This window comes from Coenobita brevimanus, chromosome 50 (genome assembly GCF_032717465.1).
Source record: "Coenobita brevimanus isolate Jiangsu-jjx chromosome 50, ASM3271746v2, whole genome shotgun sequence".
In the NCBI taxonomy this organism is placed as follows: Eukaryota; Metazoa; Arthropoda; class Malacostraca; order Decapoda; family Coenobitidae; genus Coenobita; species Coenobita brevimanus.
In genome coordinates, this window is record NC_137003.1 from 47,090,570 (window position 1) to 47,357,599 (window position 267,030).

General features: G+C 41.6%; 10 protein-coding genes, 1 non-coding gene and 2 pseudogenes across 12 annotated transcripts in view; 8 read left to right on the forward strand and 5 right to left on the reverse strand.

The window, feature by feature from the left end:
* The window catches only part of LOC145399642 (uncharacterized), an 11,226-nt gene extending 3,706 nt beyond the window's left edge, over window positions 1–7,520 (forward strand). The window contains exons 2-5 of the mRNA XM_080272183.1: window positions 4,494–4,682; window positions 4,926–5,018; window positions 5,483–5,614; window positions 7,001–7,520. Coding sequence (XP_080128309.1) covers window positions 4,494–4,682; window positions 4,926–5,018; window positions 5,483–5,614; window positions 7,001–7,396 — 810 coding nt within the window. The 3' untranslated portion in view covers window positions 7,397–7,520. The remainder of the gene's footprint in view (window positions 1–4,493; window positions 4,683–4,925; window positions 5,019–5,482; window positions 5,615–7,000) is intronic.
* A 37,099-nt stretch (window positions 7,521–44,619) lies between these two features.
* Window positions 44,620–50,195, reverse strand: LOC145399643 (presequence protease, mitochondrial). Its single transcript, XM_080272184.1, has 2 exons — window positions 50,041–50,195; window positions 44,620–47,857 (listed from the first exon to the last, which is right to left on the reverse strand). Exons 1-2 carry the CDS (start codon window positions 50,168–50,170, stop codon window positions 44,925–44,927), a joined length of 3,063 nt encoding a protein of 1,020 aa, XP_080128310.1. The 5' UTR covers window positions 50,171–50,195; the 3' UTR covers window positions 44,620–44,924.
* A 291-nt stretch (window positions 50,196–50,486) lies between these two features.
* Window positions 50,487–98,957, forward strand: CysRS (cysteine--tRNA ligase, cytoplasmic). Its single transcript, XM_080272386.1, has 14 exons — window positions 50,487–50,524; window positions 54,868–55,059; window positions 67,212–67,355; window positions 67,697–67,820; window positions 68,748–68,951; window positions 69,404–69,565; window positions 69,884–70,115; window positions 71,153–71,229; window positions 72,049–72,215; window positions 73,418–73,564; window positions 74,246–74,354; window positions 91,930–92,031; window positions 95,100–95,283; window positions 95,875–98,957. Exons 2-14 carry the CDS (start codon window positions 54,884–54,886, stop codon window positions 96,207–96,209), a joined length of 2,163 nt encoding a protein of 720 aa, XP_080128512.1. The 5' UTR covers window positions 50,487–50,524; window positions 54,868–54,883; the 3' UTR covers window positions 96,210–98,957.
* A 3,678-nt stretch (window positions 98,958–102,635) lies between these two features.
* vih (ubiquitin conjugating enzyme vih) lies at window positions 102,636–113,038 on the forward strand. The gene is made up of 4 exons (XM_080272185.1): window positions 102,636–102,769; window positions 106,446–106,560; window positions 108,786–108,990; window positions 111,563–113,038. Exons 1-4 carry the CDS (start codon window positions 102,666–102,668, stop codon window positions 111,676–111,678), a joined length of 540 nt encoding a protein of 179 aa, XP_080128311.1. The 5' UTR covers window positions 102,636–102,665; the 3' UTR covers window positions 111,679–113,038.
* Window positions 113,039–115,754: 2,716 nt separating this feature from the next.
* On the reverse strand, window positions 115,755–143,219 carry RabGGTa (Rab geranylgeranyltransferase subunit alpha). Its single transcript, XM_080272387.1, has 10 exons — window positions 142,955–143,219; window positions 139,086–139,196; window positions 130,575–130,693; window positions 129,365–129,558; window positions 128,808–129,007; window positions 125,490–125,590; window positions 120,875–121,049; window positions 119,995–120,217; window positions 117,714–117,842; window positions 115,755–117,430 (listed from the first exon to the last, which is right to left on the reverse strand). The coding sequence occupies exons 1-10, from the start codon at window positions 142,955–142,957 to the stop codon at window positions 116,976–116,978; spliced, it is 1,710 nt and encodes a 569-aa protein (XP_080128513.1). The 5' UTR covers window positions 142,958–143,219; the 3' UTR covers window positions 115,755–116,975.
* Window positions 129,816–129,933, reverse strand: LOC145399886 (5S ribosomal RNA; annotated as a pseudogene).
* On the reverse strand, window positions 135,327–135,445 carry LOC145399950 (5S ribosomal RNA). The gene has a single exon (XR_013897395.1). It is a non-coding gene; the product is annotated as a 5S ribosomal RNA (ribosomal RNA).
* A 178-nt stretch (window positions 143,220–143,397) lies between the features above and the next one.
* Window positions 143,398–160,012, forward strand: Mdh2 (malate dehydrogenase 2). Its single transcript, XM_080272388.1, has 7 exons — window positions 143,398–143,573; window positions 151,722–151,916; window positions 152,386–152,553; window positions 154,404–154,526; window positions 158,208–158,345; window positions 158,803–158,945; window positions 159,724–160,012. The coding sequence occupies exons 1-7, from the start codon at window positions 143,496–143,498 to the stop codon at window positions 159,899–159,901; spliced, it is 1,023 nt and encodes a 340-aa protein (XP_080128514.1). The 5' UTR covers window positions 143,398–143,495; the 3' UTR covers window positions 159,902–160,012.
* A 5,678-nt stretch (window positions 160,013–165,690) lies between these two features.
* LOC145399646 (cystatin-A2-like) lies at window positions 165,691–174,648 on the forward strand. The gene is made up of 3 exons (XM_080272186.1): window positions 165,691–165,951; window positions 172,704–172,793; window positions 174,235–174,648. Exons 1-3 carry the CDS (start codon window positions 165,874–165,876, stop codon window positions 174,358–174,360), a joined length of 294 nt encoding a protein of 97 aa, XP_080128312.1. The 5' UTR covers window positions 165,691–165,873; the 3' UTR covers window positions 174,361–174,648.
* A 1,591-nt stretch (window positions 174,649–176,239) lies between these two features.
* LOC145399826 (ganglioside GM2 activator-like) lies at window positions 176,240–194,656 on the forward strand. 2 transcript variants are annotated; one of them, XM_080272389.1, is made up of 7 exons: window positions 176,240–176,467; window positions 178,273–178,421; window positions 184,518–184,683; window positions 185,583–185,639; window positions 186,520–186,621; window positions 190,971–191,147; window positions 194,438–194,656. In XM_080272389.1, exons 2-7 carry the CDS (start codon window positions 178,315–178,317, stop codon window positions 194,591–194,593), a joined length of 765 nt encoding a protein of 254 aa, XP_080128515.1. In that variant the 5' UTR covers window positions 176,240–176,467; window positions 178,273–178,314; the 3' UTR covers window positions 194,594–194,656. The 2 variants fall into 2 exon arrangements, with proteins under 2 accessions (XP_080128515.1, XP_080128516.1); XM_080272390.1 differs by having other exon boundaries at window positions 184,518–184,584.
* A 25,565-nt stretch (window positions 194,657–220,221) lies between these two features.
* LOC145399647 (DNA damage-binding protein 2-like) lies at window positions 220,222–230,524 on the forward strand. The gene is made up of 10 exons (XM_080272187.1): window positions 220,222–220,305; window positions 221,471–221,678; window positions 222,178–222,327; window positions 222,863–223,060; window positions 223,717–223,865; window positions 226,614–226,769; window positions 227,221–227,352; window positions 227,864–227,996; window positions 228,496–228,748; window positions 230,046–230,524. The coding sequence occupies exons 1-10, from the start codon at window positions 220,301–220,303 to the stop codon at window positions 230,249–230,251; spliced, it is 1,590 nt and encodes a 529-aa protein (XP_080128313.1). The 5' UTR covers window positions 220,222–220,300; the 3' UTR covers window positions 230,252–230,524.
* An 11,626-nt stretch (window positions 230,525–242,150) lies between these two features.
* LOC145399829 (uncharacterized) lies at window positions 242,151–265,685 on the forward strand. The gene is made up of 12 exons (XM_080272392.1): window positions 242,151–242,216; window positions 245,830–245,991; window positions 246,906–247,065; window positions 251,719–251,946; window positions 252,503–252,645; window positions 253,399–253,597; window positions 254,600–254,719; window positions 255,452–257,176; window positions 257,402–257,565; window positions 259,168–259,290; window positions 260,160–260,256; window positions 265,349–265,685. The coding sequence occupies exons 1-12, from the start codon at window positions 242,188–242,190 to the stop codon at window positions 265,679–265,681; spliced, it is 3,483 nt and encodes a 1,160-aa protein (XP_080128518.1). The 5' UTR covers window positions 242,151–242,187; the 3' UTR covers window positions 265,682–265,685.
* LOC145399877 (5S ribosomal RNA) lies at window positions 263,271–263,389 on the reverse strand (annotated as a pseudogene).
* Window positions 265,686–267,030: the final 1,345 nt, after the last annotated feature.

Here is a 267,030-nt window from a genome sequence, read left to right on the forward strand (position 1 = left end):
AGTGAGCTGGTAAGTAGTTTGTTCCAAGTTAACTATACCGTCAGGTTTCCTAATTGAACTGTAAAGCATTCGTATTTGTTTACTCATTCTGGCGGGACATTTCCCTCCTTGATATGTGTTGTTGTTGTTGTTGCTGTTGTTGCTGTTGTTGTTGTTGTGGCTCACATTCATCAGGATGTGAATTCCATGGGCTGCAGGCTGAAGGTACTCTTCTCCTGCAGTGTGGATGTGGACCAAAGAATAAATCTGATAACTAAATTGCTAAGATAAAGGAAAAATAAACCAGTAATGAGGTGATAAATATATAACACTTCTCTTCCACTCCGATGGGCGATTTCTTGTGTTCTACGGGGACGGCACATTCAGCGTCATCAATGTACCCGTATACCTTGCATCATTTATTCATTTCCTATAATCCCACTCCCATTCCCTTGCCCACACCAGCAGACTTCATTGAACCGTCCCAGCAACGCATACGATACAGGATGAGAATATGTGTGTGTGTGTGTGTGTGTGTGTGTGTGTGTAGACAGGTGACACAACACTGTAACCTGAGAAACCGGTTTGGTAGCCACACACACACACACACACACACACACACACACACACACACACACACACACACACACACGCACACACATACACACACACTTTTGTTTACTTCTGAAATTCCTCTAGTCGATTTATTTTCGTCAGAGGGAACTGGGACACTGTCTTAACTTTAATATTGAATCATTCGATGAGCTTTATGAGGTAAGAATGAGTCTCCTTGGTTACTAGTCAAATTTGCCCTTCAATCTCGTTACACTTGGCCATTATTAGCTGACCTAAAATGGGTTAGAGATATCTGTAAGATTATAGTAGCTTAATAATAGTAGTAGTAGCAGTAGTACTAGAAGTAGTGGTAGTGTAGTAGTAGTAGTAGTAGTAATAGTAGTCGTTGTTGTGGTTATTGTTGCTGTTGTTTGGAGAGACCCATCGTAGTGAAGATGATAGTGAAGACCGCATCTAACACTCTCATGGACCAATAAAATCGCCTGGGATAAAATATAATCGTCTGGAAAGTGTTCGGTGACCGAGTACCTGCGCTCTTTCTTTACCCCTGCGCAATTGTTGACTCTATACAGGGGTTTTATCCGCCCCTGTGTGGAGTACAACTCTCATGTGTGGGGTGGCTCCCCACATACAGCTCTTCTCAATAGGGTGGAGTCAAAGGCTTTTCGTCTCATTAACTCTCCTCCTCTTACTGACTCCCTTCAACCTCTGTCTCTTCGCCGCACTGTTGCATCTTTATCTCTTTTCTATCGCTACTTTAATGGTCACTGCTCCTCTGAACTGTCTGCTTGCATTCCTCCACCTCTACGACGGGCGCGTAGCACCCGTCTGGCAGCAAACTCTCATCCTTTTTCTGTCCAACTCTCTAATGCAAGAGTTAACCGTTACTCCCAGTCTTTCATTTATGCAACAGGTCAGCTCTGGAACTGTCTCCCTCTGTCTGTATTTCCTGCTGCCTATGATCTCCAGTCTTTCAAACGCAGTGTGTCCAGGCATCTCAAAATGATCGGATCTTGAATTTGGCTCTATATTGTATTTTGTTTTTCTCTTGGAGGGAACTGTTACTGCGGGCTCATGGCCTTTGGTTCCTTCTTCCTCGCATAAAAAAAAAAAAAAAAAAAAAAACAGCTATACAGTAGCTAGCACTTTCACCTTAACTTGCCCCAGATTTTCTTCCTTATCAAGCTTATTTTCACGTAGCTCAGTGACAGAAAAAGACAAAGCTATGGCTCTACAGTATTTCCATAGTACTACTTCGTAACTAGCATCATATTCTAGTGTTAATATACTTTAACAACTCAACATTTCAGTGCAAATGTGGCAATAGCAGGCCAAGTTAGAGTAAAGGAAGGGTATAATCTAACTTGGAGATAAAACTGGGTGGATTGACTAGGCAAATCAATGTTGAAAATTAATCTTAAAGTTTATTCTGCACCTGGGTCGAACAGCTGTCTTTGTCTGCTTTTGGGAAGGTACTGGGTGACGAGATGTGTTTCAATGGTATACCTAAAGTATTAATACTGTGGTTTGGTTTGGTCTAATTAGTGTTAGTGTTTAAAAAAAAAAAAAAATCATCTTAGAATGTAAAACTGCTTGTGTTGATTTTTCTTAAATTCTTTATCTATGAAGGCAAAGTTGCTTAGTTTCCATTTCAGAATATATTGGGTGACGAAATGTGCTTAGAGGAGTACCCAGGTTGTTAGTATTCAAGATGGCTGCCGGGAGTCGGGCCAAGAATGACGATGAGACGAGAGAACATCTGGTTTCAGTATTATTTCTGAAGTATTTTTAAGCATATCGTGTAGTAGTACAGTAACTGCAATCACTGATTTATCTAAAACGTGAACACGGTCGACTGCAGGCTTAAACTGCCCCTCTGTGATCCATCCTCCTCCTCTCGGGCGATAGGGATGTAGTTGAGAGGCGTTCATATCACCAGGTAGCTGATCCACCTGGTTATATTGGTGCCAACAGATGAAGGCGTCCTTGTCCAGCAGGTTTAAGTTGCCCTCCTCCTGCACTCCACCATCCTCCAACCAGGGGACAGGGCGGTTGCCAAAGAACGTATGTAGAACCAGGCAGCGGATCCGCCTGGCTATTTCGGTGCAACCACGTGAAGGCATTCCTCACAAGCAGTTATTATCCATCCTTCACTTTCTCCTGCGCAAGAATGCAAGGATCGTTTTTATAAAGACTCCTAACCATCTGTCCATGACAAACGAATGTCTAAAACAATTAACTCTTATCACAGAGTTTTGTTTTTCGTATTTTTTTTCACTTTAATATTCGATCTGAATTATTTGTGAAGAGTTTGGAGGTTGTATGAGTGAAGAGAGACAGACAAGCCATTTTACATATAACATTAGAACCTCAGGAGAGTGATGGCGTCGTGAGCTGTGGTTGGCTGAGTGAGTGATGACGTAATGAGCTGTGATTGGTTGTGATGCACTCAGAGATGATTGGCTGAGATGGCGCACTTAACTGTGATTGGTTAAAAAATATGATGACGTTCTGAGAGATGGATTAGTTGAGTGATTACGTATTTGCATGTGGCTAGTGGAGTGTTATAACGTATATTTTCTTAATACTGACATATTTGTTTTTGACTGTTGGATGAGAGAGAGAAAGAGAGAGAGAGAGAGGCATCACAGCACTCCGGAGAAACCTGTTATTATTTTTTTCCCTGCCTTCTTTCCCTCCCTCCCTCCCCTTCTCCCTCCCTCCCTCCCTCCTTTCTTCCCTCTCTCCCTCTCTCCTTCTCTACCTCCTTTCGCCTTTCCATTTCTTCTTTCCTCCCTCATTCTCCTCTTTCCTTCCTTCCTCTTTCTCCTTCTTCCAATTCTCTTTTTCTTCGTCCCTCCGACCACCACACTACCTTATGAAAAACAGTAGGTATGACAGCTATAGATAGATGGATATAGATAGACAGATTGATAGAGAGAGAGAGAGAGAGGGAGAGAGAGAGAGAAAGAGAGAGGTTTGCCAATAAGTGCTCTCCTGATTATATCTCAAAGCGTAAAATTTTTCAAATTATCATCATTATCATCACTATTTTTCCATTACCAGCGGCCATTATATCTGCAAAAGTATGATAGTATCGTCATTATCACCATCATATAATCGTCGTCACCATCATTATCATCGTCATCATAACTATCGTCATCATTATCACCATCATCATCATCGTTGTTTTCACCGTCATTATCATCATCGTCACCGTTTTCGTCTTCACCATCACAATTATCATCATTATCATCATCATTATCATCATCATTATCATCATCATCATCATCGTCGTCGTCGTCGTCGTCTTCACTATCATGATCATCACTATTTTTCCACAATTCAGCGAGATCCAGCTGCTCTCCCCCCAAACCTCCCCCTCCCCTCGTCGACAGATATGACCCAACTCAACTTGTCCTGAGCTTGTCTTATCTTGCTGCTTGGGAGAAACCGAACCCCCCCCCCTCACCCTCTCTCTCTCTCTCTCTCTCTCTCTCTCTCTCTCTCTCTCTCTCTCTCTCTCTCTCTCTCTCTCTCTCTCTCTCTCTTTTCTTTCTACTTTTTTTCTTACATGTCTGACTCTGGGGACAGAATTGCTACTCCGTTCCCTGAGGCCACTACACCCCTCCTGTCCCCACTTCTGTGCTAAAACCCACCTTCCATACCACACACACACACACACACACACACACACACACACACACACACACACACACACACACACACACGGATATCAGTAAGGGCGGTGGTGATGGCGATAGCAATAAATGGTGTGGCGTGCAGCGGTGGTGGAAAAATAGTGAAGATGATGATGATGGTTTTGCAGATGTGGTGGATGCTGATGAGGGTAGAATGGTGATGATGTTGATGATGGCGAAGACGATGATGATGATGGTGATGATGATGATGATAATAATTCTACCGTATTCTGGCAGATGTGGTGTATGGGTCGGGTAGCAGTGCGGGCGGTGGTGGTGTTGGTAGCAATGCAGGGTGCGGTGGGCAGTGGTGGTGGTAGCAACAACGACGTGTACCTGCCGTCCGACCCACAGGACCCCGACATACCAATACCACCCCTACCCACGCAGCGACCACATCACCGACACTCACCCAGGCACCACCAGGTATGTGTATGTGTATGTGTATGTGCCGTCAAACCCACAACACCTTGACATACCAATTCCCTCACTACCCACGCCACCGACACTCACTCACACATCAACAGGTAGGCAACGTCACTGATTTGATAATATTATAATCTATCACCTGCACTGATTTACTGACTGCTACTCCTACTACTGCTACTACCACTACTGCTGCTACTACTACTACTATTGCTACTACTACTATTACTATTTTTTTTCCAGGTTCACAATTTGGTGCTGAACCCCGAGCAGAACTCCCTGTGTGAACTGAAGCCCATCCGACAGATCCTTACCCACGCCCACTGCACCTCCAGGGTAAGAGAGAGAGAGAGAGAGAGAGAGAGAGAGAGAGAGAGAGAGAGAGACACGGGGGGATGTAATATGTTTGAGTGGTGTCACTGTGTGCGTGTGCGTGTGTGTGTGTGTGTGTGTGTGTGTGTGTGTGTGTGTGTGTGTGTGTGTGTGTGTGTGTGTGTGTGTGTCAAAAATTGAGTGTGTGGGCGTTTATAGAAGCCTTGTTAGCGATTCCGTGTGGGTGTATGTGTCGGTGTGCTTGGCAATTTTGAGCAGCTCGAAATTTACTAGAAATTCAGCCGCTATCATCATTACCATCATTACCACTCGTACTGCTAATTTGAATGTTAAGTACTATTATATCTGGAGGCTAGGGGATCAGTAACCATCAATGTCCTACTACTGGTCCAACTATACTGCTACTACTACTACTACTACTACTACTACTACTATTTCTACTACTATTCATTACGTGCTGTCAACAGGAGATCGGCAATCACGTGTGTGTGGGTACGTGCTTCAGCTATACGGTGCCACAGACGGAGCCGGAGACCCCTGGGGATGAACTGTTGGACTACTGTGACTCCTGCCAGGCCTCTAACTCACACTGGACGCCGGTAAGGGCCACGGTAGAATAGGCAGGTAGGGTAGTGGAGGTAGGCAGGGGGGGCAATGTCAGGGCTGGGTAGGCAGGCAGGAGGGGCAATGTCAGGGCTGGGTAGGCAGGAAGGGGAGAGGAAGAAAGGGAAAGAGTGACAGGAAAGTACAGCTGAGGCACGAAGGAATACATAGCAGTACAGAGAGAGAGAGAGAGAGAGAGAGAGAGAGAGAGAGAGAGAGAGATGGGGGGGGGGAAGCAGGGAGAGAAAGAGTAGGTTAGGTGGGAGAACAAGGTGAAAGGACAGAAAATGATGATCACAAAATAACCTGAGTTTTTCATGGTAACCCTTATATATCACTTCAAATCCCCCTTTTCCCACCCAAACGCCACCATAACTACCCTCACACTATACTGAACCCCAACCGTAGCCACTTCTAATCTCTCCAACTCTCACCAAAACCCTTCTAAACCCCTACAGCTATCTCAAACGCCTTTTAACCCACCATACTTAACCCTATAATCACCTTAAAACTAATCTTTGTCCCTACCTCCACCTATCAATTATAAGTGCAAGGAAGAGGACAACGTACTGTACCATCCCTAACTTCAACTCAGATCCCTTATAATCCATCAAAACGTTTCTAAACCCTTCCTAAGTCCCAAAAAAACTTGCATAAAACCTCCGCTGTATCCCATCCACGGCCAGTTCTACCTCCTTCATTCTCCTTTAACCACAGTAGATTGACCTAGAATGTGAGGAGGACGGCAACACATACCAAGTAACCAAACATGTACCATCAACTGCTCCTGTTCCTGCTCCGCTTGCCTGCCCCTGCTCCTGCCTCCCCTGCCCCCCACTCCTCTTACATCATCTTAAAACCTTTTTAATCCATCATCGCTGCTACTATGATCACTCAAAAACTAATCTCAGTCGCTTGTAATCACTTTAAAACTAATGGTAATCGCTTGCAATCCCTCTAAAACTAATCTCAGTAGCTTATAATCTCCCTAAAACTAATCTCAATCACTTATAGGCACTCTCAATAGCCCTAGAATGCGAGTGAGACCGAAACAGAGCATCCCTGCCATTAGCTCAAACCCCTTCTAATCCACCAAAGCTTTTCCAACCCTCTTCTAAACCCTCAGAGTTGTCCCAGATCCCATTAAAATTTTATTCTCAACCATTCTGATCCCTCTAACCTCCGCAGATCGGTCTTGTGTGTGAAGAAGACGGCAACAGGCTCCTAGTAATGAGACGGATACAAACGATCACAAACTGCTTTATGTTTTCCACCACAACCCTCCTTTATCCACCCTAACTCCACAATAGCCTCTTCCATTTCACCTTAAACCTATCTTAAACCGCAACTAGAACCCATTCTACCCTCTCTAACTTTCACAGATCGAGCTCGAGTGTGAGGAAGACGGCAACACATTCCAAGTCACGAAGCGAGTGCAGATGATCACCAACTGCTCCTGCTCGCCCTGCCATCCCTCCTCGCGCAGCCCACCAGCAGCAGACCAGAGCAACGACGTCACCTACCCCGCCAACGACCACCACATCTCTGAACTGCTCCTGTATAAGATGCTGCCGGAGGGACACAAGTTCAAAGAGGCCGCGGGACTCGATCGGGGAACAAACTTCAACCGCCAACTGTCACTGGACGAGCTGAAGAAGAAGATATCACTCGCCCCAGACCAGGAACAGGAACTCCACGGCAAGATTGTGTTCGATATCTCCTCAACTTTCCAGGATATCGGTGAGGATGAGGAGCAGCCCAGGATAATTAATTTGTAAGGACGAAGAAACCATGATATTTAGCCTGTAAGGATGACTGGTTTTGATTTCACTGTTTAAACTGTAGCCGACCTTCCAACACCACCTACCTAGCCAACGAGCTCCTCATTTTCGAACGGCTCCTCTACAAATGCTGCCGAAAAGCCAAAAGTTCGCCTGAATAACGAATTTTAACCGCCTGAATATTCACTGGACAGGCCTAAGAGGAAATTTGTATCTCCCTGAACCAGGAACAGGAACAGGAACTCCAAGGCAAGATTGTGTTCGACACATCCTCAACTTTTCAGGATATCAATGAGGATGAGGAGGATTATAAATCTGTAAGCATAAGGAACCCATAATTGTGAATTAAAAGAATAAGAAACTCACGACAATCAGTCTGTAGGAATGGGGATCCAGGATTATTAAATTTGAAAGAATGACGGATTTTTTTTTTTTTTGGTATTAATGCTTCACTCTTTCGCAAAACTGACTGTAGTTAATCCTTTCCATACGGCGGCGTCATTTTATATATTACTCTTTTTATTTTTGCAACCGCCGGATGTTTTTATTCAACTTAGGCGAAGATCACGATTGTAGCGATTGAAGAAGAGATGTTTCTAATCCCTCCATTTGTTCCTAAATCCCTCCGGTTCAAAGTGTCTTCCCTCCTATGCTGAATGAAATCGTCTGGAGGCTGCAAGAATAAATTAAAACCATAAATCATCGAACTACATGGATTAACTGACATGAGATAAATCACAAGAATTTGGAGAAAAATATTAAAATGAAATGGCAGGAGCATCGCACTGGAGGAAGATGTTCACCATCTAATTAACTATAGGGTCTCTACCAATTAAAAGAGAGAGAGAGAGAGAGAGAGAGAGCAATGGTAGTGGGTATGTTTTTAAGTAGGCCTAATATGTCATCAGGTCAGAATCAACACGTCCATTATCTGTTATCCAATACAGCCCTTGCCAAGCCAATCTGGATGCTATTTGTCATTATAATCCATCTAATCATTAGTTAACCTGATATCCAGTATATTCAAACGATCCCTGGCTCCCACATAGCAAAATAATAAAGGAGGTTAGAAACAAGGACATTTGTAAAGAAAGAAAGAAGGAAGAAAGGAAACAAGGTCATACAAAATAAAATCAATGTATTAAAATAATTATCAAAAGTAAATATCTGCCATTTTTTTTAAATCACGAAAAATAACTTATACAAATTACATTTTTGAAAAACTATAATGTGTGCTGCTGCTGTTCATTTGAAAAGTTAACCCGGTGGATTGCAGGCTTAAATTTTTCTCCTGCCGTCCACCCTTCTCCTTTCAGTGGACAGGGAGGGGACTGAGGAAAGCTTGTATAACCGGGCAGCTTTACCGCTCGATCGTATCGGTGCCACCACGTGAAGGCGTCCCACTCCAGCACCACACTGTGATTAAAAAAAAAAAAAAAAAAAGGTCCCCAATATTAACACACACACACAACCACCCACCCACACACACACACACCCACACCACCACCACCACCACACCACCACCACCATCCCATATACTTTTTCAACAGTTTTTCACATAAACATTATATTACTATACGAATGTAAACATTACCAAGTCCTTTCCTCTAACAATATCTATTCGTAATTTCCCCTTATATAAAATATAGACTACAGGAGTCATATATCAATGTATTAATCAAGGGCTTATAATTTTACTCGTATATGTGTTAAATATACGAGCAGATATAAGATTCAAAAGGCTTCAATATGTCCATCGATAAATATAATTGATATTTTTTCCCATACCGATTTTTATTACCTTATCCTGGTGGTAAAGATGATGTTTTGTTGCAGGTGTTAGTAAGTTATCATCATCACCAGCATCATCATCAGAATCATTATTAGTATTATCATCAATACTATCATCATCATTGCTATTATCATCATTACTATCATCATCATTACTATCATCATTACTATTATCATTACTATCACCACCATAATCATCATTACTATCATTATCATAATCATCATCATCAGAATCATCATTACTATTATCATCATTACTATCATCATCATTGCTGTTATCATTACTATTATCATTACTATCACCACCATAATCATCATTACTTCATGATCATCAGAATCAGAATCAGAATCAAAATCGTCATTACTATTATCATCATTAATATCATCATTACTATCACCACCATAATCATCATTACTATCATCATCAGAATCAGAATCATTACTATTATCATCATTACTATTATCATCACTGCTATTATCATCATTACTATTATCATCATTACTATCATCATCATCATCAACAGAATCAGAATCATCATTACTATTATCATCACTACTATCATCATCATCGCTATTATCATCATTACTATTATCATCATTACTATTATCATTACTATCACCACAATAATCATCATTACTATCATCATCATCAGAATCAGAATCATCATTACTATTATCATCATTACTATCATCATTACTATTATCATTACTATCACCAACATAATCATCATTACTGTCATCATCATCATCATCATCATCATCATCATTACTATTATCATGATTTCTATCTTCATCATTGCTATTATCATCATTACTACCATCATCATTACTATTATCATTAGTATCACCGCCATAATCATCATTACTATCATCATCAGAATCAGAATCATCAATACTATTATCATCATTATTATCATCATCATTGCTATTATCATCGTTACTATCATCATCATTACTATCATCATTACTCTTATCATTACTGTCACCACCATAATCATCATCATCATCATCATCATCATCATCATCACTATCATCATCATCACCAGGAAATTAATAAATGAGGCAGGGTAGATTTTGATGACGATGACTAGGCCGTCCCCACAACGCACGAGTGGAGCGTTATATATGGATTAAGGAGAGTCTGTGAAAACTAAATCTGGACATAGAGTTATTTGTCCTTACCTTCACATGTCATCACTTCGACACTAATAACAATCTGCCGTCTTCAGTACATGAGGGTGGGAATTGTGGAAGGTCAGTCAAGTCTCTTAACGAATCACCACCAATCTGTTCTCTGCAAGGACCGAACATACGTCCTTTCAAACATCAGATCACTTTTCTAACCACCTGACCATCATATCTCCCTTAACAAAAAAAAAAAAAAAAAAAAAAAAAGGACCACCACCTCCCCCTAAAAAAAAAAAAAAAATCCATAATGCAACCTTGAGTTATATATCTCAGTTTGGCGAGGGTATGAGTGACAGTGTGGGCGCGGGAAGCTGGTTTGGGGCTGCTGGTTACGAAGTACAGGCTGCATTCCAGGACGCATTTTAAGATCCGTAGCATCGTTCTCTTCGCAGTTTATTATCTCTGTTCTACCCTGCTATTCCACTTTGTTTTCATCATCATCATCATCATCATCACCACCACTCCGCTTGTTTTTCCCATCTGCTTCCGCACCTCTCTTACTCACACACTCACCACACCCATCCATCTTTTCTTTGGCTTACCACGCCTCCTCCAAAGTCAACAAAATGGTCTGGAGGGGTGAACCATTGGAACACATCATTATTACCATTTTTCCCAGTTGCAGACGATTTTCCACTCCTGAGGAGAGAGATTGGACACTGGAGGGGTTGGCTATAGCGTTCATAGGCATCTTCACTATCCGGGTGCACTCCTCAGCTGAATGAAATCGTCTGGCAGTAAACAAGTAAGTAAAAAGTTTAAAAATATGACATGATTGTGATGATCTCTATCCTGTTCTCAGCTGAATAAAATTGTCTGGCGTTAGATGGAATATGATGCAGTGTTCTCAGTTCTTAGCCAAAGCGTCAGTCTCATTCCCGCTCCCATCTTCACCCTCAACCCACCTCACACCCTCACCCTTACACCACCTCACACCCTCATCCTTATTCTCACCCCACCTCCCACCCTCACCCTCACCTCTCCTCCCACCCATAACCTCACACTCATCCTCATCCGCACCCAACCACCACCTTCATCCATCTACATTTAATTCGTATATATTCTGTTTATGCAAACTATGTATGACTAGTAACCAAGAAGACTCATCCCTGCATCATAACTAAGGTCCACTGAATTTTACTGAATCAAACTGTGAGTGACCCGATGCTGTCAGGTGACAATATCTTAGGTGCCATGTGGAGATTCGTAACCCCTCTTCCTTGGTGATTCAATATATTTATTACCATCTATCGACCTATCAATCAGTTAGTCATGCACTCTGTCTATTTATAGCCAGACACCTTTTATCCCGTAATGGTGTGGCCACAAACAGCCTCCATGTCACCCTGTCCACTATCATTTGGCTGCCCTCCCTCCAACTCACCCCCCACACATACATACAGTACGGTACATCTCTCCATTCCATCTCACTACCTCATCCTTGGTCTCCCTCTGTCCCTCTCATCCCCTTCACCTTATCTGCATACACTCTTCCAGTCAGTCTCTCATTCTCCATCCTCTGCATCTGTCTAAACCATCTCAGAACATATTCTCGTAACGCTTTCAATCACGTCCACCTCACCACCACAACGCTACTTCACTTCTCAACTTGTCTGTCTGTCTCTCCACGTAACTTCATATGTTTCTCGCAGATAACTCATTTCCATCCACTGCTCTCACTCTTGACTTTGGTACTTCCAACTTGTTCTTTACATCATGTTCGTATCGACACAGTTTCCATCAAAAACACGTAAAAAGATACTGAGGCGCAAAGTGAAGAGTAAATCGATAAGGGAGAAGTACTACGAAATCTTCGTAGTCACTTCAACAGCCTTCACGTGGTGGCACAGATATAACTGGGCTGCCTGGATATCTAAGCATCCCGCAACTCCCTCCCTACTGTATCTCCCCTAAAGAGAATAATGGACTCCAGAAGGGCACCTCCAGCCTGCAGTCCATGGGTTTCACGTCCGATGAGTGTGGACAACAACAACGCACACCAAGGAGACAAATTTCCCACCAAAATGTATGTAAACAATTACGAATGCTTTGGCGTTCACAACTGGGAAACCTGGCCGTATAGTTAACTTGGAACAAACTACTTACCAACTCACTAAAACTACATCAGATCGAAATTAGTCTGATTCTTGCAGTAAAGTTCGAGTACGCCAGAGTTTGTATCAGGTATTATTGTTTACCCCGTTAACAGTGGTGACAACTCAAGAATTGTAATCCACGTAACTTTGCTCTGCTGAGTGCAGATTGCTAACAAAACTGTATCCGTCAAGAATGTTTATTAGATTTTCATTCATTGAGGTAACGGTGGAGCCCGGTGCGGCTCTGCCCACACAGCTGGTCTACGGGCTGGCCACGCCTCGCTTCCCCTCCATGCCTGCCCTCGGGCTGCGGAAACGCCGGCAGGAGGGGCGGCAGCGCCTGAGTCTGGAATCTATGTATTGGCGTGACAGGCTATACGGGGCATAGTACCTGGAGTGGCGGGATGAATGGCAGCTGACGGTGCCGCGGGAGGAGTGCAGACGCACCAGGCTGCAGCTGCTGTTGCTGCGGCCGGACGGTAAACAGGTGGCCAAGGCCGCCATCACCGTGGAGGACTTGCGGCGGGAGGCTGCGGCAGGACACACTGGTGGCTTTATCGAGTTTACTAGTAACAGCAAGTGTCATAGGGCCACCATAATGTATGAAAGGAGGGTCCAAAACCCACCGATCCCAAAACCAGAGCAGCAAAGACAAGAGGAGCCGCTGGTGGTGAGTCAGCCAATGGTGGCGAGTCAGTATGTGCGGGTGCCATGGCAGCCGCCGCCCGTACAGCCTCTGACTCTGCCGCTGCGGCTCCGTACCCGACACTTTGAACGACTTCCCACGCAAGTCCGCATATCCCTAATCAGGCGGCGCCTGGCCAGCCTGCAGGCGGCGGCGGCAGCGGGTTGGGCGGCGCCCGAGGACCTGGATGAGGCAGGAGCCCTTGACCTCCTGCTCAACACCCTCCTGTGTGCACAGTGAGGTGCACGCTCTGCACATTTTGTAATTATTACTGTTATGCTGTGAAAACTTACTTTATTACTGCTACGCTTTGTTACTGCTCCACTGAGAATGTACTCTCTCTCTTATTATTACACTAAAAACTCTACACCCTAATGCATTTCCACTGAAAGCTGTGAGGTCTATTGCTGTTGCAACGGAAGATAGTATAGGTATTGTTGCAAATACAATTATGTATACCTGTCTCCCACTCAGGGCTCTAAAAACAAAAGTTCATAATCTGTCCCATGCCACCCTGTAGACGGTGTGGTGGTGTAGGTGTGGGTTTGGGTGCTGGGGCATTATGGTAGTGTGGGTGTGTGTGGGTGTGGATGTGGAAATGTGTGGGAATGGGAGGTGAAGGGGGGTGGGCATAGGGTTTGTGGTAGTTTGGTTGTGGTTGTGATAGAGTAGGTGTGGGTGTAGGTGCAGGTAAGTGTAGTTGTGTGTGTGTGTGTGTGTGTGTGTGTGTGTGTGTGTGTGTGTGTGTTATGGTAAGGACAAGGCAGCTCATTCTCCTCAGTGTCACGTCCACCTTGTAATCCTTTGTTTTGACCATCTAAACTGCCTTTCCACGCCCACTCTCACTCACTTCCTCTCTCCTATAAACTGTGACACGTATTCTGGCTCGCATCATATATATAACAGAATCTTCCATGGTAAAGTAAAGTCGCTCAAGGGTCACAAAAAAGAAATATAATATACGAAGAGGGAGAGAAATGATAAATGCATCATGATATAGTACTGTACACAGTGAAGAAAGAGAGGATAGAGAGAGAGAGAGAGAGAGAGAGAGAGAGACTTACCATAACCTTTTACTCTAACTTGGCCAAATAAAAAAAAAAAATCTTCACCTTCATTACTGAGTTGCTACCGTGCGCTAAAATATGATGCTGGTCATGAAGAGGTGTTTTGAAAAGGATGTAGAACACTTTTGTTTTTCTGTCTCTGACCTTTGTCATATAGGCTTCAAAAAGGTGATATCCGGGCAGGTAAAGGTAAGACAATTATGAAAAATTTCTCAACACAAACACTTATTTTTTAGCGATTTAGTTTTGCATATGGTTGGTCTAACACCTTTTTGTACGATTTTTATGCAGAGCATGGCGATGTTAGAAGGATTTATAAGTAACGCAAAATAGGACAGTAAGGTGTAAAAACACAAAATAAATCGCATAGGAAATGACGGAAGAGAATAGTGTAGAATATTCTCATGAGCCTTGTTTTACCTGCTGAAAAAAATAATCTCATTTACGATAAAGAACTGATCGTACGTTTATTATTATTATTATTATTATTATTATTATTATTACTGCATTATTATTTTTTAATAATAATCATAATAATAATAATAATTATTATTATTATTATTATTATTATCATTATCATTATTGTTGTTATTATTGTTGTTATTGTTATTATTATTATTATTATTATTATTATTATTATCATTATTATTATTATTATTATCATTATTATTATTATTATTATTACAGGGAGGACAACGAAAAAAATTGAAGAGCCTATTCATATATTTCCTTTCTCTTACTAAAGAAAAAAAAATACAAGCACAAATTACCCTGCATTTAAATATTCTCACACGACGCCTGGTGGTCTAGTGAGATAAGGCTCTTCAACAGGGTGTATCTCAAAGGGTTTACATCAGACAGAGTGGGTTTATCGCTCATATGATGCCACTCAGGAAAAAGTTACTGGCTACCCACACCTTCAAGTCAAGAATGAATGTCCTAGCCCCATGCTCTAAGTCCCTGATGGAGTACAGGAATATTTATAGGTAGACAGACAGATAGACAGACAGATAGACAGATAGGCAGATAGATATTTTTAATTTGCTATAGATGAGGCGCCGGGGAGACTTCTAACGGCAAGAGAAAATGATTCGGAATAACTGTTTTCCACGTATATAATTATGTGTGTGTGTGTGTGTGTGTGTGTGTGTGTGTGTGTGTGTGTGTGTGTGTGTGTGTGTGTGTGTGTGTGTGTGTGTGTGTGTTGACGGTTTGATAGCAATTCTGTCGCCACTCTCAGAATACAACCGCTCAGAATAGGGCTTTTTAAAAATGGAAACCCCAATGCAAGGTGGAGAAACCCGCCAGGTGGTCGAGGGGAAAGGCTATCGTCTCCTCCTCTCCCATTGGCTCTCGCTACCGTGACGTCATCGGCTATCTATCGCTGGATTGGTCGAGCTGGTTCATATTTAATTTGAGGCTGAAAGTTCGGTATATGACGGTTAATTTGTCAACGAGTCTCCCGTTCTTCATTCTATTTTAACTCGGAATTTGTTTATGGTCATGGAAATTATTATCTTAAAATATTTATATTATTTAAATCTGAAGCACAGAAGGCCGAGTAAGGGTCAGAGGGGACAGCCAATCAGACGCAGGGGAGAGATGCGCGCGACACTTTATCGAGTTTGGGAAGAGATACTGATAAAAAATAAAAAAATGGAACGTAAGCATAAAACCCGACCTCAGTTACCTGCCCGCCACACTCAGGAGCAGGACGGAGCACCAAGAGCATCCACAGACCTCAGACACGGAACGACTTGAAGAGAAAAGGGCGGGAAGAAGCTGAGGGTCGACTGGGAGGTTGGTTCTTTTCGCTCAAGAAGACGTGAAGCTACTAGACATGCGTTCCCTCGCACTTGTATTAGGTAAGTCTTGTTTTCTTTTATTATTATCTTGTTATTCTTTTATGGCACGTTTACTGTAACCTGGGTGCTGGAGAAGGACGCCTTCATGTGGTGACGCTCAACTACCCGGTTGTACAAGCGTCCCTCATCTACTTCTCTATCCCACGAAAGGAGGATGGTGAATTGCAGATCAACTTAAACCTGCAGTCTACCAAATTCACAACAACTACTACTCCTAACCCGTTTTAGCTAAGTTCATGGCCAAGTGTAGTTAGACTAGGTGGTTGATGTGACCAGTAACCAAGGAGATTCATTCCTCTAACTTAACATGGACCCCTAATTCGTTTTAGCTGGGTTCATGGCCAAATGGGGTTAGAGTGGTTGATCTGACTTGTAATTAAGGAGATTCATTCCTCTAACCCGACAAGGATCCTAACCCTCTTTAGCTCCGTTCATGGCCAAGTGTAGTTTAGATTGGGGGGTTGATTACCTCCACCAACGAGGTTGGAGGAGGTTATGTATTCACCTATGTTCGTCTGTTTGTTTGTCCACATGATAACTCCAAAAGATCTTAATGAACTTCAATAATATTTTGTGGAAGGGTGGGCCATGGGCCAAGAAAAAAATTGATTAAATTTTCAGTCGGATCCGGGTCCGGATGTGGATCCTATGTATCCCACACAATATAAGTTCTATGTGAATTTTAATGAAATTTTGTGGAAGGGTGGGCCATGGACGAAGAAGAAACTGACTAAAGTTTGGGACGGATCCGGATCCGGATCCGGCATTGGCGGAGGTAAGCACCCTTTGAGTGTTTTCTAGTTTGACTAGTAACCAAGGAGACTCATTCATCTAACCTAACAAAAATCCCAAACTCATTTGAGCTCCGTTTATGGCCAAATGTAGCGTAGACTGGAGGGCTGATTTGACTAGCAACCAAGGATACTCATTCCTCTATCATGACAAGGATCCTTAACCAGTTGTAGCTTCATTCATGGCCAAGTGTAGCTTAGACTGGGGGGGTTGATTTGACTAGTAACCAAGGAGACTCACTCCATAACGAAAGCTCATCGAATTTCATACCACAACGACTTAGTTTCTGAGGGAGTGGCTCATTCAGTAGGATAGAAAAAAAAAAAACGCCAATAACAACTATCAATACATTGTCTCTTTTTTTTTTTTTCCGCTTTCTCCTTTGCTTAGTCAAGAAAATAACAGCGTCGAAAATTAGACGTCAAAACTAAAGCTGAATGCTAAAGTTTCATTCATTCATCCATCTATCCATTTATCCATCCATCCATCTATCCACTTATCCATCCATCGATTACATATTACCTTTGTCTTCATCTGAGGGAACTGGGCAACTCTCACATCTCCCCAACATGATAACATCATTTCCCAAGTGATTTATTTTGCTATTTACACCTCACTGTCCTCTTCTGTATTGCATAAATCCTTCCAACATCGCCATACTCTGAATACAATACGTACACAAGGATATTAACCAGCCGTATCCAAAAACAAATAGCTAAGGAAGAGGTGTTAGGGAGCATCATTACTGGACGAGAATATAGGCTACAGTCATGGTTGTATGAAATTCAATTAATCTTGGTTATGAGGCAGGAATGAGTCTCCTTTGTTACTAGTCCAATTCACCCTCCAGTCTAACTACGCTAGGCTATTAACTAAGCTGATGACTATTTTTATTATTATTATTATTATATATATATATATATATATATATATATATATATATATATATATATATATATATATATACTCATCTTCCTTTCCATACCACTTCTTCATTACTAGCATCATACAGTATACTAATGTTAATCTACTGTTACAACTCAGCTACGACTCAAGAGAGAGAGAGAGAGAGAGAGAGAGAGAGAGAGAGAGAGAGATCATAGGTGGACGGACGAGGTGTGTGTGTGTGTGTGTGTGTGTGTGTGTGTGTGTGTGTGTGTGTGTGTGTTCCTTAGCGATTTATTTTATTTATTACGTCTTCGTATTCTTTCGTATGTTACCTATATCGTATTTAGTCGTGATCAGTGGCATATAAGAGGATACTGAGGTGTGATAGGCAGAATAAATCGCTAAGGAACTGGTGTTACAAAATCTCCAGTCACTTAAAATTCAACCGTAGTTTTGACCGCCGTACCGCAGTAAAAAAAAAAAGAAAAAGAAAATCAGAAAAAAAAATTACCCCCCCCCTTATTTTTATCGTATATTTCTTATGACCACATTATCTCGTCATATGTTAGATTTTACTTGATTAGAAGCATTTTTCTGTTTAAACTTACCACTTAAAAAAAGCACGTTCTTGGTAGAAAAACGCAGAAAAAAAATGTTATTCTATAATGCCTGGTTTTTAGATACATATTCTTGCAGGAAAAAACAGAAAAAATGTAAAGTAATTCTATAATTCCCATTTTCATTTTAGGAGGGGAGGGAAGGGGATTAAATTGGAACGCTACGACTTATTTAAACAAATTTCAAGTTAATCTATTCAGTTCTTCACATTAAAGGCCCGTTTTTTTTAGAAGCGCTGAATGAAAATAAACCCTTCACATCACCTACGATTTAAATTCTTGTTGCTGGTCAACACGAACGCTCATTTTCCCGCCATTTTTTGCGTGGGTGATGAGCTAATGTAATCAAATGGCAGACTAAGTTTCAGGAGCTGTTAGGATCGCCGACGAATTATTTTGGAAAGTGGCGACCTGTTGTGACTCGCATTGCCCTCATTATTTTTTCAATTTAGACGTAATGAAAGTCAGTGGATTGCTTAATTGCCCTGCTTTTCTTTTTTTTTTTCCCCTGGTAAGAGGGTGATGTGACACTGTGATGTCGTGGTGCTGGGATATTGTTGTTGTAGTTTTTTTTCACGTGTAGAATTCGTCCACTCCCGCGATTTTTATACATGGTTGCATGGATATTGTTGAGCCCTAGCTATAAGGAAGGAATGGGTCTCCTTGGTTATTAGTCAAACCAGGCCTCTGGGCCATTCCAGCAATATTTATATATGGTAGCATGGAAATTGATAAGCCTTAGCTCTGAGGAAGGAATGAGTCTCCTTGGTTACTAATCAAATCAGCCTTCCAATCTGACTTCACTTGGCCATCAACCGAGTTGAATGGGGTTAAGGATCTCTGTCAGGTTAAAACAAATACACTATTATTCTTTGAGAGAGAGAGAGAGAGAGTGTGTGTGCGTATGTGTACGTGTTATGTCTCTGTAAATACGGTAATTATCTACGTACGTGTCTGTCATGTACGTAACAGTGTGTGCGGCTGTGGGCGTGTCGTGGGCGTGGAGCAGCAGTGAGGTGTCGTGTGCGTCCTGCGGCAGTGAGTGTCAGGCGGCGTGTGGCACTCGTAACTTCCGGGCCTGCTGCTTCAACTTCCAGAGGAGACGCAGGGCAACGCTGGGGTAAGATTCGGCTCTTTACGTCAGTTTCTACGTCAGTCTTTACGTCATGTTCTTTCTTACTTTCTACGTCACTTTTTAAGTTCTCACTGCTAACATACTTTTTTTTTTTTAAATCTTACTGCATACTCAATTTTTGTGTCGCTTTTTACGTCAATTTTTGTCTTTCTGTTGTCACTTCCCCCCGCCTCTCTCTTGTCGCATTTTCACGTTGCTCATTTTTTCTTTACATGAAGCATCTCTCTTTACGTCAGTTCTTTAAGTCACTCATCGCTCTATACGACTCATTTCTCTTGACGTTACTTATACGTTTTACGTCACTCACGCGTAACTTCAGGTCATGACCAACATCAACGAGAGAGAGAGAGAGAGAGAGAGAGAGAGAGAGAGAGAGAGAGAGAGAGAGAAAGAGAGAGAGAGAGTTTAAGTAAGATTCCCAGATGAAGAGTAAGAACATTTCAAAACATCTACTACTAGGACTAACAATATGTATAATATTTTTTTTAACTACTACGACTACTACAACTGCAGTTATAATTCTACTACTACTACTACTACTACTAATAGTAAAACTACTACCATTACAATCATCATTATCATCATCAACAACCCTTTCCATACAGACCAGTAAGCCTGATGAGCGGACGTGAAAGAGCGAGCGGTCGTGGTGGGGTCAACCCTGCTGCCCTCACCCACCTCCTACGCGCCCTTACTCCCGCATTGGATCTCCCCCTCCCCCACCGCTACACCCCCCCTTCCCCCGTCCTCACCCCGCCCCTCCTTCAAGGTTCCGGGGAGGGGGAGGAAGGGGAAGAAGAGGAGGAGGAAGAGGAAGAGTTCACCGACGCGTCCCTCTCCCGTCTGGTCGCCATGGCACTTCGCAGCCCCCAAAATTCCCTCCAAAATCGTCCCAGTTCCCTCCACAGCCCTCCGTCTTCCCTCCACGGCCCTCTACATCCCCTCCAAAACCCTACCTCAGCCCTCCGTCAGCGCTACCAACCCCAGGCCACGAGAACTTTACGGAAATAGAGAAAAAGTATGAACTCACGGAAAACGAGCACGTTACCCACTAGTATGCATGGAAAGAAAATGGGATGAAAATAATAGGAGGATACAGTTCAAATTAACCCCCTTCATTATGAGAGGCTTCCTTTAACTTAAATCACATAATCCGGTGATATTCATAAAATACAAAATGTCACTGTACCAAAATTAATGACATTTTCCCCCGAACCCTTTGATAAAACATATATATAATATACTAAGTAAAATCGATCTATAATATGCTAAATACAACCGATTTATAATATGCTAAATACAATCGATTTACAATATGTTTAATCAAATCGATGTATAGTATGCTAAATACAATCCATCTATAATATGCGAAATAAATCTTAAATAGACATCAAAGTGACTGTAATGAAGATGTTGATGGATAAATTTCTAATCTACTCACCAAGATATTTTTTTTTTCTTCAAGCAAAATAAAAAAGCTTACGGGTATAAAGAAGACATAAACCATGAGTCAGCGTACTGAAGGGGTTAATGCAATGAAAACATATATATTATTCTCTACTCACTTCCGTTTCGTTGTTCCGAGGCCCTAACACTGATGACTGTCTTGCAGTATGATGGAATGTAACTTTTTCTTCAGTGTCATATTAATAAAAAACAGAACTTCTCACTCTGCGTGTTAATTTCCATTTTATATTTTCTCTCCCCTTTCCTTTTTCTCACTTTTGATGGTGTAAAAATAGTAGAGCCAAGAATAATTACTAAGACATTTTTTCAGTTATGGCAGCGAAATGGTTTGTGCCCACCCCTTACGGAATTAAGGTGTCTGGCTACTGATACACAAACAGACTGACAGACAGATAGATAGATAGATAACCAGATAGAACTTAGTGCCTGTAGCTGAATGCCCAAAACAGAACTACGGCTCTGCATCCTGCCCATAGCACTGCCTCGTGACTAGCACCATATAAGAGGTATTGATCTCGAATTAAATATCAAGACGGGAGATGGCATAACACTGATAACACCTGTCCCATAACACCTGCATTCCAACTCTCACCCCCCTAAAGAAAACGATTTATGTCACTCTGATTTCCCAGCAATGTTCACTGTTTTTCGTTGTCTTGGTCGCGGTCAGAAATATAAACACTTAAAAATGTGCATACCTTTTAATATGAAACAGTAATGCACAGCTGTATATGGAAAAGTAAAAAAGTGACGAACAGTGAATAACAGTATCTGATCCCTTACAGAACTTTGATTATATATTTTTTAATTCATTGTGGATGGCTAAGAAAAAAAAAAATGCAGATCATAGAACCCAGATTTTCTTATCTCCGTAATTAACTTTTAAGTTGAAGAAGAAAATGGTGCCCCAGGTGATAGGCTTCGCGACCGTCGCTGGATGGAGACGGTCTGGATCAGCACTTGACGTTGTAGTAATGATCGCAGACTCGGTAGTTGGCGTCGAAGAGGGTGGCGTTGGGGCAGAGAAAGCTGTGCATCCGGTACCCGTAGCAGAAATGGAACGCCTGAGGGAGGGGAGAAAGGGAAATGGTTGGAAATATAGCATGAAGGGGATTCTAGGTTGCAAAAGTTAATCGTTACTCCCAGTCCTTCAAGTATGCCGTAGGTCAGCTCTGGAACAGTCTTCCTCTGTCTGTATTTCCTACTGCCTATGACCTCCAGAGTTTTAAATACATTGTGTCCAGGCATCTCGAAATAAACGAATCTTGAATTCGGCTCTCTGTTGTCTTCTTTTATTTTTTCTCGGATAGAACAATCTTCAGGGCTTCGAGACTTTGGTTCCTTCTTCCTTGCATTAATAAATAAGTAAATATATATATATATATATATATATATATATATATATATATATATATATATATATATATATATATATGGTTGAAAGTACAGGCTGGTCCATGCAGCGGGAGGTCCATATATAGTGCTCCCCTTCCCCTTCGTTTCGTATCGTTTCGTTTCTTTTCGTTTATAAACGCTCCAACATGCTTGAATGCGTCGGTCTTGGTCATCTAAAGGCTCCTCTCCACGCTGCTTCATCTCTAGCAGCCTCTCTATTCAGTCCCTTATCTCCGAGGTCACAATATATGACCTCATCCCATGTCTTCTTCTTACTACTACTACTACTACTGCTACTGCTACTGCTACTACTACTGTTATTATCATATACGTCCATTGATTGCAAGGTTGAATAGTCAAGTCATGAGTCAGCCAAAATTGTCATTGTTCGTTCATAGAAGCAGTCACCCGTCCCCGCAAAACGCAAGAATGGAAAGGACAATAAATCATCTCTTTATATCTTTATCACGTTATCAAAATTATTTATCGTCACCGTTACGGCCATCATCATCATCATCATCATTGCCATCGTTTTTGTCACTGTAACTGTCATCATCATTATTATCACCGTAACTGCCATCCTACTCCTCCTCCTCCTCCTCATCATCATCATCACTATAATTGCCATCCTATTCCTCCTCCTCCTCCTCATCATCATCATCATTATCATCATCATCACTGTAACTGCCATCCTATTCCTCCTTCTCCTCCTCCTCCTCATCATCATCATCACTAACCTGACATCCAGCCTCGGGGTCCGGGAACAGCCCCCACTTGCCCTCACAGCTGAAGGAGGTGTCGGGGACGCTGTAGAAGGTAGGATAGGGCAGGGCCTCGGGGGGGTCATCCTCTATCCCAGCTACCAAGGAGGGGAGGAGCAGCAGGGTTCATTAAATACCCTCCACATATTAATTACCCCTAATTAAATACCTTCATTAATTACCTTTCACATTAATTCCCTGTCATTAATTACTTTTGTTATTTTTCTTTCACATATTAACTTCCCTTTATTAATTACTCGACATTAATTGCCATTCACATTAAATAGCCTTCATATATTAATCATTCTTCATATATTAATTACCCTTCACATATTAATTACCCTTCACATATTAATCATCCTTCACATGTCAACTATCCTTCATTAATTACCCTTCATATATTAATTATCCTTCATTAATTATCCTTCACATTAATCACGGCAATGTGCATTATAGGGGAGATCTTGAATTTGGCTCTCTGCTATATTGTTTGTATTTTTCTTAGAGGGAACAATCTTGCTGGCTTCTGGCCTTTGGTTCCTTTTTCTTAGCATTAAAAAAAAAAAAAAGCCCCGTCGTAACCATAACACGCTGGGATTGACAAGCTGTCTCTTAAAAAAAAAAAAAGGATATTTACCAACGGGGCTCTGTGTGTGTGTGTGTGTGTGTGTGTGTGTGTGTGTGTGTGTGTGTGTGTGTGTCTGTCTCACCTGTAATTAAGTCATGTGGCCTCACCTGACATGATGATGGCATTGACCAGGATCCCCACTATCAGCATACACCACCCTGCATACGGAGAGTGAGGAGTATTAGACAGCAGGATTGGTGGGGAGGAGGACTGGAGAAGAATACTGAAGGAGAGGAAGATTAAAGGGGAGGAAGATTGGAGGGGAGAATATTGGAGGGGAGGAAGATTAGAAAGGAGGAAGATTGGAGAGAGGGAAGATTGGAGGGAAGGAAGATTGGAAAGGAGAAAGACTGGAGAAGGGGGGAAGAAGAATGAAAGGGAAGGATGATTTTAAGGGAGAAGTATTGGAAGAGAGGAGGGTAGGAAGGAAGATTGGGAGGAGGAAAAGTGATAGTAAAGGAACAGTTATATATAAAATGTTAACAATATTCACAAAAACTTGAGGCATATTGGTACGAGAGAGAGAGAGAAGAAAGGAAAGGAGTCTACAGAGGTTTACCTTGGCTAGCGGGCGAGCTTCATCCCCCCTCAGTGACGTCATCTTCAGTTTTATCAAAAGGTACGATTCACACACACACACACACACACACACACACACACACACACACACACACACACAAGCAATTAATTTACTGTTGTTGCTCATATTCAGAATCAATAATTCAATCAATCAATCAAAAAATCAACCAAACAAAAAATCAATCACTCAATTAAGCAAGCGGGCAAGCAAGAAATCCGTCAATCGCGGCAAAAGTACAGTAAAAACATTCTTAACACATTACAACTTCAGATTTATCTTCTACGCATCCATCAAAGTCAGGTAGTACACCCACAAGTTAAGAGATGCTGTGTTGGTGGAGATGAACGCCTTCATATGGTGGCACTGATATAGCCGAGAGACTTCCCTGCCCGGTTATACAAATGCCCCTATCCCCCTAAAAGAGGATGGTGGACTGCAGTAAAATGGCAGTTTGTAGCATTTAGTTCACAACTGGAGGTACTACTACTGCTGCTACTACTAGTACTACTGCTACTACTACTGCTACTTTTAATACTACTACTACTACTAATAATAATAATACTAATAATAATCTTTTCAGTACAACGGAAGTCCTTTAAGCCGAAGAAAATCGTCTGATGGCCTAACTGAACTGAAAAATGCTTAATACAGGGTGTCCAGCGAGAGTTTTCAGAAACTCGGATAATGTAATTGAGGGACAGACCTCGTGATGAGCTTGGCCACGGTGCTTGCCAGTGGCTGGTGCACTGCAACTGCACCGCCATAACGTATTTTTTTCACTGTAATCAGATCATATGACGACTGATGCAGTTTAGCAGGGCCTTTTTATACCGAAGGGATTAGACACAGCATTGATAACCCTTCCACCACTAAAGATCCTCCCAAATTAGGGGCGTAGCTACCGTAAGATTAAAAGAATGAAGCGGACACACTTAATTATAGTGTGGCCCAAAAAGAACCCTTAAAGGGGGTCAAAGGAATTCAACCAATGAGCTGGATGGCCACTGGGGTAGCCGGGCCATATTATAGGGGTGATCAGTGGCCCTCAACCCATCCTCAGGGCTAGGCCACCGCCTAAAGTTGAATAAAAACGTCTGGGGATAACAAGCCCAGCCATGATAGGCCTTTATGACTGTGGGGTGCTGTCTCGTGGTGGCAAGGGGCGGCGACCACAACCTAGTCCACCATTTAAAAAAAAAAAAAAAAAAAAAAAAAAAAAAAAAAAAAACTTTGAAAGGGTTAAAACACTTCGATATTTCAGCCAAGTAATCACTGCGTAATCAGACGTACCCACAACAAGTAACATGATGGGAAGAAAAATGAGCAAAACTGAACTGCGTGCATGCTGTCCCTTAGGCGTCACACATCGATAATTCAAACACGTCGTAACTGTACAAAAGACTTACCCAGAGCTTGCAGCATGGTGTGAGGAGAGGAAGAAGACTCCGTACTAATCCTTTCGCCCGCCAAGTTGCTACTGACGTGACTGGCCATGCTGTCTTGATGTCTCCAATCAAATGATCTCGCTACACTCACAAGACTCTCGCTAGGTAAGAAGACCAACCCACCACTGAGGGGAAAAAAAATAACCCGAACTTGCAAGACTGCCTCACAAAATTCGATTTTGTTGCTTAGTCAAGAGAATGTTGCTGGATAAGAATGTCTAGGAAGTCACCAGGGGAAAAAAATGACCAACATTTTTTTTTTTTTCACCAGTGAAGCTTCAGATTTTTATTGTATCAGCGAAACTTCAAAAATGTCTAGATTATGGTTTAACTTACACCTGTCTCTAGAACTCCATAAAATCTAACACATCGCTCAAGCTGCCGAAACTCCCATAATGTTACTAAAACTTTGGAAAATTTGCTATAACTGCCAAAAAATCCCTGGAATCCTACTTTTAAAAATTACCCAAACATATCTCCATCTAGAATACGATTTGTAAGATAATACTAAAACTACGAAACTAAGATAATGCTAGTTTCGTAAAATTATCTAGCATAAATCATTACTACTCGGTACTTTAATTAGTTTTCTAAAACGTAACTAACAACTTGTATGCAACTCTAGACTATTCACAGTCTACAGTCACTAAAAATACAACTAAATTTATTATGGTTAAACGTTACTTAATTTCGTTAAGCTGGAGCGATTTCTTCCAGATCTAGCGAAGAAAAGTCTAAATTGGCAACGCTTGATAGCCCCTCCCCCTGTTTAATATATCATTTTTACTTCTTTTAGCATAAATTCTATTTATCAATAGCCAGACGTCTTACATCCGTCGGGCTATACAAAGTTACGATTTTATCCCACCAACAAGCGTCACATTTGAGGGGAATTTGGTCTCTAGATGATTAAAAGTTGCAGAAATTTGGAAAGTGTTTAAACGATGGCGACGTCTGGCTTAGGTCGACTGGCTAACCTTCACCCTTTGACCCACTCATCCCTTTGAACTCGAGAACGTGTTTTTCGTACTCTCACAGTAGCCAGGTTTTATTTTGATTAGAAATATTTCTGAACAGGATGGGTATATATTGCCATCAATAATCCTTTCACCGTTATTTTTGCATATTTTTTAGGTGGGAAGGATTGTGATGATGATGATGATGATGATGATGATGATGAAGCATTCCTCGCACCCTCGCTCCCCTGTCTTTTCGTCTCTCTCTCTCTCTCTCTCTCTCTCTCTCTCTCTCTCTCTCTCTCTCTCTCTCTCTCTCTCTCTCCCCCGATGATGTTAATGAAGAAATATTCACCTTTACCCTGCCTTTCCTTTTTTCGTCTCTCTCTCTCTCTCTCTCTCTCTCTCTCTCTCTCTCTCTCTCTCTCTCTCTCTCTCTCTCTCTCTCTCTCTCTCAATAGGTTAGTGAGAAGGATGGATGGCTAGTTAGTGAACTGGTACGTGGGTAGGTAAGTAGGTAGAACAGGTGGTCGGTTGGATGGTGGGCTGGTAAGTAGGATGGGTGGTTGGTTGGTGATTGGTATGCTGGTAGGTAAGTAAGTAGGACAGGTAGTTGTCTGTTTGGTGATTGGTATGTTGGTAGGTAAGTAGGAAGGACAGGTGGTTGGTTGGTGAGTAGGCATATGAGTGGGTAGAATGGATGGTTTGCTGGTAAGTGGGCAGGAAAGTGAGTAGGATGGCTGACTGGCTTTGATTAGCATGGAAAACAAGAGTTATGCGCAATTTCCACACATCCTTCCCTCAGTCTCACAAAACAACTCAAAATAATTTCCCTCTCGTAAGATTTGTTAGTGGAAAAAGAATAAAAGACATGTAGGAGATTTTACGCCCTCACTGTCCTTCCACGAAAAATAAAACCACAGTTACGACAGGCGTTTAACACAAATATATCTAAATTCCTCCACTTTTTTTTTTTTTTTTTGACCTAAAAATGACCTCTCTCCATGCTGATTGCCGCGTCGTAGCAATAGGTTAACGCTAGAATATAATAATAATAAAAATAATAATAATAATAACTTTTATTTCGCTCAACGGCATATACAAAGATTAAAAAAGGAACATGTATAGCAATATAAAAAGTATTATACCTGCTACGTAAACAGTAGCTTCATCTATTCACGTGGTATAGATCCACACACATAGGCAGAGCTGTGTCTGATTGAAGTGATGATGTAGTTGTCAGATTGCTCCACCCTACTCCTCATACTGTACGCGGAGTGTCGACGGAGCACATCAAGACTGTTCATGCCATGCACGGTGAATGCCTGGGATGAACTAGTCAATCTTGGCAGCCCCAGAAGCCTCTTAAGGATGTCGTTGTGACAAATCCTGAGTCTCTTCAGGGAGGCCACCTTGTACCGCGACCACAGCGAATTGCAGTAGAGTGAGTAGCAGTGGCTCCTGAATAATTCCAACTTCACCTCCACACTGCAGAAGGAGAATCTCCTCAGCAGTGTATTGCCAATGACTGTTAGTTTAGCCTTTTGCTTCATCATATCATCATCATCAGTCATTTCCTTATTGATGACATGGCCTAAGTATGTGAATCTATCCACAAATTCAAGAGCACACCCATTGAGCCTGGCTGATGTCTGGTAATTCACCTTAGAGCGTGCCGGTGGTACTACCATGCACTCTGTCTTAGTGGTGTTATAGATAATATCATGGTTGGCAGCATACACCTCACACACACCAATGAGACCCTGCAGTGCATCCAGTGTAGGTGCCAACAGTACCATATCATCAGCATAGCTCAGTGAATTAATGCACTTATCATGTATGTAACATCCAGTCCCTGTATCACGAAGGGCAGCACTGAGATCGTCTGTGTACACATCGTATAGGTAGGGAGACAGTATCCCTCCCTGTCGAATACCATTGGTTGACTTGAAGGGCAATGAAGTGGCACCCCCCCATTTTACAGCAAATTCCTGTGTAGTATACCAGTACAGTAACAATTTGACCAAGTGCCCTGGTGCTCCCCTTATGATAAGTTTATTGAAAAGCTTCCAGTAATTCACCCTATCAAAAGCCTTACTTGCATCAAGGAAACATAAATAGACAGGTGAACCCCTGGAAGTGTAGTACTGAATGATATTCTTCAATGACCACACACACTGATGTTAGTCACAAAGAAGTGTTATGGGAAGGGTGTTGAGCAGTTTTTTTTTTTTTTTTTTTTTTTTTGTCAGCCACGCGAAATAAACGACAATTGGACGAAAATCTGGGGCAAGTTAAAGTAGAAAACCTACCACTGTCCTTGTTGATTGCCGAGTTGAGTAATAGGTAAACAGTAGAATGTGATGCTAGTTACGAAGAAGTATTATGGGAAGGGTGTCGAGCCGTAGTCATTCCCTCTCTCTCTCTTTACTTTTGGCCACTAGCTACGTGAAATACGCAGCAAAAGGACGAAAATCTGAACCAAGTTAAAGTGAAAGAACTATAGATGCTTGAAGAGTGACACCTTCACGTGGTGGTACACATTACACTTCATTATCCTCGTTCATATTCTTTATATAGTTTTAAAGTCGACAAAGTTTCAAACAGTAACATGTAAGAGGATACTAAGGTATAATGTACTGAATAAATCGCTAAGGAAAGGGTGTTACGAAAATAAAGCCACTCAATACCACCCCGCGATCCGTATTCTCATCGGTATGGGAGGCTTCCTTTCACCTCTTCCTTGGCGATTTATTTTGCATCTTACACATCATTATTCTATTGTACGATAATTAAATCTTTCTTCTATCGACGATTACGCAAATAGCATACACAGATAGGTTAACGTAACAGAAACGGGGAAAAAAAAATCGCTAAGGACGAGGTGCTAAGGAGCTATGTACTGTATTTCTTCTATCAACACAGACTACATAAAGCGCATACACGGATATATAGTAAAGTATACCAAACATAAATAAACTGTTAAGTGAGAGGTGTTGAGGAGCTTCCTTAACCGATGAGAATACGGTCCACCACGCCGAGAAATATTACGCGTAAAATGGTTATTTTTTTTTTTTTTAATGCAAGGAAGAAGGAACCAAAGGCCAGAACCTCGCAAGAAAAAATAAAAATATAAGAGACACCAAAGTCAAGATCGCAACTTCAAACTCAAGTGGATTACAACCCAGTGGACTGCAGGCACAGGTTTCTCTTCTACGGTCACGGTCCACCATTCTGCTTTCGGGGGATAGGGAAGGACTGAGGGAAGTTTATATAACTAGAGAGGCGGCCTGCAGTCCTGATGGACCCAGGTTCGAATCCCGGCTGGGGCAGGGAACAGTTTAAGGATTTGAATTTCATAAAAGCAGACTTTCCTGATCTACCAGATGACCCGCCGACATGTCATAAAAGTACCCCCGCTAATACCAATACACCAGTCCTGTATGAGACAGCCCTAGCATGTATTCAATATGGACGGTGGGTGTTAGCGCCGAAGTGGTGACATGTAGAGAGGTGTATGGTATGTAGGAGGACTACTGGGCCTTGAAAGCAGGCTGTGAAGCCTATGCCCAGAGCCGGTACACATAAAAAAAAAAAAAAAAAAAAATGGGCAACACCACCGTCCCAACATATAGGTGCCACCACATGAAGGCGTCCCTCTCCAGCCCCAGGACTGAGGGACAAGGAAAGAGAAGTGCAATTTACGTACCACCCCGTGTATATAAGAATTGCATCCCCGTTCCTGTCTGCCATACTGAGAAATATTGAGCATTATGAAGGAGCGTTGTGGTGTGGATGTGACAGAAGGCGTTAAGAGAAATACAATGAGGTGGCTTGGGCATGTGGAGAGGATGGAGTGTGAGAGACATACAAGGAGAGTGTATGTAAGTGAGGTGGAAAGAGGGAAAAGAAGGGGGAGACCAACGATGAAATGGAGGGCTGGAGTAGAAAGGGAATATGAGAGAGGGGTGTGTAAGTTGGTGGGAGGACAGTGAACTGGCAGGGGACAGGGAGAAGATTTGTTTGTGGCCACCCCTTATGCGATTAAGACGTATGGATAAACAGATAGACAGGTAGAAAACAATCCACTCGCGATCTCACAGGTCCATATATTCTTGTCGGGTAAGAAGCTCCCTAGCATCTTTTTCTTACCAGTTTATTTCTACGTGTCATTATAATCATTACCAGCGCGTTTATCTTATTTTATGCAATAATTGTTGATAATACAAAAGAATAAATTAAATACAAGAGACTAGTATGCTGTAACATGCAAAACAAATCGCTAGGAAAAATGTGTTAGCATGCAAGGCCCCACAGAACCAAAACAATAAGCTTCTTCATCCAGCGAGAATACGCGTCTGTCTCTGTTGTGACGCCACCCCAGCGCTTGTCCTGCTTCTGTTGTTCACACTTCACCTTGTGACCTTGTGCACGCCGTCCGATTTCGGCCACTGAGTGTCTTGGTGCCCTTTGTGTGCTGTCTTACTGCCGCCTCCTTGATGTTTGCCACTTTCTTGCTGAGCCGTGTTTTCGTTGCCTCGATCTGGAGAATTCGCAACGGCTCTTCCTTTGCGATTTTTTTTTTTTTTCCCCAGATTATATCTTAATAGCTCCTTGTATCGTTACCCATGCAAACTCTCTCTCTCTCTCTCTCTCTCTCTCTCTCTCTCTCTCTCTCTCTCTCTCTCTCTCCGAGCCGCGTTGTTTGTTTGTTTGTCCTACAATCAAGCCCAAACCAAGGGCCAGAGACCTCCAGACCCATATATATTTTGAATCAGGGTGACCCAAGGATGGTTTTGAGGGAGTTCAAATTCAGATCTGGGTCATTTGAGGCCACCTGTAGAGTGCTCGCCTTTTTTGGCCCGGGCAACGCCGGGTACCCCTTGTAATGCTGGGTAGAATTAGGCTCGACTTCTCGTACCTAGTTTACCCAACGTGGAGCGGGGTCCTCTTTCGAGACCGGAGCTAGTGCAATAAAGAGAGGTAGGACATAAAAACCTTCGGCAACACCATACACGTATATTACCACAGTCAGACACAGGACACTTCAGCAGACATTACAACGCAATATAGAGCAATACAAAAACCTTATCTAAAATATTGTGTATCTCGCAGGATACTAGCTTTCTAGACACTAATGACAATACAACAAATCTTAGTACTATGGTGGTACCAATCTTAAGTGGCGGTTTGGGTGGGGCACGAACCTCTGTACAGTGGTGCCACGTGTTCCATACCCGCTATGTGAACGGCTCTGATATATGTAATAGGCATCACAATAAGATAAACACATAAGAATATAATGGTAACGTGTGTATTATAATATATGAAAGAACAGTAAACTGATTATGCGTACAATATTTTTACGTCAATACAGAAACGTGGCATAATTATTTTACAGTGGTGCTTAAAAAAAAGTAGTCACTTTTATTGGCTGTTACCGTATTTCTGGGGTTGGTAATAATGTCACAATTATGATTATACGATAATATGCAGGAATATAAGCAAAAATATGCCAGTTTCTTAGTAAAAAAAAATATACATTAAACCCTCGTGAGCGGCAACATTCACACACACCCAGTCCGACCTGGTCATCTGTGAGGGATAGAGGAATAGGCCTGTTTGGGGACACCTCTTAAAAAAAACGCGCCAAGACTTTAACCTCCTGGGTGGTGTGGAAATAGTCAGATTTACAATATGTACATTATAACATAAACGAAAATAACCAAAATGTATCCTAAAATACCACAGACGAGAGAGAGGGGGGGGGGGAAGGCAGACCAGGGGCAGTGTTGAGTGCAGCTTAGTGAGAGATGAAGGAAGGAATTAGGGAGGGAAGGAAGGAGGGAAAGAGTGATTGAATGAAAACAAATCATGGCGCCACAACAACGAGGTCATCTGGCGCCATATGTAAAACAATAATATTTTTAAACATAATTAGATATAATAAAAACAAAATAAAGAAATGAAAGCACAAGTTTATAAGTCACTCATAAAAGAAACAAAATTCCCAAGGGTGATGCACATCTCCCCAAGGAGAGAGAGAGAGAGAGAGAGAGAGAGAGAGAGAGAGAGAGAGAGAGAGAGAGAGAGAAGGCAGGCAAGGGGCAGTGTTGAGTGCATTGTCAAGCTGAGGGAAAGATGAAGGGAGGGAAGGAAGGAGGGCGAGAATGATTGAATGAAAAGGCGCCGCAACACCGAGGTCATCTGGCGCCATATGTAAAACAATAATATAATAAAAAACAAAATAAAGAAATGAAAGCACAAGTTTATAAGACATAAAAGAAACAAAATTCCCTAGGGTGATTCACATCCCCCCAGGAGAGAGAGAGAGAGAGAGAGAGAGAGAGAGAGAGAGAGAGAGAGAGAGAGGCATCGCGAGTACGGAAAACGTGGCAACACTGTACAGAGGTTCGTGCCCCACCCAAACCGCCACTTTAGAATGGTACGACCATAGGAGTGCAGTAAATACAAGTGCGCGCGGAGCGCGTGAGGAGGGGGGGGGGGAGTTTGTGATCCGCCAGGAGGAGGTAGGGGAGACACGGAGAGTAACTTAAAACGGCGAGGAGACAGTTATGGTAATATTGAAGCATGCCCGATATTAGCAAGGGAGTTTAGGTGTTTTCTGTTGGCGAAGATTCTTTGACAAATAACTCTGATTCTTACTTTGGCTTTAAGAGCGGGAGCGAGGAAGGGAGAGAGTTTTTAGGAATAGCGTGCGGAGGAGGGGAATATCGTTAATACTCGCCTTCCTTGATATTTTGGTGGAAATAGGTTTCTGTAGGCACAAACTTATTCATTACACATTTTCTAGGTATGATATGTAGGCTCTCGCTTCACAACGCGTAACAAAGTCGGAATACTCGTAAATACTATTCCACCATATTACTTAGAGACTAACCAATAGAACTCCAATAATATTTTAGTCTTTCTTCGGGTTCTAGAGATATGTCTTTAGAAAGATTCGGGGTGACACTCGCACGTATTTTCATTTTAGGTCTCAACCCACATTCTCGTCCTTCAACTGGATATTGTGTTCTGATTTACCCCAGTGGAGATTACATAAAGTCACTGCACAATACTTATTCTAAGAGAAAGGGAGTCACACTTAATCTACTTCACGACTGTTACAGGGTCACTCGTATTTCCTCATGGAGAGAAACAAGGACACGTCATCGGCGATCCGGTCGGACTGAGGGCGTCGTCAGGGCGAGGCGAGCCGGGAGGGCACGGGGCGGCTCGCGAGGGCGTCCTCTCGCGTCCGGGAGTTTCCGGACTGGGCTCCGGCGTAAGGCCCGTAGGACTGGGGCCGAAGAGGTCTAGGAACCTCTGGGTCAGGTCCCGGCGTCGCGGGGGCGTGGTGAGGTCTCGCCCGGGTGTCTTACGGCGGGCCGGAAGAGGCGACAGACTGCGGTCTCCCACGACCAGGGGCGCCGTCAGGGGAGGGCTGCGGCAGCGGCTGTCACGGGGGCCCGACAGGTGTGTCTGCTCGAAGGCCACGCGTAGGGAACAGAGGCCGGGGGAAACAGGGAGGTCTCTCCGGGATATTCTGGAGCGAGACCCCTGAAGTTCAGCCTCCGGTTGTGGAGACGTCCCTCTCCTCACTACACCCTGGGAGCGACCATCGATCGTCTCTACCTGGACACTGGGGGAGCGACCATTGATCGTCTCTACCCGAATATTGTGGGAGCGACCATTGATCGTCTCTACCTGGGTTTTGGGGGAGCGACCATTGATCGTCTCTACCTGAGCTTTGGGGGAGCGACCATTGATCGTCTTGACCGGAGGGCTAAGGGAGCGACCATTGATCGTCTCTACCTGAGCTTTGGGGGAGCGACCATTGATCGTCTCTACCTGGATTTTGGGGGAGCGACCATTGATCGTCTCTACCCGAGCACTGTGGGAGCGACCGTTGATCGTCTCAACTGGAGGGCCAAGGGAGCGACCATTGATCGTCTCTACCTGGATGTTGTGGGAGCGACCATTGATCGTCTCTACCGGGGTTTTTAAGGGAGCGACCATTGATCGTCTCTACCTCGTCATTCTCTGTCTGGCAGCCGCGGCGACAACGCGTCTTCCCCCAGCTCTCCCAGCAACAGCTCTTTGCCTGTATCTGGGTGTTAGTGAAACCAGGTTTCACTCTCCCTAGAGTTTCTCGCCACTGCCGGACTACTTTATTTCCGACTGCACAACTTTTCGTTTAGTTTTTGGAGAGCCTCTCTCCTTTGTCTTTGTTTTTGTTTTGTTTTTGTAATTGTTTTTTTTTTTTTTTTTGTTTCTCGGCCTGCCGTGTAGTGTCCCTCACCGTAGTACGACGCCGAACCCTGAAGGGGTGCCGCAGGGCACTTCCATGAAGGGGGGCCTTTAGGGCCTGGTTAAAGGAGGCGGTGAGGGCGGCATTTCTGATAGGGCTAGGAGTAGGCATGTCCCTCACGGGGCAGTGACGGGGCTTCCCTCGGCGCCCTTTAGAGGGCGGGGAAACCCATCCCCGTCACTGTAGGTAGGTTTGTGTTGGCCGAGCTTTCCCTTTTTTTTTTCTTTTTTTTTTTTCGATATTTAGTTTAGTTTAACTTGTTAGGTCTGCTGTAGGAATTAATTTGCATAGCAAACTAGTTCTGTGGCAGCCCTAACCTAGTTTTTCTAAACTAAATTCCACTTCAGATTGCGTGCCTAAATCTTCATACTTACCTTTTAGGCTCCTTCAGCCTCGCACGTGATCACTCCCTTCAAGAGGGAACGAGATGAAGTAAGAAGTTATAGGTTGGATGGACCACCTCTAAGTCCTCCACCCCTCTTCCCACCGTTTTTTTTTTTTTTTTTTTTTTTTCGCACATTTAGTTTCTTTTAACTTGTCGGGCCAGTCTGAGAAATCAATTTGCATGGCAAATTGGTTCTGTGGCAACCCCGACATAGTTTTTCTAAACTAAATACCACCACCGACATTTTCCCTCAAGCCTTTTTCGACCAACCACCGTCACTCGGCTTATTTTCCCTTAGGTCTTTTTCGGCCCTGCAAGTGGCAGCTCCCTTCACAGAGAGGAGACCTGAAGCCAAGTAATTGGTATGATTGACTACCTTTAAGTCCTCCCTTGATCATTCTCACCATGGGAAGAGTAAAAATTTTGCACCAGTCCCCTCAGGACAACTCAACCAAACTTAAACTCCTCGAGTTAGTTGCTCCCTTCAACATAAAGATCAATGCTCTTCACTCTTCCAAGGAAGCCATTATTGTGTCTACATCCTCTGATTTTGATTCTGATGAACTGCTTTCAGATAAACCGAAGACGCCTCTAGAGCAGCACGGTTTTTCAACAGTTCTTCCCCCTGAAGTCAAGGCCAACAGAAGCATCATCTGCTCCAAAATCGATGACATCATCTACTGCCATTCTGAAGACGAAATAGCCATGGAAATCATGAGAAACAACACCTGGGCAAAGGTCATAAATGTTTCCAAATTTGGCAAGTCCAACCTCCTGAAAATACAATTTCTAGACATAAAAATGGCTCAGAAGGCTCTGGAGGGCATCAAATTATTTCACCTATGTATAAGCAATCAACAAATTGAGGCAGAAAAGTTCGTTAACATCTCCACCTATTTTAAATGTTATGCTTTGGAATCCCACAGCACCAAGAACTGCCCCAAACCTAAAGACTTCAAAATATGCTCAGAGTGCTCATCCACAGACCATACTTGGAAAAACTGCTCTTCTCTAACCAAAAAATGCATAAATTGTGGAGATCATCACCGCACTTTGGCCATGAAATGTCAGAAGAGGAAGGAAATAGTTAAAAACAAATTGATCACCCCCCAGAACTCTACAACCCGCCTGGGCGTCACCTATGCTCAAGCTACGCAACTACCTAATCCTAACAGCGGCCCCAAAACCAAAATTGCAGTTTCTCTACTATTCTACATCAGAACACCAAAATTTCTGAATACATGGTGCTCATTATCAATGCTCATCTGAATGAACTTGCCAATCCAGGCAGCTTTAATTCAACCTTTGAAGAAAGCTGCAAACTCAACAACCTCCCCATCATACATTTGCCCTCTAACCCTCCCTCAGATAAAATCTTGCAAGCACTCCTACCAACAATAACTAATAACCACCTTACTCTCCCTTCTGCAAACCCTCCTGGCAGTAACCCACCTTCACCTCCCCCTCAACAACAAGCACCACTCATAGAATCAGAAACCATCTCTACAGCAAACAAAGAACACACTAAAGTCACCACATCCACTCTACACCCAGCAGAACCTCCATCACTCCACACAACAGAATTCCTTACCTCAAACACCAACATCTTCGAAGGTGCTACCGCTGTAGACATCCAGGAAAACGACTCATCGGATGAAGATCTTGACTTCCTAGAAAAAGAAAAAAGAAACAGACAAACAGAGGTGATACTACTGCCATCTATATGGAAACCCAACAAAATATACAACATCAGAGAAATAACTAGAGCTTGCAAAGAGAACAAAGCCATGGTTAAAAAGCAACATAAAACACTTCAACAAGATGCAGCACTAGATGAGATCAGAGCCATCTCTGAAAAATACAACAACATCCAAGACTCCATCAGAATGGCCGATAACGAGGAAGAGAAATTCCTACTGCACAGCCTAGAAAACCGTAACAAATCCACTCTACTCCATAACAATAGATCACAAAGATCCAGAAATGAAAATCCTGCAACATAATGTATTAAACTGGTCAGGCAGAAACCTAGGTCTTATAAACATCTATAGAACCATTGATCCTGACATTATACTATTAAACAGCCATGGTATATCATCACATTCTACACTAAAAATCCCAGGATATACCTCCCACAAAAGAAACTCATATAACCGACCAATGGATGGCTCAGCTATAGCCATAAAGAACAACTTAACTTATAAATTACTAGACCATTTCATTTCAGACATGATTGGCGTAGAAATTTCAACACACACCGGTAAAGTCATAATAGCCACTGTTTATCTTCCACCCAGCCGCCCTTACCTCCCAACCCCCGATTTTATTAACTTATTCAGAAGAAACATCCCTGTCTACCTCATTGGTGATCTTAATGCTAAACACCGCCTCCTGGGCAACAGAAATTCAAATGTCGTAGGAAGACAACTCGCTAGTCTCATCCAAGACACTACAGTAAGACATATTGGCCCCAACTTTCCTACATTCCTCTCACACAACTCCATCTCCACCCCAGACATAGCCCTTGGCAACCTAATAGCTTACCACAACACCCTTTTTTCTCCAGGCCCTCTCACCACTAGTGATCACACCCCCATAATTGCCACTATCTCCACAGCCCCAATAACCGTCCCCATTCCTCCCCGACCTAACTTTGCCATGGCCAATTGGAATAACTTTAAACAAGATTTAATCACAACATTTACTAGCTTTCGTGTCCCCGATGATGGTACACTAGAGGAAATCGATCGATCTCTTGAAAGATGGTACTCCAACATAAATATTGCAGTCAACAATAACATCCCTACAACCACACATAGAACAATCACTACTCCTAAACACAGCAGAGACACACAGATACTCATCAATCAGTACAACGCATTAAGAACTCACTCCCAAAGACATGGTTGGACACGAGATCACTATAGACGGTACAAACTACTCCAAACTCAACTACACACATCCCTCCTGACAGAACACAACACTCATTGGACAAACACTATTACAAACACTGCCAATCTTTACAACGATCCCTCCACATTTTGGCGTAAAATAAAAACCCTCTCAGGAACTTCAACCCCTGAGCCTCATTACATATTAGATCATCTGGGAAACAGACAACACTCAGCCTCTGAAAAAGAAAGAACACATAGGCGACACTGGGAGTCCATCTTTCAAGAGATCGAAGAAGAACAGAACAACAACAGACACGACAATTTAGTAAAAGAATTCCTTACCATCAACGCAGATAGATTAACACCGTACCATTCAGCTAACCCCGATAGATTAGACTCAGACACAATATTCACCACTCCTATCGCGACAGATGAAATTACCGCTATTATTAAGAACTTAAAAAAGACTTGCCCGGGAGAAAGTGGATATAATAAAACTATACTATCCAATCTCCCCAATATAGCCATTGAAAATTTAAAAAACATATTTAATGCAACCATCTCTGCAGGATATTTCCCCGACAAATTTAAAGAAGCCATTATAAAACTAATCCCAAAAAAGAACAAGAACCCACATCTCGTAGAGAATTACAGACCCATCTCTCTTTTAGAAGTCCCTGGAAAGGTACTAGAGAGAATAATTAATAAAAGGATCAGACTACACCTTGAATCTGAGAATCTATACAATAAAAATCAATACGGTTTTCGACTACTAAGGGGCACCACTCAAGCAATTGCAATAGCATCAGAACATATAGCAATAAGTAAATCTAACAAAGGACAATGCCACACCATCCTTAGAGATGTAACAAAAGCCTTTGACAAGGTGTGGCATTTAGGACTGAAATATAAATTACTTAATCTCAACCTCCCAACTATAACTGAAAAAATTCTCTGTGATTTTCTTGACAACAGAAAGGCTAAAATCAAAATAAATAATTACACAGGGGCTAGCTTTGCTCTGGAAAGCGAGGTTCCTCAAGGGAGCGTACTCTCACCAACTCTTTACTCTATTTTCACCAGTGACTCCCCACAAGCAACCCATGGCATCAATATAAGTTACGCTGACGATATTTCCCAAATTATTAACTATCCTGGACCATCTAGAAGGATCATGAATTCAAGAACTCAAAGCGAAGTCGAGAAAATTAACGAATATGAATCAAAATGGAAAATACAAACTAACATAAATAAATTCTCCGTCATCCAACTTGCCAACACCAAAAAAGAACCTTTAATAATTAACGAAGAAATAAAAGACTTCAAAGAAGAGGGTAAAATACTTGGGTTTAAACTTAACTCTAGAGGCTATCTTCCCAGTGTACAGGACAGAAAACAAAAAGCTACTGGAGCATTATCCCGCTTACTCAGATTCAAGGACATGCCTATAAAAGTCAAATCCCACCTTGTCAAAGCACTGATCCTCCCCATACTAGATTACCCACCCATTCCCACACACACCTTCAGCTATACCCAACTTAAAAAACTACAAGTCTTACAAAACAAAGCCCTCAGATTTGCAACTAATCAGCAGTACCCTTACACACTTAACACGGAACAAATTCACGCCATAACTAAAACCAAACCGTTAAACATAAGATTACATAACCAAGCGAAAAAAATCTGGAGTAAAATCGAGGAAATAAACCCTGAAACATACAACGCATTAACTTACAATATCAACGATGAGAATCGCTCCTTCCACAAATGGTTCCCTAGTAGTCTAAAAACCATATTAAACAACCAAGACCCTATACCAATTTACTAAACTCAACCCAAACGATAAGTATCGCACCAACGAATACAAAAACCCCACCTATTTTCGACATAACCCAATTACGACATAAACCCAAACAACCCAACCAAACCCTCAAAAGCTAGCTCGCTAGCGCAATTCACACATACAAAACATATGAACACGCACCCACGCACACGCCCACATCCACGCGCACATGCGTACGTGCACGCACGCGCACACAAACATACACAGCCATAACCACTACATATACTTACCAAACTAACACAATATACAAAACAAAGCACTTACCTAACTCAACAAACAAAATTAAAGCAGTTATCTAACAAATACTATAAACAAAACAAAGCATGGTGGCCAGCCCACCGACTGTCTACTCCCTCTTCCTTCCTCTTTCTTACTATCCCTTCCCCTATTCTCTCTTCTTTCCCCACCTTCCTTAAAAAAAAAAAAAAAAAAAAAAAAAAACGTCTCTACCTGGATGTTGTGGGAGCGACCATAGATCGTCTCTACCAATTCACTGTGGGACCGACCATAGATCGTCTCTACCAGTTCACTGTGGGAGCGACCATAGATCGTCTCTACCAGAGGGGCGCTGCCTGGAGTGTTGTTTCTGACTCCACCCCTAGCTAACTCGGTGCTTCCGCCACGCGAAGGTAGTGTCTTTCGCCTACGGTGGCGGTGGCGTGGTGGTTGAATGTCACAGGGGCGCACGACCCGGGCTGACATACGTCGTTGTTGCCCGGAGTGGTGGTGGCTGGTGGCGGCTACCCCGTGGGGTCCGAGTGGGGGTGTCGGCATTCTTGAGGGCGAACTCCGTTGTTTCTGGTTCGCCTCGTTGTCGGGGATGCTATGGTATTCTCCGGAATATTCCGGAGTACCGTATGTGTGTCCGTCAAAGCCACGCATTTCACCCGTGCAGCCCAATTTTTGGCATGGAGACTCGCATGGCTTCCAGTTCGGACACAGGCTATGTGAGGTTAACCTCCGAGGTCATTTGAGGCCACTGGTAATGAACGCTCGAACGACTGGACTCAGCAGCCCAATTTTTGGCAGGGAGACTCATATGATCTCCAGTTCGGACATAGGCTATGTAAGGTTGACCTCCAAGGTCACTTGAAGTCACTGGTCGGAGGTCATTTGAGGTCACCGGTAATATACACTTGAACGACTGGACCCAGCAGCCCAATTTTTGACATGGAGACTCACATGACCCCCAGTTCGGACATAGGCTATGTGAGGTTGGCCTCCGAGGTCATTTGAGGTCACCGGTAATAGTAAACAATGTGAGGTTGACTAAGGTCATTTGAGGTCACCGGTAATAAACTAACAGTGAACCAGTGCGTACAAAGACTGTGCGTTAGTCTGCGAAGCTGAAATAGAAAGTTCCTGGACAGAATAAATCACTATGGAAGAGGTGCTACAAAGTCTCCACCAACCAGAATATGGACCTTAAAGCCCCTAACCATTTCACTACGATAGCATATATTTTCTTTCGCTATTCGGTCAACCAAATGATTTTATTCAGCTAAGGCAGTGTTTCTCAAACTTTTTCACTTCATTCCCCACTTGTGGGGATCTCAACATCCTCGTGGCCCTCACAAATAATGATAAAAAAAACTATTTTGGTGCTCTTCATTTAATTCAGTGCTAACAACTATCAATCAGAATCCATATTTTTTCACATATCAGTGGGATGGATGACACTGTCTCCTTTCAGTCACTCGACTGATTCAAGGTTGGGTCACTGATAACGCACAACTCATATCTGGGTTCACATGCAACCAGTTTTGGCTTTTACTTTTTATGTGTAGAAGGGTGGAGAAACCATCTATCTATCTATCTATCTATCTATGCTGTGGAAAAAGGCAAGATGACTACAAGTGAGATTGCACTGACACATTCTGATGTATTACGTACACTAGTCGGCCATCCTCCCCCCCCCCAAAAAAAAAAAAAAAAAAAATCCTCCCGTGGCTCCTTTGGGAACCATGGCTCCCATTTTGAGAACCAGTGAGCTAAGATTTTAAAAACTTAGATGCAGTCGCCACTAATCTCTCTGTAGCCCTTAATGAGACGTAGGACCATCACTTAAAAAAAAAAAAATGATTTGATTAATTGACTGTAGATGTTTACAGAAGTACTGTACGTTTTCGGGATTCGTCAGTAAACACGCAAAACACGATTATAAAAAGGATAGGATAGGTTAGGATGATCGAGTTCTCATCTAGTTAACTTCGCCAATCTTTAAAGCTCCATGTCTGGTACTTGCAAGAACTAAATGTATGATGACCTCAGCGCATCCAAGAGGTTAACATTCTCTGTCCAGTGGATGCTCAGATGAAGGTCTTAGATACGGCTCTCATCAACCCCAGTCACTAAAAGACGTGGTTCGTAAGGAGACTATATTTCCCTTGTAGTAGTGAGAATAATATGCCTCCAGTCCGCATCCTTGTAGTTTATTCTTGCTATCTCCAGACGATTTGACTCAATTTAGGCGAAATTTGGGGTGCGAGTTGGAAAGCGGCATGGTGATTTTGTTTGTGGCCATTCTTTACTGGATTAAGGCGTATGGATAGATACACAGACAGACGGACAGATAAAGATAGATAATAGAGTGACAACAGATAAATAGATATAGATAGATGGGTGAGACTTCGAACTAGGATGGTTAGTTGTTATTTTACCATACCCGTGCACTACAAAAGATCTAAGATAAATATTGCTGTCCGGAGATGAATTCAAGGAGTCAGAAGGTTGGTGACATTTCTCTGCTGGCTGTGGCAATGGCAGGTTATTTTTATTTTTTTCATTTTTTATTTTTTACCGCTATGAAGCTCACAACCAAAGAGTGTGAGACGGAAGACTACTACCTCTCGTTTAGGAAGGAATGACATATACGGAGGCCAGAGCACAATACTGGCAAAGGATTGTTGATGTACTTTTGCGCATGACTATGTGAAGGTGGCTTCCCTCCCTCCAGTTCACACCATTCTCATTCATATACCTCTCAACCCTATTCCTCACCCTCCATGTACTCTCTCTTTCACTTCATTTACAAGGCTCTCAACCCTGTCCCCATCATCCTTCCCATACTCTTACTCTTCATGCATAAACTTCTCAAGCCTATCCCTCACCCTCCACATAAACTTCTATGCTTCATTTATATACATATCAACCCTATTCCTCACCCTCCACATACTCACCTACATTTCACCCATACAATTCTCAACCCTATCCCTCACCCTCCACATACACTCACCTACACTTCATTCATTAGGCGGAGATTTTTGTCCTTTTGCAACTTATTTCCCGTAGCTTACTGACAGAATATGACAATACTAACGACCCAACACCCTTCCCACAGTACTTCTTCGTGACTGTCACCATACTAGAGTAATAATCTCGTCAAGCACAGTGTTCAGGATGGAGAAGAAGGTTTCCAGTTTAAGTGAACAGTACAGTATAGTCTGGCTATTAATCATCATCATCTAATCCTGTTACCCCGTAAGGAGCGTAGGATCCCAGGGCTAGGCAAATTGGTCCTGACATTTAAGATGAGGGTGACCAGTCTCACTCATCCCTCAGTGGCATTACATGAACAACAAACCCCTACCACCCCTGGGATATAAACCTGCACCGGTTCAAGCCGACTGGAGCACCTTAATTACCCACTAAACCACCAGGTGCCATGGTTATCACCCAGTGAAGTACATGGTTTCCTGGTGTACAGGAAACCATCTGGCTTATCACTCAGCGTAGAGTCACCCGTAGACAGAAGGAAGAGGAAAGAATGATGGAAAGAAAGACACAACAAAGGAAGGAATGAAGGACGGGGGGAAAGGGCAGTCACTACATCGAGTGAGTGGATACTAACTTACTGAGTGCCCCCACTTACCACCATAGTCTAGATATTTACCGGATATATCGAGTGACGGATTTTTCTTATTTATTTGTATCCATTTATTTATTTTATCATTTGCTGCTACTACACACTTGTTTACAAAAAGGCTCTCAGACTAAAGGTCGTTACTCATAAGGCTATTATAAAAATAAATTAGAAGAGTTCATCCTCGGCTGAATAAAGTCAGATAGCAAAATAATAATAATAATAATAATAATGCCCTACATCCATCCACCATCATCCAATCTTACGTAGCCCCATGAGGAGCGTAGTAGCCCGGGGCTAGGCAAGTTGGTCCTGACATTAAGATGAGAGTAAAACAACAGTACAGAAATCCTACTGGAAGGGCGAAAAATATACTGGGATTTGCAAATGCTGAACTGTATTGTACGATATTACAGCATGAAAATCCTGTAACGAACAGCATGATACAAAACAATAAAAGGAAGATAGCTTAAAATTCAAAAATTATATAGTAAACTTTAATTAACAGCACAGTACTGAAATATAAGTTTATAAAAGTGATATTAAAATGTGCAGTTTTGTCTATATCCAAGAAGTATGTACATTATTTACATGGCCTTGAGTTCAAAACTATTCAGCTATTTACAAGGAGGAACAAGTATTGCAATGAAAAAATAAAAAATAAAATAAAAATGAGTGTGTGTGTGTGTGTGTGTGTGTGCAGCTACAATTACTAGTGTGTATTAGTGTAAAAATGATGGAATCAGTATGTTACACATAAAAAACGAACAACAGCGTACAAAACTGAAGATATACTGTACCATGTCACAAGGCTAAATACTTTAATGAATGTACTTTGATGGCAACATTACAGTATATGTGAAAAACTATTCTATCCCTGAACAATGTGCCAGAAACCATCCTGTTCTGTGTCTTTGTTTTGAGGTCCTATTAAACAAGTGCCCTGGATGTGAGCCAGACTGAGATGTTTACGTGCTACTGTAACAAGGTCCTGGGGCGCAGCATCCAACACCATGCACCGATGGTCGGAGAAGTGATCATCGGTTATGCTGGACAAGAAGCGGCGAGATCCCTGAGCCCCAGGAGATATGGGAGCATCAATGGACTGGAAAGTTCCGAGTTTTGCCTCTTTCACATCACGCTCGGTGAATTCACCACTGAGGACCCACTCTATGGCAGCATCAAAGGTGGACAGTGTCTGGGTGGAGTGAGGGTCACGATAGCTAAAGAAGCAGAAAGGTCCCCCAGGTGAAAGAGAAGCCCCGCCACCATATGCCCCTCCCTTCTCTCTGATCTCACGGTGCAGGAAATGAAACATGAGACGAGGCAGCACCCTCAATGCACCAGCATCAGGATGAAGGTATGGCACTCCAGGGAAAGATTTGGCTGCAAAGTTGACAGGGAATGGAAAAACATGGTGTGTTTTGCTGGTGTGAGGAGTGAAGTTTGCATGAACTGACGCAGAATTGGAGGCTGGGTTAGCAGGAGCAGTGTTCAAACCAGAGAGGAAGTCCTCCAATGTATGCACAGCTGTATCATGATTGTCTGATGTGGTGTTGATGGCTATCCTCATGCCTTGACAGGTAAGCAGCAGCTCAGACAGTTCTCGCAGCTGAGATAAGGTCTGAGACAAATCTTTGGTCTCACTGATTGATCTCATTTGCCGCAGCCAAGTAAGGCCACCCCACTCCTCTGCCAAAGCTGCCATGTCGCTGGTGGAGGCTGCAGCACTAACCATGGCATAGCGGTGCCCAGAGTAAACCAGACTGTTAGACAGGTCTGTTGCAATCATACTGACCAGGGTTTTAAATCTGCCCAGATCGTTCAGTCGTACTTCAGTGAAGATCCGTGACCAAAGATCCAGCAAGCGACTAAAGTTCTGGTTAAGGCAGTGAGATGTTAGGAGAACCCCCTGACTGTAATGCCCAGCCTGGTATGGGTGAGGGGCAGTGTGAGGAGTGGCACTCAGGCCACCAGACACCAGCTCCGCCTCTTGATCAAGCTGCCGAAAATCCATGTCACCAGCCCCCATACGTGTAAGAACCCCACACAGCAGCGGTACCAAAGGTCGCAGGTGGCCTGGAACATGCTGTGTATCTAACAGTGCTTTAAAATAAGTAAGACCATTAGTGGGTGGATGACACAGCTGTAATTCAACTCCTCCAGCCACCTGGATGTCCATTATATGTGTGGGCTTCACTGTGCGGCTAATATCACTCACACTCAGGGTAGGAAGACAGGACAAATCTTCTTCTTCCTCTTGCTTTTCAGCCAAGGTGTGACCTAAGTTCCATATCCTGGCCTGGTCATCCTCACTCAACGCTGAAACTCGCTGAGCCAAGAGGTCCCTCTCAGCTGCTTGCAGTTGTTCCTCATAGCCAGGATTAGGTGCCATGGTTAGGGTGTAACAGTGATTATTCTCAAGAAAATACTGCTTTACTTTCTCTTGCAGATATCTAGGGTTTTCAGATAGGCATTCCCTAAACTTCCTGATCTTCTTGTTAATTTTTAGAGCCTCCACTGGGTCTCCATCCAAGTTCCAAATTGGTGTGATGGCTATGGCAACTGCCAAGCCAAAGCTGGATGTTTGGTGTTTAATGCCAAGCTCTAGAGTATGGAGAACAGCTTCCACACGGTCCTCTGGGAAACCCTCACTGGCCACTTTCCACAATGTGTTCTGTATGGTGTCAGTGACCTTGGACACATCTTCTGCCTGCACGCCCTGCAGTCCCACAGTGAAGGTTGTGTTGCGGGTATGACCATCATAGCCAGCTGAGGGAGAGAACCCCGAACCTAACTGTGGCTCCAGCAGAGATTTATAGAAGGGGGAATTAGGGCCATTCATCAATAACTCACTAAGTATCTGTAACACAAAATTCTCAAAAGAGTCTATAATGTTGGTTAGTTTGTATGCCACTGCCACGGTGCTCTGACCCTCCCCACCAGCCAATGGGTCTACACCACACTGAACATGATCTGTTCTCTGTTCAGACCAAGTGGGTTCCTCAGGTACTTCTGTCTGAGCATCAATTCTCTTATATTCACTCAAGTAGTTATCATTTATAAACTCAAGGTGCCCTGAAAGAGGCTGGTCACCATAGGTGAAAATATGTGCATTACTTGGGTGGTAATGGTAGGCATGAAAGTGTCTGAGTTGTTCCCATGTAAGGTTTAGAATTGCTGACGGGTCTCCACCTGATACTACTCCATATGTATGTGATGGTAATAGTCCATTCTGCAGCTTCTGCATAAATAATCTCTGTGAGTCTGCAAATACACCTTTCATTTCATTGAATACAACACCCTTAAAAACCAATGGGGATGACTTGTCATGTACATCCTGGTGCTCTAGTCTCCATCCCTCCTGGAGGAAGTCTAGCTCTGAAAGTTTTGGTTTAAAGACAGCATCTAGGTACACTGACATCAGGTTCCTGAAGTCACCTGAATGCTGAGTAGAGAATGGGTAGATAGTGAAATCACTGCCAGTCATGGCATTCATGAAAGTGGAGAGGGAACGGTTTAACATCTTGAAGAACGGATCACGACAGGGGTACTTGTTGCTGCCACAGAGAACAGTGTGTTCCAGGATATGAGGAACACCAGTGGAGTCCATGGGTGTTGTTCGGAATCCCACACAGAAAACATTGTTAGGGTCGTCTCTGGCCACATGAAGATAGTCTGCTCCAGTAGCCATATGCTCCAAGCGTACAGCAGTCAGGTGTAGTTCATCCACATCATCCACCCCTCGCACCACAAACCCACTCACTTCACGACCCACAGGGAACTCTGTTCTTACAGAATCACCTGGAAAAGCATGGTACAAAAAGTCAACACTAAAGGCCCAAGAAGAAGCATAGGTTCAACAGGTAAAATGGGATGAATGGGGTGCTCTCTCACAGGGGGAGCGGCCATCCAGTGTCCCAGGCAATGCTGGTATGCATGATAGTGGGGCTTTATCCGGGCAATGTCGGGTACCCCTGTTAGTGCATACCAAACCTAATGAGACCTGACTATGAAAACAACATTCTTTGATCCTAACCTTGACATCAGTTGTTCTAATTTCTGCTAACTGACTCCCACAAAATTTGGGCATCATAAATAAGTTATACTCTGATAAAACTTGACCCTTATCATAAAGTTATCAACAACTGTGATGGTGAACTCTCCTTGATTTGATCCACTAGAGCTCTGGAATGGAAGACATGGCTATCTATCTATTGCCAGATGCCTCAATCCCATTTGGGGTGGCCACAAACATGGCTACTGGAGTAAAACATTGACACTACAGTGGCTACTTATAACATGAAGGCAAATACACTGAGATCGTATGGGCATGTTTTGAGAATAGACATAAAAGAGCCAAAGGAATTTTATGAAAGGAAGACTTACTGTAATGTGTCTTGCAGATCATATGTGCCATGGAACTGTATACAGTAATAGTAATGTAATCCGAATGGCAGGGGACCGACGGTCTTTCAAACTTTTGTTTTTTTCGGGTTATTGGGAGGGACCTTTGAAAACATTAGAAATATATAGATGTTGGGTATGGTTAGTACTTGGATGGGTGACCGTCTGGGGACACCAGATGCTGTTGGCATCCCTACGTGTCAAGTGGGGTTGGTGGAGGATTAGTGCCCCTCCCTGAAAAACAATTAACTCTAAGCCCTTGGCCACCCCGTCTGGGATACATGGCGTCTGGCAAAGAATGAATGAATGAAGATGATCAGTCTTAAAATTAAATGGGTTATTGTTTTGGACAGCAAAAATGCACAGGAATGTAGATGAATAGTTGCAGCCAGGTACATCCAAGTCCAAGCCAGATAAATCCTTAGATAAAGCCCTGAAAAATCTGAAAAAAGTTCAGAAAAAATGGAAAAATTTCGCCTTGAAAAATGCAGATTATTGGTGGTTGGACTGGAGGACTTTTACTGTACTAATGAAAAAGGATGAAGGGTACGGTAACTGACTAAATGGAACTTGCATGAAACATCTCATTTTGCCTTTTTCCTTTTTTAATTTACCTCTTCATGAGATTATTTGAGCATTTTTAAATTGTATTTTCAAGTTTGGCATTTTTCATTTCTTTTAACAGTGAATAGCATATAAAAAGTGGTGTTTGTTTACAATACCGGTACCCAATGGTACCCAAAACAGACAGATGCTATCCCATCGTGTGTGAAGATGGATGTCACATAACAACACAATTTTTTACATTTTCAGAACTTAACCCAACCTTGTTCATCCTATCCTTACCAAATGTAACCTATTTTATGCTAACCTAACCAACCTTATCCTAACCTATATTAACCTATCACTTACTGGTATGTATATACAGTAATCAATTTTCCTTGTTTATAGATGGATCCTCCTCAAACTAGAAATTGTACTTCTGTATATTTACAAAGTCACTTAAATCAATTCAGTGGTAGGCTATTTTATTATTATTCTTTTTAAAGAGGAGGTCCTATGTCTCTTTAAGAATTACCAAACATGCTGGGATAAAGTTGCCTCAAAGCAGTTTAGTAGCTAACTTTTGTTTTTTTCTTTTTACAAAACTGTAACCCCTACGGATGACAAATATGGTATGGGTGAAGACTTGTCTTGGTTAGGCTTTTGGATTTTTTTTTCCCCTGTTCCCTTAGGTTATGTTAAATGCTGCCAGGTTAAGTTAATGGCTAAACTGGCAATCCCATATCATCATCAGCAACAGATCTTATGGCTCAAAAAATTTGCTGGTGGTTCTGTCCATTGGAGATGATAATTGCTAGCCAAAAATTCCACTGATTGATAATATTTACTGTTGATAAAAGTTACAGAGTGCTTTTACAACATAAGGTGGTGGATCACGCCACACACCTCCTTCAACAAATAAAATGGTATACTCAGTGGTTAAAAAAATTAACAAAAGGGGGTGGTAGATTTTGCCACACAGCAAAAACAACCTACTGACAACCACATGCATGATGCAATACGCCCGCAATACTTACCTAAGGACTGAGAAGCGAGAGACCCTGTCCGAGTGCTCGTCACTGCAGTCCTGTGACCCACACGTTTGTAGTCCCGGACAACCCTCCTTCCCATTGTTGTAAAGGTTCTCATAAATTTTGCTATTGTCATCTTCCTTGCTGTATATTACGGTTCGGAACACACCTGTCGCCTCCCGCAGCAGAAGACTTCCAGGATGATGTAAACACATTTACTCTTCTTCTTCTTCTTCGTTCGTTTTCCCGTCATTCTCACACACTCTGTGGCGCGACCCATATGATACAATAATTACAATAGCAACCATGGTAATTATAGTATACTGGTTAGTCATACCAAGTCAAACTCAAATTTTCTATGAATCAAGTAGCGGGTTTTGAGCATACGCGATTGGGAACACTGTACCGTACCTTTGCAGCTGAGAACAGTGTGGAAGGCTTGAGCGGATGACACGTTGTCAACAAGGAGGGTGCACGAGCATTGCAACAGGTAATATTATAACTTGCCTCTTCATATTCAGCAGCTTGGGACGATTGGAATGGAGGGAGGAGTGTAACGTTTCTGTTTTTTATTTATTCCAGTGTTATTTTGTTCTCGCAAGACCCAGTTAAAGTGAAGGAAAGTCCAAAATTAGGTTACTGTTGCATGAATTTTCACCCGGAATGTATGTGGGGGTGGTGAAATTAACCTAATGTTGTGTAAGCCACCGACGTAAAGATAGATTTGGTTACATACTCTTGAACGTACCAGCAGCACGACCACAGTTAACATTGTGGCTGCGACCCCCAGTAGTGAAGGTAATTTAAAGGGTTCTGAGCGTCCACATATGGTTTGAAAGCATGTTCTGCCCAGAAGATGCCAGTTAGTTTGGGGCCACAAATGGTCTGATGGCATTGAGGAAGTAATAAGATCTCAAATTTTCATGGGGGAGAGATGTTGTTGCCCCAGTATCATCAGAAAATTGAACCTGATGGACTCTGCAGTAGACTGAAATCACCATTCTGCTGCAGTCCACCATTCGTCTTCAGGGGACCGGGGATGAGTGCGTTGAGGGACATTTGTATACTGTAACTGGGTAGTGGAGTCGCCCAGCTGTCATTGTAACCTTGTGAAGGCTAGTGGAAGATAATGGGGGTGACAGTTCATAACCGCCATATCCTTATTTTCTCTTCATATTAGGGAGGATCAGTATAGCTTTAGAAGTAACCAACGTTACCGATTTTCATTATATTACGTCCCTGAACTATTCTAACTAAGACTTACCTTTTAAGCCTAGTTTGAGTTGGGGGAGCAAATTTTGTAGGGGTAGTCATGTAGTGGCTTAGGTTAGGCTATCATTCAGTAGCGGATGAATGTGGCGCCATATTGGCTGGTGCAGGCGTGTGCACTTGATCTATGTCAGGCCCTAGGTTAGGGTTAGTTTAATGCAAAATAGTGTGTTTTTAATTAATTTTAATCTTGATTTTGGGGGATTAACCCACTTTTGGAAATCTTACTCAAAATTCCAAAAAGGGGATTTTCCCCCCAAAATGAAGGTCAGAACTAATTAAAATACAGTATTTTGCATTGGTAACCATAAAAATAATAATAAAAGAAAACGTTGGTTACGGTACTTCTAAAAAATTACCGGAGGATCTCATGTACATTTCTTTCAGAAATGTGTCTTTATATTTTTATTTTGTCATGTAAAGTCTATCTATCTATCTGTCTATTGCCAGACGCCATAATCCCGTAAGGGGTGGCCATTTGATTTTGAGTTATTTGTTTTACGGGGAGGGGCACTAACCCTTCACCAACCCACTTGCTGACACATAGGGAGCACGAATGAGTTGGTTATATGGTTACCACCCAGCATTGTAAATGGTTTCTTGGCTTACAGGAAACCATTTGGCTTGTCACTCAATGTAAAGCCACCTGTAAAGGAAAGAAAAGTACTTCCTCTAAATACAGCATGATTAGACCTTTACCCTTCAACACCTGACTTTAAATGAAAACTGATTGTGCTGATCCTGTCAGTCTTTCTCCCCCAGGTCTGGGAAGACACTTTAAATCAACTGGTGATGGTGTTGAAGTATTTCCATAGCCTATGAATGGCAGCACCTCAGTTCCCTCCAGATAGAGGCAGCTAGAAATGAGTATTAAAACCTTTTGAAACACAGAAAAAACTGGATATCAAAACAGAAATAAAGGATTGTGTTAAAGAAATTACCAATTTTCAATGTAGCCTATTTTTCAGGGTTGGAAAATAGCGTGTCATAAATGATTTATGACAAGACAGTACCGGTAATTTAAATGTCATAAATGTCATAAATAAATAATGTCCCAAATTTCCAAAAATATGTATCAAGGGGAGCTGCAAGGCTTGGTGGATGAGTTTGAGAGAGTGTGTAAGAAACGGAACCTAAAGGTGAATGTAGGGAAGAGTAAAGTGATGGTCTTTGAGAGAGGTGAAGTTAGTGAATGTACAGCGAGGTTGGATGGTGAGGAATTGGAAAATGTGAGTACGTTTAAGTATTTGGGTAGTGTGATGAGTAAGGATGGAGGTTTGGAGGGTGAAGTGCTTGAAAGGGTACAGCAGGGACGAAAGGTTGCTGGTTCTTTGAAAGCAGCTATAAGAAACAGGGAAGTGAGCATGGAAGTGAAAAAGTTACTACATGACAGTATTGTGATACCAACTCTAACGTACGGAAGTGAAGCTTGGACATTGTTGGAAGGACACAAGTCAAGAGTGAGAGCAGTGGAAATGAGTTATTTAAGAGGAGCCTGTGGAGTCACGTGGAGAGACAGGCTGACGAATGAGGATATAAAGGAGCGTTGTGGTGTGGATGTGGATGTGATAGGAAGCGTTATGAAGAACACACTGAGGTGGTTTGGCCATGTGGAGAGGATGGAGGGTGAAAGACTGACGAAGAGAGTGTATGTGAGTGAGGTGGAGGGGGGAAGAGGGAGGGGGAGGCCGAGGATGAGATGGAGGGATGGGGTGGAGAGGTATATGAGAGAGGGGGGTGTGAGTTGGGAGCAGGGCAGTGAAATGGCGGGGGACAGGGCGACTTGGAGGCAAATTGTTTGTGGCCACCCCAAACGGGATTGAGGTGTCTGGCAATAGATAGATAGATAGATGTATCAAATTGTGTACATTTGAAAAACTATGAAAATTTACCAGTACATAAAGCTGTATTTCATGCTGTCCCACAATACCGTAGCTATATGCAGAATGTCAGATAAAGACAAATAAAGTAACGTGTCATGTATTTTAGGTTGGTTTTACTTGGCCAAGAATTCAATACACTGTGACAGACATAACTTTAACATGCATAAGTTATGATGGCTGCTCCTTAAAAGATAAAATTAAATAATATTTCTGATTTGATGGAGCAGTGATAAAAAATTATATATTTTTTTTACTGTCTTAATAAATTATAAATTTGATAATTCTCTATTCTTTCTGAAACTAAAATTGTATTATTATTCCTGAAGATTTTAAATAAAAAGAATAAACATTTAGATTTAGGGTACTGTACTGTAACATACTTCTTAATTTTTATCAAAGAACATTTTTCCTTTTAATAACTACAATGGTGGATGAGTTTGGGAGTGTGTGTAAGAAACGGAATCAAAAGGTGAATGTAGGGAAGAGTAAAGTGATGGTCTTTGAGAGAGGTGAAGTCAGTGAATGTACAGCGAGGTTGGATGGTGAGGAATTGGAAAATGTGAGTACGTTTAAGTACTTGGGTAGTGTGATGAGTAAGGATGGAGGTTTGGAGGGTGAAGTGCGTGAAAGGGTACAGCAGGGAAGAAAGGTTGCTGGTTCTTTGAAAGCAGTGATAAGAAACAGGTAAGTGAGCATGGAAGTGAAAAAGTTACTACATGACAGTATTGTGATACCAACTCTAACGTATGGAAGTGAAGCTTGGACGTTGTTGGAAGGACACAAGTCAAGAGTGAGAGCAGTGGAAATGAATTATTTACGAGGAGCCTGTAGAGTCACATGGAGAGACAGGCTGACGAATGAGGATATAAAGGAGCGTTGTGGTGTGGATGTGGATGTGACAGGAAGCATTGTGAGGAACACACTGAGGTGGTTTGGCCATGTGGAGAGGATGGAGGGTGAAAGACTGACGAAGAGAGTGTATGTGAGTGAGGTGGAGGGGGGAAGAGGGTGGGGGAGGCCAAGGATGAGATGGAGGGATAGGGTGGAGAGGTATATGAGAGAGGGGGGTGTGAGTTGGGGGCAGGGCAGTGAAATGGCGGGGGACATGGCGACTTGGAGGCGATTTGTTTGTGGCCACCCCAAATGGGATTGAGGCGTCTGGCAATAGATAGATAGATCAACTGTAACTGGTTTGTTACGTTTATGTATTATGTATATTGAATGGTTTTTAGTAAATATACATCACTATACAGGGCTTCACTGTATACATAATATTTCATTGGTTCAGATGCTTGAAAATAGTGACTAACTTTCCTGCCTTGTCATTTCCAAGAACATTTCGCACATTTGTCTGGATAAGACCAAATGTCAAAAATATTCTCTCAGTCCCTGCAGAAGAGGCAATAGCAGTATGCAGCTGTTGTGCTGTGTTTAAGGCATCTTGATCAATATTTTTTATATTTATGACATTTATGACACAAAAATTGTGTCAAAAATTGTTGATTTAAATCATCATTTAAATCTGTTTTAAATCGCTTGATTTAAATCATCCCAACCCTGCTATTTTTTATCAGCAAGACCCTGACAGATTTGGCAGAAGTAGAGCAGTTCCCATTTTAAGCCAGTCTGCAAAGTATCCTAATACTGTGCAATGGCATGACAACATATTTACTTCAAACAGGCAGGTGGAGTGAATCATGCCAAAGCGTCCTGATCCCGAGTGGAATGCGCCGGTTGGGGTGGTGTCTTCACGGCTTCAACTGTACAACTCATTCACACGCAGGAAGGAGCCATTCATACCCCAGGGCCATGTGGTGACGTGGTACAGCTGTGGGCCCACTGTTTATGATGACTCACACATGGGCCACGCCAGGTCAGGACAGTACTGTACAGCAAGGTCACATAAGGAGCAACCATATTTATTTATTTGTTTGCTTAATAAATAAAAATGGTTGCTCCCTACCATCCACTCGCTTGATGTAGTGCTGCTCTCGGGTGTCTGTCCTTTCCTCTCTTCCTTCCTTCCTCTTCTGTCTTTATTTTCTTCATTCTTTCCTCTTTCTTCTACCTACAACTGACCTTACACTCCCTCTTTTGTCTTTATTTCCTTCAGTCTTTCCTTATCCTTCTGCTCATGGGTGACTTTACACTGAGTGACAAGCCAAATGGTTTCCCATACACCAGGAAATCATTTACTACACTGGGTGGTTACCATACAAGCAAATTATGGTGCCAGGTGGTTTAGTGGGTAATTAAGGCGCTCCAACCAGATTGAGCCTGAGCAGATTTATATCCAAGGGGTGGTTGGGGTTTATTGCTCATGTAATGCCACTCTAGGATGAATGAGGCTGGTCACTCTCATCTTAAATGTCAGGACCAACTTGCCTAGCCTCGGGCTCAAGCACTCCTCATGGGGCAACACTGGATTAGATGATGGATGGATGGATTACCCATCCCTTTCCTGGAGGGGCTTGGGGATGGGTATTGTTTTCACTTGGTTTGTCTGTTTGTTTGTTTGTCTCTGTCTTTCTGTCTGTCTGTCTACCTGTTAACAACTTTACACGAAAACTAATGGTGTGATTTTGACGAAAATTACAGGGATGATGGGCAATAACCTTCTGATCACCTGATTAAATTTAGTGCCAAATTGGGCCATGGAACAGGCTGTAGGCCCAAGATATGTATTAAAACAAAAAAGTCACAGCTCCTTTCAAATTCATCATATCGACATGGAACCAGAACCTAAAGCTGCATCTTTCAAATCTGCATCCTATGGCATTCCATATTACATGAGGTGGGGTCACCCCCCAGTTAACAGTAGGAGGGGTCTGTGTCAGGTGGGTTGGGCATAACAGTTCAGTTGGGCATAAAATCATCAGTTTTCACCCAGTTTATTCCAGATTTGATGTGTGACATCTTTGACTAGATATCCTGTTGTGTTTATACGTCAGCACTAATATGACCGCCAGGGATGGGTTTGCTGTGCTCTGGCACCGCTTCTTGTTTTATTTATTCTTTTTTTATTTTTTTACTTTTTTTTGCCATTAAGTATGGTATTAATTACACAAAAATTGACATTTACATTAAACATCTGGAAGTGAGGTCAAAATGCCACCATGTTTCTTAGCTGTCAGTTCATGCTATTAGCCCATTATAAATGCGGTACAGTCTTGTAATCCAAAACGGTTACCATATTTTGTATATTTTATATTTAAAATGAATTGTAATGAAACAGGAATGTGTCATGTCTCCATGGTTGTTCAGTCTGTACATGGATGGGGTAATAAAAGAGGTACAAGGTAGGGCAGTGGATGTTGGAGTGACCTTGGTGAGAGAGGGTAGTGTTTGGAAACTCCCTGTACTGTTGTTTGCAGATGATTCTGTGTTGTTGAGTGAAGACGAAGGGGAGCTGCAAGGCTTGGTGGATGAGTTTGGGAGAGTGTGTAAGAAATGGAATCTAAAGGTGAATGTAGGGAAGAGTAAAGTGATGGTCTTTGAGAGAGGTGAAGTCAGTGAATATACAGTGAGGTTGGATGGTGTGGAAATGGAAAATGTGAGTACGTTTAAGTACTGTACTTGGGTAGTGTGATGAGTAAGGATGGAGGTTTGGAGGGTGAAGTGCTTGAAAGGGTACAACAAGGAAGAAAGGTTGCTGGTTCCTTGAAAGCAGTGATAAGAAACAGGGAAGTGAGCATGGAAGTGAAAAAGTTACTACATGACAGTATTGTGATACCGACTCTAATGTATGGAAGTGAAGCTTGGACACTGTTGTAAGGACACAAGTCAAGAGTGAGAGCAGTGGAAATGAGTTAAGAGGAGCCTGTGGAGTCACATGGAGAGACAGGCTGACAAATGAGGATATAAAGGAGCGTTGTGGTGTGGATGTGGATGTGATAGGAAGCGTTATGAGGAACACACTGAGGTGGTTTGGCCATGTTGAGAGGATGGAAGGTGAGAGACTGACAAGGAGAGTGTATGTGAGTGAGGTGGATGGGGGGAGAGGGAGGGGGAGGCCAAGGATGAGATGGAGGGATGTGGTGGAGAGGTATATGAGAGAGGGGGGTGTGAGTTGGGAGCAGGGCAGTGAAATGGCGGGGGACAGGGCAACATGGAGGCGATTTGTTTGTGGCCACACCGTATGGGATTGAGGCATCTGGCAATAGATAGGTAGATAGTAATGAAGACATCACACAAGTCTAGGTATTGGACCTGTACTGATAATGCAGTAAAAGTGTTACCGTACTTTTTGCTGTGTAATGCCAGTGATATAGATTCCACATTTTTCATAACCGTGCTAAATCTTTTTTAAAAACTGAGGATTAGATTACATTATGTTGTCAGCAGTTAAGCCTACTTGGTGATCAGATAAGGTTTTTCTCATCCACACTGTACTGGATTAGAAGGCTTAGGTTTAACTTCCTGAGTCTGAAATTGTAAACTTGTGGCACTTTCACATGACAAGCAGCCCCCAGTTCATAAATAATTAGTTATATTTGAATTACAGTAGTAAGATAATTTAGATAATGATGAAAAGGATGTCAGATGAAATACCATTGAGCTCATAGTCATGCACATCATAAAATCACTAAGCCATATAAGCAGTCCAAAATGGGATAGCAAAGTAAAAACATGATATTTCTGGGACAATGCACTGACAGACAGCACTTTAAGATTAAGGATAATATGGTGGTAAGAGGCAGTAGTTGTTTTGAAATGTTATTTTTAGTGCCATACAATTCAAGGAAGCACCCACTTAATCTCTTCATGTAGGCGGCATTGAATTGTATGTAGCAGGCATAGGAGTCTTTCAGTTTATGCTGCCAGATATAAAACTTTGTTATTACACTATATTTTATTTTTTACACTGCAAAAAATGTTACTGTATGTACATTACAACCTATGGTACGGTATATTTATTGTCTTGTTTGGATTGAGCCGGTGCAGGTTTATATCCAAGGGGTGTTTTTTTTTTTTTTTTTTTTTTTTTTTTTTTTTTTTTTTTAATGCGAGGAAGAAGGAACCAAAGGTTAGGAACCCACATAATAGTTCCTTCCAAGAAAAAACAAAAACAACACAAAAGAGAGCCAAATTCAAGATCCGTTAATTTCGAGATGCCTGGACACACTGCGTTTGAAAGACAGGAGGTCATAGGAAGTAGGAAGTACAGACAGAGAGAGACAGTTCCAGAGTTGACCAGTTGCATAAATAAAGGACTGGGAGTAATGATTAACTCGTGCATGAGAGAGTTGGACAGAAAAGGGATGAGAGTTTGTTGCTCACGTAATGCCACTCAGGGATGAGTGAGGCTGGTCACTTTTATCTTAAATGTCAGGACCAACTTGCCTAGCCGCTGGCTTCTACATTGCTCATGGGGCAACATAGGATTGGATGATGGATGGATGGGATACAGGAGCAGAGATTTTGCAGTACCTGTTTTTGCTTTCATAGATTTTCATACTTTTATATTACAGCAATGGTAGTATGTTTTTCCATTAGTTTTGAAGAGAATGGTTTTGTCTTGAAAAACAGATGGTGCACCTATACTTGTACAGTAAATAGTTACGTTTTTAAACCTTTCACCACCATGACAGCATTTTATATTTTATTTATTTATTTATTTTTTTGCTGCCTGGCGACTTTATTCAGTGAAGGAGAAATTTTTTGAACAGGAAGGTTTAGATATAAATTATACTGACACCTGTAAATCGTTCAGTACAATAATCCTTAACCCTTCGTTAGTCAGGTGGGGTATTTTGGCACCCCAAATTTTTTTAAAAGCTCATTTTCCTAGCCAGTAATTCGAATATTTCTCTCCATTCCAGTACTCTCCTGATTCAGTGAGGGGAGGGAGCATGTGTATTAGTTTAGTCCTGCCTCTGCTGTAATGAGAGAGAGGTGCACTCCACCCCTCCCCAGGGTGTCAAGTCACCCCATCAAACTACTGGAACCATTTAGATCATATGTGATATAGATTGTTTTTTTTATCTTATTTTTGCATATTGTTTATCATTATACTGATTTTAAAAATCACAAAATGTGTTTTCCTGTGCATGTTTACCTGACAAATGAGATATCAGTCCATTTGTTATTTTTTCACTGATATTATTATTTATTGTATTTTATTATTATAAATTAATAAACACCACCTACAAGGCATTCAATCTTTTCATTAGTAATTGCAGAGATATACTGAAGTGGCAGTGTGAATATATTGTTACGTCCATGTCCCACATTGCCACAGGCTCCAACAGTAGTAGCTCAGTACAGGAGGGACGTTACCCAGTGAGTTGTTCTTCCTGTGGTCAGCCTTTAGGTGTACTGTACAGTACACAAGATCAGTTGAAGCAAAAACAACACTGGCTCCTTAAAGTTCACTGTCTGTTTTCCAAATTATTACACTTAATGCATGCCAGCTTCACTGTTCTTACAAGCACTGGAGCTATACAGACTCTACTAACTGCTATTACACTTAATGCTTGACAACACTTCACTGTTATTACACTTAATGCTTGACAACACTTCACTGTTATTACACTTAATGCTTGACAACACTTCACTGTTATCACAAGTTCTGATGATTCACATGTACCAAAAATATACAAACTACAATGACACTGCACCGACACTCAAACTCAACTGAAAACTGACTGAACTTGAAATAGTCTTTTCCCCATCCTTATATAAGCTTGCATTATTCGAGAAACTTCTACATTCTACCAGAACAACAGTTGCCAACTTGGAGATATCAAAACATGCCAGAGTTGTCTTACATTACATAACACTCTAAATCATTTACCATACAAACTTAAATTACATACCGTAGTTTCACCCGGGGTCCTACACTTCTGATGGGGGAATGTAGGATTGGATGATGAATAAATGAATGAACAAGCGATCACTTGAATAAAGCATCCTGAAGAAAAAGAGCACAAAAATTAATGTACAACTTATGAAATAACTGTGTTCACAAACAGCAGGCAAACTGGCAACTGACTCATACCGGAACTAGCTACCATAAACGTCAGGAAACGTCAAGAAAAATCTCGGCCACCTAACTTGCAAATCTCACTTCTTAACACTACCCCCTCTCTAGTTCTTTGTTGTCCTGACAAAACTACACTATATACAAACACAAACCTTAATCTTAACGAAACATCTAACTATACACAAAATAATCCGTCATCATATCAGGTTTTCTTCTGTGCCGCTTCTGACTTGCTCCTCCACACAGACCACTCTTCCTGGAAGGTCTTGGTCCTCTTCTTGATTTGCTTCTTGTCTTGGGGAACTACCACCATCCTCTTGCACTTTAGCTCCTTGGTCCTCCCCAACATCCTCGGCTGCGGGTGAGCACAATTCCTCGGAGACGTCCCATCTGCACTGTCCTGGCCCATGATCATGCCACAGACGGTTCACTTGTACCACCTTTGGGTGAGATTTCCTGCCTCGCCGAATCCGATACGTTACGTCTGATAGGCGGTCCAGCACTGTGTAAGGCCCGTCCCATGGGCTTTGCAGCTTCGGTGACTGTCCCTTCTTTCGCTGAGGATTGTATAACCAAACTTGGTCACCATCCTTGAAGCTCACCTCACTTGCCTTGGCATCATACTTGCACTTCATCACTATCTATCTATCTATTGCCAGACGCCTCAATCCCGTTTGGGGTGGCCACAAACAAATCGCCTCCAAGTCGCCCTGTCCCCCGCCATTTCACTCCCCTGCTCCCAACTCACACCCCACTCTCTCATATACCTCTCCACCCCATCTCTCCATCTCATCCTCGGCCTCCCCCTCCCTCTTTCCCCCTCCACCTCACTCACATACACTCTCTTCGTCAGTCTTTCACCCTCCATCCTCTCCACATGGCCAAACCACCTCAGTGTGTTCCTCATAACGCTTCCTATCACATCCACATCAACACCACAACGCTCCTTTATATCCTCATTCGTCAGCCTGTCTCTCCATGTGACTCCACAGGCTCCTCTTAAATAACTCATTTCCACGGCTCTCACTCTTGACTTGTGTCCTTCCAACAACGTCCAAGCTTCACTTCCGTATGTTAGAGTTGGTATCAAAATACTGTCATGTAGTAACTTTTTCACTTCCATGCTCACTTCCCTGTTTCTTATCACTGCTTTCAAAGAACCAGCAACCTTTCTTCCCTGCTGTACCCTTTCAAGCACTTCACCCTCCAAACCTCCATCCTTACTCATCACACTACCCAGGTACTTAAACGTACTCACATTTTCCAATTCCTCACCATCCAACCTCGCTGTACATTCACTGACTTCACCTCTCTCAAAGACCATCACTTTACTCTTCCCTACATTCACCTTTAGATTCCGTTTCCTACACACTCTCTCAAACTCATCCACCAAGCCTTGCAGCTCTCCTTCGTCTTCACTCAACAACACGGTAGCATCTGCAAACAACAGTACAGGGAGTTTCCGAACACTATCCTCTCTCACCAGGGCCACTCCAACATCCACTACCCTACCTTGTACCTCTTTTATTACCCCATCCATGTACAGATTGAACAACCATGGAGACATGACACATCCCTGTTTCAACCCAACTTTCAAAGAGAAAAATTCACTTAGTTCACCATCCACACGCACTGCAGCCTTTGCACCATCGTACATACTCTTCACAGCATTCAACAACTTCCCATCTATTCCATATATTCTTAACACTTTCCACAATCCTAGTCTATCCACCCTGTCATATGCTTTCTCCAAATCCATGAAAGCCGCATACAACTTCTTTCCCTTCTCTAGAAACTTTTCCACTAAAGATCTGAGAATGAATATCTGATCTACACAACCTCGTCCCTTCCTAAAGCCTCCCTGTTCTTCTCCAACTAATTTCTCTGTTCTTTCTCTAACTCTGTCAATAAGTATCCTACCATACACTTTTCCTATTATACTAAGAAGACAAATGCCCCTATGATTACCACACACTTCTTTTTCCCCTTTTCCTTTGTACAAGGGAATAATTATACCTGACTTCCAATCCTCCGGGACTCTACCTTCCTCCCAGGCCAATCTGCACATCTTCCACATCCATTCTACTACTATCTCTCCCCCATGCTTCAGCATTTCACCACACACTCCATCAATTCCTGGGGCTTTCCCTGATTTAACTTTCTTCATTGCTTCCACAACTTCTATCCTACTGATTTCTTCCTGTCTTCTCACCTCCCTCCTTCTCCCAGCCATTCCCCAGCCACTTATACTTGCATTACTTCCATCCTCCACGTTCAACAATTCCTTAAAGTGTTCTCTCCATCTGCTCACTTTTTCTCCCTTCTCCACTAGTAATCTACCATTTTTATCTTTCACTCCCCTGCTAACTTCACTTCCACCCTGTCTTACTCTTTTCACCTCTTTCCAGAACATTTTCTTACAGTCCCTCCACTTTACACTCAAATTCCTTCCAAATTCCTCATCCACTCTCTTCTTACTCTCTCTTACTAATCTTTTCACCTCTCTCTTCCTTTCTACATATAACTCTCTCTTCCGCCTCTCAACTTCTTCCACGTCCCTATTTCTCATCCATTCATTGTATGCTTTCTTCTTTTGTGCCACAGCCCGTTTCACCTCTTCAGTCCACCACGCTGTTCCTTGCATCCCCCTCCGTCTTCTCTTCCTTCCACACACCACATCACATGCTGCACATATTTCTTCTGTAAATATTCTACACACACCTTCCACGTCCCCCATCTGCTCCAACTCATATTTGCCCAATCGTTCCTCCACTTCTCTCTTATACTCTGCCTTTTTCTCATCCTCTTGTAACCTTTCCACTCTCCTTGCAACTACTCCTTCCTCTCGTCTTTCCCTTCTTCTATTCCTCCATCTTACTTGAACTTTAACTCTGGCCACCACCAAGTAGTGGTCAGAAAGTCCACTCCCCCAACCTCTATAAACTCTTGCATCTAATATACATCTTTGCATCCTTTCATCCACACACACATAATCAATCATTGCCTTCCTTTCACTCAATTCACCACCCACCCTTCTCATCACTCGCCATGTATACCTGTGTATCATTTTATGCCTCTCCTGAAAACTTGAGGGCTCCTCGCACTTGATGATGTACAGGTCTCCCTCAATTTACACTATATCGTTTTACAATATTTCGCATTTACGATCCTCCTTCTTTAGTACCAAGTGTTCATTTTACAATTGAGCTCCCTCGCATTTACGATTGGGCATGTGGAAATCGTGCACTCACAGGCAGATCAGCTGAGAGTTGTGTGGCATACCCGCCCCACCCACACAGTTTCCCGCGCTTTTGCCAGTCTCATCCGCGTGCTCGTTCAGCATATAACCTTTGTGCGTCTGTGTGCATCAGTGCTCAGGATATTACTATTTCTCCTGTTCTTCATATTTTACACCCCTAGTGCCACCACCGTGATGTCTTGTAAACGCCCTGCAACATCTGGAGCTGGCGATATGAAGCCAAAGAATGCAAGAACGTCCTTAACCTTGGAGTCTAAGCTTAATATTATGAAGCGGCACGAAGCAGGTGAAGGGGCAAACTCCATCGCTCGTTCCATGAGTCTTGCACAGTCGATTGTATTGACTGTTATAAACCATGCTGTCAACATTAAGAAAGCTGGGGAGACAAGCACTACTCTACAATACATAAAACATCTTCATTATTATTGCATATTAGATCACTTGTATGGGTTTTGAGTTCCTTATACACGAGTCCAGGAACGCATCCCTGTATTTCCCATTAAACCTTAATTTCGCTTTACGATATTTCGGTTTATGATTGCCTTTCTAGGAACGCATACCAGTCGTAAAACGAGGGAGACCTGTACCTCAGCCAGCCTTTCCTGACGGTGCTTCGCATAGCCGGTGGTGTCTGTAGGCAGCTTTTTCACCTGGTGATCTTCCCATTAACAAGTCAACAGGTAAGCATAACTCATGGCCCAACATCAGTTTTGCAGGGGTGTAGCCAGTAGACTCATGGGATGCAGACCAATATGCCATCAGCAGTGCAGGTAACTTCTGGTCCCATTCTGTTTGTCCATCTACAGAGTACTTGGCCAGTTCTTGTCCCAAGGTCCAGTTGAATTTCTCCACCATCCCATCTGACTGTGGCCTTAGGGGGAGTCGTCCTGATCTTCTTGATCCCCAATAACTTGCAGCACTCACGGAACACAGCAGACTTTGGTCTGAATGTAGATTTTTTGGCATCCCAAAACAACAGAAAAACTGATCAACCAACACCTGAGCAACAGTCGCAGCCTCTTGATCAGGGATAGCATAGGCTTCTGGCCACTTTGTGAAGTAGTCCATGGCGACACATATATACCAGTTTCCTCTCTTAGCAAGTGGCAAAGGTCCAGCAATGTCCACCGCGACACTTTCCATCAGTGCACCCACTTGTTACTGCAGGAGAGGGGTGCAACCACGTTTCTTGGGTCCCCTCATGGCACAGCATACGCCACAGGCCTGACACCACTCTTCAACATCCTGACGCATGCCTATCCAGTAGAACCTGTGTCGCAGCCGGTTTGGAGCTGTCTTCACTCCCAGGAGCCCACTAGTGATCTAGTTATTGGACTCATCCAAGTTCTCAGACGTCATCTTCTTCGGAACCACCAGTTGCCAATACTTGCTGAGACCATCGGGTGTCTCCCACTGACACTCCAGTAGTCCGTTGTTCAAACAGAGAAGGTCTCCCTGACTCCAGTAACTCTTGGTCGCAGGGCTTAACCTGGAAACTTCTTCCCATGATGGTCACACTTTACTCTGCTGCAGCCACATTAGCACTGGTTGCGAAACTGCATCCTCCATCTGCATCCTCTCCTCTACAGACATCTGGCCCAGAATTTCCATTACAGCACCCTTGGGGCTAGTAGCATGCTGCACTGCCATCTCATACTTCTGCTGCTCAAGCATGGCATCTACTTCCTCCTTGAGCTGCTGCTGTTCTTCCTTCAACCACAGAGACATCTAGCTGTCATTGCATCGTCAGTTGTAATTCCCTCTGTTGCTCCTCCGATGCCTCTTGAAGTTGTTCATATTGTTCTTTTTGTTCTTCATGTTATGCCTGGGGTCCTTCATTCTGTGCTTGTAGTTGGACACTTTGTGCTTGTAATTGGACACTTTATGCTTGTATCTGTTCTTTGAGTTCTTTAGTTTGTGCCTGTAATAGTTCTTTGAATTTTCTCGTTTGTGCCTGTAATAGCATCGCAATTGTCGCCAGGGACATTTCCTCCTCCTGCCCAGCTCGAGACCTTGTTTTCACACCACCTGCTTCCATGTTGAAAGTTAGACTTACTGCAGCACAGAAATTATCCCACTCCTGACACCTTTGTTACGTCTGCATCCCACACTGCCTCAGGCTCCAACAGCAGTAGTTCAGTACAGTAAGGATGTTGCCCAGTGAGTTGTTCTTCCTATGGTCAGCCTTTAGGTGTATGGTACACAAGATCAGCTGAGGCAAAAACAAACACTGGCTCCTTAAAGTTCACTGTCTATTTTCCAAATAATTACACTTAATGCATGCCAGTTTCACTTCACTGTTCTTACAAGCTCTGGAGCTATACAGACTTTACTAACTGCTGTTACACTTAATGCTTGACAACACTTCACTGTTATTACACTTAATGCTTGACAACACTTCACTGTTATTACACTTAATGCTTGACAACACCTCACTGTTATTACAATGCATGACAAGACTTCACTGTTATTACACTTAATGCTTGACAACACCTCACTGTTATTACAAGTTCTGATGATATACAAACTTCAGTAAACGCTTCGCTGTTTTCACAAGTACCAAAAATATACAAACTACACTGACACTGCACCAACACTCAAACTCAACTGAAAACCGACTGAACTTGAAATAGTCTTTTCCTCATCCTTACATACTGTAAGCTTGCATTATTCAAGAAACTTCTACATTCTTCGAGAACAACAGTTGCCAGTTTGGAGATATCAAAACATGCCAGAGTTGTCTTACATTACATACTAACTTAAATTACATAATTTAACAAGCAGTTCTTTGAAAGCAGTGATAAGAAACAGGGAAGTGAGCATGGAAGTGAAAAAGTTACTACATGACAGTATTGTGATACCAACTCTAACGTACGGAAGTGAAGCTTGGACATTGTTGGAAGGACACAAGTCAAGAGTGAGAGCAGTGGAAATGAGTTATTTAAGAGGAGCCTGTGGAGTCACGTGGAGAGACAGGCTGATGAATGAGGATATAAAGGAGCGTTGTGGTGTGGATGTGGATGTGATAGGAAGCGTTATGAGGAACACACTGAGGTGGTTTGGCCATGTGGAGAGGATGGAGGGTGAAAGACTGACGAAGAGAGTGTATGTGAGTGAGGTGGAGGGGGGAAGAGGGAGGGGGAGGCCGAGGATGAGATGGAGGGATGGGGTGGAGAGGTATATGAGAGAGGGGGGTGTGAGTTGGGAGCAGGGCAGTGAAATGGCGGGGGACAGGGCGATTTGTTTGTGGCCACCCCAAACGGGATTGAGACGTTTGGCATTAGATAGATAGATAGGACAAGCAGTCACATAAATATTATAAAGAGAAAGAGTACAAAAATTAATGTACAACTTATGAAGTAACTGCACTCACAAACAGCAGGCAAACTGGCAATTGACTAGTACTGGAACTAGCTACCGTAATCATCGGGAAATGTTGAGAAAAATCTCAGCTATGTACCTGGCAAATCTCGCATCTTAACAATATTTTACATGTTAGTAACACTACATGTGTTTTTGTATTTGGGTGTTGTAACACCCCATCAGACTAACCACGTATGAATACCCCACAGGACTAACGAAGGGTTAATTAAATTGAATAAAATAGTCTGGAAGTGGCAAGAATATAATTTCAAAAATTACTTCACTGGAATCTATATGTTTGTACCCAGATTCATTAATCATGGAAGGGGTGGCTACAGACAAAATGTCTCCATGTCACCCTTTGCTAAGCCATCGAGCTGTATTCAGTGGGTTAATATTATCTGTTTGTGTTTGTCAGGTCGTACATGAGCTTTGACATTCTGCGACGTGTGATGCAGGACTACTTTGGCTACACCATCCACTACGTCATGAATATTACCGATATCGATGACAAAATAATCAAGAGAGCTCGTACCAAGCATCTTCTCAAGCAATATGAAGAGTCAGTATCTGTATTTTTTGCTTTATTTTATGTATATTGCTCTTGTTTTCTTTTTCAGGAAGTAATTTTGCACTTTAAAGAATCATTTAACTTCATCTCAAGTAGAAATTACAGTAGGGTTGAAATAATATTAATGATTCCTTTCCAGCTCTGTAGTGATGTGCATATACAGCATAGTAGTTATGTATTTAATCCTCATCATTCATATACAGTATATACACATACACTATGTGTATAAATTTGTACCCTGTTCTGTTCATAAATGTACCCTAAATATAATAGGTAGATTTGGACTGTATAACAGTACATTATTATCTGATGAATTCTGTATGTCCATTCAGGTCTAAGTTAGGGTGGGAGCAAAAGTATGATGACATTATGGCAGCCATGAAGCATCACACAGCCATTATTGCAGCCACCACTGACCAGGACAAACGCAAGATGCTCATTGATGAAGTGCAGAAGGTAAAAACGCTTTACAGGCACTCATCATAAGTAAGTGATGTGGTCTTAATAGCACTACTTTTGACACATTATATCATAAATTAAGGGAAGCTGGCAGGTGAGCCTTATAGGTAACACTGAAAATTTGGGGGGCAGCTGTTCTTTACGGGTCCTTTACAGAGGTATGAAACAGTAAAAAATAATGTCAGGCAGGCAACTTGTAATGATGGCTTAGGGTAGTTTAGAATTAACACCTTGAATCTGGTGAAAATTTTAGTACTTTATTCTTATTCTTGCCAGACAATTTTACTTGCTTTTGGGGAGCCCCCTTGGCAAGAAAAAAATTGTAGGGGCATTTAACCATTTTTGTTGAAAAAGTCTACCCTCAGTTGAATATGAGCATCTGGTGATGACATAAATAAGATGAAATAAATATCATTGAACTGAATGAGCTACCCAGGTACTGGAGAGGAGTGCCACTGGTATCGATCTCATTATTCGCCATTTTTATGCATTGATCTGTATCAATGGTGCTGCCTGTTTCATTATTATATTCACATGGATGACAGTGCCTGTGGAATGGAGTTCAGAATATCGGACAAACTCTAGGACTGCTACTATTCATCATGGTAATTCATTTATATACAGTAAACAGAAAATTTGCACCACAGATCTCTGTATCTCACCGTACATCTTTATGAGAGCACTAATCTATATTCTCATCAGTGTACTGTTATGTTTCCTTCTGCTTATACTTCATCCACCTTATCAGCTATTATTCAGCTTCCCGCATGTAATACACTGCAATTCAGTTGCAACATATGCTATATATACCATTGTATTATTGCTTATAACCATAGTAATGCAAGTGCTTCCGGACCACCAGAATACTGGATACAGTATTGTGGGTCAAGGCCAAGTGTGATTCTAATTTATAATGAAATATAGGTGCAGGCAGCAGCAGAAGCAGTGAAGGCAGCCACAGGAGGTGATGTGAGTGCAAGGCAGTTGAAGCTGATGAAGAGTGCAGAGGGCATCCTCGGGGAATGGCTCGATAGTCAGCGTGGGTCCACTGTCACAGATAACAGCATCTTCTCTGACCTTCCGCGCCATTATGAGGAGGAGTTCAACAAGGATATGGATGCTTTGAATGTTAGTGTGTAGAGGGTTTGATTATGACTGTGTAGGGGGCAGTGTAGTTTGGTAAATCACATTTGTTTTAACAAGAATAGGATCTCTGACACTCACCATTACAAGAAGTTCAACGAAGTTATGGATGCTTTGAATCACTGTAGTATGTACAGGACATTGTAATATGGTAGTTCAGAGAGTACAGCCTCTGCCTAAAAAATCTCATCTTAAGCCTTTTCTGAGTCCATTAATATTGCTAACATTTTCACATCCCGTCCTAACGCAAATATACAATCAGCATACAGTATTTTCAGTGAGAACAGTACAGCTATTAGAATTATCTGATCTGCACATTTCCTACTCATTTTGCAAATATCCGATCAACACATTCTCTACTCCTTTTGCAAATATCTAATCAGCATATCCCCTGCTTTTGTTACAAATATTTAATCAACACGTTCTCTGTTTCCAAGGTACTTCCAGCTGATGTGGTAACGAGGGTTTCCGAGTATGTTCCCCAGATTGTCGATTTTGTTAAGAAGATCATTGACAATGGTTATGCCTATGAGTCCAGCGGGTCTGTATATTTTGATGTCGGCAAGTTTGATGCTGAGCCCAACCATTACTATGCCAAGGTGAGTAGTCTGAGAAGGGGAAAGTGGTCAACAATGTTCGTTATGTTAGGAATAGTTGTAACCCAAGGTTCATCTAAAAATGTGAACCCAGTGGACTGCAGGCTGAGGTTGCCCTTCTGTAGACTGTAGTCGACTGTCCTTTTTTCAGGGGATAGGGAGGAAGTTGAGGGACGTTTGTATAACCAGCAGTGAAGCCACGGAGATATATTGGTGTCATCACCTTAAGGCATCCCTCTCCAGCACCAGATTATGTTAAATGATCATTATATCCAGTCAGAGTTAATAGAGTATTAAATGTAAGCATTTAATGTCCTGCAGCTGGTGCCTGAAGCTTATGGTAATCAGGCAGCGCTGGAGGAAGGTGAGGGAGCATTGTCTACAGGGGCAGCTCAGGAGAAACGCAGTCCCAATGACTTTGCTCTGTGGAAGGCATCAAAACCAGGAGAGCCAGCGTGGCCATCTCCATGGGGCCAAGGACGTCCTGGCTGGCATATAGAATGTTCAGCCATGGCATCAGACATATTTGGGGAGTCCCTTGATATTCATACAGGTAAAAACATAAATTATGAGTGAATAAATTTATAACCCATGTAATTGAGCATTCTGTTGATAGTTCCTTTTTTCTTTTTTTTTTATAACCTTTCTCTCCCACCATTTTGTTTGTTCTTTATATTGTAAATCTGTCTTTCAGGAGGCACACTCCCCTTAGTACTGTATTCACAAGGAGACAAGTTTTGAGCAATACTGGTATCTCCAGTTCCAGAGACTTCATTCAGTAATTTCTTAGTTTCCTACATGGATTACATACAACCAGTATATATGTCTCCGATAGAAGGAACCATTATATCAAGTACTGTACACTATAAACAAAGACAGTGAACTACATTTCCTGAATTTTTAGGGCTTCTTGTCAGCATACTTCTGGGGAGACCTTTTTTTTTTTTTTTTTTTTTTTTTTTTTTTTTTTTTAACAGGAGGGAGTGGTAGGTGGAGGCACTCACCATCCTCTCACTTGATGTAGTGCTGCTCTTGGGTGTCTGCCCTTTCCTCTCCACCCTCGTTTCCTTCCCTCCCTTTCTGTCTTTCTTTCCTTCATTCTTTCCTCGTCCTTCTGCCTACAGGTGACTTTACACTCTCTCCTTTGTCTTTCTGTCCTTCATCCTTTCCTCTTCCTTCTGCATGTGGGTGACTTTACACTGAGTGACAAGCCAAATGGTTTCCTGTACACCAGGAAACAATTTGCTATGCTGGGTGGTAACCATATAACCAAATTATGGCACCTGGTGGTTTAGTGGGTACTGTAATTACGGCACTCCAATCGGATTGAGCCAGTGAAATTTTATATCCAAGGGTTGGTTGGGGCTTATTGCTCACATAATACCACTCAGGGATGAGTGAGGCTGGTCACTCTCATCTTAAATGTTGGGACCAACTGCCTAGCCTCAGGCTCCCTACACTCCTCATGGGGCAATTTAGGATTGGATGATGGATGGATGTGTATATATAGATATATATATATATATATATATATATATATATATAATGTACACCGTACCATACCTGTATTGCTTTTTCTTTTTTTTACAGGTGGAGTGGACCTAAAGTTTCCGCACCATGACAATGAAATAGCACAAGCAGAAGCCCACTACAACAATAACCATTGGGTTAGTTGTTACTTTGTTAACAGAAAACATTTATTTCTGTTTTGTTTAAGTATATAATATGCTTTCATCAGAAAATGCTGTATTGGCATATTCAGTACTGATTGGTATAAGTGTGATTTTCACAAATGAAAGATAGCATAAAGGTGACTCATTTAAATGTTAGGCTTTTAGGCTTTTTAATTTGAATAAAAATTACCTAGCCTGATCCAGATTAGAATACAAAATGAGTATAACATAGAATCATAGCCATTCTGTAGGCCAGCATACCCTTACTACATCACCCTGTCCCTTGTTGTGGTAAGTGTTGGTGACAATTATCCCTTCACTTGGTATAGTGCTGCCTATTTCTTCCTTTTCTTCTGTCCCCTTTCTCATTTTATCTCAGTGTCTGACCTCATCTCTTCTTTCATCTCCCATTCCTCCCTGTCACTTTTTATTACTCTTCTTTTCACCTCAGGTGACTGAGTGACAAGCCTAATGGTTTCTTGTTACCCTGGAAACCATATAAGTGCTGGGTGGTAACCAAAATACAGTATAACCAAATTAAGAAATGAAGTGGAGTCAGCTGTGGTGCCCTTGTTAACTGCGTGGAGAGATGCACATGTGGCATCCATGCAGGAACTAAACCTCTACACTATTCCCTGTACCTCTTCGTGGTGAGGTGATGTCAGCCAGAAAGGATCTTTGGTTCACTGCATGGGATGTCCCTTCAGGGGCAGTTGCTTGCCAACAGTTGATGGGTCTGCTCAGCCAGGCATACTGAAGTTGACCAACAACAGCAACAGTGCCTCCCTCTCCTTATTCCTACTTCCCCTGCAGGTGAGATATTTCCTTCACACGGGTCACCTTCATATTGATGGATGCAAAATGAGCAAAAGCCTCAAGAATTTCATCACCATCAAGCAAGCACTTAAAGACAGCTCACCCACCCTCCTGAGAATTGCCTTCCTCTTGCATGCTTGGAAGGACACACTCGACTACAGTGCGTAAGTAGAAATAATGATAATTACAGTACCGTAATTTCTTGACTGTGTGGAAAAAATGGAAAATGAAAGGCTAACTAGAAAAGCCTGGGTGAGTGAAGTGGAAAGGGAGATAGGGAAGTAGAGACTGAGGATGAAGTGGATGAATGGAGTGTAAAAGTTCTGGTTTATGAGTGAGGGTGGTGAGAATTGGAGAGAGAGTGCAGTAAGATGGCAGAGGACAGGATGACTTGGAAATGAATAATTTGTGGTCATCCCTTCCAGTATGAAGGCATTTGTTTATAGATAGATATATAATGATGATGAGGTTATAAGGAGGTTTACTCTGTCAGTTACAAACAGTCCTCATTATTGAGTTATATTCTGCAATATCATTACTATACTGTACTTTTTTTCATATATCTGGTACTTTCAGTGGGGGAAACTGGCAAATCAGGTTTATAGGTAAACCTTTAGCAAGCAGTTTTTCTTTATTTACTGAGCGTTTAGTAGCAGAAGAATATAAAAATATGGTGATGTATTTTATTTGTTAGGTGGTAGGTGGGAGCGCTCACCATCCGCTCACTTGGTGTAGTGCTGCTTTGGGTGTCTACCATTTCCTCTCTTCCTTCCTTCCTCTTCTGTCTTTCTTTCCTTCATTCTTTCCTCTTCCCTCTGCCTGTGGGTGACTTTACACTCCCTCTTCTGTCTTTCTTCCTTCATTCTTTTCTCTTCCTTCTGCCCATGAGTGACTCTACACAGAGTGACAAAGCCAAATGGTTTCCTGTACACCAGAAAACCATTTTACTATGCTGGGTGGTAACCATGTAACCAAATAATGGCACCTGATGGTTCAGTGGTTAATTAAGTTGCTCCAATCGGATTGAGCCTTTATAGGTTTATATCCAAGGGGTGGTTGGGGTTTATTGCTTATGTAATGCCACACAGGGATGAGTAAGGCTAGTCACTCTTGTCTTAAATGTCAGGACCACCTTGCCTAACCCTGGGTTCCTACACTTCTCATGGGGCAACATAGGTTTGGGTGACGGATGGATGGAGGATTGACTATGTTGTATCTTTCAGTCCATTTATGTCCAGACATTTTAAATGGCTGTAGGTAGGTTGATAGTTAGACAGACAGACATAATAATTTCTAAACACTACAAATACAATTAAGTTTTCATTATAACTTGCTAAATTTTATTATTCTTCATCGGTCCTCACAGTAACACAATGGAGGGAGCGCGTCAGTTCCACAAGATGGTGACTGAGTTTGGACTGAATGTGTCTGACCTGGTGCGGAGGATAGGTGTTACCAGCAGTGTGTGGCAGCCAGCAGAGGTTGTTCTCCAGGAGGCCTTCAGTAATGCCAGGTTTGTTAGGGAAAAGTGAAGGAACATATAAATGATGATGTGCCAAAAGGAAGCTATCTTGATGATGAAGGTCACGGTGACTTGAAGGCAGTTTTAGGTCATCTTCCCCAGAATTGAAGCATACAGCTACAGACATATATAAGTACTGTACTGTTTATATTTTAATGTTTCTGAAGGGCTCTTGATGTGTATGTTTAATTTGTGGAACAGAGTGAATATTCATAAGGTGATATGAAGCAACATTGGTAAGAGGCGGCCCTCCACATTCGCGGGGGTTAGGGGACACAGACTCCCGCGAATGTAGACTTTCTGCGAATGTTTGGTGTTCCCTTCCGTAAATGCCTCTACAGCCACAAGTCATCCCCTGTGAGCAAGTGTGCACATACTGTACTTAATAAACCATATCTGGGACCTGAAAGCAGCGTAAAGTATCACAAATACCCGATGACTTGCCCACACGTAAGCGTGGGCAAGTCATTAACTACATATATACCCCAGGCTCTTACAGTCATTTCCATTAAATTCAGTTATGGCTCCACAGAGGGACAATCTGCGAATCTGCGAGACCTGTGAAAGTTGATTCCGCGATTGTGGAGGGCCGTCTGTAGATGTATACAGAAATGCATAGATGTTTTACTATTTATTTTGGGTTTTTAATGCTTGTTTTCTCTGTATGAACAGAGTAAACATTCACAAGGCGCTTTGTGACAACATTGACACTCGAACCACCTTGGACTGCATCCGGGAACTAATTACTGAAGCCAACAAATATATGAACAACAACAAGCAGGTCAGTGCCACGTATCATGCAACTGAGTTAGATTTGCCAAACCAGCACTTCAGCCAGATGTAGCTGATAAGGTTTATTTTATTTTTTAATTTAATTTTTTTTAATGCAGCGCACTAACTGGATGGAGCTCAGTAGGGCTAATCCATCCATCCATCCATCATCCAATCCTACATTGCCCCATGAGGAGCGTAGGAGCCCGGGGCTAGGCAGTTGGTCCTGACATTTAAGATGAGAGTGACCAGCCTCACTCATCCCTGAGTGGCATTACATGAGCAGTCAACCCCATCCATCCCTTGGATATAAACCTTCACTGGCTCAATCCAATTGGAATGCAAAAATTACCCACTAAACCACCAGGTGCCAAAATTTGGTTATATGGTTACCACCCAGCACAGTAAATGGTTTCCTGGTGTACAGGAAACCATTTGGCTTGTCACTCAGTGTAGTCACCCACAGGCAGAAGGAAGATGAATGAATGAAGGAAAGAAAGACAGAAGAGGGAGTGTAAAGTTACCCATAGGCAGAAGGACAAAGAAAGAATGAAGGAAAGGAAGACAGAAGAGAATGGAAGGAAAGAAGGATGGAGGAGAGGAAAGGACAGACACCCAATAGCAGCACTACATCAAGTGAGTGGATGGTGAGCATCCTCACCTACCACATAAGGCTAATAGATTTTTTTTTTTTTCAACAGCTTTCCAACTGGATGTGGCTCAGTGGTGTGTGTGTGTGTGTGTGTGTGTGTGTGTGTGTGTGTAATTCACCGGGTCGGTCAGGATCACTTGATGGTCATGATTGTCAGCTTTTACCCTCCCGGAAGGGAGCTGAGAGCTCATATAGTCCGATCTAAGGGCAAGGCTGTGACCTTCACACACGCACACACCCGTCCCCTTGCTCGAGGGGGACAGTAACCACCCACTTCGTCAGTGAAACTTTTCGCAACCTGAGCGAGGCGCGAACTCCCGTCCACCAGTTGGCAAGCGGGAACGTTACCACTGCAGCAGCGAGCGGTGTGTTTGTGTGTGTGTGTGTGTGTGTGTGTGTGTTTACCTATTTGTAGTGTACAGAAATTGAGCTAAGCTTGTGTTGTCCTGTCTCCATGTCTGCATTTATCTAATCTAGTTTGAAATTTTGCTTGCGCCACCTCTTCGTCTAAGTCGTTCCAAAAACTTATGCTTCTGTTCGGGGAACTGAACCTTTTAAGATTAGTAAGACATCTGCTTTTCCTCAACTTGAAGTCATGACCTCATGTTCTTCCATCATCCAGCACAAAAAGATTCTCTCTCTCCACCCTTTCCAATTCTCTTACAATTCTAAATATCGTGATCAAATCACCTCTTATCCTTCTCTCACATAGTGTTGGTAACTTCAGTTTTTCCAATCTCTCCTTGTAGGTGGGTTTCCTTAAGCATGGTATCATCCTCGCTGCCATCCATTGAACCGTCTTTAGTTTGTCAATATGCTACTTCAAATGAGGTGACCATATCACAGCTGCATACTCCAGTCTTGGTGTTATCAAAGTCACTATCAACTCCCTCAGCATTTCCTTGTCCATATAACTAAAAGCCACTCTCATGTTGGTCAGGAATCCATAAGTTCCTCCAGTAATTTTGCTTATATGCTTTTCTGGTGACAAGTCATCCTGAATAATCACTCCCAAATCTTTCTCATCTTTTCTTTTACTTATTATCTCATTGCCCATTTTATATGTCCAGTGTGGTCTTTTTTCACTCTCTTCCATTTCTAAGACATGACACTTCTTGGCATTAAAATCCATTTTCCAAGTCTGGCTCCACCTATTGAGTTCATCCAAGTCCTCTTAGAGTTTTTTTTACAACTGTCAGTACCTTTAATATGTTTCAAGATTTTAACATCATCTGCGAACATACTCATGTAACTATTCAGACCCTCTGGCAAATCATTTACATATATCAGAAACATTACTGGGGCAAAGACAGAGCCCTGGGGTACTCCACTAATCACGTTTCTCCATTGTGACACCTTGTCTCTTATGACTGTTCTCATCTGCCTTCCTATCAAATAATCTCTCATTCACTTTAATAGTTTCGCATGCACCCCTCCAAAGGTCTTCAACTTCTACAGCAGTCTCCTATTGGGCACTCTGTCAAATGCATTCTTGAGATCAAGATAGACACAATCTGCCCATCCCTCTTTCTCTTGTATAACATCTATTACCCTACTGTAGAAACTTAATAGGTTAGTAACACATGATCTTCCTTCCCTAAAACCAAATTATCTTTGTATTATCACTTCATCTAAATACTTTATCCATTTTTTTCTAATAATTTTCTCACAGATTTTACAAACAATACTAGTAAGTGATACAGGTCTGTAGTTGAGTGGATCTTCCGTATCTCCTCTCTTGAAGATTGGCACAATACTTGCTCTTTTCCAATATTTAGGCAACTGTCCATTTTCCAATGAGGTCTTGATGATGATATAAACAGGCCACACTAACTGGTCTGCATATTCCTTCAGGATCCATCCAGCCACACTATCTGGTCCCTTTGCTTTTCTTAAATCCAGATCTCTCTTCAGCTGCAGCACCTCATTCATATCAGCTGTAATTTCTGCCATTCCTGTCATTCTGGGTTCCATTTCAGGTTCCCTAAATTCATTTTCCAACACATAAACTGAGTGCAGCTTGTTGTTCATTATTTCACACAATTCTTCTTCTCTTTCGTAAGTTTCATCTCCATCCCTCAGTCTTATTATACTGTCCTTAACTTCCATTTTACCATTTACAGACCTATAATATAGTTTCGGCTCCTTTTTACATTTAGTTACAATATCTTTTTCGTATTTCCTTTCTTCTTCTCTCCGCACCCTTACATATTCATTTCTTACTTGCTTGTATGCCTCCCAAGCCCTTTCACTGTACCTTTTTCTCACTTTATTCCATGCTCTTTTTCTTGCCTCATGTGCCATTCTGCATCTGTTGTTAAACCATTCTTTCTTCTTTTCTGGTGGAATGCAAAACAACTGCACTCACAGGCCTTACACCTTCTACTGAGCGGACTCTGCCTGCATACTGCAAGACTTTTCCGATGACGTCACCAATTGCAACGTAACAAGTGTGTGCGCACACACACTAACAGCAATATTCACTAACACTTATGTCCTCTCTTCTTAATTTGACGAAAGATTCCAAGGACGAAGCTGAATGAATTATTGGCGTCCTATACACACTATGTATCCAATACATAGACTTTTGTTTAAGTACCATTAAGACCCAGTCTGTAACCACATACAAATATATGGTGTCCCTTGAAGTACTATAGTCCTTCTAGTCCCGGCTGACTGCTGCATGCAGCCGCTCAGTCGAGGCACCTTTCTTGGTGAGACAGTCAGCCAGTTGTTGTGATGTATCCACCCAAGACACTTCTTCAATCTCCCCTCGTTCCAACATGTCTTGTAATACAGCAATATCAATGTGCAATCTCCTGTCTTCAACGCCCCTGCAGGAGTAAAGGACATCCACCAGACTCTTGTTATCAACGAAACACTTGATCTTGAAATTTCCACATCCAGAGACCTCACGCAATATGTTGGCGAGATATACAGCAGTCTCAGCACATTCAAGCAGCACCAATGCTTCAGCAGATAAGGTAGATTTGACAACCCACCTGATCTTTCTAGTCTGCCAGACTATGGGACACCTCACCTCACTAGCATCTCGTAGGAAGATCACAAAACCTCCCTGAGACCCACTGCCTACAAGGTTGGCAAAAGAGGCATCCGAAAAACACTCTTTATAACATTTATCGAGCAGCCACATTCCTGGAATGTATTGCTTCATGTTGTCAGTCTTCACCCTTGCGATCACCTTGTTGAGCCTAAGCAAATCCGCCACGGTAGCTCGGTTCCTAGTCATACTCAACTCACACACATCAAAGGCAATATCTGGTTGAGAGTGTGTGGCAGTCCAATTGAGTTGTCCAATTAATGCTTGATACTCCGTTTTTTCAGACTTGGACAGCTCTCCTGATTTCACTGCTACATGATGTCTGCTCAGTGTGACTGGTTTCAAAGACGAAGTGTACTGGAACTGGTCAAGCGTTATGCTGCCATCGATGTTGGAGACGAGATTTAGACCAACGTATTTGAAAGCTTTTGATTCTGAACTGCTGATGAGGAATATTTGGCTCAAACAGTTTATCATTTGCTGCTCAAACTCACGTGTACCAGCCCAAAGAAAATCATCAACATAAATGCATACAATGCCTTTGACTTTGCCACTATTGCTCCAAGAGAACAGCACTGAATCCAGCATCAGAGTGACGTCAACTGGCTCTGGCACGAAACGCCAGCTCAGTTGACTCATGACCATGATGGAGGGTGGATGTTTGTTCCACTGCTTAGACCATGACACATTTTTCCAGTTTGGTGAGGTGAGGGAAGGGACTGAAATGTGTGAGGGAAGGTGTAGGGGTGTGAGGCAAGCACTTCTTCCCTTGCTTCGTTTTCCCTGGTTATAAACGTTTAATTTGAGTCTGCAGTTTTATACATTTTCTGTTACTTAAGCCAACTGATGTCACACACAAGCCACGCCTTCCTGAGCCCTGATGGAAAGTGAACCAACTTGGTATTAGTAGACTTAGGGTTGGTGGAGGCAAAGGCAAGTACCAAATGCACAGCCTCGTTTGAGCATGTAGGAGAGTCTTTCCGGAATTCCATAGTGTCTTCCTTGAATGCTCTGGCGACTAAACGGGCTTTGACAGTTGGCTTTCCATTTTTCATTTTTTCCATCACAACCCATCGAATTGTTATGGCTTCTTGCTCAACATCATCTACTTCCTCATACACTTCATTATTCTGCCGGTTTGTAATTTCGTTTTCCTTGTCACATAATACGTCCTTAGAGTTAAAAAGAACAAACATTTCTGCGTCATCATCAACTACTTCCCATGTGCTAAAATCATTTTGCAGATCCACCCAATCAGTATTGCCGTCAGAGTCCCTCTTCAGATTGTAGCAGTGTTTGTACTTTCCAGTAGCTTTGCGCGCCTGATTCACAATCCTTCTAGTCACCAACTCTCCACTCTCTGAATGTGTTCCCTTTATACATTGACCAACAGAAACCTTGGGAGGTTCAGTAACCAGGAGAGAAACTGTGGGAGGCTGATCATCCAGAACTGCATCATTTTCCGACTCGTCATCTGGTGGATAGTCATTCAGCACTTACGAAGAATCATCATAAGGCTTCTCCTGGACTACATTGTTCTTCTCATCACTAGTGACGCCATCCCCAACTGTAGTATTTTGTTCAGGAGCACGTGCTAGATGACACACGTGCACTCGCACGTAGACACTGCCGTGTCTCACCAGAATGTGTTTTCCATCTCTGCCTATTACAGTTCCAGGACCATGCCATTCATGACTGTCATCTCTTTTGTAAAAGTCTTCATCTCCATTTTGGATGTTGTTTAAGTCACTCTAACGTGTGTTGTGCCACAGAGCCCTAGCCAAACGTTCCCCCAATTCAGTTTTTGTAAACTCCTGTCTTGCTAAATGAAGAGCATTCAAATTGTCCCTCACAATTTTCGATGGCGATATAGGTTCCAAGGCTGGAGGATCATTTGCATACACAGTAGGCAGCCCAGGGTTTTGACCAAACACAAGTGTGTTAGGAGAAAAACCTGCATGGTTGGTGAGAGCATTTCTTGCTGATACTGCCCAAGCCAAGGGCACATCCAAGTCACACTGACTATCAGCCATTATCTTCCCAACAATGTCACCAATGACTGCATTTTGACTCTCACATGCTCCGTTGCTCCGTGGACTCTCTGCAGAATCGTCATGATCTTGATATTACAGGCCTCTCCAAGCACTCGCATTTCAGCATTGTTGAATTCACAACCATTATCTATAAGAATTTTTCCAGATGTGCCAAACAGAACAGTCCAGCTCCAAAATACTCCTTTGATAACAATGGTCGCACATTTGTCCGCGATTACTATTGCGGTGCAATACTTGGTTGCCAAATTAACAAGGATTAAGAAATAATGCCTTCCCCAAGCTTTCAAATCCATAACTATGGCTTCATTAAACTTAGATGCCATGGGCAAACTGACAACAGGTTGGGGCTTGGCTCTCTTGTATCTACAACAGACTGTACATGCATCAGATACAGCCTTGATAGCCCGCTCCAGTTCTGAACTTTTAATTCCAGCATCTGTAATAAGTTTGGGTACTTTAGCCGACATTGGGTGTCCAAACTGCCTGTGAAACTTCAAAGCCGTTTTGTCTACATCACCCCCAAGAGATGCCAGCGCGATCGTTTCACAAAACTCTTGACCTAGCCACAGAGAAATTGGTAGCAAGTAATGGCCTGAAGATGAGGACTTCAAATTAATGATAGTTCCACAAATTCTGACCTGGTCACTTTCAAAATTAATCAGCATTTTTTTTGCCTTTTTCGTGGAGCGTTTGCTCACCAGCAAGAGAATATTGCAGCTTACCACATTAGTCACAGTGGTTGCACATATATTTGCAATGTAGCATGGTAGAGTAACACGCTTGAGGGAAGAAACTGTGACGCCATCAACGAAAGTAAACATTGAGGATGACTTTTCTTCTATTATAGCTTCACGTTCGTAATCACTGAGCTCACTTAGATAGTAGTTGATCCATTCAACACCACACACAGTTGTAGAACACCTTGTGTCTAGAACAGCACATCCCTTAGATTCTTCTACGAGCGTCTGTAATTCATCTCGACTAGCAGTATCCTCTGCATAGCCCATGAATAATGACAGGTGCACTGTTTCAGAATTTTCGTCCCGACTGCCTTTATTTTCGTATGCATCTGGACAGTCACGTGCCCAATGAAATCAAGAATCACATACTAAACACCTCGATACCTTTCCGTCAGTCCCAAGCGGGTTTTGCCTCCTGCCGGTGGATAAGCGTTGGGAAATTCTAGCAGACATAGTTGAATGGCTATCACCACGACTACGATCACATACTGCACCACCCGAAAACAGTGTCCTTCCTCATTAAGTACCTCTAACATAAAACCTTTCCTCATCCCCGACTTTGTCACTCCAAAAAATTGATTCACTCTTCACCTCACTGGCAGACACCGATGCATCGTTCTGCCTGCAAATTTCCCCAATGAAAATACGATTCAGGACAATTTTCATATTTAGTTACCTCAGTTATCACAGACATCACTAGTTGTTGCTCACTGTCTGAAAGTTTGCATGAAGCCAGAAGCATAAAAGCCATCACAGAATGTGGCAGTTGTATGTCGTGCTTTGTAAATTTGAAATAAACATGCTCAAATTCTGCCACAAACTTACAAATATTCATATCACTGACTCTTCTGAAGTTGTACAACTCATGAAAAGCTGCAAACTGCCAACGTCCTTTGTCCACGAGAAATAAACCATCTAGTTTGTTCAACAAGGTCTGAACACCATTATCTTGTTTCAAATCAGCAGCGTCAATTTCTGAAGATACCACCCTCACTCATCCTGACAATGAATTGTGAATGGCTAGATCTTGCTCTTTTTTCGGTAAGTCCGTCACTTCACACAAGATGTCGATGTCCTTCTTCCAACTCTCATAGGCAGAATCATTTTCAAGTTTTGGAGGCCACTTAGTTGAACACACCACCATTATGCTCAAACTACGCTCTGCTACCTGGTTTATACATTTCTATCAGAAACTCATATTTCTCATCAACATTTGTGATTGTATTCATTTTACTCCAGGCTGCATTTTGGAAAAAGTTCCTCAGGGAAGCAAAGTCTGCCTTCCCATAATTGTATCTATTTTCTCTGTGTTTTTCATCTCTTCCTCCTTCCCTTACTCCTGCCACTTCCATCTCAATAACCAGATGATTACTTTTACCAAAGGGGGATTGGTAGGTTATGTTCTGCACATCATTTGGGTGTTTTGTAAATACAGTAATCCCTTTAATATCCAACGTAATTCAGCCAAAGACATGTCCGGAAATTGGGCCCGTCCGGATATTGGGCCCCTGCTTCCTGGACTGGTACTTCTGGACCCTAACCTAGCCTAACTCAGAAAAACACCTACATAACTCCCTACCAGACATGCATAGCACCTATTTAAGACCCTATTCACACCAATAAGGGACACATAAGAGTGAAATAAATGCAAAGGAACCAGAGAATGAGGTTTTGGAGGTGAGTATGGAAAATACAGTACACTATTAAACATTCTGGGTACTCTCATCTTAAATGTCGGGACCAACTGCCTAGCCCTGGTCTCCTATGCTCCTCATGGGGCAATGATTGGATGATGGATGGATGGATGGATGGGTACTTACAACAAGTCCATGGCCATCTCGATGAATACCCCCCCCCCCCTCAGACTCTGACAGTAAAAAGGTGCACCTGAAACACCTACAGTAATCAAGTCTTTGCACTGCACTTAGTCTTTTGCACTCTGAATTCAAAGTTCTTAACACTGTGCATTCTTTTCCCACTTGTGCGCTGTTGAACATTCCTGTAACCAGTGTTGCACTCTGCACTTAAGTCTTTGGACTGTGAACTCTAATTTCTTAACACTGCGCATATTTTTCTCACTTGCACTCAGTTGTACTGTTCAGTACTCTCATGTAACCAGAGTTGCACTGTGCACTTAAGTCTTTGCACTCTGAATTCTAATTTCTTAACACTGTGAACTGTTCTTTACAATGTACAACACTGTAAATTCCTGTGTGGTCTAGTGGCGAGTACTTGCTGTTTATTCACTGTCAGAGTCTGAGAGTAGGTGAGGCAGGTGGCCTAGGGGCATGTCACTGGGACTTGGTGATGGACTACCTACTGAAGACGACTCTGAAGGCAGGCGCAAACTCATGTCCAGTGGCGACTCCACCGTGGCTGATGTGCTGGGCTGTGGTTCGGAGGTGGAAGGCCTATCCTGGGGAGGCAGCGGTGTGGAACCAGGGCTGGGCACGGTAGGGGTCATGGGCCCGAAAGAACTGTCAAATCATTGATTGACACAAGGAACGACGATTCTGGCGATTGATGATGCGCTGCCTGAAAGCACGCACATCCTCCACAAGTCCCAATGGCCCCATCTCCCTGTCACAGTCCGGGTGTTCAAGGTAGTCCAGAACAAACTCTACATGCTCCCAGAGTGCGCTCAGCTTGGGGATGGCTGGAGTAGTGGCACGCTGAGAGGGGTCCGCATCATCGTCGCTTTCCTCGTCGGAATCTTCAAACTGGGTACTTTTACCTGCTACTGAAGATGCGATCTCGATATCAGACATGATCTGATATCCAAGATCACCCTCGTCATCATCCAACCACTCACGCACTTCGTCCACATCAACATTGTCGCCAGCTGCATGAAGTCGTGCATGAAAGTCATCCACGTCAAAACCTAGAAAATTATGCACCACATTGGCTTCAAGAAGCAGACGAGACCAACCACTTTCCAGAGTCTTGACAGAGACTTCCTTCCATGCACTGGCCCAGTTGTAGATGGCAGACTTGACGTTGTAGCGGCGAAGGTTTTCCAAAGTCCGCAGGCCTCGCGTGTCCCCTCCCTCCCTGTGCTTGTCCTCGTCCTCGAGAAAAACCATCACCTCATCCAGGAACTTCCGATGGTACAGCCTCTTCGTTGCCTCGATCACTTCTTGATCCATTGGTTGGATGAGAGCAGTTGTATTAGATGGCAGAAACATGCACCTAATGCGGCCATTCTCAGCCACCAATTCCTTGTTGGACGGATGCACAGGTGCATTGTCCAGAAGAAGGAGGGCCTTTACCTGGTCGCGCGGGATTCCCAGTGTGTTCGTCTGGCAATGGATGACCTTCTTGTTGCAATGCTAGTGAAACTAATCTCTGAAGATCTTGGCTGTGAACCAAGCCTTCATAGAATGGTACCACATGACAGGAAGGACATCCATCGCCCCATGAAGACACCGTGGCTGCTTTACACGGCCAACAATAACGGGCTTGTGCCGGTGCATGCCGTTAACATTGGCGCAACACAAAGCAGATAATTGTTGCTTCAAGGGCTTGCGGCCAGGAACACGCTTCTCCGTCTCCTCGGCTAGAGTGTTTGTTGGCAGCGAGTGATAGAATAGACCAGTTTCATCAACATTGTAGACTTGACCAAGAGTGAGGCCCTCCCTGTCGATCAAGCCCCTCACCTTCTGCTGAAACTTCACTACTCCATCCTCGTTGGCCTCCAGAGCTTCGCCATGGGCCTTATGGTTGGTAAGTCCATGCCGTAACTTGAAAGCAAAGAGCCAACCCTCGGATACTTTGAAGTCTGGGGCGTCGTGGAGCCTTGCGAACTTCTCAGCAGCAGCCTTCAGGTTCATACCATGCACCAGCACATGAGCAGCATGTTGTTGATGATACCAAATCAGCATGGAGCGGTCGATTTCTGCAAACCTGGAAGGGTACATAACCTTCCTCTCTATGTTGTGTTTGGTCTTCGATGCAAAGTCAGCTGTGTACTGGGTAAGTTTGTTGTGGGATTTCTTGATATCAAACAATGTAGAGCGGGCCAGGTTGAATTCACGGAGGATGTGTGACTTTGACCATCGCCCATCCACCTTGTCCAATATCTCCCTCTTCTTCTCCAGAGTCAGAACCACTCGTTTCTTCTTCTCAGGGGGCGGGGCCATCATCACACACACGAAGAAGAGGCAGGAGAGGAACAGCAGAGCCTGCAGGAGGTAGGGCACCACCACAAAAGCGAGCACGTGGGAGGCCATGGTGACGAGCATGCACTCATGATGAAGTTCTGGCGGGGAATGGGGAGGATGCAGGGGTGCTCTAGTGGACGTCAGTGGAACTACGTGCCAAAACACAGCTGGTCTGTGCCAAGTGCCAGGTTCAAATTACGCGGGGAAAAAAGGTTGGATTTGGGGGGGGGGGGCAATTTGGGAAATGTCCATAAATAGGGGTGTCTGGGAATTGGGCGTCTGGATATTACGGGGAGTACTGTACTAAGTCGAGCCTTGATTGTTCATTGTCACCTCAAATTCTTATATTTTCTTTAATTAATTGGGTTAACATGTATTCCATCACCAGTTCCGTTAACTTATTTCCCCATGATTCCTCATTGATCCCAGCATGCATACTTTCCCAGTCAACTTCTCCAGTTAAAATCTTCCATTATTACTATTCTGTTTCTTCATTCAATTAATATCTTTAGTTTAATAATGGATTCTCCTGTTAACTGTTAGTAATCTTCTTTTGTCCATGCCCTAGTTTTGGGTGGCATATGAAATACTATTACATCTATTTTTTCTCCATGGAAAAGTTTGGAAGGAATGAGAGAGTGTTTTTGATCGGTGATATGAATGGTAAAGTTGGGAATGTGAAGGTGGATGGAATAGTTGGTGAGTGGGGTGTGCCTGCTGAGATAGATGAGAATGGGAGTGTGTTAGTGGACATTTGTGCTGGGAGGGGGTTGGTGATAGCCAATACCCTCTTCAGGCATCAAATGATCCACAGGTATACATGGCAAGTGATAAGAAGGGTGGGTGGTGAACTGAATGAAAGGAAGGAAATGATTGATTATGTGTGTGTGGATGAAAGGATGCGAAGATGTGTAATGGATGCAAGAGCTTATAGAGGTTGGGGGAGTGGACTTTCTGACCACTACTTGGTGGTGGCCAGAATTAGAATTCAAGTAAGAGGGAGGAATAGAAGAAGAGAAAGACGAGAGGAAGGAGTAGTTGCAAGGAGAGTGGGAAGGTTACAAGAGGATGAGAAAAAGGCAGAGTACTGTATAAGAGAGAAGTGGAGGAACGATTGGACAAATATGAATTGGAGCAGATGGGAGATGTGGAAGGTGTGTGTAGGATATTTACAGAAGAAATATGTGCAGCATGTGAGGTGGTGTGTGGAAGGAAGAGAAGACGGAGGGGGGTGCAAGGAACAGTGTGGTGGACTGAAGAGGTGAGACAGGCTGTGGCATAAAAGAAGAAAGCATACAATGAATGGATGAGAAACAGGGGCGTGGAAGAAGTTGAGAGGCGGAAGAGAGAGTTATATGTAGAAAGAAAGAGAGAGGTGAAAAGATTAGTAAGAGAGAGTAAGAAGAGAGTGGATGAGGAATTTGGAAGGAATTTGAGTGTAAAGTGGAGGGACTGTTAAGAAAATGTTCTGGAAAGAGGTGAAAAGAGTAAGACAGGGTGGAAGTGAAGTTAGCAGGGGAGTGAAAGATAAAAATGGTAGATTACTAGTGGAGAAGGGAGAAAAAGTGAACAGATGGAGAGAACACTTTAAGGAATTGTTGAACATAGAGGATGGAAGTAATGCAAGTATAAGTGGCTGGGGAATGGCTGGGAGAAGGAGGGAGGTGAGAAGACAGGAAGAAATCAGTAGGATAGAAGTTGTGGAAGCAATGAAGAAAGTTAAATCGGGGAAAGCCCCAGGAATTGATGGAGTGTGTGGTGAAATGCTGAAGCATGGGGGAGAGATAGTAGTAGAATGGATGTGGAAGATGTGCAGATTGGCCTGGGAGGAAGGTAGAGTCCTGGAGGATTGGAAGTCAGGTATAATTATTCCCTTGTACAAGGGAAAAGGGGGAAAAAGAAGTGTGTGGTAATCATAGGGGGATTTGTCTTCTTTGTATAATTGGTAGGATACTTATTGACAGAGTTAGAGAAAGAACAGAGAAATTAGTTGGAGAAGAACTGGGAGGCTTTAGGAAGGGAAGAGGTTGTGTAGATCAGATATTCATTCTTAGATCTTTAGTGGAAAAGTTTCTAGAGAAGGGAAAGAAGTTGCATGCGGCTTTTATGGATTTGGAGAAAGCATATGACAGGGTGGATAGACAAGGATTGTGGAAAGTGTTAAGAGTATGTGGAGTAGATGGGAAGTTGTTGAATGCTGTGAAGAGTATGTACGATGGTGCGAAGGCTGCAGTGCGTGTGGATGGTGAACTAAGTGAATTTTTCTCTTTGAAAGTTGGGTTGAAACAGGGATGTGTCATGTCTCCATGGTTGTTCAATCTGTACATGGATGGGGTAATAAAAGAGGTACAAGGTAGGGTAGTGGATGTTGGAGTGGCCCTGGTGAGAGAGGATAGTGTTTGGAAACTCCCTGTACTGTTGTTTGCAGATGATACTGTGTTGTTGAGTGAAGACGAAGGGGAGCTGCAAGGCTTGGTGGATGAGTTTGGGAGAGTGTGTAAGAAACGGAATCTAAAGGTGAATGTAGGGAAGAGTAAAGTGATGGTCTTTGAGAGAGGTGAACTCAGTGAATGTACAGCGAGGTTGGATGGTGAGGAATTGGAAAATGTGAGTTCGTTTAAGTACTTGGGTAGTGTGATGAGTAAGGATGGAGGTTTGGAGGGTGAAGTGCTTGAAAGGGTACAGCAGGGAAGAAAGGTTGCTGGTTCTTTGAAAGCAGTGATAAGAAACAGGGAAGTGAGAATGGAAGTGAAAAAGTTACTACATGACAGTATTGTGATACCAACTCTAACATACGGAAGTGAAGCTTGGACGTTGTTGGAAGGACACAAGTGAGAGCAGTGGAAATGAGTTATTTAAGAGGAGCCTGTGGAGTCACATGGAGAGACAGGCTGATGAATGAGGATATAAAGGAGCATTGTGGTGTGGATGTGGATGTGATAGGAAGCGTTATGAGGAACACACTGAGGTGGTTTGGCCATGTGGAGAGGATGGGGGGTGAAAGACTGACGAAGAGAGTGTATGTGAGTGAGGTGGAGGGGGGAAGAGGGAGGGGGAGGCTGAGGATGAGATGGAGGGATGGGGTGTAGAGGTAAATGAGAGAGGGGGGTGAGTTGAGAGCAGGGCAGTGAAATGGCGGGGGACAGGGCGACTTGGAGGCGATTTGTTTGTGGCCACCCCAAACGGGATTGAGGCGTCTGGCAATAGATAGATAGATAGATAGAAATGTCCTCTATTTCAATTCCCAAAAGTTCAGCCATGGTATTTTCAGTTTCTATATTTTTTGCTATTATGTCATTACGGGTTAAAATCATTATACCTCCCCAAAACTTGCTTTCTCTATCCTTCCTCCAAATATTATTATTGTTCCATCCAAATAATTTTGTATCAACATCTCAGGGCAATTTAGTCTCCACCAAGCAAACAATTTCAGGTTTATTTTCATTTATATAATCTGCAATTTCCCCTTTCTTAGATATTAACCCGTCTGCATTACTGTACATGATACTTAGATTTACTGCACTGGTTTTATCCTTATTCATACTTCCCTTTTTCGTATTCATATCCATCCCCATTGTTTCCTTCACTTCTAGTTCCTCACAGCCACTTCCTTACTTTCATATCCATCACTCTTCAAAAACAAGTTTTACATTCTTCCTCTGTCCTCTTGTCATTTTTTTCCTTTACTTGTTCCTTCAGAGATATTAAAACTCCTCTTTCTTCTTCATTCAGATTTTTTCTTACTATAATATTTTCCATCCCAGCCTCTTTACTTAGTTTCCAGGTCACTTTAAGTATATCATTTACTACATTTTCTGACAACAACTTAACTCTCATTGGTCTTGCTTCCCCTTTCTTATATGGCCTTATATTCCTTACTTCCTCAATTTCTTTTTCCCACTTGTTTCCTTCGGGATCGATCTTGGCCAGTATTTTTCTCACCTGATTCGTGTCTCTCTTGAGTCTCACAGATCTAACCTTTTCCTCGTCCTCCTCCCAGTTTCCAAATATTACCACACATCTGTTCCTTTCTACAGTTTCTTTCATTATTTTCTCTATTTTCTTCATTATTTTCACTACATTTTCTTCCATTTTTTTCTTGTTCATTTCCCTTTCTTCCTGAATTATTTCCCTTAAGCTAACCACATCTTTCTGTTCTTCTTCCACATGTGACCACTTTGCCTTTTGCTATTCTAACACATTACTCACCTCCGTTTTGTTACTGCTCTCTTCTAGTTTTCTCCTAAATTCGATATTTTCTCTTTTCAAATTCTCGATCTCCTGATTCGCTTTCTCATTGGCCTGGATCAGGCTCTGCATAGTATTGTCAGTATTTTCAGGCTTGTTTCTTAATACTAGATCCTCCACTTTCTTTTCTAGTTAACTAATCCTCATAATCAATGTTTTAACCCAATCCAACACATTTGTTTCACTGTCAGATCCTGGAAATTTGGGTCCCTTGATGTTTACATTGTCAGCCATGTTTGAGGTTGGTTACAGTACTAAACAGCTGTTACTGAAAATACTATAAACATTCATGTATACTCACTGACAATAGCTCTTTACATTTTTGGTAGTCTATATTAACTTATAATACTTTAAACTTAAGACATGACCAAAAGAGACAGGACAAACATAATTCCTGAAAACTACTCAAGGTTTGCAGCGGTGGTTTGAGAGGCGGTTGAGACACGTCCGTTCACTCTGGTTGGTCCGCTCTGTGTGTGTGTGTGTGTGTGTGTGTGTGTGTTTGTGTTTTTCCACATAAACCTACCTGGATTAACAATTGGCCACTTACGTTAAGTATCTGAACTGAGTGGCCTAGTTTGGATCCCACACTCTTTAAGAATCAGTAAGGGATTGATGATAGATAATTGAAATGTCAAAATTGGAACACACTGATTGGTGACAGTCGTGAATTGTGAGTATGATGTGGAGAGCAGCTCGGTCAGTTTAACCCTTTCGTGTTTATGGGTGTGGTGCAAATTTCAACCGCTCATTACCATTTGACGCTGGCTGCATTGGAGCACATTTTAACCGCCTATTACTGTTTGACGCTGGTTGCATCGAACAAAATGTTTCATATTTTTTTTTGTTATGGAAAGATTTCTGGACAAGAACAAAGCACTACTTGCTTCCCTGTGTATCCCTCCACCGCGCTTAACCCACTCTGCACCCAGCATCACTCCACTGCCCCTGTCAGAGTGCTACGAGCCTTGCTCAAATGTAAGATAATTTCCTTTCACGTTCCGTAAAATTGGCACTGATTGACCTACAGTAATTCTTTGTACACCAAAATGTAGCCAAATAAATTCCCTATAACTTTTTCTTAGTAACGTTTTCCATAAAAATTATATATCTATGAGAAAAAACTGAAAAAAATTGAAGTTAAAAAAAAATTAATTAAGGCATAATTTACATTTGGCTGATCTTTTTTACAGGACCATAGGCAAGTACATTTATTCAGGACTATGGTGAAAAAAAATTATGATTATTGAAGCATAAATAAGGGTGTGAGGATAAATTATTTATGAACTCTCGAGTGTGCGAGAATAGCGCGGTGACAGGGGGGGGGGGTCTCTCAGTGTGTGACCTTGGACGCCGAGGCCCTCTTCCTGAGTACTTGCTCGCAGTAGGATGCAGCCAGCATCGAATGGTAATGAGAAGGTTAATGCTGCATCGTGCTTTATGTGTAGACAGACCGCATTGTAAGTCAGGGATGGATTAAAAAATGTCATTCCATGCAGCTATATTCTGTTCATACTAACCAGACATAACATTGACATTTTCTATCATGAACACCAAGTTGTAACAGATTAGCGACAGATTGCGGCACTGGTCATGATGAAGTTCTGTGAGAGGGAAATTGAGCTGTAGAATTGTCATATTCTACCATTGAGGTTCAGAAATAGGCTACATTTCATTCATTCATCATCTAATCCAATGTTGTCCCATGAGGAGCATAGGAGCCCAGGGCTAGGCAAGTTGGTCCTGACAAATGAGAATGACCAGCCTCACTCATCCCTATTTGGCATTATGTGAGCAGTAAACCCCAGTCACCCCTAGGATATAAACCTGCACCAGCTCAGTCTGAATGGAGTGCCTTAGTTATCCATTACACCGCCAGGTGCCAAGATTTGGTCATATGGTTACCACCCAGCATAGTAAATGGTTTCCAGGTGTACAGGAAACCATTTGGCGTGTTAGTGTAGTCACCCACCATTTGGCATGTTACTCAGTGTACTGTAGAGTCACCATAGACAGAATGAAGATGAAAGAATGAAAGAAATCTAGACAGAAGAGGAAGTAAGGACAGACGGATGGAAGAGTAAAGGGCAGGCACCCAAGAGCAGGATTACATCGAGTGTGGTGAGTGTCCCCACCTGAAAATCTTCAAGTTCAAATGAATGAACTGTAGTTCTGTAAATAACAAATGAGCTTTGTGGGTAGCAGTAGATATACTCTATGTATTCTTTCTGTAATATCTTTCCTTTGTTCTTTCCTCATCCTTCTGCCTACAAGTGATTCTATACTGAGTGGCAAGCCAGATGGTTTCCTGTACACCAGGAAGCAATTTATTGTGCTGGCTGGTAACCATATAACCAAGTTATGTCACCTGGTGATTTAGTGGGCAATGAAGACGCTCCAGTCGGATTGAGTCAGCGCAAGTTTATATCCAAGGAAGGGTTGAGGTTTATTGTTCATGTAATGCCACTCAGGGATGAGTTAGGCTGGTCACTCTTATGTTAAATGTCATTACCAACTTGCCTAGCCCTGGGCTCCTACTCTTCTCATGGGGCAACACCAGATTAGATAATGAATGAATTTCTGTAGAATTCATGGCAGAAAAAGAATGTTACAAAATTCTGCTGGAAACAACAATGTGCTATTCATGTGGTTCCTTTGTCATTGGTGCAGGTAAACTCTCAGCTACTAGTGAGCATCAGTGGCTATGTGGGCAAGCTTCTGGGCATCTTTGGACTCCCTGCCACTGGTGAAGGTTCAAATGTGGATGGTCCGGTAAGGGTCTACATTTATTTGTAGTCATAAAGCTCTGTATTATTGTCAGTTATGGAGACTCCTTAGCACCACATCCTTAAATTTTTTTCTATTTTTGGCATGTAAATTGCATTAGTGGTCGTTCTTTTTATGTTAGAATGGCATAAATAACAAACGAGGATAATAAAGATTCATCATCATCATCATCATCTGGACCTCCTCTCCCACCCTAGGGCAGGGTGAGGAGTAGCAACCTCCAGACAGCCTAAAGTTTGCCCAGTCCAATGGGCCACACTTCCATTCACTCATCATTCAAGCTCCCAGAATCCTGGCTGTATCTGATATGCCAAAAACTTTCACCACATTCCGTAGCTTCACATGAACATATCCGATAGAGCCAATCTGGACGTAGTATTCTGAGTACAGAATCTCCATTGTCTTGATACTATTCATTTTAACCTGACATAGATACGACATCTTCCAATCTTGAATGCATAGCTGTAGCAGGAGATTAACATTGGGTGGTTGCAAAGAAGTGCTATGTAAAGAATGTAGAGTTATCTGTCTGTTTATCTATAGCCTGACGCCCTAATCCCACATAGGGAGGCCGCAGACAAAACACCTCCAAGTCGCTCTGTCACCCACCATTTGACTACCCTCCCCCCAACTCACTCCCCCCTCCCTCATATACCTCTCAACTCCCTCCCTCCACCTCATCCTTGGTCTACCCCTCCCTCTCCTTCCCTCCACCTCACCTGCATACACCCTCTTAGTCAGTCTTTCATTCTCCATTCTCTCCACATGTCCAAACCACCTCAGTGTATTTCTCCTAATCTTCTCAACCACATCCACATCCACCCCACAGCGTTCTTTCACTTCTTCATTCGTCAACCTGTCCCTCCATGTCACTCCACATGCTCCTCTCAAGTAACTCATTTCCACTGCTCTCACTCTTGACTTGTTCCCCTCTTGCAAGGTCCACGCCTCGCTTCCATACGTCAGGGTAGGGATTACAATACTACCATGCAATGACTTCTTAACTTCCATACTCACCTCCTTATTTCTTATCACTGTTTTCAGTGAACCAACAATCTTCCTTCCCTGCTGTACCCTTTCATGCACTTCATCCCCCAAAGTTCCATCCTTACTCATCACACTACTCAAGTACTTGAATGCACTAACATTCTCCATATCCTCACCATCCAACCTCACTGTACATTCTGTGAGTTCATTCCTCTCAAGCACCATAACTTTACTCATGTTTACATTACCTTTCAGATTCCTCTTCCTACACACTGTCCCAAATTCATTCACCAGACCTTGCAACTCCCATTCATCTTCACTCAACAATTCTGTATCATCAGCAAACATCAACACTGGAATCTTCCAAATCTCACCCTCATTCATTAGAGCCACCCCCACATCCACTGCCCTACCTTGCACCTCCTTTACAACCCCATTAGTACGGTACCTTCCACATACCTTGCCTATCTATTCTGTCATAAGCTTTCTCCAAGTCCATGAAGGCAGCATACACTTTCTTTCCCTTCTCTAGATACTTCTCCACTAAACATCTTAGAACAAATATCTGATCTACACACCCTTTTCCTTTCCTAAATCCCCCTTGTTCTTTTCCAACTAGCTCCTCTGTCATATGCCTAACCCTATCAATGAGTATTCTACCATATATTTTTCCAGTCACACTAAGAAGGCAAATACTCCTATGGTTACCACATACTTCTCTCTCCCTTTTTCCTTTGTATAAAGGAACAGTTATACCTGATTTCCAGTCCTCTGGAATCCTTTCCTCTTCCCTAGCTAATCTACACAACCTCCATATCCACTCCACTACAATCTCACCCCCATACTTCAGCATTTCACCACACACTCCATCAATTTCTGGGGCCTTTCCCATCTTTATCTTGTTCATTGCTTCCACAACTTCCGCCCTACTGATCTCTTCCTCCCTCCTTTCATCTCTTCTTCTCCCAGCCATTCCCCAACCACTTATACTCGCACTGCTCTCACTCTACATTCAACAAATCCTCAAAGTGCTCCTTCCATCTCCCCAATTTCTATCTCCTCCACCAACAATCTATTATTCCTATCTTTCATTCCCCTGTTATTTCCCCTTTCACACTGCCTTACTTTCTTTACCTCCGTCCAAAACAATTTCGTACTCTCCCTCCATTTCACACTCAGATTCCTCCCAAATTCTTCATCCACTTTCTTCTTACTTTCCTTCACCAGTCTCTTCACCACCCTTCTCCTGCTCACATATACCTCTCTCTTCTCTCTCTCATCTTCTCCCCTACCTCTGCTTGCTAGCCATTCACTATATGCCTTCTTCTTTTGTTCCACAGCTTGTTTCACGTCATCATTCCACCATGCTGTCCCTTGCACATCCCTGCATCTCCTCCTCATTCCACAAACCACCTCACATGCTGCGCCTATCTCTTCCGTGAATATCTTACATACGTCTTCCACCCCTTCCAACTGCTCTAACTCATACCTTCCCAATCTTTCTTCCACTATGCTCTTATACTCTGCCATTTTCTCATTATCTTGCAACTTCTCCACTCTTCTCACAGGAGCTGTTTCCTCCTATCTTTCCCTTCGTCTCTTCAACCATTTTCTTTGCAGCTTTGCCTAGCCATCACTAACTGATGATCTGAGACTCCATTCCCCCACCCTCTCAACACTCTTGCATCCAACACTTGTCTTCTCATTCGCTCATCCACACACACGTAGTCTGTCATTGCCTTTCATTGAACAAGTTCACCATCCATCCTCCTCATTACTCTCCATGTATACCTGTGGATCATCTTATGCCGAAAGTAGGTGTTAGCTATTGCCAACCCCTCACCAGCACAGATGTCCACCAAAACACTACCATTCACATCTACAATAACCCTACTTGTAGAGTTATACTACTGTTTTATTTTGCCATTGGACAATGGGAAATTTTGCTGCAAAAGGATTATAATCTCCAACCAATTAATATTAAAGGAATATAGTTTTTCTTTCATATCAGCATCTGAGCTGCAGCCGAGACTTGACCCCAAGTTTGTTTGTGCATCCCGGTCCAGGATAGCAAGGGACTCATAGCAGTGGCAGAGGTGGTGGCAGGAGTGCGTGAGCAGCTGCGGAGATGGGCACGCAGCAAGGAGATGGAGGCAGGCCAGCTTAGGACTCAATTGTTGGAGCTCTGTGACAGCATCAGGGATGACCTACTACCACCTTTGGGGATCAGACTAGAGGACAGGGATAATGGTCAGTACAGTATTTTTATTTTTGTTCTTTTTCCAACTCAGATGATATTGTGTTCGCCATTGGAGTTTCACATATTTGAAGGACCAAACCATAACCCAGATGCACAGTAATATGCTCTAGTTTGGTTTTAATGTTATTAGAACCTACAGTAGTGTTGCATGTCACAGAATATTAATTTTTGTATCATTTTATGTGTTGGTGTCATCATAAGAGAGCTAGCATAAATAGTTTTGCATTTTTCAAGGGAGAAAACTTGCCATTTCAAATGAGGGTGGTAATGCAAAGCAGAAAAATGAATGTAGACACTGGAATGTAGGAATGTGTTTTAGTATCCTGAGTAACATATTGATGTTGGAACCTTTATAAACAAATGATACGATGTGAGACAGTGGTATAGCATGAATGGAAAGTGCAGGCAGTGTAGATGAAACTTGTAAGGTATATGGTCGGTGATTGTGTAGGTTTGAAAGGAGAAGCAATAGAGTTATTACTGAAAGATGTGGAATATGAAAGTCATAGTGTTAAAGACTGTACTTTGATGTTGTGGTTATATAGTAAATGGCTTGTTTTTCTTTCTTAATCTCTTATCAGGTGCCCCAAGCATTAAGTTAGTTGACGCAGCTCAGCTGATGCAGGAAATATGGTCCAAACGTGAGCAGGAGGAAGCCAGAAGATTAGAAAAAGAGAAGAAAAAAGCTGAACAGGCTTCCAAGAAATCAGAGCAACAGCAGCAGCAACAGACACCTCCTCAGGACCCTAAAGAAATGTTCCACACCCAAGAGTACTCAAAGTGGGATTCCAATGGTGTCCCCACACATGACAAGGATGGCAAAGAGATAACCAAGAGCCAGAGCAAGAAACTCTCAAAGCTGATGGAGGCTCAGAGAAAAAAATTTGAAAAGTGGCAACAACAGCAACAAGCCTAGTCCATTTTAGAACTGAAATCCATCTGTGTGTGTGTGACTTCTTGTAATTCTTTGCATTTCTTTTCAGTTTTCTTATTCTGTTTAACTTAATGCTGAATTGCACTTAAAAATCTGTTGTTATCTGAATCCTCTGCTGTGTGACTTTCTATATTTGTTTCCATTTCAGTATAATTTTCCTGTTCTGTTTAATTTATTGCCAGTGTTTCTGTTTAATTATTGTCAGCTTCCAGTTCTAACTTCTCATGCCAAAACCTGTCATTAGAAATGAGTACAGTAGGGCCTCGCAACTAGTGATCTTAAAAGACTGATGAAACTTCGCTAGTCATGGAACCGCTAGTTTGGAGGCAAACTTTATCCATCCATCCATCATCCAATCCTACATTGCCCCAAGAGGAGCGTAGGAGCCCGGGACTACGCAGTTGGTCTCAACATTTAAGATGAGAGTGACCAGCCTCACTCATCCCTGAGTGGCATTACATGAGCAATGAACCCCAACCATCCCTTGGATATAAACCTTCACCGGCTCAGTCCGACTGGAGTGCAATAATTACCCAATAAACCACCAGGTGCCAAAATTTGGTTATATGGTTACCACCCAGCGTAGTAAATGGTTTCCTGGTGTACAGGAAACCGTTTGGCTTGTCACTCAGTGTAGAGTCACCCACAGGCAGAAGGAAAAGGAAAGAATGAGGGAAAGAAAGACAGAAGAGGGAATGTAAAGTCACCCATAGGCAGAAGGACAAGGAAAGAATGAAGGATAGAAAGACAGAAGAAGAAGGATGGAAGAGAGGAAAGGGCAGACACCCGAGAGCAGCACTACATCGAGTGAGTGGATGGTGAGCGCCCCCACCTACCACTAAGGCAAACTTTATATAGCGAATAATAAAAACAGACTGGAACATTTAGAGAGTTCGACTCTTTTTCCATTTTTATCTACTTTTATCCACTAAATAGTCACTACTTTTATCCACTAAATAGTCACATTTTATGTACTTATTATAATTAATAGGACAAAGCAACAAAAAGTCACCAGTAAATGCTCAGAATGAAGTTTATTGAAGGAAAAAGTTGGGAGTTGGGAGTGTGCATGCTTACTGGGAGTAAGTGCCACCACCACCATCGCCACCTTCCTCTCCATTATCGCCACCCTCCTCTCCACCACTGCCACCCTCTCGAACACCAACCTTTCTCCATATCTCCTGTAGTATCTCATCATCACTTTCAAACCCTTCATTAGGTTCACCACCGTTTCCACCACCAGCCACAGAAGTCATGAGGCTAGCAAAAACAGTGAACAATGGGGGTAGCCTGGCATAGAAAAGGGCAAGGTCACGCTAGTGTAGTGATGGGCAAGATAACAGTGAATCGAAACACGCCATATGACTCGCTCGCTAGGTGCGGCTCACTCGCTAGACAAGACTCACTCGCTAGGAAAATGAGTCGAAATGTACCTTGCTGCTCACTTGCTAGATGACGATTGCCACAGAGTTGCTAGTTTTTATTTTTTTCTTCTCTAGTTACGAAGGTGAAGACAGATTCTATCCTATCGCTAGACTTGAAATCGCTAATGAAAAAAATGTTTGGTGCGGGGCCCCACTGTACATGTACAAGACCCCCTTCATATTCACAGGGCTTAGATTGAGGAAACTGCTGTGAATTATCAAAACTACAATTATCTTGCAGACTTCTAACTTCGTATGTAATGAAAAAAATCTTCCAGAAACCATCCCCAACCCTCATTTCCATAATGTAGAAAGGAGTCACAAAAGGTCATCATCACTCTAACATCTGAAATAGTGGTTAAACCACTTACAGAACCAGAGTTTAGACATAAGTAAAATTGAAAAGGAGCACTCCCCAACAAAATTCTGTGGACCAATTCAGCAATAGTCATCACTTTGTTTTCCCTCCTAAGCATTTTAAGTGCAATACCAGCTTTGGAAAAGATGGCACATGATGTTTGGAAACCAAGGTAAAGTTGAAACATACACAGAATATTCATGTGCCGATGTAATAATTACGGGTTCATTCACCAGATAGCAAGAACTCCGAACAAAATGTCCGCGAATGGCGAGGGTGTACTGTATTCCTTTTCCTTTCTTCATGATGTCCTAGTATTCCTATTTCATAGTTCATCCTTTTTCCATTTGTCTGCACAGTCCTTCCTTGTTTTATGTCTTTCTAAAGTGCAGCAATTTCTTTCAGGATGCTGTAACTGATATTGGTGTTGTTGGCTTTCATTATATGCTTCATTAATTTATTATTTTATCCTGGACAGTCAGTTTCTTGCATTAATGAGTATAAGGTTCTGAATCCATGCACATAAATGGTAAAATTCAAATATTGTGTAATTGGATTCCATTTAAGTATGGGTATACTGTTCTTGGACTCAGGCAAAATTGACAATTTTTTTTGCAATTTCTCATTTACCCATCCAACTTTAAGTAGACCCCCCACATATATAACCTCACATCCTCACGCTTCATACATAGTGTACTCCCATGTGTGTGTGTCTGTCTGTCTGTCTCTGTCTGTCTGTCTTTCTGTGTATAAATACTGTGTATGTGTGTGTGTGTGTGTGTGTGTGTGTGTGTGTGATATGTACACAGATATCTATCTATCTATCTATTGCCAGATGCCTCAATCCCGTTTGGGGTGGCCACAAACAAATCACCTTCAAGTTGCCCTGTCCCCCGCCATTTCACTGCTCTGCTCCCAACTCACACCCCCCTCTCTCATATACCTCTCCACCCCATCCCTCCATCTCATCCTCGGCCTCCCCCTCCCTCTTCCCCCCTCCACCTCACTCACATACACTCTCTTCGTCAGTCTTTCACCCTCCATCCTCTCCACATGGCCAGACCACCTCAGTGTGTTCCTCATAACGCTTCCTATCACATCCACATCCACACCACAACGCTCCTTTATATCCTCATTCGTCAGCCTGTCTCTCCATGTGACTCCACAGGCTCCTCTTAAATAACTCATTTCCACTGCTCTCACTCTTGACTTGTGTCCTTCCAACAACGTCCAAGCTTCACTTCCATACGTTAGAGTTGGTATCACAATACTGTCATGTAGTAACTTTTTCACTTCCATGCTCACTTCCCTGTTTCTTATCACTGCTTTCAAAGAACCAGCAACCTTTCTTCCCTGCTGTACCCTTTCAAGCACTTCACCCTCCAAACCTCCATCCTTACTCATCACACTACCCAAGTACTTAAACGTACTCACATTTTCCAATTCCTCACCATCCAACCTCGCTGTACATCCACTGACTTTACCTCTCTCAAAGACCATCACTTTACTCTTCCCTACATTCACCTTTAGATTCCGTTTCTTACACATTCTCCCAAACTCATCCACCAAGCCTTGCAGCTCCCCTTCATCTTCACTCAACAACACAGTATCATCTGCAAACAACAGTACAGGGAGTTTCCAAACACTATCCTCTCTCACCAGGGCCACTCCAACATCCACTACCCTACCTTGTACCTCTTTTATTACCCCATCCATGTACAGATTGAATAACCATGGAGACATGACACATCCCTGTTTCAACCCAACTTTTAAAGAGAAAAATTCACTTAGTTCACCATCCACACGCACTGCAGCCTTCGAACCATCGTACATACTCTTCACAGCATTCAACAACTTCCCATCTACTCCATATATTCTTAACACTTTCCACAATCCTTGTCTATCCACCCTGTCATTTGCTTTCTCCAAATCCATGAAAGCCACATACAACTTCTTTCCCTTCTCTAGAAACTTTTCCACTAAAGATCTAAGAATGAATATCTGATCTACACATGTATTGTAATTGTATACAGTAGATGCTTGATTTAATGAATATAGCAGAAGCCTGAGATAACAGAATTATTTTGAGGGGGTTATTTTTGCCCTATTTAACAGAAAATTTTCGTTAAATCAAGGATAATTCCATTAAGGAAATTCCATACACAATAATGCATTTTTGGGGGTATATGTGGTAGGTGGGGGCACTCACCATCCATTTGCTGGATGTAGTGCTGCTCTCTTGTGACTGTCCTTTCCTACCTCCCTTCCTTCCTCTTCATTTTTTCCTTCCTCCATTCCTCTTCTGTCTCTTGGTGAATCTACAGTGAGTGACAGGCCAATTGGTTTCCTGTACACCGGGAAACCAGTTACTAAGCTGGATGATAAACATATAATCAAACCATGACACCTGGCGGTTTAGTGGGTAATTAGGGTGCTCCAACTGGATTGAGCCTGTGAAGGCTTATATCCAAAGAGTGATTGGGGTTTATTGCTCACATACTGCCACTCAGGGATGAGTGAGGCTGGTCACTCTCATCTTAAATGTCAGGACCAACTTGCCTTGCTCTGGGCTATAATGCTTTTCATGGAGCAACACAGGATTAGATGATGATTAATTATGGGTTCAGACTGCTGTGTGTAGCATTAAGAGTTAGCATCATTTGCTAGGTTTGGGTTGCCTTCGAGGATTTAACAGAAAATAGCTCAACATACCGGAAAATTTTCCTTTATATCAGGCCCTGGTTATGGAACTTGACTTAACAGAAAATTTGAGATAATGGGATGGGGGTTGGCTAAATTAGTTTGTCAAATCGAGCATCTACTGCATGTGCATATTCATTGATCCAGTCTCATTGTCTCTGCCATCTTTCTTTGAATGCTTTGTACTGTAGTTTATTTGGACTGAATAGCTTGGAAAGTTGTTTGTGTCCGTGAATGTCATGAACATGAATTAAATATATCAAGAATGTAAGGAATGGCCTGTTCTAGCCATAATTTTGCATTTCCACCATTCCTTACATCAGGTTGGATGGTGAGGATATGGAGAGTGAGAGTGCATTCAAGTACTTGGGTAGTGTGATGAGTAAGGATGGAACTTTGGGGGATGAAGTGCGTGAAAGGATACAGCAGGGAAGGAAGGTTGTTGGTTCACTGAAAGCAGTGATGAGAAATAGGGAGGTGAGTATGGAAGTTAAGAAGTCACTGCATGATAGTATTGTGATCCCTACCCTGACGTATGGAAGTGAGGCGTGGACCATGCGAGAGGGAAACAAGTCAAGAGTGAGAGCAGTGGAAATGAGTTACTTGAGAGGAGCGTGTGGAGTGACATGGAGGGACATGTTGACGAGTGAAGAAGTGAAGGAACGCTGTGGGGTGGATGTGGATGTGGTTGAGAAAATTAGGAGAAATACACTGATGTGGTTTGGACATGTGGAGAGAATGGAGAATGAAAGACTGACTAAGAGGGTGTATGTAGGTGAGGTGGAGGGAGGGAGAGGGAGGGGTTGACCGAGGATGAGGTGGAGGGATGGAGTTGAGAGGTATATGAGGGAGGGGGGGTGAGTTGGGGGGAGGGTAGTCAAATGGTGGGTGGCAGAGTGACTTGGAGGCGTTTTGTCTGCAGCCACCCTTTGCGGGATTAGGGCGTCGGGCTATAGATAGATAGGTAGACTTACATCATGATTTTTGCTCTACAGTACTACACTACAGTACTTGCTTTAAACAAACATTTTTATCATAGGATGACAATAAAACTATTTGCAGAAACATCTGATTTTCTAATAAACAAGATAAGACTGTTGTGGGGTTTCTTGTTATTCCTCTCTTATAATTATTCCTGTTCTTACCCAGACATCATTTAAGAGTATGACTTTTTATGGTGTATTCTGATGAGATAAATGAAGCAGCAGGTGTTAGATTGGAGGATGGATTTGACTTGTAACCAAGATGATTCACATCTACCTTTTCACTAGGGCTCTGATAAGTTGCAGGAATGGTCCAGTTCTGTTAGGTGAAAGTAAACCAACTATCATTTAAAGGGTGTTGGATATTACTACTCATTGCACAAAGTAAGCCGCAATCAAAACTCGTGGTGGGTGGAGGGCATCATAGCTGTGAGGTGATTGGTACAGATTTAGGGAGCAAATAATGTGAGAACACACCATTGCACCCTTTGTGTCCAACCCCAGGTGGAATCAAACCCATGGAAGTGTATAGTTGGCTGGTGTACTGATATTGAAAGACAATGTATTATAAACTATTATGTGGGAGTACAGGAAAAGATAAAGAGAAAGATTATTAATGAGAACTCCAACGCAGAAGCTTTTGCACATATAAATAAATATCCTTCCTGAAATGTGGATGAAGCTGAAAATCACCAGCCGATCGCTCTCTTTAGAGATACTGTATAAAGATGCTCTACATAGTAATCATAGTAGTTCCTGCATAGAAGTACTTTTTTGCGAACTACGAGTATTGAAATTCGTTCTGCTGTAACAAAAGTCACAGTATTTTCATTGGGATCGGATAAGGGAATCCCAGTTCGTGACGTCACAATGGCCACGATTGTTGATTGGCCAGCGGCGCCCACGTCGGATTTGAATTTACTTTTCCGAGGTAAACAGACTCCCCGGCCTCCTCCCTCACGAAGTGTTAAAAATGGCCCAAAATATCGCGCCAGGTACCACATCCAACGGCACTCCAAGCAAAGGTAGCACGGAGAGGGCGGTGGCGGGGAGGGATTCTCATTCAGTGAGCAAGAGGTAAGTAAAATATGAACTTAAAATTTAAATGGCTGATAGAGTCCTTGGACATTTAAAACCATCTGTCAACTTCCCTTTACAACTATAATTGGGGTCTCTGGTGGGCTATGGCTATTCTGTGTAAGGTCATTGATGTCTTTGACAATGCGGTATTCAGTATTGTATATGTTGCTTTGGACGCTGTAGCAAAATTTCTGTTGCGTGAACAGTTGGGGTAGCTGCACTATCAGTTTTGAAGTATTGTGTCCAGTCTACTGGTTTTGGCCCAGTTTTTGTTACATGTATTCATCAAAAGGTGTTTTTATGAGAATTAAGTACATACATCCACAGGCTTATAGGCTATTCTTTCTAACTATCCATTGGTCCATATAGTTAATAGGCTAACACCTCACTGTATTGCAGTTTGCAAAGAATTGGGTCCAAGAAATTAGAGAGCGCTCCATTTTCAAATACAGTAATTTATTGTAAAATTGGGTAAATGTGTGACTTTGAACTTACTGCAGAACCTCATCAATGTTGCACATAATTGGAGCTTAATGAACCTAACCTTACAGCAAAAACAACATTTTTTGGTTTTAGCATTGTATTAGTTACCTGTATTTCACAGATTATCATAAATGAAGTCCATAAACTAGCCTATGATGTAACTTTATTAGATTTTGTCCAGCTTGATTTTTATTAGACAACTTCAAATACTAAGACTCACCATGTGTATAAAACATAAATTGCAAAGGGAAGGCAACCCCCCAGTCTTGGTCAATTTGCATTGTCATACAGTGATAGAAACGAGATTTTCTTTAGCCGGTCAGTGTATCCTACACTGTACTGTACTAACTTATTGCCTGTGAAACATATACAGTATAAGAAAGAAAAGGGAACTGTACTTTGTTTTTGTTGATTTGGAAAAGGCCTTTGACAGAGTCCCAAGAGAGGTGAAGTGGGCAGTGAGAAAACTTGGAATCGAGGAGTGTCTGGTTAGGGTGATTATGGCCATGTATGTGGGTGCTCACGCCCAGGCAAGGGCAAATGGAATTTTGAGTGAGGAGTTTTCCATGAATGTTAGTGTGCATCAGGGGTCAGCCTTGAGCCCCTTGTTGCTTATTATGGTACTTGAAGCCTTCTTACCTGACATGAGAAATGGACTCCTGTGGGAAATGTTGTACTCTGATGATCTGGTGTTAATTGCAGAGAATGAAAGGGAGTTGGAGGGAAGATTTAGGAAATGGAGAGATGGTATGGGAACAAGGGCTTGAGGGTATATGCAGATAAAACAAAAATGATCGTATCTAGGGCTGGTTGCAGTACTGTAGTGTTAAAGAAGTGGGGAAGTGGCCATGTGTGATTTGCCACAAGGGCGTGGGAAGTAATTCCATCTCGTGCAGTGTTTGTGATATGTGGGTGCATAAGAGATGTAGTGTTACTAGAGGTAGACTGCAAGATAACGCTGATTTCATAAGCGATGTGTGTTGAGAAGTGCATGAGGAGATGGCCAGGCGTGAAGGGACTGAACTTGCTGGTGAGTCTCTTGAGTGTGTGGAAGAGTTTTTCTATCTGGGGAGACATGTTATATGCTGGAGATGGGGCTGGAGCTGGGGCTAGAGTGAGGAGTGGTTGGAAGAGGTTCAGGGAACTGTTGCCTCCTCTGACATTTAGAGGGCTCACCCTTTGTGCTAAGAGATCTTTGTATGCAGCATGTTTAAGGAGTGTAATGTTGTATGGCAGTGAGACCTGGGCAGTAAAGGAAGAGGATATTTTCAGGCTCAAACGTACAGAAATGGCAGTGATTAGGTGGATGTGCTGTGAGGTGTGTCCCTGGGTGCGAGGCCTGGGGGGGCTAGGTTTAAGGTGGAAGAATTGAGAGGTAGGATGGGACTGGGGTGTATTGGTGCTGTGATGAGGAGGGGTAGATTGAGATGATTTAGGCATGTGGAGAGGATGGGGGATGATATGTAGGTGCAGAAAGTGAGAAGTATTAATGTTAGAGGTATGGTAGCAAGAGGGAGAGTGAAAAAGACCTGGGATGAGGTTACTGAGTGTGATGCCAGAGATAAAGGACTAAATAGGGAAGCTGCCAGAGATCAAGCAGCATGGAGAGCCGCCATTGGGTGACCAAGGCCGACACATGCAAACATGTTGGAGCCTTCAAAAACTAAACTAAACGATTTTTGTACAGCTAGTTGCCTTAATCCCAGAGAGTGGTCATGAACAGATTGCCACCATGTCACCCTTCCTCTGCCATCAGGCTTCCCTGATGGCTATAGTTGCTCATTATGGTTTTGAACATAAAAGATAAGTTATCCAGTACATTTTGATGTGACACATTGTGACTTTTGTCAGAAATACATCGAATAAGCAGGCATTGTCTTCCCGGATGATGATATTAGTCCAGAAAAGTAACAAAGCTGTGGTTAACTTCAAGAAGGCATAACTAAGTTAACCCAACCCAGCCTAGAACCTAACCTTATGCTACAAACCTTACCTTATTGGAGTAAGCATGCAACCTATTGGGTCCTCAGAGTCTTGTCAGCTCTTGGGAAGACAGTTAGATGACAACAGAAAATGTAATCATTACCTGCCATTCAGCAGTGCTCATAATTGTGTGTCCCTCTTTCCTTCAGTACAGTATTCAAGTGCTGTAAAGTCAAACTTGATTTAATCTCTAGACTGCTTTGCTTTTTCAGACTACTACCACTTGCCTTGTACTTTTTTCAGTTCAGAATACCTACCATACCTTAAACTAACGTAAATCAAAATTTTCTTTGGCAGGAAACTCAGTCACAAGCATATAGTCAGAGTTCAAGCTGAGACACACAGTTCCACAAATCTTTGATTTCCATCCCCCTGTCCAGTTTCCAGCTATGTTTGGGAAGTAATTAGCTAATAGTAGTAGTAGTTGTTCCCTAGGCAGTCTGACCGAACAGACCCGAGTCCCTAAGGTAGGCCACGTCCAAGACTGGTCTTTCCCACAGAGCTCTCAAGGAATGTATGTTGTGTTGTTGGCACAGGCAGTTGTGTGCAGTGCAGTCTTCCATAATGTGCTTAATAGTATGGGATACTGTGTTTCATCCTGGACAGGCATCAGTGACGGAGTCATCCAGCCTCTTCTGATAACTCAAGAGGGCTGTATGATGCCCAAAGCTCAGCCTGACCAGGTGGACCCTGTCCTCATGAGGGGGGTAGGATTCAGAAGGGTGGATATCAGGAGGCTGTTCATCCAGCTGTTTGTTGTCTTTAAGTGACTGAATGGAGCAGCGAGTGATCCGAGTATCAATATGCTTTTGGAAGCTGGTTTGAGGCGGGCAAGGGGGGAGAGTTGACAGTATTTGTGTATGATATCGTGTGCTGGGTGTTGTTTTGATGTGCTGCCATGTAGTGTAGTGAATGGTGTGGGTTTGTGGAGGCTGCAGCAAGAATTAGTAATTAGCTACTTGTAGTTATGGTACTATACCTGGTTTGGCTTCCACTTTATAGAAGGCATCTGCTGTGCCATGGACAGCTGCAGTACCAGTATGGATATTCTTTAAGAGGAATTATGGCATCATTTATTTTTACCCTACTTCACCCCATACTAGGGTGGGAAAAGAGTTATGAATAATGATGATGATGAATTTTACTTGAGTTTGAATTGACGATACAGCTAGGTTAGTATCCTTTGTTAATGTGCTCCACCTTCCAGACTACAGCATGAATTGATGATGCTGATGATGTCTTCGGATAAAGGGATATCGGCTTTCCCTGAGGGTGACAACCTCTTCAAGTGGGTGGGCACCCTCACTGGTCCTGCCAGCACGGTTAGTTGGCCTTTTGTGCTAGATCATCATCATCATAGACAAGCAGTTGTTATAAATGGCCTTTATGTATACCTCTTCTTCTTCTTCTTCTTTTTTTTAAGTAAATTAAAGAAAAAATTCCTGTTAAAATTCCATTTCCACCTTGAAGTTAATCTGAAATAGCTATTTTAAAAAGCTGTGATATTTTATAACACATTTGTGATATATAACAAGGACATGCTTTACTTTGTCATACTCTGGTATACTTCATTTACCAGTCAGGCCCTTGGAATCTTGGTGTTGCCCATAGTGTATTTCTTTTGATTTCAGTTGTCAAGGATTTGAGAACTGGATGTGAGCTTCTTAACTCCATCACAGCAGTGATGACTTGTGTTTTATTTGCTATTGCCAGGTGCTTTTGTTAAGCTTGAGAGATCACTACAGTGTGAAGGGGTTACAGATTGACTACTAATCCATTCATTTTATTTTTGCAGCTAGCTACTAGATGGTTATATTCTGATAATAGGTTCTTGCAGAGAAGGGTTGACAGGCAGTTAGGGTAAGATTTATAGATAGAATAAAACTTTGTATGAAACACTTTTAATGGATGAAAGACCGGATGACATGCACTGTGGTGTGGCCTGGATGAACAGAAACAAACAGTAGTGATGGGGGAATGATTGAAAAAGTAAGAGATGTGTAAGGACAGCATACTGAATACTTGTCTGTCTTTGCCACCTTCTGCTGGGGAGTTTCTGGAAGGAACAAGGTTTCAGCAAACTAGATTGTCACTACTGTGCCAGTGTTACTGAAATTGGTGCTAAGTTTCTGACACTCATATCCCTCCTTTAATAGCAGGTTTAATGGTATGTGATGTACGTGTAATGGGGTCTGTAAAAGCCTGTGTTGCTTAGAGGCAAAGCGGGGATCCTCTCTTTGGCTCAGTGGTAATGTGCTCATGTTTGAAGCTAGAGGGCCTGAGATCGAATGTTGGTCAAACCAGTGATTAATTTGTCAAGTTTCATTTGGGTTATTACTATGGTTGGGAGCAGTGAGGGATGTGAGGCAAGGCTTAGAGGGCAGTGATGTTGTTGGTTAGCTGACAGCGACATAGTCCTTACCTTCCGGGGATGAGCTGTTTGGTGTGATCCGCAGCGTCCCCAGTGGTGGCCTCTGATGCAGTGCTACCATGTATTCGAAACTCACCAAATTAATCGCCAAGGGGAGAAAAAAGTGATGTAATGGGGTCTATAAAAGCCTGCGCTGCTTAGAGGCAAAGCGGGGATCCTCTCTTTGGCTTAGTGGTAACTTGCATGTGTTTGAAGCGCAAGGGCCTGAGATCGAATCTTGGTCAGACCAGTGATTAATTTGTTATGTTTCATTTGGGTTATTACATACAGTCGTCTACAGTACTGAAATCTGTTTGCTTCTCCTGCCTGTGTTTCATGGTGCATAAATATGATGTTTGGTCTGAGGTGCATAATATCATTCATATGTGGATGATGATATTCATCTTTATCCACTACATCTCATTCAGGCAACTGTTAGTCCAGCAGGAAGGAAACAGACTAGTATTTGAGTGTGCTTCATGTTATGGGATAAATGTGGTGCCTGTACAGGTCTTCACGATCAGAGGTTGATGGAAATTGTTGTCACCAGTCTTTTCATTGATAGGACAGACTATTGATAGCTGCAAGTTGCCTGTTTCCATTTTCTAGATTTTAAAGACCAGCCACTCTGCTTTGGGATGTAAACTATATACTGTACTCACTAACCCTGACCGTCGGAGGTTTTCCTTTGCAGAGGAAAATATTCTGACATGAGCTTGGATAAAATACAGTACCCAAATATTGCATTGTATTACAAACTTGAGAACAGGAGTAAGATGCCGGTAAGTTTCTGTGGTATTCAGTCTCCATGGATCTTTTTATTTTTTTTTTATTTATTTTTTTTTTTTTTTCCCCAGCTTAAGAGAGACTTCAGACTTGAGAGTTTAGATATAGCCTTCATTAACTTCATCTGGAGGCAGCAAGAGATGACTTTTTTTAAAGCATGAGACTGTTTATTTTTTGTAACATATGTATAAGACTGTTTATTTGTTTATGATTATTTTTTGTAACATGTATGAGACTGTTTATTTGTTTAAGTTTATTTTTTGTAACATATGTATGAGACTGATTTTTGTTTATTTGCATGATTCTTCTTGATTGATTATTTGCATGAAATTCATTTTCCATCCTCGCCAGGTTTATGAAGGCCTTACCTACCGACTAACATTGGAGTTCCCGAGCAGCTACCCATATTCAGCACCCATGGTTAAGTTCACCACCGCCTGCTTCCACCCAAACGTTGACCTGCACGGTAACATTTGCCTTGACATCCTGAAGGAGAAGTGGTCAGCATCATATGATGTGCGCTCCATCCTTCTGTCCATCCAGTCTCTACTTGGAGGTGAGATATTGTGTTTGTGTTTATATCTTCCCTCACCCTTTTCTTTTCAGATTAATTAATATCTTCCTTTTGTTGTCTCTTTGTTCTCTCTTATGTGGGATATCTTTGTCACTTGTTGTAGCTTCAGGCTTATCTGACTGAACCCAGTAGAGTGAAGACTGAAATTGCCTTTCCCGTGCAGGGAGGGAGGTGAGGGACATTTATATAACATGGCACGTAAGCCACTTGGTAATAACAGTAGCTATTGGTGCCACCACTTGGTGTTTCTCTCTTGTATTTGTCAGTAATTCTGTTAGGTGCTTTATTGTAATACAGGTTTGTCAGAAGGATATGCAAGCAGTCCTTGGTCAAGTTCCTGGATATGTATAGGTAAAATCTACAGTGAGCCCCTAAGTTTTGCATCCAATTCGTACTATGAGGTTAGTGCAAAACCTGAATTTCGCGAACCTAAAAGTATCAGTTCAGTGGTAAAAAATCTAATTGATTCTAGAGCCCCTTTCAAAGTCACTCATTTACTCACTTTTTAGATATAATTCTCATAAAACAGGATACCAAAATAACTGACAACCATATGAATTCGATAAAAATGTTAAGAAACATTAAAAATAGGATCACCAGCCTGAAAAATCTTCATCTTATCCTCTACCGAATACTTTTCTTCCTCACACCAACTCGATACTGACGACATTCTTTTCTATTCTTGCTTCCATCCTTTGAACTTCCCAGTATTTCACCACCACCACTATTACCTGGTTCTCCAATGAATGAAGAGGAAGCCATAATACAATATAGGTAGAGCACATGAGAACAACAGCTGAATGAAGGGAAAGACAAAAAAAATGACTGCCACTGCCATCACTACTTAGCACCATATACACACAGTCTCATGGCCAGCAGGAACTGTGAAAACTACATGGAAGACAACAGCTGACGATCGCCTTGTCCACCAGCACCCCATATATTGACGCAAAGGTGAATTCTTGATTGTGAGACATAAGTTCTTGGAAATTTTGGGCTTTTCTGCGGAAGGTAAATTCACGAACCCAAATCACGCTAAACGTAAGGGCTCGTCATACTTTAATCAGCTTTAACCTTAACGCTGGTTCACATCTGAAGACGTGTGGTCAACAGTTTTGCATGTGAGGACATTTTCATTTTTCATGGGTATGTTTCGACTTAAATGTGCCAAACTCACTGAGAGTTGTGTGGCAGGCTCTCTTGTTTGCCTGAGGGTGTGAGGAGAGGCTAGCTGGGACAGGGGTGGGGTGGGGGGTTGGAGGGCCTACCCGGGGAGACTGAGGTGCGTTGGGGAGAGACAGACAGGGACAAAGTAGGGTGGGGGAGAGGCACCTGAGTACAGTACACACGTACTGACTGCAGTCAGCCACCCACGCACTAGTAGAGATATGCACCAGCCAGTTGACATAGTACGGGTATATATATATATATATATACACACACACACACACACACACACAGTAGATATACACCAGCCAGTTGACTCCACGACCTCTACAATGCCAGCAGAGGGTAAGTACATGCGTTTTTGTGTCATTTGTGATTGATCTGTAAGGGAAAAATATATACTTTTGGAAAATCCAATTACAAAAATAAGCCTGGTCGTGGGAGTGAGATAGGGTGCAGGGAGCCCAGCATCAGGGGGTTAAGGAGGCATGCTTTACCATTAATCATGAATAACTAAGTGAATCTTAAATGTTAATTTGTAAAGCAGCCTGGTAATAACTATAAGGAAAGACTACCTGAAGATGCTGTTCAGCATGAATGATTAGTTCTGCAGTTTGGTTGCTGGATCCATGGTGGACCAGTGGTTACTGCATTGGGCTCCTGATCTGCATGTTCCCTGACTGTCGGTTCAAACCCTTTGACATGAAAGGTGCATATAACTTAATTACCCTGCTCTGTTCTGCTGCATTCCTTTGCATTACAAGTTCATTAGTTTAATTCTTATGTTGCAAACCATCTCTATTTCCCATGCTTACACAAGGTAGGGGAGATCAGAAGAAAATCTTGTTAAAAAATGTTTCAGTACGAAATCCCATTTTCACGTCCCATGAGGACTTGTAGGAGCTATGGGGCTGCCTGTGCTATAATGGACTGGGCCATAAATCTATATCGTAATTCAAGCCTTCGGTATTCTTGGCTCCACCCCAAAGGCATGTGTGTGTTTTCCTTATAGAAACATGCCTCAGTTCGTGAAGTAATTTTTGTAATGCCTGAGGGGTAGACAGCATTCTGTAAGTTGTCAGCAGACAAAAAATGAGAAACATAATTTATTGGCACTTGTGTTTCAAGCAAGTTGGTATCTCCTGTACCTTGAGTAGCAAGAAGATTGTGGCAAGCCAATCGTTTTATTTTTGTGGCAATTCATGACTTCAGTGAGATTATACAACCTTACCTTGACCTTGTTATCCCATTTAAGAAGAAAGTATATGATGATGTATTCTTTCTTCCTTACCCATATACTTTAATGTACTTTAGAATACTAAAATATGTTCTAATTATTGATTCATAGTTTTCAGACTTTTAATTGAATTCATGGTTTCTCCAACAGAGCCTAACATAGAGAGCCCTCTGAATGGCCATGCAGCAGAATTGTGGGCTAACCAGGCTGCCTACAAGAAACAACTTCTTGATCATTACAAAAAAGTCAACAGTGATTCCAAGTAATGGCAGACTGTCCCATTACAAAACCTTGGCTTGTCTTTTTTCATCCCTCCTTCTCAGATAGTGTTTACTTTACTTCCTGCTGTGGACCCAGTTTTGCTACTATTTCAGCTCTTATTCTATTTTATGCATATTTTTAAAACTGTATTTGCTGTCTTTCCATCGTTGTTTCTCAGATCCTTTCATCTGCCTTACTCCCAGTCTTCCAGCCTCTCCATCCATCTTTCTCTGCCATATATCATCTGTAAATTATTGAATCATGAACTTATAATCCGGCATGTCACATGCAGCTGTGTCATGATACTGGTTGTTGTTAGCTGTCATCTGCTTCCCCTCCAAGCATCCACATCATGTTAGTGATAATAGGGGGTGAATTAATGTGTCTGTGTATACAAATTTTAAGACATTTTCATTCAATATCTAATACTTTATGTTGAGAACTCAGAGCCCATTAAGCTTTAAGGTTTATAGCTTTTTTGCAATGTGCAATGTTTTACATTATATGTAGACTGTAGCTGTGAGAATGTTTGTGACTGTCTAGAATATTATGTGCAGCATGAATGCTTGTCTAGAATACTGTGTGCAGCAAATGCCTTGAAACAATCACTGCATGATTTTTAATCTTATCTGAACAAGCAATCAAAGAGCAACTAGGTTTTATTTTTAGGTCATTTATTTGTTTATTACCCTTATGTTGTGTAAGAATAATGGCATAATTCATGTGTTTAGTGTAGCAGAGGATAATCAAAGTTATCCCTGTTAACCCAGGTACATCCCCCCCCCCCTCCTCCATACTATCTTATTCAGCTTGGGAAATGCTGCTCGCATTAAAATGGTTAATGGAGGCTTCACCTAACCCCACAGTTTGAAAAGTCACTCCTAAAGTCAGTGTTGTCTGTATATATAGCAAGAGTAAACTAAAAAAATAACTGAATTTAAGAGGTTATGATTTTATTCAGATTTTTACCATACCTTTTTAACTAGTATGACTAATGTCCTGAAGTGTTGCTTTTAATCAGATGTGGTATAAAGCAGACCTAGCACTAAAACCTTCATTGACCCTGGTGATCTAGTAGTTAGGTGGCCCATCAGAATGCTGTCTTTGAATAGGTTCAGTACTTAAGAGGTGATGCGAGTTTTCATTCATGTAATGCCACCATGGAAAGTAGGTTGGTCATGTATTTTTAAATGTACTGGACTGTGGTAGCTCAGCCCTGTGCCATCTACTCCTTGAAGCGGGTAACATGGAATTGGCTACTGTTCTTTTATGTTATTATGGAGGTACAGGATGAGTTACACTTTCTTATACCTCCTCTCTGGTATTAAGTATGTAAGTCCTGCCATTAAAAAATATTAGTATTTCCTTCCAAAGTTTGGAATTACCCCTTTCTGTTAAGTGTTAATAACAGGTGCATGCTGAGTGTAGATACCTCCTGTGGTCAGCCTTGTTTAACCCTTCGTGGGCCAGGGGTTTCCAAGTTACACAGAAGGCCGATGGGGTCCCGGCAGACTTCAAACCTTAATGGTGTATTTCTGCCATATTCATAAAGTTATATCTACTAAACTTTGTACATACATTGCCCAGGATGCAGCACATGGAACCAACCCACAGTTTTTTTTTTGTCAGTATTCTTAGAACAGGTTCTCTAAATAATAGCAAGTTCATGTATATAGTAAATTAGCTATCTATCTATCTATAGCCCGACGCCCTAATCCCGCAAAGGGTGGCCGCAGACAAAACCCCTCCAAGTCGCTCTGTCACCCACCATTTGGCTACCCTCCCTTCAACTCACCCCCCCCTCCCTCATATTAGCATGATCATAAAATAAAACTATCCCTATAATGTTCAAATTTGGTACAACAATTTCTTGTTTTATCCTCTTGATGAGCATCTTCTGTATTACTACCACTACTTGCATTTTCAGAATTATCATCAGCACTCACAGGAGACTCAATACTACTCACACTAATTTCATTGTCCGATCGTTCAAGCATTTCATAATCATCAGCATCAGATACAGATAAATCACCATCTGAATAATTTTCTTCGTCTTGGTCACCTTCTGCCACTGCCATTGAGGCATACAACTTTGCTACTGGTGTTGACATTGTCCTAATGGTTATAATCTGAAATATCTGAAAAAAATATATATAAAAAATTAGTCACACAAAAGGCCAGGTGGGGTCCTGGCAGACCCCACTGACTTTTATTGCAATGTCACTCAATCGTGCGAGATTTTTTGCTCATGTTTTATGAGGATATAAAATAACCATCTACAATAAAAGTCATGAGATGCCAGGCTGTGAAAGTAAAAAGTGGCTTAATGGCAACATTTTAAAAACATGCTGGGGTCTGCAGGGACCCCATTTGCCCATGAAGGGTTAACTGAGAGCTGGAGTTAGGGGTTGTACACTACTTTGTCATTTTGCACTGCTTATCCAAGTAACTATTATGGAATAACAACAGGGCTATAGGAGTAAGGCTTGAAATGACAGTGGACAAAGAAATATAGTACAGTGATGGCATGGAAATTTTAAATGTATATACACATACATGGTGCCCTGCCCCCCAAAAAATCTTTGAAAGTGAGACAGGGTTATATGCTTAAACCTTAAAGGACATTGGAATGCAATGTCCCAATTTGTAAAGGTTGTTTATGGAACATTTGTGGTAATTATGGTCAGTCTGCATCCCACATTAGAATGCTGTCAACAATGATACAAAACATACAGTATACCCTTGTTCCAAATTTATCATGTGCTTCAGAAATTTGTCGTAAAAAACTGGAAGCTTGTATTCCACTCTGTGATTTAGGATGTCTGGACACTGCTACTCCTCACCCTGCCCTAGGGTGGGAAATGAGGTCCGGATGATGATGATGATGATGATGATGATTTTAGTTCAAACATACAATCATGAGGATATGCTGTAAAAAGAGTGTGTATGCTTTGGATGAAGAATGGAACAGTACATTAGGGATTCATACATATAATAAATGTATGTAGGATGCAGTAGCCTGGAAGCTATTTTGTCATTACCATCCCAACAGAATTCCTAAAAGGAAGGAAGGCACTGAAGATGTTTTTTTAACATTCATGTGAAGCTACAAAATGTGGTGAATGTTTTTGGTGTATCCGACAGAGCCAGGATTCCAGGGTCTTGAATGATGAGTGAATGGAAGCGTGGCCCACTGGACTGAGCAAATTTGGACTAACTGGACATTGCTACTCCTCACCCTGCCCTAGGTGGGAAAGGAGGTCTGGATGATGATGATGACGATGATGAAAGTCTTAAGGTCAGAAGTGAGGGAAGAAAGGAAAAATTGCATGGAGGTGGTACTGTCACAGTTATCCCCTTTCAGGGGACTCACAGGATGGAACAACCCGCTGAGATTACAGTGCACTTACTAGTTTCGCGCCTAATTGGTACCACAACAGAATCATGAAACTAAAACTCGGGAAACTCATGCATATACTTTACAGTAATAAGTGGTAATTGGTTTGGAGGTCAGCCACCGTATTCCCCCTTTAGCTACCCGTTAATGACACAATACCCCTACTATAAAGTACATACAGTTCATAAGACTGAAGTGTAATACTAAAGACTTTTCTAACATTGACACATAGGCTGAAGTGCTTCATCAGGCTTGACGATGAGTTCTGAGACTGGGAGAGGTGGTTAGTTAACACCTGCCCCCTCACTGCTCCCTGCCACCACTGTTGAGTCCCCCACACCACCACTTCCTGATGCCTCAACAACATTAAGCCCTCAAAATCCAGTGGGAGCTCATCAAGCTCACCAATATCGTGAACAAGCAACTGAGGAGATGCATAGGCGTGCAATCACTCGCCACCGGGGCTTGCAGAACTCTCAGTAAAATCGAGAGGCTCCATGCAGAGGAACTTTCCTTTGCGTTGCAAAACTACTATTCGCAAAAGTACCTTTTGTGAAACTTGTGAGTGCACTGTATGGTACAGTACATTATAAGGAAATAACAAATTTTATATCCAGCAGAATGGTGCAAAAGAAGGCTGACTCTTAAGCAAAAATAAGATGCCACAAATACAATTGTATAGGCATTTATTCCATATTAATCCACAGCAATATATACCACACTCAGCCAACACTGTATTCAACAGCAAAAGCAGCTTCATGGTCATTGTGGGGTTGCTGTCATTTCTTAAAAAATCAACTGTCGGTTCCTAAAATGGGGCACTGGAATAAATAATTTCAAAGGTTTCAATGATTAGTGCAAGGATTTATGGAACTTATTGATGGCTTCTGCTATGTCCTTTCTTCACATACAGATCCTATCACCCTGTTACAGTATGGAACTTGATACAGTTACTATTACTAACTTGTGTACCAATTGTCAAAATACTATGCTATGATCAACAGATATTACTATAAAGGTAGAACTGCGGGCAGACACCAGGTGCTTAGCCTTCTCCCACTGTCCTGGGATACAAGGCCACTATCTCAATCAGGTTACCACAATTACATCCCTTGGGTGTTACCCTAGACACTGTACCATACTCAGTTTAACCTCCATATCACAAACGTTGGACATACACCAGCATCAAGTGGTGCCAGCTTTCCACATCAGGATTTAAACTCTGGCACTAGTGGGCCAACAGCTTCATAGCTACCTATGCTTACCACTGCCATGGTGCTGGTTGAACATTACACATCTTTTTCCAAATCGAATAAGTTTTAAAATTAAAAATTACTGTTTCTGATGCACAGTGCTTTCCAGAGTAACTTTTTAATTAATTAAATCTTGACACATTACATGCACCAAGAAAATCACAGTAGAAATCATGGCTACAGTTTACACCTTTAATTTTACACGGCAAGGATGGTTTCTTATCAAGCACAATACAGAAGCATTCATACAAAGCATTGTCTTACGTATGTATAATTATTGTATAAACAACATGCATTATCTTTTTTCAAGATAACTGTCTTTCTCAGCAAGCAAGCATCAAGGAAATTATATTTTATGTCAAAGACAACTGAAACTGAACAATGTAAAAAATCAGATATGATAAAACTTCTTTTGTAAGGTACAACTGGCAGGAGTCCATGCTGGTTCTCAGTTATACCTATAATTATACAGTTCAGTACATTAAATACCAATTAACATATTTATGAAAGCAATATCAGTTCCCCATAACAGTGCAATGACAAAACTGAGGTCTCTTTTTACTCAGAGTGTATTGATCTTAGAGCCTAGATACAACCCTTATCATTGCTGTCTTGTCTTGCTTTAAACACAACTTACAGCATTTATCACACTTCACCGCAAAATTAACTCTTTCAGACTCATCAGAATTTTCTTCATTTTCTCCTCGCAGCCTTCTGCCTCACACACTGGGTTGCCCTTCAGACCAAGATACTCCAGGTTTTTTAGTCCACTCAGCACAGTCACACCACATAATAATTTGATCTTGTTATTAGCCACAGACAGCTTGAGTAGAGATCCCAACCTGGTCAGAGGTGCGAGATCTGTGATACTGTTCCCATCTAGTATCAGTTCCCGGCAAGTTATAAGATTGGCCAGCGGAGCAATGGATGTGAGTAAATTATTGGCCAGATTGACACTCTCAGTCAGAGCCAGGAGGTGGGCTGATGCGATACGAGTGAGGGAGCGGCCAGGCAGAGAGAAAGTACGTCCTACTTCACCCTCCATTTGACCTGCTCCCACCTGGATGCGGTGCTGCTCCAAAGTAGTCTCCATTGCCAGTTTGCTCTCTGGAGAAATATAAATGCATCATAATTGTCATCATCATCATCACCATCACCTTTCATTACTCAGAACTTTTCGATCACATAATGCCACAATTGGAAAGTAGGTTGGTTATCTACCCTTACGAGTACTGGACTGTGTTAGCTTAGCCTTGGGCCCCTACACCTTGAAGAGAGTAATACAGGAATGGCTTCAAGTATTATTACTATATTCTGAAGATCCTTACTTATTAATGTACAGCACTTAAAGGAATGTTTGTAATTTGAAGACCCAAACAAGTATACTCACTCATGTCGGCATAATAGGTTGAACGCAGTGGGTCAAGGTATTGCAGCTGACTAAGGTGGTGGTGGATTTGACGCTGGTGTGCCTTAGGGTCCAGTGCCCACAGCACATCCACCAGTGTTACCAGCACCCCTGACAGAGAAATCATCATCATCCAGACCCCTTTTCCTACCTGAAGGTGGAGTAAGGTGGAGGCCAGAGAGCACGAAAAAATCTGACAGAGGGAGAACATTCATTCACCATTCAAACCCCCAGAATCCTGACTCCTACTTACAAATATAACCATTCAAATTTACTCAATTCACAATAAGTATCAACTAAAAAATAATACAAGATCCATGTGTTATTGATACTCAGTCTCCTATTATTCACTTTCAGTTAAATACAAGTATACTCCGGTTTAATGATGCAATTGGTTGAGTAAAACCCATCACTGGGCAGCGTATCGTATCTCGGGGTAGATTTAACTGGTAATGTACTGTATAGAGATGCATTTTTGAGCTTTGGGTTTCCCCCCCAACCAAGTCCTAAACCCACCCAAGTGAGTCCAAAAACATGTTTCTAGCTAACCTAAACACCTAAATACCTTTGAAACAAGCTAAACTAAGTCTAAAAGCAGTTTATAACTCACCTAAACCCAAAAATACAATCTGAAAATCGTCAAATATGTCGAAAAAATCAAACTTAGTAAATTGTACCCCAAAATGACAACATTCATCCCACCTATGACTCAAATACACTAATCTAAGTCTAAAAAGAGTTTATACATCAACCTAAATGAAATTTATGTCTAAAGTATCATCAAAATGGGTAGAAAAATAAATAAATAAACCAGGGTTTGGCCATCATTAGGTGGGGTATGGTGGTATTTCTACCCCCATTACTAAGCTGGGGTATTGCATCTAGGGGTATCGTATCTCGGGGTATACCTCTAAAAATATCAGGCATTAGCCAAGATAGAATATCAGTGTTCTCCAGACCATAAGGGCCACTGATGGGATTAACACTTAGACTCCTATGAATCACTTTAGGCTCAATAACAGTCCGGCATTAGCAGAGACAAAAATACCAGTGTTATTCAGATCATGAAATGGTTAAAGGTGGCATGCAATAGTGCTGGAAGTTTTATCTGGGTCTTTGTGCACTTATTACTGCATTCCCTGTCTAACAATAATGACTATAGGCAGCCATCAAGCTCCTACTTACATTTCATTCTTATGGCACTATCTTTAGACAGCCAACCATACACAATATACCTATACTAATACCTGCAAACAGGTCATACATAACTATAACATTAGCACCAGGCTCAGGATAACTCCTATTTAGCACCACCATGACATTTTTTTCCCACTTAAAGAAATGGGTTAGGCTGGGTCCAAAACACAAGGAAAGTGTGTCAATGAAAAAGACTATGAACAGCATGCTCAGTGAAGCTGGACCAGACTCTCATTCACACCACTCAAGCCCTAAGAATCCTGGCTACAAGCACCTAATCATCTGCCCCTCACAAACTTACTCTTGTTATCCTGGTTAAAATTCACCCAGTATTGCAGCTTGGGTATATCTCCTCCAGACACTCATTCACACACAATGCAAGCCTCCACAATGCTTGTTATACCTCACAGGCCTAACTATCTGCATGTAACAATAATAATTACCCAGACCTCTTCACCAAAGGGTGGGGTGAGGTATGGTCCAGAGAGGAGACACTAACCAAAGTTTGCCCAACTGAATGAGCCACCCTCCTTATTTATTCACCAGTCAAGCCCCCAGAGTTCTTGCTCCATCTGATAGGTAAAAAAAAAAAAAAATCTGCACATAGCTTCACAAGCACCTATACAACAGAATCTAATAAACTCACATTTATTGTTTGGGCTGAGCTCGATAACACATCTGTTCTAACCTGATAAAGATCCCTAACCCTTTTCAGCACAGCTGATAACCAAATGTAGCCAGGCTGGAGGGTCAATTTAACTAAAAACCAAGGAGAACAGCACCTACTGTACCTCATACTGTAACCAATGCTCATCAAACTAATCACAACTTAGAATTCAAGTTGTGAGAGTGCCCTCCTGTCAGGTGAAAACAAACCAAATATACTCTTTTTACCTTTAGCTTAAAAACTGCCACCTCTCCCTCTTGAATGCAGAGTTGTTGTAAAGGATTATTACTGGAATATGATGGTACTTAAACTGTCATATGAAATAAACTGCAAAAGGACACAGATTTGTATCAAGTTAGTGTAAAAGACCTATAAAACATCTTCATCTCACAAGCTTACACTTATTATCTGGGTCAAGTTCATCTAGTGTGTTGCAGTTCTGGCGCACTTCCTCCAGGGTGTCACGTGCTGTGTCAGTCAACTCCTCCCGCCCAGCCTCTACCCCTCCCACCCACTTCACTGCCCGACACTCACCACCCACCACCCACACTGTCCAGCTGGGCTCACAGGTCAAGGTGAGACTGTGTTTATGGCAGTTTGAAGGCAGAAGGAGCTCTGCATACTGGCCATGGGGTGGAGAAAGGTAGAATCAGATAAAAATGTGGAATAACATAGCATTACAGGTAGGGAAAGCCAGAATCAGGTAAAAAGTAGAATTGGGTGCAGAAGGTGTGAATGTTGAGGGTAGGGTTGCTATAGGCAGAACAAAAAAGACCTAGGATGTGGTAATAGAGTATGATCTCAGGAATAAGAGACTGAATAGCCAGGCTGCCAGAGATCAAGCAGCATGGACAGCTGGCATTAAGTGACCAAGGTCGATGCATGCAAGCAACATTTCATTTATAATGACCAACATGCTTGCATGCATCAGCCTTGATCATCTAATGGAAGCTCTTCATGCTGCTTAATCTCTGACAACCTTCCTATTCAGTCCCTTATCCCTGATGTCACACTCAATGACCTTGTCCCTGGTCTTTTTAAGTTTGCCTCTCGCAACCTTACAATAGGCAAAACTTAGATGGACATGCCCTAAATGTGATGTAGATGCAGTGGAATAGGCTACTAGGCAAATTTCCATGGACAAGCCCTAAATGTGAAGACAATGCAACAGAACACTAGGCAAAATCTGATCCCAGAATGTACAAGAGCAATCAAGTAAATGGTGTGGAAGAGTATGCAAAATTTTATCCCTGACCATACAACAGTGGTGAGGACTAACCCAGACACAGGAGTACCCTTGCTGTTCCGGTGCATTCCAAGTCAACCCCTCCACTGCATCCCCATTGATGCTGAGTCCCGGTAGGTCTTCAGATGCAAGTGGTCGTGAGAACACCAGCACCACCATGCCTGCCACTCCCTCTGCTGCCCCACACACATATCCAACCTGCACGAGCCTAAAGAGGAACCAGGTGACAATGAAGGCTCCATGGATACTTCCCACAGTCTTAACTCTAACCTAAACCAAACTCTACCTGCACCAGCCTAACAGAAAAGTATAGGGATAATGAAAGTTCCCTGCTTCCTTGGGTGACTGCATTTAATTAACTTTAACCTAGCCTATTTCTAGCAGATTAACCCCTTTGAAATTCTGATGACACATTCATGTGTCATTTCAAATCCAACCTCAGAGATTCCGATAACGCGTTCATGTGTCATTCTGAGATACTTTTGTAATACAGTAATCGCATTTAAGCTTCATAACTTCAACTCGTCATTTTGACTTTGTATTTTCTTTGTTTTCCTTTTTTGAACATACTGTGATCAAGCACAACCATTCAGCTTTAAAATGACATCAAACCCAGCATTCTATCAAGAAAAGTATACTTAAAAAGAAAGATCAATGAAAATGATCGCTAAGTGAAAATTCAGATGAGAATCATACAAAATTGTGCATCTTTTTTCTATTGTTTTACCGTGCAATAACATAAATAAATAGCCATAAACTATAAATCACTGTAAAGGTAATTTATCATAGTTTTGCTTGGTTCAATCCAGATTTATATACCTTTATTACTTTATTCTTGGCAAACATTTTTCTACGGAAAGGTATAAACTGGGTTTTTGCCTAGCTCCAACTCATCATTTTGGCTTTTTAATTTCTTTGTTTTCCTTTTTTGAACATAATACAATAAAGTACAACTATTCAGGTTTAAAATGACACCAAACCCACCACTCTATCAAGAAAAGTATAGTATATATACTCAGACCAATCAAAGAAATATATCATGGAGCGAAGATGTGGGTCAGAGCAAGAGCGGCTGTCTCTATGACAGACGTAATCTGACTGGGGCTTAAACCTGACATGGTTAACTTGACCTAAAGTAACCCAGGCTAACTCCAAGAGACAAACCTAATTTAACATTAACAGATTAACCTAATCTAACCTCCTGGATACAGAAAAGTGCCTAAATCAACTACAGGCAGGAAATTTGGAGGCCACCAGAAGAAAGTGGCTGAGAGAACACCAACACTACCAACATTCACTCTCACCACACACACATTCCTGACCTGCATCAGCCTGGGAAGAGAGATGTTATAGCAGCAATGAAGGACTTGTTATGCTCTTGCAATTCATCATTGTGCACTTAGCTGCCTCTTCCCAGGATGGATGGCCTTAATTAACTCTGCCCTAACCTAAATCCAACAGATTAACAACCTACCTTGAATGCAGATTAATCTCACGTAAACTTAGACCCTCTTGGTAAAAACAGACCATGAGAACCCAGTGGACCTACAACACCACAACCACTGCTGCTCCACACACATATACTTAACCTCCATGAAGATGCCGTACTTCCCACTCCTACAATTTGTACTTCTCTCCTGTATAGCCCACCCACCCTTTTTTTTTTTCCCCATACAGCCCTTTGAACCTACATATTCAAACAGTGGCAATGATGGCTACATATCTCCCATTCCTACATTTCTCCTTTTATTCCTATGTGCTAGTTTTATTTATTTATTTACTTTAACTAACAAGCCAAATGGTTTCCTGTATGCCAGGAAACCATTTACTATGCTGGGTGGTAACCATACTCGTTTTTTGTTTGGAAGGCTCCAACATGCATGCATCAGCCTTGGTCACCAAATGACAGCTCTCTGTGCTGCTCAATCTACAGCAGCCTCCCTATTCAGTCCCTTAACCCTGAGGTCACACTTAATGGCCTTGTCCCATGCCTTTTTCGGTCTACCCCTCGCAACAACACCCCGAATATTAATGCTTCTCACTTCCTGAGCCCAATTATCATCCCCAATCCTCTCCACATGCCCAAACCATCTCAATCTACCTCTTCTCATCACAAACCAATACACTCCAGTCCAATCCTACCTCTCAACTCTGCCACTGTAGACCCAGAGTACGCAGGGACGCACTGCACATCCACCTAATCGTTGTCATTTCTGTACATCTGAGCCTGCATATATCCTCTTCCTTTACTGCCTAGGTTTCACTACCATACAGTATTATACACCTAACACATGCTGCACACAAAGATCCCTTGGCATGCTGGGAGAGCCCTCTCAATGTCAGGAGAGGCAACAGCTCCCTGAACTTCTGCCAACCATTTCTCATCCTAGCCACAGAGCTAGCTCCATCTCCACCTTCAGCACATAACATGTCTCCCAAATAACAAAACTCTTCCACACACTCAAGAGACTCACCAGCAAGTTCAATCCTTTCACGCCTGACAATCTCCACCTGCTCTCCCCGACATGCCGCACATATAAAATCAGCATTATCTCGCAGTCTACCTCGAATACCACCACATCTCTTATGCACTCACTTATCACAAACACTGCACACAATTGAATTACTTCCCACGCCCTTGTGGCAAATTGCACATGGCCACTCTCCCTCGTCTTTGACAATACTGCTACCAACCCTAGATATCATCACTTTTGTTTTATCTCCATTTACTCTTAAGCCCTTGTGCCTTATAACATCTCTCAATTTCCTAAATCTTTCCTCCGCCTCCCTTTCATTCTCTGCAATCAACACCAAATCATCAACATACTGTATCTCCCACGGGAGTCCATTTCTGAAGTCACGTGAGAGGGCTTCACATACCATGATAAACAACAAGGGACTCAAAACTGGCCCCTGATGCACACCAACACTCACAGAAAACTCATCACTCAAATCTCCATTCACTCTTACCTGGGTGTGAGCACTCACATGCATGGCCATAACCACCCTAACCAGCCACTCCTCCATCCCAAGCATTCTCATTGCCCACTTCACCCTCTCTCTAAGGACTCTGTCAAAGGCCTTCTCCAGATTATATAACCAAATTATGGCACCTGATGGCTTAGTGGGCAATTAAGGAGCTCCAAATGGATTAAGCCTGTGCGGGTTTCCATATCCAAGGGGTAGTTCAGATTTATTGCTTAAGTATATATTGTCACTCAGGGATGAGTGACACTCATTTAAATGTCAGGACCAACTTGCCTAGCCCCGGGCTCCTATGCTCCTCATGGGGCAACACAGGATTAGATGATGATGATGAGTTTTAATTTCACTGCTCTTTCAAACTCCACATAACGCCAAGCTGCACCTTTCGTACTTCTTAACATTTGACGTCCTTGCAACCCCACACACAGCTTTAGTATTTCTAAGCAAACACTTCATAAATATTCTATACAGGTCTCCCTCGTTTTACGATTAGTATGCGTTCCTAGAAAGGCAATCGTAATCTGAAATATCGTAAAGCGAAATTAAGGTTTAATGGGATAAATAGGGATGCGTTCCTGGACTCGTGTATAAGGAACCCAAGACCCATACAAGTGATCTAATATGCAATAATAATGATGATGTTTTATGTATTGTAGAGTCGTGCTTGTCTCCCCAGCTTTCTTAAGGTTGACAACATGGTTTATAACAGTCGATACAATCGACTGTGCAAGACTCATGGAACGAGCGATGGAGTTTGCCCCTTCACCTGCTTCGTGCCGCTTCATAATATTAAGCTTAGACTCCAAGGTTAAGAACGTTCTTGCTTTCTTTGGCTTCATATCACCAGCACCAGATGTTGCAGGGCGTTTACAAGACATCACGGTGGTGGCACTAGGAGTGCAAAATATGAAGAACAGGAGAAATAGTAATATCATGGGCACTGATGCACACAGGTTGTATGCTGAACAAGCACGCAGGTGAGACTGGCAAAAGCGTGGGAAACTGTGTGCGTGGGGCGAGTATGCCACGCATCTCTCAGCTGATCTGCCTGTAAGTGCAGGATTTCCACATGCCCAATCGTAAATGCGAGGGAGCTCAATCGTAAAATGAACACTTGGTACTAAAGAAGAAGGATCGTAAATGTGAAATATCGTAAAACAATATAACGTAAAACAAGGGAGACCTGTATTTATTTTCACTATGTTTATCAATCCTCTCTCCCTCTCTATCTTAACATCCTCTCTTTCTCCTCTCTCTATCTTTTTATCCTTTCTTTCTTCTCTCTGTATCATGTTATTCTTTCTTTCTCCTCTCTCTACCATTTTATTCTTTCTTTCTTCTCTCACTACGGTATCATGATATTCTTTCTTTCTCCTCTCTCTATCTTGTTATTCTTTCTTTCTCCTCTATCTTCTGTGTCATCCCCTCTCCCCCCTCTCTCTTTTTATCCCTCAGGAAATTATCAGATAGCTCTAACATCATACTGTTCAAAACATTTCAAAATAACTCTTTTATCTCCTCCACCCACTCATTACCTCCTTCTCTGCTGCTACTGCCACCACCACTTTTCAGTACACCACACTGACACCAAAACACTCCCAAACTTCCTTCATTTGTCAACACTATACATTATGGGCACAAAAATATACGTCCTAAAACTGACCTGGGTGTGTGGTTGCGTCGGTTGACCAACCATCGGAGGAAGAACCACGGACTTTGGTCAGATGGATCCGTGAACACCGCCTCAACCACTGTCTGCAGCTCCTGACAAGATAAACTCAATCTAACACCCAGTCTATAATTAAAATGAAACCATGCTTTCTCTTAACCCCTAAAACGCGGCTGTTTACAGTCGATCCCCCCCGAGTGGCGGGGTTGTATCGCGGTCTGAGTACCTGTAGGAAAATATTCGCCAAAAATCAGAGATTAACCCTAGAACATTATACTTGGTATGGCAGATAGTACTTACATTCAGCTTTCTCCAGAGACAGGTGTTGAGCCTTCGTGGACTACCCAAGGACTTGTGGAGACTTGCAAAGTTGGGTAACCAAATCTTCATTTTCACACCTCCAGCAACCCGGTTCCCCCTCTACCACAGCCTCATTCTGTCACAGTAAACTTTATACTACAACGTAAAGGTAGTTAGGAATCCGTGTTTGTACAATAAGCACTGAAAATAAGGCTAAAATCAACGAAGCGTACGGCCGACATGCACTGTGGCGGTAGTCTTCCCGTCACTCAACAAACATTTCCATTTTCACAGCTAAAAACATGTATACTACATTATTTTCAATCATATTACTTCCCAAAAGATCACCACGGCGCGCTTTTTATTCTGCCTTACGTCCGCCACTTTATTCTCGTTCCTGTCGGCCGCTTGCACTGACTGGGAAGAGCTAGAACTCGCCATAATCTCACTTTGAAAGCCTGCAGTAAACTGACGCTAAACAGAGGCAAACTGTAAGAAAAAAAGCTAGTGTTACAACTGGGGAAACAAGCATTTCCTAGTAGCATAAACTGCTTGTGAGAGGAGATCGCAGATTTACAGTTCTGAGCGCTCAGAGCGCTGCCATGTATCACAGCCAGGCTGGCCGGGCCGTGGTGGGGGGGGTACGGGGGGAAAACGCGATATTTGGCAACAACTGAGGTCAATAGTACAAAGGTAAAGTATGCTAGTTGTAGCTAGAGGGTGGTGGTACTGATAGACAATACCAGTTGGAGCCTGCTTGCCCGCGGTTATTCAAAATTTACTAAAATCGCAAACGCGACGACCCGCCGTCCTGCCCTTATGGCCGAGCGTCGCAAACGCGACGATCCGCGTTTTAGGGGTTAAGGAATCCCAAAATGGATGGGCATGGTACAGATGAAGTTTTAATAGCCTAAGAGCTAAACCAAGTGCCAAAACCAGCAACAGTGATTACTTTCACGCACACTTGGTGAGAAAAAAAGAAATCTCTGATGTGGAATAAGATTTTTTTAAAACAATGTCAATTGTACAATATTTGCATAAATATCAGCTCAAATACAGTTCAAATTCTAAGCCTTTACTACAAGGACATTTCAATTTTGCTAGGAAAAGACAATTTTTAATCAACTTTACGAGGGATCAGTATTAGTGAAGATATAATTATGGTTAAATATAACACTTCCATTTCAAAAAGTTTCTCCTAAAATGAGCAAAATTATCTGAACACAGAAATAAAAAAAAAATGTTCACCAGATTTAAGGGTTTAAGGTACAATGTAATACAACAAAAAATTAGATTCACTGAACTTCACTAACATGAACTTTACTAGTCTCCCAAGAGACTAACCAACAAGTCATAAAAACACCCCAGCTAATATCATACCAGTTCTGAATGACTCTGTTCTATCTATCTATCTATCTATTGCCAGACGCCTCAATCCCGTTTGGGGTGGCCACAAACAAATCGCCTCCAAGTCGCCCTGTCCCCCGCCATTTCACTCCCCTGCTCCCAGCTCACACCCCCCTCTCTCATATACCTCTCCACCCCATCCCTCCATCTCATCCTCGGCCTCCCCCTCCCTCTTTCCCCCTCCACCTCACTCACATACACTCTCTTCGTCAGTCTTTCACCCTCCATCCTCTCCACATGGCCAAACCACCTCAGTGTGTTCCTCATAACGCTTCCTATCACATCCACATCAACACCACAACGCTCCTTTATATCCTCATTCGTCAGCCTGTCTCTCCATGTGACTCCACAGGCTCCTCTTAAATAACTCATTTCCACTGCTCTCACTCTTGACTTGTGTCCTTCCAACAACGTCCAAGCTTCACTTCCGTACGTTAGAGTTGGTATCACAATACTGTCATGTAGTAACTTTTTCACTTCCATGCTCACTTCCCTGTTTCTTATCACTGCTTTCAAGGAACCAGCAACCTTTCTTCCCTGCTGTACCCTTTCAAGCACTTCACCTTCCAAACCTCCATCCTTACTCATCACACTACCCAAGTACTTAAACGTACTCACATTTTCCAATTCCTCACCATCCAACCTCGCTGTACATTCACTGACTTCACCTCTCTCAAAGACCATCACTTTACTCTTCCCTACATTCACCTTTAGATTCCGTTTCTTACACACTCTCCCAAACTCATCCACCAAGCCTTGCAGCTCTCCTTCGTCTTCACTCAACAACACAGTATCATCTGCAAACAACAGTACAGGGAGTTTCCAAACACTATCTTCTCTCACCATGGCCACTCCAACATCCACTACCCTACCTCTTTTATTACCCCATCCATATACAGATTGAACAACCATGGAGACATGACACATCCCTGTTTCAACCCAACCTTCAAAGAGAAAAATTCACTTAGTTCACCATCCACACACACTGCAGCCTTCGCACCATCGTACATACTCTTCACAGCATTCAACAACTTTCCATCTACTCCATATATTCTTAACACTTTCCACAATCCTTGTCTATCCACCCTGTCATATGCTTTCTCCAAATCCATGAAAGCCGCATACAACTTCTTTCCCTTCTCTAGAAACTTTTCCACTAAAGATCTGAGAATGAATATCTGATCTACACAACCTCTTCCCTAACAAGTAATAAATATAGACACTATGTATTAGTGCTGAAGTGATGACATGTGAGGAAGTATGGCATGTAGGAGGACTTATGGCCCTCTAAAAACATATATAAGTCTATGCCCAACGGGGACAAATAATAAATATCTCATTATTTGGGCAGCTATAGGCATAATGATTGCTCCCAAGACTCTCTGAACTCAATTTAGGCCATACCTATTGTAGGACATCTGAGTCAGGCCTCAATTCAAATCCCCACCTCCTTCACTGTAGGAAGTACAGTACAAAGACTCATCATCATCATCATCATCACCTACCCAAAGTATTTTTCCCATTTAAGGATGGGGTGAGACAAGATATACAAGGACTTGCTGAATCCAGTCCTGTATCCTAAAATGCAGTTTATACTTCACTGACCTTAACAAGAGCATCCTCAGAGATGGGATGGGGTGAAGATGGAGGAGGAGGATGAAGAAGGGGAAGTAACTTGGAGCGGTAGTGCCAAGCAGAGTAGTTGCTGAGGTTGCGGTCAATTAACTGCCGCGTGAACTGCAGCTCCTCCTCTGGCCCCTGCTCGCTTCCCTCAACAACAAACCGTCGGTAGTCCCAACAGTGGACTGGGATGGGTAACCACATTTATTACAAATATTAACCTCCTCACTCAATTATGTACTCTATTATTATATTCTTACTCCTTTCAGAAGTATTATTCATTTTAAAAGAGTAGCCTAGACGTGAAGGAATTTAAGTCTGAAAGCCTTCAATGTTGTTGGAAAATATAGTTTGGTGGTAGCAAGAAATAAACAGGAAATTCACAATTCCTCTTGTGTATCTTAAGCTGAATAATAGTCTAGTGTTAACAATGAACACAACAACAATGCCAAACCCAGAAGTCCCTCTCAGCTATTTTAAGCTAAATAATATAATCTGGTGGTGGGAAGATATATAATGTTAAGTGATCACAGAAAACTCACAATTCCTCTCATCCATTTTAAGGTACTTGTTACAGAGATCCAGTTCGTCCTTCCAAGGTGGTGCTGGCAGCACGCTCATGATCCAGGCACGGTGATGCCAGGCCCCATAGCTCTTGTGGTTCCGACCAAGACATGCATCAACAACATTCATTTCACGCAGCAACACCTCCCGCCACACTGTCTCATCTCTCTCCCTGAACACGTCAACTTACAAGGTTAAAGAATGGAACACGAGGCTTCATAGCACTGACACCTCTTCCTTGGCAATTTACTTTGTATACAACCCCTTAACACTCTCGTGCATGCTATTTGCACAATTTTTTTTTTTTTTCATTCATTGCCAGACGCCATGTATCCCAAACGGGGTGGCCAAGGGCTTAGAGTTAATTGTTTTACAGGGAGGGGCACTAATCCTCCACCAACCCCACTTGACACGTAGGGAGATCGTTATGCCAATAGCATCTGGTGTTCCCAGGCAGTCACCCATCCAAGTACTAAGCAGACCCAACGTTGCTTAACTTCACTGATCGGACGGGAAGCGGTGTACTCAACGTGGTATGGCCAGTTAAACACTGACAAATTGCACCAATAACAAATAAGAAGGTCCTGAGATGCAAAGTGCAGAATAAATAGCTAAGGAAGAGGTGCTAGCAACCCCCCAAAGAATGCAGCTTTAAGGATTAGGTCAGGTACATAGGAGGCATGTCCTTGAAAATCAAGGATGTGTTCAAGAATATCACAAGCTTTTCAGTATAACTTGTACTTTAAATTGTGGGAAACTGGTAAATCAGCTTTATAAGTACTACCACAAGCATAAGTTCACCGACACTTCTCTACCTGCTGTGGCAATGGAATGGGTTACCTGAACTATTATCATGTAACAGCAATATGAAGCACAACAAAAGTACATGAGAAGGAGGGATAGTCACTGTCATCTGGGGAGGAATGTGAAATTCTGGGGAGGAATGTGAAATATAGAAAGCAGAACACAATGCTGGCATGGGATTGTCAGTGAACTTCTGCTCAAGGCTGTATCAATGAAAATTTAATAAGCAATTTTCTGTAACACATTTGCATTAAGTGTAAAAACGAATGTTTAAAAAGATCACTTTTAACAAGGACTTACCATATTGTTTAGTAATAATCACCATGAAACTTATCTAACCATTCCCCCAAAGTCTCCTACATCTAAAAACCTGAAAGAACTCACTCTTTCATGGCCAAGAGAATCTCCCGGCGAAAGTTCCACAGTGTTGCTGCATCAGGGTTGGCTGCCAGAAGCTGTGCCGTCACCTTGAGTCCTTCTTCATCGTGCTCTCCTCTCTCTCGCTAGGGAACAGGATAACCAAGTCATTTTAATTTTTATTTCATTCTTGCTACCTTCTCCTTCAATTAGTTCTCCTTACACCTACCAGTATGCCCTCTATCATATTTTTTCCTTGTTTCTTTTTCATTACTTCATTCTTACAACTTCTCCAATTAGTTCTCCTTCTACCTATTAGTTTACCCTCTCTCATGTTCTTTCCTTGCTCTTTAGACACTACCTCACTCCATCCTTGGGTGAGAAAATGAGGTTGGGATGATGAAATGATGCTATCTTTGAACAATTTTATTTGGTTTTGGGAATATATTTCCAACAAGAGATACAAGGTACAGGCTGCATTTAGCAAGCTGGGGGTGGGATTAACCACTTCATACCCATGATTTTTTTTTCTTAATTCCTGCTACCTATGAATGATTTTCGATAACCAGAAACTGGTCTGTGTGTGTGTGTGTGTGTGTGTGTGTGTGTGTGTGTGTGTGTGTGTGTGTGTGTGTATTTACCTATTTGTAGTATACAGGAATTGAGCAATGCTCGTGTTGTCCTGTCTCCATATCCACATTTATCAAGTCTACCTTTACAAACATGAATGTTTTTCTCATGCACCACCTCTTTGTCTAAGTCGTTCCAAATATTTAAGTATTTACCTAATATACCTAATTGTGATATACACGGAATGTACTATGCTCGTGGGTTTCCGTCGCTGTTTCTCAATAAGTCGAATTTAGCTTTAAACTCGTTTAAGTTTTTAGACTGGACGATCTCTTTGTCCAGGCTATTCCATAAGTCTATACTTCTGTAAGGAAAGCTATATTTCTTGATATCCTTCAAGCAGCTTGACTTTTTCAATTTCATTCCATGTCCTCTTGTTGCTCTCTTATCCCATACAAACAGATCTTCTTTGTCAATTTTATCTACTCCCACCATGGTCCTGAAAACCGCAATCATGTCTCCCCTCTTTCTCCTTTCCTCTAACGAAGGCAAATCCAGTTTTTCCAATCTCTCTCTGTATGACAGGTCTGTCAGACTGGGGACCATCTTGGTTGCTGTTCTTTGTATTCTCTCAATCTTGTTTATATCTTTCTTTTTGTGTGGGGACCACACTACCGCTGCATATTCTAACCTGGGGCGGATCATGGCCACAATCAATTTTTTCATCATTTCCTCATCCATATAATGAAATGCTACTCTTATGTTAGTCAAGAGTTTATAAGTCTCTCCAACTATCTTGTTAATGTGCTTTTCTGGTGACAAACTATCTTGGACCAGCACTCCCAAATCTTTCTCTTCTCTCCTTTTTGTGATTAATTCATTACCCAAAAAATAATTCAGTGATGGTCTCCTGGTACTTTTACCCATTTCCAATATTTTACATTTCTTTACATTAAATTTCATTTCCCACGTCTGGCTCCAATTGTGTATCCTATCCAAATCCTCCTGCAGTATTTTACAATCCTCCTCAACCTCTATCTTCCTCAAGATCTTTACATCATCAGCAAACAGACTTGCATAACTGTTCACTCCATCTACCATATCATTTACGTAAATCAGGAACATTACTGGCGCCAACACTGAGCCTTGAGGGACTCCACTTGTTACTTCCCTCCATCCAGACATCTTTTCCTTTATTACTGTCCTCATTTGTCTGTCTCTCAAAAAGTCTCTCATCCATTCCAGAAGTTTCCCCTTTAGTCCTCCGATATATTCTAGTTTCCACATTAGTCTCTTATGAGGTACCTTGTCAAAGGCCTTCTCTAAGTCCAAGTACACACAATCCACCCAACCATCTCTCTCCTGTACCACATCAATCGCTCTTGAGTAAAAGCTCAACAAGTTAGAAACACATGACCTTCCACTTCTGAATCCAAACTGACATTCAGCCAAAATATTCATCTCTTCCAGATATTTTATCCATCTGTCTTTCAGGATTCTCTCACACAATTTTGCGACCATGCTGGTTAGAGACACTGGTCTATAATTCAGGGGTTCTTCCCTGTTTCCTCCCTTGTAAATTGGTACCACATTTGCCCTCTTCCATTCTTTTGGCACTTTCCCCTCTTCCAGTGAGCATACAATTAAGCTGTGAATTTTATCCGCCAGTTGTTCTGTGTGTGTGTGTGTGTGTGTGTGTGTGTGTGTGTGTGTGTGTGTGTGTGTGTGTGTGTGTGTGTGTGTGTGTGTGTGTGTGTGTTCTTAATTCCTGCTACCTATGAATAATTCCTGATAACCAAGAACTTAAATAATTATATATATATATATATATATATATATATATATAGGCTATCTGTCTATAACCCGACTCCCTAATCCCGCAAAGGGTGGCTGCAGACATAATGCCTTCACCAACAATCTATTATTCCCATCTTTCACTCCCCTACTATTTCCCCTTTCACACTGTCTTACTTTCTTTACCTCTTTCCAAAACAATTTCTTGTTCTCCCTCAATCTTACACTCAGATTCCTCCCTCTTCATCCACTTTCTTCTTACTGTCCTTCACCAATCTCTTCCCCTCCCTTCTGCTCACATATACCTCTCTCTTCTCTCTCTCATCTTCTCCCCTACCTCTACTTGCTAGCCATTCACTATATGCCTTCTTCTTTTGTTCCACAACTCGTTTCACCTCATCATTCCACCATGCTGTCCCTTGCACACCCCTGCATCTCCTCCTCACTCCACAAACCACCTCGCACGCTGCACCTATCTCTTCCGTGAATATCTTGCATACTTCTTCCACCCCTTACATGTGCTCTAACTCATACCTTCCCAATCTTTCTTCCACTATGCTCTTATACTCTGTCATTTTCTCACTCTCTTGCAACTTCTCCACTCTTTTCACAGGAGCTGTCTCCTTCATCTCTTCACCCATTTCCTTTGCAGCCTTACCTTGGCCATCACTAAGTGACGGTCAGAGATTCCATTCCCCCACCCTCTCCACACTCTTGCATCCAACACCTGTCTTCTCATTCGCTCATCCACACACACACACCTAATCTATCATTGCCTTTCATTCAACAAGTTCACCATCCATCCTCCTCATGACTCTCCAAAAATACTTGTGGATCGTCTTATGCCGAAAGAAGGTGTTGGCTATTGCTAATCCCTTACCAGCACAGATGTTCACCACAGTACTACCATTCCCATCTACTTCAGCTGGCACACCCCACTGAACAACCACTCCATCCACTCATAGATTCCCAACTTAGCCATTCATGTCTCCAATCAAAAACACTCTCTCGCTTCTCACAAACTTGTCCATACATGCTTCTACACTTGCCTAAAACTCACTGTTCACTCCTGCCACTTGGTCCTCTGTCGGCGCATACACATATGCAATCGCTCAAACTTGAATACCTACTTTCATCCTCACCCATACAATCTTTGCACCCACAGTTCCATACTCTCTTATATTCTCCTTCCACTTCTTTCTTATCATCAGACATACTCCCTCTCATATATATATATATATATATATATATATATATCCAATATCCAATCCCAAGTTGCCCCATGAGAAGCGTAGGAGACACTCTATATACAGTATATAAATATAAATATAAATATATATATATATATATATATATATACAGTAAACCTCTCCAATTCGAACCCGAATAATTCGGAAATCGGTTAATTTGGATCTTTTTTGACCACCAAACAAATAATCTTAATTCGGATAGAAATTTGAAGTAACCAAGAAAAGTCCAAAAAAGGTTCCGGTGATCAGTGGACGTGAACAGTTTTTGTTGTGATAAGTGTAATAATAAATGTAACTAAGAACTGTCCAGTACCTTCGGTACAGTTAAGTGTACTGTACTCTGCTACTGTGTTACAAAACTTCATTATCAAGGTTTGACACTATTTTATTTATTGTATTGTGCACTCTCTGAGTATACAGTAATAATATACTGTACTGTTCAATGTTTCTGTGAAAAAGCCATGTTTTAATGAGCATGGGTGTGATCTGGGGATAGGGGCAAGCATGAGCTTCAATAATTCAGATTTTTGGATAATTCAACATGGGTTCCCCCTAAATCATCTGAATTCCAGAGGGTTTACTGTACATATAATATATATATATATATATATATATATATATATATATATATATATATATCTATTGCCAGACGCCACAATCCCGCAAGGGGTGGCCATTTGACTTTGAGTTAGTTGTTTTACGGGGAGGGGCACTAACCCTCCACCAACCCACTTGTTGACACATAGGGATATATATATATATATATATATATATATATATATATATATATATATATATATCTATATATATATATATATCTATATATATATATATATCTATATATATATCTATATATATATCTATATATATATATATATATATATATATATATATATATATATATATATACACACTATATATATACAATATATATATATATATATATCTATATATATATCTATATCTATATATATATATATATATATATATATATATATATATATATATATATATATATATATATATATATGTGTATTATATATATTCATTAATTCATTCATTGCCAGACGCCATGTATCCCAGACAGAGTGGCCAAGGGCTTAGAGTTAATTGTTTTACAGGGAGGGGCACTAATCCTCCACCAACCCCACTTGACATGTAGGGATGCCAACAGCATCTGGTGTTCCCAGGCGGTCACCCAGCCAAGTACTAACCAGACCCAACGTTGCTTAACTTCGCTGATCGGACGGGAAGCGGTGTACTCAGCGTGGTATGGCCGTACAATATATATATATATATATATATATATAGCCAGACAACTTAATCGCGCAAAAGAGTGGCTGCAGACAAAAACGCCTTCAAGTCGTTGTCACCCACCATTTGACTACCCTCCCCCCAACTCACCCCCCCTCCCTCATATACCTCTCAACTCCATCCCTCCACCTCATCCTCGGTCTACTCCTCTCTCTCCCTCCCTCTACCTCACCTACATACACCCTCTTAGTCAGTCTTTCATTCTCCATTCTCTACACATGTCCAAACCACCTCACTGTATTTCTCCTAATCTTCTCAACCACATCCACATCCACCCCACAATGTTCCTTCACTTCTTCATTCGTCAACCTGTCCCTCCATGTCACTCCACATGCTCCTCTCAAGTAACTCATTTCCACTGCTCTCACTCTTGACTTGTTCCCCTCTTGCAAGGTCCACGCCTCGCTTCCATACGTCAGGGTAGGGATCACAATACTATCATGCAGTGACTTCTTAACTTCCATACTCACCTCCCTATTTCTCATCACTGCTTTCGGTGTACCAACAACCTTCCTTCCCTGCTGTACCCTTTCATGCACTTCATCCCCCAAAGTTCCATCCTTACTCATCACACTACCCAAGTACTTGAATGCACTCACATTCTCCATATCCTCACCATCCAACCTCACTGCACACTCTGTGACATCATTCCTCTCAAACACCATAACTTTACTTTTGTTTACATTAACTTTCAGATTCCTCCTCCTACACACTGTCCCAAATTCATTCACCAAACCTTGCAACTCCCATTCATCTTCACTCAACAGTACTGTATCATCAGCAAACAGCAACACCGGAAGCTTCCAAATCTCACCCTCATTCATTAGAGCCACCCCCACATCCACTGCCCTACCCTGCACCTCCTTTACAACCCCATCCATGTATATATTAAACAGCCATGGAGACATCACACAACCCTGTTTCAGTCCCATATTGAGATCAAAGAACTCACTCAGCTCACCATCCACTTGCACTGTAGCCCTAGCTCCCTCGTACATACTCTTCTCAGCACTCAACAATTTCCCCTCCACTCCATATATTCTTCATACCTTTCACATACCTTGCCTATCTATTCTGTCATAAGCTTTCTCCAAGTCCATGAAGGCAGCATACACTTTCCTTCCCTTCTCTAAATACTTCTCCACTAAACATCTTAGAACAAATATCTGATCTACACACCCTTTTCCCTTCCTAAATTCCCCATTGTTCTTCTCCAACTAGCTCCTCTGTCATATGCCTAACCCTATCAATGAGTATTCTACCATATATTTTTCCAGTCACACTAAGAAGGCAAATACCCCTATGGTTACTACATACTGTACTTCTCTCTCCTCTTTTCTTTTGTATAAAGGAGCAATTATACCTGATTTCCAGTCCTCTGGAACCCTTCCCTCTTCCCAAGCCAATCTACACAAATTCCATATCCACTCCACAACAATCTCACCCCCATACCTAAGCATTTCACCACACACTCCATCAATTCCTGGGGCCTTTCCCAACTTAATCTTCTTCATCGCTTCCACTACTTCCGCCTTACTGATCTCTTCCTCCCTCCTCTCATCTCTTCTTCTCCCAGCCATTCCCCAACCACTTATACTCGCACTGCTCTCACTCTCTACATTCAACAAATCCACAAAGTGCTCCTTCCATCTCCTCAATTTCTCTCTCTTCTCCACCAACAATCTATTATTCCTATCTTTCACTCCCCTACTATTTCCCCTTTCACACTGCCTTACTTTCTTTACCTCCTTCCAAAACAATTTCTTACTCTCCCTCCATTTCACACTCAGATTCCTCCCACACTCCTCATCCACTTTCTTCTTACTCTCCTTCACCAGTCTCTTAACCTCGCTTCTCCTACTCACATATACCTCTCTCTTCTCTCTCTCATCTCCCCTACCTCTACTCGCTAACCATTCAGTATATGCCTTCTTCTTTTGTTCCACAGCTAGTTTCACCTCATCATTCCACCATGCTGTCCCTTGCACACTCTTGCATCTCTTCCTCACTCCACAAACCGCCTCACACGCTGCGCCTACCTTTTCTGTGAATATCTTACATACGTCTTCCACCCCTTCCATCTGCTCTAGCTCATACCTTCCCAATCTTTCTTCCACTATGCTCTTATACTCTATCATTTTCTCACTATCTTATATGTACCCTTGATAAAATAGTATTGGCACCCTTTCCGTGTGAGACATTATGATTCACGGACTATGATTTACGAGAAATGAGACGGCTATGTCATTTTGTATCCTTCTTTTGAGGTGTTATCTTATATTTTACAGATATATAACTGGATTCATCATAGTAACATTGTACTACATGGCCACTCAACCACTACTGCGAATTTAACAGACATGGCAGTACTACCGACTGAACCTGAGATGAAGCATTTCACATCTTATCCAACCTCAGGGTGCTGATACTTTTTTTATTGAGGGTAGCTGGGGAAGGGATTACATGTAGGTTATCGGGGAAAGGGGTTAGATGTATCAGGGGAAAGGGTTATATGGATCAGGGGAAGGGGTTATGTGGATCAGGCTAAGCTGACAGGTGTGGTGATTAAGGCAAGGGGAGGAAGAGGGTAAAATTATGTGATACAACTGAAGCTGATGATAACTGGAGTGGTTAGGAATTATGAAACCAGTTCTTAACATTTCCAAGAGCCACTTTTCTTGTTACAGTTGGTCCTAACCTCCACACCCCTTCCCCTCCCCTCCCTCTCTCTCCTCATCTCCCCCCTTCCTGCCACACCACTCCCCTCCCCTCCTTTCTTCACCTGATACTGATTTTTCAAATACCATACAAACACCATACTTACTCCACACACACATACAGTGAAACCTGAATATAACAGACTTCAATACACCAGAATTCACTTTTATCTGAACTGAGGAACTACCGGATTAAATTCTTACATATCGGAAAATGTCCAATAAAGCCAGAAGCAGTCTGGGCAGCCTGACCATTTCAGCTATGTTCACCACAATAAGGTATATAAAAGACATGATTATCTGTGTACAGGACAGTATTATTATATATATTATACCATTTGATTATTGTAGTGAATGGATAATGCAGTACAATTCTGCAATGGTAGGCTATTGTTAACAGTTTAAAAACTGTTGGTGCAATCGGGACTTATGTCTGATACATCGGAAAAAGTCCAGGTTAGCAGGAGGAAGTCTGGATGACGCTTTTATTGAAATTTTGCTTTTTTTCTAAATGGCTTGGGTCCCAATTAGTCCGTTATAGTGAGGTTTTACTGCATAGGCAAAATTAAAGAGGCACTCTTCCCTTCTATGATGTAAAATGAATGTCATACGTTCTACTTAAAAAGAAATGGTCATAAGCACTGCTGCATGAAATATTACTTTATCTTAACTGATAGAACCGTGTACTTCCTAATATGGTCAACTTACTAACCATGATATGATTGTTGGTGTGTAACCCTGGTCTGTTTGGCCAAGTAGACCCATTAACCACAAGTAAGCAACTGCCCCTGCAGGGCTGTCCTGTACAGTGAACCAATGTTCCCTTGCAGTACACGGTACCCCACTACAACTACACATGGGGTAGAGCAATGACATGGTAATAAAACACCCACCTTATCAAAGGCTTTGGTCAATCCTTCAAGATAGAGTTTCCTCTTTGCCTCACGTTCCTTCTGTTTCTCTGCTGCCTGCTCTGCTGTAGTCTTGATCTTCAGTCGTCCATGCTGTATGAGGGATATATATCATAAAACATTTCACATCATTCACCCCTTTACTGCCATATCTGAACCACATGGGCCCAGAACTATGCTACTTAATCCCAACAGTACATTACCAGTAGCAATAAACTCAACCATCTCCCTGAAGTACTGTACTGTACACACTTTTGGACCACAACCAGGTGGTGTGCCTAACCTCACTACAGAATAAACAAATCATTATCACAGGAAGGAGTATATGCAAGGAGAGTGGAAAGGTTACAAGAGGATGAGAAGAAGGCAGATTATAAGAGAGAAGTGAAGGAAAGATTGGATAAACATGAATTGGAGCAGATGGGGGACATGGAAGGTGTGTGCAAGATATTCACAGAAGAAATATGTGCAGCATGTGAGGTGGTGTTTGGGGTGAAGAGAAGACAAAACTAGATGCAAGGAACAGCATGGTGGAATGAAGAGGTGAAACAGGCTGTGGCACAAAAGAAAAAAGCATATAATGAATGGATGAGAAATAGGGGCGTGGAAAAAGTTCAGAGATGGAAAAGAGTTATATGCAGAAAGGAAGAGAGAGGTGCAATGATTCGTAAGAGAGAGTAAGAATAGAGTGGATGAGGAATTTGGAAGAAATTTGAGTGTCAAGTGGAGGGAATGTAAGAAAATGTTCTGGAAAGAGGTAAAGAGAATCAGACAAGGTGGCAATGAAGTGAGTAGGGGAGTGAAAGATAAAAATGGTACCATAGATTACAGGTTGAGAAGGAAGAAAAAGTGAGCAGATGAAAACTTTAATGAACTGCTGAACATAAAGAATGAAAGTAATGCAAGTATAAACGAGTGGGGAATGGCTGGGAGAAGGAGGGAGGTGAAAATAGAGGAAGAAATCTGTAGGATGGAAATTGTGGAAGCAATGAAGTTAAAATGGGGAAAGCCCCAGGAATTGATGGAGTATGTGGTGAAATGCTGAAGCATGGGGGAGAGACAGTAGTAGAATGGATGTAGAAGATGTGCAGATTGGCTTGGGAGGAAGGTAGAATTCCAGAGAAGTGGAAGTCAGATTATAAGAGAGAAGTGAAGGAAAGATTGGATAAACATGAATTGAAGCAGATGGGGGATGTGGAAGGTGTGTGCAAGATATTCATAGAAGAAATATGTGCAAAGGGAAAGGAGAAAAAGAAGTGTGTGGTAATCATAGGGGCATTTGTCTTCTTAGTGTAACAGGAAAAGTATACGGTAGGATACTTATTGACAGAGTTAGGGAAATAACAGAGAAGAACAGGGAGGCTTTAGGAAGGGAAGAGGTTGTGTAGATCAGATATTCATTCTTAGATCTTTAATGCAAAAGTTTCTAGAGAAGGGAAAGAAGTTGTATGAGGCCTTCATGGATTTGGAGATAGACAAGGATTGTGGAAGGTATTAAGAATATATGGAGTAGATGGGAAGTTGCTGAATGCTGTGAAGAGTATGTATGAGGGTGCTACGGCTGCAGTGCATGTGGATAATGAACTGAGTGAGTTTTTCTATTTGAAGATTGGGTTGAAACAGGGATATGTCATGTCTCCATGGCTGTTCAATCTGTACATCGATGGGGTTATAAAAGAGATACAAGGTAGGGCAGTGGATGCTGGAGTGGCCCTAATGAGAGAGGGCAGTGTCTGGAAACTCCCTGTACCGTACTGTTCTTTGCAGATGATACTGTGTTGTTCAGTGAAAACGAAGGGGAGCTGCAATGCTTGGTGGATAAGTTTGGGAGAGTGTGTAAGAAACAGAATCTAAAGGTGAATGTAGGGAAGAGTAAAGAGAGGTGAAGTTAGTGAATGTACAGTGAGGTTGGATGATGAGGAAATGGAAAATGTGAGTACGTTTAAGTACTTGGGTAGTGTGATGAGTAAGGATGGAAGTTTGGAGGATGAAGTGCTTGAAAGGGTACAACAAGAAAGAAAGGTTACTAGTTCCTTGAAGGCATTGACAAGAAACAGGGAAGTGAGCATGGAAGTGAAAAGTTATTACATGCCAGTATTGCGATACCAACTCTAACATATGGAAGTGAAGCTTGGACCTTGTTGGAGGGACACAAGTCAAGAGTGAGAGCAGTGGAAATGAGTTATTTGAGAGAAGCCTGTGGAGTCACATGGAGAGACAGACTGACAAATCATTATGTAAAGCAGCGTTGTGGTGTGGATGTGATGGGAAGCGTTAGGAGAAACACCCTGAGGTGGTTTGGACATGTGGAGAGGATGGAGAGTGAGAGACTGACAAAGAGAGTGTATGTGAGTAAGGTGGAGGGGGAGAGAAGGAAAGGAAGGCCAACGATGAGATGGAGGGATGGAGTGGAGAGGTATATGAGAGAGGGGGTGTGTGAATTGGGAGCAGGGCAGTGAAATGGCAGGGGACAGGGTGACGTGGAGGCGAATTGTTTGTGGCCACCCCGTATAAGGGATTAAGGCATCTAATCACTGAGACTACTACACCACATAAAACACACGCCAATGCCATACCATAATTTGTAAAGTATAATAACTTACCATACCCAGTGTCATATGCACAGCTCCCTTGCAGAAAGTCCTCCCAAAATCGGAGGGTCTGGGGAGCAAAGCCTCCCCAGATAGGATAAGTTACGTTAGGTTAGGCTGGATTAATAAGTTTTCTGTAGGGGAACAGCACAAATGACAAAATGTACTAGCTATGGCTACTGCATATGTGCAAATGGTCTTGCACATGTGCACTAGGGTGAAGGAGAACTTTCTGCAAGAGGTAACTTTATGTATCCAACACCGGTACTTTCTACTTCGTTTAAACATCATTTACTTACATTCACTAAAAGGCTACCATTCTACAAAGCACAAAAATAAATAATCTGGTGGTTGTCATGAAGCACATAGGCTATGATGTCATGACACAGGAGTTAGACAATGGTCATGATTTTGCTGCAACTCCACGCTCATCTTGACAAAAAACCCAGTGGAGTGTAAAATGAAATTCCCCTTCTCCTGCAGTTTACCACCTTTTCAGGGAAGCTAGGGAAGAAGCTGGGAGACATTTGTTTAACTGGGTAACTCTGCCACCAGGTATATTTGTGCCACTGCATTAATGTATCCCTTACCAACTCCAAACCCATAATGCTAATAGGCTGATTAAACGTTCTTTTTCCATTCAGTACATTTAAATTTCCAACCTCCCATTCCCTAAATGGCTGAAGTGGCACAATGGCCACAGTGGAACTACACTTTCTTTTTTTTTTTTAATTGAGGCAAAGATGCACTTAACAGGTTAGTGATGACTGGCTGAATGCAACATGTCTGAATAACACTAAATGAAATTTCCCCCGCACATATGTTGTTAATTAATAATGCTGATGAGTGAAGAGAATATGAAGTAATGTTGCATTCTGCCAATCATCACCAACCTGTCAAGTGCATCTTCGCCTCGATAATATATATATATATATATATAATCTAAACCTAACCTTACCTATAATATCGTCATAGCCTGGTCTGCATTACAAGGCTTAACAATATCACTTTTAATCTGCAAGTCCACGCTAATCTTATAGGTGCAAAATTATAATGTTTCGTAGTACAGTATTTACACTATACTGCGTACAGTTGTTAACACTATTTATTCACTTCAGTGCAATAAGATCATGAGGTAGTAAAATGACACACTTATCCCCGTAATGTCCTCCAACATACTATTGTGATTACTACACTTAAGTTTCACTGTTAACTAAAAACTAGACGTACACCACTATCCAAAACCAAACAAATATTAACCATTGTAAACGGATGAATCACTTCACTCCATCAGCCGTCAGTGGCATAACAGCAAGTGGCTGGCTTCCTGCTTGCTTCAGGGGCTCGTCAAAATATTGGCTGGTATTCAGTTTTCCCATATTTCATTTACCGCTCAGAGCAATGCTTCCGGTTGAAAAGTTTACAGCTACTTTAAGGAAATTATTCGGCGAATGATTCAGTGAATTGTAACTGAAAAACGTGCACTTGCTCTTTAATACGGCTGTGAAATAGCACGCAAGGAAGTTTCAAGCTTGTCATGTCTTAGAATTGGAAAGAGTTCCCTTTCTTGTTTCTGCAGAAAAAAATGGCAGTAATTAATTAATTGAGATGGTGAGGTAAAGTAAAATTTAAGTAATAATGTACTTATGTGGCTAATACTATGGGTGGCAAAAATGTTGCTAAAATTAGCCCAGCATAGCCAAGAAGAGATTGGTTGCGACGTCACTTCGAACCAGCCCAGCCGGTGAGGCAGCAGACAACTGTTCTTCAGGGCTACAATTTTTTTTTACTCTCCTCAGACATGTTTTCCAGGATCGCCAAGCCCCAGACGGCCACGACACTTGGTCAGCTGGTTAAGAGCTTTTCCACTACAAGTGCGGTAAGAAATTGCTACAACTGTCTGGGATCATTATCAGTAATTTAAGCTCAATTTACTCACCATTATGGCTACTCAGAAAATCTTGAAAGTTTACATCTATTGATTCAGAGTATCTGTTTGAAACGTTAATGCAATTATTCATATGACGTCTGCCATCGTGAGGATAGGAGTGCTTAGCGATGAATGAATGAATCGGAATGGATGATTGGACGGGTGGTATGACCTTGAAATTTGAGAGATTGGGTGTGAAGGTGAGCAAGGGAACCTCGACATAATTGACAAGGAGGTAAAGGATTGGTAGTTCAATTATGGTCAATTGCAGTTTCATATACCCATGGAATCTTGAAATTTCCTTTTGACAGTAGACCCATCTCACTTTCTACTGCCGATTTTACAAAATACTTAATCAACGCAAATGCACTTTTCAGTACGGTACTAAGTAGATAAGGAATGGGAGTGGGGGGAGAACGGCTGAAATAATTTATTCCGGTTCCTATCTCTCTTTCATTGCGTGTTACAACCTAACCTAAGCTAAGTTAATCAGACAACCTAACCTAACCTAATCAGTCTAGTGTGGGCGTAGATTCAATAACAGAAGGAGCTACTTGCTGAACAACCCCCACTCCCAGTCCTTATGTACTTAGTACAGTACTAAAAAAAATGCATTTGCAACAATTAAGTATTTAGTAAAAACGGCAGTAGAAGGTGAGGTGTATACTGTCAAAAGGAAATTTTTAAGATTCCATGTTGTACAAAACTGCAGATTGTTCCAGATACTTATGACAAACTATTCACCAGTATTTTCTGCGGGTTACGCAATTGATCTATATAGATTGTATTGCCTGCCTCCATTTCCAAGCGTGCCATATGAGTATCAGATCTGGTCTGAAAAGTGTTGATTGAGGGAGCACTCACTACATTTTCTGGCAGCTTGTTCCAGTGGTTTATGACCCTGTGCACAGAAGTGTTACCAGTTTGTGTTTTGTTGTATCCCCGTTTGTACAGCTGCCTTGAGTGGCCCTTCACGTTATTGCATGTATTCTAAAAAAATTCTGAAGGGTTAATGTTTTCAGTTTCTTCCAGTGTCTTGTAAACTTCCACCATGTCTCCGTATCTTTTGTCATCTGGTTTTGGGATGCCAGTATTTTTAGTCTTTCCTCGTAGGTGTGAGATGAACCTAATTACTCTGTGCTATACTTTTTCAATTTTGTTTATGTTTCCCCCCTGCTGTGGAGACCACACCTGTATGGCATATTTTAGGTGGGGGTGAACGTGTTCTGTTTACAGTACTGTGGTGAAACCCTCTACTGTCCAGTTCTTGAATGTTCTTTTTGTTCATCCCAGGATAATGTTTGCTTTTGATCTCATCTGTGTGTGCATTGAATTTTAGGACATAGTCAAGTGGGGTTGGTGGAGGATTAGTGCCCCTCCCCGTAAAACAATTAACTCTAAACCGTTGGCCACCCCGTTTGGAAGACATGGCGTCTGGCAATGAATGAATGAATGAATGAAACAGTATCCCTAGATTCTTTTAAGTAATGACTTTTAAGATGTTTCCGTTGATGTCGTAAGTGTGTTTTACATTGCTTCTCCCCACATGTATGACTTTGCACATCATAGAATTGAACTTCATCAGCCATGTTTCTTTCCAGTTTACCATTTTGTGTATGTCGTCATGTATTTGTTGAAGCTTTTCAGGTGTTGCTGCCAAATTGTAAATCTTTGTGTAACAGTCAGCAAACATCTTAGTGGTACTTATCGTACTTGTGGAGTCCAACATTTTGGGGAGGTCATTTATGTAAATTAGAAACAAGAGTTAGTGGTAGGTGGTGGCGACCATCATCCACTCACTTGATGTAGTGCTGCCTACTTCTTCCTTAGCCTTTATCATTCTTTTTCCATGCCTGCCCTACTCTCTTCCTGTTTCTTCCATCTTTCCTGTCACTTCTTATTTTCTTTACTTTACAGGTGGCTTTACATTGAGTGATAAGCCAAATGGTTTCCTGTAAGCCAAGAAACCATTTACAACGCTGGGTGGTAACCATATAACCAAACCATACGTGCTCCCTACTTGTCAACAAGTGGGTTGGTGGAGGGTTAGTGCCCCTCCCCGTAAAAGAAATAACTCAAAGTCAAATGGCCACCCCTTACGGGATCATGGCGTCTGGCAGTAGGTAGATAGATAGATAGATAGATAGAAACGAGTGGTACCAGCACCGATCCTTGTGGGACACCACTGGTTACCTTTACTGGGTCAGACTCAGTGCCAGTGATACAGACTCTTTGGACTCTGTCTGTGAGGAAGTCCTCAATCCACCTTAACAGGTTTCCTCCTGTTCCTACTTTCCAAAGTTTGTATGTTAATCTGGTGTGTGGAATGGTGTTGAATGCCTTGGCGAAGTCAAAATACACCTCATCAAATGGCTCATTTGTCATTCATCTTAGAACAGTCATTTGTTGTTTCCAATAAGTGGGGTAAACATTTTCTTCCACTCCTGAACCCATGCTGGTTGCTGCAAAATACATTTCTGTCTTCAAGGGATTTCGTTATACAGTCATGTTATTTCCTCAAGAGCTTTTCCAATGATGCTTGTTAGGCTGACTGGGTGGTAGTTCTCTGACTTGCTTTTTCTGACACTCTTGAAGATTGGAGACACTGTGGCATCTTTCAAGCTTTGTGTCACTGTTACAGTCTGGTTAGAGTGGTTGAAGAGAAGGGCTAGGGACTCAACTCCTCAGCTAACTCTTTCAGTACCTTTGGGTGGATTCCATCTGGCCCAAGTGCTGTATATTCATTTAGTGCTGAAAGTTTGTTTTTAACTGTAAGGTTTTCAGTATGGATATAGCTAATAATCTTCAGCATACTCTTCTGAGTGGGAATCTAATGGTTTCACTATTTCTTCAAACATTTGAAAATAGAAATAATTGAGTTTGAGCTTTTCATGGTTGTCATCATTTACAAACACTGACTAGAAGTACTGTATGTGATTTCCTGACAATACTGTACTCTATACATCAAATATGACCTGTTGATGAAATGATTCCGTAGTGTGGGCAAAGTAACCAGACACTAAGAAGCTGATTTGTAAATCAGCTCAATGAAAAATCTAAAATAGTCTATGGCACAAAGTATCCAAATAAACGTAGAGTTTTAAAAATGTCATAAATTAATGTTGTAATGATTTATCTGTTCCATTGTATCAGGGAACCTTCATGCTTATTTATCGATGAAGCTAACAACAGGACAGTGTTAGTACTGTATTAGAAATTTAGTGTAACCAACCAGTGTAGGTTGAAGAGAGGAGCAGATGGAGAGGGATACATTCATGCTGCTGAAATATGCAGACTTCCCTCATCTTCCATCCCATCCCCCAGAAAGGTGACTGGTGAGCTGCAGGAGAAAGGTAGCTTCAACCTGTAATCCACCGGTTAACATATGGATGAACATGGGGCTACGATAACAATATAATGATAATCATTCATTCATCCATTCATCTAATCCTTTGTTGTCCCATAAGGAGCGTAGAATCCCGGGGCTGGGCAAGTTGATCATGACATTTGAAGTGAGAGTGGCCAGGTTACAGTAACAATATAATAATAATCATTCATTCACTCATTCATCTAATCCATTGTTGTCTCATGAGGAGCATAGAATCCCAGGGCTAGGCAAGTTGGTCCTGACATTTGAGATGAGAGTGACCAGCCTCACTCATCCCTGAGTGGCATTATGTGAGCAGTAAACCCAGCTACCCCTTAGATATAGGCCTGCACCTGCTTAGTCTGATTGGAGCGCCTTAATTTGGTTAACCCCTAAAACGCGGCTGTGTACGGCCGATCCCCCCGCTGTGGCGGGGTTTTAGCGGGGTCTGAGTACCTGTGGGAAAATATTTGCCAAAAATCATAGATTAACCCTAGAGCATTAAAATTTTTATGGCATATAGTACTTACATTCAGCTTTCTCCTGAGACACATGTTGAGCCTTCGTGGACTACCAAAGGACTTGTGAAGACTTGCAAAGTTGGGTAACAAAGTCTTCACTTTCACACCTCCAGAAACCCGGTTTTCTTTCTACCACAGCCTCAATCTGTCACAGTACACTTTATACAACAACGTACAGGTTGTTTGGAATCCGTATTTGTAAATAAGCACTGAAAATAAGGCTAAAATGAACGGAGCGCACGGCCAACATGCAGCGCGGTGGCGATCTTCCCGTCACTATTGTCACATTTGCCTTTTCACGACAAAAAACACGTATACTACATTATTTTCCTTCATAGGACTTCACAAACGTTCGCGTGTCACTATTACGGCCATAAAAATCACTGTCACTGCCAGTATTGTGGATCGGGACTGAGGAAGACCACCGCGGCGCGAGTTTATTCAGCCTTACGGCAGGCACTTTATTCTCGCTCCTGTCGGCCACTCGCACTTCATTTCTGTCGCTCACTTTCACTGTATCTGTCCTTTTTTTGCCTTATTCATCAGTGTCACTGTCCAGTGTTATAAAAATAATATTTTCTACACAACAAACTGTCACTGTCAGAACATAGAATAGGAACATATGCTTTCATCTTCTTACACTGGAGTGACTGTCACTCGCAATACTTGTATTATTACTATGTACAATTATTTACACCAAAAAACACTGTCACTGTCCGTGCTTTTACAAGTACATACACTAATTTACACTCATCAGGCTGTCACTGTCAGCACGTAAAAGAAAACTAAACACTATTATCACTGTCACGCTCAGTATTATTTCAAAGAATCTTACCCTTATTTTCAAAATCTACTTAGGTTGTGGTAGTCAAAGAAACATGGGTAAGCACAGAGGGGAACTTTGCACTCTTTGCACTGTAAGGAGGTGCGCCTAAAGGTTCTGTCCTGCCTGGTAGTGTGGCTGCACACATGACACCTCCTCAGTGCTTTCCCCCTCTTTGCAGTGGCTGGCAGTGGCTCCAGGCGGTGTCGCTGAAGGTAGGCCATACACTGTAGGCGGTCTGGAGGTGTGTGAGGGTGGCGTTTGGGACCTGTTGAAAGAACCTGGCTGTAACGCTGAAGCAGCTGGTAGACACAAGTCTTGGAAAATCTTCTGAGAGAGTAGTTGGCTGGCTTCCTGTTCTTGATTTTATACAGGATGAAGGCATTCAACATGCACATATCAATCAAGTGCAAGAACACCTTCCTGTACCAACGACGATTTTTCCTCAGGCAGTCAATCTCTCCAATCATCATATCAGACTTGTCCACCAGCCGCATATTGACGTTGTAGTCAATGACAGCATCAGGCTTCATCACAGGCTCGCCAGTCCTTCTGTTGACCTTCCCTGTTGCCAGCATTTCCCCCTTGTGTACTGTGGTGAGCATGTTCACGACTCTCTTATCATGCCACCTGATCGCAAGCATCTTGTCAGATTTCTTCAGGTGCACGTCTCCCCGCTTTGACTTTTCAGCCTCGGGGAAGGCAGGGTAATGTGCCCTTTTGCTTCTGACAGTGCCACAGGAGCCGACGCCGTGTTCAGAAAGGTACTTGGCGAGTTTAGGAGCGGTATAGTAATTGTCCGTATACAGGACATGATTCTCGCCAAAGTACTTTTCCAAAAGCACTTTCACCACAGAACCAGAGAATCCAAGGGGGTCAGTCTTATCCAAATCGACATTGCTGGCGGTGTAAATGACGAAGTCTAGGATGAACCCCGTCTTGCAGTCGCACAGCACGAAAAACTTGATTCCCAAGCGGTGCCGTTTGCTTGGAATGTACTGCACAAACCGAAGACGGCCCCTGAACAAAACCAAGGACTCGTCAATCACGACTTTCTTGAAAGGGCGCAGGAACCTCATAAACTTATCCTTGATCATGTTCAGGATTCCCCTCACTTTCCATAATGGGTCAGTTTGGGAAGGCTCATCATTGTTCGTGAAGTGAAGGTAAGTCATTAGCTGCCTAAAACGATCGCGGCTCATGTATTTATTGAAAATGGGTGTTGGGCACAGCTCGTCGGAATTCCAGTATTCTTCTAGCTTGTGTTTCCAGTTGTGGGGCATTAGCAACATCAATCCAATAAATACAAAAAGTTCTCTGATCGTAAGAGGCACCCATGCTGCCATCCGCGACGTGGATGGCGTGGCCGCCTCACCTTCTCCTTCGCGAACTGTAGCACATTGCCCCTCGTACCTGTTTGTCTCGGTACAGATGTGCTCCATAACCTCGTTGTCAAGGAAGGCCAACAGGTAGTCCAAGCATTCACCATCCTCGTCGACAGGGAAGTCAGCCTGAACTCCACACCCACTTTCATCAAAGGGCAGATCCTCCGGCACAAAATCTGATCCCTCTGACCAAACGAAGGCATCCAGCGTTCCCTGCCTAGACTGGGAGGTGCTGGGGGCGGCGGGGGGTGAGGCAGGTCGTGTGGGAGTGGGTGAGGCAGGCGGTGAGACAGTACGTGAGGCAGAGGCTATCCCAGGTCGTGTTGGTGTTGTGGTGGTGGTGGTGGTGGGGACATTATCACTGGGTTCAAGGTCACTCGCGGTGGCGTGACTGCCAAGTCGCCTAGTGCGAGTTTCCTTACTACGAGCTAGCCTTATACTAGGGGACAAAGTTCTAGCTCTACCAACACGAACACTTGGCCTACGAAAAACTCTAGAACGTAAAGTAGCATGTCTGCTTCCCTTTCGAGGTGGTGAAGGCGACTCAGACGACTCAGGAGACAGGGCAGCAGAGGAGGAGGACGAGAGAATGGGGCTGGGAGTACGTGGCAGGCTGGCGGTGGCGTGACGTGGCGTAGGGGACAATGGCGGTGAGCTGGGGTCACCACTTCTTTTTCTTTTTGCCCCCTTCCCATACTCAAGGCCCCTTCTCACAGGAGCCTTCCCTGCTGAGGTGCTAGGCACTGACACACACTCTTCAGGCACAGAAACAATCACTTCTGGCCCGGACTCTGCACTTGATTGTGTGTCAGACTCTGCCAGGCTGGACCACACACCGACGTCACTGCCATAGTCCATCGAGGCTTTCAACAGTTCACTGGCTATTGCAGAGTCACTTAGGCCCTTAGTAGTTCCTGGTAAGGTTTTGAAGGGGGTTGAGGTAACAAAACCCTTTTTCGGAGGGCTAGAAGGCACAGACTCGGAAGAGCTCGAGTTGGACATGGTGTCACCGTGGAAGATTCGCGTGGACTGACGCTATTCTGGGGCAAACCGCGTGAAAAAATGACAGTGTGACAACTGGGGAAACAAGCGTTTCCCAATAGCAGAAAGTGCTTGCGAGATGACGGCGCAGATTGACACGTATGAGCCGTCCGCGCGTTGCCATATCGCACGACGAGGGAGGGCTGTGCATCGGTGCGTGGGTGGGTAAAAAAAAATGATACTTGGCAACAACCGAGGTCAGTAGTACAAAGGTCAAGTGTGCTGAACGTAGCTCACGGGTGGCGGGACTGATAGACAATACCAGCTGGAGCCTGCTTGCCCGCGGTTATTCAAAATTAACTCAAATCGCAAACGCGACGATCCGCCGTTCTGCCCTTTGGGCCGACCGTCGCAAATGCGACGATCCGCGTTTTAGGGGTTAAGGTATATGGTCATCACCCAGTGTAGTATGCAAATGGTTTCGTTGTGTACAGGAAACTATTTGGCTTGTCACTCAGTGTAGATAATACTAATAATAATAATAGCAGCTCCTTTGTTTGGTCACACGGTTCGTGGTGCTGGCATCCGTCTGGTGGCAGGTAAGGAGGTGAACCAGGGAATGCACACAGGGAATGAGGCACATACCATTGCCATGGAAAGACTGGTTTTGTGGGGTATTCAAAAATGCTTTTACTTATTTTGGGGTAATTTTTATTTAATGTAATCAGTTAGGATATGAAACTCCTTAAAGTACCCCGACTTCTATTTATTCTTGCTACCTCCATTCATCATAGAAAAGACCTTTCTTATCAGAAGGTTTTATGAAGACAATATCTGGCACCCACAGTTCAAAAATTTCCCCAAAAGCTGAATGCATTCACCAAGGGAAAGTACAAATATAATTTTTTTTAAAAAGCCAGTGTATTGAAGGGCCCAGTATATTTTCATATGAATTTAAAATTAGGATTGGTTTTGTGTAATAAGATATCAATTTATTTTATGTCTCCCTTGTCATCCCAGGCCCAAAGGAAAGTAGCAGTGATGGGTGCCAGTGGCGGTATTGGCCAGCCACTCTCCATGCTGCTCAAGAACTCCCCATTGGTGACACAGCTCTCACTCTACGATATTGTCCACACTCCTGGTGTTGCTGCTGATCTTTCGCATATCGAGACACCAGCCAAGGTCACTGGATATGTGGGCCCAGAGCAGCTAGGAGTGAGTTCTGACTTTGTTTGGATGGTGGTACAGTGTGTTATAATAATATGCTAATGATCTTGGCAGAGGGTTATTGCCTACCATCATTGTCTTAAACCTGCTTGCTACTGATAAATGGATTGGGTATTGTAGGACACAGTGTTAATAAAGCTTTCAGTGAAGTAGGGCTTACATTATTGTAAATGTCACATTCATAATAATACTGTATTGAGCCACTCATGTACAAGTGCAAACAGTACTGTTGAGCCTCTCATGTACAAGTGCAAACAGTACTATTGAGCCACTCATGTACAAGTGCAAACAGTACTATTGATATAGTTTTTAATCAAGCAGTTACCATTTAAAGCTTATACTGTACACAGTCCTGAAAAGTTTGACTCCAAAGATTGTATAACAAGGCATGGCACTCTGTTTCATTCAGTATCATGTTAAAATGAATACAGATTTATATACACAACTGTACCTGCAGGACTCTCTGAAGGGGTGTGAAGTTGTTGTTATCCCTGCTGGTGTTCCTCGCAAGCCTGGCATGACTCGTGATGATCTCTTCAACACCAATGCTTCCATTGTTGCCAACCTGGCCAAGGGCTGTGCTGAGAACTGCCCCAAAGCCATGATCTGCATCATCTCAAACCCGGTCAGTAAGAGTCGGAAGGATGGAGTACTGTGTGTTCAAAGAAGAAAATGGATAATCCTCATCTATGAAAAGGTGTTCCAACTGGATGTAACCCACAATGTTTTACACCTGAGTTTTGATGGTCAATAACGAGCAGGTGGTTACTCTCTTCCCTTAGTGAGAACTAAATGGCTTTGCTCTGGACACATACACACTTAATGGGGCAGTGATTAATTGAATGGTAGAAAGATGAAATGGGTGAAGGAGGATGTGATGTTTGTGAACAAAAGGTTTATGGATGTCAAGCAGTGTGGGTTGTGGTAAGTAAAGCTTGGTGAAGGGTGATGTGGGTGACTGGGCAGTGTGGTTGAATTTGAGGTGGTCTACTGATTGAATGATATAATGTCAGTGCTTTGACAATGATCATGATGAAAATGCAGATGACTGGCTATTGAAATAGTCACGTTGATTCGACATTTTGTAGTAGTCCATTAGTTTATGATTTTCAGCAAGATATATTGTCTGATAACCCATTGAGCCAAAGGATATTGTTCATATTGTTTTCATTTTGTTATTGCCATCTCCTGGTGATTTTATACAGCTCAGGATAGATATGATATAACAGGAGTTAGATATAGCCCTAATAAACTCCTTTTGTAACAGACCTTTCCATAGTTGAATATTATCATATGGCAGCACTAAGAGTTTACTGAAAAGAATGTCACCCAGATTCAGACAGTTGAGCATTTTCATATCCTGTTTGAATTGTTTTTGACTTGTCTTTGACTTCCCTGTGTCCAGCTTGCTTTAATGTGTATTACTACCTTGATATCTCCCTGTTTGTACTCTGTAGCCTTTAAAATCTACCAGTGTCTGATATGCTCTGCATCCTCTGATATAAGCCTTGTGGCACCTCTTTTTCTCATACTTGTCTTTTGCTTATATTTGTACTGCTTTCTCAAATCTCTCTCAACCCTGCCATACTTTCCATCTTACATCTCACCTACAGAGTATTCTCTTCAGATTCTTTCCATCATGTACTTTATACCTATTACATCTTGCCTTCTTTTATTAGTAATGCATTCTCAAACATGTCTTCCCCTGGTGCACTTTTCACATCTCACTTCTTATTATGAGGATTAGCTGCCCAAATATATCTTCCATTGATGTACATTTCCTCCTTTTACATCATGCCTTTCCTTGTTACTACTGGTTTCTCAGATAGCTGTTGGTCTGCCCCTGCAGGTGTAGTGTCCCTGTAGACCTCCTTCATCCTTAAATATGCTTCCTCACCTGACAAATTCCTCCTCTTTAGGTGTGTCAGTTTCATTTATTGTGTACAGCCACTTAATTCTTGCTGTCTTATGATATCCTATTCCTGTTTAATCAGTCAGTCAGTCAGTCAAATGATGCCATGCTTCTTCTTAAAGGAATCTCCATATTGAGGTCGACCATGATACAGCGTATGGTTTCTTTGAACAAGAAGCTAAACCAAGTGGCAAAATCAGTATTACGTCTCAGCAGTTGCTGGAAACTGCTGGGGGGAAAAAAAATCCAAATGGTATCTTAAGATTTGTAACAGTGTTGAGAGAATTAGCTGAGTACAGTACTTGTGGTTGACTATCATGCCTGAGAGTGATGATTGTGCGGCAGATTACCAAGCTTGTAGCCACACTTCAGTCTCATGGTAGAATTTCCCAGGATAGATGATAGTCACCTATCTGCCTTATTCCCATTACCCTGTATTTTTTTACTACTTATACTGTATTTCTTGCTGTCTTTTATCTTGTTCTCATTAGCTGTACTGTACAGTATTGTTTCTCTCTTCTGTGTTATGTATCCAGATTTTATTGGGCTTTACTGCTCCTTAGGTCAACAGCACAGTTCCTATCGCAATGGAGGTGTACAAGAAGGCTGGTGTTGATGCAAGTCGTATCTTTGGTGTCACCACTCTTGACATTGTACGAGCCAACACTTTCGTCGCCGAGCTGAAGGTGTGGACCAGTTTTTATAAGTTAACTTATTCATTGTGATGACATGTTTTAAAATTTATTGTGGCTAAATTCAGATTACAATATTAAATTTACTTTAGTAGACACTTTTATCTCCAAAGGGATTAGATACAGCCTTCAATAAGCCCTCTAGTGGAAGACTTTTTCTTCAGGTTGAGTACAGTTGTGTGGAGGTAGCAAGAATAAAATAAGATTTAGTAATTGGACTGAAGAAGTTAACTTGTTGAGATACAAGATGCATTAGTTTTCGCATTGGGTGTAATGTAGGCGTAGGTTATTGATTGGTAAAGAATAATAACGTGGCTTCTAATCCATAATGGGGAAAATATTGAACTTGACCAAGTTACTGTGTGCACAAACACAAGAGTGTCATTCCGTCATCTGTAAATTGAAAAAAGGCAGGCTGACCCATGTTGTATGCTCTGTGTTACATGCTTCATCCATCCATTTCAGTCCCTTGGCAGTTTCTTAGCTTCATCAGCTTCATCTAAAATTTTGAAATTTGTTTGGCTTTGATTTGGAGCTGACAGTTTTGAAGCCTTAAGTGATGAATAAATGGATATGTGGCCCATTCCACTGGGCTGTCTGTTGGTTGTTCTAACTGTAGACTCTCCTACTTGGACTGGATTTTACTTAACTGATTTATTAATAGGTATAAGATTAAGAGGATGATGATGATGACAATGATGAATTAGTCACCTGCATTTTCCTGGAACAGTCTGTTGAAATAATCTTTTTGGGCTGCTGAACACTGCAGAAAACTGCTTCAAATCATGTTATCTTTGGCTTATGGTACTTTAACCCTTCGTACGCCATGCGGAGTCAGATTGACCCCAACACATTTTTAGAATTGTGCCATATAGCTGCGACCATGTAGCCACTAATTGTTTTAGGGATCTGGGAAACTATGATTTTGCTTGTATTTGGCCATTGTATAAGTACACAACATTTGAGTAGAAAGACTTATACTTTAGGAGTTAGGAAAGCACAAACTTCATTGGAGTCATCCAGTACCCTACCTAGCATTCAGTGTGTGTGTGTGTGTGTGTGTGTGTGTGTGTGTGTGTGTGTGTGTGTGTGTGTATGTGTTTAAGTTTCAACAACATTTGAATAGAAAGACTTATAGTTTAGGCATTGGGAAGGCACAAACTTCATTGGGGTCATCCAGTACTAGCATTCAGTGTGTGTGTGTGTGTGTGTGTGTTTAAGTTTCTAGATATTGTTGACCATGTCACTGAATGTTGAGATGTTCTGAACATACTGTAGATTCAGCCTAATTTTTTGTGTAATTTTATTTTCCATCCATCCATCATCCAATCCTACGTTGCCCCATGAGGAACGTAGGAGCCCGGGGCTAGGCAGTTGGTCCTGACATTTAAGATGAGAGTGACCAGCCTCGCTAATCCCTGAGTGGCATTACGTGAGCAGTAAACACCAACCACCCCTTGGATATAAACCTACACAGCTTCAGGAAAAATATATTGGTAGGAGAAGGGATCTTTATTTTGTTTTTGTTGATTTGGAAAAGGCCTTTGACAGAGTCCCTAGAGAGGTGGTGAAGTGGGCAATGAGAAAGCTTGGCTTGGAGGAGTGGCTGGTTAGGGTGGTTATGGCCATGTATGTGGGTGCTCACACCCAGGTGAGAGTGAATGGAGATTTGAGTGATGAGTTTTCCGTGAATGTTGGTGTGCATCAGGGGTCAGTCTTGAGTCCCATGTTGTTTATCATGGTACTTGAAGCCCTTTCACGTGACTTTAGAAACGGACTCCCGTGGGAGTTGTTGTATGCTGATGATTTGGTGTTGATTGCAGAGAGTGAGGGGGAGGCGGAGGAAAGGTTTAGGAAGTGGAGAGATGGTATGGGGCAAAAGGGTTTAAGGGTAAATGCAGATAAAACAAAAGTGATGATATCTAGGGTTGATGGCGGTACTGTCAAAGACGTGGGAGAGTGGCCATGTGCAGTTTGCCACAAGGGCGTGGGAAGTAATTCCATCTTGTGCGGTGTGTGTGATAAATGGGTGCATAAGAGATGTAGTGGTATCAGAGGTAGACTGCGAGATAATGCTGATTTTATGTGTACGGCGTGCCGGGGTGAGCAGGTGGAGATCGTCAGATGTGAAAGGATTGAACTTGCTGGTGAATCTCTTGAGTGTGTGGAAGAGTTTTGTTATTTAGGAGACATGTTGTGTGCTGGAAGTGGGGCTGGAGCTAGCTCTGTGGCTAGGGTGAGAAGTGGTTGGAAGAAGTTCAGGGAGCTCTTGCCTCTCCTGACATTGAGGGGGCTCTCCCTACGTGCTAAGGGGTCTTTGTATGCAGCGTGTATTAGGAGTGTAATGCTGTATGGCAGTGAGACCTGGGCAGTGAAGGAGGAAGACATTCGCCGGCTCAGACGTACAGAAATGACAATGATTAGGTGGATGTGCAGTGCGTCCCTGCGTCCAAGGCCTGGAGGGGCTGGGTTTACAATGGAAGAGTTGAGAGGTAGGATGGGACTGGAGTGTATTGGTGTTGTGATGAGGAGAGGTAGATTGAGGTGGTTTGGACATGTGGAGAGGATGGGGGATGATAATTGGGTGAGGAAGGTGAGAAGTGTTAATATTGGGGGTGGGGTTGTGAGGGGTAGACCAAGAAAGACATGGGACAAGGTCATTAAGTGTGACCTTAGGGTTAAGGGACTGAACAGGGAGGCTGCAATGGATCGTGCAGCGTGGAGAGCCGCCATTAGGTGACCAAGGCCGACACATGCAAGCATGTTGGAGCCTTTAAAAACGAAACGAAACGAAACAAGCTCAGTCCCTGGAGTGCCATCATTACCCACTAAATCACCAAGCGCCATAATTTGGTTATATGGTTACCACCCAGTGTAGTAAATGGTTTCCTGGTGTACAGGAAACTATTTGGCTTGTCACTTAGTATAGAGGCACCCATAGGCAGAAGGAAGGGAAAAGAGTGAAGGAAAGAAAGACAGAAGAGGGAGTGTAAAGTCACCTGTAGGTAGAAGGAAGAGGAAAGAATGAAGGAAAAAAAGACAAGAAGGAAGAGAGGAAAGGGCAGACACCCAAAGCAGCACTACATCGAGTGAGCGGATAGTGAGCTCCTCCACCTTCCACATGTTGTAACTGATAATACATTTATTAAGAGCATGCTGAATGAATAAGAATGATGCATCCTAAAAATATTTGCCACATTATTCATTTCATATGCTAATTTTCAGAAATTTTGAAGAAATTCATAAAAATTTTACATTCATAAAAAAATAAATAAATAAATAAAACACAAAAGGGACATACGGTGCATTGGCTCCACATGCTGGGTCCTGGGCAACCTACAGTATGTACAAAATTTAACATTTGTAACTGTGCGTATGGCTCTTTCAAGCCCCCACATGGTGTTTTGGGTTATGTTTTTCCACTCGTCGTATGAAGGGTTAAGCTCTAAAGGATTCAAGTGATCCCAGTGTGTTTTTTCAGCCTTACTTGTAGCATAATTCCAGAGTCTTAGTTTGCATAACAGTTCCCCTTTCATTGTTCTTGATGTTAATTTTCCCTGTCATCATTTTCTCTTTCCCTGTTTTATGGGCCCTATCTAACCACATGATTAAGTGGGAAGAAGGGGCCAAGATGATTGTAGTGGTGATGATTCTAATGGAAATTGTTCTCTGCAGGGTCTGGATCCCACAAAAGTTAATGTACCAGTGATTGGTGGTCATGCAGGTATTACCATCATCCCCCTCATCTCTCAGGCCACACCAGCTGTACAGTTCCCAGAAGACCAGCTCAAGGCACTCACTGAAAGGATCCAGGTTTGTTGTCATGAATGAAATATGACTTATGCCAGTGAAATATAATGTTAAAAAAGTTCACATTAAAAAAGAAAATTTTGTACAGGTATACCTTCTTATGTCACTTTTTTTATGTTCATTTTTGCTGCCAAAGTTGAAAATACCATGGAAGTATCTGTTAAAGTTTCATTGGTACCTATACAGTTGATTTGCCAGTTTCCCCCAGTTTGCAGTACCATCTGTGTGGAAAATGTGATGTTTTGAAACATTACTGACATATGACAGAGTACCACTGTATAGTTTGGTATATTTAGGATGCCAGGATGGAGGTGGTGAAGACTAAGGCTGGAGAAGGGTTGGCCACTCTGTTTGTGGTTATTAATTTTTCTGCAATTTTCTGTGTACTAGGAGTATTAAAATACTTAACAAAATGAAGAAGAAGACTGCTTTTAACAAAAACTTTAAATTTGTATTCCAGGATGCAGGGACAGAGGTGGTGAAGGCTAAGGCGGGGGCAGGGTCAGCCACCTTGTCTATGGCATATGCTGGGGCTCGCTTTGCCTTCTCCATGATCAAGGCCATGAATGGAGAAGCTGGTGTTGTCGAATGTGCTTACATCAGGTTAGCACAAAGTCCTGTTCTGGTTTAACTCAGTCAACCTCGGAATGTTACTTTTGTTTTATTTTTTTGTATCTTGTTGATTTTCCTCATTTTAGACCATGCTTTTCAAGTGGAGGGGCTCGGTTCACCCATATAATACCTGTTGTATTAGGGAAAAATTTGGCTGTGGCTTTAGTTATGTATATACCAGTTCAAGAGAAATGGTTTCAGTACCACATACGGGTGAGCATTTAAGAGGGTACATACCGGGTATGTGCCCCTGTACAGTATACAGGTATGGTATGGCATGTTAGCACCTTGTTGATGTTTGCTCAGTGATAGTCACCCCAGCACAGGTTTCATATGCACTTCTCATCCTACACCCCCAAAGTCTTCCATGCCAGTACACATGCATGAAACATTAGATAGGGGCAAGTCACCTCTGTAGTGACAAAGTAGTGCTTCTTGGCCCAGTGAGTACATGATAGTGCTGGTGCTATAAGTTATTAGTCACTGGAACTATGTCAGTGCTTAGGTGTTATATTGAATTCTTTCAGTCTAGTGGTTTAGTTTTATTTCTTTTTGTGCCACCCCCAGAGAATTTTCTTATAAGTTTGGAGAGTTTCTGAAGTGGTGCAGTAAAATACGGCTTTTATTAATACTTTAAAATGAGGTCTTTAATTAAATGCAGTTGTTGTCTAGTGGTAGACTGATTAAAATGAAAAATAATCTGAGTGAAGAGATATAAAACCTAATAACATTATCCAGCAATCTAACAACTTCATCATCTTTTCAACAGATCAAATGTGACTGAGGCCACTTACTTCTCTACACCTCTTGTGCTTGGCCCCAGTGGCATGGAAAAGAACCTGGGACTGGGAAAGCTGTCACCATTCGAGGCCAAGCTGGTGGAGAATGCACTGCCAGAACTCATAGGAAGCATCAAGAAGGGAGAGAACTTTGTGGCCAGCATGTAACTTCGATTTGTGATACCATTTTGATCCCGGTGGTTGGACTTTGAAGTGGCAAAAGAAAAAGAAGAATATTACCGATAACTTTCTGACACTGATGATTGGATTTCAAAATGGGTGGGGTAAATATTGTACAGATGTTAGCAGACACTTTGTAGGCACTATTATTTGAACTTTGAAATGGTAAATGAGAATATGTAGATATATCTACGTAGACCCACGAGTCAAGTGTGCTAACATTGTCGAACACCCCTCGTAAAACTTTGAATTCAGGTAGTGTAGAACATCAAAGTGAGAGCTTATATAATCCAAAAGTCATTTGGGAGGACGGGGGAGTACAGCACATGCAGTTTTAATACATCGTGGTGCAGAAACCGAAATTTATCCTTTTAAATTTATTTGCCCAGACAAGCAACAGTACAGTTACACTTGATGCTTTGCTTATCAAAGTGGTATTGGCAGTACAGTGAAACAGCTGATTTATTACCCTGTGTTCAGATTTGTAATGATTGTGATGCTTATGTGATGTCAAAGAAAAGAATAAGCGGCTTTGGCATATTATTAATTAGGTCATCCATCCATCCATCATCCAATCCTACATTGCCCCATGAGGAGCGTATGAGCCCGTGGCTAGGCAGTTGGTACAGTAGATTTATTTATTTATTTATTTATTTTTTTTATTAAGAATGGCTTTCAGGGAAGTTTTTTCACAAAATTTCTATCAGCTGTGTGTTATGGGCAGTTAATTTATAATATATACATGTGTTATTGTTGTTGAAATGGTACCGATATATTTTTTTTTAAAGCAATAGTATCTAACATCTCCTGCCTCCTAGCTGTCTGTGTACCGTAGCTATTATGTATGAGATGGTATGGATAAAATGGGAATTGTATGTGTGAGGAAAAGTATAATGTGTATATGTTATCAAAACTTAACATTGAACTTGTATATATAGCTATTATAATTTTTTTTTTTTTTTTTTTTTTTTTTTTTTAACATAAAAATCCTGTACAGATTCAGATTTTTATTCATACCCTTTGTGCATTATGCCTCAGGATGCTTTGTGTAAAACTTGAGAAAAATGTTAAAGCTGTGTAGCTGTTTTAATATTTTCTTGTTTAGAACACTGCTGGAGAACCAGAACTGTATTTCAGCACTTTGATGGTATAATAGAAGTCACATTGGAAGAGAGTATGTACTAACCTGCCATGGCTGGAGGAATTTTTGACATCTAAACTCTGCCAGGAACATCCTGTGGTTTCCTGTTGTATAAATGCCTTAACTCTTCCCACACAGTAACCTGCCTTACCTCTTCTCACATACATTACTGACATGCCATCTCTCTCTTACCCCAGTCTTCAGTGTGCCAGTTTCCTCCAGACTGATAATTGATTTATGTGAATCAATGTGTGTCTAGGTCTGATCAAAAGTCTGGATCCAGTTTAGGATTCTTCTAGTAAGACAGGCAACCAGTGTGAGATATGGGGATCATCATGCCTTCTTATCAGAAGAGGCTGGATGACTCTGTTGCTGATGCCCATCCAGGGAGGGAGTGGTTTAATTGGTAGAGAGGCGGCCTGCAATCCCAATGGACTCGGGATCGAATCCTGGCTGGGGCAGGGAATGGTTTAAGGATTTGAATTTCCTAAAAGCAGACTCTCCTGATCTACTAGATGATCCGCCGACATGTTGTAAAAATACCCCTGCTAATACCAATACACCAGTCCTGTATGAGACAACCCTAGCATGTATTCAATATGCATGGTGGGTGTTAGTGTCGAAGTGGTGACATGTGGAGGTGTAGGAGGACTACTGGGCCTTGGGATAGGTCACTGCCCCCAAGAAATAGGCTCTGAAGCCTGTGCCCAGAGTTGGACCCCCCCCAAAAAAAAAAAAAAAAAAAATATTAATCCCTTATGGAAGACTGCATTGCACACAATCGCCTGCACCGTCAACACATATACGCTCCTTGAGAGCTTTATGGGAAAGCCCAGTCTCGGCCGTGGCCTTTCTTAGGGACTCGGGGGGGGGGGGGACTGTGTTGGCCAGACTGCTTAGGGAAGAACAACTTGTGTACTACTACTACTGCCGGTGTAAACTCATTCTACAGCAGCATGGTGCGATACCTGTATATTTCTATACTGCACAGGGAACTAGGTGTTTTCCTTCAGCTGGAGGGAGGTGTTTGTGTCTTGCTACACTCAAGTTGTATCTTGACATGTCAGAATGACTGTCAGATATGTGTGTGAAGCTACAACTAGAATATTTTTTTTACCTATCAGGTGAGCTAAGATTCGGTGTCTTGAATGGTGGGGGAATAGGAGTGTGGCTCATTCAGTTGGGAAACTTTTTTTTTTTTTTTTTCCCCTGGCTATGGACCCTACTTCAACTCACTTTAGGATGGAAAAGGAGATCTGGATGATGATACCAACATCATCGTTGTCATCCTGACCTCCTTTCCCACCCTAGGGCAGGGTGAGGAATAGCAACATCCAGACAGCCAACGTTTGCCCAATTCAATGGGCCATGCTCCCATTCACTCATCATTGAAATCCTGGCTCCATCAGATAGGCCACAGAAACATTTACCACATTCTATAGCTTCACATATACCTGTCTGATATAGTCAATCCAAACGCTGTCACATTAAAATGGTGCCAAATCCCTGGCCTTGCACTTCTCCACACAAAATTCATGTAACCAGCTCAATCTTTTGTCAGTCCTTTAGCACACCAATTTCCATTCCTCTCTTCCTCACACACTCATCCACCATATCCCTCCATCTTCTTCTTGGCCTACCTCGCCTCCTCCCTCCCTCAAATTCGCTCATATATACCATATTCACCACTCTATTGTCATCCATTCTCCACATGAGCATACCATCTCAGTACACACTCTTCGATTCTGGTGTCCACAGACTTCCTCACTCCCCATCTTTCACGAATCACATTATTTCATATCCTATCCACTCTTTGTACTCCACATACATTCCTCAGCAGTCCCATCTCCACTGCTGTTACTCTTGACTTTTCATTTTCATGCCACACCATAGTCTCACAACTGAATGTTAAAGTTGGCACTAACACTCCTTCATGTAAGCCTCGTGCAGTTGCAACATTCAAGTCTTTGTTTCTTATCAAGGCCTTCATAGCACCAGCTACTTTCCTTCCATGTGTCACTCTACTTTCCACTTCTTTTGCACATTTTCCTCTCTTTTCTGTCACTGTACCCAGGTATTTGAACTCTCACCAGTTCCAGTCTCTCTACATTCACTGTAACATCACACTGGGAGTCACCTCTCTCAATAACCATCACTTTATTCTTTTCTATATTTACTCTCAAGGCACAACACACACAGACATCTACAAATCTCTGCACTAGTCTACCAAGCTGTTGTCAGGTGTTTGCAAGTACCACTGCATCATCAGCATACAACAAATTTGAGATATTCCATCCATCACCATTCATTACCAATGCCATCCCTCTCTCCATTACTCATGTTTTTACTTCTCTCATCATCCCATCCATATATATATTGAACAACCATGGGGACATCACACAACCTTGTTGCACTCCCACACTGATCATGAACTATTCACTTAGATGCCCATTTACCCATATACATGCCTCGCTAGTCACTACCATCATAAAAACTCATTATGGCACCTAGCAGCTTACCATCTACATGGCACATGTGCAAAACCTTCCATAGTCCTTCTCTGTCTACTGTACTTTGTTGTATGCATTTTCCAGATCCATAAATGTCTTACAGTCCTCACAAGCCTTTTCCACTATCTGTCTCACTGCAAATATTTGATCAACACATTCTCTGCCACTCCTAAAGCTGCCCTGTTCATCACTCACTTGGCCTTCTGATATCTCTCTTACTTTCTGTATAATAATTCTTCCATATACCTTCCCCACAACACTCAATAGACTTTACCAAGACAATTTTTGCACTCACTTAGCTCACCCTTATTTTGTACACAATTACAGCCTTTCTCCACTCTACTGGCACAGTTTCCTTCCTCCACACCATCTTACATATCTCCATCAAGCACTTCATTCCACTCTCTCCACTACACTTAATCATCTCTGCAAACACCTCATCAACCCCAGTTGCTTTCCCATTATTCAGTTGTTTCACATGGACCATCAAAATCACTACAAGACATACCAACTGCCCATCGAGGTGAACTTTTTCCAGTGATTAACTACACCTTCCTATGTCCTACTGCTTTTTCTGTGGTCCATGTTCAGCAAGACTCCCAACTCAGTATATGTTCAAGGTGACTAGACCTTCATCTCAGCAAGGTTTTACACTGTTTTGCCAGGTATTCTAACCCAGGTACTTCATACACTGTATATGTTCAAGGTGACCAGACCTTCATCTCAGCAAGGTTTTACACTGTTTTGCCAGGTATTCTAACCCAGATACTTCAGACCACAGAGGCAATCAGTGGAACATCACAGCCACTAAATGACAAGCACTTCGGACCACTATGGTGGGATTTTATCTCCAGTGAGTTTGCATACCAGTGTCCCATAACTTTTTTTCAGGGTTTGGTAACCACAGGGAATCAATATGGGAGAAGATATTGTTGGGGTCAGTATAAATATCCTCTTCCTTTACTGCCCACATGGGCAGTAAAGGAGGATATTTGTAAGCTCAAATGTACAGAAATGACAATGATTAAGGTAGATGGATGTGTAATGTGTCCATGACTGGGAGACCTGAGAGGGTTAGGTTTACAATGGAAGAGTTAAGAGGAAGGATGGGACTGGAGTGTATTTGTGCTATGATGAGGAGAGGTAGACTGAGATTGTTTGGATATGTGGAGAAGAATGTAAACGTTGAGGGTAGGGTTGCAAGATGCAGACCGGAAAAGACTTGGGACAAGGTCATAGAGTGTGACTTCAAGGTTAAGGGACTGAATAGGAGGCTGCCAGAAATCGAACAGCATGGAGACCAGCCATTAGGTGACCAAGATCAATGCATGAAAGCATGATGGAGCCTTTATGAATGAAGTGAAACAAAATGAATATTAACATTTAAAAACTTATGCTGAAAGGAAGAAATGTAAGAAAAAGCTGCAGTAGTAAATGTAATAGTTTCTGCGGAACTTAATTGCTAAGGTGTCCTGTATGTTTAAGGTAATATTACATATGCTGCAGTAACATGATTAACTCATATACCATAGGCTCCTTCCTGCAGTTAAGCAATCATGAGCTAGTCAGTTGCCGCCCGACCTCTTCCTATTACTCCGTCATTTAATTCGTTCACGCCATCAACCTTTTCCAACTTGCCAATTTTTCGTAATTACCTGTCCTCCAGAGCTTTCGATTTCCTAATTAATTTCAATGAGTCCCTCCAGGCGATTTGAATTTCGCGCTGTGGAATACTGTGACACGTTATTAGTGAAGCACAGAATAAGGTAGCCTGTTGATCTGTGCAAATTTTTTTCTCCCTGATATCCATAACCCAGTGTGGCCACGTTCAGCCGACACTTCACATGGTTGTCAAAAGTGTAGTGGGTTTAGTGTCCTTAAAGCATTCGTCAGCAATCTGAGTAATCCTTGGCAAGTAGCTAATGTTGCCTAGTTTGTCAGTTTTCCGCATGTGTTAAGCCTATACAGTTTGCCCATTGCCTTCACAATTTTGTAAGATTATTTTCTTTCCTAATTTTAGATGTGTTTGATTAGTTCCTCATTGTAAATCATGCGGAAACATTTCATCGTCATACATCCGTATTCATAAACAGCTGATAAGACAAAATTCTTCGTCTGCTCTATGTTCTTATATTTTAATTTCATTTTAGTGTGTACATTGTCAATACAGGTATTTATATTTCGTATAATAGTTTAAGTTCAAGTTGAAGTGGCACAGTTGTCAGGTAACCTAAGACAAAACGACTACCCTTCCTCTCTCAGCTCTCTGTGTCTGTCTCTTTAACGTATCCTTGGCAGTGGGGTGAGCCATGTTGTGTGGAGGAACTTCGGGTGAGAAACCAGCCGATGACAAAGTTCAGCAGATCATCAATTCAGTTAAGAGTCAGGTGGGTTCAAGCTACATTTTATTTTTGATCATACTTTATGTTTAGGTCGCTGGTGGTCTAGTGGTTAGAACGATCTGAGAGGAAAGAGATGATAATGTATGACTCGATGACGTAGTTCAGCAGATTATCAATTCACTTAGGAGTCAGGTAGGTTCAAGCTACATTTTATTTTAGAGCATTATGTTTAGGTCGCTGGTGGTCTAGTGGTTAGAATGCCTTTAGATGAAAGAAATTATCATACTTTAGTAGTGGGACTATGGGGTGTTCTTGTCCTAACAATCATCTCAGCCTCTCCCTCTCTCATTAATGGAATACAGTACTAGACAATGGAAGCCTGTTCTTTTCACCTTAATGTGGCCTAGATTTTCGTTCTTTTGCATATAGCTTATTTCACGTAGCCCAGTCGTAGTAAAAGACTTCTACAACGCTACATTCTCTTCATAGTAAACATATTGATCAGTATTGTTAATGCTTTTATTTAAGCTTAACCTTAACCCATGCTTCAGACCGATGCTATCCAGACTATTTTATTCAGTTTAGGAAGGTTGATTGAAATATTTATTTTTGTAAAGTCATACAGAGCAGTGTACACATACACAACAAAAGGTGGTGGGTCTTGCCACACACCTTCAACATACACAGTTATACAGTCACTGGTTATAAATTCGTGGGTGTAGCCACACGCCCTTTAGTAAAGAATATAGTATATGCCATGAAATGTAAAAGAATTTTTAAGAGATATTACATACAGGAGAGAAAAGTTGTATCAGAACAGTATAGGATATCAGCATGGCTGCACTTGCCACAGCCTCTCTCTCCTTTAGTTATTTATTTAATACATCTTCATTGACACACATTAGTGTTTTCTTTCGCATTGGCTTGAGTAATATAGGCCTATTTGTTAGTGACTATGGCAAGGTAGGTGAAGTTGTGATGTAAATATACAAAGCAAAACATGCATAGTATTGAATAACGTAATGAATGTTGCCGATAAATATAAGACGGATTGAAGAATAGCAGCTATTTGTGGAACTACATTTAATGTGTAGTGCTTTCTAGAACATACAAATTCAGGGTATTCACGAAGAATGGAAGGTCACAGATTTTCATCGATTAACCGTGAGATTTGAATAGTCAGCGTATTAAGTTGTAAAACACGTTAACCTCTCAGGTAGAGCCCATGGCGTCCTATCTCCTGTAGGTCGACCAGGTTAGGTTTACGGGTATGTAGAGAAACCTGGACAGGTGAGGCAAGGCAAATGGCATATTTTCTCTTCCCCCAGCTTGTCCGTCACTTCGTAAACGACTCCCTTCCCCCATCCTGTTAATCCCATCCCTCCTTTTCCCTAGGCTACTCAGCTATCACACACACACACACACACACAGAGGAAGTCATCAGATGCAGACGTCGGACATCGGCGCTCCGGACCAAAACAACACGGCCAGTGGCAATTACCTAAATTAGCATCTTTGAATGAGTCAAGCTCTGTACCAGGTTAGACTAAATGATTTTTCATTATTAAAAGGTAAAGAAATAATAAGTTTAAATAAGACTGGTTCAAACAACAAAGAACCACGATGCGTTGAGTCAGCTGGGTTTGTTTATACTACAGCAACACGCGGAAAGTGTAAGTACATACTCTTCATTTAGTATTACAAAATGGATACATACTTCAGTAAAACAAATTTGGAAAAGAAAAGGGATAAAAGTAAAAAGCAAAATGATGATTTCTACCAAGAACTGGTTGAAGTGGAGACTCACAATAGACTGGTTGAACGTGTACACAAACTAGAAATGGCTTTCAAAAATGAAATTGATGAAATAAGCAAATGCACTTGCAAAAGGAAGAGATAGAAAAACTAGGAAGGGAGGCCAATAAGAAAGACACAACCATCAGTGAACTAACAGTGGAATTGAATACGCTTAGGAAGAAAGTGAGTGAAATGGGAAGTACAGTAGTCAATCACGAGAGTGTTATGGAAGAGTTAAAAAATGACACAGAGACAATTAGACAAGCAAGCAGTCTTATGGACCAGAGCAGTGATATTGAGAAGATAACACAGGTGAATGAAGCTGTGCAAAGCTACAAAAATTATGTAGAAACCACGTATGCTGAAATGGTAAAGAAAGACTTAGAAACAAGGGTGGAGGAAAAAAGCATTAAAAAGGAAGTGAAAAGAATAATCCAAAACAATCCAAAGTTAGTCAGAGATTCAGTAGAAATAAATAAATCAGTAGTAATCACCGGTATAGAAGAGGAAGAAATTAAAAACAAGATCACTAGAGACAAAAAGGAGATGGCAAATGTAATGAGCTTACTGAAAGAAGTATCAGAGGAAATCTGTAGTAAAGACATAGAGGAACACAAAAGGTTAGGGAAATACGAGAAAAGCAAGACAAGACCTCTAAAGGTGACTTCCCAGAGAGTAAACACTGCGGAAGAGATACTAAAAAATGCAAAGAATCTTATGGAAAAAGAAGAGTTCAAAAATGTATAGATAAAAAGATGCCTAACACAAGAGGAACTGGAATTACTGAAAGAGAAAAGGGAGGAAGCAAAAACAAAAAATGAGGGAAGATCAGAAGAGGAGAAGAGGAAATTTTTTTACAAAGTAATAGGATTGCAGGTACGAAAGTGGTACACAAACAGGATGGAAGAAAAAGGAGGAAGTTAGTAGAACCATGTCATGACAAGTATATAAACAAGATGATAAAGTTGATGTACTCAAATGTGGATGGAATGGTATCTAAATTACTAGAGATGAATGATTATGTTAGAGAAAATGAACCACAAATAATATGCCTAACTGAGACAAAATTAACACCAAGGATATCCAATGACATACTAAACTTACAGGAATACAATATATGGAGAAGAGACAGAAATTTAAAAAAAGGAGGAGGAATTATAATATTAACTAAGAAAAATCTAAAAGTCAAGGAAATAAACCTAGATATACCATCACAAGTAGAACTGATTGCAGTAGAGATCGACACATCTGAAGGTAAAGTAATTGTAGCCAATTTGTATATGCCACCCAGATCAAACACATGGGAAAGAGACGAATATGAGGACCTGGCAGAGAGTACAATTCAGAGTATAAGATCCTTGCTACATAAAATGGAAGAGAAATCGGAAAGAATTATACTAACTGGTGACTTCAATACAAACATAAATTGGAATACTCTAGATATAAATAGCCAAGAAAGCTGTTGGGACCAAAAGCTCCTGGATCTCGTACAAGAGTTTTTCTTAATGCAACATGTGAGGGAAACCACTAGAAAAAGAGGACTTGATGTACCTTCAGTGCTAGATCTAATATTTACTAGGCAAGAAAATGACATTGACAGTTTAATATATCACCCTCCACTCGGCAAATGCGATCATGCAGTACTAAATTATAACTTCAGGATAGCATATGACATAGTAAACAGCAATGACAGTTACAAAAAGAGCCTAAACTATAAAAAGGGAAATTATCAAGACCTAAAGAAGTATTTCTTAGAAGTTGATTGGGAAAATGAGCTTAGAGGACAAGATTTAAATGCTGTATATAAAAATTTTTGTGAATTTTATGAAATAGGAGTCCAGAAGTACATCCCACAGCACAAAGAAGCAGATAAGAAAATACAGAAATGGTTCAATACAGAATGTAAAAAATCAAAAGAAAGAAGAGATTTGTTGTGGAATAGATACAGAAGACACAATAGTGAAAGGGTGTATAATAATTACAAACAGGCAAGAAACGACTATACAAGAATAAGGAGGGAAGCCCAAAAACACTTTGAGGAGGATATAATAAATAAAAGTAGTGATCAACCAAAGCTGTTTTACAGCTATATCAGAAGCAAAACCAAAGTAAAAGATATAATACAATCCATTACGGACGAGGGAATCACTTATACACAAGAGAAAGATATTTGTGAAGCACTAAATAAGAATTTCCAATTAGTTTTTACAGAAGAAAAACATTTTGAGAGGGACTATGTGGAACACGCATGTCCACACATACTACCAGATATACAAATAGCAGAAAAAGTAATACAGGAGGAGTTAAGTAGATTAGACAGAGGAAAAGCAAGTGGTCCTGATGAAATTTCATGTTGGGTGTTACGAGAATGTGCAAAGGAGTTAAGTAAACCATTATTTTTAATTTTCAAGAAATCCTTGAGTCAAGGGAAACTACCTGATATTTGGAAAAAAGCAAATATAGTCCCCTTATTCAAGAAAGGAAATAGACAAAATCCTCTCAACTACCGACCAGTATCACTGACCAGTGTTGTAAGCAAGGTATTAGAAAAACTTATAAGAAAAGCTTGGGTAAATCATCTAGAAGAACACAGTATGATAACAGAAAGACAGTTTGGTTTCAGAAAAGGAAAATCATGTGTTACTAATCTGTTGAGCTACTATGACAGAGTAACAAACACAATACAGGAAAGAGAAGGATGGGTGGACAGTATCTATTTAGATTTCAAGAAAGCTTTTGACACAGTACCACACCAAAGACTTTTATGGAAGCTGTACCATCAAGGAGGAATTCGAGACAAACTGTTTTGTTGGATGCAAGACTTTCTCATAAAAAGAGAAATGAGGACAGTACTAAGAGGAAACTACTCATCATGGAAAGAAGTGACTAGTGGAGTACCATAGGGTTCAGTGCTGGCACCAATCATGTTTTTAGTGTACATAAATGATATAAACAGTAACACTGGAAATGAGAGCTATCTGAATATGTTTGCAGATGATGCAAAAATACAAAGGAGAATTACTAGCACAGACTCTTGTAGGTAGCTACAAGAAGAATTAAATAAACTTCATGAATGGAGTAGTACATGGCAAATGGAATTCAATGTGGACAAGTGTCATGTAATCAAGTTTGGTAAAAGTGGAAAAAGACCTGATTGGGATTATAAGTTAGGAAATAAAACCCTATACACATCAGAAAGAGAGAAAGACCTAGGTGTGATTATCAATAACAGACTATCTCCGGCTGACCACATCAGCGAGAAGGTACGGAACATGTATACACTGCTTACAAATATGAGAATAGCATTCACATACATAAATGAAGACATGCTAAGAAGGATAATAACATCATTCATAAGACCAACCCTGGAATATGCATCAATAGTCTGGAGTCCTCATCTCAAAAAGCATATAGACAAGATTGAAAAAGTTCAAAGGGCCGCTACAAGATGGATACCAAGCTTAAGGGACCTAAGCTACGAAGAAAGACTAAATAAACTGAATCTACCAACACTACAGGAGAGAAGGAAAAGAGGTGACATGATAATGCTATATAAGTGCATATCAGGGAAGGAGAAAATAGACATAAATGATTACTTAACATATGGAGAAGCATCAGCAAGAGGACACTGCCAAAAACTGCATAAGAAGAGAGGTGATAAAGACGTAAGGAAATTCAGTTTCCTAAACAGAGCAATTGATCAATGGAATGCACTACCGAATGAAATAGTGTGTGCCAAAACAATTCACAAATTTAAGGATATGTACGATAAATATGGTTTAAGACACGGGACAGTACGAGCTTGACTCATTCCTGTAAAGATACAATTAGGTAAGAACACACACACACCTGAGAAGCTCATCTTCATTCTTCATAAACGCAGCTCCTCTCTCTCTCTCTCTCTCTCTCAAGGTTCTGTAGGAGAGAATAGAATAATAATGTCAGTGCAAAGTATGCCCTTACTGTGATATAAGTATTATAAAAAAATAATAAAACATTGGAACATATTTAAGAACAGGTCGTATAGGAAGAGAGGTGAGGGATGGAGGAGGATAGAAGGCACGGCTTGTATGGACGAAGATATAGTGGAAAAATCGAAAAGGAAAAAGAAACTGTCAGTTCAGCCTCCGAGTGTCCAGCTTTCAATGTCCATGACTATTATACTCGCAATGTGAGAGTGAAGGTAGGTAGTGGCGGTGCGGCAAGGTGAATGGAATTTTTTTTTTTTTTTTTAATAGAAAAACATGGTCCATTCTCTCTGATGTATTTTTTCCATTGCTGTCTCTATTATTATTCATGTAAAAATAGGTTTTCGAAATCAAATTATGTGGCTATTGTAATTATAAATACCCTTAGTACTATACTTTTTTTTTTCTTTTTAACTAACGACCTAAAATTCCTACCTCCATCTTGAATGCTGAGCTGTAAGACTGTGCTGACTAGATTATGATGATAGTAACACACACACACACACACACACACACACACACACGGGCGTTCGCGCCTCGCTCAGGTTGTGAAAAGTTTCACCGACGAAGTGGGTGGTTACTGTCCCCCTTGAGCAAGGGGACGGGTGTGTGGGTATGTGAAGGTCACAGCCTTGCCCTTAGGTCGGACTATATGAACTCCCAGCTCCCTTCCGGGAGGGTAAAATACTGACGATCACGACCATGAAGTGATTCTGACCGACTCGGTGAATTACACACACACACCTCTGAAAAGCATGTACAGCCGTACGTAAAATAAGAAGCAAAGAGACAAAAATCTGCGCCAAGTTAGAGTGAAAATAGTTTTAGATCTCATGTTGAATGCAGTCATAAAGTCGAAAATATGTCATAGGATGGAAAGGATTAAGGTCATTCTCTCTCTCTCTCTCTCTGCTTAAAATAATCTTTTCTCTCTCCTTCCCCCCATTTTCTCTCTCTGTCTCTCCCTGTTTGTGTATCTAAATATTTATTTATCTGTCTATCTGTGCATCACCTTTCTTCCGTCTCTTCCAGGTGGAGGAGAAGCTTGGACGCCCCCTGTCTCAATTTACCGTAGTCTCCTACAAAACTCAGGTTGTGGCTGGAATGAATTACTTCGCCAAGGTTAGGAACAGCATACATGTATTTACTCTTGCGCATTTCAAACTCGCTAAGGTTAGGAAGAGAATATATGTGTATTTGCATTCGCGCATTCAGACTTTGCTAAGGTTAGGAACAGCGTATATATGTATTTACCTTTGCGCTCTTCAAACTTCGCTAAGGTTAGGGACAGCATATATGTGTATTTACATTACTGAGCCCTATAGTATGGGGAGGCTTCCTCATGGTGCCCAGGGCGGCTGTTGTTGTTTATCTACACCACCGACGCCCACGTCTTTTGAAATCAGCCGTTGAATTCGGAAAATATAATGCCATCACCCACTGCTTCGCTTATGTAAGCAACAGCGAAACAGAAACAGCAAGCTAAGAACAGCATTACCAATTTACCATTGTGGAGGCGACGAGTGCATGTTTCAATATGGCGGCCAAAGTACACGCTCGCGGCGGAGATAGCCTCTCCATATTATAGAGCTCAGTGATTTACATTTGCTCATTTCAAACTTCGCTAAGGTTAGGAACAGCATAATAGTGTGTATTTATAATTACGCATTTCAAACTTCGCTAAGGTTAGGAACTTCACATGTGTATTTACATTTACGCTTTTCAAGCATCGCTAAGGTTAGAAGGAAAATTTTGTTGACATTTACTGATTTCAGTTTACTTGTATTTACCGGAATATGAACATTGCATATACATGAATTTGAAGCTATTTACACTGGTAGAGGAAAGTAGTGGCTGGAGTGTGCTAAGGGCATATTTTAGGTGGTAGACAGGTAATTACATTTTATTCATATTCAGGTATATATGTTTATGTTTATTCACACGGGTCTATCATGGTAAGTAGTTCCATTAACTTCGCTGAGGTCAGAATTGCACGTACTATTTATTCAATGAATTTTGTGACTATAGCGTGTTTCCCCTAACCTGACCGAGATCCCAACCCTTTTCAGCTTATCTGAAAGTGAGACTGAAAGATTGATTTGATTAGTAACCAAGGTGACTCATCCCTTACAACTAGGCTCATCAAATCCCATGTAACCACGAGATTACACTAGTTGTGAGAGTTCTTCAGGTGGAAACCCTACTGTAATAGGTTTACATTACCCCTTCACCCCGAATACGGAGTTTTTCATTTATTGCCGCTTCCTGTCGCGTTTTTGCATCGGTGGGAATAGGTTGGGATGAGGATGATGCTTGTAACTAATGACAAGCGACAACAATAAATCACTGCTGCTGTTGTTGCTGCTGCCGGCACTGCTGTTACTGCTGCTGGCACTGCTATTACTGCTACTACTACTACTATTATTACTGCTACTACTACTACTATTATTACTGCTACTACTACTACTATTATTACTGCTATTACTACTACTACTACTACTATTACTACTACTATTATTATTATTATTATTATTATTATTATTATTATTATTATTATCAACAGGTGGACATTGGGGAGGGCGATGAGGGCATGGTGCACCTAAGGATCTACCGGGATTTGAAGCAACAGACCTCACTGCATTCCCTTCAGCACCCAAAGGCAAAGACTCATGCCATCGAATACTTCTGAAGGGGCGGAAAAGAGCTGGCGCGCGGATTCACAAACTTAACACCTGCTTTAAATGACTTATTTTTGTAGGATGGAGAAAGAAGGGGAGCACAGTCGAGTCTTTCAGTCTTTCATCGTGTCTTTTTCTTCATGGAACACACACACACACACACACACACACACACACACACACACACACACACACACACATTGCCAGGGAAGGGAATTCATCGTAACTTGTGTCAATCCAAGCCCAGAGAGGAGGGTTGTATTCTACGCAGCATTCTAAGCTTCGTAACATGTTAGTCTTATCAATAAATGGATATATTTCCAATATAGATGTTTTATGACCATCATATTTAGTGCGAATAATATTTCACAGTTACATGAAAGAGCATGCTATGTACTGTATATCCACCATTTTTTCCCCCCTCAGACTCACATCAAAACTGAGTGAGCTGAAGTAAGTATCAAGGACTGGAGGTATTATCGACAGCATGAACACGGCTGAAGAACTGTTACTATAAAGGGGCATAGCTTGCTTCAGTTAAGTTATATGACGTCACCAAAAAACCTACTATGCAACAGCTAATGCTGGTAGACGCGAGGCGAACCTTACAAGACCATTTAACATTTAAAACTTCTTGCATAACATTGTCAGTCGCTTCAGTCGTGCTTTTAAAAATCTACAACAATGAAAACATTATATAATACAGAATATCTGTAGCAATAACATGGAAAGGATGTAAGATCTTTTTCGATTACTGCTGATTTACATGAAGTCTACAGAGGTTGATGGAAGTGGTGCCATGTAGGTGGGAGTGGTTGGTTTAATCGCTCCAATAAATATTAGGTTGATAGTCACTGAAGAGTCACTGGCTGGGCTTGCTGAAGGTAGGCCGAGTCGAGCAATACTTCTTCGCCTCTACAACCATTCACACTCCAGGCAGCACGGACTATAATGCGATAACCTGACGAGGGGATGGTCAAGCGTTGTCAGATTTAAGGGACCTTAGTATTCAAGCTGTAATAGTGGTTCAGTCAGGTGAAAGTAGATAGACTGTAAGACTTGACGGTCTTTTGGAGAAAACGTATAGCCTACATATTTCAAAAATCATTTCTCGAAATCAACAAAATCAGTCAACTTCACCTTAAAAACTGGTATAAATTAATTACTAGTTCTTGGCATTCACATCCTCAGTGGGTGTAATGAAAAAAAAATCAAATCCACTTTGAAGAAATAAGGAAACAGGGACGACTAGGCTTTTAAGGCGAGGGTGACCAGCCTTCCCAGCCCCTGAGTAGATGGGCAAAAAAAGGACTGGATATTGGATGGATAGACATAAACATTCCCTGTGAATACTGTATTCCCAAGGTACCTGCTTGCATATATACAGTGTATTATAAATGCGTTTGCTGTAAGGGGTGTGTGTTATGACCCACCGGGCCCCACCAGCCATCACCTCTTATGTACGTTACCGTGTATGCACAGTACCGTACGCGATATGGCGGTGCAATCATGCTATGCCATCATCTCAGGCTGTGGCAAGTGCAGCTGCGCTGTGCATGCATGCTACTCTAGTGCTGCTGCTTCTGTATATAAGCAAGCCTTTCAGCTACTCAGCCAGACAACTCAGTATGAAGGTATTATAATTTATCTACTCTGCTAAATGGCGTGTGGCTACTTCCACAAGGTGTGGTGCAAGACCTACCACTTTCTTTTGTTGTATATGTACTCTGTATACTTTTACAACAATAAATATTTCAATCAATGGATTTGCAGGTGACGGGGAGCAAGTGAAATCTACCCAAATTTACCCAGACAAACCCAAATTTCAGTTTGCTTCATGTTGGGGGAATCCAGGGCGATGTTTAGGACTCCGTCACAGCACAGTGTCTAGTGAGTGGAACTCTAAATTTTCACCAAAAGTTTGTTTTCTTCATTACTATTACGTACCTGAGTCTGAGATGAAGTAACGGTGGAAAGTTCCATGCGATTCAGTGGTTTGTTTCAAGGTCATGGGTCAGTTTTGATGAATGGCGACCGACGCATTTGACGAAGATAATATTTTTTAAAAACGACATTGGTCTTCAAGGTTTCATCAGTTTTAATGTGTGCTGCAGAATGGTGAGCTATTCCATTGGTATATTTCTAAGCCCCAGGCCCATTGTCTCAGTTACTCCATTTCTTTTTTACAGGCGAGAGGACCACTCAAAGGGGATGGACACTTGAATCTACACCCATCCAGTGTAAATAGTGTAAACAAGTTTAGTGTTAGGTGTAGTAATGTGGATGTATTCTCCCCAGATAAAATCAGAGACCTAAACACTACTACAAGAAAATTGTGTAAAGCTTTATATTATTGTCCTGGAAGAAATTAAGCTAAAAATTTTTAGATATAAGAGAACGTTAGTCGTATACAGCACTGATGGATATGTAATGATAGAGAATAACGTTATTGATGCAGAGGAAGGCAGGGGTTTGCTTGCATATGTGAGAATATATCTTTCAGGAAGATAAGCATGGAACAGCAATATTGTGAGGACTTGTGTATTGAAGTGAAAGGTTTGAATGAGACCGTGTTAGTAGTGTCAATATTCAGAAGCCCAAGTGGTGACATGACAGAGAAATGATAAACTGTTGAAATTGATGCAGGAAATAAACTAAGCAGGCAAGACACAAGATAATACTGGGGGATTTTAATCTGCCAAATATTAACTGGGAAATTACACAGCAGTGGAAAGAAACAGTATGAAGTATAAATTCCTTGAGACAATGAAGGACTGCTTCCTGAGACAACATAATAAGGACATCAATTCCTGTATACTACAAATAGGTAAATACAAGACACAGATGGGAAACAGGAGGAAGTGTGAAAAGTAGAAAATCCAAAACCGGACAAAGTGATCCTGCTTGCATATGATTCACCTGTGATGTTGAAGATGAGGAGAGGACCTGTAAGAATAAAATACCATAAATAAGGTACTGTAAGAATAAAATACCGTACAGGCCTAGCAGCCTTTCCCAGAATGTCTACTGTAAGATACTGTACTGTAAGGTATTGTGTACCACAGTGTCCTTTGTTTACAAAAAAGAAAATGGAAATGACAATGAGAAATTGTTTGTCATGAAGAGAGTATCAAATTTTGTAGTATCGCTTATAAAAGCTTCAACATGCTTACATGTGTCGTCTTTGGTAACCTAATGGCAGCCTTCAGTGCCGCTCAATCCCCGGGAGCCTCTACATTCAGTCCCTGATTCGTGCGGTCACATTGTGTGACCTTGTCCTAGGTCTCTCTTTTTTTTTTTTTTGGTCTGCTCACATCCATACCCCAGACATTCACACTTCTCATTATCCACCCCAATTGTCATCTACCATCCTCTCCACATACCTAAACTATCTCAGTTTACTTATCCTCATTGCAGAAGCAATACACTCCAGTCCCATCCTTACTCACAACTCTTCATTCATAAACTTAGCCCCTCCCCCCCCAGGCTTCATATTTAAGGACACTGCACATCCATGTAATCATTGTCATATCTGTATGTTCAAGCCTATAAATATCCCCTTCCTTTACTGCCTGGGTCTCACTACCAAACACCATTACACTCCTGATGCATTTGCATTTTATTTAATGATACACAAAATGGCATCATGAGAGGCATGGTTGTCTTCATTTATCCTTTCCTTGCTAATGTACAGGTCCTTGCAAAACTGGATAATGTTCTAAAGACACCATAATCATCATCATTCATAACTCTTTTCCTACCCAAAGATGGCTTAAGGTTGGGTTCCAATAAATGAATAAAGAAACAAAAAATAAGTAATTAATCTTTCTTTTTAAGTGGGTATTGCCTTCCAAGAAGCTAACAAGATTTCCATTACTATAGAGTCTTAAATATTCACTGATACATAGCTCTTGCCTCAACAGATTGTAAAATTGTGGTTTTTCTGCTGGTTGTGAGAGGAAAAGATGAAGATTAAGTTTATGGAGAAAGGGGATGTGGGAAAGGAGAAGCTGGTGGATGATGCTGAAGAGGACCAAAACCTGCATCAGGTTACTGCCATTGTGTGTAAGAGGTGAGACCGTTTGTTCATGCTTCATGATGTGATACTGTACTTCTTGCAGTATCCTTTGATTCTGTTGTGGCCCCAGGCTCATATGGCTGTGAGTGTGGTGGACCGCTGGCTGAAGTTGCCCTTCTCCATCAGTCCACCATCCTCCTTTTGGTTGACAGGGAGGTAATTGAGGGATGTTTGTCTTATGAGGCAGTAAAGCTGCCTTGTCTTACTGGTGCCAATAGGTGAAGGTGTCCCTCTTCCAGCACCATCCTGTGTTTGAGGAAATAGGTTTGTACTCTGTGGTTGAAGACGAAAGTTCCCCTTCTCCACTATGTTTCACACTTAAGGCATATCTCACTTTCCTACCATGCATCATATCAAACATCATCTATGAACAGCAAAAAGCATATCAAGCCTCCACCAGCTTAGACATGTTAGTCAGCAGAGCAAAGTGAGACTGTAGAATAGGTGAAATACTGTATTAGGTAATCTTTTGTCCCCATCTGTACATGTGATAAATAATAATACATACATACATATATCATCTAATCCTGTGTTGCCCCATGAGGAGTGCATGCCCAGGGCTAAGCAAGTTGGTCCTGACATTTAAGATGAGAGTGACCAGCCTCACACATCCCTGGGTGGCATTATGTGAGCAGTAAACCCCAACCATCCTTTGGATATAAACCTACACAGGCTCAATCTGGTTGGAGCACCTTAATTATCCACTGAACCACCTGGCATCATAGTTTGGTTATATGGTTACCACCCAGGATAGTAAATGTTTTCCTGGTGTACAAGAAACCATTTGGGATGTATGATAAATATGGTTTAAGACACGGGACAGTACGAGCTTGACTCATTCCTGTAAAGATACAATTAGGTAAGAACAGTGTAGAGTCACCCATAGACAGTAGGAAGAGGAAAATAAGAAGGAAAGACAGAAGAGGAAGGAAGAGAAGAAGGAGCAGTCACCTGAGAGCAGCACTACATCGAGTGAGTGGATGGTGAGCACCCTCACCTACATAATAACAATAATAATAATAATTATCATCATCATCATCATCATCCGGACCTCCTTTCCCACCCTAGGGTAGGGTGAGGAGTAGCAATGTCCAGATAGCCCAAATTCGCCCAGTCCAATGGAGCACGCTTCCATTCACTCATCATTCAAGCCCCCGGAATCCTGGCTCTATCGGATACGCCAAAAACTTTCACCACGTTCTGTAGCTTCACGTAATTGTATCTGATAGAGTCAATAATAATAATAGTACCGGAAATAATAATACTCTATCTATCTATCTATAGCCTGATGCCCTAATCCTGCAAAGGGTGGCCGCAGACAAAACGCCTCGAAGTCACTCTGTCACCAACCATTTGACTGCCCTCCTCCCAGCTCACTCTCCCCTCCCAAATATATCTCTCAACTCCATCCCTTCACCTCATCCTCGGTCTTCCCCTCCCTCTCCCTCTCTCCACTTCACCTCACCTACATACACCCTCATAGTCAGTTTCTCATTCTCCATGCCCCATGTCCAAACCACCTCAGTGCACATCTCCTAATTTTCTCAACATCATCCACATAATAATAATCCATCCATCCATCATCCAATGCTACGTTGCCCCATGAGGAGCATAGGAGCCCGGGGTTAGGCAAGTTGGTCCTGACATTTAAGATGAGAGTGACCAGCCTCACTCATCCCTGAGTGGCATTATGTGAGCAATAACCCCAACCACCCCTTGGATATAAACCTTCATCGGCTCAGTCTGACTGAAGTGCTGCAATTACCCACTAAACCACCAGGTGCCATAATTTGGTTATATGGTTACCACCCAGCGTAGTAAATGGTTTCTTGGTGAACAGGAAACTATTTGGCTTGTTACTCAATGTAGAGTCGCTCTTAGGCAGAAGGAACAGGAAAGAATGAAGGAAAGAAAGACAAAAGAGGGAGTGTAAAGTCACCCGTAGGCAGAAGAACGAGGAAAGCATGAAGTAAAGAAAGACAGAAGAGGAAGGAAGGAAAAGAGGGAGGAGAGGAAAGGGCAGACACCTGAGAGCAGCACTACATCGAATGAGTGGATGGTGAGCGCCCCCATGTACCACCAATAATGATAATAATAATAATAATAACAGTAATATGAATATGAATATTTTGTACATGAAACATTGTACAGTACCTGGCATGTGTTTGTTGTATGTAACTGAAGTTTATTGTTATTCTTGTGTGTGTGTTCTTACCTAATTGTTCTTACCTAATTGTATCTTTACAGGAATGAGTCAAGCTCGTACTGTCCCGTGTCTTAAACCATATTTATCGTACATATCCTTAAATTTGTGAATCACTCTCCCAATTTAAAATTGCTAGAAATCATGCAAAAGCTGTATTAAATCTATCTAAATCAAACTTTCTTCAAAAGCAAGCGTCAAAACTACTTAACAACCCTAATGACAATAGAATATTCTGGTCAACTCTTAATTCTTTCAATAATAACTTTAACAAGTCATCTTCCATTCCCCCACTAAAATCTTCAAATGGCAATGTTACAAATGACCCACGTGGGAAAGCAGATATCTTTGCTAGTACTTTTGCCAGAAACTCTACCATAGATGATACCAGCCAGAATGTCTCAGTACTGGAACTTGATTCTCCCGAAATTGCCCCACTTAAAATACAGACAAGATACATAAAATCCATCCTAGACAATTTACCTACCAACAAAGCTCCAGGCCCAGATGGAATTCCGCCAATTGTTTTGAAAAAGTGTTCCCCTGAACTTGCCTCTGTCCTAGCTAAATTATTCAGACTATGCATATGTACTTCTTTATTCCCAAATTCATGGAAAGAAGCCAATATCCACCCAGTTCCGAAGAAAGGACATTCGTCTGACCCCTCCAATTACAGATCAATAGCTGTCACATCTTCTCTTGGTAAGGTATTTGAAACTTTAATTAATAAGCATATTGTTAAACATCTTGAATCCAACAACTTAATTAGTGATAGACAATACGGTTTTTGCCACGAAAGATCCACCATTGACATACTCAATCTCTTAACTCATACCATCCATCAATCAATTGATCTTTTTGGAGAAACTCATGCAGTAGCTCTTGATATCTCTAAAGCTTTCGACAGAGTATGGCACCGTTCCCTGCTGTCCAAACTCCCTTGCTATGGACTAATGTCTTTTGTTCCTTTGATTTCTTCTTATCTTAGTGACAGGAAAATAAGAGTAAAAGTAGATGATGTATATTCGAATTTCCACTCAGTTAACGCCGGCGTGCCGCAGGGATCAGTTCTGGCGCCAACCCTATTTCTGGTTCATATTAATGATCTCTTATCTGTCACTCACAATCCCATTCACTCATATGCAGATGACTCAACACTACATAGTTCATTCACACTCAGACATCCATTCACAAAGTCTAATATCTCTACCTCTCAACTCAGTACAGCCCCATAAATCAAGATCTATCAACAATCAGCGAATGGGGACAAAACAACCTTGTCTCTTTTAATGCTAGTAAAACTAAATACTGTATATACAGTTTACTAATAGACAGATATTGCCAGATTCGTACATTAACTTCAGTGCTACTAATATTCCCATCTCCAAAAGTATTGAAATTCTTGGTGTCTCACTTAACAGTGCCCTCAGCTGGACCTCTCATGTCAGATCACTTGCTAAAACCGCCTCAAAGAAACTTGGATTATTGTACAGAGTCCGTAACTTCTTCGCCGATGAGCAGTTAGCTATAATTTATAAGAGTCATGTGCACTTTCAGCTTGAATATTGCTCACCCTTGTGGAATGGTTGTGGAGAGGTTGCATTAAGACAACTAGACAAAATTCAGAATAAAGCTATTAGAATCATTAACAACCCTGCCATTACATATAAACTACCTCCCCTGCAAGTAAGAAAGAATGTTGCCTCCCGTGCATTATTTTACAGATATTTTTTTGGCAAATGCTCAGACGAAGTTGCGTCCATGGTGCCACCTCTCCATGCCTTCCCTCGTGCTACACGGGCATCTGGTAGCGCTCATGACTGGAATGTCACTCAACCATATTGCAGAACTTCTGCCTATCAGAATTCTTTCATTCCCCGAACTGCATCTCTCTGGAACTCGCTTCCCCAGAGTTGTTTTCCTCCAAATTTCAACCCACAACTGTTCAAGTCTAGCTGTTATAGATATTTTATGAACAGAGGACACCAGTAATCTGGTGTATGGATTATTTTTTTTTATCCATTTGTTTTTCCTTCCTCCGTTCTGTGATTTATAAAAAAAAAAAAAAAAAAAAACACTATTTCATTCGGTAGTGCATTCCATTGATCAATTGCTCTGTTTGGGAAACTGAATTTCCTTATGTCTTTATCACCTCTCCTTATGCAGTTTTTTGCAGTGTCCTCTTGCTGATGCTTCTCCATATGTTAAGTAATCATTTATGTCTATTTTCTCCTTTCCTGATATGCACTTATATAGCATTATCATGTCACCTCTTTTCCTTCGCTTCTGTAGTGTTGGTAGATTCAGTTTATTTAGTCGTTCTTCGTAGCTTAGGTCCCTTAAACTTGGTATCCATCTTGTAGCGGCCCTTTGAACTTTTTCAATCTTGTCTATATGCTTTTTGAGATGAGGACTCCAGACAACTGATGCATATTCCAGGGTTGGTCTAATGAATGATGTTATTATCCTTCTTAGCATGTCTTCATTTATGTATGTGAATGCTATTCTCATATTTGCAAGCAGTGTATACATGTTCTGTACCTTCTCTCTGATGTGGTCAGCCGGAGATAGTCTGTTATTGATAATCACACCTAGGTCTTTCTCTCCTTCTGATGTGTATAGGGTTTTATTTCCTAACTTATAATCCCAATCAGGTCTTTTTCCACTTTTACCAAACTTGATTACATGACACTTGTCCACATTGAATTCCATTTGCCATGTACCACTCCATTCATGAAGTTTATTTAATTCTTCTTGTAGCTCTTTACAAGAGTCTGTGTTAGTAATTCTCCTTTGTATTTTTGCATCATCTGCGAACATATTCAGATAGCTCTCATTTCCAGTGTTACTGTTTATATCATTTATATACACTAAAAACATGATTGGTGCCAGCACTGAACCCTGTGGTACTCCACTAGTCACTTCTTTCCATGATGAGTAGTTTCCTCTTAGTACTGTCCTTATTTCTCTTTTTATGAGAAAGTCTTGCATCCAACAAAACAGTTTGCCTCGAATTCCTCCTTGAGGGTACAGTGTGTGTGTGTGTGTGTGTGTGTGTGTGTGTGTGTGTGTGTGTGTGTGTGTAAGACATGGGGCCGAAGCCGTCTTCAGCTTCGGCTTCACGAAGCCGTGGTTTTTAGGTCATGGGTTTGGGTTCAGCTTTGTAACCTTCCAAGGGCTTCAACTTTGACTTTGAAGCCAAGGGGCTGGACTCAGCCCCAACTGCTGGCCCAAGCACCAGGGCCAGAAAATTTGTTACAATGACAGAATATGTTAACAACATGTGGGAGAGTGGAAACATTGCATCTTTATCTTGCTGTAAGAGGATACTGTGACACAAAGCTGATTATTGGCTTCACAAAATTCTTACAGCTTCAGCTTTGTCTTTGTGAATGTTTACCTACTTCGGCTTTGATTCAGCATCACGACTTTCCAAGGGCGTTGGCTTTGGCTTTGGCTTCGGCTTCTTGACTTTTGAAGGGCTGTGGCTTCGGCTTCCAAGCCAAAGAGCTGGCTTCAGACCCCATGTCAGGTGTGTGTGTGTGTGTGTGTGTGTGTGTGTGTGTGTGTGTGTGTGTGTGTGTGTGTGTGTGTTTGAACTACCACATATTGTACATTACTGAGAAAAGTATTATAGTGGTAGGGTACCCATTGCTATCACAAACAGTAGTTTACCAGCAGTGTCCTGGGTTCCATATTTCTTACTCCTCCTAAAGCATCAGAGGGTATCCATCCTTCTTATATTCTATTGTTGTGGGCTTCATAATGCTATTACAGAAAAATATTTCATGTAGCACCTTCTACCACCACTGCTTGAGTGAAGTATTGGCAGATTTGATCATGGTAGTATATAACACAACCAACCATAACTATCAATGACCCCACAGGCCGGCGTACGGATGGTGTGGTAGGTGGATGCTGACAGCTGTGCTCCTACTAGTGGTAACATTCCTGGTATGTCCATCATGGGTCCTACTCTGTTTGATGCAGGGGCCAGATATTTCTAACTTCACACCTGCTGTGCATGTTGTTTATAAGGATGCATATGGAGAGGTAGGTGTGATTATCCTGAGTTGATGTGAATATCTATCTATTGCCAGATGCCATAATCCCATAAGGGGTGGCCATTTGACTGAGTTATTTGTATTACAGGGAGGGGCATTAACTCTCCACCAACCCACTTGTTGACACACAGGGAGCACGTATAGGTTGGTTATATGGTTACCACCCAGCGTTGTAAAGGGTTTCTTGGCTTATAGGAAACTGACTTAAATATATTGCTGAGTGTGAATGCCCTGACATAACAAATAGGTCTGTGTGAATATCCCTACTCATTTGGATGGGTTTGTGTGAATATCCTGACTTATTTGGACAGGTGGGTGTGAATATCCAGATATAGATGACCAGGTAGCAGTGATTATCCTGACTCATGGATAAATGTGTATGAATAAACTAACTTAGTTGGACTGGTGGGTGTGAATATTCAGACTTAAACAGAGAGGTGAATGTGAAAATACAGTTGAAAGTATAGGGATATTTGAAAAAAAAAAAAAAAAAAATAGAATGTCTCCAGAAGGGCATAAGTAGGCCAGCTGCTGAGTCAGAATTACCCTCATTTTACTCTAACTTTGCATAAGATTGCCATTGCTTCATCTTGAATAGTGAGTTGTTTCAGGAGTTACTGTAATCGTATGAACACTGGAATATGATGCTAGTCACAAAGAGGTTCCATGAAAAGGCTGTATAGCAGTACTCTTGTGTTTTTCTACCACAAAGATTCTTGAAATAAGCTGCAAAAGGATGAAAATTAGGCCCAGGTGACAGTAAAGAATGGAATGGCTTCACTTGCACCAAAACATTGGATGTATAATATGGTAACGGATTATTGAGGTCTGTGTTGCTTAATGGTTAAGTTTCAGTGTTTGGATTAATCTTACTTTTTTTTTTTCCAGGCTCATCTTGGGAAATTTTCTTGGAATAATTGTGGTAGCATGGCAGATCCTGTCAAGGTATGTTTTTTCTGAAGATGTATTGCTTTACATATAGTGGTAGTAGTTGCAACCCCAGGCTCATCAGAACTTGAATACAGTGGACTGTAAGCTAAAGTTGCCTTCATCCTGTAGTCCATTACCCTCCACTGGGGGGATTGGGAGGGAGTTTGGGGACATATGTATAACCCATCCATGGACCTGACTAGTTATGTTGGTGTAAGTGTGGGAAGGCATCCCTCTCCCATATTAGTTGTATGGTTTTATTATAGATAAATAATGACTACTATACTGTACATTAAATCCTTGTTATTTATTGCCATTTTTTTCTCAATATATATACAGTGTCTGTACCCAGACAACTTAATCCTGGAGGGGTTGACTAGAAGCAAATTGCCTCCATGTCACCCTGTCCTCTACCATCAGGTTGCCCTCCCTTCACCAAATCACACCACCTTATTTATATGCTTCCACCTAATCCTCAGTTTCTCCCCCCATGTACCCCCTCCACCTCTCTTACATATACTCTCCTAATCATTGTCTCATTTTCCTTTCTCTCCACATGCCAAACCATCTCATATTACCTCTCCTAATGCCTTCCAGTGCATCGGCATTAGTGTTACAATTCTCCTTAAACTTCTTCCCCTGTGTGTCCCTCTGTGTAATTTCAAATGTTGTTTTTGTGGCCTCAGGCTTATCTGGACAACCTGGTGGACTGCAGGCTGAAGATGCCCTCCACCTGCAGTCCACCATCCTCCTCTGGGGGGATAGGGAGTATTTGAGGGACATACAATATGTATACTGTATCATTGTCTGGTCATATCAGTGTCACCACACAAAGGTGTCCCTCTCCAGAATATGCTTCTCTCAGCTAACTTACAGCCATTCCTCTCACTTACAGGTGCAAGAACTTAAAGTGAGCCCAGACCCAGTGTACTTGAACCAGAACATCTCACTCACTGTGAAGTCCTACCTTGACGTCAGTGTGCAGGCTCCAATCAAAGTGAGTCAAGGTTTTGATTTAATGAGGAATATTTAATGTAAAGTTCTTGATTCCATTACTATCAGGAAACTTTGTTCAGTTTTGTCTAGTGTTGAAACCCCAGTGGTTCAGTTTTGTGTAGTGGTTAAAATCCATTTGCTCTGTGTGTGTGTGTGTGTGTGTGTGTGTGTGTGTGTGTGTGTGTGTGTGTGTGTGTGTGTGTGTGTGTGTGTGTGTGTGTGTGTGTGTGTGAAGCCCATTTGTTCAATTTTGATTAGTGACCAAGACCTACCAGGTATTTGTTCAATTTCATCTTGCAGTTTTAACACAGTCAGAACGATGGCCCTGCTAAATGCTTGGGTTTGGTCAACAGAATGTAGTCCCACCAGAGGGAATAGGCTAGTCTTCTACATAACACTTCACTGGACTAATAGCCAGTCTCAGACCCCAGCATCTCAGGGGGGGGTGCTTTCAGGTTGAAATTGGTAGTTGCAGTTGCAATTTTTTGTTAGAAAACTTTCATTATAGTCTCACTGAAATCATGCTTATCTTAATGCTTAGCAGAGATAGGTCTAGTAATGTTGTAACATTTGCTATATTATTTACTGTACTGCAATTACCCTTACTTTGACTGAGGTACGGTATGGCTTCATTCTAGTATTGTACTTTATTATTTTGTCTCCAACTGTGTTGATAGACCAGTGAAATAGCAGAACTGCTATGATGTTTATATCATGTTTTGTGTGGAAAATAGCTAAAAAAATTGTGGCAGAAAGACAGACAGCTCTGGTCAGAGGAAGCCATGTACAGGTAAGCCCTTAATTCACGCGAGGGTTACGTTCCCAGACCCTTCGCGTATGTAGTAAATTCGCGTATACATTCTGCCCTTGTGTGCACATAATTACGGATGTCTACTAAGTATATTACATCTGAATAATACTGTTTATGCACTACATACACATTATAAACTAGCATGAAGTATGAAAAACAACAAAAATGTAAGAAATTTAACACTGAAACCTGACAAGCATAGGCGTAGGTGAAGACACCTCAGCAGCCTGGTGCACAAACCCTCACTGCCTCCCATAGGCTACATTCTGCCTTCTTTATTGTCCAAACAGTTGACTCATTCACCCCAAACATACGGTTCCGAGCCAGGTCACAGGCATAGGTGGAGACACTTTGGCACAGTCAGGTGCACTAGCCCTCACTGACTCCCGTATGCTACGTTCTGTCTTCTTTATTGTAAGAACAGTTGACTCAACCCAAACACACGGTTCAGAGACAATTCACCATGAAGTCAATTCACCATCAAAACATGGACGATTCCCTGTCATTCTATAAATATACTTATTATTGATTAATTAATACTTTAATAACTAATTTTCAGGGGGAATATATAACTCATAAGTAAAAAACTAGTGTACTGTACTTGCTAAATAAACTGGTATGTAAATAAATGATGGGGAATCGTCCTGACGGATATTGTCGCTGACATTCCTCCCTTAAGTTTGTCCAACACTTTAACTTTCTGTCAGCAACATCACTTTACGAGTCTGTTTTGGTGTGTTACCACATGCATCACTAGCACTATGCTTAGGCCCCATGTTGGCAGACAAGGCAAGCAATCACTGGAAGGCAGAAAAATAAGCCACAAATAACGATTTGCGAGTCACGCATGGTTCGACCCCCCCCCCCACACACACACACATTATGCACACGGGCAGCAGGTAGGCATTTTTATATTTTATTTATTTCTCTTGTATATTAAAATTATTTGTATGAATACTATAATTTTGTTTTAATTATTGTACGAAAAATTCGTGGATAACCGAAATCGCGTGAAAGAAGTTCGCGTGAATTTAGGGCTTACCTGTATTAACATGCCACGAATAGAATCCAAATGGTGGCCGAAGATTTTTCTGTTGTGTAAAGAGAGCAGATGAGAGGTGGGGTAGGCGGCTGACAGAGAATTTTCAACAGAATAAGAAAATGTTTTGGAAGGAGGTGAAAAGGGTGCGAAAGGGAGAGTCTGGGAAGGAAGAACGAGTAAAAGCAGAGGATGGAAGGATGTTAATTGAGATGGATGCAGTAAGGAAGAGATGGGCAGAGTATTTTGAAAGATTGTTAAATGTAGAGGAGGAAAGGGTGGCAGAGATTGTGGCGGATGGAAGGGTGCAAGGAATAAATGTGTTGGGAGAGTTGAATGATTCTTTGATCACGAAGGAGGACGTGGAGAAGGCAGTAAAGGAGATGAAAACAGGGAAAGCTGCAGGTATGGATGGGTGTGCTGTGGAATGCCTGAAGGGTGGTGGAGTGACTATTGTTGACTGGTTAGTAAGATTGTTGAATGTGTGCTTTGTGAAAGGTATGGTGCCAGTTGACTGGGCAAGTGCTTGTGTGGTCCCATTGTATAAAGGCAAGGGTGGTAAGTATGAATGTACTAGCTTTAGGGGTATAAGTCTGTTGAGTGTTGTAGGTAAGGTGTATGGTATATTGTTAATTATGAGAGTTAGAGAGGGTACAGAAGAAGTGATTGGTGATGAGCAGTGTGGCTTTAGGAGAGGGAGGGGATGCGTGGATCAGGTGTTTGCGGTGAGACAAGTGTGTGAAAAGTATTTAGCGAAAGGCAAGGATGTGTTTTGGGCATTTAGAGAAAGCATATGATAGAATTGATAGGGAGGCTTTGTGGACTGTTTTAAGATTGTATGGACTTGATGGTAGGTTACTAAAAGGGGTGAAAAGTTTTTATGTAAATAGTAGAGCATGTGTAAGAGTGGGAAATGCTATGAGTGATTGGTTTCCTGTGAGAGTGGGGCTGCGACAGGGATGTGTGATGTCGCCTTGGTTGTTTAATATTTACATGGATGGTGTTGTAAGGGAGGTGAATGCAAGAGTTTTAGGTGGAGGTCTGAGTTTGGTGAATGTTGATGGTGGAGAGTGGAATCTGAAGCAGCTGCTGTTTGCAGATGATACTGCACTGGTGGCTGATTCAGAGGAGAGATTGAGACAGTTGGTAGAGGAGTTTGAAAGGGTGTGTGAAAGGAGGAAATTGAAAGTAAATGAGAATAAGAGTAAAGTGATGAAGTGTACGAGGTTGGTAGATGGTAGGGGGATGAATATAGTTTTGAATGGCGAGTTGCTTGAGAAGGTAGAGTGTTTTAAATATCTAGGGTCACATGTTGCTGTGGATGGAAGAATAGATGCACAAGTGAAGTTTAGAATAAATGAAGTAGGAAGGGTGGTGGGAGGAATGAAAAAAGTGTTTAGATGTCATTCGCTTAGAATAGATGTAAAGAGAAGGCTGTATGAGGGTGTTGTGGTACCGACTGCATTATATGGGGCTGAAACATGGAATATGGGTGTAGCAGAATGGAAAAGTTTGAATGTAATGGAGATGAGGTGTCTGAGGAGTATGTGTGGAGTGACTCGTATGGATCGAGTGCGAAATGATGAAGTGCGAAGGAGAACTGGAGTTGTTCGGGAGATGGCTGGTAGAGTTGAGCAGAGGGTGTTGCGATGGTTTTGGCATGTGGAGAGAATGGATAATGAGCGATTGGTGAAAAAGATAACTAGATCTGATGTGAGAGGTGTAAGGCTGAGAGGAAGACCACGAATAGGATGGATGGACAGTGTGAAGAGAGTGCTGGATGTGAGAGGGATGTCTGTTGAGCAAGGAAGAGTGGCTGTGTGTGACAGAAATAAATGGAGAGAAATTGTGAATGAATAAGTGATGATGCAGCCCTGAGGGGATATTCTCCCACATTTGGTCTGATCAGCTAGTCAGGTCAGGTGTGGGTAAGGGGATGAGTCTGTTATGATGTGGCAGGGGTAAATTAGCTCTGCTGTCGGGCCCTGCTGAGGATGTCACTGATTGTATTGCGCAGTTGACCTTTGTGTGGTGTGGTGCGGTGAGGATCTGTCCGTTCTCCCCTTTGGGGCTAAGATGTGAATGAATGCGTTTGAATGGATGAGTAAATGGGGAGTGTGTCGTCCTGTCTCGGCTACCTCCCTTTCCTTGGGGTAAGCAGCCTAGGTATATAGATAGTAAAGAGATCTACCAAGGAGATGGTTAAAGGATGTACAGAGTCGAGCCCCTCTATGAAGTAAAATGATTGGTGTTGTTAATGCCTTGATATGAGAGAGAAGACTGGTTACTAATGATTTTTATAACCCAATACACTGTATATTCTCCTTTCTGGCACAGTTAGTGTTGAAGGTGAAGTAATGTCAAACATGGTTTTGGCTTATGATACCATGTATATATTTTGTCAGCTTCTCCCATCTTTAAGGGAAGAAAGGGTGAAAATGATGATGATGATGCTTACATTTGCAACCCAATATAATAGTTCCTCTCCTTGTTGACACAGGTGGTGGCGAAGGTGAAGCGACGTGTGATGTGGTTCTGGTTGACAGTGCCATGTATGTATAATTTAGGCTCGTGCACCTACTATGATGTTTGCCAGCTGACGCCCTTCCCCGCCCCAGATCCCTGCCCCGACCCTTTCACCAAGTTGAATCTTCCATGTCGCTGTCCATTTGAAAAGGTGGGATTTGTTTTTACGTCATGTGATGTACTAGCACACCCTGATATCTGGCGCATCAGTACCAACAGCTTGCTACACAGAACAAAAGAAATTGGGGAACATTCCCACGATCTGAACTGTTGTTGATTCACTAGTCTGAACACCCTGTCGCTCCCTAGGTTTGAAACAAGCGAATCCGAACACAGATGTGGTAGTGCACGCGGCTCTCCCTGTCCACCCTCCATCCCCTTTCTTCTCCCTTCGTCTCCAGCCCCCCCCTCCCATTCCTCCTTCATCCCCCACCACGCTCTGCACTGCCAGGCGTGTCTCCCTTCACATCCTCCCAACCCTCCCCCGCCCCCAGTTGTCTCCCTCCCCATTCCCCCACCCTTCTGCACCCTTGCTTGTCTCCCAAGTGTGTGTGTGTGTGTGTGTATGTGTGTGTGTGTGAGAGAGAGAGAGAGAGAGGGGGGTGGGGGGGTAGTAGGACAGTTTAGCTGTCTTGTCACCCTCCCAGTCCCCCTGCCCTCCCCCAGCCTGCTTGTCTCCTCCCCATCCTCTCATCCCCCCCACCCCTCCTTGTCTCCCTCCCCATCCTCTCCACCCTCCCCCACCCCTGCATGTCTCCCTGTCCCCCCACCCTCCTGACCCCTGCGTGCCTGGGCCGCTCATCCACTCTCCCACTCTTGCAGTGCCTGTTGGCCTGAATATCTTCCTGCATGTGATGTTTGATGTCTCACCTTTTAGCAGTAGTGTTGTTTATGAGGATAGTAACATTACTTATGGTTCTGTGTCTGTCTCAATTCATTGAGTAAAGTATACAAGAGTTTGGATTTGGGCCTGGAATGCATCTTTCGCTTTTCTTCAGTATTGTACTGGGAAAACTGCTTCGATATCTGACATACTAGCTGACCGAACACTCCCACTGGTATGCAACACCGCTGGATATCAGGGTATAGGTATATACGGTACTCATTTTTATTATCCATGTATTGTCAGATGCCTTAATCCCGTATGGGGTGGCCACAAACAAATCGCCTCCATGTTGCCCTGTCCCCCACCATTTCACTGTCCTGCTTTCAGCGCACACACACCCATCTCATATACCTCTCCATCCCTCCATCTCTTCCTTGGCCTCCCCCTCCCTCTTCCCCCCCACCTCACTCACATACACTCTCCTCGCCAGTCTCTCACCCTCCATCCTCTCCACATGGCCAAACCACCTCAGTGTATTTCTCCTGATGCTTCCTATCACATCCACATCCACACAACAACGCTCCTTCACTTCCTCATTTGGCAGTCTCTCTCTCCATGTGAGTCTACATCCCCCTCTCAGATAACTTATTTCCACTGCTCTCTCTCTTGACTTGTCTCTCTAACAAGGTCCAAGCTACACTTCCATATGCAAGAGTTGGTATCACAATATTGTCATGCGGCGACTTTTTTACTTCCATGCTCGCTTCCCTGTTTCTTATCACTGCTTTCAAAGGACCAGCAACCTTTCTTCCATGTTGTACCCTTTCAAGTGCTTAACCCTCTAAACTTCCATCCTTACTCATCACACTCCACAAGTACTTAAATGCATTCACATTTTCCATTTCCTCCTCATCCAATGTCACTGTACATTCAGTGACTTCATTTCTCTCGAAGACCACAACTTTACTCCTTCCTACATTCACCTTTAGATTCCATTTCTCACACACTCTCCTAAACTCATTCACCAAGCATTGCAGCTCCCCTTCTTCTTCACTTAACACAGTATTATCTGCAAACAACAGTACAGGAAGTTTCCAAACACTATCCTCTCTCATTAGGACCACTTCAACATCCAGTGCACTACCTTGTATCTCTTTTACAACCCCATCCTTATACAGATTGAACAGCCATGGAGACATGACACATCCCTGTTTCAATCCAGCTTTTAAATAGAAAAAATCACTCAGTTCACTATCCACACACACTGCAGCCTTAGCACCCTCATACAATACACCTCATGGCATTCAACAACTTCTCATCTACTCCATATATTCTTAATACTTTCCACGTCTATCCGCCCTGTCATGTGCTCTCTCCAAGTCCACTCAGTGTAGAGTCACCCATAGGCAGAAGGAAGAGGAAAGAATGAAGGATAGAAAGACAGAAGACGAAGGAAGGAAGAGAGGAAAGGGCAGTCACCCAAGAGCAGCACTATATCGAGTGAGTGGATGGTGAGTGCCCTCACCTACCTGTTACAGTATAGGAAAAAAAAAAAAAAAAAACAGGTAGCGCTATGACTAAGCAGGAGAGGACATCACCTGGATATATATAAAGATTAAAGTGTAGGATGCATTCAGACAGTACACTCTCTTAAGTGAAAAAAAACTTTGTGAGATATGTTTTTGGTTCATGAATGGTGGGTAAAGAAAAAAAAAATTTAATACTTTGTAACCTCAGAAATTTATGATGAATCAAGAGCTACTTCAAGTGAAAAAGGATGTCATATTAATTTATCAACCACTTAATGGTGAAATAAATCAGTATGGATTAAGGTTTGCATTTTAAGTGATTTTGTATGTTTTGTTATGCTTCTTCCATACAGATGTATTGTGCATATCATACCTTAACTTTTTCTTGTATATTATTTATTTACCCTCTGTATTAGCCTTTATCATTCTTTTCTGTGCATGCCCTCCTCTCTTCCTATTTCTCCCATCTCTCCTGTCACTTCTTACTGCTTTTCTTTCCATTACAGGTTGCTTTATATTGAGTGACAAGCCAAATGGTTTCCTGTAAGCCAAGAAACCATTTACAATGCTGGGTGGTAACCATATAACCAAACCATACATGCTTTCTACATGTCAGCAAGTGGGTTGGTGGAGGGTTATGCCCCTCCCCGTTAAACAAATAACTCAAAGTCAAATTGCCACCCCTTACAGGATTATGGCATCTGGCATTAGATAGATAGATATATAGATCAACATGTTTGTATTATACCATTCTTACTCTAACCTAGCCCAGATTATCATCATATTGCAGCTTATTTCACATAGTTTATTGGCAGAAAAAGACAGTACTACAACTGAGCATCCTTTCCATAGCACTTCTTAACTAGGATAGTATTCCAACATTAATCTATTGTTACCACTCAGCAGTCAAGGTGTGGAGAGATGACAATTTTAGGCCAAGTTAAGAGTAAAAGGAGTACAGTATAGTAACATACAAGAGGATACAGCTGTGTATAGCACTTTCCAATTCCTTTCCCTCTCTGTTATTACCAGGGTGGGTATAAATGTACAACACTTCTTGACTCCTCTTGTCTTTCTTGCTACCAGGGATGGTATGAGGTGCATAACCTTGTGTTGAACCTGGGTGCATTCGCAGATATCATCCCTTCCTGGATGGAATCCGGTGATTACTACATCCACGCCACAGCTTACCACCGGGGGGTCAGACTGGGATGTTATGAAGTGACTACCTCCATAGATTGATACAGCTCACAGTGAAGGAGTCTGGGCACTTTCATAACCCCTGCAGTCTGTTGATTTTTTTTTTTTCTTTTTCTGTATGGTATTCATAAACTTAAGGAAGACCCTTTGTTGTTGAGGGATTAATTATTTCTTTATAAAACCCTCCAGTGCTTCCCTCCATATCTGCTTTTATCCATTCTAAACACATGGATGTTCTTTTCTTGCACCACCTCCTTTACCAAACTGTTTTTTTTTTTCCTCACTTGGTTTAAATTCTTGTCCTCATGTTCTTTCATTATCATCGTATATATATATATATGTATATATATATATATATATATATATATATATATATATATATATATATGTAATATATATATGTATATATATATATATATATATATATATATATATATATATATGTAATATATATATATATATATATATATATATATATATATATATATATATATATATATATATATATATATATATATATATATATATATATATACATATACCATCATCGTCATCAGCCATTTGAGTATCCACTGCAGGACCAGCCTATCCTGACCAAAGTGGGGACGATACAGCCAATGTACAGTATCTCTACCAAGTGACTTAGGCTGTCTGGTAGAGAATGTGTGTAGGGTGAGAAGTGCTTGTAAGTGTAATTGTAGTGTTGGAGTGGCTTTGGATGTGTGTGTAGTCTGTGAACCAAGTGTACTCGGCCCGCACAAGCCGACTGGGTGTAAGGATACTTTATAGTAAGCGACACTGGTTCAACCACAGCACCCCTTGTGTCCGCCCATGCAGTATGTGGCCAGGTGAACGCTCCCAAAGTTTTTTACCTTGGCATGGCGCGAACCCTGGTTCACCCGTATCTGAAACGCACACTTTACCACTGTACCACAGAGGAAATGAAGCTTGGACGTTGTTGGAAGGACACAAATCAAGAGTGAGAGCAGTGGAAATGAGTTATTTAAGAGGAGCCTGTGGAGTCACATGGAGAGACAGGCTGACGAATGAGGATATGAAGGAGCGTTGTGGTGTTGATGTGGATGTGATAGGAAGCATTATGAGGAACACACTGAGGTGGTTTGGCCATGTGGAGAGGATGGAGGGTGAAAGACTGACGAAGAGAGTGTATGTGAGTGAGGTGGAGGGGCGAAGAGGGAGGGGGAGGCCGAGGATGAGATGGAGGGATGGGGTGGAGAGGTATATGAGAGAGGGGGGGGGGTGAGTTGGGAGCAGGGGAGTGAAATGGCGGGGGACAGGGCGACTTGGAGGCGATTTGTTTGTGGCCACCCCAAACGAGATTGAGGCATCTGACAATAGATAGATAGATAGATAGATAGATATATATATATATATATATATATATATATACAGTGGGGCACCAATTTTCGCGCCTAAGTGGGTCCAAAAATAATGCGCGAAAGTGGAATTAGCGAAAGTTGGGGCATTGTCTTTATGGCAAAAAGGCTAATTGGTTCCCGGTTATCCTAAAGTAACATCAGATTTTCATTTTCACTTGCAATACAGTACATCAAATCACTATTGTACATTGCATTGTGAGATACAAACAATAAAAACTGTACAGTACACATTATATGAGGAGAAACATACCACAGAGACCAGGTTGAGGTGTTTAATGGATGTTGGGGGTAAGTATCCGAGGCGCGTGGCGGGCTTATTTAGCCACGCCAGACGTATTGGCGCCACCTCTTGCTGCCTCGCTACCACTCCCCCCACACCACCAGGCCCTTTCCCCACACTACCAGGTATAGTAGAGGCCATTGAACCGTGAGAATCCAACACAATGGAGCTAGCACGCTCGTACACAATGGCGGGAATGGGTGGACAGAGTGTTGACATGACGTCATTCAAGATGGCGGTGGGTTGCGGGCGGGCGGTGCAGGAAATTCAAAGTTCAAAATATTGTCCCAAACCCAAAATTTGTGCGCAAAAATCGATTTTTTTCAAGCGAAAGTGGAAGTTGGGGAATATTTGGTGCATGCCGCGAAAGTTGGTGCACTACTGTATATATATATATATATATATATATATATATATATATATATATATATACACATATATTTATAGCTGGGATATTGTAGGTTTGAGTGAGATCCACAGAAAAGAAGAAAAAGTAATTCAGCTCGAAGACAGCAACCGCCTATTTTACTACGGAGGAAGGGAAAATGAAAGAGTTAGTGGTATAGGATTTCTAATTAACAGAAATCTTGCAGACAACAATGTTAAATTCAGCATTGTATCTGACAGAGCAGCATTTGTTGTCATTAGACTGTGCAAAAAATATACCCTGAAAGTAATACAAATATATGCACCAACTTCTCAAAGCCCAGATGAAGAAATAGAAACATTCTATGATGACATCTCCCAGATGATGGAAGAAGAAAAGACAACATATACTATACTCATGGGGGACTTCAATGCAAAAGTTGGGAAGTCGAAAAATGGAGATGCATGTATGGGAAAATTTGGAGTGGGAGAAAGGAATGAAAGAGGAGAAATGCTGGTAAATTTTGCTGAAATGTTTAACATGAGAATAATGAACACATTCTTCCCCAAAAGAACAGGGAGAAAGTGGACCTGGAGAAGCCCAAATGGAGAAACAAAGAATGAAATCTACTTCATTATAACAGATAAGACTAACACGAGCACAAATGTCACAGTTATCAACTAAGTAAATATAGGTACAGTAGTGATCACAGAATGGTGGGTTGCACAGCCAGATTCAATTTCAGAAGTGAAAGAAAGAAGATGATTAAAGATAAAAAGATATGCCCAATAATAGTAAACAAAAACAAAGCAGCCTTTCAGTTGGAAATAAGGAAAAAGATTTCAGGCTCTAAGTAATGCTGAATGTGACATTGGTGAACTGAATGACAGACTAACAAAAGTACTAAGAGAATCAGTGGAGGTAGTAGAAAAACCTAATACAATCAAAGCCAGGAAATATTCAGAAAAGACACTCGAGCTTATGAAAAAACGAAATGAAATGAAAGTAAAAACAAAGAAAGACAAAATAAGCGAAATTAAATAAGCTTATCAACAAAAGACAAAGAAAAGAAAAATGAAAGAGAAACATGGATCAGATCAAAGAAACCATCAAAAATGGGAAAAGTCTGAAACAGGTCCAAAGTAAAATGGCACTAGGAAAGCAACAAATGACATCACTTAAAGAAAAAAATGGTGAAATCATTAAATGCAGAGATAAGATGATGAAGAGAATTGAAGAATTTTACAAAGAACTGTATGCGTCAAAGACAGTAGTACCAATAGCTAACTTTTCAGTTGACAAGTGAAATACCTGAGGTAACACCAGATGAAGTAAATATTTGTCTTAAAAATATGAAAAGAGGGAAGGCTCTGGGAGAAGATGGAATAGTAACAGATATACTGCTGGGTGCAGGAGTAGAAGTACAAAATAGGCTTGCTCACTTATTTACCTGCTGTGTAAAACAGAAGAAAATTCCCAAAACATGGTGTAATGCAATAGTTATTTTACTCTACAAAAAAGGTGACTCAAAAGATCTTAGTAACTATCGACCCATTAGCTTATTATCAGTCATTTACAAACTCTTCACTAAAGTCTTTACGAACAGAATAACAACAATTTTGGAGGAAAACCAACCTCATGAACAGGCAGGATTCCGAAGCGGGTATTCGACCACTGATCATCCACACATTGAGAAAACAACAGAATATAATAAACCACCATGCATAGGTTTTGTTGATTACAAAAAGGCTTTTGATACAGTGGAGCACATAGCAATTATAAATTCATTGCGAGAACAAGGAGTGAATGAGAACATTGTAAAACTGCTCGAAAACGTATATAAAGAGGGAACTGCTACAGGTAAATTACATAAGGATCGGAAGAAATTAAGATTGAGAAGGGCGTGTGTCAGGGAGATACAGTTTCACCAGAATCATTCACAGCATGCCTAGAAAGTATTTTCAGAAAGCTAGACTGGGAAAACAATGGAGTGAACATAGATGGAGAAAAGCTAAACTATTTAAGATTTGCAGATGACATTGTCCTAATCTCAGAAACAGCGGAGGCATTGCAAGAAATGTTAAATGACCTGAACAAAGAAAGTGTGAAAGTATGACTGAAGATGAACCGGAGTAAAACTAAAGTAATGTTTAATCCACAAACACCAAAGAGTGTCATCAGAATAAGCGATGAAATTCTTGAAGAAGTTGAGGAGTACAACTACTTGGGACAAATACAGGTACTTAAATTAACGAAAGATCATGATAGCGAAATAAAAAGACACATTACAATTGGATGGAAAGCTTTCGGTAAACATATAGACATTATGAAAAGTAGCTTGCCAGTTTGTATGAAACGAAAAGTATATAACGAATGTATAATTCCAGCTATGACGTATGGTTGTGAGACCTGGAAACTGACAAAATCAATGGAAAATAAATTAATCCGTTCTCAGAGAGCAATGGAAAGGTCAATGTTGGGCATATCTTTAAGAGACAGGAAAAGATCAACTTGGGTGAGAGAGCAGACTAAAGTCAAAGATATTACAGAAGTTATAAAAGAACAGAAATGGAGGTGGGCAGGGCATATAGCAAGAATAAGGGATAACCGAAGGAGCAAGAGGCTGACTGACTGGACACCAAGAGATTGTAAGCGTAGCAGAAAAAGGCCAGACAGGAGATGGAGAGATGAGATAGAGAAATTTGCAGGGAAAATGTGGCAAAGATTGGCTTAGTCAAGGAATTCGTGGAAAAGGTTGGGGGAGGCCTTTGTTCAGCAGTGGACTAGTTATGGTTAATGATGATATATATATATATATATATACATTGATACATACATACATACATACATATACAGTACATCCCCCTAGTACACGCCTATATGGGCAGTAGAGAATATCGCGTACTGGGAATTCGCATACTGTGAATACATAAACATATGGGAAAAATTACATATGGACGGCACCCCCCTTCATGGGCAACCCTTGAGACACCTTTCAAACCTAAGTATTGTACCATACAGGGAAACTATCTAAGACATATTACCTAAGATAAAGTAAACCAACAAGATAATGGCTTTACTAGGTAAATCAACGAGGATATGGCTTAACTAAACCAACAAGAATATGGCTGCTCACCTTTACCCATTATCGCTTCTTGGGGGGGCAATGTCGCGTACTCAGGGTAACCCCAGATTTGGGCCACTCTTCGCTGCCCGTCTCACTTACAAGGAGTTCAATCCGCATACTAAAAAAAAAAAAAAAAAAAAAAAAAAAAAAAAAAAAAAAAAAAGTCCTCGCTTACAAAGGGGATCACGTACTTGGAACTCACGTACTGTGGGGATGTACTGTATAAATATATACATATATCTGTATCTATATCTATCTATCTATCTATATATACACTGTATATATATATATATATATAGATATATATATATATATATATATGGCATTGGTAATGAATGGTGATAGATGGAATATCTCAAATTTGTTGTATGCTGATAATGCAGTACTGCTTGCAAACACCGGACAAGAACTTGGTAGGCTAGTGCGGAGTTTTGCTGATGTCTGTGAGCGTCGTGCCTTGAGAGAAAATGTAGAGAAGAGTAAAGTGATGGTTATTGCGAGAGAAGGTGACTCCCAGTGTGATGTCACAGTGAATGGAGAGAGACTGGAATTGGTGAGAGAGTTCAAATACTTGGGTACAGTGATAGAAAAGAGAGGAAAATGTGCAAAAGAAGTTGCAAGTAGAGTGACACAAGGAAGAAAAGTAGCTGGTGCAATGAAGGCCTTGATAAGAAACAGATGCTTGAGTGTTGCAGCTGCACGAGGCATACATGAGGTAGTGGTAGTGCCAGCTTTAACATATGGGTGTGAGACTATGGTGTGGGATGAAAATGAAAAGTCAGGAGTAATAGCAGTGGAGATGGGACTGCTGAGGAATGTATGTGGAGTACAGAGGGTGGACAGGATACGAAATAATGTGATTTGTGAAAGGTGTGGAGTGAGGAAGTCTGTGGACACCAGAATCGAGGAGAGTGTCCTGAGATGGTATGGTCATGTGGAGAGAATGGATAACAATAGAGTGGTGAAAAAGTATACCTGAGTGAATTTGAAGGAGGGAGGAGGAGGGTAGGCCAAGGAGAAGGTGGAGAAATATTGTGGATGAGTGCTTGAGGAAAAGAGGTTTGGAAATCGGTGAGACTAGGGAACTGACAAGAGATCAAGCTGGCTGGATGAATGATGTGAGGAGAGGTTCATGATCAGGGATTTTGGCACCCCTTGTGAGCATGGCAGCGTCCGGATTGACTTAATCAGATATGTTTGTGTGAAGCTGCAGAATGTGGTGAATGTTCTGGGCGTATCCGGTAGAGCCAGGATTCCAGGGGCTTGAATGATGAGTGAATGGAAGTGTGGCCTATTTGGATTGGGCAAGTTTCTGCTGTTTGGACATTGCTACTCCTCACCCTGCCCTTGGGTGGGAAAGGAGGTCCGGATGATGATGATGATGATGATGATGATGATGATATATATATACAGCAGCACAAGCTATTGATTTGTAATATGGTGCTTAAAGAATAAGTGATGAAAAAGAGGACTTATGTACCTAGGAGGAAAATATGGAAGCTGAAAAACCAAGTAGTAAGGGATGCCTTCTATAGCGAGTTCAGGAGAGTGGTGGCTGAACAGGGAGCTGTACACAGAGGTGTTAATGAACAGTACAGAGCCCTCAAGAACAATTTCTTGAGAGTTACTGATGTAACATGCGGCTGGACAAGAGGACCACCAAGACATAAAGTAACTTGGTGGTGGGATGAGGGTGTAGAAGCTGCAATTAAGGAGAAAAGAAGGCTTTTCCGGGAATGGAAGAAGGGTGGTAGCAAAGAGGAATATTTGGCTGCCAAGCATAGGGCTAGGAGAGAGGTATACAGGGCAAAGTCTGAGTCACAGAGACAATTACTTGATAACCTAAATCATGGGGAAAGGAAAAATATATTTAGGGTGGCAGGTCAGGTGAAGAGGGATAATCGGGATATCATAGGTGAGCAGTGTGTGAAGAATGATGAAGGAAGGGTAGTGGTGAACTGTGAGGATATTAAAGATGCATGGAGAGAGCATTATAACCGGTTGTTGAATGAGGAGTTTGACTGGGACAGGGAAGGTTTGGAGCCAGCAGATCCAGTGTCTGGCCCTTGGCCTTTGATTGATACTGCTACTGTGAGTGAGGCAATAGGCAGGATGAGGGTGGGGAAGGCAGCAGGTGTGTCTGGGTTGACTGCCGAAATGTTGAAGGCCTCAGGCGATATAGAGGTGAGTTTAGTCACTGACCTGATAAATAGGATTATTTATGAGTGCGTTGTCCCAGATGATTGGCTGAAGAGTGTAATTGTAAATGTGTATAAAGGGAAGGGTGATGCCCTGGAAAGAGGAAATTATAGAGGTATAAAGCTTTTAGATCAGATAATGAAGGTAATGGAGAGAGTTTTAGAAGGTATGATTAGAGAAAGAGTGAATATTGATGAGATGCAGTTTGGGTTTATGCCGGGTAGGGGGACCACTGATGCCATATTCATTGTCCGACAGCTTCAGGAAAAATATATTGGTAGGAGAAGGGATCTTTATTTTGTTTTTGTTGATTTGGAAAAGGCCTTTGACAGAGTCCCTAGAGAGGTGGTGAAGTGGGCAATGAGAAAGCTTGGCTTGGAGGAGTGGCTGGTTAGGGTGGTTATGGCCATGTATGTGGGTGCTCACACCCAGGTGAGAGTGAATGGAGATTTGAGTGATGAGTTTTCCGTGAATGTTGGTGTGCATCAGGGGTCAGTCTTGAGTCCCATGTTGTTTATCATGGTACTTGAAGCCCTTTCACGTGACTTTAGAAACGGACTCCCGTGGGAGTTGTATGCTGATGATTTGGTGTTGATTGCAGAGAATGAAAGGGAGGCGGAGGAAAGGTTTAGGAAGTGGAGAGATGGTATGGGGCAAAAGGGTTTAAGGGTAAATGCAGATAAAACAAAAGTGATGATATCTAGGGTTGGTGGTGGTACTGTCAAAGACGAGGGAGAGTGGCCATGTGCAGTTTGCCACAAGGGCGTGGGAAGTAATTCCATCTTGTGCGGTGTGTGTGATAAATGGGTGCATAAGAGATGTAGTGGTATCAGAGGTAGACTGCGAGATAATGCTGATTTTATGTGTACGGCATGGTAGGGTGAGCAGGTGGAGATCGTCAGATGTGAAAGGATTGAACTTGCTGGTGAATCTCTTGAGTGTGTGGAAGAGTTTTGTTATTTGGGAGACATGTTGTGTGCTGGAGGTGGGGCTGGAGCTAGCTCTGTTTCTAGGGTGAGAAGTGGTTGGAAGAAGTTCAGGGAGCTCTTGCCTCTCCTGACATTGAGAGGGCTCTCCCTACGTGCTAAGGGGTCTTTGTATGCAGCATGTGTTAGGAGTGTAATGCTGTATGGCAGTGAGACCTGGGCAGTGAAGGAGGAAGACATTCGCCGGCTCAGGCGTACAGAAATGACAATGATTAGGTGGATGTGCAGTGTGTCCCTGCGTCCAAGGCCTGGAGGGGCTGGGTTTACAATGGAAGAGTTGAGAGGTAGGATGGGACTGGAGTGTATTGGTGTTGTGATGAGGAGAGGTAGATTGAGGTGGTTTGGACATGTGGAGAGGATGGGGGATGATAATTGGGTGAGGAAGGTGAGAAGTGTTAATATTGGGGGTGGGGTTATGAGGGGTAGACCGAGAAAGACATGGGACGAGGTCATTAAGTGTGACCTTAGGGTTAAGGGACTGAACAGGGAGGCTGCAATGGATCGTGCAGCTTGGAGAGCCGCCATTAGGTGACCAAGGCCGACACATGCAAGCATGTTGGAGCCTTTAAAAACAAAACGAAAATGAAACGATATATAGTTGTTTTTTTTTTCTCTCTCTCTCTCTCTCTCTCTCCCTCTCTCACTTGCTTTTTCTCAGTTTAAATTCTTGTCCTCTTGTTCTTTCATTATCCATACCAAAAAGATCCTCTCTGCTCATGTTTTCCATCCCAAAGCATCTTTAAATACTTTCAGTACTGTATTAGTTTATTCTTGCTTCCTCTGCACAATTTCTCTCAGCTTAGGAGAAACTGGAAGGGTTAGATGTGGCCTTCATAAGCCATTTCACTTATCAGAGGCCCTTTTTAGCTTGAATACAATTATTTGGTGGCATTTAGTGTTAAAAAAAGAAAATTGGATTGAAGGGGTGAAAGCGCATGGTTGCGATTCTTGAAAAATGAAAGAATTAAAATGTACTATTTTAGTCAACAATTAGCTCAGAAAGCAAAACAGTAAGTAGTATGATACAAAAAAGCTTTATCTAACATATTAAAATTTGCAGTTAGATTCCTGGTAAAATATAACTGTACAACTAAATGTTGTGAAATAATTTAGAGTACAGGTATATATTAACCTGGGGCATATTTGTAAGATATTTTTTTCCCTTTAACTGTGTTTTATAATAGCTTTATGATAATATTCATTGTTTCTGTATATTTATCAGTTTTGTACATTAACTTTTTGATAATATTCAGAATTACTTTGCAGAAGTACTGACTACATGATTTTACTATAGCATTTTGATACTGCTACATGTCTTTATCACACTTTTTTTTATACAGTACTTTTATATATTACTTTTATTACTTTACATAATACTCTCTTACTGTTGGGGAGAGTGCAATGAACTGTTTGTTGAATATGTCTAGCTGAGTGAAGCTGTACCAGTGTAATGGAAAAATTACACTCAATCCTCATAAACTGCGGCAATTTGGGTCTGGACCACTCCTGTGTTTTACAAAATCCGCGGTTTATAAATAATAACTCTTATGTGGATAATTAATTAGGGTCTGGACTTTGGCCAACCACCCCCCAAAGCACCCTACCTACACCTATCTAGGCACCATCAAACACAAACATACAAATTTAGGAATATTCAGTGCATGTATTTAATAGAAATAAGCAATGTTAAGGGATCTCACCTTAATCCTATGACAATATTGCTTAAGTGAATGAAGTGGGGTGGAGTTGGGAAGAACTTAGAACCTCACGGCATGAGGTGGGGGTGCTCCTTCATGCTGTTCTCCCTTCTCCAGCTCCTCGCCTCCCTCAGGAAGCCCTCAAAGTCTGCCTCAGAGATGACTGATGCTGGATGATGATGGTTGTTGGGTCGCGGTTATCAAATTGAATGCCGCGATTTACGATTCTCCTCGGAAAAGGCCCACTTCGGTGCCTAGATCCGCGATTTTCGTGACTTAACAGTGGTTTAAGGGGGCCGGCAGTCTGACAGCCACTTTGCCACGATTTACGAATCCGTGGTTTATAAACACGCGGTTTATGAGGGTTGAGTATATGTGAATGTACGCCGAACATTATGAAAGTAGAGGTGATGTCTGGACCAAACAGTTTAGCATTGGAGCTCTTGACGGGGTAATAAAAGACTGGATGGTAGATAGATTGAAAGATGTACTGAAGTAAGTGCAATAACTACTGTAATGTGAAGTAAGGTTGTTGAGTGTTGTGAGCAAAGTGTAAGAAAGATAGAGATTGAGAAGGTATGAGATTTTTCAGAATGCCTTGGTGAGTGATGAAAAAGGTCAAGAAGCAGGTGAATGAATGTGATAAGTGAGTGAATGATTGATGGTGATGATGATGAAGATAAAGATGACATTGCATATGCCTAAGGGTATTGCAGTTTGATTTATGGTGACTTGCACTCTTACGTTAGTGATAAATATTGTAGATGTTAGTGTTTTATGCCAGATGTTACAATCAGAGCTTTTGGAAGATGGAACTCTGATGTGGCTTGTATGTTGCCCATTATAGCGAAGTTTAGGGGTACAACATAGTCACATTACAACACTCAGGTTTGTAAAGTGCTCTAAAAGTTACTTCATATGAGGAATGTTTAGATAATAACAAGTGCCTTTTTAACTCATGGAACTATGTATATATATTTTTACTGTTTTTTTTTTTTTTTTTCTGAATCCATAACAGTACAATCATGCTTTTTAAGTGCTTCAGTTTGATGACATATTTATCCTACGACCATCAGACAATTTTTTTCAGCTTCGGGAAGATGTCTAGCAGTGAATTGTTAATGAAGGCTATGTCTGACCCATTCAGTAGACACATATCTCAAACTGAGTAAAATAGGGCAATAACAAGGATAACATGTAGAATATGTTATCATACTTTTTTTTTTTTTTTTTTTTTTTTTAATGCGAGGAAGAAGGAACCAAAGGCCATGAGCCCGCAGTAACAGTTCCCTCCAAGAGAAAAACAAAATACAATAGAGAGCCAAATTCAAGATCCGATCATTTTGAGATGCCTGGACACACTGCGTTTGAAAGACTGGAGATCATAGGCAGGAGGAAATACAGACAGAGGGAGACAGTTCCAGAGCTGACCTGTTGCATGAATGAAAGACTGGGAGTAACGGTTAACTCTTGCATTAGAGAGTTGGACAGAAAAGGGATGAGAGTTTGCTGCCAGACGGGTGCTACGCGCCCGTCGTAGAGGTGGAGGAATGCAAGCAGACAGTTCAGAGGAGCAGTGACCATTAAAGTAGCGATAGAAAAGAGATAAAGATGCAACAGTGCGGCGAAGAGACAGAGGTTGAAGGGAGTCAGTAAGAGGAGGAGAGTTAATGAGACGAAAAGCCTTTGACTCCACCCTATTGAGAAGAGCTGTATGTGGGGAGCCTCCCCACACATGAGAGTTGTACTCCACACAGGGGCAGATAAAACCCCTGTATAGAGTCAACAATTGTGCAGGGGTGAAGAAAGAGCGGAGTCGGCTTAGCACACCCAATCTCTTGGAAGCAGATTTTACAAGAGATGTAATATGATCTTTCCAAGATAAGTCCCGAGTAAATGAAACCCCAAGCATGTTCAAGGATGATGCAGGATTAATCTGAATATTATTAAACATTAGTGGGTATACCTGTGGAAGATTTTGTCGGGTTGATAGGTGTAAGAACTGAGTCTTAGAAGCATTAAAGACAACCATATTATTTTTACCCCAGTCAGAGATATGAGCCAAGTCAGACATTAGGTGTGCCATAGCCTCATCCCTTGTTTCTTGAAGTAACTGTTGAGATGGGCGTTGCGGGAACCGAATGGAAAGGTGAAGGGTGGAGTCATCAGCGTATGAGTGGATAGGGTTAGATGTACAGCTTAGAAGATCATTGATGAATAAAAGGAAGAGAGTTGGTGATAGGACAGAGCCCTGAGGAACACCACTGTTGATAGATCTAGGAGAAGAATGATGGCCGTCTACGACAGCAGCTATAGAACGACCAGAAAGGAAGCTAGCGATGAAGGTACAGATAGAAGGATAGAAACCGTAGGAGGGCAGTTTGGAAATTAAAGATTTATGCCAGACTCGATCGAAAGCCTTTGAGATGTCAAGTGCAATGGCAAAGCTTTCGCCAAAGACCCGAAAGGAGGATGACCAGGAATCTGAAAGGTAGGTGAGAAGATCGCCAGTGGAGCGTCCCTGACGGAACCCATACTGACGATCGGAAAGAAGGTTGTGATAGGAAAGATGCCTTAAAATTTTTTTATTAAGAATTGACTCGAAAACTTTTGAAATACAGCACGTTAAAGCAATTGGACGATAGTTGGAGGGTTGGGAGTGGTCACCCTTCTTTGGGACTGGCTGAATGAGAGCAAACTTCCAGCAAGAAGGAAAGGTACAAGTTGACAGACAAAGGCGAAATAGTTTGCCTAGGCAGGGTGTAAGCACAGAAGCACAGTTTTTGAGAACAACAGGAGGGACCCCATCAGGCCCATATGCCTTGTTAGTACTGAGGCCAGTAATGGCAGAAAATACATCAACTGAAGAAATTTTAATGTCAGCCATGAGGAAGTCAGAGGGGGAAGTGATGGAGGAACAGCACCGGAATCGTCTAAGGTGGAATTGGAGGAGAAAGTCTGTGCGAAGAGATCTGCTTTATCAGTAGAAGAAATAGCTACAGAACCATCAGAGTAGAAAAGAGGAGGGAAGGATGATGAGGTAAAGTTGTTAGAAAGATTTTTGGCAAGGTGCCAGAAGGAGCGGGAAGAATTCGAGTTGGAGAGTTGAGAGCATTTAGTATGGATGAAATTATTTTTAGTAGAGCGAAGAACAGACTTAGCACGATTCCGGGCAGAAACGTAAAGATTATGTGATTCAGGGGTGGGTTGGCTCCGGTACCTTTTGTAGGCCTTCTCCTTGTTGCGGACAGCATTAGAACAAGCGTGATTAATTCAAGGCTTTCTTGCGTTAGTCAAAGGATATGAGAAAGGAATGTATGCTTCCATGCCCGAGAGAATAACCTCCGTAATGCGCAAGGCACACTCAGATGGCTTACGGCCATGGAAGCAATAATCATTCCAGGGAAAATCAAAGAAGTACTGCCTGAGGGCCTCCCAGTCCGCAGCTCCAAAATGCCAGAGACGACGTTTCCCTGGAGGGTCCGCAGGCCGTACTGGAGCGATAGGACAGGTTAAGGTAATAAGGTTGTGATCGGAGGAGCCCAACGGAGAGAAAAGATTAACAGAGTAAGCAGAAGGATTAGTTGTGAGGAAGAGGTCAAGTATGTTGGAGCTCTCTCCAAGGCGGTCAGGGATACGGGTAGGGTGCTGTACAAGCTGCTCTAGGTCATTAAGGATAGAAAAGATGTAGGCTTGTTCACCAGGTGGATCCGTGAAAGGAGAGGAGAGCCAAAGGTGGTGGTGAACATTGAAATCTCCAAGAATGGAGATTTCAGAGAAAGGAGAAATGGACAGAATGTGTTCCATCGTAGAAGTAAGATAGTCAAAGAATTTTTGATAGTCAGTAGAATTAGGGGATAAGTAAACAGCACAGATATATTTAGTCAGAGAATGACAGGAAAGCCGAAGCCAGAGAGTGGAGAATTCAGAAGAATCAAGTTCAGGAACACGAGAGCAAGATAAGTCGTTGCGTATGTATACACAACAGCCACCTTTGACTTTGAAATGAGTATAGAGAAAGTAGGAGGATACAGAAAAGGGTTTGCTGTCAGTTGCCTCAGACAGCTGAGTCTCCGTTAGAAAAAGAAGGTGAGGTTTAGAGGAGGAGAGGTATGATGGGTGAAACTGTTGTCAGGAAATTAAGCAGAACAAAACTGTTGTCAGGAAATTAAGCAGAACAAAACAAAAGCTTTATTTTTCACTTTTCTATCTATCTATTGCCAGATGCCTTAATCCTTTAAGGGGTAGCCACAAATAAATCGCCTCCATGTCACCTGGTCCTCCGCCATTTCACTGCCCTGCTCCCAGTGCACATTGCTGTCTCTTATGTACCTCTGCACTCCATCCCTCCATGTCATCCTTGGCCTCCCCCTCCTTCTTCCCCCCCTCCACCTCACTCACATACATTCTCCTCATTAGTCTGTCATTCTCCATCCTCTCCACATGGCCAAACCACCTCATGTATATCTCCTAATGCGTTCTGTCACATCCACATCCACACCCCAATGCTCATTCACACCCTCATTTGTCAATCTGTCTCTCCATGTAGCACCACATGCTCCTCTCAGATAACTCATTTCCATTGCTTTCACTCTTGACATGTGCCCTTCTAACAAAATCCAAGCTTCACATCCATACGTTAGAGTTGGTATCTAAATAACGTCATGCAGCGACTTTTTTACTTCCATGCTCTCTTCCCTGTTTCTTATCACTGCTTTCAAAGAACCAGCAACCAGTTTTCCTCGTTGTACCCTTTCAAGCTCTTCACCCTTCAAACTTCCATCCTCACTCATCACACTACCTAAGTACGTGTACTTAACCCGTTAACTGCTCATGGCGGTTTTTTGGAGGTGTCTGTGGTGCGCAGACATTTCCCAAAGGCCAAATTCTGTCTTAGAAATTGAGAGAACACATGCCAAAGTATATAGTAACAAAATATTAGCTCAGTATTTACCTTGGTAAAGCCATGGATGAACATCGAAGTGTCTGATTCCCTATTGGAATGTATGTTTTTTTTTTCTTTTTCTTTTTCGGTTTTGGTTTGGAAGGCTCAAACATGCTTGCATGGGTTGGCCTTGGTCACCATTGCACTATATTCGAAATTCATCTGCGCACCCAGGGATGTATTGAGCAGTCGCACTCGGAACAGCCCAGGCTGTATAGAGCAGTTAACGGGTTAAATGCACTCACATTTTCCATAGCCTCATCATCCACTCTCACTGTACATCCAATGACTTCATTTCTCTCGAGACCATAACTTTACTTTTCCCTACATTCATCTTTAGATTCCATTTCTTACACACTCTTCCAGACTCATTCACCAAGCCTTGCAGTTCCCCTTTGTCATCACTTAACAATACAGTGTCATCTGCAAACAACAGTCCAGGGGGTTTCCAAACATCCTCTCTCACTAAAGCTGCTCCAGCATCCAGTGCCCTACCTTGTATCTCTTTCATAACCCCATCCATAAACAGATTGAACAACCATGCAGACATGACACATCCCTGTTTCAGTCCAACATTCAAATAGAGAAATTCACTCAGTTCACTGTCTGCACACTTTGTAGCCTTAGCTCCCTTATACATACTCCTCACGGCATTCAACAACTTCTCATTTACTCCACATATTCTTAATATTTTCCACATTCCATGTCTATACTTTCTGTCATATGCTTTGTCCAGATCCATGAAGGCCACATACAACTTCTTTCCCTTCTGTAGAAACTTTTCCACTAAAGACCAAAGAATGCATATCTCATCTACACAACCTCTTCCCTTCCTAAAACCTCTCTAATGCCTTTGTTAATTCTGTAACTCTGCCAATAAATATCCTACCATACACTTTTCCTATTACACTAAGAAGACAAATGCCCCTATGATTACCACACACTTCTTTTTCCTCTTATCCTTTGTACAGGGGAATAATTATACATGACTTTCCATCCTCAAGGACTCTACCTTCCTCCCAGGCCAATCTGCACATCTTCCATATCCATTCTACTACTACCTCTCCCCACGCCTCAGCATTTCAGTACGCACTCTATCAGTTCCTAGGGCTTTCCCCATTTTGACTTTATTGCTTCCAATATCCTACTGATTTCTTCAACTCTTCTCACCTCCCTCGTTCTCCCAGTCATTCCCCAGCCACTTATCCTCGCATCACTTTCATTCTCTTTGTTTAACAATTCCTTGAAGTGTTCTCTCTGTCTGCTCACTTTATCTCCCTTCTTCATTAGTAATGTACCATTTTTCCTTTTCACTCTCCGACCAACTTCTTTATCACCATCTCTGTTTACGTCATTCCAGAACATTTTCGTACATTCCCTCCACGTTACACTCAAATTCCTTCCAAATTCTTCATCCACTCTCCTCTTACTTGCTCTTACTAATCACTTTGCCTCTCTCTTCTTCTCTACATATAACTGTCTTCCGTCTCTCAACTTTCTCTACGCCCTTGCTTTCCATCCACGCACTATATGATTTCTTCTTTGGCGCCACAGCTTCTCACCTCATGCTGTTTCTTGCACCCCCTTTTGTCTTCACTTCACCCCACACACCACCTCACATGCTGCGCAGATTTCTGCTGTTAATATCTTGCACACACCTTCCCTCCCCTCCCCCATCTGCTCCAAATCATATTTACCCAATCGCTTCTCCGCTTCTTTTATATTCTGCCTTTTTTTTTTTTTCATCCTCTTGTAACTTTTCTACTCTCATTGTGTGGACTACTTCTTCCTGTCCTTTGCTCCTATTCCTCCATTGCATTTGAACCTTGGCTTTCACCACAACCATATGGTGGTAAGAAAGTCCGCTCCCACAACCTCTGTATGCTCTTGCATCCATTACATACCTTCTCATTCTGTCACTTGTACTGTGCCATATTTCGTGGAACTATCTTCTGGAATTTTAAGCCTGTACTAACCCTTGTCATGTTGGAGGCCTTGTTCTAGGAGTGGGTAAGTGGCTGTAAAGAGGAGAAATAAATCATGTGCTCTGTAGCTTGGCCCTATGCCATCCGGTCTTAAACTGTAATTTCAGTTCTCCCCATATCTTAAGCTTTTCCACATTTGTTTCCTACTTCTCTGTATTCCTTTTCATCAACTTCACCTTTATACACCAATTCAGATATACTGTACACATTGTCTGAGTAACCAGGGATTGTATCTGTAATTTATTGTAGCAGCGAACTGTATGCCTGTCTTCTCATCACTCAGCTGCCACACACTTTGCAACCAAGGCAGAGCAAATATTACAGTGAGTAGTTTACCAGTGCAATATTATTTCTGATTATAACATTATATATATATATATATATATATATATATATATATAGTGTATATATATATATTATTATTAAAATGGTTTCCTGTAAGCCAAGAAACCATTTACAACGCTGGGTGGTAACCATATAACCAAATCATATGTGCTCCCTATGTGTCAACAAGTGGGTTGGTGGAGGGTTAGTGCCCCTCCCCATAAAACAAATAACTCAAAGTCAAGTGGCCACCCCTTACGGGATTATGGCGTCTGGCAATAGATAGATAGATAGATAGAATGTTATTAGTGAGAAATTTGATTAGTGTTCTTTATAGATAGTGCCCAAACCACCACATTAGTGTATACGGCTGTATTTTTATGTAACCCCAGGCATCATATATACTGTACAGTAATTGGTTTGTTTTCATCTTGTTAAAATAATCCACACCCACAACTTAAATACCTTAGTTACGAGATAGGAATGAATCTCTCTGGTTTATCAGATTGAGCCTTCAGTCTGACAACACGTGGCCAATAAGCATGGTAATTGGGGGTTAGAGATCTTTGTCAGGTTAGATCACACACACTATAGTTCATCTGTACAACTGTACCTCCATGGTATAGTATTCCTTGTTCATAGTGAAGCTAATTTAACCCCACTGCAGTTGCTCACAACTTGTATTCTTCCATATGTTGGTAGGTTTTATTTTTACATATGGCATCTCTCATGTTCATTTTATGTACATACCGTACACATTATGGTAAGGAAAACTATAATATGTTAATTATGGAAATTAAAGTATATGCCTTTGATCATATGACTTATAACTTGGGGTCATTGCTTCCAGTAAACCGATGTACTGTGTACAGAATATGAATGGAAATACTTGTACTGTATAGTTCTCATATATGTACAGTGCTTATTTGTATTATCAGTAAAAATAATAGAAATAAGCTTCCAAACTAAAGATTGTCTCAGAACTCAAGAACAGTTAAGGTACCAATGGTGCACCTGACACCTTCTATCAAACTGCACATTCGCCTACCTCCACATTCGTCCTGTCATTCTTGATAAATAGAATTCTGGGAAACTTCACTTGGTAAACTTCATGTCCATTACTTGTAGTATGATCACTGATTTGATATATGTACAGGTGCAGTCAGTCACAAAAGTCATATCAATTCTTGCCTTTACATCCTTACAGACATCTATCCCTCATTATCTTCTGGTCCTCAGTCCTCACTAACCCATGCCTGCTTACTCTGTTACTAAAGAGTTGCTGCTCTCTTTCTCATTTATTTCAATATTACTTTCTTACACTGACAGGATTCACGGCAGGCTGGAATTGATGACACAACCTTGGTGGTGACTGCACCTTTCTCACAGACCATCACTTCATATGTACCAGTGTACAGTCTGCACATCATGTACAATTCCTGTGCTCTTCCAAATGTCATATCTCCTCCAGTTTTTATAGACAGTACTTACCCAAGCTGTATGCATAGATGAAGAAGGTATCCTTTATACTTTTAATGTGTTGAAGTAACTGCAGAGATATTGATTATTGTACCATGCATATTTGCAGAATTGTGCTCTACCTTTTGTTTTGTATCAAATGATTTTTATTATTATTATTTATTATGGTTATTATTATTATTATTATTAGTGGGGATGCTTACCATCCACTCACTCGATGTAGTGCTGCTCTTGGATGTCTGTCCTTTTGTCTCTTCCTTCCATCCTATTCTGCCTTTCTTTCCTTCATTCTTGCCTCATCTTTCTGCCTATGAATGGCTTTACACTCCCTCTTCTGTCTTTCTTTCTTTCATTCTTTCCCCTTCCTTCTGCCTATGGGTGACTCTACACTGAGTGACAAGCCAAATGGTTTCCTGTACACCAGGAAACCATTTACTATGCTAGGTGGTAACTACATAAACAGATTATGGTGCCTGGTGGTTTAGTAGGTAATTAAGGCACTCCAGTCAGATTAAGCCTGTGTAGGTTTATATCCAAGGGGTGGTTGGGATTTATTGCTCATGTAATGCCACTCAGGGATGAGTGAGGCTGGTCACTCTCATCTTACAAGTCAGGACCAACTTGCCTAGACCCGGGCTCCTTTTCTCCTCTTTGGGCACCATAGGATTGGATGATGAATGATTGAATGATTATTAGTTAAAATATTTTTTTGTACAGTGAAGTGTAGTTTTCATGTATGAAACTGATGATCTTAAGGTCTCTTTACACAATACAGTATATGTAATTGCAACATATTCTGTAAAGTATTTTATTATACTAATTACAGTATATTTTTCTTAGAAATAATATATTCCAGCAGCATTCTCAGGTCTCTGTGTTTAAAAAATTCCCAGGATATTGCACTTTAAAAAAGCAAATGTTTATATTCTGTGAATAGTATCATGTCTGATGTTGGTAGATGGTGTGACCGTCATCCACTTATGTGATGTATTGCTGCCTATTTCGACCTTTCTGTTTCTCATTTTATCTCTGTGTCTCTGTCTCATCTTCTCTCATCTTGACTTCTCCCATTCCTTCCTGTGACTGTCTATTACTCATCTTCCCACTTTAGGTGGCTCTACATGCTGTGGTGGCTTAGTTGTTAGCACTGCTGATTGCAGAGCTGAATTACCCACCAAAAGCTTAAAGACCTAAGTTATGGAGATGAGCACCACAGCTTGTGGCATCTGCCCCCATCTTTACCTACCGACCTTACACTGAATGACAAGCCTAATGGTTTTCTGTAACAAAGGAAACCATTTAAGGCGCAGAGTAATAACCTTATGTCTAAGTTACAGGGTGAAATGGAACCTGCTGTGGTGCCTCTGTTAACTGGGTGGAGAGATGCAAATGTGACATCCATCCATGTGCCAAACCTCCATACTATTCCCTGCAACTCTTTGAGGAGAGTTGCCATCAGCTGCAAGGGAGCATCAGTTCACTGCATAGGATGGCCCTGCAGGGGTGGGTGCTTCACTGCAAGTGATGAATCTGCTCAGCCAGACAGACTGGGTTTAATAAACAGTGACAAGTATCATGTTTGATACTTGTCCTTTCTGACACTGAGAGGGCTCCCTCTCTATGATAAGGGGTCCATATATGCAGAATGTGTTAGGAATGTAATGCTGTATGGTAATGAGATTTGGGTAATAGAGGAATAGGATATTCGTAGTCTCAGATGTAGAGATGGTAATGATTAGATGGATGTGTAGTGCATCCTTGAATGAGAGGCCTGGGGAGAGGGGTAGGATTGCTCGGGAGGAGTTGAGAGGAAGGATGGGACTTGAATCTTTAAGTGTTGTAATGAAGTGAGGTAGACAGAGATGGTTTGGGCATGTGGATGAGGACAACTGATTGCAGAGGGTGAGAGGTGTATATATTGAGGGTGGGGTTATAAGAGGCAAACCAAAAAAAAGACCTAGGATGTGGTCACAGAGCATGACCTCAGGGATAAGGGCTGAATAGGGTGGCTGTAAGAGACTGAACAGTGTGGAGATCTGCCATTAGGTGACCAAACCTGATGCATGCAAGCATGCTGGAGCCTTGATATATGAAGCAAAATGAAATAATTGCAGTTCAGTTTTTGCTGGTGAGGAATTGTAGAAGTACAGTATTGAGATATGGGATGTTGACAGAGAGGCAGATTGATGAAAGAATGGGATGAGATGTTGCATGATTTTTGATCTGGAGGTATTACTAAAAAGGTAAAGTGGAAAGATATCCGGTAAACCCCTCCAACTCATACTACATTTGAACATGTGAGACTGAAAATGATGTTGATGATATGAAGTATTATGAAAGCATTTTAAGAAGTGCAACACGTAGTGTGAAAGATGTAAGAGTAACATGAATGTAATTCTAAGGACATGCTGAAAAGGTGAATGGAAAAAAGTTTTAACCTGTGAGTCTCAGTGATTCTTTTTAAGCTAAATGAAATCTTGAGTTGTTTTAGTGAGAAGGTTTATAAGTATTTCATCTTTAGGGAGTTCACCATATATAAATTCTGTCTCGTTGCTCTTTACTGGAATATGCAGTGTGTACAGTACAGTAATCCCTCGAGTATCCAACATAATAGAGCCAAAGGCATGTCCAGGTAGTGGTTCCGTCTGGATAGTGGACTCCTCCCTGGTCTTCATTCATACATTACCTAACTTTTAAAGCCAGTGTAAAAGGCTACTACAGTACATTGTTCAATACTTGTTCCTGTTATTTAACACTACTATATTTGGTCAAGCAGACCCATAAACCATGGTAAAGCAGACCCATCAACCACAGACAAGCAATCACCACTGCAGGGCCATACCCTGCAGTGACATGAAAAAACATGAGAAAACCATCTACACAAGAAAAATGCAGTGGTCACACAAAACATAATGGTGAAATGGAATAAAGTCATGGTAAAATAAAATAAAATCATGGTAGAGTACAGTAAACTAGAATAGAATCAACGTAAACACTCACAATTCCTCGCTGGGCGTCGTGCTGAATAACCTGCTACTTCCTTGACTTGTGACTGTTGTACTGCGGCTGGGGAAGCTGTTGCACTGCACAGTACATCCCATGTGGTCTAATGGTGTAGTCTGAAGAGCTTAGTCCAAGTCAGAGTCAAGGAGGATCTCTGGCAGTCGGCCCAGGGAAGCTGCTGTGGGATGGGTGATGGACTGCCATCATCAGGTGACTGAAGACAGCCTCAAACTCATGTCCAGGGGAGACACAACAGCTGATGATATGCTAGGTTGAGGCTCTGTCATTGAAGGTGTTTGATGCTGTGGTGGTGGCAGAGCAGAGGTGGACTGGGCGGGGGACAGAGGCCTGAAAAAGGAATCGATCTTGGACTGGCAGTAGGAGCGACGATTCAGGTGTCAGATGACATTCTCTTGCCCAGAACACAGATCCTCCACAAAGCGAAGAGGCATCATCTCTCTGTCACATTCCTGGTGCTCAGTATATCGGCATACTCAAGCACCTGCTCGAGATGTGCCCGAAATGTGCTCCAGTGGGGTATGGCTGGAGTATTGCACTTCTCTGGGTCATCCGGGTCGTTCTCATCATCCTTGTCACTCTCTTCTGGCCAGGTAACAGCAACAGAAAAGGTGTTCTCAAAGTCCATCATAACCTGATAGCCAAGATCGCCACCATCATCTTCTAACCACTCTTGCACATCATCAGCATCCACAGCCTTTTCTGTGTTATGAAGACGAGTGTGGCAGTCCTCCACATCAAAGTCCAGAAAGTCATGTCTGCTCTCATGTCCGTGAAGGAGACGAGACCAACTACTTTCGAGGGTTTCCACAGAGACTTTCTTACACTTGCCCAGTTGTACACTGCAGACTTAAGGTTGTAGCGCTGCTGGTTTTCCAGTGTCCTCTGCCCTCACGTGTCCAACCTCTGACTCTGCTCGTCCTCGTCCTCGAGAGCAACCATCACCTCATTGAGGAACCTCCGTTGATACAACCTCTTCATGGCCACGTTCACACCCTGGTCCATTGGTTGAATCAGACCAGTGATATTAGGTGGCAAAAACATGCATTTAATGCAACAGTCATCTTCAACCAATTCTTTGTTGGAGGGATGAGTGGGGGCATTGTCCAGGGGTCACAAGGGTTCCTCTGTTTGATAATGGATGACCTCCTTCATGAAATGCCTGTGAAACCAATCTGTGAAGATCTTACAAGTAAACCAGGCCTTCTGTGTACCACACAGCAGGAAGGACATCCATTAGCCAACAAAGACAGTGAGACTGTTTTGCACACCGAACAATAACAGCTTTCAGCCGGTGCAACCCGTTAGCATGATCACTGCACAAAACAGATACCTGTTGCTTAGACATCTTATGGCCAGGCACATGCTTCTTCTCATCTGCCGGAGTGTTCGTGGGCACTGAGTGGTAGACGAGGCCAGTTTTGCCAGCATTATAGGATTGATCGGGAGAGGGGCCCTCCATCTGAGTCAATCCTTACAAATTCTGCTGAAATTCCTCCATTCCCTTCTCACTGGCATCCAATGCTTTGCCATGGGTCTTACGATTGGTAAGGCCGTGTTGAAGCTTGAACCTGAACAATCAACCTTCAGATGCCTTGAAGTCTGAGATGTTGTGAAAGTGGGCAAACTTCTCAGCAGCAGCCTTCAACTCAGTACCCCTCACTAGCACATCTGCAGCCCATTGTTGCCAGTAGCAGCTCAATATCAAGTGGTCGGCTTCAGCATGCTGGAGCAAGCTCATATTCTTCTGTTCAGTATTGTGTCTGTTCTTCTGTCCAAAGTTTGCCGTGTACTGACTGAGTTTGTCATGGGTTTTCCTGATGTGTAGGGTTGAGTGAGCCAGGTTGTACTCCTTGAGGGTGAGGGAAGTGGACCATCCTGCATCAATCTTCCTCAGGATCTCCTGCTACTTCTACAGAGTTAACACTACCCTCCTCTTTCTCTGGTGGAGGGACCATCATCACACACCTTAGGAAGAGGCATGCAATGAGTAGCAAGGCCTGAAGCAGGTAGGGAACCACCATGAAAGCACATGTGCTGCCATAACAATGGTCTAGGAAGAGCTGCTCACTATTCAAGTGATGTGCGAGAATTGAGAGCGAGCAACAGGGGTCTAGGGCGGATGTAGGGTAAACAAACCAGCCCAACATGGTGGCACCACTGGGTTATTCTGGCCACCACCAAGTAGTGGTTAGAAAGTCCACTCCCCCAACCTCTATACACTCTTGCATCCTTTACACATCTTCGCATCCTTGCATCCACACACACATAATCAACCATTGCCTTCCTTTCATTCAGTTCACCACCCACCCTTCTCATCACTCGCCATGCATACCTGTGGATCATTTTATGCCTGATGAGGGTATTGGCTATCACCAACCCCATCCCAGCACAATTGTCCACTAACGCACTCCCATTCTCATCTATCTCAGCAGGCACACCCCACTCACCAACTATTCCATCCACTTTCACATTGCCAACTTTTCCATTCATATCACCAATCAAAAACACTCTCTCATTCCTTCCAAACTTTTCCATGCACATTTCTACATTTGTCCAGAACTCTTCTCTCACTCTTCTAGCACGATCTTGCGTTGGTGCATACACACACACAATCGCCCACATTTGTATTCCAACTTTCAACTTTACCCACACAATCCTTGACCCAACTGATCCATACTGTCTTATGCTCCTCTTCCATCTTTTACTCACAACTATACATACTCCTTCCTTTGCCCTCTCATTCTCACCTACTCCTGCACATATACCCCATCCATACTCTCATTCTCTCACACTTTCTCCTTTCCATTTTGTTTCAGTTATTCCACATACATCCACTTTTGCACCCTCAAGCACCTGGACAATCTCTCTCTCTTTCACCTCATCATTCGCTCCCCTTACATTGTATTTCAGCAATTTTCTGGGCTTTACATCTCTGATAAAATTATTTTAATATCCCCAGACTCCATATACCATCTCTCTCTCTTTCACCTCATCATTCGCTCCCCTTACATTGTATTTCAGCAATTTTCTGGGCTTTACATCTCTGATAAAATTATTTTAATATCCCCAGACTCCATATACCATCATTGATATTTTAAATAAGTCATAATGAAGGCCTACAGCATGCCTAGAGGTAAGTCTAGTTTCCATACTCCATAGATATTACCATATTCATTAGAAATTACAAGACTTCCAAAAAGAGCATTAATGTGTGTGTGTGTGCGTGTGTGAGAGAATTTGAATCTCCTGCTCTGTAATTTATAATCTTGCAGATATATAATATTATGATCTTGTCACTGTGAAAATATGCAGATTTCATTATGACTCCTTAGAGATACACGCGTAATGTTAATGATTCGCTGGCTCATATATTTACATATCAATTTATTTAGCAAATATATTACCTTGGGTTATAAATGTGATGCTGGCTTATTGTTTTTGTAATAAATGTAAAATGTGGCATTAAATTATTGGCTTTAGGGAAAAAAATATGAAAATATAGTGCAATGAGAATCAGGCAGTCCACGATGAGTTTTTACCAATACATTCAGTTGTACAGTACCTGCATATAATGGAAGACTGACAGTCCTTTTTCTATACTCAGATAGTGCCATTCCAGTTCACGTTATGCAAATTAAAATGTTTATGGCCATCTGAAATCAATAAATTATATATATATATATATATATATATATATATATATATATATATATATATATATATATATATATATATATATATATATATATATATATATATATATATATGTTTTGTTGTGACGGCGAATCGTCTTGACGGGGAAGTGTCCCTGAGCAGTGAGCCTGTAGGGAGACCCACATTTTTTTTGTTGTAGGTTACACTGTATGCGCAGCACAAATTGTGTAACCACTGACCTATGGCAAGACTCATCACGTGCTTTGATATCTGGCATAAACAATGAGGTTCGTCACTTGTCTGTTGTCTATATAGTTTGAAATATGGATATTCAGTTGTAATGAACCATTATTTATGTCTTGTCACAGTCAGACTCGGCAGATTCATTGGTGATAAGTATTATCTAGCTGAAATAGTAAAGATCGTCACATTTAATGCATATGTAGATTATATGTGAGGTATTCAGGTATAATGAGGAAACGTTTATGTGTGTCAGGGCCAGATTACCCAGTGGTGGCTTTATATTACACCGTAAAACACATGAAGCCACAACGAAAGTTAGGTAACAATTTTCGGTAAAAATGCGTTTTTGTACAGTCAAGGTTATTCTGGTTTTACTTCTAACCAAATCTAACCTTACCCAAGATACCTAACTATCCTAACATACCTAACTAACCGGTAACTAACCTAACAAGCCTAAGTGAAGGGTGTGACAGTCCAAAACTGCAATAATACCCAATTTTCATTGGATGAGGATGAAAAACTGGCATTTGTAGGCTACTCTAACTGCATATTGATTACATTATGCCAGGGAAGATCCTTGAATGTGCTTTTATTATGCTAGATGCTTGTACCCTTAGTGAAGCCATCTCATTGATGTTAGGTTTTGTGCTTGTCTCCAAACTTTGGCAGTTTCTTGACATTCCATTGCAATTTAGAGGTTTGATGGGATGGTCTGTAGTGTTGAGTAGACATTCATGAACACACTTTTGTTCAGTCCCCAGTAGGATGGATTAGTGTTTAAAGGAAAAACAACATATGATAGTCAGATTGTGCACATGACTCCTTGCCCCTGCACAACAAAAAACTTACAACAGTATTGGTCCTGTATCAAAGATGTTATTGCAAGAAGAACAAGTTGTGTAGGAGATTCTGAACTTTTGTTCCTTTGAGATGAAACGAGCTATAAATGGAAATTGTTTGTGAATTTGGATGCCATCACGTGGTGGCACTGATATAACCAGTTGGCATGACTGCTTGGATATAAAAATGTCCATCAGCCCAACTCCATCCCTGTCCCCAGGAAGGAGGATGGTGGACTGAAGGAGGTAAACTTCAGCCTGCAGTTCACTAGGTTCACATACCAGATAAACCCGGGCATACAACTGCTACTACTGAATCCATACGTGATATAATATATAAGCTTGTTCATAACCTCTTCATTTTTCACAGACCTCAAAAAGAAGCTAAAGATTCTTCATACTTCCCACCATCGGGAAGCCAGTCTAGTGACGATGATGATGATTTTGTGGTGCCTCAACCCGATGTCTCCAGCTCCAAACCCACAGCAAAGAGGGAAAAACTTGTGCCAAAGAAATCCAAGAAAAATAAAGAGAATGAGTCAAAACAGAAAAAGGGGAAGGATACTCAGAAACAAAAGGTTTGGAAATTCAGTGATGTATGTTTTATTACTATTGTAGTGTTGATGTGATTGTGCTGCAGAGTTCTAAAAGTACAGTACCCTGAGATGGTTTGACCTTTTGGAGAGAATGAAGATTTACTAAAAGGGTGTAGCCTATATGAGTAAGGTAGGAGGGGAGGGGAAGAAAGTGCTGCATGCTGTTGATAGCTCTCTGTATTTTTTCTTTCACTATTTAAGGATGATGATGATAATGAGGCTGTTGTAGTATATAGGATTAGGTGCCCAATCTTGTTAGATGTTTGACTAAATTTGTATGTTACTTCCCATTTTAGTGTAGAAAATAATTTATTTATTGCTGAATATTAGGACAGTATCCTGTATGTATTATATACTGGTAAGTCCTCATTTTAATTTGCATTTTTTTATGTTCTTTCCATTTAAGTAGTAGTAAATTGCTGAAATAATAAATATTGCCTTTACAGGTATTCGTTCATTACTACATAAAAATTTCTTTCAGATTCACAATAAAACAAACTCCACCACAGTGACTGCCATAGAAGCTCAGAGGTTGAGACGAGCACACTCCCTCAGTTACTCTAGCCGCCACATAGTCCATTACCTGAGGAATGTCACACAGGGCAGTCAGCCTCTCTTCTGGCAAGATCAGGTGGGTTAAGACATAGAAAAATCAGATGAAAGCACAAAATGTACAGCACTACCAGCCTTGGACCCTACACCATGAAGGGGGATAAAATAAGATTGGCTGTTACCATGTTATATGTCATTGTATTCTGATCTGTTATCAGAATCTGAATTCATATTGAAAGAAGAGAGATTAACCAGGCAAGTGTGTGCGAGTGAGGTGGAGGGAGGAGATTGAGGATGAGGTGAAGAGATGGGATGGGGAGATGCTTGAATGAGGATGTTGCGAGTTGAAGGGAGCCCAGCCTGATGGTGGAGGACAGGATAACATGGAGGCAGTTTTGTTTATAGCCACCCATTCTGGAATTATAGTTTCTGGGTATAGATTGATTGATGGATGGGGAAGGATTAGCTGTCTGTTTTGTGAGAATGAAGTGCATTAGGTGAGTAGGTGTATTATAGTTTGAGGGGCTGTATTACAATAAGACTTTATATACTTGCCCTCCATCAGACTTTACAAGCTTAGCCTGTTAGCTTAATTACAACTTATCTCCCATCAGAGTCTTAACACCCCAGTCCTGGCCAGTGTTCGTCGCCTGGGCATCTACCGTACCTACTTGGGTTTCTCTCGTCGAGCCACCGCCCTCGCATGGCACCCCACCAACCCTACCATAGCTGCGGTGGGCTCCAAGGGTGGTGACATTATTGTGTGGAACTATGAGAGGGAGGTCAGTGGGCCACGCATCTTTATTGAGGGGGTAAGTACAGTACACTCTATACTTAAGTTTTGTCCTTTTGTAACCTGTTTCCCAGAGCTCAGTGGCAGAATAAGACAAATTGAGCTCAACATCCTTTCCATGGTATTTCTTCATGAGTAACAAGTTACTCTTGTGTTAAAATCAGTATTTAAGATGGGAATGTCAGTTTTATGCCTTGATAAGTGAACAGTGTATAGAATATGGCTGTGCAAACTATGAGAGGGTGCATGGTTTGTCTAACCAGGCCAGTGAGATCATTAGTGTTAAAACCAGAGTAGTTAAACCAGATTAATGGTCTACAATTCTGTTAGTGGGTAAATGTGAATAAAATGCTTTGAATGAATGCTCCCATGTAATTTCTGTATTCATATGAATCTGAGACCTCACTGGCCATAACCTCCCTACTGTGTGGAACTCACCTTGTTCTGTACTGAAAACAGAAGACTCATTTTTGTGTGGAACTTTCAACCTATTCCTGACTATAAACAAACCACACTTTTTAAAACCTGTTCCATGCTGAAAACAGAACATTATTTCAGCTGATTAAAATCATCATGATACACTCTCTCTCAAGAGCTCAGTCAAGCATTGTTTCTGGTATTTGTTTTTTTACAAATGAGTTACTGATGTTGCATTCATTCCTGGTGTATACTCAGCAAGGACCTGGGGGTTCAATCCAAGCAATGAAGTTTGTGGGTGGAGGGAGCAGCTGTCGCGCCATTACCGCCTCCATTGACGGCACAGTCACTGCACAAGACTTTATCACCAACACCCATGAACAGTACCTCAGCACAGGCAATTGGGAGTATGTGAACTCATGATATCAGTACTGTATATGCTGACATGAATTTACTGAACTGAATAGGTGTTGCTGTCATGAAGTATGAGGCATTGAGGATTTTAACTACAGTGTGAAGACATGAAATGTATTTAAAGACTATACACCTGTGGAATACATATTCCGTAGTTTACAGTGCTTAAATAATATTGAAAGTTCTTTATTCAGTTTTGCTTCATGGACGGAATAATGGATAGTCCTTAAACTTAGATTAAACTACCTGTAACAAAAAAACTAAGCATAGGGTATTGTGCACCAGCAACACATCTATAATTATACTGTCCTTCCTGGATACTCCCAGAGTGTAAAATTACTTTGAAAATCTTCAGTTTAAGGCAGTTAATTTTCTGTCACATTGTATTGGTATTGTTGACTTCATTCCAAGCTCTTTGGCATCACCAACCCATACAGCTATAAAGCCCACATCCTTCACATTATTATGCAGTTGCTCACCTGAAACTACTTAGAAACTGTAACCAGTATAAGTAACCAGTGCTGAATTATGTGTAATTATGTGCTGTAGAACTAACTACATGTACTATTTGTAAAGAGATGACCCCACTTACCCAATACAAATATGATTTGGGAAAGCTTTGTGCATGTCTGTGGTGAGAATGGAATCTTTTTGTTTGTGTGGTGGTTTCGTGCAGCTGAGCAATACAGGCACTTGATATCATAGAGAAAATTACTCTGGTTTGCTGCTGCTATATTAGGCAAATTCATTAACTGCAGTGTTGAATTTTTATATTATTCTTACAACTTCCATGCAGTTTTGTTCAGCTGAGGAAAGACTTTTTGAAGTTGAGGGGTAAGATAAACCCATTATTGACATACTACATGGATGCTGTCCTCTAAGCTGATTACAATTGCCTGGAGGCAGCAAGAATAGACCTATAGAATATGTCACAGATTCAAAGACCTAATGACTGTTCGAGAGCCCCCAGTCTGATACTGCTGTTTGTTCATATGTTTATGAGAAAGTAAATAAATAAATGAAATAAGAATAGTAATAATAATAGAATAAAAGAGAGAAAAAAAAATTTATAATCACGTATTTGAATTTTAGCTTCCATTTTGTTGCCTACTGCCTCACATTGTTAGAATCTCTTTCACTTTCATGGTTTCTGTATTTAGTTTCTGTTGGCTACTCCCAGATTATTTTTTTTCAGCTTAAAAATTTTATGTCATTGTAATCTTTCTCTGTGACTCTTTTTTAACCAATACTTAACATCTTTTAATTCCTTCACTACAGGAGGTCTGTCCTATGAAAATTGTCTAGTATTAGCCAGAGCAAAGCCAAGAGAGGCCATTGTACTGAAAGGTTGAAGTTTTTTGCCCCTACCTGTCTCTGTTCATCCTCCTCATTTCTATCAGAACTCTTCAGCAACTTAAAGCAGTTGTACCACCTTCTCCTCCTCCCCTCCTCTCTCTCTCTCTCTCTCTCTCTCTCTCTCTCTCTCTCTCACTTAAACCTCTTCAACCTGATGAAGTTTATATTATTCATGGTATCTTCACCATAAATGGTCATTCCTAAGTTGAATACCATCATGTAGTGGTAACAAAAATAAAATGAAAAATAAACCATGGTAGTGAAGAGGCTAACTGCTCACATCAGACAGGTGCAAATGGGTCCATCCAGGCACTAAAATTTAATGCAGTACGACCAAACCTGATGTACTCCGCCTCCATCAATGGCCATCTCACCTGCCACGAAGCCACCAGGGGAAGAAACCTCAAGGTCTTCCTCGATACGGGCGACTGCGAGTGAGTTGAGCAGAGCTTGTGTGAATCAGAAAGGGAGAGGGAGAGATACTAAGAGCTATGTTAAATTAAGTTTTGTTTTGAGACTGCAAGTGAGTTGAAGTGAATTTGTATGAGTCACAGAATGGTTTTGGTAAATTAAGACTACTCATCACAGATGGGTTTTGGACTGCAAGATAGTTGGAGTGAATTTGTATGCTGTTAATTGCAAGGGTTTGGGTAGCATAAACTTGAGTTGGATGGAGTTTGGATGAGTCTCAGGAAGGGGTTGGTAAACTTATCCATTTAATATGATGATATGATGCTAGGGAGGGATGCCTTCTGATTGTGACCTTTGTGTAACTGGTTGACTCTGTTGCCTGGTTATTCAGACATCCACAACTTCCTCTATCCAGTGAAAGGAGGATGGTGAACTGCAGGAGGGGGGGCAGCTTCAGCCAGCATTCTACTGGGTTCATGTTCAGATGAGCCTGGGGATGCAACTGCTAATCTGACAATCTATTTTTTCTTCTTTGTCTATTCTTGCTACATTCAGATGATTTTGTTAAGTTTAGGGAGAGACATCAGGTTGTGGAGGGGTTATGCAGACTATCATGGGGAGGTAGCAATAATAAAATGCAACATATATCATCATGTGGATGAGGCAAAGTTTGTGTCAAGACTGCAGTAGGTTCTTTGTTCAGTGACTGGTAATGGTATTATTATGGATAAGTTCTTATAAAATTAGGATGTTTTGTTGAGTGTTGGCATGAAAGATTGAATTTTAACAAAATAGTTTAAGGAGAGATTGAGATGGTATTGGGGAGGGGGGTTCTGGTATTAGACAGTACACAATGCATGTGATGCACAAGTATTTAATGTTTTGGTTAGATAGGTTGCATTTTGCACTGTTATGTGTAGTGTCCTAGAGCACTATGGAAAAAATCTAGTATTTGTCATACTGTGTCTGTGTAGCCACTGGTACACATCGCTGGATGTTTCTACGGCCGGTGATGTGGTGGTGGCGGGGGACAATCGAGGTTATGTCACCCTTCTGACGGCTGCTGGGGAGGCACTATGGAGGGAGAGGCTACACAAGATGAAAGTCACACATATTGAATTCTGTCCAAGGTGAGTGGAAGAGAAGGGTGGTTGAAGGGATGAGAATTGAGGGAAGAAAACAATAGTGGGAGAAATGAGAGATTAAATAGCAAAGTAAAAAGAGGGGGAGAGGTGAAAGAAAGGTCAAAGTGAAGAAAGAATGGGAGAACAGGGAGGTCAAAAAAAAGGGGGAGAGAAAAAAGAGGTTGGAGAAGAGGAAAAGAGCAATAAGTTGAAGTAAAGAAAGAGGGAGAGATAAAGGAAGTTAAAGAAAAATAAGGGAACTGTGTGATGCTTGCATGCACAAAATTTTTGATCAATCACCTGATCTGGAATTAACAATCCATACAATTGTTGAACACTGATTACCTTGGTACATATTGATTGCTTCTGGTAGCTAATTCATCATATTACCATCTACATCTCAAAATTCTTGACTCATTTCTACTGATTATGCTTGAAGTTCTCTATGAATTTTCAGAATGCCATGGTGTTTGGTAACAGCCTCAGTGGACCGGTCACTGAAAGTATGGGATGTACGTAACATGAAGTCTCGAGACACCTGCCTTCACTCTCATTACCATGAACGACCTGTCAACTCAGCTCATTTCAGGTACAGTCAGAGCTGAACTGCATTCAGGGATGGTGTTAGACTGTGATTTTATGATGACTGAAAGCACTGAATGTATAGGATACCTAGTGGTTTATTGAGTCAAGGTACTCCTGCTGATCACTTCTGCCATTAATGTCATGACTGAGCACTGTAGGTCAGCCCAGGACACCTACACTCCTGATGAGGCAATAAAGAATGTGATGTAAGAGGTGTATAATTAGGGTGATTAAGTGTAGCCACAGATTTCTCTGTCGGATGAGAACCCTGTTGTTTGGAGCTCTGTGGTATGGTTAAAGTAATAGTAATCATCATCATCATCTGGACTGTCTTTCCCACCCTAGGGCAGGCTGAGGAGTCGCAATAATTATAATAATGAAAAGACCTCAGATTCCTACAGTACACCTTAATGGGGTAATATGTAATTGGCTGTTACTTTTACAGGTACTAAGAATATTTGGGAAGTTTGCAGTAAAACTGACACTGTGTTCACTCACCTGTGCATATTCAACAGCCGTACTGATGGGAGCCGGTTGGTGACGACAGACCAGCACAGTGAGATTCGAGTGTATTCCTGCCCAAGCTTCACTCACACCCTTACCATTCCTCACCCCCACCGCCAGTTCCAGCACCTCACACCTATCAAGGTAATTTTTTTCAGGGCATCCTTGGCAAAACAAAGTAGATTTTTTTTTTTTTTTTTTTTCTCAGCCCTGCCTTACCCCATCCATAAGTGAGAAGAGAGCTTTGGATTATGATGATGATGATGATGATGACAATATTGAATAAAGAATGTGAACTGACTTTATAGATTGTAGTGATAAAGAATTTTTTAAATGGTGGTTAGTACTCGATAATGAAAAAAATAATAATGGTAAGATATTTATGAATTTCATTTTCTTAAGAATCAAGGCTTTCTGTGCCTTTATTTCATCGAGAGATGAAAAAGAGATTGGGATGGCGATGATGATGATGATGCTATATTCCCCCCCTCCTTCATCCATCCATAGGTGGAAAAAATATCATCCCCATCCATATGTGGAAAAAAGATGTTGGGATGATGGTGATGATGATGACAATGATGATGATGATAATGAAGACAACAGTGATAGTGATGATGATGATGAAAATGTACTCTCCTCTCAGGCCACATGGCATCCCCTGCGAGACATCATCGTGGTGGGGCGGTACCCGGATCCCAGCTTCTCCAGTGAGCATCCCCCACATAAAGGTTTTGCCAAGGATATGCTCACAGTCACCAAGGAGGCTCGTACCGTTGACTTCTTCGATGGGGCCACAGGAGAGCTCTTGCACCAGCTGAGCGACCCAGGATGCTCCAACAAGATCGTCTCCCTCAATCTGTTTGGACACTCGGGTGATGTGCTGTTATCTGCTGCTGGTGAGTAAGCTGGAAAGGAAGGGGCAACATACTGAGTTATGGTCAATAGTTGACTCCTCAGTCTGATACTTAAGTGATGCATTGTTGTCTGTTGTTGGTAAGTAGCCAAACTGGAAGGACTGGTAATATTTTTGCTGTTTTTGATGATGGTGATGGTATTAAGGAGATAGTTAATGTTGTTGTTTTTGTTGCTGTCATTATGTTGCAGGCTTCAGACTTATTATTGTGAACCCAGTGGTCTGCTGGCTGAAGTTGCCCATTTCTTGCAGTCCACCAACCTCCTTTTCAGGGATTTGGATTCGGGAGGACGTTGAGGGATGGTTGCATAACCAGTAAATAAAAATCTTGTATTAAGTACCGTACCAGTATAGGATATGAGAGATATGCAGTATTATTCTGGTGCGGTTTTTCTAACCTGACAAATAACCTTAACACCTTTTAGCTCATTTCTTGTTGAAGTGTGGTCAGATTGGAGGAGTGATTTGACTAGTACTGTAACGTAGGAGACTTATTCCTACCTCATAATTTGAGTTTTGCATTAAGGTTGTGGATGTGGCCCTGTTCTTTCAGGTGAAAGCCAATTAAATACAGTATAGCATCTTGGTCAAGAGAAGAAGTGATGGCACTAATGCAGAGAGTGTAAGTTTATTAGTCCACTTATGAGAAGCGTTACAATGGGTATAGCTTTGTGTCAGTTGGGAAAGAGTATGGTGTGAACACTGTATGCCCCAGTGTGCAGGCTTTCACATCTTTTGAGTGGTGGCATCAAGGACATCTGTGTTTCATGGCTCTCAGTATTTCATCCATACTGTTTATTTCCTTTCTGCTTACCTTTCCTGTTAATTTATCTTCCTCCTAGATCAGGTTTTCTTAAAGTAGTGCCTAGTACCCCTAGGGGGTATCAGTGTAGGTTCTTGGGGGATATTCATCAAGGGATCTTGAAAAAATTGAACAATTTCTTGTATGCGAGTCTGGGTTCTCCGTGCTGTTATACATAAAAACAAAGCACAGACACAGTCTTTTTACAGAAAAATAAACGTCAAAGGAGTGATGATATTAGAGAAGGGGTATTAGGTTGACATGATGTTGAAGTTGGGGGTATCGGGACTGAAAAAGTTTGACAACCACTCTGACCTACAGTAGATGCTATGGCTTCCAGTGTTCTTTTTCCTGCCCCTGTGCTTTTCCTTTTCATGTTTCTGGATCAGCCCACTCCATTTATTAGTGAGGGTAATGTTTTTATAATGATGTAAATGATGATGATAAGTGTTTATTGACCTTTCTTTTTTCCCTACAGGCATGTGTGTGTGGATCTGGAAGCCAAAATTCAAATCAGAGCATGAAAAGAAGGGAGGCACCCCAGACAAAGATGTTGATAGTGATGATGATAATGGTGATGACAGAGGCACACTGAAGACTAAGAAAAGGAAAGCTAAAGGACAGATGAGACCAAGAACGGGTAAGGTGATCATGAAAATTGATGATAGAAGGAAGGGATATTAATAATGAAAGCAGTGGAATAGCTTGAAGAAAGAGGTATCAATAGTAAAAATGCCGGAATAAACAGTTTAAAGGAAGAGATAAAAGCTGTGGAATAAATGGTTTGAGAAAAGAGAAAAAGGTAAAAGCTGTGGAATAAACAGTTTGAGAAAAGAGACAGTAATATTGAAAGCAATGGAGTAAACTGTTTGAAGCAGTATTAATAAGGAAAACTGAGGAATAAACAGTTTGAATAAAGATATTAAGAGTGAAAACAGTGGAATAAACAGGTGGCTAGGAAGAAAGATATACTAATAATAAGAACAGTGGAATAAATAGCTTGAAGAAAGATGTATTAATAATGAAAGCAGTGGAATGAACAGTTTGATAGTTACCTTATTTTTATGCTCCCTCTGTCGATCTACCTCATGCTGTCTTACAGGTAGAAATTAACCCCCTGACACTGGTTCACATCTGAGGGTGTGTGGTCAGCAGGTGCCGGTTCATGTCTGAGGACATTTTCATATTTTCGGGCATGTTTCAACTTAAAAGTGCGCCAAACTCACTGAAAGTGATGTGGTGGACTCTCTTGTGCACCTGAGGGTGCGGTGAGAGGCTAGCTGGGACAGAGGTAGGGTGGGAGGGGTGACTGAGGAGGGAGGGGGAGAGGCTGACAAGGACAGAGTAGGATGGGGGAGAGGCAGAGTACACGTTTACTGACTGCCAGCAGCTGTCCACACACTAGTAGAAATACAGTACCGGTAAATACCAGCCAGTTGATGTAGTTTATACCGGTATATATATATATATATCAATCAATCAATCAATCATTTCCTGTGGCACCCCACGGGATGCATAGGGCCTCAATGAACTCTCTCCACCAATATTTGTCTCTTGCCATCTCCTTCAGGTCCCACCAACACTCCTCTCCTGCTTCTTTTTTCATTGTCCTCAACCAGGTTTCCCTCAGCCTACCTCTACCTCTTCTTCCTCTAGCAATCCACTCTGGCACATCCTGTATTAAACAACCTTCTTTTCTATATATGTGCCCCAGCCACTTCCAGCGAGACAGTCTCACATATTCATTAACTGGTTCCACTCTCGTAATATCCCTTACTCTTTCATTTGTAACTCTGTCTTGCCACTTTACCCCAAGAATCCTTCTCAGTATTTTATTCTCAAATCCTAATACTTTCTGATCTGTTGCAATTGTACTGTACCATGACTCATGCCCGTAAATTAAAATTGGTCTAACCATGGACTTGTAAATTTTCACTTTAGTATTTACCGAAAGCATATTATTATTCCAAACAGATTTCAACATTCCAACAGCTCGCCAAGCCTGCCTAATCCTCTCCTCAATTTCATTGTTTAATGATCCATTAGATGATACAATCGTTCCCAGATATTTAAAGTTTTCTACATTCTTCACCACATTATTCCCAATTACACAATCGATTTGGTTCTCCACGTTCATATTAATAATTTCAGTCTTTCCACAATTTATTACCAATCCCACTTTTTCTCCTTCCTCCACCAGACAATCGAGCACCCTCTGCATCTTGTAAATACTTCCGCAAATCAGTACAATATCATCAGCATAGTCCAAATCCATCAGCTTCTTATTTTCTGTCCAGTTAATTCCTGCACCTGTTCTCCTTACAACCTTTTTCATAACATAATCCATAACCAAAACAAACAACAATGGCGAAAGAACTCCTCCTTGAATCACTCCTGACCTAACTTGAAATGGATCACTCAAAGAACCACCCACCATTACCTTACAAAAAGTACCTTCATGCAGGCTTCTAATAATATTTACAAACTTTTCTGGTATACCATAGAATCTCATAATTTTCAACATAGCTCCACGTGAAACACTATCAAACGCCTTTTCAAAATCCACAAAACACATGTTAAGTGGCATTTTCATCTCATTAGCTTGTTGCATTAGATGCCTTACAATAAAAATCTGATCATTACAACCTCGACCCTTTCTAAATCCCGCTTGTTCTTCTCTTAAAATTTTATCAATTACTGGCTCTATTCTGTTCAACAAGATTTTGGAAAAGACTTGTGCAACTACAGGTGTCAAAGTTATCCCCCTCCAATTGCCACACACACTTAAATCTCCCTTTTTTGGTATTTTTATAATCACTCCATTTTTCCACTCTTCTGGAATTCCACCATTATCCCAAGCCACATTAAAAAGTTTCAAAAGCGCATTCATCAACTCGTCATTTTCCACCTTAAGCATTTCAGGGAATATTCCATCCTCACCTGGAGCCTTAAAATTCTTTAACTCCTTTATAGATTTTGCTACCTCTTCCAAAGTTATATCCCCTGTTTCTATCTGCAAATCTCTCTCGGCTGGCAAAATGTCCTCTTCAGCTGGGATTGGTCTATTTAGAACAGATTCAAAGTGCTCTTTCCATCTTCCTTTTATATCCAAATCTTTAGTCATCAAATTACCATTTCTATCTCGTACAGGTATTTCCTTCCTTCTCCTTTCAGTCCCAGTTAACTCCTTTATGGCCTGATACGCTACTCTTGTGCTCTGACCGTCATTTTTACTTAATTTAATTTCTGTCTCTGTCGCCTTTTCATCATATAGTCTCCTCTTATCACGTTTAACGAGTCTTTTTACTTCAGAATGTAAACTCCAGTACTTTGCTCTAAGTACTTCAACTACCTGGCCATCAACATGTTGTTCTTCACTTCTTAACTTAGCCTCTTTCCTTTTCTGAATTACATTCCATGTTTCATCTGACATCCACTTTTTCCTTCTCGCTTTTCCCTTTTTCTTAATAGTATCCTTAGCACTCTCATACAAAACCTCTTTTACCTCTCTCCACATTTGATTAATATCATTGTCTTCAGATTCCATCAAAGTCTGCAGGACTAGAAACCTGTTTCTAGATTCGCACCAAAACTTTTCCCTTGTGCTCTCATCACTTCTCAGCTCATCAAAATCATAATTATTACCTCCTGTACAATTACCATTAATGTTTCTCTTAAGTTTTATTTTAATCTTTGACACAACAAGTTGATGATCACTACCTATATCTGCCCCCCTCCTTATGCAAACATCTTGCAAATAACTTCTATGCCTTCTGCTAATTGCAATGTGGTCAATCCGGTTACAATATTTACCACATGGTGAAATCCAAGTAGTCTTATGTATTTTTCTATGCTCAAAGATAGTTCCACCAATGATAAGGTCATTTTGCCAAACAAAAGCTTGCAAGTCGCACCCCATTTTCTTTTCTTATACCAACACCCTCCTTACCCATACAATCTTCAAAGCCATCCCTACTACTGCCAACAATCGCATTAAAATCACCAATGCAAACTAACACATCATGTCTTGCCACTCTATTCACTACATCCTGCAGCTTCTCATAAAAGTCATCCTTCATTTCATCAGCAGCCTCATTTTTCGGAGAGTACCCTACAACCATACTGATATTACCATGGTCAGATTTTAAGCGAGCATAAAGCAAGCGCTCATTAATTGGTTCAAACTCACATAGTGCCTTGCATGCATCTCTACTCAGCAGTAAGCCTACTCCTTGGTAATGATTTCCATCACTCCTGCCAGAAACCAACATAGTAATACCATCTTCCAAATTCATTTTATCAACTCCAAGCAACCTCGTTTCTGTAAGAGCATAAATATCCATCTTGTATTCCTTGAACACTGAAATAAGTTCTTCCATTTTACCAGCCTGATTGAGAGTTCGAACATTCCAGTTTCCTATTCTTAAGGTTCTTTTTGGATTTATGAACTTATTTCTACACCGTGGGATTCTTAGCACCCCCTGCCCACTTAAGGGCTGCACGGAACTGAGGGCCATTGCTTCGTCACCAGAGTTCATCAAGATAAATATATATATATATATATATATATATATATATATATATATATATACATACAGTATATATATAATGTGTGTGTGTGTACTGATATGTCTACTTTATACATTGAACAACCATGGGGACATCACACAACCTTGTTGCACGCCCACACAGATCGTGAACCATTCACTTAGATGCCCATTTACCCTTACACATGCTTCACTACCATCATAAAAACTCGTGACCACACCTAGCAGCTTACCATCTACACCGTACTTGCACAAAACCTTCCACAATCCGTCTCTGTCTACTTTGTCGTATGCTTTTTGCAGATCCATGAATGCCATCAACATCTTATAACTTCACACAAGCCTTCTCCACTATCTGTCTCATTGCAAATGTTTGATCCACACATCCTCTGCCACTCCCAAAGCCACCCTGTTCATCGCTTACTAAGACGTCTGATATCTCTCTTACTTTCGCTTTAATAATTCTTCCATATACCTTCCCCTTAACACTCAATAAACTTATGCTATGATAATTCTTGCACTCACTTTGCTCACCTTCATTTTTGCACAGGGGTGCAATTACAGCCTTTTTCCACTCTGCGGGCACAGTTTCATTCATCCATGCCATCTTACATATTTCCAACAAGCACTTCATACTGCTCTCTTTACTACACTTAATCATCTCAGCATATATCTCATCATCTCCAGCTACTTTCCCATTTTTCAGCTGCTTCGCAGCGTTCTTCACTTGTGCGAGTGTCATGTTTCCAGGCACTGCATTCCTTCTCTGCACACCCCCAAAACCAGTCATATTTACAGTGGCTCTGCTTTCTTTATTCCCATTCATCAGGCTTTCAAAATATTCTTTCCCTCTGATCCTTACTTCATCCCCATGAGTTAATAAGCAACCACTTCCATCCTTCACATTTTCACATTTCTTTCTGTTGTCATTTCTACATTTCCGCACCTTTTTCCCAAATAACTTTCTTTTTTCAGAGTAATTTGCATTCATTTTTCTTCCTAGATCATCATTTACCTCCTTCTTTTTCCTTTTCACTAGTCTCTTTACTTGCATCTTTCTCTCAATATATTCACTTCTTATTTCAGTTGAACCCCTGTCATGTAACCACTCTAGCCACTTTTTCCTCTTTTCCTCCACTGCTCTCTTAACCTCTTCATACCACCACGCCGTACCTTTCTTTGTTGTTACTCTTGCCACACCACACACACTGCTGTAGCATTCCTCACTAAGCATTCTCTGTATGCATTCCACAGGCTGTCCAGATCCATTTCATTCCAAATCTCTGATTCTAACTCCTCCCCTACTTTGGTCCTGTATTCATCTGCCATTTCTTTGGTCCCCAGCTTCTCGAATTTCAGCCTTTCTCCCTGACTGCTCCTCTCTCTCCTGGTCCACCTCACTCCTCTCAGCTTGATCTTGCATAGCACAATCATATGCTCAGACAGACCTCAACATCATCCTCTCACGGCCCTTGTATCAGCAACCATTCTCTACATCGACCTCTCTACGAGCACTTAATCAATCAGGCTCCTTTCAACATGATCCCCTTTCCCTTAATACCATGTATATTTATGTGTATCTTTGTGTGTGGAATACAAGTTACAAATGCACAACCTCCTTTTCTGACACATATCCTTCAGTTGCTTCCCATTATCATTTTCTTCTGGTACTCCATTACAACCCATTATGTCATCCTCAGGAGCAGTGCCTACTCTTCCATTCATAATGCCCATTATGATCACATTATAGCTTCTGGGCATTTCTCCCACTGCTTTATCCAGCTTATCCCAAAACGTGTCTTTCTCACTCATGTCATCACACAGTGCATACACTACAATCACAGCCACTTTCACCTTCTCAAACTTGAACTTGACATACACACATCTCAAGCTGACACATTTGTAATCTCTCATGCCACCCTGCCACACCTCATTCATCAACAAAGCAACTCCTTCCTTGCATCTTCCTTGCCCATTCATGCCTGATCTTACACATTTCACATCATCCAACTTCTTCACTTCACACCCTTTCATCTTTGTTTCACACAATGCCATCACGGCATATCTCGCACTTTTGAACATGTTCACCTCTTCCACCCTCTGCTGTCCACATTCACACCTCTCACATTCCACATGGCCATGTGAATCTGTCCATTTGGTTGGTGCCCTGGGCAGGTATTCGGCCCTCCGAGGCTCTCCGAGACATTTGCCATGATTAGGTGATTTTAGATAGGGGAATCAGGAGGACACTTAACCCAGCCAAAAATCACAGTTATATGGTTACCACCTAGTGTAGTAATTGGTTTCCTGGGTACATGAAACCATTTGGCTTGTCGCTTAATGTAGAGACCATAAGGCATCCCTACAGTGAGTGAATGGACGATATACGGTACAGTGTATACCGGTAGTAATGTAGTAGATATACACCAGCCAGTTGACACCATGACCTCAGCAACAGCAGCAGAGGGTAAGTACATGCTTTTTTGTGTGCTTGTATCATTTATGATTGATTTATAAGAAAAAATATATTTTGAAAAATCCAAATTATGAAAATAGCCCAATTTTGGGAAGGGGATAGGGTGCAGGGAGCCCGGCATCAGGGGGTTAAGGTGGAGAAAACAATGACGACGATACTATGTAATTAGAAGATGTTCTGTCACAGCCATTGCCTTGTTTGGGAGTTCCCAGGGGGAAGCAAGACATCAATGATGACAATGGTGATGATAGAAATTCTTAGGTAACTGAAGAGGAGGAGTTATGGTATAGATGTAGAGGAAATTATTTACATACACTGAGTGTTGTGTTATATGCAAAATAAATCCCTAAGGAAACAGCCCCAGTCTGCATCAGCATCTGAGTGATGGAGCAGATAAAGCAAAGAGATCAGTACATGTACAGGTATTCCTTGCAAGTTTTTTTTTTTTTTTTCTTTGTTATTAATTCATTTGTAAATGAAAAATTATGTATTAAAGTTCCATTGCAACCCTTGAAGTTGATTTGCTGGTTTTGTCCCAATTAACAGTAATAGTTGTGTGTGGAAAATTGTGATACCAGTATTTTGGTTCCTTGTTCCTTGGATCCGACCACACCCCATCCATAGGTGGAAAAAAAAAAAGTCTGGATGATGTGATGTTGAAAAAACAGGCCACTTATAATGAGAACTGCGTTTTATAGTGGTTATATTTGTGGACCAGGTTAAGCTGGTGCAGGTTTATATCCAAGGGGTGGTTGGGGTTTATTGCTCATGTAATGCCACACAGGGATGAGTGAGGTTGGTCACTCTCATCTTGAATGTCAGGACCAACTTGCCTAGCCCCGGGCTGTTATGCTCCTCATGGGGCAACACTGGATTAGATGATGTATGAATGATGGATTATATTTGTGGGCCACATTAGGCTAAAACAGAGTACAGTAGAGTAATTCCTTGTTATGTCACCTTTTTTATTCAGTTTTGTCATTAGCCATTTGAGTGTGGGTAATGTCCTTTTCACACTATTCTTGCTGCTAACCAGATAATTTTAGCTTAGGAAAGGCTTTTTGTAGTGAAGGGGTTTATATAGGCTGTATTATATCTGACCCCACCAGTTTGAAAAGTATGTCGTAAGTTAACTAGAACAGTCTCAAGAGAGCAAGAATAAAAAAATAAGAATATGCAGCACTATATTTCGTTGGTTAATTTTTGAGTAACTGCTGCAATACTCTCGCTTAAAGTTTCATTGATACCTATAAAGCTGATTTACCAGGGACCTCAATTTACAGCACCAAACATATGAATAAAGCTCATTCAAGTATCACAGACTCAGTGATACAGTTTATTAATGTAAGATATGAAAATGCAGCCGTATGTTATGAATGGAACATTGACTTGATCCTCTTAATGTTGAGTTTGTGTGACAGTCATGATAAGATTTCTGTGTAGTTTACAGAATATAGTATTTACATGCTCACTGAGACATCAGTATTATTATTTTTACATGTAATATAGTTTGTACTGTTAATAAAAAGGAAGTTCTGCAAAGCAGTATTGTATTTTCAGTGTTCATAAGTACGGTATATATATATATATTTTTTTTTAATTTCTTCATTTCACACAATTATAAATGTACAATATATGTAAGAAATTCTTTTTATATTTTTATATATTTTCCCCCTGTTGAAATGTATGGCACTTTTGAATATTAAAGTACATGAATAAATTTATACTGTATTATATAGTTTTTCTTCCCAGAGAGGGTCAAGTTCACTTATTCAGGCTGCAGTGTCACCATCATTCTTTCCTCCATCAGTACAAACACTCCATACAACAGTACAAACATTTCACTGCGCAGCATATTACATCACAGAGTACTAAACTTATGTCCCTCACTCACAGCAAAGACCGACACAGTTTAATGTCTTAAAGGATCTCTGGAAGCGCATGATTGAAGTGGCTGAATTTCTGCAGTGCACTAGATTTTTGTGTCCACAGAAGCCTAGAGCCACAGCATCATTAAAGGTAGAAACACTGTAATTTAGTCAAAGCAGGGTCTGTAAATTTCTGTGATATTCTACCATGAAATTGTAATTTATAAAATTGCTGGTGTTGTAGAAGAAAGGTAGAGCCATATTGCTGTCATAAAATATTATTTGGAACTTTCTTTGCCAGGATATGCAAGTTGTGTTGCCACATTATTCATCTTAATTCTTAAAGGTTATGTACAGTGTTCTTGCAAATATAATTTTTCATGTGTAATTTAAATGTAGTAGTCTGAAATAAGGGTGTAATTGGGTGTATAAAAGCCCGTATCGCTTATAGGTGAAGAGGGGATCCTCTCTTTGGCTCAGTGGTAACATGCATGCATTTAAAACGCGAGGGCCTGTGATAGAATCTCGGTCAGACCAGTACTTGTTGAGTTTCATTTCAGTTAGTACATTGGTTGTCAGCGGTTTAGAATGTGAGGCAAGGCTTGGAGGTCAATGATGTTAGTTAGCTGACGGCATCGTAATCCTTACATCCCGGGGATGAGCTGTTCGATTGGTCCTCAGTGTCCCTAATGGTGGCCTCCAATGCTACACTACAGTGTGTTCGAAACTGACCAAATTAATCACGAAGGGGAGAAAAGAGTGATGTAATGGGGTCTATAAAAGCAGGATCCTCTCTTTGGCTCAGTGGTAACGTACACGCGTATGAAGCGCGAGGGCCTGAGATCAAATCTCATTCAGACCAGTGCTTAATTTGTTGAGTTTCAGTTCAGTCATTACAGGAGATGAGCTTTTACTTTATCCTTGTGATGTACAGTACTACCATTAACAGTGTGGTCAACAGCCAAGTAGATAGCCACATGCAACACCCACAGGCTTGGGACTCCACCACAACATAACAAAAGTCAGAGCTGAGACAGTTCTACCATTTAAAACTCTCTGTAGATTTAACACCTAATTTGAATAGTGTCTTTCAGAATTGGTGTTATAGTCGGATTCCCGCCTGTTTGCGGCGGGGGTGTGGCCAGCACCTGTGGGCAATGGTGCCACGTTTCCCCAACTTGCGATGTGAAACGGAAGCTATTTATGTACAAGGCATCACAAATTCGATAAATTCAGATGAATAAAACTTACACTTGTGTATTTTGATGGATGAATCAACAGTAATCTTATTATGCATAAAATATTTATACAGTAACACAGAAACATGGCACACATATTGTACAGTGTTGCTAAAAGATATTGTAGTCACTTTTATTGGTTTTTAGCGTAGTTTTAGGGTGGGTAATAATATCACAGTTATGGATATAAGATAATGAGCCTGAAAAAAGAAGAAATATGCCAATATCCAAAGTAAAAGAAATAATTCATGTAATTCTTGTGAGTGGCAATACTTACACATCCATCTGGCCTAAAATAAATGTCCCAAGGGAGAATGAGGAGATTCAATGTCCCAAGAGAGAGAGAGAGAGAGAGAGAGAGAGAGAGAGAGAGAGAGAGAGGCATGCATTGAATGCATTGTCGGCATCACTTAATATAACAAAACCAAATTAACAAATGAAAGCACAATTATAAATAACTTATAAAAGAATCAAAAGTACTCAGGGTGGCTCACATTTCCCGCCAGAGAGAGAGAGAGAGAGAGAGAGAGAGAGAGAGAGGGGGAGAGGGGAGAGAGAGAGAGGTCTGTCACTGCCTTCTTTGTATTCATTTGTTCCTTTGTACATACTGCACACACTGATATACATTGTTCCTATTGATGCACATATATCTATACACGTAATTTCTCTCTCTCTCTCTCTCTCTTCTTATACTGACCACGTGGTAGGTGAATCCAGCCCCCCCTTCCCCTCTCCTCCCATCTGAATCCCTCCTGGGTGTCTCGGGTCAAATCCCCCTTCACACTTCCCCTCCCCCCTGGACCACTACGTCGGGGTGTATGAATCAGTAACGTAACAAACCTCTCAGCAGACAGTAACTTTGACACTCCATCTACTACTAAATATGACAAAACCAAATTAACAATTGAAAGCACAATTATAAATAACTTATAAAAGAATCAAAAGTACTCAAGGTGGCTCACATTTCCCGCCAGGAGAGAGAGAGAGAGAGAGAGAGAGAGAGAGAGAGAGAGAGAGAGAGAGAGAGAGAGAGAGAGAGAGAGAGATAACGGTATAGAAAACGTGGCAACACTGTACACAGGTGCGGGCCGCGCCACGGCCGCGAGCGCGCGCGAGTCCTACTATAGTTTATTCTGTATTCAGCAGGTGGAGGCCACGGTTCATGTCTCAGTTTATGGAGAAACCAAGAAGTCGAGGGAAGCTAGCAATAATTCTTGAGACATGGCTGACCACACAGAGATTTATGAACTGTTCAAGCTAAAGGTGGCCATATGGAGTGTAAGTTTGAAAAGTAAGGCGAAGGAATGAAATTATGAAATTTCTTGAGGATGCAAGGCTGGATATGCATGGCCTAAGTGAGCCAAAAGCAAGTGAATGTGTGTGCTGTGCAGGAGAGAAAGCTTTGGCCAAAGCAGAAACAAGTTTATGCATCATGATGGAGTCTAGGGGAGAATAAATTCAGGGGCGCACCCAGGAATTTTCTAAGGGGGGTGCCCATAGTGAGGTGAGGTCAGGTAATCCGATAATTACTGGGAGGTGATATGCAGGTTTAGAGTCGGAGAGCTGCTGGCTCATGGGTTACTCTTTGTTTGTGCTTGCTAATTTTTCATGTTTTTCTGTTATTGAAATAAATATAAATTTTTAAAGGACCCAGAGAGCTAAAGGGGGGTCCTGGGCCCAGGGCCACCCCCCTGGGTGCCCTCCTGAATAAATTGGTAGTATTTGAAAGGCATTGAAATCAGGTACTCCTGTAAGTATAGTTATTTGGTTTATTGTAGCTGATGGACTGTTGTCAGACAGCCTCATGATTTGGTTTTGACTGTATGCTACATAATATCTCCAGCACTGAGTAACCATGTGACCCTTTCAGAGTGATATTAGTATCTGTAGTAAAATGGGTTAATTGAGGTTAACATGGAGTTTCTCACAATCTGAACACTGTGTTAGAAGTTAAAGTATGGGAAATTTATCTAGAATTACTTTAAATCGCTTCAAAGCAGCAAACTCTGCAATCTAAGTAAGGTTTTCTGGGTGAATTACTGTTGTATGATTATTAGCATACGTGTGAAATGGGGATGAAAATTTGGTTGAAGCTGGGTTATATGGAACTCTAAGTAGTTTTAATTGCTTGATAGCCAGGCTCTGTTTCATCACAGGTTACAAACGGTTTGTGGTAGTTCGACAAATCATACTCAGTTACCCCTTGATTTTGAAACTCGTTTTCTCTTCACACACACACACACACACACACACACACACACACATTGTACGGCTTAAGTAATCACTATATTGATTTATGGTAATAAAAACTGAGCATTTAAAAGAGGATGAACAGGACGAATAGTAACGCCTTTTTAAAGGGAGGCTTCCAATGAATGAGAACAATTATTACAAGTAAATGTATAATTATTCTATATTAAGAAACCCGGAATTAAAATTCATGCAACACGGGTCTGTACTGTGGTGTGTCGGAGCAAAGATATGTTCTAAGATGACGAAAATTGAGTTGAGTTCTTTCAGGTAAGCTATGGTATATGTCTCTTTCCATGTAAAATTTCGTCTGGGAGTCATATACCCGGTAATCAGAAATTAGTGAACTTAAGTGACGGTGTACTAGAACTGTCTTCGTTCTGTACTCTCATGTTCTTTCCCAGTGTTATTATTTACTTTTGTATATAGCCTGCTGCCCTAGTTATAAATGCAGACATGTATAAGGCTTATTTTGTAGTTGATATGATGTGACTAATTAGGGGAGTAGTTGTAGCTAAGATGTGCACTTGAATCAGCCTATGGACCATGACTTTCGGTACCGTAACTTTTCAGTGTTCACACATAACTCCCATGATTATTTCAATATATAACCTTACGATACCCAACAGTGAATGCTGGATGCATGCTTTATATCCAGATCATCACTTAGCCCCAGGGAGCTCAATGGTCCATGATGGCTCTTCAGAATTGTGTCTAAACAGTTGGGTATCCTAGAATTTGTCAGTATGATTCTTGTAGGGCTTGACACTTTTAGCATTTATCCCCATCTGGCAAACTATTCCACAGATTGACATTTCTTGAAGTGAAGTTTATTTGCTGCAGCTTGGCCCTACATCTTACCTAGTATTGGTTAGTGAGTTTTATGCCAGGTACCCCTCTTTTGGACAAGGGCTAAGGTGTTGCCCCTGGGTAGAGGACTTTGGTTTGGAGCGTGTAGCATTTTATGACCGGATGCCCTTCCTGATGTCTACCAATGACCCTTGGGTGGATTCGATCCTCCGACCCTTCGGTCAGAGCAGAGCGCTCTGACCCACTTGTCGGGTCCCCACCTCTAATATATTGTGCCAGCCTTTTATTGCTCATAACCTTTTATGTATGTCATATCTAGATTTATAGACAGCTATAGATGGTGCTATTACTACTTCTGGTAACTGGTTCCACTCGTGTAGTGTACATATTGAAAACCAGTTTCCCTTGAGTGTAGGTCTCCAGTGGTCCAGCATAGCCAGTTTGAAACTGTGCCTCCTCAGGCCGGTGCCACTAAATTTGAAGAATTTGGTGATGTCTTCGTGGCCGTGGACAATTTTGTACGCCTCGATCATGTCCCCCCTTTTCCTTCTGTCTTCCAATGTCTGCAGGCCAAGGGCTTTACACCTCTCTTCGTACGGTAGATCTGCATACTCTGGCACTAGCTTGGTGGCTCTGTGCTGGACTTGCTCTAGCAATTTTATGTCTTTTATTAGGTAAGGTGACCAGCACTGGGATGCATAATCGAATATCGGCCTCACCAGAGCAGTATACAGGGGCAGCAGGGTCTCCTGGCCAATGTATGAGAAGTTCCTTTTAATTATCCCTAACGTGCTGTTAGCCTTGGCTGCCACCTTTGGCACATGCATAGAAGACTTCAGGTCCGCTGAAATAAAGGCACCCAAGTCCTTCTCCACCTGTGACTTTTCCAGCTCTCTCGAGCCAAGCCTGTAGTGGGTCCTGGGGTTCCCACGGCCGAAGTGCATAGTTTTTCACTTGTCCACATTAAATGTTAGTAGCCACTTCCTGCTCCATTCTGACACCCGGTCCATATCTCTTTGCAGTGCCTCAACGTCCTCCTGGGTCTTGATGGCCCTGTATATCTTTGCATCATCCGCGAACATACTTGCCGGTGACTCCAGGTTGTTCGCCAGATCATTTACAGTATGTAGATAATGAAAAGAATTGGGCCCTCCACCAATCCCTGAGGTACGCCACTCTTCACTGGTAGCCATTCCGAGAAGGCACCTCTTATGGCCACCCGATGCGTCCTGTTGGCCAGAAAATTGGTGATCCATCTCTTTATATCCCCTGTTATACCTACTGCCTGGAGCTTCGCCACCAGCCGTCAGTGAGGTACTCTGTCGATTACCTTTTCACAATCCAAGTAGTTGGCATCCACCCAGACCTGGTTGTCTACTGCATTCACTATGTCATCCAAGTATGTCAGCATGTTAGTGAGGCAACTTCTCTTGGTCCTAAACCCATGCTGCGCAGTACTCAGGATGTAAATATATTCCACGTGTGTTATAAGCTCCTCCCTGACAAAACTTTCCATAACTTTGGAGACAATGCTGGTAAGTGATACGGGTCAGTAATTTAGCGGATTGCTCTTGCTACTCTTTTTGTGTATCGGCGTGGTGTTAGCCCTTCTCCAGCATCAGGTACCTCTCCTGCGGCCATGGATGAATGAAATATGCCTGCTAGTGGCTTACTTAGCAGTCCAGCACACACCTTCAAGATGTGTGGTGAAATGCCGTCCGGTCCTTTCCTTAAATAACTCCTTGATGTTAACTGAGCTGGTCCATATACAGCTATGTCACATCAGTTCAAACAACATATCCTTAAAGCACTTGTGTCACAATTCAAGAATAACTGAGGTAGTTAAAAAAAAAAAAAGTACGGAAAATATCGGTTTTCAGCCCATACTGCTTTTTCCCTTGAAACCTAGGTTTTTCTGATTGTTTTTGATGTGATTCATTCGATTTTGAGCATCATTTCCATTGGAAATGGCCAGATTTTGAGATATGACCCCCCCCCCCATTCCCCTGCAGTAATGGGGGATCTTTGGGGAATCGGGGGATTTAAGGAGGGGAAAAACACAGAAAATGGTCATTTCCAAGTGAAATGAAGCTGATAATCGAATGAATCACACCAAAATCCATCAGAAAAACTTAGGTTTCGTGGGTAAATTACGAAGCTCAAAACTATCCTAACCTAACCCAACCCAACCCAACCTAACCTAACCTAACCTAACATAACCCAACCCAACCCAACCCAACCCAACCCAACCCAACCTAAAACCTAACCAAACCTAACCCAACCTAACAAACTAAAACCTAACCTAACCTCACCCAACCCAACTTAACCCAAATTGAAAGTAACTTACTATTCAAACCTTACATCTTACCTCACTTGTCAGATAGGGACACTGAACAGATAGGGGCAAAACACCGTGGGACCTAAGAAATTCAATGCTTGAATCTTTGTTTTCAAAACACCTTTGAAAAATGCTGCTGGGAACAGAGGGACACCTGCTGCACTGGGCCAGCATCTACTCTGATTTTGAAATGAAAGCGGGAGGTAGTGGGGGGAGCAGCGCAAATGCTGATTGGCTGTAGGTGATCTGGTGACGGTTGTGATTGGCTTGCTGTGTGCCGGTGTTGAGAGCTCAGTTTAAACCGAATTTCGTTGAGCCAGCAAGTCATCCTAGATGGGTCGGAAGGGGGAGAGTGGGGCGGAGATACCCAAATATTATTATATCTTCCTTAAAACCAATTTGTGACGGAAGTGTATGAGGAAAATGTTGATGAACTTGAAGAGATGAGTGTGGAGAACATAGTAAAATTGACAGTAATGGTTATGGTATGGGCTGAAAATCAATATTATCCAAAAGTACTCGCAGGTGGACAGTATACATTGAAATACACGTACTGGTATCATGGATTTTGCGATTGATGTAATATGCAATGTATTAGTTTAATAAAATTGCCTTTTTTTTTTTTTTTTTTTGTACTTTCTCTTACAACTCTGTTTTAATTGTCCCAGAATATTTGTGTTGGTTTATATATATGGGAAATGGCACCCCACACTAACTGCACATAACCTCTTACAGGAAAAAAGAGGAGGAGGAGGAGGCATTATTTTTGGCTGGGGGTGTTGGTGGTGATGATGGTGGGGCAGTGGTTGACAGCGATGACGATGCGGGTGTCACACATGATGATGCCTTACACACTCGCCTTCTCAATGATGTGATGAAACTGAATAAGAAGAAGAGGTACAGTACAGTTGGTGGGCAACAAGTTGTCTAGATGCAAAGCCAGTCAGTCTCTTAAATTGTTTTAGTTAGGTTAGCTTGTTATGTTAGATTGGGCTTATTTAGGTTAATTTAGGTTACGTTAGGCTAGTTTAGCCTGTTAGATTAGATTAAGTTAGTACCATAGCTATAGTTTAGATTAGGTAAGGTCAGGATTTGTTTAGTGTAGAGTAGATTAGGTTTGGATATTTTTTTTTAGTTTATGATTAGTTGAGGTTAGGTTAGCTTAGGCTGGGTTGGGGAGGGGATTGACTAGGGGCAAATTGACCTTAGGTTGGGACTTGAGTGACAAGAAAACCAGTCTCTGCTCAAAGGCCAGAATGAGTTTAGGGAAAATTGCTTCTGATTCATGATTGAGGGTTTGATAATACTCAAAGCACTTATGAGGCATGGAGTTAGACACAGTGAAGCCTCCCATACCCACTGTCTCATTGATGTGAAGATGAATAAGGAGAGATACATTCAGCCCTCACATAATGCCTCCAGTTCAAGTAACATTCTGTTTGCTTCATCTTGGTGTCGCACTAGTTACCAGATTATTGTAATCAGCTTGCGAAAATCTGCATGTATCAGGGGATTTATCAGGTTTTTATCTTAGTCAGTATGAAAGTCTGTACATACTGAATTAAATATTCAAATCACAGAAAGAAAATACTGAAAAAACATTCCTGATCGCAGTAGGTAAAAACATAGGATGTTTTGGGTAATATGCTGCCTTAAGTGAAGCATGCAGTTGGTTCATGATGGTGAGATTGAGTACAAAAAATGCCAGTACTCATTTCTGACTTCAGATGAGCTCAGTACTGAATCACAGACAGCTTGAAGTGGTTTAAGATGTATGATTCAACACTTTTAACACAATTTTTCTGCCTCAGGAATGAGGCTAAGCGAGCAGTACGGACATCCCTTGGGGGAGCTGCTGATGGGGTGGACACCAGCCACCTCCTCAGCCTCCTGGAGACACCCAAGCTCAAACACAATGCGTCAAAACTCAAAACTCTTCCCACACCCACTGAGAAGATCATTGCCAGGAAAGTAAGTTGATATGTTTACATGGTGTGATGCTCAATACGTGATTGTTCATTTCATTTTTGAAAGCTCCAGTGTGCTTGCATGCGTTAGCCTTGGTCACCTAGTGGTGGCTCTTCATGCTGCACGATATCTGACAGCCTCACTGTTCAGTTTCTTAACCCTGAGGTCACACTGAATGACCTCGTCCCAGATCTTTTTTGGTCTAGCCCTCACGACCCCACCGTGAGGGCTCTGTGCACCCAATGATCATTCCCCATCCTCTTCACATGCCCAACCACCTCAGTCTACATGTCCTCATCACACCAATATACTCTAGTCCCATCCTATCTCTCAACTCTTCCATTGTAAACCTAGCCCCCCCAGGCCATGCACTCAGGGACATGGTGCACATCCACCTAATCATCGTCATTTCTGTACATCTGAGCCTGCGAATATCCTCTTCCTTTACAGCCCAGGTCTCACTAACCATACATTACACTCCTAACACATGCTGCATACAAAGATCACTTAGCACATAGGGAGAGCCCTCTCAGTGTCGGGAGAGGCAACAGCTCCCTGAATTTCTTCCAACCACTCCTCACCCTAGCCACAGAGCTAGCTGCATCACCACCTCCAGCACATAACATGTCTCTCATATAACAAAACTCTTCCACACACTCAAGAAACTCACCAGCAAGTTCAATCTTTTCACGCCTGACAATTTCCACCTGCTCTCCCCGACACACCGCACACATAAAATCAGCATTATCTCTCATTTTACCTCAAATACCACTACATCTCTTTTGCATCCACTTATCACAAACACTGCACAAGATGAAATTGCTTCCCACGCCCTTGTGGCAAATTGCTCATGGCCACTCTCCCTCTTCTTTGACAGTACCACCACCAACCCAGGATTTCATCATGATTGTGTAAAATATAAATACAGATGATTATTCTTTTATATGTATACTGAATATCTATATCTATATATCAGTCTATCTGTCTATCTATCTATCTATCAATCCGTATATATATATATATCTCCGTATATATATATATATATATATATATATATATAATATCAACAACTGAGGTGCCCGTGGGGAATCTTATACTATATATCCAGCCAAGGAGAAGCAAGATGATTTTCCACTTCATATTTATTTATTTCAGGTGACTAGTTTCGGGATGCTTATCCCATCTTCAGACCTAAAAGCATTTAAAACACATATTGCAAATTACATAAAGTTTTAAAAACATTTTAAAATATCCATAAGAAATACAAAAAAGTTACCAAAAAAGCATGTGACAATGATTGATTACTATAAAAATGTATTTTTTTCTTAAATAACAGACTCGAGTAATAAAAGTGAGAGTGTTACCTCTGTGAGTTGACACTTTTCTTTATGAAACACTGTGTTCAGGATTTTCAGTGTTAGCTGCCAACTCACAGAGGTAACACTCTCACTTTTATTACTCGAGTCTGATATTTAAGAAAAAAATACATTTTTATAGTAATCAATCATTGTCACATGCTTTTTTGGTAACTTTTTTGTATTTCTTATGGATATTTTAAAATGTTTTTAAAACTTTATGTAATTTGCAATATGTGTTTTAAATGCTTTTAGGTCTGAAGATGGGATAAGCATCCCGAAACTAGTCACCTGAAATAAATAAATATGAAGTGGAAAATCATCTTGCTTCTCCTTGGCTGGATATATAGAATATATATATATATATATATATATATATATATATATATATATATATATATATATATCTCTATCTATCTATCTATCTATTCCCAGACACCTCAATCCCGTTTGGGGTGACCACAAACAAATCACCTCCAAGTCGCCCTGTCCCCCGCCATTTCACTGCCCCGCTCCCAACTCACATCCCCCTCTCTCATATACCTCTCCACCCCATCCCTCCATCTCATCCTCGGCCTCCCCCTCCCTCTTCCCCCCTCCACCTCACTCACATACACTCTCTTCGTCAGTCTTTCACCCTCCATCCTCTCCACATGGCCAAACCACCTCAGTGTGTTCCTCATAACGCTTCCTATCACATCCACATCCACACCACAATGCTCCTTTATATCCTCATTCATCAGCCTGTCTCTCCACGTGACTCCACAGGCTCCTCTTAAATAACTCATTTCCACTGCTCTCACTCTTGACTTGTGTCCTTCCAACAATGTCCAAGCTTCACTTCCGTACGTTAGAGTTGGTATCACAATACTGTCATGTAGTAACTTTTTCACTTCCATGCTCACTTCCCTGTTTCTTATCACTGCTTTCAAAGAACCAGCAACCTTTCTTCCCTGCTGCACCCTTTCAAGCACTTCACCCTCCAAACCTCCATCCTTACTCATCACACTACCCAAATACTTAAACGTACTCACATTTTCCAATTCCTCACCATCCAACCTCGCTGTACATTCACTGACTTCACCTCTCTCAAAGACCATCACTTTACTCTTCCCTACATTCACCTTTAGGTTCCGTTTCTTACACACTCTCTCAAACTCATCCACCAAGCCTTGCAGCTCCCCTTCGTCTTCACTCAACAACACAGTATCATCTGCAAACAACAGTACAGGGAGTTTCCAAACACTATCCTCTCTCACCAGGGCCACTCCAACATCCACTACCCTACCTTGTACCTCTTTTATTACCCCATCCATGTACAGATTGAACAACCATGGAGACATGACACATCCCTGTTTCAAACCAACTTTCAAAGAGAAAAATTCACTTAGTTCACCATCCACACGCACTGCAGCCTTCGCACCATCTTACATACTCTTCATAGCATTCAACAACTTCCCATCTACTCCATATATTCTTAACACTTTCCACAATCCTTGTCTATCCACCCTGTCATATGCTTTCTCCAAATCCATGAAAGCCGCATACAACTTCTTTCCCTTCTCTAGAAACTTTTCCACTAAAGATCTAAGAATGAATATCTGATCTACACAACCTCTTCCCTTCCTAAAGCCTCCCTGTTCTTCTCCAACTAATTTCTCTGTTCTTTCTCTAACTCTGTCTATAAGTATCCTACCATACACTTTTCCTATTATACTAAGAAGACAAATGCCCCTATGATTACCACACACTTCTTTTTCCCCTTTTCCTTTGTACAAGGGAATAATTATACCTGACTTCCAATCCTCCAGGACTTTACCTTCCTCCCAGGCCAATCTGCACATCTTCCACATCCATTCTACTACTATCTCTCCCCCATGCTTCAGCATTTCACCACACACTCCATCAATTCCTGGGGCTTTCCCCGATTTAACTTTCTTCATTGCTTCCACAACTTCTATCCTACTGATTTCTTCCTGTCTTCTCACCTCCCTCCTTCTCCCAGCCATTCCCCAGCCACTTATACTCGCATTACTTCCATCCTCTACGTTCAACAATTCCTTAAAGTGTTCTCTCCATCTGCTCACTTTTTCTCCCTTCTCCACTAGTATATACTGTATATGTATATATATATATATATATATATATAATGGATAGATAGATACCGATATGTATATGGTATATTGTCTTTTCAGCATTCTTTTTTGCCTTTAAGTCCACATTAATTTAAAAAAAAAATGCTTGTTAAAATTTCAGTGGTACCTGTAAGAAGGCTGCATGGAAGAAGTTGGGGTAATTTGGAACACATCACCAACATTTATTGGGGATTTATTGCAGTACTGAATTGCTGCTTGAATTGAAGCTGTCTGATAGGAAGGAAAATGAAGTCATACAGTGTGATGCTGAGTGGCATTTGAAGAGAAACACTGGAGCTGTAGGGATAGATTGACAGAATTGTGTCTTGGTGAGGAGGAAAGCCTTCAGCAAGATGGATAGGGAGATAGATAAATAACAATCGATTGTGCAAAGTATCAGTTCTGTTACAACATGAGTTTACACTGTGTAGGGTATGTATGGTATGCATGTTGAATAAAAGATGTATAGTGCAGCAGTTGTATGTTAAGTTTATGAAAACTGTCCTGCTGGTGTGAATTCAGGGTACTTTTGACTTTTAAAAAGTGATGTTAAATTTCTCACCAATTATTGACAGAGACCATAAGCTTTGCTTGAATGAAAGTCTCAAATTTGAAAGAATGAGTGTAAGGTATAACAATGGAATATCCTGTGGCAGCAGATCGGTTGTCAGTTTTGTGCAGATGCAGGAGTGGGGAATACACAATGATTTTTACATTTTGAAGGATCAACAATTTCTTTTTTACAGCCGGTGAGTTTTATTCAGTTTAGAGGAGACTGTTTACGTACAAAATATAAGACTACATGCCTTGGGGCATAGTGGCTCAGTGGTAGAGTGCCTAATTCTGGACTGAAGAGTCATGAGTTTGCGCTGTGCCCAGGTACGCTGCCATGCCTGGAGAGGTAGCACTCTCCTGTCACCTAGCTGGTTGTAGCAGCTGTGACTCAGTGGGTTAGAGCGCTCTGACCAAATGGTTGGAGGTTCAAGTCCACCCGAGGGTCATTTGGTAGACATCAGGAAGGGTATTTGGTCATAAAGTGCTACACGCTCCAAAACCTAAGGCCTCTACCCAGCGGCAATGTCTTAGTCCTTATTGATGAAAGGGGACATGGTGTAAAAAAAAAAAAAAAAAAAAAGAAAGAAAAAAAAAAAATGTCTTTCTGACAGGCCAAGCGTGCAGCCGGATATGAGGATGTTATGATTGAATCCGAGAAGTGGGCACCCATCGTTCACAGACAGCGGCGTGCGGACACACTCAGTTTCCCCCTCCACCCGCCTGACCTCAGACCGATAGAGGTGCAGAAGGCTGAGGAACGGGAGTGGAAGCCCAGAAACAAACTGGAGGAGGATGTGTATGGCTTGCTTCAGGGGGCCAAGCTAGTGGAAAAGAAAGTGGTAAGTGATTGGAGGAACTAGGTCATATCCCAAGTGGAAGACTTCATAACGTATCTTTCTCAGCAATTTGTCTTGCACATTGCGCATCAGTATGTTCTGTTATGTTATTGATGCAGAATATGTCAGTATCAAACTTAGTTACTTGTGGCTTGGCTCCTATTGGCATTATGTGAACAATAATTTCTTTCCTCTTCCTTCTGTCTACAAGTGAATCTACACAGAATGACAAGCCAAATGGTTTCCTGTACACCAGGAAACCATTTAATACGCTGGGTGGTAACCATATAACCAATTTACGGCGCATGGTGGTTTAGTGAGTAACTAAGGTGCTCCAGTTGGATTAAGCCTGTGTAGGTTTATATCCAAGGGATGGTTGGGGTTTATTGCTCATGTAATGCTACTCAGGGTTGAGTCATTCTCATCTTAAATGTCAGGACCAGCTTGCCTAGCCCCGGGCTCCTACGCTCCTCATGGAGCAACACTGGATTAGATGATGAATGAATGAATGAATAAACCCCAGCCATTCTGCAGAATTAAACCCTGTCCATTTTTGTAGGAAACAGAAGAGGAGCAGGCCATCAAGCGTGCCATGTCACTACAAGAGATTAGGGAGAGGAATCGTGAGCTGTGGTGGCAGAGGGAGCTGAGGCGCCGCTATGAGGAGAAGGCCATGAGGCAGAATAAGAGCAAGAGTCGCAAGTAAGAGCTGTGGAAATGTAAAATTTATAGCAGCAGCATTCTAACCTCATTCATCTATTCATCCATCCATCCAGCCAGCCAGCCATCCTTCCATCCATCCATCCAGCCAGCCATCCATCCATCCATCCATCCATCCATCCATCCATCCTTGAGCAGCATTATGTGAGCATATTGAACAACAAACACAAATCATCCAGTGGATTTCAGTCCTCGTCAGTCACTTTTGGTTGGAGTACATTTATACACCAGACCACCACTTGTTCCACTATTATATAATTATATGGTTACCACCCAGTGTAATGAATGACTGCCTGGATACAGGAAATCATGAGGTGTAGAGAGAAGCTTATAATTCTGAGGGCTGGATGTACAATAGGCCCATGTCTTTTATAGGGGTTGCATTTCATGGATAGTAAAACTACAGTATATATATGTTGGCCTAAGAAAGTCTTTGTAGTGCCCAGAAACTTCATGAGACATTAGAATCTACTAGTTTTGTTCAAGCGTATTTTGAGGTGATTTAACAACAGATTTTGTTGAGTAATATCAAAATGCCTTTTAAGCTAGTGTACAGGTAGTTTGTGATGGTTTCCTCATCCATGAAAAAATGGATCTGGCAAAGCCAAGTGCTGTGAAAGATGAGGACTTGCATGATTCATTCACTGTGCAGTCTGTTGCCATTTCTACATTTATGGTGATGATGGTACTGTTGATAAATGTGATAATTTTGATGGTACTGATTCACTCTCTTAGGCATCACCGAATATTGCGACGAGAACGGCTGAAGAAACAGCGAGCAGAGTTAGAGGAACTCCAACGTAAGGACCCCGAGGCAGCGCTAGGAGTTTTAGAGGAACTGGAGCGGGCCAGGATAGAAGAAAGGATGAGTCTCAGACACAAGAAATCAAAGTGGGCACATCTTCAGGGTCCTCGGGCACAAAGGGACAAACAGGTAGGTGGCAGCAAAGCATGGATTTGGGAGAAAGAATGTCTAGTGACGGGCACAGAAAAAAATGGGATGAGGTCCTGCATGGAAACCTCTGGGACAGGCATTAGCCTAAGTAGGGAAATGGGTTGGGATGGTGGTATATGGAGGGCAGTCTTGAAGTGAATTAACATAATCATGGACAGTGGTCTCTTTGTAAATGCATTTTTGTTTTTCTCTTGAAGGTGGAAGGGAAGGTTGTAGGGTTAATTGTATGGACACAGCATCCTTACATAGGTAGTTGGGTTTCTGTGCATACTGAATTCATGTTTATATCTTAGACAGCTTTGTCAGCTGTGATATTACCCAGGTCAGAATGATAGATTACTGCCTCCTGTCGGCATCTTGTATAATTTTGTCATAAAGTGTCATTCTGTCCCTCACATAGGTGTTGCACCATCTTCATATCTGGTGCGAGATATTGTCTCACTTTTCATTTCCCATGTTCTGTTTCATTCTCTCTGATTCCAAATGCCATTTTTAACCTCTTCAACCTGGTGACATAATGGTAGCTGTACATTTATATTAAATAATTGCTGCTACCAGATGATAGCTGTGTTATTCAACTCAGGAGAGTGCAGAAGTAGTGAAGGAATAAGAAACAAGCTACAGGTAATCCCTAAGAGTTTGAAAAGTCCATCCGAAGTTAAATATATTTGTCTGGTAGTAGCAAGAATAAGTTGAAAAAATGTCAGACTGAAGGAGTTAATATTTTTTGTGTATGAGATTGGATGAACTCTGGGATGTGTTTTCAAGTAGTAAATAGAAATAAAAAGTAAATATTCTGCCCTGTGATAGCATACCTTGGACACCTGTGTTTAGCCAGGGGTAATATGGGACTCAGTGTTGCTGTTTCTGATAAATGGATCTTCTCTTACCAGTACTGCTTTGATGATTCTGTATCTGAATTTTACACGCCCCATGTATTGGCTCAAAGATGATGGTGATGATAAATGTTTCTCTCCCCAGGTGATGGCAGCCCTGAAGGAGAACCAAAGAATGCACAGAGAACTGATCACCAAAATGGCCAATGAGGGTGACAGTGATGACGATGAAGACAGCACTAAGAAAGCTGAAGAGATGCTCAAGGTATGTACCGTATAGAAACAAGAAGTTGAATTATCATATGTACTTCTTTGTGTTTATGGATCCAAACTTCCTCACATGTAACAGTGGAAACTTTAATGATGGTTGTGGTGATGATAAAAAAAAATGCTAAATGTACTGTTATGAGTAAAACTTCACCCAAAGTCCTCAGCCAGCATTGTGTCCTCCTGTCCATATTTCTCATTTTCCCCCAAATGTCAGAGTATCCGTCCCTGTCATACTCGTTTAATTTTTGCTTGTTTTTGCTGTTAAACAAATTTTTCACAACACCAGTAAGGAAGTGTCAAATTTTATATCATAACTGTAGTAATAGCAGCTGTAGCCCATGTTTCATCTGAAACATGAATTTCGTAGACTACAGGCTGCAGTTGTCCTTCTCTGGCAGTCCACCATCTCCCTTTGGGGAATTGGGTGGGAGTTGAAGGATGTTTGTACAACTAGGCAGGAGAGACGTATTGTTTATAAAGGCTTCAGCATGCTTGCTGGATATATCAGTACCATTGCATGAAGGTGTCCCTCTCCAGCTGTACTTATGATTGTGATAGTACTATATATATACTGTATGTGCAGTATAGTGAAATGGCGGGGGACAGGGCGACTTGGAGGCGATTTGTTTGTGGCCACCCCAAACGGGATTGAGGCGTCTGGCAATAGATAGATAGATAGATGTGCAGTATGTCTGTCTTTATTTAATATGCATCTTTCAATTTGCAGGAGAGGGAAATAGCAATAGAGGATGGGACCTATGATCCACTGAACCCATGGACCAACAGTCTCAAGCAGCTTCCGGGAGGTTCCACCAGACGGCGAGAAGAGGAGGAGGAAGGGCAGGAAAGCTTCTCAAAGTTTGTCAAGTTTTGGGATGATTACAACAAGCGGAAAGCAGTGGAGAAGAAGATACTGGAGGAAATGGAGAGAAGGGAATTAGAGGAGGAGAGCAAGGCAGTGATGAGGATGGAGAGGGAAAAGGTTGTGGAGGAGGAGAAAAAGGAAGAGGATGAAGAAATGGAGGAGGAGGAAGAGGAAGATGACAGGGAGGAAAAAGAAGAGGAGAAGGAGGAAGACAAAGAAGAAAAAGAGGAGGAGGATTCTAAGAAAAACAAAGGTACTGATGAAGTAAAAGGAGAACAGAAAAAGAAATGTAAAAATACCAAGGATAAAAGTGCAGAGAAGAATGACAGTGAAAAAATTGTTACCAAGAAAACAGGAATTAAAAAGAAAAATATTACCAAAGAAAGCAGCTTAGAGGAAAGTGTCAAAAAAAGTGCAAGACCTAAGAAGGAAGGGAAGAGGGGAAAGAAAAATATTTTGAGCAAAGACAAAGCCAGCATTGAAGAAAACATTTTGAAAGAGAGTCACAAAGAAAATACCAGTATTAAGGAAAAAAGGAAGAAGGGAAAGAGGAGTATTTCAGGTCAAGACATATGCAGTACCACAGAAGGGAGTTCAGAGGAGGGTAACAGAGATAATACTAGTACAAAGAAAAAATGCAAGAAAGTGAAAAACATGAAAGAAAAAAGCACAGAGGTTACTATTGAGAAAAATTTAAATACAGGTACTATGAAAAAAGGAATTAAAAGGAAGAATAGTATATCAGGCCAAGACAGTACTAGTAACAAAGAAGAGGATTTGGAGGAGAAAAGTGAAGGAAATACTAATGCTAAAAAAGTAATGAAACTGAAATCAGATGGAGGCAAAAAAAATAATGATAATAGTAATGTTAAGAAACTAAAGAAAGTAAAACCAAACCAAGATATGAGCAATGAAAATAAAATTGCTAAAAAACAAGACAGTACTTTTATCAAAGGAAAAGGTGCAAAGGAGAAAATTAAAGAAAATAGTGCAAAGAAAAAGGGAAAGGCAGCAGGGAAGAAGAAAACATCAAGCCTAGACAGCACCAGTCGTCAAAACTCTAAGAAAAATAAAAGAAAGAAAGATCAGGAAGGCACCACCAATACAGATGTTGAAGAGGAGGCCCCAAATGACATAGATGACGACCCTGCTGCCAGTATTGATATGCTTTTTGACGAGGCAGAGGAGGGGTTGAAGACAGTAGTAAAGAGGAAGCTTGAAAAATTAAGCACATTAGAAACTGAGGACGAGAAGTGGATACAGGCGAAGAAGCGGAAGGAACAACCTGCAAAGAATGAGACAAAAACTCTTCCTGCAGAAGAGTTTGACTTCACCATAACAGATGATGCAGAGAAGATTGACGAGAGGCTAGAGAGGACTGTGGCAATTAATGATGATGAAACCTCCTCTGAAGGGAAGAAAGGTTTGGAAAAGGCTGTCAGTACTCTTAGAAAGGATGCACAAAACAACAAGACTGAGAAAAACCAGCCACCTGCTGGCAAAGATTATAAAAACCAGTCAAAATCTGACAAGGAATCAACAAAATCAACAAAAAATGTGAATGTAGATCCTACCAAGTTTATGCAGGTAAGTAACTACGGTACATGTAATTCTTTTGTAAATACTTTTAGTTAATGTTATTTTACTGTGCCAAGAGAAACCTAGGGCACTGAGATATTTTAAATGAACTAACTGGCTGAAAATTAAGGACTTTGTATTGTCATTGAGCTTATGATTCAAAAATTTATTAATTTCACAGAAGCTTGCTTCAGCTAAAAATGGCCAGAAAATGATTAATATCTGTTTATACAGGTGAATGCAAAGAGGCTGGTGACTGCAATGCCAGATGTTATAGGAGGTGGTGGTGAGGAGGCATTAGATGATGATGAGGAAGAGGAAGGGCAGGGAGAAGATGACAACCCAGAGGCGGTGATCAGGGAGGCGTTTGCTGATGATTACTCGATTGAGGAATTCAAGTGCGTAGATCATTTGCCACCATCATTATCATCATCATACCATTAGCATCATAATTATCATCTTTAGTCCATATCAGCTGGCAGAAAACTGACATACTGGATACAAGGCAATAACACAGTCTAACGATAGAATTGATCGAAGACCTGAAAGTAGCTGAAAAATTAAAATAGTTTTGTTATTTGGGAGACATGTTATGTGCTGGAGGTGGAGCTGGAGCTAGCTCCTGTGGCAAGAATGGGAAGCGGAGGGAGCTGTTGCCTCTTCTGACACTGAGAGGGCTCTCCCTCCATGTTAAGGGGTCTTTGTATGCGTCATGTGTTAGGAGTGTATTTCTGTATGGTAGTGAGATCTGGGCAGTAAAGGAGGAGGATATTCGTGGTTCAGACGTACAAAATGACAATGATTAGGTGGATGTGCAGTGCGTCCCTGAGTGCAAGGCCTGTGGGGGCTAGATTTATGATGAATGAGTTGAGAGGTAGGATGGGACTGGAGTGTATTGATATGATATGTAAATTGAGATGCTGTGGGCATGTGTAGAGGATGGGGGATGATAATTGGATGCAGAGAGTGAGAAGTGTTAACGTTAGGGGTAGGGTTGTGAGAGGTAGACTGAAATAGGTCTGGGATGAAGTCATTGAGCATGACGTTAGGGATAAGGGACTGAATAGGGAAGCTGCCAGAGATCGAGCAGCATGGAGAGCTGCCATTATTGGACCAAGACCGATGCTTGCAGACATGTTGGAACCATTAAAAATGAAATGAAACAAAACAAATCAAGGTAGATTGTACAGTAGATACCCAGAACCATCCATGAATTAGTCCATTTATCATCATCTGGTCATCTATGGTCTCATTACGAGTGTGGGATCCAGGGCTAGGGTATTCAGGCCAGACACTGAAGACAAGAATAACCAGTTGGTTTCCCCTGAGTGGCACTATGTTAGCAATAAACTCATACCATCTTTCAGCCTTGAAACCTTGTATGGCCATGAATTAGATAATTTGTTGCCTAACACTTCATGTTAATTTTGGAGACATTGTAGTGCCAGTCCTTTTACAGTTTATTTACATATTACACCTCAACATTTTCTTTTTTTGCTATTGTTATCATTTTAATATTGACATATGATGTCTATCTATCTATGGCCAGACGCCATAATCCCGTAAAGGGTGGCCATTTGACTCTGAGTTATTTGTTTTACAGGGAGGGGCACTAACCCTCCACCAACTCACTTGTTGACATGTAGGGAGCACGTATGGTTTGGTTATATGGTTACCACCCAGCATTGTAAATGGTTTCCTGGCTTACAGGAAACTATTTGGCATGTCTCTCAATGTAAAGCCACCTGTAAAGGAAAGAAAAACAATAAGAAGTGACAGGAAAGATGGGAGAAATAGGAAGAGAGGAGGGCAGGCACAGAAAAGGAATGATAAAGGCTAAGGAAGAAGTAGGCAGCACTACATCAAATGAGTGGATGATGGTCGCCACCACCTATACAAGAGGATATTAAGGTACGACAGAATAAATCACTAAGAAAATGCATTATGAAATTTCCAAAGCAACTTAGAATAAAACCATGATCCTTTCCTTTCACCAACAGTGCTGAGAAGGCAGCGGCCATTCAGCGTGACGCCCCTAAGACCATGTCCCTGGCACTGCCTGGCTGGGGTGAATGGACAGGACCCAACATCGTAATGTCCAGGAAGACACGAAATAAATTTAGGTGTGTATTATTATTATTCCTTTGCTTTAATACCCCATTTAAATCACATATTTCTTGAATTTATATGTTTCTTATCCTCACCACACACATCCCATGTACATGGGCATTCCTTAACCTAGTGAGTCTCTGAATTCCACTTATATTTTATTCTTGTCAACTTGTGATGATAATATGCAGCTTAAGGTAGACCTTTTGAACTGGAGGATTCAACACTAAAGATCTTTACTAAGCTGAATAAGTTGCCTGACAGCAGCAAGAATAAACTAAAAAGGTATTTCACCAGGATTCACGTGGTGTACTGTTCCATTTCTTCCTTTCTCAGAATTGGCATTTCACAGTCATGTCATGCCAGTCCCCTATGTTAATCCTTTGGCTGTGAGTGACGTACTTTGCATCTCATTTTGGCTAATATCAGGTGATTTCATTTGGCTGAAACGAAGCCTAGTGTATCAGAAATGGCTACTGTATCCTATTACATGCAACTCTTGGTTGAGAATGGAGAACTTTGTATTTTATTTCATCAATAAGTACCGGTACCTCATTATGGGCTTTCTTATAAGAAGAAACATGATGTCAGCTGATTAAGTGATTGATTAGTATTGATTACATTCAGCTAGTTGAAAGTCATTGCAATCAAAGGGTTCCTGTGGGAAGTAATTTGCTTTTGATAAGATTGTGTTGCAGGTTTGAGTGAGTGGATGTTAATATAGTACAGTATGCCCTTTTTCACTGTGCACATCTTAATATTTTGTTTTTCCTCATGTTCTGATTCCCAGCTAGCTGTTTGTAATAATGGGAAATTGGGTTAAGATGTTGGTGGTGATGTTTTATGTGTAAACACTAATTACAGTCTTCATTATTTTGAGCAGAGTGAAGGCTCCACAGAATGCTAGGAAAGATGCCTATATTAGCAATGTCATTTACAACGAGAAGGCAGATCTTCATGCTAATCTACGTAAAGCAATGGTAAGAATGAGTTTTTGTTGTTGAGAGTGGTGATTAGTAATCAAACGTACTAGCTAGCAAGCTTCTGTTGTTTAACCCTTGCATGCTGGGTGATATCAGAATATACTGTACACACCTCTCCCCAGTATTTTCCATTTTCTTTAGTGCTGGTATACATGGCAGCTTTTGTATCATCCCAGTTAGTTTCGACTGGGCCAGTGAACAGTAAGAGTGGCATGCACCTTTGTTAGGGCATAGAGACCCTCTGGTGTCTTGATTTTTTTTTCTGCAGAGACCCAAGCTGTTACACTTCATTTCATCTTCACAACAATATGATGAAAGCTACATATCAGTAGGTGTTCTTGGACACTGTTTGCAGATGAAGGACTGTAGTTTTCATCTATCTTTTCTTCTTCATTATTTTCTTTTTACAGTACCTTTTCCAGTAAAAGGTGAGCAAAAACTGCAAGTCTGCCTACTATGAAAGCATATTGTCTGTACATATGCTAACTTAGCATACAGTAACCTCTCCATTTGCGCAGGCTCTGCATGCACTGTTCACCATTTGAGCTGAGCAGAGTTGAATGCTAGCGAACTATAATCGATATGCGTCGTGGAAAAAAAAATCTTTTTGTGCAGGAAAATTCCATAAATCGTCCCCCAAAACATGGGCTCTGGGCTTTTACATTCAAAGTCCTATGCGGTGGTGTATTCAGCATGGCTGCCAATGTTTACATTGATTGTGCTGCTCCAATGTGAACTACACGTAGATGAGCATTTTCTCTCCTATATATCATGACTAGAGAGCCAGCATTCCTCATCTGTTTTTGTTTGTGAATACAAAATTCTCATAATCATTCCCAACCATCAGTTTCTGTCCCAGTGTGACACTTTTCATAACATTTCTTGTTCTTTTAGTCAAGTTAATTCATAAACAATTCTGTCAGCATTTCAGTTTAATCTTAATTACAACCCCGGTCAGATCAGAAGCTTATTTCCATCACTGGTACTTACTGAGGCACCTTATAGGTGAGTGTGGAATGCATAAAGCATCACCACAGTTTGGGGCTGTGTGTGTGTGGAAGCCACACTGTTATGTAGTCAGTGACCTACTGCACTGGTTGTGTGTATCTTCACATGTATTTTCATTCACTTGTCTGGTCAGAACAGTATATTAACAGCTGTTTAGGGGGATGTAATGCAGTAAGACATTCTTATTATCAGAGTTAAGCCATGGTTTAATCCATTCATCCATCCATCATCCAATCTTACGTTGGCCCATGAGGAGCATAGAAGCCCGGGGCTAGGCAGTTGGTCCTGACATTTAAGATGAGAGTGACCAGCCTCACTCATCCATGAGTGGCATTACATGAGCAATAAACCCCAATCACCCCTTGGATAGAAACCTTCACCGGTTCAATCAGAGTGGAGCACAATAATTACCCACTAAACCACCAGGTGCCAAAATTTGGTTAAATGGTTACCACCCAGCATAGTAAATGGTTTCCTGGTGTACAGGAAACCATTTGGCTTGTCAATCAGTGTAGAGTCACCCACAGTCAGAAGGGAGAGGAAAGAATGAAGGAATGAAAGACAGAAGAGGGAGTCAAATTTTTTTTTTTTTTTTAACCACTCCATTTCTTGGTTTGAATATATTTTTTGTTATTTTTTATCAGGTACTTGTGGTTTTTAATTATGTACAGTCATATTCCTAATACCAGGATTAAAAATAGTGAGGTGAACTGAACATTTTAAGTAAATGTTCTAACCAAAAACATATTTATGGTACATCAGAATACATAAATGGACAAATTTACTAATCCATTTAGTAAACTACAATTAATTTGTTTTAACCCCTTAACCGCGGGGCGTCACTTTCGTGACACTTGGGAGCAAGGGATCATACCGCGGGGTGACACTTTTGTGATTCTGTGTTATTTTGAATTCGCCCGGGCTTTGAAGTGGTGGCTTGTATCATCTATCAGTATTGCCAATGTCCAACACTAGTCAGCATTCCTAATCTCATCTGTACTCCCATCCATTGTTGACGATTTAGTAATTTCTCCCCGTTCTTGACTCCCCTCCATACCTCCCCTCCATTACCCTATCTTCTCGCCTGCCCGGCCGTGCTACGCTAAGTAAATCTTCCCTGGAATTTTTCACTGATTTCATCCATTGAAATAAGCCCTATGCCCTATTCTTATACCAAATAATATATACAAGAAAGAAATAAGATAAATGAGAGTGCCATACACCTAGAATTGGCTAATTATCACCTGACAACACCTCACGTGCACTCGTTCGCTAATTTTCGCTGTTTATTTCCCCTTGAAATATGCCATATAATCTATTTTCGTAATAAAAATATATATAAGAAAGGAAGGGAGAAGCCTAAGTGATATTTACATTCACCTGGAACTACCTAATTTATTATGTATTGTCTTGGTTTCCTGCCAATCATTTCATTGCTATATATTAGCAGGTCTCATAGGGCTGAAGTTGGTAGTATTGCACCTACCCTAGCTAGGCGGCAGGAGGCCACCATTATCAGTTCACTGTCGTCTTTGAAAGTGGGAGTATGTCTGATTTGCTCCTGCTAACTTCTGTCACTTTATAGCCCCATGTAAAGGACCCTGTGACCTTTACCCCCTACTAAACCTCGTGTGGAAAGAGGTAAGGGGCTGACAATTGATAGAGAATGACTATGATCTTTTTATTGAGTAAAACAGTGCAAGTGGAATTGTAAGTAAAGTGTAAATAATGTGTAAACAGTAAGAAAGCAATGAATGTAAATATAAGTGAACAGTGGAAAATAGTTTTATAAGTTACTTCAAGTGACAGTGCATAACACAGTGTAAATAAAATAGAAATGTAAATAATGTAAATAAAGTAGAGAACGTAAATAGAAATGTAAATTTTTCATTCATTCATTGCCAGACGCCATGTATCCCAAACGGGGTGGCCAACGGCTTAGAGTTAATTGTTTTACAGGGAGGGGCACTAATCCTCCACCAACCCCACTTGACACGTAGGGATGCCAACAGCATCTGGTGTTCCCAGGCGGTCACCCATCCAAGTACTAACCAGACCCAACGTTGCTTAACTTCGCTGATCGGACGGGAAGCGGTGTACTCAACGTGGTATGAGTGGTATTATAAGATTACGAGTATATATACTAGGAGTAATGAAAGTGAAAGTTTCACTCTAGCATGTATGAATACTATGAGTTATGAGAGTGAAGGTGAAAGTGACATTCACTCTCAGTGCTAGTATACAGGACGAGAAAGTGAATGCTACGTATTTTACTGAAAGAAATTGAATCCCTACAGTGACAATAAACTACTATTACTGAAGGAAACTTATGGATAAAGACTGTAGATATATATAAGTGTTATATAGTAACAGAAATATAAACTGTGAGTGTTTTTATGAATAATAGACAACACTAGTGGCGAACGATCGGAAGTGGGATGGTCATACGCCCTCGTAATTTTCATTGCTTTCACAGTGTTTTTTTTTGGGAGTATGGATTCCAAACTATTTGAGAATCATAGATTAGTGTTTCTAGTGATAATATCACGTTGTGGTAATCATATTACGAGTTGTCGGGAAGTGTAAAGTGGAGACTTCGCTACCCAACTTCAGAGGTCTCCACAAGTCCTATGGTACTCGACGAAGGCTCAACAAACACCCAAGGAGAAAGCTGAAGGTATGTGCCATAAATATATTTGATTTTAATATTCTAGGACTAATAACTGATTTTTGGCAAATATTTTTAGAGTCTGTTGGAGCGCGAATATGCCCGCGGGAGCCGCAAGTCAAAGCAAAACAAGCCTGCGGTGTAAGGGTTAAAGAAACCCTTTCTAGCCTTGTTAACAGAAAAAATACTGGTATCCATTATAATGGAATGCAACACATTTAATTAATCGAGTAAATTTATAATAAATATACTGAGAACACTCTATCTATCTATCTATTGGCAGATGCCTTAATCTCGTACAGGGTGGTCATTTGTCATTGAGTTAGTTGTTTTATGGGAGGGGCACTAACGCTCCACGAACTCACTTGCCGACATGTAGGGAACACATTACCACCCAGCGTTGTACATGGCTTCCTGACTTACAGGAAACCATTTGGTTTGTCACTTAGTGTAAAGCCTCCTGAAAGGGAAGGAAGAGTAATAAAAAGTGACAAGGAAGATGAGAGCAGTAGGAAGAAAGGAGGGCAGGCAAAGAAAAAAAGTGATAAAGGTAAAGGAAGAAGTAGGCAACACTACATCGTCAGTGGATGATGGTTGCCACCACCAACCACCTGAGAACAGTCACTGATAGATAATACTGTATTTTAGAAAATGAAAAATTAGAAAAAAAAAATCACTCAACAAGCTAATAGGCCTACAGAAAAACCTCTAGTCAGTTGACTCATCCGAATTATAATCTTTGTTCGAAATTTGTTGAAAAAATACCAGTTTCCAAGCCTTCTCCCAATCTGTTTTTGAGTCTTGAGTGTACCAGTCCAAAGGAGGCAAATATTATCTCAACACTTGCACTTGAAGCAGCTGCAGTATGCAGCCCACAAAATGTTATCACTTTTTAATATTTGGAAATTAAAGTAAAAGCTTGCTAAATCCTTCTTTATATTATGTCCATGAGTAATTGCATGTCAAAACTGATGAACATAGAGGTGGGATTGCAGGAATAAAAAAGAATAATTAATGCAATTTAAAAAATGACAAAAATTTTGGTAAAAATGTAAAGAAAAAAATAAATAAAATTGCAACCCTGCTTATTATGCATAAAACAATGAATCAGTTTACGTGTTTAATGTGGTGTTAACTGCACTGATAATTGATGTGCAATGGCCTCTGCCTGTTCTGCACCAGCTGCTGGTAGAGGGGGGATGGGGATCAGAAATTTTCAACAGGGCCAATAGAGGGACTGGGAAGATTTTTGGATTTTACTGTACCAGTTAGCCATATATTATGAGTTTCAGTGGTACTGTATTTGTAGTTCAGTATGAATGATAAAATTCAGTGATACATTAGCTGTGCAGATGGAGGGGTAACAGTATTTGATTTTTGCCAGTGACTGGATGGTAATTTATTCACCCACAGGTCAGTGATTTACCATATCCATTTAAGAGTGTAAAAGACTTTGAAGCATCAGTGCGCGCCCCTGTTGGTAGACTGTTCATCCCCGATGCAGCACACAGGAGGATGACCCAACCCCTCATTGTTACTAAGCTTGGAGCTGTGATTGAACCTATGTCAGAGGAGTCACTGCTGAAGAAGAAGGATAGTTGGAGGGGGAGAGGCACAAAGAAGAAAGAGGAAGAAAAGGAAAGAAAAGAAGAGAGGAAAGGAAGAGGTGGAGGTGGAAGAGGACAAGGAGGTGGAGGTGGAAGAGGAAAAGGAGGTGCAGAAATAAGAGGAAGGGGGAAGAGATGAAAATGCAGATGCATATAGAAAAAAAAAATTGCTGCAAACATGGAAGTGATAATGGTAAGCTAGCACATTGTGATGTACAAGAGTATTATTGCAAAAGTGGGGCATTGGTATTGTTGTGGATATTTCCCACTTAACCCCTTCAGTGTGCTGATGTATTCTTTGTAGTTTATTCTTGCTACCATGCAGGCAAATTTAAATTTAACTTATCAGTAGTTTCTCCATCTAGGTTAGAAACAGTCTCCATTTTCCCCATCTGTACAATATAATGTATTTTTAAGTTTTATTCTTATCATTTCTAGAAGATTTTCAGTATTTAAGCTTTGACTTAGAGACATAAGCTTTACCCTTCATTAACCCCCATACTGCTACTGGAGACATCATTCTGACATTTAATAAAATCATCTGAAGGTAGCAATAATAAAATTACAAATTCATCTCCAAGTTGACTGAGTGATCTTCAGTACAATGATTCATTTTATTCTTGCTACCCTCTTATCATATACAGTATTAGGAGAGACATCTTTTATTGAAGGGGCTAATAGTACTATAGCTTTGTTAATAACTGTTAACTTAATAATGTATAATTTTAAACACATTAAGTTGTTTTCATAACTTTATTCCAGTTGAATCAATAAATGTTGCCTCACTGACAAACCACAGCATTGTAAACCAAACATGGAGAAATTAACGAGCATGTGCAATGATGAAGTGAGAACAGCTTTCCACTGTATGTGAATAGCTAGGTCATATAAAGTGCAGTTTTGGGTCCATATTCTTGGCAACATTAAGAGGCTTAGTAGCACCTCTTCCTTGGTGTTTTATTTTGCATATTACGCAGTAACATTCTTTTGTATGTTATATTGTGTTACTGTCAGCACAGTTTTCATCAGTAACAAAATAAGAGGACATTAAGGTGCAATGTGTAGAGTATATTGCAAAGAAAAAGCGTTATGAAGTCTCCAAAGCCACTTTCAATATGACCCTAAAAAGAGCAGTTTTAAACACGAGTACTGTAATGACAAAGTCATGTGTATCAAAGGCCTAATGATTCAACTACTCTCTTTCAACTCACAGACAGAGATGAACATAATCTTGGTAAGCACAACCTAGATTTTTGTAAATGCACCCAGATAACGTTACCATGGGGAAAAAAAAAAATAATAATAATAATAATAAAATAAAAAATAATAATAGCTAAGCACAGCTGTTTCTAGTCAGGGAAGAGTAAATACTGTGAAAAAATGTATTATATAACCCCTGCCCCAATGCATCCCTTAGCCTCCACACAGTACAATTAATACCTACAGCTGCCACATAAAAGATGAGAGAACAGCCTTAGCACCAGCACT

Bases quoted from the DNA above. Each gene is read 5' to 3' on its own strand.
- LOC145399643 (XM_080272184.1), bottom strand. From the start codon at position 50,170: ATGACAATAGCAAAATTTATGAGAACCTTTACAACAATGGGAAGGAGG. The intron at 47,858-50,040 runs GTAAGTATTGCG...ATGCTTTTCCAG, and splicing joins TCTCGCTTCTCAGTCCTTAG to GTGATTCTGTAAGAACAGAG.
- CysRS (XM_080272386.1), top strand. From the start codon at position 54,884: ATGCCAAAGCGTCCTGATCCCGAGTGGAATGCGCCGGTTGGGGTGGTG. The intron at 72,216-73,417 runs GTAAGTAGAAAT...CGGTCCTCACAG, and splicing joins GACACACTCGACTACAGTGC to TAACACAATGGAGGGAGCGC. The intron at 73,565-74,245 runs GTTTGTTAGGGA...CTGTATGAACAG, and splicing joins GAGGCCTTCAGTAATGCCAG to AGTAAACATTCACAAGGCGC.
- vih (XM_080272185.1), top strand. From the start codon at position 102,666: ATGGCCCAAAATATCGCGCCAGGTACCACATCCAACGGCACTCCAAGC. The intron at 106,561-108,785 runs GTTAGTTGGCCT...CATCCTCGCCAG, and splicing joins TCACTGGTCCTGCCAGCACG to GTTTATGAAGGCCTTACCTA. The intron at 108,991-111,562 runs GTGAGATATTGT...TTTCTCCAACAG, and splicing joins CATCCAGTCTCTACTTGGAG to AGCCTAACATAGAGAGCCCT.
- RabGGTa (XM_080272387.1), bottom strand. The intron at 121,050-125,489 runs GTCAGTTTTAGG...GTTCCTCTTTAG, and splicing joins CGACGCAACCACACACCCAG to GCTCGTGCAGGTTGGATATG. The intron at 117,843-119,994 runs GTAAGCTTGTGA...TTTCTCTGTCAG, and splicing joins ACTTGACCCAGATAATAAGT to GGGTGCTGGTAACACTGGTG.
- Mdh2 (XM_080272388.1), top strand. From the start codon at position 143,496: ATGTTTTCCAGGATCGCCAAGCCCCAGACGGCCACGACACTTGGTCAG. The intron at 143,574-151,721 runs GTAAGAAATTGC...TTGTCATCCCAG, and splicing joins GCTTTTCCACTACAAGTGCG to GCCCAAAGGAAAGTAGCAGT. The intron at 154,527-158,207 runs GTGTGGACCAGT...TGTTCTCTGCAG, and splicing joins CTTTCGTCGCCGAGCTGAAG to GGTCTGGATCCCACAAAAGT.
- LOC145399646 (XM_080272186.1), top strand. From the start codon at position 165,874: ATGTTGTGTGGAGGAACTTCGGGTGAGAAACCAGCCGATGACAAAGTT. The intron at 165,952-172,703 runs GTGGGTTCAAGC...CGTCTCTTCCAG, and splicing joins TCAATTCAGTTAAGAGTCAG to GTGGAGGAGAAGCTTGGACG. The intron at 172,794-174,234 runs GTTAGGAACAGC...TATTATCAACAG, and splicing joins GAATGAATTACTTCGCCAAG to GTGGACATTGGGGAGGGCGA.
- LOC145399826 (XM_080272389.1), top strand. From the start codon at position 178,315: ATGAAGATTAAGTTTATGGAGAAAGGGGATGTGGGAAAGGAGAAGCTG. The intron at 184,684-185,582 runs GTAGGTGTGATT...TTTTTTTTCCAG, and splicing joins ATAAGGATGCATATGGAGAG to GCTCATCTTGGGAAATTTTC. The intron at 191,148-194,437 runs GTGGGATTTGTT...TCTTGCTACCAG, and splicing joins GTCGCTGTCCATTTGAAAAG to GGATGGTATGAGGTGCATAA.
- LOC145399647 (XM_080272187.1), top strand. The intron at 223,866-226,613 runs GTATGTGAACTC...GTGTCTGTGTAG, and splicing joins CTCAGCACAGGCAATTGGGA to CCACTGGTACACATCGCTGG. The intron at 228,749-230,045 runs GTGAGTAAGCTG...TTTTCCCTACAG, and splicing joins TGTGCTGTTATCTGCTGCTG to GCATGTGTGTGTGGATCTGG.
- LOC145399829 (XM_080272392.1), top strand. From the start codon at position 242,188: ATGACGAAAATTGAGTTGAGTTCTTTCAG. The intron at 257,566-259,167 runs GTGCGTAGATCA...TTTCACCAACAG, and splicing joins TACTCGATTGAGGAATTCAA to TGCTGAGAAGGCAGCGGCCA. The intron at 260,257-265,348 runs GTAAGAATGAGT...ATTCACCCACAG, and splicing joins CTAATCTACGTAAAGCAATG to GTCAGTGATTTACCATATCC.